Source organism: Momordica charantia (genome assembly GCF_013281855.1).
Source record: "Momordica charantia cultivar OHB3-1 chromosome 9 unlocalized genomic scaffold, Mcharantia_2.0 BLBB01000009.1, whole genome shotgun sequence".
Classification (NCBI taxonomy): Eukaryota; Viridiplantae; Streptophyta; class Magnoliopsida; order Cucurbitales; family Cucurbitaceae; genus Momordica; species Momordica charantia.
In genome coordinates, this window is record NW_028275167.1 from 31,448,143 (window position 1) to 31,677,918 (window position 229,776).

General features: G+C 35.0%; 34 protein-coding genes, 6 non-coding genes and 1 pseudogene across 65 annotated transcripts; 21 read left to right on the forward strand and 20 right to left on the reverse strand.

The window, feature by feature from the left end:
* The first annotated feature begins 8,881 nt into the window (after positions 1 to 8,881).
* On the forward strand, positions 8,882 to 15,158 carry LOC111019797 (putative ABC transporter C family member 15). The gene is made up of 10 exons (XM_022296256.2): positions 8,882 to 10,109; positions 10,194 to 11,623; positions 11,770 to 11,856; positions 11,950 to 12,552; positions 12,657 to 12,821; positions 13,096 to 13,390; positions 13,521 to 14,041; positions 14,116 to 14,179; positions 14,276 to 14,515; positions 14,679 to 15,158. Exons 1-10 carry the CDS (start codon positions 9,230 to 9,232, stop codon positions 14,813 to 14,815), a joined length of 4,422 nt encoding a protein of 1,473 aa, XP_022151948.1. The 5' UTR covers positions 8,882 to 9,229; the 3' UTR covers positions 14,816 to 15,158.
* Positions 15,159 to 17,182: 2,024 nt separating this feature from the next.
* On the forward strand, positions 17,183 to 19,427 carry LOC111019649 (pentatricopeptide repeat-containing protein At3g04130, mitochondrial). The gene has a single exon (XM_022296046.2). It carries the CDS (start codon positions 17,760 to 17,762, stop codon positions 19,236 to 19,238), a length of 1,479 nt encoding a protein of 492 aa, XP_022151738.1. The 5' UTR covers positions 17,183 to 17,759; the 3' UTR covers positions 19,239 to 19,427.
* Positions 19,428 to 21,800: 2,373 nt separating this feature from the next.
* Positions 21,801 to 24,120, forward strand: LOC111019787 (lysine histidine transporter-like 2). Its single transcript, XM_022296241.2, has 5 exons — positions 21,801 to 21,935; positions 22,054 to 22,937; positions 23,102 to 23,193; positions 23,631 to 23,699; positions 23,804 to 24,120. The coding sequence occupies exons 2-5, from the start codon at positions 22,115 to 22,117 to the stop codon at positions 23,900 to 23,902; spliced, it is 1,083 nt and encodes a 360-aa protein (XP_022151933.2). The 5' UTR covers positions 21,801 to 21,935; positions 22,054 to 22,114; the 3' UTR covers positions 23,903 to 24,120.
* Positions 24,121 to 25,063: 943 nt separating this feature from the next.
* On the forward strand, positions 25,064 to 30,520 carry POLA2 (DNA polymerase alpha 2). 2 transcript variants are annotated; one of them, XM_022296275.2, is made up of 16 exons: positions 25,064 to 25,221; positions 25,313 to 25,388; positions 25,654 to 25,785; positions 26,325 to 26,691; positions 26,786 to 26,881; positions 27,132 to 27,211; positions 27,372 to 27,447; positions 27,531 to 27,707; positions 27,880 to 27,984; positions 28,074 to 28,169; positions 28,255 to 28,347; positions 28,418 to 28,453; positions 28,550 to 28,591; positions 29,582 to 29,712; positions 29,818 to 29,944; positions 30,192 to 30,520. In XM_022296275.2, the coding sequence occupies exons 1-16, from the start codon at positions 25,146 to 25,148 to the stop codon at positions 30,348 to 30,350; spliced, it is 1,869 nt and encodes a 622-aa protein (XP_022151967.1). In that variant the 5' UTR covers positions 25,064 to 25,145; the 3' UTR covers positions 30,351 to 30,520. The 2 variants fall into 2 exon arrangements, with proteins under 2 accessions (XP_022151967.1, XP_022151968.1); XM_022296276.2 differs by having other exon boundaries at positions 26,325 to 26,679.
* Positions 30,521 to 30,620: 100 nt separating this feature from the next.
* On the reverse strand, positions 30,621 to 31,772 carry LOC111019804 (TLC domain-containing protein At5g14285 pseudogene; annotated as a pseudogene).
* Positions 31,773 to 32,039: 267 nt separating this feature from the next.
* LOC111019761 (DEAD/DEAH box RNA helicase family protein) lies at positions 32,040 to 40,149 on the forward strand. 2 transcript variants are annotated; one of them, XM_022296215.2, is made up of 20 exons: positions 32,040 to 33,320; positions 33,424 to 33,477; positions 33,705 to 33,817; positions 33,974 to 34,186; positions 34,306 to 34,384; positions 34,830 to 34,883; positions 34,985 to 35,059; positions 35,181 to 35,234; positions 35,645 to 35,689; positions 35,768 to 35,874; positions 35,962 to 36,088; positions 36,668 to 36,766; positions 37,241 to 37,296; positions 37,397 to 37,499; positions 37,995 to 38,123; positions 38,672 to 38,844; positions 39,050 to 39,074; positions 39,162 to 39,277; positions 39,524 to 39,803; positions 39,878 to 40,149. In XM_022296215.2, exons 1-19 carry the CDS (start codon positions 32,052 to 32,054, stop codon positions 39,612 to 39,614), a joined length of 2,982 nt encoding a protein of 993 aa, XP_022151907.2. In that variant the 5' UTR covers positions 32,040 to 32,051; the 3' UTR covers positions 39,615 to 39,803; positions 39,878 to 40,149. The 2 variants fall into 2 exon arrangements, with proteins under 2 accessions (XP_022151907.2, XP_022151908.2); XM_022296216.2 differs by having other exon boundaries at positions 35,780 to 35,874.
* Positions 40,150 to 40,888: 739 nt separating this feature from the next.
* LOC111019810 (Acid phosphatase/vanadium-dependent haloperoxidase-related protein) lies at positions 40,889 to 43,491 on the forward strand. Of its 2 annotated transcripts, XM_088117279.1 has the most exons (7): positions 40,889 to 40,978; positions 41,096 to 41,295; positions 41,813 to 41,969; positions 42,073 to 42,123; positions 42,261 to 42,353; positions 42,774 to 42,877; positions 43,016 to 43,491. In XM_088117279.1, the coding sequence occupies exons 1-6, from the start codon at positions 40,904 to 40,906 to the stop codon at positions 42,831 to 42,833; spliced, it is 636 nt and encodes a 211-aa protein (XP_087973405.1). In that variant the 5' UTR covers positions 40,889 to 40,903; the 3' UTR covers positions 42,834 to 42,877; positions 43,016 to 43,491. The 2 variants fall into 2 exon arrangements, with proteins under 2 accessions (XP_087973405.1, XP_022151980.2); XM_022296288.2 differs by lacking the exon at positions 42,774 to 42,877 and having other exon boundaries at positions 40,893 to 40,978.
* A 147-nt stretch (positions 43,492 to 43,638) lies between these two features.
* On the reverse strand, positions 43,639 to 51,449 carry EMB2421 (FAD/NAD(P)-binding oxidoreductase family protein). Of its 3 annotated transcripts, XM_088117278.1 has the most exons (12): positions 50,390 to 50,447; positions 50,004 to 50,086; positions 49,782 to 49,930; positions 48,299 to 49,298; positions 47,068 to 47,558; positions 46,945 to 46,992; positions 46,561 to 46,735; positions 45,704 to 45,816; positions 45,229 to 45,325; positions 44,871 to 45,090; positions 44,536 to 44,677; positions 43,639 to 44,190 (listed from the first exon to the last, which is right to left on the reverse strand). In XM_088117278.1, the coding sequence occupies exons 4-12, from the start codon at positions 48,525 to 48,527 to the stop codon at positions 43,792 to 43,794; spliced, it is 1,914 nt and encodes a 637-aa protein (XP_087973404.1). In that variant the 5' UTR covers positions 48,528 to 49,298; positions 49,782 to 49,930; positions 50,004 to 50,086; positions 50,390 to 50,447; the 3' UTR covers positions 43,639 to 43,791. The 3 variants fall into 3 exon arrangements, with proteins under 3 accessions (XP_087973404.1, XP_022151935.1, XP_087973403.1); XM_022296243.2 differs by lacking the exon at positions 48,299 to 49,298 and having other exon boundaries at positions 49,782 to 49,917; positions 50,390 to 51,449; XM_088117277.1 differs by having other exon boundaries at positions 49,782 to 50,086; positions 50,390 to 50,456.
* A 13-nt stretch (positions 51,450 to 51,462) lies between these two features.
* On the forward strand, positions 51,463 to 53,981 carry LOC111019668 (uncharacterized). The gene is made up of 3 exons (XM_022296071.2): positions 51,463 to 52,601; positions 53,411 to 53,492; positions 53,665 to 53,981. Exons 1-3 carry the CDS (start codon positions 51,799 to 51,801, stop codon positions 53,878 to 53,880), a joined length of 1,101 nt encoding a protein of 366 aa, XP_022151763.1. The 5' UTR covers positions 51,463 to 51,798; the 3' UTR covers positions 53,881 to 53,981.
* Positions 53,982 to 55,974: 1,993 nt separating this feature from the next.
* LOC111019798 (cyclin-dependent kinase G-2) lies at positions 55,975 to 62,087 on the forward strand. Of its 12 annotated transcripts, none has more exons than XM_088117982.1 (11): positions 55,977 to 58,178; positions 58,443 to 58,578; positions 58,694 to 58,782; positions 58,964 to 59,075; positions 59,154 to 59,260; positions 59,363 to 59,542; positions 59,659 to 59,741; positions 59,921 to 59,997; positions 60,435 to 60,675; positions 61,022 to 61,100; positions 61,851 to 62,087. In XM_088117982.1, exons 1-6 carry the CDS (start codon positions 56,461 to 56,463, stop codon positions 59,460 to 59,462), a joined length of 2,262 nt encoding a protein of 753 aa, XP_087974108.1. In that variant the 5' UTR covers positions 55,977 to 56,460; the 3' UTR covers positions 59,463 to 59,542; positions 59,659 to 59,741; positions 59,921 to 59,997; positions 60,435 to 60,675; positions 61,022 to 61,100; positions 61,851 to 62,087. The 12 variants fall into 12 exon arrangements, with proteins under 12 accessions (XP_022151959.1, XP_087974108.1, XP_087974107.1 ...); XM_088117981.1 differs by having other exon boundaries at positions 59,662 to 59,741; XM_088117979.1 differs by adding an exon at positions 60,101 to 60,150 and having other exon boundaries at positions 59,363 to 59,997.
* Positions 62,088 to 62,804: 717 nt separating this feature from the next.
* On the reverse strand, positions 62,805 to 68,386 carry LOX6 (PLAT/LH2 domain-containing lipoxygenase family protein). Its single transcript, XM_022296185.2, has 9 exons — positions 67,677 to 68,386; positions 66,429 to 66,706; positions 66,101 to 66,338; positions 65,657 to 65,989; positions 65,421 to 65,506; positions 65,216 to 65,326; positions 64,836 to 65,137; positions 64,440 to 64,706; positions 62,805 to 64,257 (listed from the first exon to the last, which is right to left on the reverse strand). The coding sequence occupies exons 1-9, from the start codon at positions 68,080 to 68,082 to the stop codon at positions 63,498 to 63,500; spliced, it is 2,781 nt and encodes a 926-aa protein (XP_022151877.1). The 5' UTR covers positions 68,083 to 68,386; the 3' UTR covers positions 62,805 to 63,497.
* A 1,758-nt stretch (positions 68,387 to 70,144) lies between these two features.
* URE (urease) lies at positions 70,145 to 78,332 on the reverse strand. 4 transcript variants are annotated; one of them, XM_022296120.2, is made up of 19 exons: positions 78,115 to 78,327; positions 77,721 to 77,872; positions 77,493 to 77,566; positions 77,331 to 77,376; positions 77,110 to 77,215; positions 76,408 to 76,550; positions 75,784 to 75,894; positions 75,284 to 75,447; positions 74,794 to 75,178; positions 74,609 to 74,717; positions 74,139 to 74,278; positions 73,791 to 73,928; positions 73,602 to 73,693; positions 73,284 to 73,413; positions 72,967 to 73,125; positions 72,306 to 72,461; positions 71,538 to 71,672; positions 71,007 to 71,078; positions 70,145 to 70,914 (listed from the first exon to the last, which is right to left on the reverse strand). In XM_022296120.2, the coding sequence occupies exons 2-19, from the start codon at positions 77,844 to 77,846 to the stop codon at positions 70,693 to 70,695; spliced, it is 2,508 nt and encodes an 835-aa protein (XP_022151812.1). In that variant the 5' UTR covers positions 77,847 to 77,872; positions 78,115 to 78,327; the 3' UTR covers positions 70,145 to 70,692. The 4 variants fall into 4 exon arrangements, 3 of the variants coding, with proteins under 3 accessions (XP_022151812.1, XP_022151811.1, XP_022151813.1); XM_022296119.2 differs by having other exon boundaries at positions 77,721 to 77,889; XR_015787438.1 differs by having other exon boundaries at positions 70,870 to 70,914; positions 71,475 to 71,672; positions 77,721 to 77,889; positions 78,115 to 78,330.
* A 1,392-nt stretch (positions 78,333 to 79,724) lies between these two features.
* On the reverse strand, positions 79,725 to 84,165 carry LOC111019692 (urease). The gene is made up of 18 exons (XM_022296104.2): positions 83,982 to 84,165; positions 83,803 to 83,876; positions 83,681 to 83,726; positions 83,486 to 83,591; positions 83,247 to 83,389; positions 83,061 to 83,171; positions 82,596 to 82,759; positions 82,133 to 82,520; positions 81,928 to 82,036; positions 81,718 to 81,857; positions 81,490 to 81,627; positions 81,281 to 81,372; positions 81,059 to 81,188; positions 80,779 to 80,937; positions 80,507 to 80,686; positions 80,285 to 80,419; positions 80,126 to 80,197; positions 79,725 to 80,037 (listed from the first exon to the last, which is right to left on the reverse strand). Exons 1-18 carry the CDS (start codon positions 84,105 to 84,107, stop codon positions 79,816 to 79,818), a joined length of 2,535 nt encoding a protein of 844 aa, XP_022151796.1. The 5' UTR covers positions 84,108 to 84,165; the 3' UTR covers positions 79,725 to 79,815.
* A 517-nt stretch (positions 84,166 to 84,682) lies between these two features.
* On the reverse strand, positions 84,683 to 88,257 carry LOC111019693 (OVARIAN TUMOR DOMAIN-containing deubiquitinating enzyme 4). The gene is made up of 6 exons (XM_022296105.2): positions 88,101 to 88,257; positions 87,275 to 87,396; positions 87,062 to 87,102; positions 86,249 to 86,347; positions 85,442 to 85,596; positions 84,683 to 84,941 (listed from the first exon to the last, which is right to left on the reverse strand). The coding sequence occupies exons 1-5, from the start codon at positions 88,153 to 88,155 to the stop codon at positions 85,446 to 85,448; spliced, it is 468 nt and encodes a 155-aa protein (XP_022151797.1). The 5' UTR covers positions 88,156 to 88,257; the 3' UTR covers positions 84,683 to 84,941; positions 85,442 to 85,445.
* A 1,923-nt stretch (positions 88,258 to 90,180) lies between these two features.
* LOC111019781 (AAA-ATPase At3g50940-like) lies at positions 90,181 to 92,194 on the forward strand. The gene is made up of 2 exons (XM_022296235.2): positions 90,181 to 91,204; positions 91,509 to 92,194. The coding sequence occupies exons 1-2, from the start codon at positions 90,224 to 90,226 to the stop codon at positions 91,992 to 91,994; spliced, it is 1,467 nt and encodes a 488-aa protein (XP_022151927.1). The 5' UTR covers positions 90,181 to 90,223; the 3' UTR covers positions 91,995 to 92,194.
* Positions 92,195 to 96,114: 3,920 nt separating this feature from the next.
* Positions 96,115 to 97,952, forward strand: LOC111019763 (AAA-ATPase At3g50940). The gene is made up of 2 exons (XM_022296218.2): positions 96,115 to 97,226; positions 97,321 to 97,952. The coding sequence occupies exons 1-2, from the start codon at positions 96,264 to 96,266 to the stop codon at positions 97,804 to 97,806; spliced, it is 1,449 nt and encodes a 482-aa protein (XP_022151910.1). The 5' UTR covers positions 96,115 to 96,263; the 3' UTR covers positions 97,807 to 97,952.
* A 645-nt stretch (positions 97,953 to 98,597) lies between these two features.
* On the reverse strand, positions 98,598 to 103,934 carry LOC111019770 (U-box domain-containing protein 45). Its single transcript, XM_022296223.2, has 6 exons — positions 103,661 to 103,934; positions 102,974 to 103,057; positions 102,175 to 102,360; positions 101,898 to 102,005; positions 100,281 to 101,455; positions 98,598 to 99,643 (listed from the first exon to the last, which is right to left on the reverse strand). The coding sequence occupies exons 2-6, from the start codon at positions 103,022 to 103,024 to the stop codon at positions 98,863 to 98,865; spliced, it is 2,301 nt and encodes a 766-aa protein (XP_022151915.1). The 5' UTR covers positions 103,025 to 103,057; positions 103,661 to 103,934; the 3' UTR covers positions 98,598 to 98,862.
* A 7,563-nt stretch (positions 103,935 to 111,497) lies between these two features.
* Positions 111,498 to 115,134, forward strand: LOC111019662 (proteasome subunit beta type-5). 2 transcript variants are annotated; one of them, XM_088128371.1, is made up of 9 exons: positions 111,498 to 111,664; positions 111,840 to 111,932; positions 112,048 to 112,173; positions 112,283 to 112,412; positions 112,774 to 112,880; positions 113,919 to 114,053; positions 114,150 to 114,253; positions 114,481 to 114,581; positions 114,683 to 115,134. In XM_088128371.1, the coding sequence occupies exons 2-9, from the start codon at positions 111,888 to 111,890 to the stop codon at positions 114,805 to 114,807; spliced, it is 873 nt and encodes a 290-aa protein (XP_087984497.1). In that variant the 5' UTR covers positions 111,498 to 111,664; positions 111,840 to 111,887; the 3' UTR covers positions 114,808 to 115,134. The 2 variants fall into 2 exon arrangements, with proteins under 2 accessions (XP_087984497.1, XP_022151757.1); XM_022296065.2 differs by lacking the exon at positions 111,840 to 111,932 and having other exon boundaries at positions 111,499 to 111,664.
* A 3,832-nt stretch (positions 115,135 to 118,966) lies between these two features.
* LOC148209335 (Leucine-rich repeat protein kinase family protein) lies at positions 118,967 to 122,882 on the forward strand. Its single transcript, XM_088118114.1, has 2 exons — positions 118,967 to 120,758; positions 121,866 to 122,882. Exons 1-2 carry the CDS (start codon positions 119,255 to 119,257, stop codon positions 122,501 to 122,503), a joined length of 2,142 nt encoding a protein of 713 aa, XP_087974240.1. The 5' UTR covers positions 118,967 to 119,254; the 3' UTR covers positions 122,504 to 122,882.
* Positions 122,883 to 129,316: 6,434 nt separating this feature from the next.
* Positions 129,317 to 130,896, forward strand: LOC111019754 (uncharacterized). The gene is made up of 3 exons (XM_022296206.2): positions 129,317 to 129,703; positions 129,840 to 129,917; positions 130,423 to 130,896. The coding sequence occupies exons 1-3, from the start codon at positions 129,511 to 129,513 to the stop codon at positions 130,776 to 130,778; spliced, it is 627 nt and encodes a 208-aa protein (XP_022151898.1). The 5' UTR covers positions 129,317 to 129,510; the 3' UTR covers positions 130,779 to 130,896.
* A 1,830-nt stretch (positions 130,897 to 132,726) lies between these two features.
* Positions 132,727 to 143,877, forward strand: GCS1 (glucosidase 1). The gene is made up of 22 exons (XM_022296111.2): positions 132,727 to 133,218; positions 133,296 to 133,369; positions 133,985 to 134,236; positions 135,066 to 135,240; positions 135,993 to 136,079; positions 136,228 to 136,296; positions 136,399 to 136,495; positions 136,960 to 137,042; positions 138,177 to 138,284; positions 139,179 to 139,300; positions 139,423 to 139,530; positions 139,618 to 139,691; positions 140,632 to 140,757; positions 140,903 to 140,970; positions 141,792 to 141,941; positions 142,020 to 142,070; positions 142,258 to 142,314; positions 142,844 to 142,993; positions 143,079 to 143,170; positions 143,256 to 143,365; positions 143,455 to 143,518; positions 143,599 to 143,877. Exons 1-22 carry the CDS (start codon positions 132,919 to 132,921, stop codon positions 143,741 to 143,743), a joined length of 2,562 nt encoding a protein of 853 aa, XP_022151803.1. The 5' UTR covers positions 132,727 to 132,918; the 3' UTR covers positions 143,744 to 143,877.
* A 1,187-nt stretch (positions 143,878 to 145,064) lies between these two features.
* On the reverse strand, positions 145,065 to 149,075 carry LOC111019650 (nuclear pore complex protein). The gene is made up of 9 exons (XM_022296047.2): positions 148,499 to 149,075; positions 148,352 to 148,405; positions 148,126 to 148,185; positions 147,905 to 148,015; positions 146,397 to 146,462; positions 146,246 to 146,332; positions 145,974 to 146,075; positions 145,520 to 145,669; positions 145,065 to 145,396 (listed from the first exon to the last, which is right to left on the reverse strand). Exons 1-9 carry the CDS (start codon positions 148,892 to 148,894, stop codon positions 145,280 to 145,282), a joined length of 1,143 nt encoding a protein of 380 aa, XP_022151739.1. The 5' UTR covers positions 148,895 to 149,075; the 3' UTR covers positions 145,065 to 145,279.
* A 2,666-nt stretch (positions 149,076 to 151,741) lies between these two features.
* LOC111019652 (signal peptidase complex subunit 1) lies at positions 151,742 to 152,563 on the reverse strand. The gene is made up of 2 exons (XM_022296050.2): positions 152,384 to 152,563; positions 151,742 to 152,154 (listed from the first exon to the last, which is right to left on the reverse strand). Exon 2 carries the CDS (start codon positions 152,152 to 152,154, stop codon positions 151,879 to 151,881), a length of 276 nt encoding a protein of 91 aa, XP_022151742.1. The 5' UTR covers positions 152,384 to 152,563; the 3' UTR covers positions 151,742 to 151,878.
* Positions 152,564 to 153,763: 1,200 nt separating this feature from the next.
* LOC111019795 (large ribosomal subunit protein uL22y) lies at positions 153,764 to 157,377 on the reverse strand. The gene is made up of 7 exons (XM_022296254.2): positions 157,264 to 157,377; positions 157,106 to 157,142; positions 156,921 to 156,961; positions 154,481 to 154,711; positions 154,295 to 154,397; positions 154,141 to 154,208; positions 153,764 to 154,041 (listed from the first exon to the last, which is right to left on the reverse strand). The coding sequence occupies exons 1-7, from the start codon at positions 157,264 to 157,266 to the stop codon at positions 153,973 to 153,975; spliced, it is 552 nt and encodes a 183-aa protein (XP_022151946.1). The 5' UTR covers positions 157,267 to 157,377; the 3' UTR covers positions 153,764 to 153,972.
* Positions 155,051 to 155,178, reverse strand: LOC148209336 (small nucleolar RNA snoR74). Its single transcript, XR_015787462.1, has one exon. It is a non-coding gene; the product is annotated as a small nucleolar RNA snoR74 (small nucleolar RNA).
* Positions 155,453 to 155,580, reverse strand: LOC148209337 (small nucleolar RNA snoR74). Its single transcript, XR_015787513.1, has one exon. It is a non-coding gene; the product is annotated as a small nucleolar RNA snoR74 (small nucleolar RNA).
* LOC148209338 (small nucleolar RNA snoR74) lies at positions 155,839 to 155,968 on the reverse strand. The gene has a single exon (XR_015787522.1). It is a non-coding gene; the product is annotated as a small nucleolar RNA snoR74 (small nucleolar RNA).
* Positions 156,224 to 156,353, reverse strand: LOC148209339 (small nucleolar RNA snoR74). Its single transcript, XR_015787532.1, has one exon. It is a non-coding gene; the product is annotated as a small nucleolar RNA snoR74 (small nucleolar RNA).
* LOC148209340 (small nucleolar RNA snoR74) lies at positions 156,505 to 156,620 on the reverse strand. The gene has a single exon (XR_015787543.1). It is a non-coding gene; the product is annotated as a small nucleolar RNA snoR74 (small nucleolar RNA).
* A 2,913-nt stretch (positions 157,378 to 160,290) lies between the features above and the next one.
* LOC111019721 (flavonoid 3',5'-methyltransferase) lies at positions 160,291 to 163,774 on the forward strand. Its single transcript, XM_022296143.2, has 5 exons — positions 160,291 to 160,447; positions 160,651 to 160,739; positions 160,942 to 161,086; positions 161,492 to 161,623; positions 163,233 to 163,774. Exons 1-5 carry the CDS (start codon positions 160,343 to 160,345, stop codon positions 163,518 to 163,520), a joined length of 759 nt encoding a protein of 252 aa, XP_022151835.1. The 5' UTR covers positions 160,291 to 160,342; the 3' UTR covers positions 163,521 to 163,774.
* A 5,218-nt stretch (positions 163,775 to 168,992) lies between these two features.
* Positions 168,993 to 173,551, forward strand: LOC111019720 (ELMO/CED-12 family protein). 4 transcript variants are annotated; one of them, XM_088117975.1, is made up of 9 exons: positions 168,993 to 169,242; positions 171,111 to 171,224; positions 171,939 to 172,003; positions 172,198 to 172,313; positions 172,417 to 172,471; positions 172,636 to 172,756; positions 172,923 to 172,970; positions 173,122 to 173,171; positions 173,329 to 173,551. In XM_088117975.1, the coding sequence occupies exons 1-9, from the start codon at positions 169,146 to 169,148 to the stop codon at positions 173,440 to 173,442; spliced, it is 780 nt and encodes a 259-aa protein (XP_087974101.1). In that variant the 5' UTR covers positions 168,993 to 169,145; the 3' UTR covers positions 173,443 to 173,551. The 4 variants fall into 4 exon arrangements, with proteins under 4 accessions (XP_087974101.1, XP_087974103.1, XP_087974102.1 ...); XM_088117977.1 differs by having other exon boundaries at positions 173,249 to 173,381; XM_088117976.1 differs by having other exon boundaries at positions 168,994 to 169,242; positions 173,077 to 173,171; positions 173,249 to 173,376.
* Positions 173,552 to 180,285: 6,734 nt separating this feature from the next.
* On the forward strand, positions 180,286 to 183,626 carry LOC111019718 (cytochrome P450 78A4). The gene is made up of 2 exons (XM_022296140.2): positions 180,286 to 181,557; positions 182,783 to 183,626. The coding sequence occupies exons 1-2, from the start codon at positions 180,628 to 180,630 to the stop codon at positions 183,380 to 183,382; spliced, it is 1,530 nt and encodes a 509-aa protein (XP_022151832.1). The 5' UTR covers positions 180,286 to 180,627; the 3' UTR covers positions 183,383 to 183,626.
* Positions 183,627 to 186,003: 2,377 nt separating this feature from the next.
* LOC111019717 (Rubber elongation factor protein (REF)) lies at positions 186,004 to 187,684 on the forward strand. Its single transcript, XM_022296139.2, has 3 exons — positions 186,004 to 186,162; positions 186,261 to 186,491; positions 186,952 to 187,684. Exons 2-3 carry the CDS (start codon positions 186,261 to 186,263, stop codon positions 187,450 to 187,452), a joined length of 732 nt encoding a protein of 243 aa, XP_022151831.1. The 5' UTR covers positions 186,004 to 186,162; the 3' UTR covers positions 187,453 to 187,684.
* Positions 187,685 to 188,637: 953 nt separating this feature from the next.
* LOC111019716 (NADH-ubiquinone oxidoreductase) lies at positions 188,638 to 189,861 on the reverse strand. The gene is made up of 3 exons (XM_022296136.2): positions 189,707 to 189,861; positions 189,055 to 189,352; positions 188,638 to 188,804 (listed from the first exon to the last, which is right to left on the reverse strand). Exon 2 carries the CDS (start codon positions 189,337 to 189,339, stop codon positions 189,064 to 189,066), a length of 276 nt encoding a protein of 91 aa, XP_022151828.1. The 5' UTR covers positions 189,340 to 189,352; positions 189,707 to 189,861; the 3' UTR covers positions 188,638 to 188,804; positions 189,055 to 189,063.
* Positions 189,862 to 192,765: 2,904 nt separating this feature from the next.
* Positions 192,766 to 194,703, reverse strand: LOC111019715 (HCP-like superfamily protein with MYND-type zinc finger). The gene is made up of 3 exons (XM_088117978.1): positions 194,314 to 194,703; positions 193,970 to 194,132; positions 192,766 to 193,832 (listed from the first exon to the last, which is right to left on the reverse strand). The coding sequence occupies exons 1-3, from the start codon at positions 194,556 to 194,558 to the stop codon at positions 193,104 to 193,106; spliced, it is 1,137 nt and encodes a 378-aa protein (XP_087974104.1). The 5' UTR covers positions 194,559 to 194,703; the 3' UTR covers positions 192,766 to 193,103.
* A 14,158-nt stretch (positions 194,704 to 208,861) lies between these two features.
* Positions 208,862 to 210,458, forward strand: LHCA2 (photosystem I light harvesting complex protein). The gene is made up of 4 exons (XM_022296086.2): positions 208,862 to 209,023; positions 209,101 to 209,315; positions 209,664 to 210,178; positions 210,261 to 210,458. Exons 1-4 carry the CDS (start codon positions 208,968 to 208,970, stop codon positions 210,276 to 210,278), a joined length of 804 nt encoding a protein of 267 aa, XP_022151778.1. The 5' UTR covers positions 208,862 to 208,967; the 3' UTR covers positions 210,279 to 210,458.
* Positions 210,459 to 212,293: 1,835 nt separating this feature from the next.
* On the reverse strand, positions 212,294 to 212,876 carry LOC111019780 (uncharacterized). Its single transcript, XM_022296234.2, has one exon. The coding sequence runs from the start codon at positions 212,767 to 212,769 to the stop codon at positions 212,470 to 212,472; it is 300 nt and encodes a 99-aa protein (XP_022151926.1). The 5' UTR covers positions 212,770 to 212,876; the 3' UTR covers positions 212,294 to 212,469.
* Positions 212,877 to 213,857: 981 nt separating this feature from the next.
* Positions 213,858 to 213,938, forward strand: TRNAL-AAG (transfer RNA leucine (anticodon AAG)). Its single transcript has one exon. It is a non-coding gene; the product is annotated as a tRNA-Leu (tRNA).
* Positions 213,939 to 214,436: 498 nt separating this feature from the next.
* Positions 214,437 to 216,809, reverse strand: LOC111019811 (oxidoreductase, 2OG-Fe(II) oxygenase family protein). Its single transcript, XM_022296289.2, has 7 exons — positions 216,555 to 216,809; positions 216,302 to 216,453; positions 215,851 to 216,212; positions 215,497 to 215,635; positions 215,326 to 215,392; positions 215,090 to 215,211; positions 214,437 to 214,930 (listed from the first exon to the last, which is right to left on the reverse strand). The coding sequence occupies exons 1-7, from the start codon at positions 216,659 to 216,661 to the stop codon at positions 214,791 to 214,793; spliced, it is 1,089 nt and encodes a 362-aa protein (XP_022151981.1). The 5' UTR covers positions 216,662 to 216,809; the 3' UTR covers positions 214,437 to 214,790.
* Positions 216,810 to 218,074: 1,265 nt separating this feature from the next.
* Positions 218,075 to 223,731, forward strand: LOC111019651 (phosphoribosylformylglycinamidine synthase). 3 transcript variants are annotated; one of them, XR_015787265.1, is made up of 6 exons: positions 218,075 to 218,513; positions 218,714 to 218,817; positions 219,062 to 219,175; positions 222,236 to 222,348; positions 223,151 to 223,234; positions 223,534 to 223,673. XR_015787265.1 is itself a non-coding variant. In XM_022296048.2 (5 exons), the coding sequence occupies exons 1-5, from the start codon at positions 218,234 to 218,236 to the stop codon at positions 223,588 to 223,590; spliced, it is 639 nt and encodes a 212-aa protein (XP_022151740.1). In that variant the 5' UTR covers positions 218,080 to 218,233; the 3' UTR covers positions 223,591 to 223,731. The 3 variants fall into 3 exon arrangements, 2 of the variants coding, with proteins under 2 accessions (XP_022151741.1, XP_022151740.1); XM_022296048.2 differs by lacking the exon at positions 222,236 to 222,348 and having other exon boundaries at positions 218,080 to 218,513; positions 223,534 to 223,731; XM_022296049.2 differs by lacking the exons at positions 219,062 to 219,175; positions 222,236 to 222,348 and having other exon boundaries at positions 218,076 to 218,513; positions 223,534 to 223,731.
* Positions 223,732 to 224,230: 499 nt separating this feature from the next.
* Positions 224,231 to 225,787, reverse strand: LOC111019766 (glucuronoxylan 4-O-methyltransferase-like protein (DUF579)). The gene has a single exon (XM_022296220.2). It carries the CDS (start codon positions 225,498 to 225,500, stop codon positions 224,646 to 224,648), a length of 855 nt encoding a protein of 284 aa, XP_022151912.1. The 5' UTR covers positions 225,501 to 225,787; the 3' UTR covers positions 224,231 to 224,645.
* Between the last annotated feature and the right edge of the window lie 3,989 nt (positions 225,788 to 229,776).

Here is a 229,776-nt window from a genome sequence, read left to right on the forward strand (position 1 = left end):
GGTTTTACTTTGTAGGAGAGGGGATGAACTTAAGTGGGGAGCAAAAACAAAGGATGAACTTTTGTCTGGTAAGGCAAAAGAAGAGGTTACTTACAAGGTTGTAGTATGAGAGTAGCATACACGAGTGTCTTATTATACAAAAGTTCATCCTCTATTTTTGCCTTCCAATTAAGTTCATCCCCTCTCCCAACAAAGTAATATCATCATCCAATCATAGCTTGATGTCCTGATTCAAAGCACAAGATTCTAAAACATCTTCATAAAGATGTGTGTCCATTTCATTCCCAAACAACACATTCTATTTGACAGTGTCTGATTGGATCCAAACACTTTGAGGAACATAAACTTTAGTTCCATGTACCTTCATCTATGTTCTCGAAATCTGTGGGATCTCGCCCAATATACTACAAAGTAGGCTTGATTTTCCTAAGCCAACTGACCCACAAATTGCAACCTTGTAACCTTTTGGTGTCTGCATATTTTCTCTCCAACTTTTATCGTTGGTTTCTTAACATTGTAGATCATTTACTTCCCAGAATAATCACCCGCCTCAATTTCAATCATGATGTCAGATCCATTAGAAGGAGGATAATAGCTTATCTTCCTTTGATCTTCTTCTCGAATGAACTTTTGTCTAGTAAGATTTTCATATATGCTACCCATCACTTGAATTCATAGAAGTTGCAAACCTCGTTCTAGTATGTAATTGAACTTTTTGTTACTTTCTTTAGAGTATCATAAAGCACTAACCCTTTCTGACTTGTACTGCATTCGACTACTTTTGCTTGTGTGTGATGAGAAATGATTATATTGTTCAACTAGGAAAGCATTCAAAATTAATATCAACTCCAAACGGTGAACTTGCAGGGCATATTGCAGCACGCAAAAGATCATTAAATGGAGTTAAGTCGTTCAAAGAAGATAAACTCCATCATGAAAGATCATGTCAAATAATCAGATAGAAGCTTTAGATGAAAAAACTTTCAAAGAAAACTCAATAAAAGGAAACTCAATTTGGCCGTGGTAGAATGAAGTGTCTACTCAACCTTTATCACGTTTGCTTATAAAAGGGCGCTCTTATTCCTTTAATCCTTCTTTGCCAAATTTTGTTTCAGACCCTCAAATGGGCAGCAATTATCGGGCAACATAAGAACTTGGCAAGACTAGCAAAGAGCAGTTGATAGGGATCTTTATCTTGATGTCAGACGGGGGGCTCCTGACAGCAGTTTTTGCCACACCTAATTCACTTTTTGATGGCAGACCTCCCAGCCAAATCCTTAACAGGGTCGATATCTTACTTCATTAGAGGGTCAATTTTAAATAATTCTAACCCAGATCACCCTTTATGGCAACCAAATATTATGAATATAGTCGGAGAAGTCTCCATTGATTGAATTAGTGATTTTAGCACTATTTGGACCAGCAACATTAATAGAAATAGCTCCTCTTCCTTGTATACCGACATGGTGAGTGCCGAAAGACCACCGTCTTTGAGTAAGCGAGACTCACTGTCTTTGTAAAGAAGAAGATGAATGCAAGATGAAAACGTTGTGCTCGAGATTCAAGGCATCATTCCTTGGCCTGTAAAGCAGTAATTAGTTCTATTGGGTTATTTTGGTGTGGCGTTTTGTTGCAACGATGTTTGTATTTATGGTGTTCATCTGTCAAAATGTATTACCAATAGGAAAATAATTGTTAATTATGATTTTATTAGTTATATTTTTAAATTAAATTGAAGAATAAATAAGTTATTTGGAAGGGTATGTCATATGATCTCATACATACAAATTTTTAACATGCTTTTACGTTTTTTTTTCTACACTATGCTATAAATTTACTTTTTATAATTTTAAATCCAATATAGTTGAGGTGGATAAGATACTTATTTCTATTATTAAAGCTGACAGTTCGAAGATCACTATAATAAAAGAAACTAAGTAATTTTATATTAAGCATTTAGATCAAAAGTACTTCACGGGTATTTTTTTTATAAAATAATTTAAGTGCTTATAACTTTTTTTTCTTCCAAAAACATTTTTAAATTACTCCCCACATAATAATTTTGAATAAATTTTTTGTCCTTTGATTTAAATACTATTTTGATCTCTACTTCATATTTGGTTCATTTGGGTACTTTTACCTCTGAAAGATTCATTTTAGTTCCGTGTTTTAATCTTTTTAAAAAATAACTATTTTAGTCCTTATTTTATATACTTTAAAAATTCTTTAATAAAAATTTGTAAATATATTTAAAGAAATTTAGTGAGTAAAGAGTTAAATTTTGATAGATATAGATAAAGATAAAAATGAAAATAAATAAATCAAAATAGTTCCGGCCCGAAAAGTATAAAAACTATAACAACTATTTAAAAAATAAGAAAGACTAAAATGAATAAACAAACATAAAAATAAACGTCTGAGAAGATAGAATCAAATTGGATTTAAACATTTATTTTTTTAATAATTAAAAAAGTGGTTTTAGGCTCCCGACATGGTGTGAGGGTCGTTGCCATGAAGCTTACCAAAAAGGTGTTGTAGGGATGGGATTGATTTCTATGTCCACGTCACAGTCAAATTTGCAGTACCAAATTCTATCTTCTCTATGAATTCTAATTAACGGTAAGCTGCCAAACTGGCCCATGCCCATGATTTTCCAAGAAAATTCATGATAATATATTAAAAATAATAATAATGTAGGACGAGAGATCGAATTCGTGATGTTTGTTTGGGAAATATCACAAATTACTGTTAAAAACCATAATAATGAGGATAATATATTAAAACAATAATATTAGAGAAACAATTAAAGAATTTTAAAAGATCATTCCCTTTCGAATTTTACATATTGTTACCATAAAATAAATTAAGAAATTAATTACTGTATATGGACTTTAATCTCAGGGCCGGTAAAAGAGGCCTGCTGACGGCCCACCCAATGGCCAATGCCGTGTTCATTGAATCCCTTCAAAACTTTCGTATTTCAATTCAACGTGGCTTCTTTTTTCAAAAAGATATTTTTTCAGGCCGTTCATGAAGATTCCTCGTGACATTTAAATATTGTTAAAATTATAAGTTTGATGTATTTCATTTTATAGCATATTTACTTATTTCTAAGAGATTGCATTAGGTCAATTTTATGGGACTCTCTCCCTTTTTAATTTCTTACCAATGTTTAAACTTTGAGGACTCACAATTTTGAACGTTTAAAACTTCTAATTCTTTAGTTCATTTTCCAAACACTTCTAAAAATAAATATTAATGGTTACTTTTTTTCAGTTTAAAATTAAAAAAAGGAAAAGAGAAAAAAACGACTTTTAAAAGCAAAGACAGCTGGGTAACCGTGGGTGGGTGGCTGACAAGTGATTGCTGAGGTGGGATGGCCACGTCAAGGGTGTGGACTTGAAAGGAGGAAAAAAACAAGAAACTAAAAGGGAAAGGTTCCACTATCAATGTCCTTTTAAGGATAGTGGAAAATGAAGAATCTGGAAAATAGCATATAAATTGTCATTTTCATAGCCAAAACAGAACAAAGAATGTTACAGAAAAAAAGAAAAAAGAAAACACACAAATCATTTTTCCAAAGTCACAGCACAGGCGTGGCCTGTGGTGGGGCTGGCCCTGCCACAGTGCTGCCTCGGCTTTTGATCGTGGTCCTTACGCTCGTGCTCAAAATCTTTGCAGGATGTGTGTAACGTCGACATAATGTCTTCATTTATGTTTCGTTTATTTAACTTAAGTTTCAAAACTGCTTTCAAGTTTTCCTGTACCATATATGTCTTTTGTTTTCAATGTCTCTATCTACTTCAGTTCTTTATAAGTTTCAAATTATTTAGAAAGTTTTGGTAGACATTTTTATAATATAAATTCAACTTGTACTTGAATTAGTTAGTGTTTATTTTCTAAAATCAATTTTTATTCTCTATTCTCATGATTTTTTTTTTAATGTTAGGGAGATTTCTATTAATAAGTCCAATAAATCTTATCCAATTTTTATATTAGATGGTTGAGTTCATTAGTTAAATTAAAATGATTTTAACTCAACCAATTTGATTAGACATAAAATATATATCGACTCTTAACTCTAATTCAAAATGGACGTGAATTTATCTTTTTTTTTTAAACCAACTTGAATTAATATCTGAAATAGATTATTCTACTCTTTGAGAAGTTATTTATATGAAATAAATATGAACTTCGTTGTCTTATGGTCGATTATCCTACTATTTGAAAAGTTATTCAAATAAAATAAGTATAAAAACTTGGTTATCTTATGGTAGATTATTCTACTATTTGAAAAGTTATTTGTATAAAATAAGTGTAAACTTTTTTATTTTGACCTCATCCTACATTTTTGTTGAGTGCACAGAGTCGTTGGATAATTGAGAATCTTTCCATATTGACGTGTGTTGTCAATTAATCAATATAATATTAAATGAAAAAATTATAACATTATTTGTTCCAAGACAAACCATATCGACTAAATTCAATACATATGATCAATCTATCATTTTTCATTAGATTTTTCAAACTTTAAACCACTTATAAAATTAAAAAAAATAATCTTAGGATTTAGCCATGATATGTCAGATTGTCATCCAGGGTTAGAAAAATTTTCAAGATAATAATTTTTTATCAGAATATAGGTCTGTGCAAGGTAGGGGCGAGCGGATGTAGTCAAGTGGATCAAATCCACCCCACGCGGGTTCAATCCCCATTTTTCGCCCCTCAATAAATAAATAAATGGACCATTTGTTATAGAGACACAGAAAAACCTAGAAAGTATTTTTTCTGCTGATCATTCATTTCATTCTATGAAGTTTTTAAAAGACCTCACCAATTTTCTCATGAACTAATAAAAGTTAAAATAGACTTAAGAGTTGTTTACATTACATGAGTATAACTGAAAATTTTAAAACGTTTTCGATAGATTTTGATATTATACAAATTACTAATATTTTGACCAGTTGTACAATGTTTCTGTCGGTTTCTTTAATTATGTTATTGATCTAGATTCACCTATATATATATATATTATTTTGAGATACTTTATTGATCTAAAAGAAAAAGAAAAAAAAAAAAAGAAACTCATCCATGAAGGATGTCTGGATTTATTTACATTGGTGCACGTGTGTACCCTTATTTAAAAGTTGTCTTATCTTTATGTATCACAATATTTAAAGAAGCCAAACCAAAGTAAATTAAAGAAAAAGGAAAAGTCCAAGATAAGCTCAAATAGGCTGGCAATTTTGCACCCAATAAAACTTGCCTCCTTTCTCAAATAAAATAAAAACAAGACTTGCCTCCCTACAAATAATAATAATAATAATAAAATAAATAAAATATCTTTTTGATTTTTTAATATTTAGTGAACTTGAAAACTTTCACTTGCTTTGTGATGTATTTTAATTTTATTTTTTTAACATATGTTCTAAAGACTTTATTTGATAGCAATTTCACGTTTTGTTTTAAAGGCTATTTTTTAAATCTTAGTCAATTTTTAAAATATAACATAAATTTTAAAGAAAAGCTTTCCTATTTTTAAAATTTTATTAAAATGTCAAGAACCTTTTTAATTTAATGGGATTGATTTTACTTTTAATAAAAATAAATAAAGTATATACTATTATTGTTAAGGATAAGTTTTAAAATTTAAAATTATATGAAGGATAAATATATCCAAAAAAATAATCATCTAACTAACTAGTTATCTCATTTTTAATATATGAAGAAGTGAATTCATTTTTTATAAGGAAGTACTTAAAAAGAAGTCATAAATAAAAATAAGAATTAAAAAAAAAGACTACTATAGTTGACTTAAAGAGAAAAAATGATTGCTATTGTTTTAGAATGAGGTAAATGTGTCTAAAAATATTGTCAAATATGAAACTTTTTAGCTACGAGATAAAGTTGATAATCTAGTCTTGAATTTAAAAGATATAGTTTCACGATGAGATGAATGTGTCAAATGTTAAATTTTATGATATAAGTAAATAATACTTTTGGGGACTTTTTATTATTTTATTATTCTAATGTAATCACCGAACAAAGTTGAAAAGGAAGAAGTCTCTTCTTTAATAAAGGATAATTATCCTCAAAGAAGTCAAATCCATGAAATCAACGCTATTATTTATTTCAGTTTGAATTTTCAAAAGCAACACACAATTTGATTGAAAATTCTCACCACCTTAAAAATATTTTTTTGGAAAAAGTTCATACTAAGATACCAATTTATTTCATAGTCAAAATGTTTATTTTAATCTTTTGAACTTTTAGAAAATAAATCATTTTGGTCATGTAATTTTTCTTTCAATAAAATGATAGCATAACTTGAATATATTTATTAATGTGTCAAGGTAGGTATGCATTTGAGCCATATAATTAGGTTGACCTAAGCGAGTATTAAGAGGATTGAAAATGATTGCTTTTTGAAACTTAGTGGCCAATATGGTTTTTTGTAAGAGTATATTTAGAGATTTTTTTTTTTTTTTTACTTCGAGTATATTTAGAGAGTTAAAATCATATATTGACCCATCTAAAACCATGTTCGTGGGAGTGACGAGAATATATCGATGGCTATATTTATGATAGCGTTTGGGAGTGATTTTAATTCGACCGCTAAAATTACTCTTCCACGGTCAAAATCACTTCTTTTTTGTAGTCATGTTTTGCAAATTAAAAAAATTGATTTTAGAAAAATTTAAAACCACATTAAATTGATTTTTAATGTATCATTTGCACGGTGATATTGAAAAATCAATTATAAAATCAATCATTCTACCGTCACTCCGAAACACACTCTTAACGAAGAGAAACACAAGAATTAGTGGCGGGCAGGGGTAAAAGAGGTAAAATGTGCTGAGAGGATAAGCTTTTGGTCTTTAGTGCAAAATAAAGTGGAGTAATTTACAAAAGAGAAGGGGTATCAGATCAGATCAGAATTGTGGTAGTGAGAGTGTTCATATAATATAAAGTTTTGTAAATTTGGCACTGTCTTTGACTCTTTGTTTTATATAAGAAAAGTATATACAATACAAACCCACCAAAAATTGCTCAAAAAACAAATGGAAGTGGCAGTGGATAAACCGTCATATTTGACAGCCTGTTCATTTTTTCTTCCTCTCCTTTTTCAATTCTTTTTATGTAATGTTTTTCCAATTATTTGTAACAACCCACCTGTTTGTTACTGAATTAAAAAAAAAAAAACCCCTTCTTAATAAACACGTTTTAAATCACATATATAATTAAATAAATGTAAAGTCTCACATTATTTTAGGAATGAGTTTTGGAGGGGTGAAGAGCGATTTAAAAATTTTATGGTGTTTGATAATATAGTCAAGTAAAAAGTTTGTTTAAATGAAAAACCAGATACTTGAACTATCACTTCACCTTATTTGAACTAAAAAATTTATCAGCACACGACTTAGCAATTACAAAGATGATAAGATACATCAATGTATATTTCATCTTGATTAAACTTTATTAGTTCAATTCGAATCTTATTATTTGAAAAATTTTAATTTCATTTATATAGTTAGGCTAAACTTACTTATCGTCTTTAAATCATTTCTTACTGTCTTATTTTGTTCCCTTTTCCACTTAACATAAACTCTGAACTTTTCGTTAAATTTTAAAATCAGGTGACCGAATCAACAAATTTTAAATGAGCCACAAGAACCGAGTTTATAATTTTCATTGGGAAAAATGCCCCCAAAAAAGAAGAGCAAAGGATGTTGGCAATTGGAAGAATTGAAGAAAGCTGAAAGTGGCGCTTGTGGCGTGGGTTGGTTGGTGCGCAGGATCCACGCGGCCGCCACGCACTGGATCCGGTTCGTGACGGTTGGCCACACGACTCCGTCCAATCGTGACCCACCAACTCGGCGGTTTTACGTCCTCGATTACACCGCCGTTCCCTATTCTATTTCTATCGACCCGCATTTATTCTCGCGTACTTTTTTTGTCAATCCACGTGGCATCACCGAATTGGAGTACCTTACAGATAAAGTTTCTGAAAAAAAAAATTTCATTTATTCACTTTTACTTTTACTTGTGTATTTAGTTCCGTATATGAACTTTAATTTAAATTTTAAATTTTAACCTTTAATTTGAATAAATGATGAATTCATGCCTCCAATTAATTACAACATTTTAGGCTATTTTGTGAATGTTAAGCCTAGCCACAAAGAGTATTATTATGTATGTTATTTGTGGCTAAATTTTAGCATTCTTGATTTTGGATATTTTATAGTTTGATTTAATTGATTCATAAACCATTTAACAATTAATTTGGATAAAATTAAACAGTTGAAATTAACCCAATAAATTTAATATGTGAATAAAATTTAGTCACACCATTTATTGTATGATTTTATGTCTTTAAAAGAAAAAAACAATAAATAGATTTTGAGAGGATTAATAGCCAATAGTATATAGGAATATATTGAAATTTTTTCCTAATCATTTTCGTCCAACTATGATTTCCATTTACATTACAGAAAAATTTGTTAAAAGGAAAAAAAAAACTACGTATTTATTCCATGTGAATAATAATTTGATGATGGCATAACGTACATCAAATGGTCCAATTACATTCCTTATACGTAGAACATCTTAATATGAAAATAAATAAATATATTACCGTTTTGAGTACGTATGAAAATAAATATTTGCACAACGAGTATGAAATTGATTTTGGATATTGAATAATTTTGATATGGAGTCATAATGAGGACATCATTGGAATTACAATTTACAAATTCATCTCGAATGTTTCTCTCTCTGCAGTCTAGAAGGAGAAATTTTTTAATAAAAAAAATATATATATATTTTTTTTTATTTAGCGACTTGTTACAGTGAAAATGGAAAATCTGAAAGGGATAGAGAGCAGGGGGAGGGGACGACAAAGATCAGTCTGAAAAGGGACAGAAATCAGCCATTTCTTTATACGATTCCATATATAAAGAACATGCCCACTGCTCACTGCCATAAATCTACCGGGTTTTCATCCAATTTTTATTCAGTTTATCGCCATTCTTGAAAGACCCACGTGCTTCCATTTTCACGGGAGTGTTCTATTTCTCTCTTCTTCTGAAACTCCATAGATTTATCCCCATCTATTGTTTCTATTTCAATCCACATTTCGCTTTCTCAAATCGTTATTCTGCTTATTTACTGGGGTCTGTCTCTGCGTACTGAGATTGCGATCTCTAGTTATTCGTTTTCTTCTCAATGCATGGATAAGTTGGAAACCATGTATTTTCGAGCTCTAGAAGCAGCTTCCATGGATATTACTTCTGCAATCGTTAATGCGACGTTTATTCTTGCATTGTCGATGGGTTGGGTTTTTCTTCACAAGTGGACAGAGGAGGTAGGAGAGAGCGGATCCCATGACTTGAGAAACAGAGCATTTCGAGAGTTTAAATGGCTAATCAGTATTACAATCTTCTGTAATGCCATTGTTCCATTTTTGTACTGGGGTTTTGCTGCTTACGAGTACTGGAATCGCAGAATCTTTTGCTGGGAATCAGCCATCTCTGCCATGACGTGGATTTTAGCCGCTGGGATTGCATTCTACTGGAGAAATAGAATGTATCGAGGCAAAAGATGGCCGTTGATTCTAATGGTGTGGTGGGTTTTCTCCTGTTTTTATGGTTTTGGTTGTTCGATTATTTACCTGCTAGCCCACTTGAAAGCTATGGAGTTCCCTCATTTTATTCCAAAAGCCACTATTGTAGATTTTGCTTCCTTCACTTTGTCTTTCATAATCTGTTGCACTGGACTAACTGTTAACTATTCCAAGAAACACAATGATTTTGAGGAATCATTGCTCCAAAAAGAGAATGCTTCTTCTTTTGAAGATGATGGTGGTTTCATCAGTCCTGGATTCTGGAGTCAACTTACATTCCGGTGGCTGAACCCGCTCTTTAAAAGAGGAAGGAGTCAGAAACTTGAATTAGCTCATGTTCCTTGTGTACCTCAATCTGAAACGGCAGAATATGCTTCCTCATTGTTGGAAGAATCGCTTCTGAGAAAGAAAATTGAGTCTTCTTCCTTGCCTAAAGCTATAGTTCTAGCCACATGGAAATCCTTGGTCTTAACTGCAATTTTTGCTGGTACCTCTCCTTCCTTACACTACTTGAATTCTTCTATGTTAAATCCTTTTCTTCTCTAATCTCTTTGTTAAAAACTTTTATTAGGATTCAACACGTTAGCATCCTTTATGGGGCCTTCTCTAATCACCAACTTTGTGAATTATCTGTTGGGAAAGGGTGATAACTCAAGCATCCGTGATGGGTTGATTCTTGCCTTCATCTTCTTCTTTGCAAAGACATTGGAGTCTCTTACTCAAAGACAGTGGTATTTCGGCACTCACCGTGTCGGTATACAGGTAAGGGCAGCTCTTACAGTGATGATTTACAAGAAGTCTATTTCTATTAATGCTGCTGGTCCAAGTAATGGTAAAATCATAAATTTAATCAATGTGGACGTTGAAAGAGTTGGAGACTTCTCCTGGTATATTCATAAGATTTGGTTGCTTCCTGTTCAAATAGTTCTAGCCCTGATCATCCTTTATAGGAACCTTGGTGCTGCTCCTTCCATTACTGCTCTTTTAGCCACAATATTTATAATGGTGAGCAACACACCTTTGGCCAATGTTCAAGAAAGTCTACACTCAAATATAATGGATGCGAAAGACTCTCGAATCAAATTGACATCAGAAACTCTTAAGAACATGAGAGTCTTGAAACTGCATTCTTGGGAACAGACATTTTTTAAGAAGGTCTTACAACTTAGGGAAGAAGAAAGAAGGTGGTTGAAGAGATACCTCTATACATGCTCAGTTATAGCATTTCTCTTTTGGGTTTCACCAACTTTAGTTTCAGTAGTTACCTTTGGTGCCTGCATTATAATGAAAATTCCTCTAACAGCAGGTACAGTTCTATCAGCCATAGCTACTTTTCGGATCCTACAAGAACCTATATATAACCTACCAGAGCTAATTTCCATGATTGCTCAAACAAAAGTTTCCCTTGATCGTATCCAAGAGTTCATTCGAGAAGAAGATCAAAGGAAGCAGATCTATTATCCTCCTTCCAGTGGATCTGAGATCATGATTGGAATTGAGGTGGGGGATTATTCTTGGGAAGCCAATGATCTAAATGTTAAGAAACCAACGATAAAAGTTGTAGAGAAGATGCAGATACCAAAAGGTTACAAGGTTGCAGTTTGTGGGTCAGTTGGCTCAGGAAAATCAAGCCTACTTTGTAGTATATTAGGCGAGATCCCACAGATTTCGGGAACACAAATGAAGGTACATGGAACTAAAGCTTATGTTCCTCAAAGTGCTTGGATCCAATCAGGCACCGTTAGAGAGAATGTGTTGTTTGGGAAGGAAATGGACACACATCTTTATGAAGATGTTTTAGAAGCTTGTGCTTTGAATCAGGATATCAAGCTATGGTTGGATGGTGATTTTACTTTATTGGGAGAGAGAGGGATGAACTTAAGTGGAGGACAAAAGCAGAGGATTCAATTGGCAAGGGCGGTCTATAGTGATGCAGATGTTTACTTCCTTGACGATCCTTTTAGTGCTGTGGACGCATGTACAGGAACACATTTGTTCAAGGCAAGCATCATCTCTCTGTTTTTATTGTTGTCTTATTCTTTTTATGTTCTTTTACAGTTTTACATGTCTTTTCTTTAATGAAACAGTAGAATGGTAATCATGCTCCATATAAAATATTTTCACACATAACTTTAATGATAATGCAGAGATGTCTTTTGCAACTTTTGTCTAGTAAAACTGTCATATATGCTACTCATCACTTGGAATTCATAGAAGCTGCGGACCTCGTTCTGGTAAGTAATTGAACTTTTTGTTGCTTTCCTTGGAGTATCACAAAGTACTAACCCTTTCTGCCTCGTGTCACATTTGACTGCTTTTACTTGCAGGTGATGAAAAATGGTCATATTGTTCAATCAGGAAAGTACGCAGAATTAATATCAAATCCAAACGGTGAACTTTCAAGGCACATTGCAGCACACAAAAGATCACTAAATGGAGTTAAGCCATTCAAAGAAGATAAACTCCATCATGAAAGACCTTGTCAAATACATCAGATAGAAGCTCTAGATGAAAAATTTTCTGAGTCCCTAGGAAATGGAACCCTTTCAGTGAGAACTCAAGAAGAGGAAACCCAAACTGGCCGTGTAAAATGGAGTGTCTACTCAATCTTTATCACGTCTGCTTATAAAGGGGCTCTTGTTCCTATCATCCTTCTTTGCCAAATTTTGTTTCAGATCCTACAGATGGGAAGCAATTATTGGATTGCTTGGGCAACAGAAGAAGAAGGCAAGGTCAGCAAAGAGCAGCTGATAGGGATTTTTATCTTGATGTCAGGGGGGAGCTCCATCTTCATATTAGGTAGGGCCGTTGTGATGGCAACCATTGCTATCGAGACTGCGCAGCGAATGTTTCTTGGAATGGTGACAGCGGTTTTTGCCTCACCTATTTCATTTTTTGATGCCAAACCTTCAAGCCAAATCCTCAACAGGGTTAGTACCTTACTATTGTGTTCATTATCATCTCCTTTATTGAATTTTTTCATTGTGTCAGTCAACAATTTTAATCCTTTTTTTCATCTTCTTCTATGATGCAGTCATCTACTGATCAAAGCACTTTAGATACAGATATACCTTATAGATTAGGAGGACTGGCTTTTGCACTAATTCAACTGTTAAGTATCATCATCCTCATGTCCAAGGTTGCATGGCAAGTTTTTCCCCTCTTTCTCGTCGTCCTTGCTATCTCCATATGGTATCAGGCAAGAACATATATCTCACTTCTGGTTTACAATATGCTTTTCATTATTGCACTAAAATTATAAAGCTATTGTTCTTTGAATTTGCTATTCTGCAGCATCACATCAATATGATGTACTTTGAATTCTATGCTGAATATGTTAGTTCTTTAGTCCTGCAACCTTTATCATATACTTCCAGTTTCTCAAATATGGTTTCCAACAGCAAGTGGTTCTAGGATTTTGTTCATTAATTCATCAGCTTCAATTCCTTAAAATTTTTCAATTTCATTTGCAGGGATATTACATTAGTACTGCTAGAGAACTGGCTAGAATGGTTGGGATTCGAAAAGCTCCAATTCTTCATCACTTTTCTGAAACGGTAGTAGGTGCAACGATTATCCGTTGTTTCAACCAGGAGGAGCGTTTTTTGACGAAAATACTAAATCTAGTTGATGATTATTCTCGTGTGGTTTTTCACAATGCAACTTCAATGGAATGGTTGTGTCTACGGATCAATTTTCTTTTCGACATTGTCTTCTTCCTTGCCCTCGTCATCTTGGTGTCCCTTCCTAGGTCAGCAATAGATCCCAGTAAGCGCTCCTAACATTATTTATCTCCGTTGATGTTGTTGCCATCCAAAACTTTCACTTGATCAGTTATTTCATTCTAACATTCTATTATTTCCATCATCACCTAAGCAACTAGTTTATCTTACAACAGGCTTAGCAGGATTAGCAGCCACATATGGCTTGAACATGAATGTGCTTCAGGCTTGGGTAATATGGAATCTATGCAACGTTGAGAACAAAATGATATCTGTTGAGAGAATTCTTCAGTTTACTAACATTGCTTCTGAGGCACCACCGGTGATCGAGGGTTGTAGGCCAATGCCAAAATGGCCAGAGGAGGGAAGGATAGAACTTGAGAACCTTCATGTCCAATATAGTCCTAAACTTCCAGTGATTCTCAAAGGGATCACTTGTACCTTTCCACAAAAGAAGAAAATTGGGGTTGTGGGCAGGACAGGAAGTGGAAAGTCCACCTTAATTCAAGCACTTTTTAGGATGGTAGAGCCCTCTGCAGGAAGGATTCTCATTGATGGAGTTGACATTTGCAAAATTGGTCTACATGATCTGAGGTCCAGGTTGGGTATAATTCCACAAGACCCGACATTGTTCCAAGGAACCATGAGAACTAACTTAGACCCTTTACAACAACATACTGATCAAGAAATTTGGGAGGTGAGATTACGAGCGCCTTCTTCATCGAGATTGAAAAGTTAACACACTCCTTGAAACTTAACTTGATTTTTCAGGTCCTCAACAAGTGTCGGTTTGCCGAGATCATCAGAACGGAGCAAATGATTCTCGAAGCACCAGGTTGATGGAATATCCTGTTTTTCTGAAGTTCTTATCCAGTTTATTTTATTCTCTACTCAAAAATGTTTTTTTGTACTTGGCCTATAAATGCTGCAGTTGCTGAAGATGGAGAGAATTGGAGTGTTGGACAGAGGCAACTAGTTTGTTTGGCCAGGGTGCTGCTCAAGAAGCGTAGGATTCTTGTGTTGGATGAGGCAACGGCTTCCATTGATACAGCAACAGAGAATATAATTCAGGAAACAATAAGAGAGGAGACAAATGGATGTACAGTTATTACCATAGCTCATCGGATACCGACAGTTATCGACAATGATTTGGTTTTGGTTCTTGACGAAGGCAAGCCAACTCTTGACATTGCTTTAAAACTTTCTTCTGAAAACTGGATTCTAACTGACTTTATGCATGGAGTTGAGGAGTATATTATAAAAACTAAAGTTGGTAACTTGAGTAGTAATAATATCCTTCTAAGTTCTAATTCATATGAGCTTCATTTTTATAGGCAAAGTCATCGAGTACGATTCACCGTCTCGATTGCTCGGGAACAGTTCTTCTACATTTTCGAAGTTAGTGGCAGAGTTCTTGAGGAGATCATCTAATCACTCACAAACGAATGCAAACCCTATGCAAACTTCATGACTTTGATCAAGTGTAAAGATGGGAGGGAAATATTTGGTGGTGATGCCAAGTGATAGCAATTGCCCACTGCTGCTAACTCTAACTGCATAGGGTGAAGGTCCTGTAAAGTAAGACTCATCCTCTGAAGCAATAGCAGATCCAAGCAAATACCATTGACAAGCTTTCTAACTATAGGCTGATAAGATAGAAGAAACAAGGCATTACTAATGATTTTAGTGTTAACCATAGTATTCTCTTTTTTAAATGTAATTCAAATGTGTTACGTAGGACCACTTCAATAAGAGTTTTATGCCATCAATCAAAGTATAACTTAACTGGTCAAAACATATATTATCGATCAAAATATCACAGATTTAAATCTCCACTCCCTTAAGTTCTTTGAACATAAAATAAAATTTTATGCCACAGAGCAGCTCATGCTATATATTACTTGATCTTTCCCATGCTCTGGTACAAACCAAGATGAGAGAGGGAGAAAGTAAAAAGAAAACAATTTTGAAATAGAAAGCCCAATTGAAAATGTCTATATTTTGTGTTCAAAATGTCGATGTCGATGAAAATATCGAGGTCCCGATTTTACGAACATGTCGATGTCGATGGATATTTCGAAAAAAAATAATGGAAATTGTGGAAATTCATGGAAATTTTTTGAATTAGCAAATAAAACTTGAATTGTAGCTTAATTAGCCTAATTAATCACTTTTAATCATTAAATGTAAGAATATGACCATTTTACTTATGAAAATGACATCGAAAAAAGATTTTTTCCTTTAATGAATATTGATGGAAATTATTTGAATATGTAAAGTAAACTTTTGACTATTTTTTAGTGTTTTTCATAATAGGATTCACTTGGAAATGAAATAATTACCGACTTAGTTTCAAACACATTTCTAAATTCTAATTAACTCTGTACCTGTTTACTTTTTACCAACTCCTCTTTTCAAATTTGAATTTACACATTTAAGTTTCGGTCTAAGATGACCGGGGAGAACTATTGTAATTTATATCAAAGTTATCAAGATGGTGTATTAGATCCTCCAAGATCATCTTTTTGGTATTAATTAAGTTACCTATTCTATTTCATATTTCACCACTATTTGTATATAATAATATTTTATTTTTAAAAAATTCTAAGATTATTTCAATCTTTATATATGTCAACATTTCATTAAGTAAGGACTAGATTGGATTAGAAATTATCAATAAAGTAAATTCCAAATCTTATTAGTTATACTTTATACAGTATTAAAATTCAAATGTTTCATTGAACAGACTAAGATTACAATGATCGAGGTTGTGAGAAATTATAGAGTATAGTGGCATAGTAGGAAGAAAATGAAAATAAAATAACCTTAAAGAAGAAGAGGAAAAAAAAAGACATGTCGAAATTTGAGTCAACATTTCGACATGTCCACCACATGGGGGGAAAAGTCGATTTTCCCCCCTTTGTCGATGTCGACGTGTCTCTCGACATTTTGAACCCTGGTTGTAATATTGGACGGTTAATATTTTTATAAAAAATAGTTAAATTATAGATTTTATCGAGTAGCTATTTGTTTTTTTCCCACTACGTATCTATGATATTTAATAAATACCCGTTGATATATATATATCTATTTGTCGATACGTAGACATGTCCATTGATACAGACGTATCCATGGGTTTCGACATTGACATAAGGGATAAATCGATATTCCCATCATATTAAAAAAAATGAAAAAAAATGAAAAATATTAACAAAATATCATTAATATATAGATAACATTAATATTAATCATTTTTATCTTATTTAGAAATAGAAAAATGTTTATTTGTTAATTTTTTTAGTACAATATGTGGGTGGAGGATCAAACTCACAACCTTTTAGTTGGAAATATATGCTAATTGTTGTTGAACTATACTCGCGTTTATTTGTTAGTTTTTAATTTCTCTAACTTTTACAAAAATATCCACTGATAGTTATATTTTATTGATATTTTCATTGATATTTCTACGAGACTTTAACATTTTCATCTACATGGATACCTAAAACATTATATGAATCTCAAATATTTATTTAATAGATAATCGCATGATCATCGTATAGTTAATAATATTAATGTCAACTAAAAGATTTAAAATACAGATGGTTCCAACTCTTAGGAGGACTGAAAATGCTGTTGCTAGGATAAAAAATACTCCTCACTTAAACTTGCCATGGTTTGAACTTTGAAGAGAATTAGAGGTGTTTTTTACGACATGTTTTTCTAATGATATCATATTTTTCCTAATCACAAATATTTCAAGTAAAATGGAAAATGTCACAAAAAAAAAAAAGAAAAAAAAATTGAATGATATTTGTCGTTGGCTATGTTCGTTGTTAGATCGTCTTGTAAAACGACATGTCGATTAAAAATAAGAATTACATTTGATTATTCCGGCGGTTCGCCCTTGTCGGAGTCGGAGCGCGATATTCTCTGAAACCTACTCTTCTCCCTCGCCGACACTCCGCCGCGAAGTCTCGAAGCTTCTTTTTTTTTTCTGAGTGGAAACCCTAGTTTCTGAATTCACTACTTCGAAATTGAGTCTGTAAAAACAGTTGGAACTCTTATTTCAAGAATTCCTTTGCTTTCTTACTTATTGACGAAAAGCTCACACTTTTACTTTCTACCACTATTATTTTCTTCCTCCGTGAATTCCTAATTCGCCTGTCTACCGCTTCCATTTGGCGATCAATTGCTTGAAAGTGGACTACGACCTCCCCAGATGCACGGATTTTAGTGTATCATCATCAATCGTGGCTATTGCGATTTTCAACCCTAGGGTTTTTCTTCTTGCTGAGTTCGTCTCTCCTCAATCAGTCGGGAAGAAGAAAATAAACCCAAGTTTGTTTGTTTTCTTTTCCCCTTTTGGGGGCACTGGGGTGAGTTATATTTTGGCTTTTCTTCAGCTGGTGTGCTTCATGTCATTGCATGTTCAGAAGACTGTTAAGAGCATTTGTGGTGTTTTTGATCGTCATATACCCTTTGCCTATTTTCATCTATCCTTTCGAAGCTGTTCCCATACCCTGTCTTCTGCGAAATTTTCTGATGTTGACTTGGTAATTTCTAAAGTTCGGGTTGGATGCAGTGAGGATGAAGTTTTCCAATCTCTCTTGCAGGATCAAGCATGTAACAGCATACAATTTTCCCATGAACTTGTTTACAAGCTGCTCCAACGATTCAAAGATGATTGGAAGTCTGCCTTGGGTGTTTTCAGATGGGCAGAATCACGCTCTGGATTCAAGCACACGCCAGAGTTATATGACATTGTAATAGATACATTGGGCAAAACAAAGCAAATGGTCAAGATGAGAGGTATGCTAGAAGAAATGAAGGAAGCCCATCTCGTGACGCTTAATACCGTAGCTAAGGCGATGCGGCGGTTTGCTGGTGCTGGGCAATGGGAAGGTGCTGTAAGGACATTTGATGATTTGGGAAGTTTTGGGTTGGAGAAGAACACCGAATCTATGAATGTGTTGCTTGATACTCTGTGCAAAGAGAAGAAGGTCGAGCAAGCTCGACAGATATATTTGGATCTCAAATTGCATATTTCCCCAAATGCCAACACATTCAACATTTTTATCCATGGTTGGTGTAAAGTTGAAAGGGTTGATGAGGCACATTGGACACTACAAGAGATGAAGGGGCACGGTTATCGGCCGTGTGTCATTAGCTATTCAACGATCATCCTATTTTATTGTCGTCGTTTCAACTTTAGTAAGGTTTATGCATTGCTTGATGAAATGGACGCTCAAGGGTGTCCAGCAAATATCATCACTTACACCACCATCATGTGCTCACTGTCAAAGTCAGAAGAGTTTGAGGAAGCTCTGCAAATTGCTGAGAGAATGAAATCTGCTGGGTGTGAACCCGATACGCTTTTTTACAATTGTTTGATCCATACGCTAGGGAGAGCGGGCAAAGTAGGGGAAGCTATTCACGTATTCAAAGTAGAAATGCCAAGCAAGGGCGTTTTACCGAATACATCAACCTACAATTCGATGATTTCGATGTACTGTCATGGTGCACGAGAAGAAAAGGCTATGAAACTGGTTAAGGAGATGGAGAATTCAGGGGTTTGTAAACCTGATGTTCAGACATATTACCCATTACTTAAATCCTGCTTTAGAACTGGAAAAACAGAGTATATTCTGAGTAAGTTATTGGATGAGATGATGAATAAACATCATCTAAGTCTTGATATATCAACATATTCCCTTCTGATTCATGGCCTTTGTAGAGCAAATAAGTGTGAGTGGGCTTACCAGCTGTTTGAGAAGATGATTGGTCAGGATATAAAGCCAAGGTACCTTACATGTCAACTGCTTTTGGATGAAGTTAAGCAGAAGAACATGGATGAAGTTGCTGATAGGATTGAAGGTATCCTGAAGAAATTGTAATTGTGACCTTCTCCCGCGTTTCTTTGGTAACATTTTTGTTTCTCGTTTTCCATCCAGAAAAACATAATTTTTTGGATAATTTTTCTTGTTTTTTTTTTCTTTTTTCTCTTTATTGAAAAAAGAAATGAAAACATATTTGGTAATTATTCCTTATTTCTTGTTATTAATAAATGTTCAAAATCTTATGTATGCATTTTATCTCTATTTAAAAAAAAATTGAAAACAAGAATAAGAAACTTGTTGCTTTTAAAATTTCTACACAAATTTTGAGAACATTTTTTTACAACGAGAAATAGGAATATTAACAAATGAGTTATGAGTAACAAATCTCATGAAGGTAGGAAAAGCATGACTGTACTTGCGCACACGGTAGAACAATCATACGAAGTCCGATCTGACGGGGTGTCGTCTAATTTTGAATTCAGTTGGATGAGATGCCTCTATTTTCTAAAACTTCCTTTGAATCAATAAGTATTAGTTTTCGAGAGGATTGAATCTGGGTTACCGAAGTAAGGAACAATCATACCGATTGTTCGATGCCAACGTTGTTGGTTTTAACGTCTTTTCGCCTATAAGGATGAACTGGTCTATGCATTCTGGTAACTGAATACGTAGAATTACTCATTTCTGTGATCACATTATTAGATGTTAATGTATTTGATCCCTCTCCTTTTTTTTTTTTTTAAGCCAGAAGGTTTTAAGTTCTTAAACAATGGAATTATTAATTTTATAAAACATTTCAAAAAGTGCTTCCCTCTCATTCTCTCGTATAAAAAAAAAAAAAACTGAAAAATAAATAGAGATATTAATTGTCAATAACTCTAAAACAACTGGTCTTGAGAAGCTTTGACCTTGATTTTTTTTAGTATAACATGTTGGGTAGGGAATTCGAACTCACAATCTCATGCTCACGATCTTCTAATCAAACATATGTCTTAACTTATTGAACCATGCTCAAGTTGGCCTCCCAAAAATCATTTAATATCATTTTCTTTTATATATGAATCTGCATAATTTTCCCATTACATAAACTAGAGTTGTATATTTATCATCATAATTAATGTAATCCTTGTACTTTTTTCTTAACCAGAACACGATACATGCATCTCGAATTTGAATTTCTACTTTTATATATTATACTACAAAAAGGGAAAAAATAAATCTTTTTGTGATAGATTTTTTATTGTTGTATTTTAACTTTTGTCATAATCGGTATAAATTTCGATACAAATGAATTAATTATTCAACCTGGTTGTTATTTTTACAAATGCATTAAATTAGATGTATGGCATGGAAGGGGATTCCATCAAAAATATAGTTGGGTCTTAAAACCTATCACGTGACTGTGTAAAATTTTCCATTTTAACTCATGATTCTAAAAGCCAAGCTATACGTCTGTGTAATAAAATTTGTTTTTTTTTTTCTTTAACGCTTCGTGAAGGAGCGATGATCAAAGATAGATGTCTTAACCGGTTAACTATATCTATGTAATATATTTTTTTTCCTTTTTAAATGTTACATAGAATTTTTCTTTATTATTATTCTTTTTTTTGTAATATTTCATTACAAACACGATGAGAATTCAAATCAACAACCTAAGTATGACTGGAGTTGACTCTAAAAACCATAGTTGGAATATCATTTAACCCAATTAAATTCTAGATTCTAAAAATACAAAAATGGAAAATTGATTCAATATTACAACCACAACATAATTGGGAGCATAGTATTAAATATCACATATCGACATTTTCATTGATAATTTCATGTATTTGACGTTGACATGAGAGGTAAATCGATATTTTTATAATATTACAAAATAAAATCGACAAAACATAAAATATCAATAAAATCTCACTAATATTGACATAATATTAGTATTAATAATTATAAATATTTAAAAATGATGAAAGGCTTATTTTGTTAATTTAAATAGTTTTTACAAATGTTTTATTTTTATCTTTTTTTCAGAAATATCTATGGACATTGATATTTTATCCATATTTCTTCTATCGACAAATTAAAACATCTATATTTCCATTGAAATCAACATTTAAAACCTTGGGTTTCTAAACGTTCCCGTGGTTAAATTAGGCAGAAAAACATGACAGTTTAGGCACCCAATTTACTGATTTTTGTAACCAAACAACTACCACACCAAACAAGACAGCCTCAGTAATCGGATTCTCGGTAGATTCAAAAGAGGACAGCCCACGCCCCCCCCCCCCCCCCCCCCCCATGGAAGGTAATCTAATGACAGACCATACACACCTCGTCGACCCTACGTTTAAGAACACACTAATTATAGATTGTGTGTTCAGATCCTTTAAATATGGCAGCTACACTACACGCCACTCACCAACACAAAACTCATCGTTTTGTTGTGGCACCACACGACCGGAGTTAGATCTTAGAGTCCTCTCGAACTCACCCATCTTACTCTCTTTCTTTTGTTGTTCATTACATTATAATCGATCGCATTGGCATTTTGCTGTAAAGTCCATTTGGGAAAAAAATGACTAATCAGGATCCGCCGCAGAACGGTGAACCAGCTGCCGATCAGAAGGCAATCGACGACTGGCTTCCGATCACTTCGTCGAGAAATGCGAAATGGTGGTACGCCGCTTTCCACAACGTCACCGCCATGGTCGGCGCCGGCGTTCTCAGCCTCCCTTACGCCATGGCCGAGCTTGGATGGTGCATTACACATTCCTCTGCTCTCCAAAACCCCCAATTCAAATTCGAAAATTTCAAATCTTTTCAAAACCCCATTTCAATTCAATTCAGTTCAATTCAAATAAATTTGGCTATGCAGGGGACCGGGCACGGTGATTATGGTTCTGTCGTGGATCATAACGCTGTACACCCTGTGGTAGATGGTGGAGATGCACGAGATGGTGCCGGGGAGGAGATTCGACCGGTACCACGAGCTGGGCCAGTACGCGTTCGGCGAGAAATTGGGCCTCTGGATCGTGGTCCCGCAGCAGCTGACCGTGGAAGTGGGCGTCAACATCGTGTACATGGTCACCGGCGGCAAGTCCCTGAAGAAATTCCACGACACCGTCTGCCCAAACTGCAGAGAAATCAGAACCTCTTACTTCATCGTAATCTTCGCGTCCGTCCATTTCGTGCTGTCCCACCTCCCCAATTTCAACTCCATCTCCGGCGTCTCCCTCGCCGCCGCCGTCATGTCCCTGAGCTACTCCACAATCGCGTGGGTCGCGTCGCTGGAGAAAGGGGTGCAGCCCAACGTGGACTACGGCTCCATGGGGGACACCAGATCCGACGCCGTTTTCCACTTCCTGAGCGGGCTCGGGGAAGTGGCGTTCGCGTTCGCGGGGCATAACGTGGTGCTGGAGATCCAAGCCACGATTCCGTCGACGCCGGAGAGGCCGTCGAAAGGGCCGATGTGGAAAGGGGTGGTTTTGGCTTACTTGGTGGTGGCTCTCTGCTATTTCCCTGTGGCGTTTATTGGGTATTGGATGTTCGGGAACTCTGTTGAAGACAATGTCCTGATTTCTTTAGAGAAACCCGCGTGGCTCATCGCTACGGCCAATATGTTCGTGGTGATCCATGTGATTGGGAGCTACCAAGTTTATGCAATGCCTGTGTTTGACATGATTGAGACCGTGCTGGTCAAAAGGTTGAAGTTCACGCCCAGTTTCAGGCTTCTCTTCATCACCAGAACCACATATGTTGGTGAGTGAGTTCATTCCATTCCGATCTATATAAATGAATTAAATTTATTCGACTGGGTTTATTCATTCTTAATACACTCCAACGTTATCTTTTCGTTTTAGGGAAATTTTTTGAGTTTGAGTTTGAGTTTAGGCAATTCCTTAATTGGTCTTCTTTGATTGCAGCATTTACCATGCTCGTGGGCATAGCTGTGCCGTTCTTCGGTGGCCTGCTTGGCTTCTTTGGAGGCCTTGCTTTTGCTCCCACTACATACTATGTAAGCAAATTACCCATAAACTTAAAAGCTCGATAAATTCAAATTGTTACAAACTAAGATGATTAAAATCTTGAAAGGAATGCTTTGCAACAATGTCAGGGTGAATGGTGTTCATCCAAGATCGTTTTTGGTCTAGTGAGAAAATAAAGACTATATATAAAGTATTTAGTATTGGAAGATACATAGGTTCTCTTATCATTAAAAAAAATTGATAATTCGTTATATTTTAAAAAATAATTCTATGCTTTTGCATTTTTATTATTTTTTTTTATGTTTTTTTCTGACCCAAAAGCAATTTTGACACCAACCTTCCATAACATTGATGAAATTAGAATTCCTATCGGATTCCCCACTATTCTAGTAGGATTATATGAATATTTTATACCTATTGAATTTTGACACTAAATTATAATTTTTACTTTTCTCTATGATTGCAGCTCCCCTGCATCATGTGGTTGGCGATTTGCAAGCCCAAGAGATTCAGCTTATCTTGGATCATAAATTGGGTATAAAACCTTCTGATTAACCTTACCATAGCCTATCTCCATTATTTGCTTTTCCCCAATCTCCATCTTTTTTAACGTATTTTTCTTCTAACTTTGTGTCTCAGATATGCATCGTGTTAGGAGTGATGTTGATGGTCCTTTCGCCCATCGGCGGGCTGAGAACACTCTTGCTTTCGGCCAAGAATTACAAGTTTTTCTCATGAACCAATCATTGCAATATTCATAATTCCATAATCCAAATAATGTACTCTTTTTTTAGCACACCCATGCTCTATTTCTAGGACACTAATGTTGTGCACTGCATGTACATTAATTAAGTACCAAAACATGCAAGGGAAGCCAGCTACAATAATTTCAAAACAAAGAATTGTATTTTATACATGCACTCGTTGGAGAAATGGAAGCTGTTATTCAAATGGAAGGCTGGAGCTATGTGTTATCTGTTTATTTGTCATTCAATGTTAGTTTTATTTAATTTCATTATATTATTATTTGACTAAAAAACTCATATTATCATGGATTCTAATTCATTTTCGTAAAAAATTAAATATTGTTTATTCGAGTTTAAATAAGTTAAAAGTGCAATTATTTACTATTAAAATTTCAGTTAGGAATGGATAAAAAATGAATCAATTTATTCTATTATTGTTAATATTCATTGTATAATTAATAAAACATACCCACGTTACCCTACTCTAGTTTATACTACTAAATTTATAAAGAGTAGAGTTATGAATGGTGTCGAATAGTTATAAATAGGGGTGGGCATATGGATTCGAAACATTGAACGGACCGATCGATGGCAGTGAACATCGACCGACCAAATCTGTATTAATAAAAAGAAATTACATTTTTTCTAACTTTATAATTTAGTTAATAAAATAATTAGGGTTTATTTTTTGTTCTACCTTCACGCCGCCCCCACCCCCACCCCCTATTCTCAAATCTCCGCTGCAGCGCAAGCTCACTAATCTTTTAACTTTAAAAATCGTGGTTTGAAATTCTAAAAAGTATATTTAATTTTTTTTACATTAATGTTTTTTCTTTTGGTTTGATTTGTGAATCCTATTTTTTTTTTCAACTGTCGGTTTAATCAACAAATCGATAGAACCGATCGATCAATGCATACGGGTAGAGGAAAGTCGTCGGGTTCGGAAAAAAAAAAGCAGTAATTTGAACCAAAGCATTATCGTCATTATGAAGGGTAAAAATGGGATTACTCGACATATGGATCAGTAGGGTCGAGGGAAGGCGAACCGACTCGGTCGGTCTTACTATATATACAATACAACTGAATTGATCGTTTTTTCTCATGAAAAACCGAACCGACTTACGCTACTACTATAAGTTACTGAAGGCTCTCTTTTCCCTCCAATTTCTGGCAACTCAAAAGAGAAACCGCGGGATCTTTTCAAACCCTAAAATACTGCGATTAGAGGCACTGCCATGGAAGAAGAGATCGGAGCAGAGTTCAAGAGGAGTGGTTTCACGTTCGATGAAGAGGAAGAGATTCTCAAGAAATGTAAGCTCAGCTTGTCTTTTTTGTTTGTTTTATGTCAACGGTTGGATACTAATGAGGCGTGGCGTGGCGATTCTTCCATCTTCTGCATTAGGTCTCACGTTCTGTGTTAATTACAATCTAAAGCCTTCGGATATAGTTTCTAGCTGGGAAGTTTACTATCTCAACAGGTGACTGCTTCTTCTGAACTATTTTCATATCTCCGATGGTCCTACAATTTAACATCTACTTGTCTAATTATCACTTAGAACTTTTCTGAGGCCTTTGTTTTTTTCCCCCAAGGGCAGCAGTAGAAAGCAACTTGATTTTGTGATATTATTTAGCTCCGAAGCTCGAATTCTGGGTTTTGTCTTTATTTTGTGAATGTTTTTCCATTTCTGAAGAGTTCGAGGATAATTGTTTCTCGGTTACAAGCTAATTGAATGTCTTGGACAGGCAATTAGATGGGTCAGTGGTACAGATTTCACAGATGGATGGATTTTTACAACATTTACAAAATGAGCAAAAACAAGCAGTCATTAAAGGGGAACCGGATCTTCATATTTATTCGAGCAAAGATGTGGACATGTATGGATTATTTTCAATATTTTCTTATTTTTCTGCTTTACGTAATAAGCAAGCACAAATTCCACACAACGTAGAATGATATTGATCTTTTGCTTTTCACCATCTATAGCTCACTATCCTATAATTGTGGTGTCAATATACGCACATGGTTTCTTTAGCAATTTTATGAAGTATGACGTACTAGTATGGCGATATGTGGCAATGCTTTAAAAGGTTTAAGGCGACCTCGAGACTCTTTCTCACGAGAGGCAAGACATAAGTCTTGAGGCATTCTGTTAGGTACCTTTAAGTTCGGTAAATTGCCTATTTGTACCAGGTTTGTAAATCTTTTCAGTACTTGATGAAATAACTCTTTCACAATTTAGTGAAAGATTTCAAGTGACACCATCAAACCCAAATAATAACTGTTCATTAATAATACATATAATATAACTAAGTTGGTACTTGTCTCTTGTTGAAATTTTAGTCGTGTTCCCTATTCGGCTGACAAATATCTCTAAGTATTACCGTAAGAAAGTAATAAAATACAATCTGTTCAGGATTTTGAATGACGAGGATGAAGATACAAACGAAGACATTCTTAAAACTCCAAATGGGAAATCTCAGAGCCTCCACAAGGAGCGATTTGACTCAACACCTTACACAAATGAAGGCTTGTTCTCTTCGGGGAAGCCTTCAAAGCATGTGACACCCTTCGGCCAAAGAAGAGAAAAATTTGTTGTGAGGTTCAGCATTAATGGCGTGCCTGATAACGAGACTCCTGAAAAGGAAGATAATTGCGAGAATGATGAGGATGCAATCATCAAGAAGGTTCAACCCCTACAAGGATGCTCCTTGACAGTCCTTGGATCAGGATCTGGACTTGAAGACAATTTCAGGTTCATGCATGACAAGGTTGAAGATAGGGTATTCACTATTTTTCATAGCATTGAATTTGATTCAATGGCACGATCACGACTTTAGTATATGTTCTAAAATAATTTAGTTTCTGATTTTATAGTCTAATGCTCTTGATAACCGAATCATGAAGTATGCCAAAGCTCTTTCTGCATCTGGGCAATATGAGGAAGCAGTGGACCCTACAGCGGCTTCGCAGGTAGTTTAATTTCATTATTTCACTCTTGCCCGATTTCTCTCTGAATTTAAGTGCATGTAAAATTTTTATTGAGAGCTGGGTAGCTTAGGTTTTAGGATTTATTCTACAAATCCAATCGAGGTCATCTAGCTGTTCGTGTTTGAATTTTTATCCTACAATTTTATGACTGCAAATCACAATACACTTTTTCTGAGTAAATGCTTAGCTTGCTTGGTGATACCACAAGTCTAAACGTGTGATCCCGTGTCAGAAAAGCATGTTTGCAGTAGGCATGATCTGTTGTGATGGTGAAGGACACTTAAACGATAAGTCCACCTTGTTACAATGCAGGTATTATTATATATTGTTTATTTTCCTGCTGTTTAGGAGCACTACTTTTCTATTATCGCTACTGTTTCCATTTTGGAAGTAAACAATACAAATACTATATTACTGGTAGTTATGTCATCTATGATCTACTAAACTTCGAGATTTGTTTTTTCTTATTTAGTTTTGAGCATTCAGGGGGGCAGCGAGTTCGTCTAGAATTACAAAACTTAAACCAGTTTTCAATCTTTCCTGGCCAGGTACGGACTGCAATGTAAATACTACTTTTAATAGCATCATCATCCGACATACATACCTACCTACAAAAATTGAATTCATGCAGGTAGTAGGTATTGAAGGGCATAATCCTAGTGGACACTGCTTGATTGCATCCAAACTTGTAGATTATTTTCCTTTGTCTGCCACTGTTGACCCCATTCTACCTCCAGCAAAGAAGAGAGCTTTGAACCATGATATCCAGCCAATGGATCAATCTTCTACACAGTCAAAATTATCAATGGTGTGTATTTTTGTAAATTCCTGATGTTTTTTCAGTCACCTTTTGTACCAGTCATCGTTGGATCATGTATCCTAACTCTTGTATCATATCTCTAGTTAGTAGCACATTAGAACAGGTTAATATTCCTGATCTATTAACATGTTTAATACGCACTTGAAATATTTTTAAACAGATTATTGCATCAGGCCCCTATACAACAACAGACAACTTATTGTTTGAGCCGTTGACAGAGTTATTAGCATATGCAAGAAGGAAGCTTCCTCAGCTACTAATATTGGTAAATGCTCATTCAGATCTTTTGTTTTTATGAAATGACCTGTCATTGTTGTCAGAAGTTCTTGTCATTGACGTTTTATGTTGTTTTAGCTTGGGCCATTTGTTGATTCTGAGCATTCTGATATCAAGAGAGGAATTGTAGAGATGAGCTTGGAGGAACTTTTTAACTTTGAAATTCTCAGAAGGGTAATAACTAACATGGTGTGCTTGACTTTGAAATAATTTATACGTTCCTTTTTTTTTCTTTTAATTTTGGCTTCATCTTGTTCAGGTGCAAGATTATGCAGAACACATGGGTCCTGATGCACGTGTACTGTTGATGCCATCTGTAAGGGATGCTAATCATGCCGAAGTTTTCCCTCAGGTATAAATTGTTGAGGCAGATCTATCAGCTTTTAAATGATTAAATTATTAAAGATCACCTTGTTCTGCAGCCTGCTTTTGACATTCCATCTGAACTTAAACTTCAGGTAATTTATTCGTAGACTTTGAGTTACTTCTAAATTTTATGGAGCTTCATTATCTTGAGTTATGCGTACTGTTGAAACTATGTTGCTTTGGTCCAGATTTCCTGTCTCCCAAACCCAGGCATTCTGGAAGCAAATCAGGTAAAACATGGATACGTCTTTGTGTTTCAAACAAGTTTTCTACGAATTTCTTATTTTGATCAAGATTTTCCTATGTCAGAAACTTAGAAGTTTGAAGTTCCCCATCACTGGTTTTCAATTAGTAGCTGGCTGTTTTTAATACGAAAAGAAAGAAAAATGGGAAAGAACAAGAGCTGGATGCTACATTGTAAATAAACACCAACAGATCCTTTCGAAAAAACCTTTCGAAAAAATAAACACCAACAGATAACAAAGCAAAACAAAAAAAGATTGATCCAACTAAGACCATCATCGCTGTTAGTCTGTCCATGATGTATGCGCCTGTGCTGGAGTAGAAATTTCAATAACAGACCATTAGTATTCTATTTCTTATAAATGAATAATTACATTTAGTTCCGGGTATCGTGCACCTGCACTTGCTGAGTTTATACCATGAGATAGTTTTTAAATTCTCATCAGAAAGGAAAAATGGAAAAAAAGTTAATAGTATTTTATTACCCTTTTGTAGAAAACAAATATAGACGTGGCGCCTCGTTTATCTCTTCTTGCCCTTCTCTTTTGGAATTCTGACAAAGTAAAAACAATCCAATGCATAATGGGAGAATGGAAGATCCTTTTGATTTCCTAACTGGATTCCCTTCTGCAGTTGATTTGGTTATTATCCTTTTGTTATCTTTTAATTGGAGGGAGGAGGGATCGGAAAGAAAGACTGATAGGAATGCCACGTGATATCTGCTTTTATTAGTTTTAAACAGAGTTCTAAAATATAGGCAAATATAATAAACCATGTTTCGGTTTGTGCAAAGTCTGTTGGCTAAGCATCTTTTAGCTGGCTATAGGGATATAATCAAATATTGACGTCTTAATTGTTTGAAACCTAGACTACCGAGCTTTCTTAGTTATTACATGCACGCAGTGGCGCAATAATAGTAAAAGTTCAAGAATACATAACCGACGTCTCATGTATATTTCCATCCATAATGGTTTCAGGTAAAGATAGCCTGCTGCACGACGGATATTCTCAGACACCTTAGTGGAGAAGAACTGTCGAGAAACCTAACCAAGGGATCAACCAATGACCGTCTGAGCACACTTGCAAGTCATATACTTCGCCAGCGAAGGCATGTTTTATGTTGGACACAAGAATGTTGGATATCCAACGTATTAATATAGTGTTCTCTTTATCTTACGGTTCTCTTGTTTCACTTGTTCGCAATGCAAACCAGCTTTTATCCTCTATACCCTCCAGCCGAAGGAGTTCCACTGGACTTTTCACTTGCCGCAGAAGCTCTTGACATCTCTGTAATACCCGATATTCTTATTCTTCCATCCGACATGAAACACTTCGTGAAGGTAAATGACTGTCCACTTTATTTTATTACTGTACATTTTACGTAGTATTGTCAGTTTTGTCTTCTTATCTTGCATTAATTTGTTCATTGTCAATACTAAGTCAATGATTAAAGTAAAAGGGTGGCAATTTTATTACACGTGTTATACATTCTAGATCAATGACTGGAGTTTAACCTTCTTATTTCTGCCCGTAAGCAGATAAAACGGACATGTTATTAAGAGCTTCAATGACTTCATTCTGTATCAGGTTATATCCCTTGGTGAAGGAGGATCAGAGGAAGAGCGAGCGAGCTGCGTATGTGTGAATCCCGGAAGACTGGCCAAGGGCGAAGGAGGGGGCACTTTTGTAGAGCTTAGTTACTTTGGTGCGCCGGACCAGATAAATGCTGCAGTTGTCAGCATATGAAAACGGAAGAGCAGAGCGTTTGTCTTTCGTCATTATTTTCAAATATGAAAACCCATTGTATTGAAATTCACTCACTGTACCATATCTTAGAAACGAGAGCTGATCAAAATATCAGTAACTTTTTTCAAACAATGAACTAATTTGTTTATAAGTATATCAATTGCATATAAGCATCATGTAGAAATTTTTAAGATTATCATAAACAAAAGCATCCACCTACTCTACTGCTTTCTCTACTCTAAACTAAATGGATTTTAGTCCAAAGCTAAAATGTATTCACACTACTTTGCCATGTCTTCTCTGGCGAAACCAGAGAGCCCAGTGGTTTCCAATCCACAATATACTAACCAATATAGCAGTTGCAATTACACCCATCCACGAAATCCATGCCCACTTGGGAATCACATTCTCAGCCGCACCACTAACATAAAATATTCCCATCTTGTGCAGAAAAACAGGCGCCAGGCCCCCTCTGAGAGTGCTGTAATAGGTATAGAAATATGGGGACAGAGCGTCCTGAAACTTAGCGGCGGCGGGTGCATCAGCTCTCCTGTAACCCGCGAGGCCCCAAGCGTTGTGACACCCACTGGTGAGCTCAGCCAGCACCAGAAGCACCAGAATTGGCACGGCCCCATGATGCACCAAGTAATGGCAGGTCACGAACACATAAATAACGGCCAAATGATGGCAGATGAAAACCAAGTCACGTGGATAAAACAGTACATAGTGAAGAAGATCCACCAGGAAATAAGCTATACTGTATTCGAGAACAAGGCCCTGGAAGTTGGTATTCAGAGCGGCAAAATCCCCGGCGTTGGGGGCGTGGAGAACTGCGAGAATGGCCATGGCAGCAGCGGGAGTGCCATGGGCGAGTGACATGAAGCTGCTCGCGGCTTCTAGCCTGTGCTTGGGCCCCCAGCTCCGGAACACGACCAAGTAACCAAACAGATACATAAATAGAAACATTAAGAAGAATACTGCCAATAATGGGAATGGGATCTCTAGAATTTGAGCCTCCATCGATATGGAAATTGCGAATGACAGAGGAGCAAAAACTGGGTACAAGTTATGCTATATGGGTGATGGGATATTCGAACAATTTTCAGGACGAAAAGAACAGGCTTTCTTCAAAGCAAAAGCAACGCTACTGTATGATCTCCCTTGGGCCGGTGTCGGGGCAGTCTTATATATCTGCGTCATGAAGAATTATCCAAAGATTTCAAGAATCCGAGTCCAATGTGGATTAGACTTTTTAGTATCGTGCAAGATTTTTTATATTGACTGACATGTCTTTGATTTCCTATTGTGAAATAGCAAGAAAATTTCTAGTATTACGCACTCTTTTACTGTGATATCATCGTATTGAGAGTATACATAGGGTAAATAAAGAGAGTCTAGGTAGGACTGACATTTATTGAATTATGAATTAGAATGATGGTGAGATTAATAGATCATGTTAATTTTGATATACACGAATTCAAGTGATTTATGAAACATAATATTAGAAGAAGGAGCCCTCCTAAAGTCCTATGAAAAAGAAATTGTAAACCATAAATCATAGGAAAATAAAAACTCAAAATACTAAATAAATGGTTAATTTAAAATTATTTAAACTAACAGACAAGGGAAGAATTAAAATAGAAAATTTTAAAATCAAATCCTATGAATAAGATCAGAGGCCATAGTTGGAAAAAACAAAATATGATGGGTGGATTCGGCCCAGTTGAGGGGATTTGGCGGGAAAACGAAAACCATCGCCACTTCATCAGCCGTTGCTCTCCCTCCAATTTTCCGTCGCCATTAGCCAATATGGATTCCGATTCCGATTCAGGCTCAGACGTCTCTCACGTCTCCGCCACTCCTCCGAGAACTCCAAATCCGCCGCCGCCGCCGTCTCTTTCGCTCACTTCAGCCTCCAATGCCAATCGTAGGTTCAGTAAAGCCTCTTCTTCACTCGCGCATGTCAGATCGAAACCCCCAAAATCCTCCTCCAGGCCCAGGGTTGCTAAACGGTCCCCATCACCCGATGCGAAACCGTCCAAGGATGAATCGCCTCCACCAGATTGGACTCCCCTTCCAACACTGCCGTTTCAAATCCGTCGGGCGTCTGATCAGATTCGTGCAATTTCGTCCTCCGAATCAATGGAGATGCTTCCAGCCGGCTTCTTCTCAAAATCTTCTTCGTTCTCGAAATTCCGTAGATCCTGTCTTAATCTTGAGACTTCCGAGGATGATCGGTCTTTATCGGAGCCGAGCCAGCAGAACAATGTTGAAACTGAGATCGCCAGTTGTTCAACGGCTGATTGGGGAACTAAAGATGAATTATTTAGTCCCGCGAATCCAGTGAAGTTCGTTAGGAAACATCCTAACTTGATAGGAGCTCGTGTACCTGTTCCGCCAGTCAAAGTGCGCAAATGTGGAGGTGAAGGAAACTTCGTGAAACTTAACATGAATGGCAGGAAACGGAAATTTGTTAAGAAAACCAGCGGGAGAAATTACGGCCAACGGGGTAGTTTCCGGCCCTATAGAAGGACTAAGACAAAATTAAAAACTGAAGATTGCCTCGAGACGGCTGGTTTATGCGATGAAGATGGTTTGGTTACAGAAACAACGCAACAGAAGCAGAAGCAGGGCAATGGACGAGCGAAATTTGATCCCATTACCATTGAAGAGACTATATCCAACGTGCGGAATGACCCATCTAATGATAACTTGGTGCAGCTGTTGAAGTTAGTTTATGGATATGATTCTTTCCAAGATGGTCAGTTGGAAGCAATCAAGATGGTGCTGGCCAAGAAATCCACGATGGTTGTTTTGCCCACTGGTGCTGGTAAATCGATTTGTTATCAAATACCGGCAATGATTCTACCTGGGATAACCGTGGTTGTCAGTCCTTTGGTGGCATTAATGATCGATCAGATAAAACAATTGCCACCTGTAATTCAGGGTGGTTTCTTATGCAGCAGTCAGGTGGTCGTTGCTCTATTTCTCTATCAAGCTTTTTAAACATTTTTTTGCACTCGTATGTTGACAAAATGTTAAAGAGTGCAACTTAACACTTATGTATTTTTAGAGACCTGAAGAAGTATCTGAAATAGTGAGGCTGCTTATTCAAGGGACGATGAAGGTATCTCCACATGAATGAAAAAACTCTTATCCTTTTCTCTCTCTCATGCAAATCATTATCACGACTTTTTCTTGTAATTTTCATTAGATGAATCCATTAAATCATTATCTTGTATTACATGTTGCAAGTACTCCTCGTCTTTTGTCCTTGGATTAGAACAACTGGGACTTGATGATGTATAGTTTGTCATCACTTATCACGTGGTTAAGCTCTTATATATTTTTCAGGTGCTTTTTGTTTCACCTGAAAGGTTTCAGAACACAGATTTTCTGTCAATATTTTCTGGCGGCTTAGTGGTATCACTTCTTGTGGTGGATGAGGCACACTGCATATCTGAATGGCAAGTTGACTCCCCATTTCAAGAATGTTTGAGCCTCGTTTAGACCAGCACCATTTTCTTATTTAGACATTTCATTTCCGAAGCCTCTGGCTTTCAGTATATGCAATGGCATGAATGAACTAGTCTAATCTAACTTATTCAATTTGATTTTACCAGGTCACACAATTTTCGACCATCATATATGAGGCTTAGAGCATCTCTACTTCGTGCTCAACTCAACGTTAACTGCATTCTTGCAATGACTGCAACGGCAAATACTGCAACTATTCAAGCAATCATGACCGCATTAGAAATTCATTCAGACAATCTCATTCTCAAGTCTACTGTGAGGACAAATCTACAGTTGTCAGTTTCAATGAGTAAAAACAGGCAAGTATTAAATCTTAAGAGTTGATTTGTCTCCTTCACAACCCTTTTATCTTTCTCATATGGATCCTTTTAACCCTTTCAATGTTTAAATTTAATTTGGTGAATGTGTTGAAAATAAGGGTGAAAGATCTACTGATGCTAATCAAGTCTTCTCCCATAACTGAAGTTCAGAGCATTATTATATACTGCAAGTTTCAGGTTTGTTTGTGTACTTGAGTGTTTCAAATGCTTTGTTTATTCTGAAATTTATCTGCCAATGATATATTTTTATAACTACATAGAATTTGGGATGCAACATAAGCACAGCCTCTAGGTATCTAGACACAGCATGTCTTTTGAGTGAGTTTGAAGTGAAACGCTCAAACTAATATTCTTGTGGCTTTTCCCATTTATTTGAGTTCCTGAATGGGCAAATTTTTTTCAATATCTTTGAACTGTTCATTGTATCGTGCAGTAGCCATAACAGTCCTCTTGCTACTTAATTAAGTATCTTTTGGAGGGGAAATGGTCGTTGAATCCCCTGGCTGAATTTGTCTGTTCATCGTGCAGAGTGACCTGATAGTATTTCTCAGTTTCATTAATTGGCTAGATTAGTTTTGAACTTTTAGTTACCCATGATTGCTTCTCTACTTTGGTGTTGCAGTCCGAAACTGATTTGATAAGCAGATACTTGTGTGATAATGGCATCTCTGCAAAGGTTACTTCTGCAACTCAGCTAATTATGAATAAATATCCACTATCTGTTTTTTTGGGCCTTTGAAAAGTAAATCTGATTTGTTGTTTCATATTGCTAATTAGAGTTATCACAGCGGTCTTCCAGCTAAAGATCGTAAACACATACAAGAGAACTTTTGTTCAAACAAGATTAAAGTGGTGAGATATCGTATTCTTATATTATATATGTGTGTGCGTAAATATGCTTGTATGCATGCATACAAATGCAAAAGAATTATTTCCTTTTGCAATACATTGACTGTCACTTTTTTTTTAAAAGGTTATTGCAACTGTGGCTTTTGGCATGGGACTTGACAAGAGGGATGTTGGCGCTGTAAGAATTTAGCCAGCATTTTCAAATTGTTTTCTCCCTCAATATTCCGGATATATTAAAGTGGTTAACTAACAATGAAATAGCAGTATGAACATCTTTCTATATCCTATCCACTAATCTCTCTAAAGATGCTCCATGTCAGTAATGCCATAAATAAAAAAACATATGATCTTGGTTTTTCATGGTTGTATTTGTACATAAAATAAGGAGTGATCCGATTTTGGAGTAATTTGAATACATCAATTCCACATCTTTGTGGGTTATAATAATTTATAGCCACTTATATGGACCCCATTGTACTCATGAGATAAATGTACTCGGCATCAAATTTAGCTTTTATTGGTTTTGGAATGTGTACTACATGAACAATCAGATTTAAATAGTAAAATGTGTAAGTTAAATCTTTCCAGGTAATCCATTATAGCATGCCGGAAAGCTTGGAGGAATATGTTCAAGTCAGTAATTTCTTCTAAATATTGTTCATTTTTCAAGTTGACATGTATGTGATGAATATTTTATATGGATAAATGAAGCATTTCTTGCAGGAGATAGGGCGTGCTGGTCGGGATGGTAGATTATCATACTGTCATCTATTTCTTGATAATGACACATACTTCAAGCTTCGAAGTCTTATGCACAGGTCATGTGAATATAAATTGTCTCCTGTTTTGCTAGTTATACTCGGATTAGATTATTCTGGAACTGACTTGAAATTTTTTATGAACAGTGATGGAGTTGATGAATACAATATAAACAAATTTCTCAGTGAAGTATTCACTGATAAGAACTTGTGTGGAAAAGTGTGTTCAATAGTCAAAGAACCTGCGTCTCGTAAATTTGATATAAAAGAAGAGGTCACTTTCTTCTACTATTTTGCAACTATTTGAATTCCTAGTATTGCTTTAATTCATTTAGCCGACAAACTCAACTGTTATTATCGCAATGGGATCTAGTCCAAAATTTCATATGAATGTATGTTGGCTGTGCGTGTCTATAAATGAAGGATTAGGCAAGTCTAGCATCACTGAAATCTTTTCTGAACAGAAAATTCCAATAACAAACCTGTAAGGAAGAATAGATGCAACAGCATGAACGACAATTTGGAGAAATACTATACAATTGAGAACAAAACATCAAGATACGGAGTAGAACCATGGCAAATTTGTTACCGACTGTATTTACTCCTTGAAGCTAATAAATGGAAATAGTTTGTTTAAGTTGAGTAATTTTTTCTGACTTTTTCATCCCTACACATCCTTCCCACATGTTCATGGCTTCAAAAATTGATTGAGCAATATGATATTGATGTATAGAAGCCAAGAAGATCCTTTTTCTGCTGGAATTTTTAAGTGAAAATGGAACCTCTGGACAAAATTTCTCTGGAAGTTATTTATAGGTGAAGTTTCTTTCTCACTTGGTTTTATCTCCGACAGGTGATGATTACAATTCTAACGTACTTGGAGCTGGGAGAAATACAATACTTGCGTCTACTTCCTCAGTTAAACGTGACTTGCATTTTGAATTTCCATAAGGTTGGCCTTCAACGATTTCTTTTATCTCTCTTACTAAAAACGCTTAATTGATATTTTGATTGCTTCATTACTTTCAGCTTTTAACTAAATTAATGGTGTCATTCCTAACATACGTTCAATATCATGTAATCAGCATATATTGAATCATCTTCTTTTACCACGAAAAATATAATGTATGTTAGAGGTCTCAAGTTCGAACTTTTGAGTGAGCTTAATACCAAAAATCCTTGATGTCTCCCAGGTCTGGGCCTTTGGACGGGTGCAGGTGCCCCGAGTATAGGGGAGCAAAGTTCCAACTCCTAGTTATCAGAAAATAAATAATAAATAATAAATAATGACAGGCAAGATTGCCCCTGCAATTGCTCTGGTTAAGTAATAATTTGTAATGGTGGCAGTCAATATTCTGGAAAAAGGGTCAGGAATAGGTTTATTTCTCAGTGCTTAATGTTTTTGCATGTTCTTTGTTTTTCGCAGACTTCACCAGCGATGCTTGCTGAGAAAGATACCGTTGTTGCAGAAATTTTAAAGAAGTGAGTACCTAGTTTTGTTCTCGAGCAATCTAATACTACTATGCACCATTTGAAGAAACATGCTTTTTTGAATCAAGCTATTGAATCTGGGAACTTTCAGATCTGAAACTAAGCAAGGGCAGCATGTTTTTGACATGATCACGGTGGTCAATAGCATTGGGATTTCAGCTACCAGTCTCTCAAATCATTTGCAAAATCTTAAGGTTCGGATGGTTTTTAATGGAAAGCACCTCTCATCAACTCTTTTTTATTTGTCCATTTTAACAAAACGTGGCCAGTGCACTTGGGTTGTTTGTATTTTCAAACCGTTATTGCTTGAGCTTTATTCCAATATAACCTTACATTTCAAAATAAAATTGCTCTCAGCTACTCAATGTATTAGTATTTATCAGTTTTGAGGATGGTGAATGCATGTTAAACAGGTCTCGTTTATTCTCATCTTTTTTTTGAATTATTTTTAATGTAGCCGCATGCATGAATATAATTTGGAAAGGTTGGATTAATTGTTCATTGACATTCTATGGATGCGATATGCAGCTCTGGTTTCACTTATCCTTTAACTTGGAGATGTGTCATGGTATTTAAAACGTTATTTAGAAGTCAAATAATGTGTTATAGTTGTTTTGCTTTTGTAACTTCATCTCTATTCTCCTCCACTTCTTTCATGTAATAATAAGTTTCTTTCTTGTACTCTTTAGTTGAAGGGGGAAGTAACATACGAAATGAAGGATCTGGCCTACTGTTATACAATTTTGAAAATTCCTGAAGATTTTTGTTCTCTGTCAGCACATCTTAGAAAATGGTTATCTGAGATCCAGACTAGCAAGGTGGTTGATTCTGACACTACTATGCATTTGTTAATTTACTAATGTGATTATTTCGGAGGTTAGAACTCGAGTATCCAAAATCACGTTTGTCATGTTTCTGTAGTCGGTATAGAAATCACACTGCCATTCCAGTATATAATAGATGGTCATGATACCATAAAAAACTTGTTATTGAAGAGCCTTTTCGTTCATATACCCTTCTTTTACACACAATTTGGTTCACTTGCACCTCTTTTTCAATCAATATACTCAACTGTATAAAGCTTACACAGCAAAGTTATATTAAAGCCCAAAATATTTGGCTCATTTCATTACGTCAGTTAATTTGTATTTATTCGCCAAAAGTTTTATTGAGATATATTGTTGTAACTTTCCAATGTTTAACACCTTAAGGCTAAAATACTGCTGTTCAGACCGCATAATTTACATGCAAGCAAGGATATCTACTCTTTGTGAGTGTCCACTAATAGGTTGACATAGTGGGGGGATATATTACGCTTTTCTTTAAATCAAGCCGGCATGTGTCAGGAGGTTGATTTTATTTTCAGGTTAGGAAACTGGACGCCATGTTTGATGCAGTGACTTCGGCTGTGAATTCATGTGAAAAGAAGACTCATGGATGCTTCAACTACCAGCAGACACCATGCTTGGAAGGGAAGATTTGTTCTTATTTCCAGCAAGGTGATAGTTATGATATTCCAAATAAGATGAATCAGAGCAGGTACGTACAACCACGAGCTGATATATAATTATTACATGAACGGTTAATTCATGCAATATTGAATATTGGTAGTACCACCATGCTTATCTAATTAAGTAATATCATTTTTCTTTCTTAATAATGTAACTGTTAATTCTCATTCATGTCCATTTCCTGTTTGCACATGAGGTATAATCATGCTAACATTAGTATTATTCATGTGCAGCCCATTCCTGCGAGCAGATATAAAAGTGAGGGCTTTACTATCGATTTTATTTTCGACGGGTTAATGCTCACCAGCTGTGCTGAAAAAACTTTTTTACGTTATTCTATAACAGGTCTTTTTGCAGAGCAACTCACAGGCTAAGTTCACTCCCAGAGCCGTTGCAAGGATTATGCATGGCATTGGAAGCCCGGCCTATCCTTCAGCAATCTGGTCTAGAACTCATTTCTGGTACCATAATTTCACTTAGTTTCTATCAAATTATTTTGCATTACTTAATTTTCTGGAGAGTGAAGGACAAAATTAGCCATTGGTATATGCTTTAGCTGATGAGCCACTACTAAATCACATGTCAAATTTGATTTTGTCTAAACTTGTAAGAAGAAAGCCTGTCACCGTATTTCAACATTGAAAAGTAAAAAATTTGCCAAAAAGATAAGCAAACCATTATTGATTTTAAGCATTTGGGATTGGCAGGGGTAGGTATACACATGTCGATTTCCAGACAGTAACAGAAGCAGCAGCGGTAGAGCTCGTAAACTTTGTCAGGAAGGACGCTGCATCCTAGCTTGTTATGAACAGACAGGAACTTTCTCAAAACTATTATTGAGCATCTAGAACCAAAGGCTATGCAGTTGACACAAAATGTGATCATGAGTCTGCTATTGCCATTAACAATCTAGAAGCAGATGGTCCATTTTGTTCTTAACAGAGCCTAATGGTCCCGAGTAGAAGAAACAATATCGATTTGAAGAAGGTAGAACGACTGACAGAGACTTTCATACATCTTTCTTAATCACTTCTAGTAATCTCTGTTTTTTTCTTGTGCAGAGAGTTTCCATTACCATCCATCAAGTTGCCGAGTAATTTATACAAACTTATTGACTGCTCAGGCCCATTTGCCTTATTCATTGACTTCGTACGAATAATGCAACTTGTACTGTAAAACTACAGAACTTGTATATTATGGTACAAATTTTGGTGATCCTAAATAGGTGTCCTACCACTTTTTTCCCTTTTCCCTGTAGTTCTTTTTTTTTTTCACCTGTCTTCAACACTTTGGATCATGTTTAATGGCGCTCTTCTTTCTTTTGGGGTTACAATGGTGTTTGCTTTACAAGAGTGCTTGAAGGGATCTTGACTACCTTTCATGGCCTTGTTAGTACTGGGTGTTTTTTTTGGGCTGTTTGAGGTGTCTTGGGTTCGTAGCGGGACTGTTGTGCTTTGATGGAGGAAGTTTTGTTGTTCCACCTTTTTTGGGATAAGGAAATATTTACGTGGTAGGCTTGTTTCTTTATTATTTTATGGAGAATTTGAATGGATAAATAATAGAATCTTTATAGGTTTGAGAGATTTAATAGTATGTTTGGGAACTTATTAGATTTAATACTTTCTTGCGAGACAGGATTAGAATTTTATTCCTTCAAATTTTCAATTTTATCCCATTTTTAATTTTATATTGAGGGCATGAAACATTCAGAGTGCCTATTATAAAAGCTATTTCGTAAGCTCCTAAGATTTGTTTTTAAACAATAAGAAGTGTTTTCTTTTGGTAGTTTTTGATACCATTTTTATTTCTTTTGCTGTTTCTGTTTGCGAAAAATATTTGAAAATGTCCAATAATTATAATTTGAGATCAAAACACTTGACCAAAAAATAAGTCACTAGTGATTTTATATTATGAATTATTAATCATCCCTTTTAAAGGTTTTGGATTGTTTTTTCTTCTTCTATATTCTGAAAAGATTGATATTAAATGAAAATATTAATGTCACTAAAAAAAAAAAGGTTAATTGGATAAAAAGAGAATATTCGAGTAAGCGGCATATAAATATTGAGCATTTCAGTTGGAGAGAGATGGAATGGGTAAGAGAAAGAAAGAGGAAAAACCGTTGGTATAATAAGAACATGGAAGAATTCACCAAATTGGAGGTGCCCCATTTCCCCCTTTTTGCCTCCTCCATCTACTAACTACTTCTCTGCATAACAACAAATCAGCTCATTCTTCCTTCTGTTTCTTCTTCTTCCGATTCGGTCTCCTTTCTCCAGCTCAAGAAATTTCTCTCAAAATTGGGAAGTTTTTGGACTACGACGCCGATCGATCGAGGGATGGATGATGGCTCCTTGATCAATGGTCCTCCTTCCAGGACGCCCTCTTCCTTTTCATCTACCATGTTTACGAATTACCCACTCATTTCTGCTCTCCTCGCCTTCGCAATTGCTCAGTTCATCAAGTTCTTCACCTCCTGGTATTTCTCTACCTCTTCTTTTTCAAGTTCGACTTTAATCATGGAACTCGGATCCGATCCGATTTTTAAACAATTCTCCGTTAGCTTCCGTTAATCTTAATTTCTCTTTTGCTCAATCCTGCTTTGCGCTGCCGATCTTGAAAATATAGATAATTTCTTTATTTAGCAAAATAATGCTTCGAGACTAGTCTCAATTCTTTCGTGGTATTTTGCAATTCTTGTACAATATTAGGTATTCTTATTATGAGTCATCCGTTACTTTCTTGCATCTGCCATCAAATTCTAAGAAGTGGAACCTGATCAGAAAATTGTTTCGCTGTAGCTTTCCTTCGACTGCACTTTAGAGAAGCCTTTATGTTTCTTTTTCTTTCTTTCCTTTTTTTTTTTTTTTTTTGGTGGGGTGGGGGTAGTATTACCGATGCTTCCATGAAAGCTGATTTCTTTCTCTCTTCTGCAAGACTTCAATCACGGTAATGCAGGCTAAATCACGGTAATTCAACATCTCGTAACATTGCAGGTATAAGGAAAGACGATGGGATTTTAAGAAACTAGTTGGATCTGGTGGAATGCCTTCATCTCATTCTGCAACTGTTTCTGCTCTTGCTGTAGCCATTGGGCTCCAAGAAGGCTTTGGAGGATCAATCTTTTCCGTTGCATTGATCTTAGCATGTGTTGTATGGTCTCCCTTAATCATTTTCTGCCTACCATTATGAGTATAATTCTAAAGATCCTGGAACCATTCTGAGAAGACGTGTGACATTAAGAATTTGTTGGCAGGTAATGTACGATGCTACTGGTGTAAGATTACAAGCTGGACGCCAAGCAGAGGTTATATGCTTCTTCTGCTGCTTTGTTCCAGACCCCCACAAAGCCTCTTCCTCCTCTACTGCCTAATTGCTTACTACATGCATATTATTTTTATGCCTTAAAGCTTATCTTTTTCCTTGACTGTTTTAATTTTGTAGGTTTTGAATCAAATTGTTTACGAGCTTCCTGCTGAACATCCTTTGGCTGAGAGCAGACCATTGCGAGAACTTCTTGGTCACACCCCTCCCCAGGTTCCCATTAAGATGAGATTGCGCTGTTTATTAATAGATTGAGTCTATGAAATTTACATCTTAATTAATTTGTTCATACAATATTAAATAGGTTGTCTAGGTTATGATTATAATTTATACCTGACCATTTTACGGTTCATTAAATTAACTTGTATCTGTTTCCTTGGTTCCTACTTAATTTGAGATAAAATGGGAAATTGTTATTTTACTGCAAATTTAGGCTTCCATGGCCCTCATAGTTCATATGCATGATGAAAATTAGGAAAACTTGATGAAACTGTGATTATGGTTAGACAGATATTGAAAGACTGCTTAGCTAATCATTACCTTTTCCTATTATCTTTGGGATAATGTGGAACTTGAGATCATGTAGACATGTGGATTGCCCTTTGAATAAATGGTTTCATGAATGCTTGGCAGTGTCTTGGGACTTATCGGATTTTGGCTGGGAAGGTTTCAAAGAGCACCTATGGCTCTTAAGGGGGATATCCATTTGTAGCTTTTTTGTGTTCTCCACAAGAAATGTTAGGATTCCAAAAAATTGTCTGACTTGAAGTGGTTTGGAAGTTTAGTTAAGAATCCCATGTCCAGGATTCACTTCCATTGGACAAAGATTTGAAGCCCTTCTTTCTAACATTCAGCTGCATTCTATTTAATTGCAGGTTATAGCTGGAGGTTTGCTTGGTATTGTCACCTCTTCTGTTGGCCAATTGGTGATCGTAATAACCAGGTCTTGAATCTTGTGCTGAAGTTGATCAAGCAGATTACATTGTTGTAGCTCTGATCTCATCAATAATGAAAGGTGTTTGATGGAAATTTCAGTATCAGATTATTCTTGTGAATATGGTCTGCACATACCTCTGATCATTGAGATATTTCAGAATTATTGCTCGATTGATTGCTGTATTTAGTGCCAACAAGCTGCAGCGAGACTTGCAGTAAATCAGAAAACAAACATATAGCTCCTTAGCACCTTTGTTTTTAGATAGCCCTATTAGCATCCGATTCATGTAATTTTCTTAGTTCTTGCTGGTTACCTTTTATTAATTCTGGATAAAAGGGGAGAAGGCTATTTTCTACTGGAATGGTTAAGAAAAAAAAAATTCATTTCTGTGGCTGCCATTGCTGCCCTTCTCAATCTCACTTCGCACAGTATCATATGCGACTAAATTATTACTCTTTTATTGATAAAAATTCATCTTTATTATGCGAAGCTAATGATCTCAGATAATGATCATAACTCAATATATCAAGACATCAAGCTTATATGTGCCAATAATTCCTATAACCGATAATCTTTTATCTTTATTTTTAAGTTAAAATGGTACAATGTTGAATAAAGTACATTTCGTTCTGCAATGTGCCCCAAGTTTCCAATAGAATAGGAAAAAAACAATAAAGTAAAGCCCCAAAAGAATAGGAAAAAAACAATAACACATCACTTTAACAGAGCTGTAAAAACTCTTTTCATTTGTGTGTTTAGATCCCCAGAAACACCAGACTTCACCCTCCAAGCAATATGCTCGTCGGGCCGAACTAAGATCGCTCCATTGTCTGTCATCCGACAGACATCCCACCATGATGGTGAAGTTGATGATTGCCGAATTTCTTGAACATCCATGTAGTTCTCCCATGGTGTTAGTTCTTGCTGGCTTCTTGACTCAACCCGGGGGATATCAGCAGACCATAAAACACATACTTTAACAGAAGTTTTGAATTCTTCAGCAGCTATCTTGAGAGCAGAGCGAGCAAGATGGTAAGACTCTGGTAGCGGTGCAATTATGAGAAGGAATTCAACTTTATCCCCAGATACAAGATCAAGAGTAGAAATCATATCCTGTACACGCCCATTTCCAGTATTCAGTTGATTGATTTAAATTATCACTCATTTATCTAATAATAGCCCAATTCGCTAGCAACACAGCAAAAATGATAGTTAAAAAAATCGATTATTTAGTTCACTAAATATGTTTGAAACCAATAATAAGATTTTGATGTTTCAAATGGCCATTTAATAGACACGAAAGCTCCATTTAAGAAAATGACCCAAATGGTCGATTCTGATATGATAGATTCACTATTTATCAAGAAGTATCACTGGTATGCCAAGTGCATGTGCTGGAAGAACAGCAAGACCATTTAAAAACTTTAGATAAGTATGAAGGGAATGGCGACTTCGTACCTCACTCGCCAATGTCCTCACATTCATATGAGGCAGCCTTGATCCTGGATCTGCAGAAGGGACATACTGTCTCCGACGACCTGTAGGTTCCTCTGGACCACTGAGCAGAGTATTGTCAGGAATAAGTGCCCCTTCAGAGTACCTAATGCCCATGGATAAGATTGAAATGAATATAATTAGGCTATCATTGAACCACATGCCCCACTAAATGAGCTTCACTTTCGTTTATAGTTTGGTACACTAGTAGCTAGTAGCTAAATAGGGAAATACTGGTGGATGGAATCAAACACCTAAAGTCAAATTAGTTCATGCATTGAGTTCGATAAAAGTTATACCTAAATCCAAGATCCTCTGCGGGGAACTGAAGTTGAAGGCTCTTCCCTTCATCAAATATCTGTCTTAGCTTCGCAAGCCTTGAAGATCCAATGGGGTTTTTATCATTCAGAAGAGATTCTGAGAGCTGCATACGACCTATCTTAAAAATTCCATCCAGAACTGAGCTCTGTAGTGAAGATGGTAAAACAGAACCAAGCCCATGGTTAACTGCTTGGTGCACTGCCAAGTTAAGGAAAGAGGAATAATTTGCTATGTTGCAAAAGGCCTATAGATGTTTACAACTACAAGCAATATGATAAATATTAGCTGAGCGTGTTTTCTAGCATGACAGTAAAATTAGATGAAGCTTCTACTAACCTGAGTTTGCAATTCTTGGATCCAGACCAAGAGCTGCAGGCACTTCCATGGCTGCTTTGAAGTTCTTAACGCTAAGGGCTGTATTGAATTGTGCTATCTGCCATGGAAATGACAGAAGTCAAGAATCGATTGGAGAATTTGTTGCTGAATTTTAAGTAGGTTTAATAGCAACATGTAATTATTCACTCCCCTCCAACTAATGGTTGGATGAAAATGATTGAGGTATGAATACTTCTCTTCTACTACTTAGCTATGACAACAAGCTTTGGTCTAACTTGGATATTGAAAGGGTGTTTGGCAGGAACCATTGTGGTGCTTAATTTTCTCTTGTATAGGTATTTATGGTCTTTCTCATCTTTCCTTGAGCATTCTTATTTGTAATAGCAAGGTAGTGTCAACATGGATTACATTTGCTCAAGCAACTTTGACAACATAATCAAAATAAGAAAATGAGTAAAAATGATAAGAAGATTACCGGCCTCCTTTCCATTTCATAAGTATTTAATATTGAAGGTGAAGCAATATCTTGTAGCACTGCAGCTAATTTCCATGCAAGATTATGAACGTCTTGAATACCAGTATTCATTCCTGCATCCATCATACATCGACAAATGATAGCTCAATTCTACATTTATGGAAGTCTTTACCTATAATAGCGTCTATGAAAAGATCATTGAGTTTTTGTCTCCATTGAATTGATAAAATCACTCGAAAATACATTAAAATATATATGCATTTGTCTTTCTCTTCTCTTTCATTTAACCGATCCTGATTCGATCTAGGAAGCTTGGACACACTCTAGTTTGAGCATAATGTTGGTGAGAGAAAATATGAGAATGATGTCTAGACGCATTGAAAAGTACAGAGGATGCCTAGACGCATTCTGTAGAGACGAAGAAAATATATTGAAAAAGATAACAAAAATTGTGCATCAAGAACTAATAAATAAATAAAAACTAATAAATGGAAGAGAATAAATAGATTTCACCTAACAAAATTCAAAAAAGTGGTGAGAGAAAATATGAGAATGATGTCTGACTGACTAAGATACCAGACTTCATCCTCTTTCATTGTTAGAAAATGTTATGTCCTTAGAAAAATCTATAGTTTACTTTGTAATAATTAATTTTTTAAAAAATGAATAGATCAAGTACACAATTCCAAATGTTTATATAACAAAATTTTCAAAAATAACTTTTGAACATTTCCCAACATCATCGTATATGTATATTTATAAGAAAATGATTTGTCATTGGAAATGATAAGCCACACAGCGTATTATATTACAAATCCCAACCAAAAAAAATTACAGCATAAAACATAAGTACTAACCAAAACCACCGGCTGGAGGGAATCGATGGGCAGCATCGCCAGCAAGCAATACACGATTATGACAACATATGAACTTCTCGGCAACTTCAGCATGCATAATCCAAGGTTTTACATCTTGCACATCTATGTCGCAGAGGTTTAGACCAACCAATTTGAAGATTAACTCCTCACACATCTACAAGAAATTGAATCCATTATTCTAGAAAGAACATATGATCAGCATCAATACATACTACTTATGCAGGTTAATCATGTGAAAACACAATTATATAAAGGGATATCAATGTAACTTCAATAGTATATCTCACTCTAAAGCTAGCGCTCAATTCAACATTTTTTCTATAAATTTAACATACTCAACGAAAAGATGATGGACAAAATTACCTTAGGACTGAAATCTTCGATGCTTTGTTGAGGAGGATAGAATGGTACCTACAAAATAACAAATAACAGCTTAAGTGTAAGATGCACATGAAACAAGCATTGTATCAAGATGGTGGGCGATACCTGAAGTATAAATTCCCCTTGCTTGAGATCATGAGCAACAAGAACCCCAATAGCTTCAGTGTTAAAGATGAAATATAGCATACCAGGTCTCTCATTTAGCAGATACTCACCAAGCTCTCTACTAAAAAAATGGACGCTTACAAGCTTTTGTAAGTCATTTTCACCCTTTATTTCTATGCCTACTAGCCTCCGGACAGTACTTCCAGCACCATCTGTACCAACAAGGATATTACTGCAGATATTCCTCCTCTCGGTGTGCTTCCCTTCCTTGAGGTAAGATGCAGTCGTGGTTACAGAGTCATCAGTAGCATCAATAGAAACACACTCGTGACCCAGAAGTATTTGCTTTTCTCTTACTATACAGGTGTCTTCCAAGCTATCTGGTGAACAGACTTGAAACCCAAGATTTTGAAGTTTCTTAAGTAGTAACCTATTTAGTTTGTACTGGGAGAAATGTGCAACAGAAACCGGGCTGATAATGTTCCCAAAATCTGTAGAAGGTAGGAGCACAATATTTAAAACTAAACATTTTTATATTCCTAGGAAAATAAAAATACACAATTTCACTAAATCCAGATATTCTTGAAATCTGTATTCGAAAAAGAAATAAATTTCATTGAACAGATGAGTTACAGAACAGAGGGAAGCCAAACGCCAAACTAGCAAAAAAAAATATTTTAGGCAATAGTTAAACACAGGAATATAGAGCTTGCATCAAGAGAAGGTGACAAAGGTAGGATTTTCCCAAAACAAACAAAATATCTCTTTTTTGTCGAGAAAATTCGTATTTTTCTTTTTTTTTTTTTTGGAAAGGAAACTATTACATTGATATATGAAATATGAATACAAAGGGCCCATGATTAGACTACAAAAAGGCTCTCCAATTAGAAAGGAGAGAGGTGAAACTATAGTGACGAAAGAGTGGGGAGCATTTACACCAAGATATAACCAAAAAGACTATAGAATCAAATAAGAGATGTAGTGAGCACTCCCTATCTTGGAAAATTCTTTGATTTCTTTCCATCCAAACCGTCCAAAGCAAGGCTTGAACAAAATGAAGCCATAGTTCTCCTTTTTGAAGGGGTGACCAGTGGGGGTATAGTCTAGGAGGATCGATAAATCAATAGGTAAAGCCGTTGACCATCCAAACATAGAAAGAAGCTTTTGCCATAAGCTAGAGGCTAAGTCACAGGAGCTAAAATGTGTCCAATGGACTCACCATGATGCTTACCATGTTGCTTGCATAAAATGCCCCAGTGTGGGGAGATATTCGTGAAGGACATACGTCTTTGAAGCTTGTCCTGTGTATTGATAGCATTGAGGCTAGATTCCCAGAGGAAGAACTTAATCTTCTTGGGGGTAATGATCCTTCCAAATAGCACTGTATAGGGAGGATGAGGCCTGTGTTGTTGCTGTTTGTTGGATGTCTTTGATGAGGGAGGAGGTACTGAAATGTCCATGTGGTTCCAATCTCCATATGATAATATCCCTGTTGGATGAGAGGCTGATGGAGGAGAGATGTTAACTCCATAATCTCAACATCCTTTAGATGCCTACAAAATTGGATATCCCAAGAACATTCAGCTGAAGACCAGAATTCTTGAACAGCAACCGATTTCCTGTTATGTAAGGCGAAGAGCAGGGGGGATGATTGGCAAAGGGGGTAAGTGGTGAGCCAATTATTCTCTTTCTTTTTAGCCAAAGGAACCTCAAAACAGCTCTAATGAACTAAATCTAAAGTATCTCCTTCTCCTTTTGAAAGAATGTCTGCCATTGGTAGTAGATAAGAGACTCTTAACAGCACGGGTTGGAATCAAAGTACATTCTTCTCCTTTTTGAACCACATGACTCTTCCTCTCACAAAAAGTCCCTCATTACTTTTCAATAGCATGAGCCACAATCAATGGCATGCTAAGAACTCATGTAAAATGAGAGGGCAAATTAGACAAAGTATCCTGAATTAGGATGAATCTACCACTTTAACAAGGATGGATTTTCCACTTTTGGACTATATAAACTCCACTGTGTATTCCAACAGTCATGGTTTTGCAAAGATTGGAATTTAAACCAAAGTCCAATTTGAAAGTTCTAATAATTCAAAACAGATTGCTCAACTTCTCTTCATCATCTGGAAAAAAAACATGGTGCCGTCAACAACTTGCAAATAGTTTACTTTATGGAGAGATCATTCCTTCCCCACTTGAAGCCTTCCACGAAGCCAATTTGAGCACCTTTAGTTAAAAACATTCCAAGGCAATCAGAAAGCTAGAACAAATAAGGAGGAGGAAAGGGTACCCCTTGCCTGATACTTCTAGTAGCTTAGAATTTTACCAATAAGCTTGAGATTTATGATGAGAAATTAGCGCACAAAACAGCATCTAAGAAAACAAAGTCCGTCTTACCAAAGGTTTTCTTCAAATCCAACCTGATTATAGAACCATTCTTTTCTCTTCTGCCAATCATCAAAGAATTCATTTGCAAGGATGCAGCAATACTCATCTTTTGCTACATCCATAAGGACCATTACAAAGCCAAACTAGCAAACTAACTATAAACCATTGAATAGAATATCTTATCTGAATCTTCTGTATTAAGTATCAAAATTATTGAATAAAATATCTTATTCGTATCACAATGTTCTGGTCATGCAAGTCGAAAAACTGTGAACCTGTCTTGTATTGTAGTATACGAAATTAAAAAGGGATACAATGTACCTTGAGGTTGCATATGGTCTACAGACCCAAGAATTGCACCATTGAGTGAAGTACAATATATGAACTTTCTCCATGAGTCTACTGGCGGTTGACATAATTGTATCTCCTCTGCCAGTCCATGCAATTTGCGAAATACCTATCAATCAGTTCTGTATAAACACGTTATTTTGAAGCTTTAACTCGAAGATTGATAGCAGCTTCATTGTAAGAAAGTCAATCAACCTCCATAGATCTGTTATTTATGAAGTGAGCTTGCGGATGGTTAGAGAAACTTCTATTCTTCTCCACAACTGCACATTTGACCCCTACAGGAAGGAGAAAGCGCATATGCCGCAAAATGAAAGGAACTAGCATTAAATTAATGCAAACTTATATATAGCATTTCTAGTACCAACTTGAAAGTTCCTTATTTTATCAAATTATAATGTAACTGGTTTCCACTTTGCACGGGATAACAATGAACTTATCCTTCATGTTCTTATTATTATTTTTTTCACAGAAGCACAAAGCAAAGGAGAAGAGCAGACACTAATTAGTAAAGCGAGAACATTGTAAAAATTCCAATTTTTCATCGTCGAGAAAAATAGGGACAACAGAACAAAATATACCTAATTTAGTGAGGAGAATAGCAAGGACGAGACCTACAGGTCCTGCACCAACAATCAGAACCGGAACCATTGTATCTTCGCCGCCATGGAAAATCTTGGAATTTGATAAGCCTCTGCTCTGAACGAGCCCAAGCGGTAGAGCTCGGAGTTTTGCATCAAATTTCCGAAGGCCATTAAATCTATTGACAAAACCTAAAAGACCCATCACTCTGATTGAGAATAAGCTCAGAAGATCGCCATCGACGTTCTGAAATGAAACAGTCATGCAAGGTAGTTGCACTTTCCTACTGTTGTAATTAAACGACAAGTCGTTTCGGACTTGGATCAATGGATAAATACGGTCAAAGAAATGTTGCCCGATCCAACGAAATTTTTTGGGCTTCAGTTTCTAAAAAGCCCATTGCCAATATGGTCCACTTTTTCATCTCCGGCCCAATTCCCTTGGATCCATATCGAATAAGCTCAAAAAGCGTGAGAGTACGCCGTGGCCGCGTTTCATTGGTTGAAGCTTTTTAAACAAAAGATCTGGTCAAATCATAATTTAATAATTTCGTAATCCACAAAAGTTACAGCGACACCACGTAACTGACAAAAAAAATGTACGGCTCAGATCTCAGTAGTTTGGCCCATCAAGGCCACGTGATAAGGGTCAGAAACTCCCCCACCACCTCATTAAACCAATTATCAAATCTCAGCTCTTCTGGGCAACTGACACGACTCCTAATCTCTACCGTCCACGTGTCAATCGTAGTTTCAATCCTCTGCTAGTAACCGTTAGGACAACCGTGTGCTGCCGCAGGAGGCTCTGTTTCCCTCTCGCTCTTTCGAGCATTACTAAATAATGTTTTCCCCTAAAGATTCCACAGCGAGGAGATGGGTTGAAATTCCATCAATTCCCATGAAATTTTTTTATTTCTTTAATTCAATTTTTTACCATATTTTCCATCAAATTGGGTCGCCATAAGGCGTCAATCCATGCATTTTTTTTATTCCTCCAATGGGATCTTGAACTTTATCTTCAAACTTCATCTCAGCTACTTCCCAAACTTCCATGGCTTTTTGACGAATCGTTTTCTCTCTATTTGCTTTCTTTGGCTATACAAACCCATCTGACATTCTTGCCATTTGAAGCTTTACACTATTTGTGAAGCTTCAAATTTCCGTGCGCTTTTTCCTCTGTTACATTCGTTCTCGAAACTTTTTTTCACCCCAAGAAGAAAGAAAGAAGTGGAGCTCAAGTCAGAGATCCATGGCGGATGGAAACTTAGATCTATACAATAGATCCGAATTTGCGCAGATTTTTCAGAGTTTTGGCGTTGAATCTTCACTTGATTTGATTTAGAAGTTCACTTGAAGCTCAGTTACCGGAGTGAAGTTGAAATCGAAAGTGGAGCTGAAAACTGAAGGATATGATGAGGCCTGTGGAGGATAAAAGCTGCTATAATCACGAACCGATTCGAGATTTATCGAGCAGTGCGATAAGTTTCGAGTTTCAGAAAGGGAATGGAGGCAAACGAGCTTCGCATCACCGTACGGCGTTAGGAAAACCAACGCCATCGAAATGGGACGACGCGCAAAAATGGCTGGTTGGATTTTCAAAGGGAGGGGAAAATAATCAATCGAAAACCACACCGAGAAACTCGAATGCGGATGATTTGAGGCTTATAGCTCCTGTGCCACAGAAGGAGCATGATTATTCGAGCAACGATGAAGAAGAACTACAACAACAGCAGCAAAATGGATGCTCTGTTTCTGCAATGGCGAATCAGTACGAAGCAGAGACGAAGAGAGTCGATTGTCGCGATTCAATTTGGCGAATCAATAAACAGAAGGAGAATCCCGCAACGGCGGTGAGGTCCATATGCGTGAGAGACATGGGGACGGAGATGACTCCGATTGCGAGTCAAGAGCCATCGAGGACGGCGACGCCGATTCGAGCCACGACGCCGGCGGCGCGTAGCCCTATATCGTCTGGATCGTCAACTCCGGCGAGGTACGATCAGGCGAAGCAAGCTACTGAAAGCTCTCAATCGAGGATTCAGTTCAATGATGGCAGAGTAGAATCGAACTCGAATCGATGTGGTGAAGAATCAAACGCCGTCAAAATAGGTGAGAACGATCGAGATTCTTCTGATCAAGCGAAAAAGATGAACTCGCTAGAAACTAGGGCAATGGCTTGGGACGAAGCGGAACGAGCCAAATACATGGCCAGGTAATCTATCTCCTTCTTCTACTTTTAAAAAGAATTTGGTAGTTTATAGACTTATTTATATATTTTAAAAAATATAGAGATTAAATAAACAAACTTATTAAATTTAGAAGTCTGAATTATTTAGGCTATGTAGACTGTTTTGTTAACATTCTTGTTTCCAATAGTTAAGATCATGCTTATTCCATTATACAATTCATGTGGAATGTTTTTTTACTCTTTTTTTAAAACACATTTAAGTTTTTAGCTATATTAAAAAAAAATAAAACTGTTTTCTATCATTTATTTTGAGTTAGATTTTGAAGATGTTCTTAAAAAATAGATAACTAAATATTAAACTTAAGTTTAATTTTAAAAGAAATATAAATAAATAAATGTTAAAATAATTATAATATATTTATAGTTGTTTTGAATTTTGAGTCATTTTAAATCATAATAGATTTCAAACAATTTTGGTTTTGTGGTGGGTCTCATAACATATTTAGAATCTTACCTTATTCCAAATCATATTTTCAAATTTGATAGCATTATTTAATATAATTTAAAGATAAATTAATTACGTTATAGTCATATATTAACTTATTGAGATTACCTTTTAAATTATTACTATGTTAGAAGACCAACACGAAAATAACTCTAACTATGTACTTCCTCCTTCAAGGCGAGGTGGAAGCTTGATAGTTTCATGTCTCTAAATTGTTGTACTATAAAAACATCTCAGTTAAGAAAAATAATTTAAAATAAAAATTTACAGATTTAAAATAATTCGTGGAACATGGGAAAAAATTGAGGGCGCAGTAGTTGCATTGCAGATTTAAGCGAGAAGAAATGAAGATAGAAGCGTGGGAAAATCAGGAGAAGAGAAAAGCGGAGATGGAAACGAAGAAAGTAGAGGTAATTAATGAATTACATTACCTCTAATCATACTCATTATACTAAAGTGAACATGATTTGATGGTAATTAACATATATCTCTAATCAATAAAATATGAGTTCGATCTTCACTTCCACATGTTGTACTAAAATAAATAAATAAATAAATTTGGTATGACGGTGATATGATCAGGCTCGAGCGGAGAGGATGAAGGCTCGAGCGCAGGAGAAGATGAGGAACAAGGTCGCGGCAACCAGAAGAATGGCGGAAGAGAAGCGAGCAAATGCAGAGGCCAAACTCAACGAGAAAGCCGTAATCACTTCGGAGAAAGCCGATTATGTAAGGAGGACTGGTCATTTGCCTTCTTCGTTCTCCTTCTCCTTCAAGTTCCCTTCCCCCTGCTGGTAGTACTCGCCTTTTTTTTTTTTTAAATGGAATGTTGCAATGTAATGTATTTTTTGGTGAAGGGATTTTCGATATAATAATAATATGATGTGGACTTTTCTTTATTTATAGCCTAAGATTAAAATCTGATTTTCTTTTGTAAATGGATCTATTATGCCCGTGCTGCTTAGGTCAAAATGATTATAAGGATAAAAGAGTGATCTTTGAACGCTATCACACATCATTCAAAATAGTCTCGTATAAAGTGGGTTTGGATATAGAGTGAAAAATCAAAGCATCGAGTCTTGATGTGGTGATATATGTATTTATTCATGCTCGAATCTATAACTACGATAAATTTGTTGTAATGTTAATGTGATATCGAAAACATGAAAAAATAAATAGAGAAATTAAGCTATCTAGACATGCATGATTGAAATAAGTTTTTTAGAAGGTTTAAATTAATGTAAGTTAACTTTTATTTATGAGCCAACAAATAACAATAGTATGTAAACTTTGAGTCGTTAAAAGACATTTTAGTCTTATGCGTAAGTTTTATTCCATACAAATGGAGGAATGATAATCTAAGTTTATGCGAATTTGAAACCTCACTATCAGCTGGAAAAATGTCACTGTTCATGTATGATTTCCATTCTCGAGGAGCTTAACCAAAAGTCTTGACATTGAAATAGGGTAGTTTGAGACGACCTTTGCTTTGGGCGTTCCGCAAATGAGCTCGGTTTCCAAATAATAATGTTATATTATTATTATTTTAACTTATCTTCAAAATTAGTTCTTTAATTTTTGAAATACTTAGCTCTATTGTCCATCTTACTAGTTGGAATTGCTTTATTTTAATTTTTTTTAACGAAGTTGGAATTGTTTTATTGAGGATGGTGTAACCATCTATTAATAGTGGCTTTTCAAGTTTATAAATTCATTCATTTTATTTGAAAAAAAATGTTAATCACGATGCGTCACTGGACTATTGGCTAAACTTTGAAATAAAAAAGAATTAGTATACTATGTAATAAATAATATTGTCTCTATGTCTACTTGAGTTTTCGTGAATAAATTTACCTCAGTCAACTAAAGCATGATTCAACTAACTAAGCATATATAATATCGACCAAAAAATTGGAAATTATAATCTCCCGATCTCACATCATGTTGTGAAGGGAACCTATGAGAGAAGGTTCTCGAATCGGGTTCCAACCAAATAGAGTGCGGAGCCAACAAGTTCAGTTGAACGACGTAATGAGTCTAAGGGCGAAATCAAGATTGAAAGGAATGAGCGTAGGCTTAATAGTGAATGCAGACCGCTTCTCGATATGAAATCAATGACTTAAAAGACAAGTGCTGAGAGAAAGAGTTAGTCTTCTATATTGCGTTACGAAGAGAGATCGAAGATGAAGATTTTCTGATGAATTAAAAAAAAAGTTATATATATATATATATGTATATATGATATTACCACTCTTAAAATTGAATGTTCTATTTTGTACCTCCCTATTTATCAGACTGTAAACAAATATTTTAAAGATGTGTAATCACACACGATATCGATGATAACATTAGTTGAATGTTTTGTACATGTATATTGATAGAAACCCTAATGTGCAGGTTTTTTTTTTCTTTTTAACTTTTATAAATAGTATACTATTTCCATATCGTTACTTTTTATATAAATAATCAATCAATATTTTTGTATAGAAGATATGTATTTGTAATATTAAAGCTCATGATAATTGAGATGTATTATTTCCCTCGAGTTCAAATTAAATTGTTTTTTTAATTAGTATTGTTTGTCAAAATGAATAATTTACACGATTTAATCACATCTATTTTACATATTTATCATTACAAATAAGGAAAAGGACTTGAAATCGGTTTGAAAAATATAAAATTACGGGATACGGAAGTATCCTTTAAACTTGATTGATTCCAAATAAAGTGAAAACTACCATTAAAATAGGAAATTGTTCTGTCAAGGAAAGAAAAAAAGGAAATTGTTTAACAAAAACACGTCCAAAAAATATATTGTTTTCCACTTTATTTGAAAATAAAAGAAATAAAATTAGTCGAACCGACGCATCGGATCGGACCGCCCATGTGCTACGTGTATTGTATACTCCAAATCGAAACTTTCCCAATTCTTCATCTGACTCCGTGGTCGCTTCGTCTTCGATTGACTAGGGTTCTCTCTACGCGTCTATCTAGGAGTTCGCTCGCTGGGGTTCTCTCCGATTGATTCCGCTGTTCATCCATTACTAATTTCCGGATTAGAGGTCGATGGTCGGATTCAATAGCCCCTAGGTTACCTTTAGAACGCGCAATCGATTTGAAGGGTATATTTCTCAACCTCGAATCGCTCTTCGAGTTTTGGTTTATACTGCAAGATTCGTTGAAAATTTGACCATCTTTTGTGGGGTTTACTTATTTCTTTGTTCACATCGCGATTCTTTTCGCGATCTGAAAATTATTTGATTTAGGGTTCCGACTTGTATTTTTTGGCCGACTTTGGGCTGTTCTTATTTTCAAAATTGGGGTTTAGGGTTTTCTTTTGGAATTATTGGGCGTCGCTGGGTAGGGTTTGGTATTTTAATGGCAGCGGGGAGGATGGGGGGTTATCGCGACTACGATTTGAAGGACCGGGATTCCAGTTTTGATGTTTCAGGAGTCAATTCGAAAGAAGAATATGAACGTGGGCGGCGTGGTAACCGTGAAACCAGCAAGAGTCGAGTTGGGGATGCTAGAGACAGAATTAGGGTCAGGCAAAAGGATATCAAGGAGAGGGAAGTGAGCAATGGTAGTTTACGATCTTCAAGTAGGAGTGACTCTGGCAGCAGTGGTGGGATTGCCTCTCACGGAATCAAGCAAAGTGTTTTCATTGTTAGGACAATGGATAGGGAGCCAGGTGAGTTATCGAGTGAGAGTGGTTCTGAGGATGCCACTGAGTCCGGATTAAGATTCAAAGGTAGCGAATTATCAATTGTTGTGGAGAATGGGATTCATTCTCCACTAGAGAAGAAGAGGAAGTTCTCGCCAATTGTTTGGGACAGAGACGATAAGGAAGAGATTGTTTCCACAAGAAATAAGGTTGCCAAGGTTGTGACAACTTCATCTTTACCCTCTCCTAAGGAGCAGCAGCAATCTTCTAATGTAATGTCAGATAATCTTGATGCCATACCCACAGTTAGAGATAATGATTCCCAAGATTTGCAACCATCCTCTCTTGTTGAACCTTCTGTGGCCCTTGGATCAGATGAATTCTCCGTGACTGACTCACCAATGATGCCGTCTTCTGCTTCACTTAGGAAACCATGGCAGAATGATCTTGAAGTAGAAAATCTCGGGGATGATGATTATGTTCCCACTAGAAACATTTCATCCTCTAGATGGGCTGCTGGAAATAATTCTCCTGGTGATGAAGGTGAAATTTTCGACAACGAGCAAATGCCCAAAAGGCGTAAGACAATACCAATGTCCGAATCCTTGGAGGGCATGGGAATACAAAGAAAATCATTAACTCCTGAGATCGGAGAGATAATGAGACAAGGCTCCGAAGCAGGGACAAGATCATCTGAATCTACTGAACGTGGTGACCGGTCTCGATCATCAAGTGGGAACCATTACCTTGGTAATGATTTTGAGAAGGATGAAGGTATGGATCTTGGTGATGAAATTCATAGAATGGATACAAGCAGTAGTCGGTTAGATACTGATTCTGAAGATGAGACAGAATCTCCCGAGAAAGCAGAGCCTAGTCCCCCTCCCCAACGAAGTGTAAATATGCTTCAAGGCTGCAGAAGTGTTGATGAATTTGAAAGACTGAACAAGATTGATGAAGGAACTTATGGTGTTGTATATAGAGCCAGAGACAAAAAGTCGGGGGAAATTGTTGCATTGAAGAAGGTAAAAATGGAAAAGGAACGAGAAGGTTTTCCCATGACTTCTTTAAGGGAAATAAACATTCTCCTTTCTTTTCATCACCCTTCAATTGTTGACGTAAAAGAAGTGGTAGTGGGCAGTAGTCTTGATAGCATTTTTATGGTAATGGAGTACATGGAGCATGATCTAAAAGCACTCATGGAGACAATGAAGCAGCCATTTAGTCAAAGTGAAGTCAAATGTTTGATGCTTCAGTTACTGGAGGGTGTTAAATATCTTCATGATAATTGGGTGCTTCATAGGGACTTGAAAACATCAAATTTACTATTGAATAATCAGGGAGAGTTGAAGATCTGTGATTTTGGATTAGCTCGACAATATGGGAGCCCCTTGAAAACATATACGCATATGGTTGTTACTCTTTGGTATAGGTTAGTTGCATCTTTCTTGCACTCATGTCTATTTCTATTCATTTTTTTCTTATAATTTCTCTTTTATACTATTGGATGCATTAATTGCCCTGATTATGTTGGAGATGACGAGTTAAAATTCGTAATTGACTAATTATGGGGTCATTATAGTCTATAACTCGTCTGATCTTTTGTTTCAGAGTAGGATCATATGCCATGGGCCTAGATGAAAATCTTCTGTCGGGCAAACAATAAAAATGTTTTTCTTTTTTATGCTATTGGCAGGGCACCTGAACTTCTATTGGGAGCAAGACAGTATTCAACAGCTATTGATATGTGGTCATTGGGTTGTATTATGGCTGAATTATTATCAAAGCAACCACTTTTTAATGGAAAAACCGAAGTTGACCAACTTGACAAGGTAAAATAATTCACAAGATTACATCAACTGCTCATTCTACTTGGTTGGGCGTTATGTAAATTTTGTTGTTAATATAATTGCTTGGATGCTTATGACCTTACCTTGGACTTTGCAGATATTCCGAACTCTAGGCACACCGAATGAAACAATTTGGCCTGGGTTTTCCAAGCTTCCAGGAGTAAGGGTCAACTTTGTCAAGCACCAGTAAGTATTGTTGATGTCACTGAATCCAAGTTTTACTATGACATTTCTCTTATCTTTTTCCCACTGTTTTCCCAGGCTTCCAGCTTTGGGTGATTCTGGTCTGGCTATCTGGCCTCATTTGGTGACCTTCCAGTTACTTTACTTTCATAGCACGTTTTAACCACTGACATGTTCCTTTCAGGTACAACTTGCTGCGTAAGAAATTCCCAGCCACATCGTTTACCGGTTCACCAGTTCTTTCCGATTCAGGATTTGATTTGTTGAACAAACTTTTAACTTATGATCCTGAGAAGGTAAGTATACGATCAACTCATATTGTTTCCCTCATCCACTTTCATGATCACTCATTGAGATTTGTTGTCCTAATGCAGAGAATTACAGCTGAGGCTGCTCTTAATCATGAATGGTTCTCTGAAGTTCCTCTTCCGAAGTCTAAAGAGTTCATGCCTACTTTTCCTGCTCAGCATGCTCAGGACAGGTACGTCAACAATTAGACTTATGAGTTTGTGGTTCAAATTCTATTGAAACTTATGGCACTTAATATAAACAATAAACACATTATTTTGCAAACCTTGCCTAGGCGTTTGCGGAGAGTAATGAAGAGTCCCGACCCCTTAGAAGAGCAACGCAGAAAGGAGTTGCAGCAAGGGGAACTGGGAACATCTGGCTTGTTTGGCTAAGAGAAGCTGTCTCTGGTAATTTGGGTGAGGTTGCCCTGAAGTTATTTCTTCAATAACACTCACTATTGGACCTGATTGAGGTGAGGGAAGAAGGCTGTGAATCTTGTTTGACAGATGATTACTAGTGCTCTTTTAGCAGGGCATTAATGGTTATTTGGTTGAAGACATGTATTTTTCTTTTTTGGCTTCTGTCAAGAAGGTCTATTGCAGCTCGACATCTTTTCTTCTCCTCTGGTCATCATATAGAAAATGCTTCAGTGACACGGCTTGCACGGCAAGGTGTGGAATATTGTTTACTTGAAAATCAGATTCTTCAGAAATTAATTGTGTAACATATTCCTATTGAGAATTAGGCTATTGGCCTTCAATTTTATTTTAAGAATTAGATTACCATGGATTTACTACTGCCTACATAATTCAAATATATCTCCTTTTAATATTTGAATTGTGTTTGCAAGAGGTGGTTGTTGGAAGGGGAGGGCGGTCTTTGCTTCTCGTTGACGAAGAATATGACCGTAACGATAGTTTTTCAAAGGTAATTAATTAATTGCAAAAGCATTTCAGGATCAGGATTATGTTTCGAAGCTTTTTATATCATTATCCTGTTGTGTGCATGTGCTATGGAAATTCATCTCAAGTGATGGTCATATTCACTACCGTGCTTAGCCTAAATAGTTGGGTTTGCCGGGTAGGATTCTATTTTTAAGCCTGTTTTTGTTTATTTTTTTTCCCATAATTTTCAAATTGTTCTAAGTTCTATCAGATGGTGCATTTAGATATTTTCATTTAAAATATTAGCTGGACGATTGATTTTCTTGCAACAAGTTTTTTTCTGGGTTCTATAGTTTGGACGGTTGATGGTTTTACATGAAAGTGAGAAATGGAGCCCATTTTTAATATGGGGAGCTAACTTCTTATATTTAGTGCTTGTTGTTGGTGATTTAAGTGACTATTTCTTTTGGATATGTTAAGTTCCGATCACTGCTGGCACTGATGGACGCAAATTTCATCATCAAAAGAACTCATTGGGATCATGTACATATCTTTGGCACCAATCTTCCCAATCACGTTCCTGCCTCCAAATTGTTGACCCAGGCTTCCAGTAATTATCACCGAAATTTCTAACAGTTAGATTTAAAGAAAAGATCATAAAAATGACTCATGTGGATAAACAGCTCGATTTATGCAGCTAAAGGTCTATATCCATAATGAGGTAATTTATCTGTGGTTGCAGGGACGAGAATATACATTTCATAGTATTTTATATAATCTCATTTTGTACTTTTGATCTAGAATTGGTTTTTTGTTTTATCTGTTGCATTCTGCCTCCTGATGTAATTTCGTACACATGGGTACAAGGAGTTTCAAAATTTCTGTTTTTGCCGTTGAAAGAAGTAGTATGCCTTAGTTTATTGTTCAAAAGTAACAGCACTCTCCGGAGGAATGTGTAAAATGGATTGGCTTTCATCCATTAATGTTCTCTTTTAGTTAGTGTGAAAAGATTCAATCTTTGTCAGTACCATGATTTTCATGACCTTTATCTGCAAATGTCACTGCAGTATCAAAGCTAGCAGGTTGAGGAGCTCACCTGCATTACTCTGGAAGTTATTAACTTAGTTGTTGATTCGCACACTTGAGGTACTATATGCAAACCTTGTTTTTGTTTGCATTTTATTTAAAGTTACTAAATATTTGCTCGATAGCTTTCTTCTTGGAAGTGCTGTTTGGAAGTGGCTATTTCGCTCTGTTGTTATACTGAAAAGTATGGTTACCAAGACTTAGCTGACTATTCTGTTTAATCTTACTATCAAGATCGACTGAGATTGAGCAAGAATCTTCTAACAACTAGCTGTTAGCGTCAATCATATTATGTGACTGGTCTCCTGATAGAATGTATTTTGCGTACTTTGAATCTAAGATTGTCTCTGGGTGGTTTTCTTTCCTGTGTTAAATGTCAATTGTGCGCTGATTCAGTGTTGAGTTATTGAGTGTGCAGTCTTCATTCATTGTTTAACTTCAGCATATTTTTGAAAAAGAAATGAAACTCTGCTATAATATATTGAGTTTGGCTTTACAGACCTGTCACTGGTGTAAGAAAGAAATAAATTTACTTTCTGTTGATGTCATGTAGCTGGGTAAAGCGAATTGTTTGTTATGGTGAAATGATTGTTTAATCAGATGCTCTATATAATAAGGGATTGATACCGATTTATTGCCAAATTGTTTGCTGTCATGCCATTTTGTGTCTTAATCCAATCATGATTGTTGATGTTATGCTATTGAATATAGTAGTAAAGAGTCTTCTCACGTGTTATTGCTGTAAAATCTCTCTATTCATTGTTTTTACTTCGTTGTTTCCAAATTCTAACACTTTCTTTCGCCTGAAAGGCGAACACGAAGGTGCTGTTTGGTCTTGGTGAATAATATCTGTAGACCGATCTCAAATGCATATGTTCGTGTTAAAAAAATGGTTCCCATTTTGTAATGGAAAGAGGTTTCTGAACACAGGATTATGGGATCTTTTATCTTCGTCATGTTACATCTCTCTCAGTTGAGTAAAATTGATGTATTCGATTGGGTTCATGAATGATATTAATTCAATATACTCTTAACTGTTCTTATGAATGATTCTTCTGTTTATTTCTTTTTACCTCAAGGATCTAAAATTCTGCAAGTTAAAAGCTAATAAAGTCAAATCCTTTTTGGGATTATGATGATTAGTTAGTTGAAATACAATTGCTTGTTCTTAGAATACTTTTGGTGCTTTTATATTCTTTTTCTCAATCACTGAGAATGTATGGGTTCTTAAATGTGCATTTTTTAGAACACCTATGATAAATAATTACGGTTTTTAAAAAATTTGCCATTAATATAGATTGCACCCTTTTAAAAATTGATAATAGTTGGAGCATAGACCTCGTTTTTTGAACGGATGAATTTTTTAAATATATGTAAATAAAAAAGTTTTCTATCAAATTTTTGTTTGAAAACAGACTATGAAAACTGAGCTATGATGACACTGTTTAAAGCTTTAAAAAATAGAAGATGCTTTTTTTCCCCTCTTTTTTCTTTGAAGGACCAGATGGTGTTTTAGCTTGACTTATTTGGTGCCTGTTTAAACAATGGGAACGAATAACCTTTTTCTGAAAACAAAATTGATAATAAATGATGCTAAAAGTCTGGATTGATGTCATGTTTTTAAACAAGTGATGTTTTTTTAATTGGAATAAGTCAAAAAATCAAATGGAGCAAAAGAATAAATAACATTTCAAAATTAAAAATTTCAATGAAAATCAAATCAAAGTTATAATTGAAACATTAAAGTCACAAATTAGATAGATATAACTAAAATTTAGAGTATTATACATAGATAATCAAGTTTACATATTTATTTTCTTAAAAAGAGTGCAACTGTAGTGCATACTTCTACCCAAGAACCTGTCTTTAGTCGCTAGTAGATAATTAAATTATCATCACGGTTACAAATGTACTCAAAATTAGTACGGGATCATCGTAATAAATTGAAATAACTAAGATCAGAGATGTAGAACTGGGAAGTTGATCTTGATATCAATGATTTTTGGTGCATTTTGTGTGCTTAAAAGACCATTGTAGTATGTTTACCTTGGCTTTTGATCTCCATTTGTCTTCATGGCTTTGCAGCAAGGGAAATCAGAGAATCCTTAGCTTACCATATTACCTCCCACCTGAAAAATTCAAAACCAAGAAACATTTATCTTCTAACCAAGGAGGCACAGGGAAGCAGAGTTGTGAGAGCCGGGGATCCTCTTTTCCCTTTTCCTTTTCTTTTTCTTCAATCTACAAATATAATAATAAACTAAGAATCTCTGAAGTGGTAAAAGAGCTACAGTTCTGAAATTCTGGAGGGGGGAAATTTATAATCAATTAAAATTCTCTCTCGAGTGGTGAAAAGACTATATTCTGAATTCTGGACGAAGCAACTAGCAAGCACCAAAAATAGACACAACTGTGCGGCTGAACAGAAGAACCCAGAGCATAAATCTTCATATCTTGTCAGATAGAAATGCTGTTGGGGATTCCGCGACCAGTAACCCCTGGACCAGATGTGGGGAGCAGTAGCTCATAAGGAGGAACACCTGCACCACTTCTGTTTTTAAGACGGCCATCCCTGTTCCTACTGTTTATAATCTCTTCTATCTCCTCTAATCTTGATGAGAACTTGTTAAACAATTCCAACACCCTTGTATCGTCGATCCAGTGGCTATGTAATTGGTTCACTTGACCCAAGTACTCCTCGTCCGGCGAGTGAGTGGACAACGTGTCCTGAACTGCCATCACTTTAGTTGCTTGAAGTTGCGTTGGCAAAGAAGATAGAAATGTTCGTTCAGGGTTTGCAATAAAGTTGTCATAATCGCGATCACCCTCCTTTGGTATGAGCTTCCGCATTAGCGTCGGACGATTTGGTACATAACTTCCAAAAGGGTACTGCCCAAAGTTTATTGCAGCATGCTGTCCAGATGCGACCCAAATCATTATTGTGAGTATGCCAGATAGGTCCTCTTTAGTATTGAGTTTAGGCCACCAAGGTTCATTTCGTTTCTCGTGATGCCCTTTGTTCTTTATCTCACTCCACCAAGCTTGGAGCTCATCGTCGTTTGTGATGGAGTTTGGCTCTGTATAAAAGTGTTCAACATAGGATTCTACCCATTCTTTTGTCGCCGACCATATTAGGAGCCCATCTGCTGCATATGGGTAATCTTCAATTACAAGTCTCACACCATTTGGCGCGGAGGGGTCCTCAACTGCCATACCCCTAAAAGTTTCAAGGCCAGCTTAAATTATTCAATGCCTTAAAAGAAACCATATAGAAATAAAGAAGAGACAGATGATAGAATCAATCTGGCCAATCGAGTTTTGTTGGGATTGTGGGTGCAGAGGGGACAGATGTCATGCTCATGGTTGTGAAGATCACTGTATGTATTACCATTAGATTACCTTCGAATAAGATCTGCTGGTAATGCTTCCATGTCAAATCGCCACATGCTCTTGTATGCTGCAGAGCTTAGCTCCATGGAATACTTTCCCCCAAGGAAACTGGCTTCGATTATTCCCCCTCCATTTATAAGATTTTGACGGGCAAGTGCATTGATTTCCAATGTGTAGCGCATATGAGGATGAAGCAGCTTGTAAATAGGGTGCATCGAACTCAGTTGCCTATGAGTTGCAATTATATAGGGCTCCATACTGGCGTGAGTCCTTAACCTGGATGAAGTAGACAGAAACTCGTTAAAATAATATACACTTCTCCCGCAATGTCACTGTAGATGAAGTTCGTAATCACAACTTGCAGTATATGGTTCGGATGTAGATATGAACAACAAATGCCTATACCAGTGATTTACAAGTTGATGGATTCCAGCATCTACGGAGCACACATGAGCTTTTGCTAGCTTCCAAATCCAATGTGTTGTAGCATCATGGCCATGAGTGTACACTTGTTTGTTGGTTTCTGAAGAAGGTGTTGGAGGCAGTGAGAGCTCAATAGCTATAGGCCTCAAGATACCAGTCTGGGAATAGAAGAACACTGTTCTAGAAGCATAGACTTTTCTCCCTGGTAATGAGTTGATCTTCTTGATAAATGGTAAAAGCATGTCATGGTAATCAATAATAAATAATCGTTTTTCTTCTATGGCCTGCATTGAAGGATATAGGAAGGTTACAATTATGATGGAGAAAACTGTTTTTTGGTTTTAGAATGCAGATATCAATACCTGTTCTATACTCATACCGCTGTAAAGCTCTTTCTCTATCAATTCTTTTGTAATGGCTGATTCTGGAGGCCCATATACAGTAGGGTCAAGTTTGCTGCGGATCGGAAATTCCTAAGATATACACCTCATAATCAATAACTTACAAAATGCATTTCTCAATATAAAATCAATATGTAGACAGACAGCATGAGAATATTGCTCATACCCTCAAACACTCAATATTTACTGGGTTGACACCAGCCAAAGTCTGACGTGCAAACTCGTTGTCCCTCAGCCAAGCAAATCTATCGCCTGCAAGTTGAAAGGGAACCCAAAATAAAATTTCAGAGGAGCTTTTCCATCTCTAGATATTAAACTGAAAGAAGTTGAAAATCTAATTGGAAAGTATCAATAATTTCAAGAGTGCCGTCGACAAAACAAATATGAGAAAATAGAATGTACTTTTTATCCCAGCAGGGATCTCATACTTCAACAATGTCTGACCAGCGTTAACGACCTGCTTCATAATGTTGCCAAGAAACCAGTTTTGAGAGTGCTCTTGGTGGTTTTCATCGTTCAAGACAACACCATCAATGTACAGCTTGTCAATTTCTGAAAAACACTTGAAGGAGATATCTGATTTTGACAGTGTAGCAGCAATAGATGGTACAAGATTGTGGAGAAGAGCCTTCAACCTTCCGGCAGAGAATGTACTTTTCTTCATCTCCTCAAAAGTTTCGTCCCGAGGAACATAAACTGGATGTGGCTTTTCAATTCTACTCTCAGTAAGCGGATCTATTAGAATTCCAATTAAAGAAAAATACACATTTCACATTCTGCAGTTAGAAAAAGAAGATCCAGAACCTGATATTTGCATACTCATAAACTCAAAAAAATCAACCATACCTGATACACTAGGAGGTCGACCAGTCCTACAGCGTCGAGGATAAGGCGTATTTTCAACACCTAGAACAGGCCTAGCAAGATCTTTACTCTTGTCAGGATTACCCAAATCGTTGTAAACATCATAGTCATAGATTCTATCGTACGGCTTCCTTTCACCCTTTCCATTGCCCCGAATGTTTAACAAATCTTCACGGCGAAGACCTTGAAGGCCCAGCGGCGTTTGTGATGGCAAGTATACCTGTTGAACAGCATTATACTTCAATTAGCAACTTCAACAAGATGAAAAACTAGAAAATATTGATAATCGAAAGAAAACATTGAGTCGTACATGATTTTTGAAGATAATTCTACTGTCCGGATTATCATTTCGTGAATGAATCCAGGTATTCGCCGGAAAGAAAATGGGGCCGACATCAAAACCATGAACGATAACTTCCAAGAGATAGAACTCTTTTCCATGAAGATTGGTGATAAGAACAGCCCCAGGACAGCCGAAATCACGCGGCACAGTAAAATTAGCAGCGTATTCCACAGTGTGCAAACCGTTGAGAGGTTTTGGCAACCATCCTCTCACACAAGACTCCATACTTCTTCCCGAATTGGTTTCTTCCAGAGAAAAACAATCAGAAAAATAAAATAAAAAATTGAGGACACTGTCGATAAAGTTCGCATATGAAACCCACTCGTGGCGCCAAAATGCGGGAAGAGTAACTAACAGCATAACCTTCCATCCTCTCTCTCCTCCTGCTCCGACTTTTGCTTTAAATATTATTTTCGCCCCTCAAATTTTGTATATCTATATTTTAGACTGTTTTATTTTACTTTTCCAACTTTTCACAAAAAGTTGATTACGGCCTTTTTCATGATATTTTTGGTATAGTATATTAGTATTTAACATACATTGTAGATCATCACTTTTTTTAATTTAATATATATGATTTTAAAATATAAAATATTATTTTAGTTAGTTTTTGTTTATTTTCGTTACTATATTTTCAAAAGGTTAATTTGGCTTCCCATATTTTTAAAGAGGTGAATATTTTTGTCCTCCCATTTTTATCTTTATTACATTTCTCTCTATAAAATTTTAACTCGTAATTTTATTAATTAATTTTTAAAATATAATATTAACTTGAATTAAAGGGTTTCCTAATATGAAATTTTGTAAAAAGAACTAAATTAGTAACTTTTAAAAGTATCCAAGCCAAATTAATACTTAAACCCATAAAATATATATCCAGTAAAAATCAAAATAGATTTGTGTGCCAGGTAAAGAAACCAAAATGTAAAAGTAAAAATTTCGAGCAAAATTTCAGAAACAATAATAAGATATAAATTTAATTTTCTTTGGGCAAGTTTCTTTTTTCAATTTTTTTTATACGTATTGTGAATCAAAATATTAGCAAAGTTATAAGTTTATTATATATATTATATACAAATTGTGATGTTGAAATAATCCGAACATTTTATGAGTAATATTACTATATTAGCCACTAGAGAAAAAAATTATTAAAAAAAACTACAAAACCTAGAGAAGAATCAAGAAGTGAAAAGACTCAATAGGATGAGCACAAACCAGGATCGATTTCTTCACTGATAAGGCGAATCCATATCCCTCGCCCAATCCCGTTGATAAAATACTCCCACTCATCTTCGATCTTCTCCGTCAACTTCTCCTTCATCTTCTTTCTGATCTTTATTGTCGCCCGAACTTCGATTCCTCCGGAAGAAGACGAAGAGAGCCCGGACTCATTGCCAGCTCTTCTTTCCGGCGGAGAAGCTTCCTCCACGGCCTTGTTCTCACTGCTGATCGCCGCCCGAGCCAGTCCATTTCCGCCGACCAAAGATCCAGATCGCGAAACCCTAGCCTTCCGGACTCTGAAATTACTCCCGGCGCGGGAGATCGTGAAGAATCGCCAGCTGGATGACTCGAAGTAGTGCCTCTGTAAGTTCAGAGAACTGCTCGGCGTGACTGCGAACATTTTTCTTCTCTCAGAGGAAGTGTGCGGAGAGTTGGCAACGGAGTCTTGGGGGGGAAGACGGCGGCGTGACGGCGACCGGCGAGGAAAATGGAGAAGAAAGTGGGAGTGGTGAGATCAGTGCAAAACAGAATAGAAATGCATTATGGTTGACGCCTGGTTTGTAAAGCGTGCCTGTTGCCAGTACCTGTGGCTGTCTGTCACCCAAGGAGAGCGTGACAGCGTGTCTTCACGTCTAATAATTTCGCAAACCTCACCAATGGATCCCTGTTTTTCCAGCGCGTGCAGCTCACGTTTGGAAAGCTCGAAGTGAATAAACTTTTTTCCTTCATATTTAAAAATGGAGGCAATTAGAAAAATATCTTAAAATAAATATGTAGTTTTTTTTTTCCTATAGAAAAATAAATATGTAGTTATACTTATCACAATTGATTTAAAATTTTACAAAAAATGTCGTATTCTGTACTTCGGCCCAAAGAAGCTCGATCTCATATTTAATTAAAGCCCCCAACTTCTAAACTAATTACATATATGCCACCCAATCAAATTACTTTTAACTATGCACAGAGCGAACAGCCCAACAGTAATTGACATTTCATTCTCCACCTCCAGCTAAAAAAGAACTTTCGGGTATTTTCATTTTCTATTTGCATTGAGTATTTTCGTTATCTCTCATTTTAATCAAGAATTTTTCATAGCCCTCCAATGATCGGTAAAGAAGAAATACGAACGAAAACCAAAAGAAAATTGATCAAAGAAGAAGACGAAGAAGTCGTCGATCGTGAGCTGCAAGAAATAACGCTGGAATTTATCTTAATATTATGAAGGGTAAATTGACCTTTGGAAACACGTAAGATTGACTAAAATTTACTTTTATGGCATTTTTGAAAACTAACGATATTTTAATAAATACACATTTATTTTGACATTTAATACATTTTCAATTAAAATTTAAGAAAATTGTAGTGGGAAGAAAAAATGTATTTTGAATTTACTTTTATGGCATTTTTGAAAACTAAGGATATTTTAATAAATACACATTTATTTTGACATTTAATACATTTTCGATTAAAATTTAAGAAAATTGTAGTGGGAAGAAAAAATGTATTTCAAAATGTGACATATTTTTTAAAATTTTCAAATATAACACAAATTTTCACTTATATCAATAATAAATCAAATACTCATATTACAAATATATCATATACTCATATTAGTAGTATATCACATACATATTACAAATATATCATACACTCATATTAGTAATATATCAAATATATATCATATACATGTATCAATAGTCAAATATATTACAAATGTATATCATTTGGGTGAAATTATCATTTTAAAATTGGACCTCCGTTTGAAAAAAAAAATTATTTGAAAATTTTAAATGTAGTTGCTATTTGGCTAATTTTACTAAATATTTTTACCATATTTACAGTTGTTCTAAAATTTATATATAATAATAAAAATAATAACTCGTACATAATATAGATAAAAATAGTAAAACATCAAACTTTTGTTAAATCCATTAATGCACATTCTGTGGTAAATTTTTAATCTAAAGTTTAATAACATGATTGGAATGAGTAGGATTGAAAATAAAAAAAAAAAAAAAATTAAACATCAATAAGCTGTAAGTTGTTCTCTTCTTATCTATGATATAATATTTTAATAAACCTACGTTACAACTTCTTTTATTTAATAAAAAGTTAGATCAAATCCCTAAAATAATTCAACAAAAGGATAGCAACAATCAACAACGTGAATTTGTCGTTTCTATGTAAATTAATGAACGAAGGATTCCATCAGAAGGCAGAGGATGCATTTCAAAGTTTCATCTGAGTCTACATCACCACATAATAAACAACTTCGCTGCTCTATATTTGTGTTTTTAATAACTTCTGCCACCAACTCCTCCATCATTCCACCAATAATAACAAAGTGTGACCAAATGCATATTTTAATGCCGAACGTTGAGAGACATCAGCATTCAGACCAACTGAAAGCAAGTAATTTCTACAGTACAATGGATCTTCCCAACCATCTCAGAAAGCAAATATTTGGCTCCAAGAAATGTCTGAATTTATATCATCTATTTGAATAGAATACAGCCTAAATTTTAAGTCGTTATAGTTTGAATTTTTCACATAGCCTACAACAAACTTGTATCCTAATTCACGAATCGGACAACTCTTAAACTTTAATGCCAAATTCAAATACAAGTTATTGAAAAGATGGAGACTATTTTGTAGGTCGGAAGACAAACCTGCATCATGCATTGTAGACAATACTCGCCGACATTCTCCGGCCTACAAAAGTAAAAACCATGAAGAAAGCAGCAAATAGTAAAACAAAACGCCGCTCAGGAAATATTGGCATTTCCGACCGTCGACCTGCTGCAATGATTCTAACCCACATGCTTTCAAATGTAATGTTATCCAAAGATAGATAATTCGGAGGGTATAATAGGAGTAAAGAACCGAGACCATTGCCATTTTTCCATGTGGCTAAAGTGGCATTTTGATTTTGCCTTATTCTGAAAGTATCACCTACTTGAGAATTTGAAATAAAGTAGGAAATTCAAGACGATGAAGAGTTCAGGCAAGACTAGAAAAGGAAGTAATTTTGTGAAAGTGGAACCGAAGTGGCGGGCGGGCAGGTAAGAACTTCGCCATCAGCTTTCACGGTGTATGTTTCGGGATCCACTTCGATGTGTGGAAGGGCATCATTCCACATCATGTCAAGTTTAGTAAGTTTCCTAACATTTCCTACTGCTTCAACTCTCTTTTTGAGTCCGTACATGGCTTTAACTCCAGCGTTAACTGCTGCCTGTGTGAGACAAAGTAACAGTTCAGGTTCAACAAATTCACTACTTACAGAGTAATAGAGAGCGTTTCAGAAAGAGAGTATGTGAGAACTGCCTTGCTGACGAAGGCAATTGAGTTGCCACTTCCAGCCTTCCCAAAGGATCCAAACATTGGCCTCATCAGTACCTGCAAAAAGCAATAGAGCCAGCAATTGTAGAAACGCCACAAAGGCTAAAGTGCTCCAATCATATGGAAAAACTCTAATAAACGATCAAAAGATTGTATCATTACTCTCACTTCTTCCTATAGGGGACATTTAGGTGGATTTGGGAAAAAAGATTGAAAAGGACAAACCTAAATTTTTTCTGGTTGTCCACTATAATTTTCTTCAGCTAATCGAATATCATAGTTTGGGACTTACGGAAATACTAGAAATTGAATGGAACTCACAAGGATTTGGTCACAGAACTAATGTTGGGGAATAAATTAATTTCCAGTTCAAAAATGATAAATTGCCTTCAACTGCAGTCGAGTAGTCAGAATCATAATATAAAAATCTAACTCAACGCTGAACTTCCTTACTATCACGTTTCCATTCTGTCACACAATTCATTCGTTGTGTCGGAGTGGCATAATTGAATTTACCGGTTCAGGAGTAGGAATGCTTGCATTTGGATCACCCATGTTCGCCCATGCAATTATACCACCTTTAATCACCATTTCAGGTTTTGCCCCAAAAAAGGCAGGCTTCCAAAGAACAAGATCAGCCAACTTTCCGACCTGTGGAACTGACTGGATAAATAAGATCATTCCACAAATTTAATGACCAAGAACAATGTCAAAACTTGACGAAAACTTGACAATCAAAAGATTTATGGTGTGTATATCTTTTAGTTTAAGTACTCTTTTTGCACTTATTTTTTTAATTAATCATCTCTGAAGCAATTTTAATCTCTTTCAAAACACTTTTTAGACAATCATCTCTAGAGTATTTTGTCAGAAATGATTTTTGAAGTAATACAATTTTTAAAAAATATTTTTTGTTTATTAACAAATACTTCAAAATTTTTTGAAAAGGACTTTAGTTATCCAAAAAAAAAAAAAAACTTAAAAGAAATCATACTAAATACACTCTAAATGAGTAATTATTATAAAAGTGCGGGTAGAAAAAATATTTTTATTTAAAAAACACTTTTCTCAAACATCATCCCAAACACACTATTATTGCACCTGCCTAAGGTTATCTCACTTTGTTTAATACGAGACACCGCAATTGTACCTTAGCGCTTGTTGAAATAGTGGACGAAACAATATAAATGGAGAACAAAATTGTTCAGGTTTCGTTGATATTAATGGTAATATCTAGCTCATCATGTAAAATCTAGTCAACTAAAAGAATCAAAACTACAATACCTCTACTGAACCAACATACTGAGAAAACCCGTTTGCTATGGCTGGATTTATGGTGTATTTGGATACATATCGCTTGATCCGAAAGTTGTCATTGTCTATCTCAGGCGATCTTTCCAACTTCATTTTGTGTGCAGTTTGCCAAGTTCTGCTAATCACCTAAACAAACGATACAATGAACTAAATTGCGGATCAGAATACTTCATCCTTCAGTTAGGAACTACGATACAAATCATGAATTAAAAAACCAAACAACAAATTTCTCATAATTAGTGAATCAGTTGCCATCCCTCAGATGAATGCTCTCCTGTACCAACTTCCCAGTTCCCAGAGCCTCCAGTGGCACAGCCGAGATAGCAATAGTAAAGCTGACATCGTGATTACCATGAACCAACATTATGAGTTACATATCTGTGAGGGCTTCTCCGCGCTAACATGATAATTTCTCTACTTAGATACAAAATTTACTGTTCTTTATTTAGGATTATAAACACTATACTGCCTCACAGTAAAATTTCAATAACCAACTCCCCTGTCCCAACGAAAATAAATTAGGATTGATGGAAACAGACGACAATAATATTTAAATGGAGACTGAACTACCTTCTATTGCCCTTATGGTATAATATGGAGAAAAAGAAAAGGATGCAGATGAATTAAGAACCTCTCCTATGCGACCCATAGCCTGTGAATCAGAAGATATGATACTGATTGCCCCCAAATCATGCAAGATATCTTCTGCAGCAATTGTTTCCTTCCTAATTCTTGATTCAGCAAAAGCTACGTCTTCTTTAATATTGCGATCAAGATGATGGCACACCATCTGTAAGAAATAAAACCGAAATTCAATCTTCTTCCTTCCATTTTTTCTTTTGAGTTATGCAGTGCAAAAAGAACTCAGCAAGTAGAAACTGCGGTGGGAAACTCAGATTAGAAAGATAGTGTTCACCACAGAAACTAATCTCATTTCTTTTTTTATACCAGCATGTCAAGATGTTCATCTACAGTGTTTGACGTAAATGGTCGTGTAGGATTAGTTGATGAAGGCAGCACATTTTTCACACCACACACTCGAATGATATCAGGAGCATGACCACCTCCAGCTCCTTCACTGCCCAAACAATACAAGGCAAAGCGTGAAAAAGGAGTAGTAGTTTCTAATAAAACAAAATTACGGCTAATATATAATTGTATATTCATCATTAAAGTCAAAGAAACTTCCTGACCAAAAAAAAAAACAAAGAAAGAAGCTTCTTTTTTACACTACAGAATATGTCAAGAGCAGGATGGACCTTTTACCTGTGGTATGTGTGTATAGTTCTTTCCTTAAAAGCCGCAATCGTTTGTTCCACAAATCCAGATTCATTCAAGGTGTCAGTGTGAATATTCACCTAATAAAATAAGAAAGGCGACAAGGCAGCTTCAATAACCATGATCCAAAACTTCTTCAAACTAATGGAAAGAAATTTTGGAAGACTGAGAAAGTACCTGAATATCATATTTTTCTGCCACAGTTAAACAACTGTCAATTGCAGCAGGAGTAGTTCCCCAGTCTTCATGTAGCTTCAATCCCATTGCTCCAGCCCTTACTATTTCATGTAGCTCATCTGGCTTTGAACTGTTCCCCTGGAACAATAAAGGTGTTGTACTCGAACTAGGTAAAATTCAGAAAAGGGTGAAATCAGCAAGCACCTAGCTGCTCCAAGTCCTCGTGATAGAGTGATTTAAATTACTTTCAAATTTTATTTTGACAATGCCAACGACCGTCTTTTCGACGGGTATGTACATACCAATATAGGAAAAAGAATTCACAAAACAAGCAATAAGTTTACTTACTTTTCCTGTAAACCCAAAATTCAAGGGGAGGTCATCAGTTGATTGCAGCATCATCCTCATCTGCACTGGGGATGGCGTGCAAGTAGTAGCACAAGTTCCTGCGGCAGGCCCAGTTCCACCTCCCACCAGTGTTGTGATGCCTAGTTAAATGCAGAGTCATGTACAAAAAGAAAAAAAACAGCGTTGGACATCAGAATGCTTTCGTTTTTTAAGTGTTGTATCAACTCCCATGTTTACTGTATATAGCTTAAAGTGAAAGATGATCTATGGGATTTTGAGATCAAATACAAATTTCTGAACCAAGATTTTTAAGAATGAATTATTATACTTTTCATTTCAAATACTACAGAATTCTAATTTCCAACCATCATGAAAACACAGAAAGCCAATGAAATCACACCATCAATTGATGACGCTGTCACCAATTGACATTAATCTAATCCTCTTTTGTCCATAATTGTTTAGCTTACCGCTTGATATTGCTTCATATGCCAGTTGAGGGCATATGAAGTGCACATGACAATCTATAGCCCCTGCAGTAACCAATAATCCTTCTCCAGCAATAACCTCAGTATTAGCCTGATCACATTGAAATGCAAGGAGTCAGCAGTATAAATATACCTCCAAAATCATGCTGAACCGAGACATATTTTACCCCAATAATCAGATCAGGACAAACACCATCCATGACATCAGGATTGCCAGCTTTTCCTAGGGTCATAATGAAGCCATCTTTGATACCAATATCTGCCTTGAAAATTCCGGTATAATCGATGATGACTGCATTGGTTATTACTGTATCAAGAGATAAAGCTGGTGGACACCCACAGGACTGGCCCATTCCCTCTCTAATAACCTTTCCACCTCCAAATACACACTCATCTCCATAAACAGAGAAATCATGTTCGATTTTAGCATATAAATCTGTATCACCAAGTCGAACTTTGTCACCAGTAGTAGGACCATACCGGTTCGCGTAGTCCTCACGAAAAATTTTGGTGGTGAATTCATCATCCCCTTCTCCTCCAGTGACACCTTCTCTGCAAAGTTACTTCTGTTATGAGGCTTCAATTTTCCGGGAAATACCTAATCACAGATTAAAAACAAGACAATAAGTACAAAATTGCAAATTAGATAGTTTAGACCTAGCATCATCTTCTTCTAAATGTCCAAAGCCTCTTGCATGCACAGCTTCCATCACTTCTTTCAATTTAGAATTGTCAACTGGGCCGTCAGCAATGCCATTTCCCCCTCTGATAACTTTGTTACCACCAACAGCTACAAGTGTGACACTTTTTCTATCCCCTGCCTACTAGGTAAAAGGAACAAATCAGCAAAGTGCCCAAAATGGCATATGTGGTAAGATTAGAGAGTTGGACATGCATCATCACACGTGCTTAAGCAACGGTCTTCTATCGTGTAATAATATCTCAGATAAAGGAAGGAGACAGATTAATTACACCTAACCATAGGTCATAGATTATAATGAATGAATGTAGAGATATATAAGTTCAAAGAAACATAAGTTAGACTGCTTTGGAAGCAAGAAATTGCAACATCTATGGATACAAGAGGACCAGCTAAAAAACAGTAATTCAACAATAATCTATAACTAAAAGCCCCCAATAAGGTTAAAAATTTCAACCTCAAATCGTATAGCTGATCCTGCTGGTATGTTGAGGCGCATGCCATAAGCTTTTGATCGATCAAAAACCAAGGAAGGATTCAACTCAATAAAGTGATAGTGGCTGCCAACCTAAGACAATATCAGTTGATTAAGAAATATCATTTATCTACTATTTTACTAAAAACTCCCCAGAAAAAAAAATATATATATTATTGCTTTAAAAAGTCAGTAACCTGCCATGCTCTGTATATGGATACAGAGGAAGCATATCCGAAACAAGCAAAACAAATGGAAAGCTATTTAAAATCAATTGATCACTTAAACTCAAAACTAGACAAACAGGCCAATAGAGACATTTGTCTGAGGCACTGTTTGCTCCAAGATATCAAGAGATACGCATGGCGTTTAGCATTTTAACTTGGAATCACACATATGTTCATCATCAAACCTAATACCCGGATATAGGGCATGATGCCAATATATAAGTTAGCCTCGATTGGACTACAATACATTGGAAAAAGGACATGAAGACACCTGAATTAGTCTGTCTCACAACTAAATTAGCAGCTGATTATTTCCATGAAATATGGTATAAGTTAGCCTTGACTAGTTTACGTTGAAAAAGTAAGAACACAGGAACACCTGAATGGGTCTGTCTCCCTTATTGACTACACTGAGTATTACAGCTTTCCGTCCAACATTAATCGCAATCTTATCAACTGGACAGATAATCTCACCAGGCACCGGATTATTTTCCATCAAAGGGAACTTTTCTAACGAAGGAACTGCAAAACAATTCTTTTGCATTAAAACCAACTGAGAGAAAATTCACTTTTCCATAAAGAAAACAACCTAAAACGTTAAGTATAAATAAAGTGCATGGACTGCTAACCCAAAGTTATACCCGCAAGCAGTTCTAGATAATACTTACAAGAAACAACACTCAAATTAGTAAAAACATTATATAACACTAAAAGGTTTACAAAGAGCATTTGAACCTTTCGATGACCTGTGCGAAGCAAAATCAAGGGTGTTGATAAAATGTCATGACATGATTCAAACTTAGTACCAATTTCTACTCATATTGTTTGTGATAAAAGCTGATAAATTAAATATACAGGAAGATAGAAAGGAAAAGAATTTCAAGATGGTCATAAAATTAAATTATTCTTTAGTTAGGAAGCAAGAGCAGAGATGTGTAGCAAGAAATCAGAAATCACGGGGATCTCTATTGAAGTCTTACGGAACCCCGAAAGTAGCATAACAAACCGTTGCCAAAAAAAAAAAGCGTAACAAATAAATCCTATAGAATGTAACACAAAACTTTGTGAAGGTGAGATCCACCTGGAAGAAAAGAACCGTCCAACGCTAGCTCCAGATTCCCATTTTCGTCATCAAAGGGCCTATGAACTGTGACTAACTTAGTCCCATCGGGAAAAGTTCCTTCAACCTATAATATCAATCTCTGGCATCATGCATGATTTTAAAGATTCTCGGGTATTTTTGCAGGTAACTGGGAACTTGAATTTATGGGGACTTCAAAATAATACTCGGCAGCACAATACCTGCACAAAATCCACAAGATGTGGAACAGCTGGAAGAACTTGTCTCCTGTCATGAAGAAAGTTAATGACAGGTTTGCAGTAGTCATTAATGCGTGGGTTGATATTAAAGCAATACAATATTATACATTCCCATAGGAACAAAATAAAAGAGTTTCATCAAACCTTCCTAAAAGTTTTCGCCCCAAGTCCATCAATTGTGCCACGCTCTGATCACCATTGCGAGCAAACTCCAAAATCTATGGGGAAAAACGTTAATCCCATTGGTCTCAACCTGAAACATGTATACACTAAAAAGAAAAGGAACAAAAACAGAGTCTAGGAATACTTCTAAGAATCCCTTTTGAATGTATCCTATCCAGTTCGGCAGAACCATAAAAGTATCTAACTAACCTGTGTGGCAATAAGTGCTACAGCTTCAGTGTAGTTCAGCCTCAAGCCACGAGCAAGACGCTTCTGCGCTAGATATCCCGCATTATGCAAACCTAGCTTGTCCACCTCCTTTGGAGTCAGCTTCATTCTTCCCGTCACTCGCGCAGCTCAAACTCCAAACCAGAACAGGCTAAAAAATCGTTAGCAGATAGCTCAACGATCAAAATTAATCCATATGAAGACCAATACATCGCGAATTAAGATTTTAAGAACCTACACTACAATAATATCGCAGAGAGTGAAATTTGGACACTTTTAGGGAAGAATACCTCCATAAATCGATGTTCAGTCCACATGAAACTCCATACACAGATTAGTTTCATTTCATATAAGCTTATTGGAATTGTGAACTTACCTTACGATGACAAATAACGTGGATCGGATCCCCGTCTTTCAAAAGCAGAGCTCCGGGATGGCGCTATCTTGCGAAGCACAAAAAGAATATGAAATTTGTGATTGCGAAGAGTGAGTACGTTGACTCGTCATGAAAGTGGAGCAAGACAAGTACAGAAACTGCATATTAAAAACCATTCGAATCCTTGGCGCTCCAATCCACCGCTATAATTGCTTTTCATTTGATGACCATTATAATTTCCATATCAATTGTAAAAGACATTAATAATTATCATATTGAAAAGCTCGAAATTCTCAATAATTTTTCATTAAAATTATCACTCCGTTGATTCGAATTTCACTCCCTCCAAAAAAAAAATCTTTTTACAATAGGTAAAATATAATTTTGTTGTTCCTCTGCTGACAAAATATCTAACTTGGTTGTTATACTTTCATTTTAGTTACTTTACCTTCATTATATTTTAGTCCAATATACTCTTAAGAAAAAGTGATCATTAAGATATATGTTTATAAAATTTTAACATAAATTTTATACATAATAACAATTCTTTAATATAAAATTATGACTACATTTTAATAAATATATTAAGTGTAATGTTGAGTTGAAATTGTAATAAAATAAATGAGTAAAGACAATCTCTTTCTAAAAACATATGAACCAAAATAAATGTCTCGAAAACATAAGAATACAATAACTAAAATGACACAAATTGAAATTATAATAACCAAAATAAAAAAATGGAATATAAGAACCAAAGTAGTATAGTAGATTAAAACATATAGAAAGAGATTTGTCTATATAAATTAAGTCCATTAGAGAGTTTGAATTAAAAAAAATATATATATTTAATGAGAGAGTTTGAATTAAAAAAAAAAATATTTAAAGTGTGCGAGATTTGTAAAGTTGAAACTGACAAGTTGAATGGTGACAAAAAAATGTTAATTTTCTAAATTGGAATTGGGAAGCCCGTGACCTAGGAATGGCGTGCCTGAGGGCTGAGTAACGACAACTTGAACCGAATGTGCATATTTAAATTAAGAATCATACCGGGACAATTGAAAATTTAATCATTTTGTTAACATCTTTGTACGGAGAGAGATGTTTAATTGGGATTTTGCTATATGTGTGTATAATACCGAGACAATTAAAAATTCAATCATTAAATACATCCATTTTTTGTTTATCAAAAGATTTGAACTTTTTATAACAGAAATAAACTTTGTTCCCATGTACCTAAGAGATAATAATTTTTAGTATTAAACTCACCATATTTAAATTTAAAATCCAAAAAACCTCGAATCCTTGTCAACATCGGTGTTAAATGCATCTAGATGAATCTGATATAAGTTGTGCACGACCACCGACCAACAAGAATGAAATAGAATAAATTATCATTATTGGCAAGTAGGAAGTAAGCACATGAATACTTCAGCTTAAAAGTTTTACTCTATACTTTTTTAAGAAACAATACTTATGGGATAATTTTTGATGAGCAGGATGCAAGGTTGTGGGAATCATAATGGTCAGCAGATAGAATTCGATTTGTCGTCCTCCTCCCGAGTCCTGCCATGCTTTTTTTTTTTCTAACGACTTTTTTGGTTACGTGTATGAACATTATTTTTTCATGTTATCAAAAAATAAATACGGACTGAAGAGGCGATGATTATTATTATTATTGAGAAACGGACAGGGAATTGAAGTCTAGAAAAGGAAGTAATTCCGAGAGAGTGGGAGAGTACGGGCGGGCGGGCAGGCAAGAATTCGGCCATCTATATTCACCTGGTATGTATCGGGATCCACGTGGATGTTTGGAAGGGCATCATTCCATTTCATATCAAGTTTAGTTAGTTTTCTAGTGTTCCCCACTGCTTCAACTCTCTTCTTCAGCCCGTACATCTCCTTCACTCCAGCGTTAAATGCAGCCTAAATTATTAAAAACAAACAATTTTTTTTTTATTTAAGCTATGAGGTGGAAGAATATTGAAAGATATATATAATCAATAATGCATGCCTTGCTGACGAACGCAATTGAGTTCCCACTTCCAGCCTTTCCCATGGAACCATACATTGGCCTCATCAGTACCTACCCAAAAAACAATTAATTAATTAAAACCAAAATGCCCAGTTTCTATAAGCTGGGCTGGGCTGGGCTGGGCTGGGCTGAATTTACCGGTTGAGGAGTAGGAATGGAAGCATTTGGATCGCCCATGTTGGCCCATGCAATTGTACCACCTTTAATCACTTTCTCTGGTTTTGCCCCAAAAAAAGCTGGCTTCCACACAACAAGATCCGCCAACTTCCCTATCTGTGGGAGTGGGACCCTCGTACACGTGTACACCATTTAAATAAAATCAAAATCATCAATTAAAAAAAGAAGAAGAGAATTTTGTACCTCTACCGAACCAACGTAGTGAGAAAACCCGTTTGCTATGGCGGGATTTATGGTATATTTGGATATGTATCGCTTGATCCGATGGTTGTCGTTGTCTGCCTTCCTCGGATCGAGCGGTTCTCTTTCCATTTCCATTTCCAACTTCATTTTGTGTGCAGTTTGCCACGTTCTGCTAATCACCTACCCAAACCCAAACACCTCATCCTTAAATCCTAATTCACTCAAATAAATTTAAAAAGGTAATTAATGCACTAAGATTAGGAAAATAAAACCTCTGCTACACGGCCCATGGCCTGTGAATCAGAAGATATGATACTAATTGCGCCCAAATCGTGTAAAACGTCTTCAGCAGCAATTGTTCCCTCCCTTATCCTCGATTCAGCAAAAGCTACATCTTCTTTAATATTGCGATCAAGATGATGGCAAACCATCTGTATACATCAAAATAAAACCAATTTCAATCTTCTTTTTTTTTCTCCTTTTTTTACTGTTCTTCAGCAACTACAAACTGCAGTGGGAAACTCAGATCACAAAGAATTTCATTTATTATACCAGCATGTCGAGATGTTCATCTATGGTATTAGACGTCAATGGTCGTGTAGGATTTGTTGATGAAGGCAGCACATTTTTTACACCGCACACTCGGATGATATCTGGAGCATGACCGCCTCCAGCTCCTTCACTGCCATGGAAATTCAAATTCAAACATTCGACCTTTTAAAAACGGTACCTTATGGTTAGGAGTAGGAGAGTAAGATGAACTGAAGCTGTTACCTGTGGTATGTGTGTATAGTTCTTCCTTTAAAAGCAGCAATGGTTTGTTCCACAAATCCAGATTCATTCAAGGTGTCGGTGTGAATATTCACCTAATCAAATCCAAAATGAAAACGGTCAGTTCAAATTTCAATAACCAAACTAAGAATTTAAAGCTTCTCCAAACTTCAAAATTCAAAGTTCAAACTGAAAGAGACAGTAGACAGTGCCTGAATGTCATATTTTTCTGCCACAGCTAAGCAATTGTCAATTGCAGCAGGAGTGGCTCCCCAATCTTCATGAAGCTTCAGCCCCATTGCTCCAGCCCTTATGATTTCATGTATCTCATCTGGCTCCGAACTGTTCCCCTGCAACACAAATTATTTTCATTTTTAAAAGGTAGTTGCATCATTATTATAATTTACAACTTCACAAATCAAGTAATAAATTTTACCTACCTTTCCTGTAAACCCAAAATTCACGGGAAGCTCATCAGTTGATTGCAGCATCATCTTCATCTGTACTGGGGATGGGGTGCAAGTAGTAGCACAACTTCCTTCTGCTGGCCCCGTTCCACCTCCCACCAATGTCGTAATGCCTAGTTAAATTCGAATTCGATTATTAAACTTTCCTGACCACCACTAAAAATTTCATTTCATCTAGCTTACCACTGGATATTGCTTCATATACCATTTGAGGGCATATGTAGTGCACATGACAATCTATAGCCCCTGCAGTAACAATCAATCCTTCTCCAGCAATAACCTCAGTATTAGCCTGATATCCCCATTGAAATAAAAAGGAGTCAGTAGAGTATAATCAAAAAGCACATTGCTGAATAAAATTTAAAATTGAGATGGATGTTAGTTTTACCCCAATAATCAGATTTGGGCAAACGCCATCCATAACATCCGGGTTCCCAGCTTTTCCCAGGGAAACAATGAACCCATCTTTGATACCAATGTCTGCCTTGAAAATTCCGCTATAATCGATGATCACTGCATTCGTTATTACAGTGTCGAGCGACAAAGCTGGTGGATGCCCGCAGGACTGCCCCATTCCATCTCTAATCACCTTCCCACCTCCAAATACACACTCATCACCATAAACACAGAAATCGTGTTCGATTTCAGCATATAAATCTGTATCGCCGAGTCGAACTTTGTCACCTGTAGTAGGACCATACCGGTTCCCATAATCCTCACGAGAAACTCTGGTGGTGAATTCTACCCAATCCTTATCCTCTCCAGTGAAGCCTTCCCTGCAGAAATCACTTCTAGTACAAGTCTTCTAATGCAGTAATCAAATATAACAAATTAGATAAAATTTAGAGGACCTAGCATTTTTCTCTTCCAAATGCTCAAATCCTCTTGCATGCACAGCTTCCATCACCTCCTTCAGCTTAGAATGATGAACTGGACCATCTGCGATGCCATTTCCCCCTCTGATAACTTGGTTACCACCAATAGCTACAAGTGTGACAGATCTCGTATCCCCTGGCTACTAGTCAAAAATAACAAATCACCAAACTCAAACGGAAACTAAGTTTAGTTTCATAACAATTTCGTTTGTAGTTTTCTATTTTTAAAAATTATGCTTGTTTAGGAAAAATTTCATTTGTAAGTTTTTCATCTCTTGAAAATTTTGAATTCTTAGTCAAATTTCAAAAACAAAACTACTTTTTGAAAACTACTAGATTAGAGGGGTGAGAGTAATGTTTTTAAACTTAATTTTGAAAAACAGAGAACCCAAAACGAAATGGTCATATAACCGGCTGGAAAGAAAAGTAAGAAATTTGAACCTCAAATCGTGTGGCTGATCCTGCTAATATGTTTAGGCGCATGCCATAAGCTTTCGATCGATCAAAAACCAAGGAAGGATTCGTTTCAATGAAGTGGTAGTGGCTGCCAACCTAACCTAACCCAAGACAAGATCAGTTGATTATTAAAGAAAGTTTTACTATTTTCCTAAAAGATCTCATTCTCGCCTGAATTGGTCTGTCTCCCTTATTGTTCACACGCAGTATTACAGCTTTCCGTCCAACATTAATTGCAATCTCTTCATCAACACACACAAACTCACCAGGCACTCGACTATTTTCCACCAAAGGGAACTTTTCTACCGAAGGTACTGCAAAACAAAACAATTCTTTTATTTTTTCCATTCAAACAAAACCAGATTTATAGAAAGAGCATTATATATATATATATATATATATATATCCACCTGGAAGAAAAGAGCCCCGCAAAGCTAGCTCCAGATCCCCATTTTCTGAATCAATGGGCTTATGAACGGTGATTAACTTAGTCCCATCGGGAAAAGTTGCTTCAACCTGGAAGTGGAATGTAACATCAATAATAATTAACTTCTTAGCTCTCACAGTATTTCATTTCAACCTCAAAAATCAAAATAATATAATACCTGCACGTAATCCAAAAGTTGTGGAACAACTGGAAGAACTTGTCTCCTGTCAAGTCATCAACAAATTAGTTAATCACAAGTTTCCCAAAAGAAGACTAAACAAAACATTCTCATCAAAGTACCTTCCTAACATTTTTCGCCCCAGATCCATCAATTGTGCCACGCTCTCATCGCCGTCGCGAACAAACTCCAAAATCTATGGAAAAACTAAAAGACAATAAACATATATGCCCCAAAAGTTTGCTTGAGCTGATCAACACTAATGCTATGTTAAATAAGCTAATGGGTTACAGAACCGAACCTGAGCGGCAATAAGTGCTACAGCTTCAGTGTAATTGAGGATCAAGCCTCGAGCAAGGCGCTTCTGTGCTAAAAATCCGGCATCATGCAGAACTAGTTTCTCCACCTCCCTTGGACTCAGCTTCATTCTTTTCGATCGTCACACAATGATCGAGATTATAGTTTCATATTTGTATTTATGTATATATGGATATGTACATATATAATGGAACTTTGTGATGGTGGACGTACAGGGCACGTGGCACCTGCTGCCCCATTGCATGCTGCATGCATAAGGGATGGTGGACGTGGAGGTGGAACAAAGATGTGCATTTCCCATTCTCACATCCCAAAATATCATTGAGCTCATCGCCCGTCGGAATTGGAAACGACAGAGCTCCAACTCTCAGACTCACCCCAATATCGGCTTAAAAGCCCAAGTATACACAATCAAATTAAATTTTCAATTTTACCCGCTGTATCAGTATATATCAATCACATGTTTGCATTAAAAAAAGAAAAAGAAAACTGTGAAATTTGTCAACAGATGGCTTCTGGATGACTGCCATTGAATCAGTTTGACATGTTTTGACACATAGGCACGTTAACAGACATCACATTTGGAAAAAATATAATAACTTTTAAGTACCATTCGAGTGGTAAAGGCATTTGTTGGGACGGAGTACACTCAAAATCTCATATCAATTAGACGAAGAGAAGATATGATATTTAAAAAATATGATGATTAAATCTTTGAAAAGTAATTCAATTATTTGTCCCTCAGCAACGAAAATTCTAAAGTAAAAAACTCAATTATTACATTTTCTTTAACATACAGACTGAATGGTATACAAGACTCAAAGTACAAGTTCCAACCTAATAGATATTTTTGGCTCTGATCGCCCGAAGTAACCGAGTGTATCACCAACCGTTCATGATCTCTCTTTCAGCCAGTTTCCATGGAGAGTTCTCAACTATGCACCTGGAAGTACGAAAGAATCCCTTAATCTTGTAATTAGTCTTTAAAAAAAATAAAAAATAAAAGATCACATACTTATTTGAAAGTCTATACTTGAAATATTTTTTTACAAATGTTTGTTCCCATTTCTAAACTCTGCAATATATATATATATGTGTATATATATATTTCATTAATAAGAAAACATCTAGTCTATCTACTACTGCTGCACGTAGCTTGAAATACTTGAAAACGTGTAAAACGTGTCAAGGTAAGATTTCTAAGAAATAATCTTTTATAACTATTAACCAAAATAAACAAGTTTGTATCAAAATAAGAATTCGAAGCTTAAAAATGAAGTTAATTTTCAATTTAACACTTGTCAAACTCATAATTCTTATTAAAAGAAATCGGTTTTTCTTAAAGGGAAAGGAAAAACTATATTTTAAAAATAGTTACCATTCATAGTATATTTGACAAATTTTCTCAGAGTCGGAAACAGATTGGGAAGCAAGGGAACTTACATCGTCAACTGCATGGAGCCTTCAATGAATCATAATGTCCGTAGCTGTGAAAAAGGACGCGGATAGCATTTTCTTTACCATACTCCTGCCCATACTCAGCTATGAGTTTAAGATTTGCCGTGTTCTTGTCCCACATGTAGACTGAGATTGGCATCCTTGAAAAAGAAAAACACAAAAACAGTGAACAATATCTCATGTTCTGTCTGCTCAACCTATCAGAAAACAGCATGGTTCGCCACACCAAAATATACCATATATTCAAAAAGTACAAAAACAAAGCATAACAGTCTCGATCTGGATTTATAAAGTCTAGGATAAAAAAATTTAAGTTGGAGTGTAATCTGTAGAGAATAGAGTTTGTGTAACCTATCTATGATCTGTGAGTTTATGATTCGTAAAAGTGCATAGTATAAAACATAAGATTAACATGCTCATGGTATGAGCAAACCTACATATTAAATATAAGTTCGATTTCTTAATTCCAAGTTAAACAAATCTAACTCGTGAGCTAATACTCTCATAATTGCTATTGATCATAGCAAGATTCCATGTATCTATAGCAACCTTTGGATAATTCAAGCAGTATGTTCTTTACAATTTCCATTTCACAGTATCCTTAGATTTTTAGTTTCAAATAATTGAAATCAACGGCATCTCGATAATCTAGCCACAGAATTAAGTAACCAGGGAAAGAAATACACACGGGAAAGATATGTTTTCAGGTTGAGTATTACTCGATGATCAAGTATGAAGTATTATATCACTGAGCAAACTGAATCAAGGATAATGGTTGAAGAGAGAGGTTACTGTAGGACATGTGAAGACATAAGTAACTCAGGTTCTCCTCCCCACACGTGTGGTTGGCGCATCCGTCTAACATACTGGCTGAAGTCACCTTCAATAAACCTGCCAATCAGCGAACACATGGTTGTTCTCTGATTTGGATATTATAGTTTAATTTAATTCAAGAATACAAAGAAGTTCAGCAGAGAAAAAGAGGTATGTAGCATATAGCCTCCACGGTAATCAGCGAATGGAAAATGAAATTAAAAGACAAAGCAGCTTTTTCTAGATCGTTACTTGCTCATTGATAAAACGCAAATGCACTAAAATATACAGAAACAGAACTGATAACAAAATACATAATTTGATACCACGATTGCATAAATAGCAACCATCTTGACTTTCAAAAAGTACACCACTGGATACTTATTGAATGGAATCTAATTCAATAAACTAGTGAATAATGGTTCAGTAATTAGTGAATCATACTTCATAAACTATCAAATCTCAACAAATAAAATATAACACAAATGATCCTGTTTTTTTTTTATGAAGTGTAGAAACTATAAAGATATCTCTTTCATCGAGAATCACAGAAATAATCAAAATGGTCAAATTGTTACTAATGCTATGCATTAATAGTTTCATATGTATTATTAATAAAATAGTCCTATGTTTACTGAGTTCGAGTATAATTCAAAATTTATTGAAAATTATTAAGTGATTGTTGTTGTCTTTGTAATTCTAGAAAATAGTTGTGACATATAAAAAGATTTGCATAAACCTTGCCATTGTTGAAACTAGCTCTGTAAGCTAAGAGTCCTCAATAAACTTTACCTTTCGGTGTCCAAACGCCTTTTCATCAACTCATTTGCAACCTGCTCAAACCATTCAAAAAAATATTGGTCAGATTGATGAGGGTGCACCGAAATGGGAAGGCAGTAATAGGAGAGACAAGCAAAACAAAATCAATCGGAAACTCGGGTAATTCTATTATTAATAGTGTAATATTCTAAAATAAAAACCCTTGTAAATGAATTAAGATCACACATTCTCTCTGAGATTGTCTGCGAGCTGTTTTTGGAGAACCTCGCTTGGAGCTGGCTTGCCCGATCTGAGACAAGCCCCATGAACCACTGATCGAAATAAACATCTTCCATCACCAGCTATGCCTATAGAGATAGACAACAAAAGGCACCATCTTACAATTAAATGTCATTTTTTAGTCATTCAGATGTGCAAAACTTCTTTTTTTTTTTTTTCTTTTTTTTTGGGATAAGCGATGTGCAGCTTTTGACAAAGTAAAATAAATTCAGACATCCACAAAGACAACCTCCTACTATTCAACTCCAAACTATGAAAAATAAATTATAGAAGAGTCGAACGAGTAACAGGATTACCCCGTCAACTGCAAAGCGAAAACAAAGAGTAGAAAAGAGAAAAAAGAACAAAAGAAAAACGTAGAAGAAGATAAATATATTTAACAAGTTACGAACATTTGGCATCCATTTTGAAAACTAACAATCTCCTATCACAGAAATTGAAAAGTACGTACACAGATTAGTAAGAAAAATCAACATGGTAATAATTCACAAACAGAAAACACAAGAAATAAAATCACAGAACGCCTCTTTAATTCATTAACAACGTGGAGCAGTAGAAATAGAGATCAAGTCTAGGAAACAAAACGGGGGAAGAGCAACCTGTAAAAGCTGGAAAATATGATAGTTACAAACGTTGCTTAAGTTGCAGGATCAGAAAGCTACTAAAACCTGTAAGCTTGAATCGATCATTTTCTATATCTCATGAGAAAATAAAATTCTAAAACCTGCACTCAACTCAATAAAGGAGAGGAAGATTGAAGAAACCAACATACGAATCTTTTGAAACTGATCCAGACTGTTACTAAGCGAACTTTCTGATGTTCGCATTACCGAACGTTAGGTTGGCAAGTACACGAAACCATACAAAATCACGCTTAAATGCCGTTGCTCCGATATACAGAGTATGAAATTGAAAAAGGAAGAATGGAAGATTGCCTGCAGAATGTGGAAACGATAAGAGAAGCCGCTCTCATGTTGCTATCGCAGAGAATCGAATTCGGTGCCTTCTCGTGGGCAGGTAGCTGTAAGGATGATTCTGATGGCTCTGTTTCGAACGAACTTTTTACCTTTACATTTCCCTCCATTCCGATTGAAAGATTCCCACGGTTGTGTGGATTCCAATTTCCACATTTCCGGAACACACGTGGATCGCTATGGAGTCGCTATAGTGGATCAGGATGGACGAACCACGCTCTGTTCCAATATGGGCTCACTTGAAGAGCCGATATAAGGCCCACTTGTTTCGCCCAAGCCCAATATGGAAGCGACACTTGCAGATTACCAATAAATACTGAATTTTCCTTTATTCTTTTTTACGTTGATTGACCCTTTAACAAAAAAAACAGAAAAGAAAAAAACAAGACACATTTTTATGGGACCTTTTTTTTTCTTATTTTTAAAATATGTTTATTTTGGAACTTATATTTTAACATTTCAATTTTTATTTATTAAAATTAAAATCGTGTATTGAAATACGATTTCGCTGTGTGGCATAAAACACGATTTCAACCACATAGTGAAATAATGTCTTGAAGTCACCATTTATGTGCTACATGGCAAAATCGTATTTTAAGTTTAACAAATAAATGTTTAAAAAAAAACACAAAAAGTTTAACAAATAAAAACTGAAATATTAAAAAATAAATTTATAAAAATAATAGTTTACCTTTTATGTTCAATTCAAATTAATTGATTTTGACTATAAACTTCCAATTCGACCATACATCTTTTTTTTTTTTTAATTTAAGTTTTGAACCGTAAATTTGAGTAAGGAATAAAATTAAAATTTCTTTAATATAAAATTATAAAATTACATATTAATAAACTAATAGATTACATAAAATTCAATTAACAACAACATTGAAGATTAAGCCACGAAAATGTAAAAACCCAACCATCAAATATTTTAACATGACCACAAAAATGTGTAGATAAATAAGAAAAGAAAATCCTAAAGAATATCTAAAATGTCTAACCTAACCAACAGAATTGATACCCACATAGTTTTATCTGCAAATACACAAAAAGTTATATTAATCTATAGTATTAAATTTGTATTTTTTTTTAAATTAAATTTGTAATCTATTCCTACCATAAACTTAATTAAAAAATGATTTCAACATGAATATATCTCGGCGATTAAACCACGAAGTTGAATGAACGAAATTTGAACAAAATTAACTAGGTAAGTATTAAAAAATTAATGATTTTTTAAAGATAGATGTAAAATGTTATATTACAAGTTTGCTCCATATCTAATTTTCATACATTAAAAATTTTATAATATATTTCTAAACTTTAAATGTGTATAATAAAAATGAGCCTAACTAAGTGTTTAGTAATGCAAGTGTCAAATACACGTTAGACACAAAATTAAAAATATAAATCCTATTAAACTTTTTTCACAATCATAAAAAAAGTAAATAAACACAGTTACAATAGCTTATTTCTCTAAATAATTACAGAAGCATAATTTTGACGGTTTATAAAGTTAACACACATCTTGCAAATTCGGTTAATAGAATAATTTAAATCTCTTTTGGTTTTGGAATAATTGATATGATTTACTAAAACATAATAATTTATATAATGCACTAGTTCAGGCAGACACTTGTGTAAGAAGATTGATCAATTTACAACCTTGCCATTTGACTTTGTCAGTCAAACCAAGCTATTTCGTCATTCGTCAAGCCCCGCCAATGCTTGTTAGAGAAGATTCGCCTTCTCGCCAAACGTCGCCGTTTGATTGTGTCAAACATCAAAGCTGCAGCTTCCACTGCAAGTAAAAAAAATCCCATCTTCCTTGGCTTATAAAAACGCCGACAAAAAACCAAATTCGCACCAAAATATCAAAACCACCATTACCAACCAAAGTAGAAAAAAGAAATTCACGAGAATGCCTTCGACAACCTCTGTTTTCTCAGCTTACACTAGCATCGCCGCTTCAGCCATGGTGGCTCGGGCAATGATCAGTGAAACCAACACAATTCTCTGCCAAATTATCCCCCAAAAACTCCGTCAGGAAATTTCCTTCAAATTCAACGCCATGTTCGGACCTCTCTCTTCTCACATGACTCTCATCATCGACGAGAACAACGGAGTCGCCATTAACGAGCTTTACAGAGCTTCCGAAACCTATCTCACTACAAAAATTCCCACATCGCTGAAGCACCTCAAAGCCTCCAAATCCCCGGGCGAGAACAATTTATCTTTCAAAATCAACAAAGGCGATAATTTAACCGACGAATTCGAAGGAATTGAAGTCACATGGGAGTTAATTTCCACAGAAAAACAGAGCACGTATTTCGATTTCGACAGCTATTCTCAAACATCCGAAACAATCGAAAAACGGCACTACCGAATGAGCTTCCATAAGAAACACAGGGATTTGGTGATGAACATTTACCTTCCGTACATTCTGAAGAGAGCAAAAGCCATAGAGGAGGAAAACAGAGCGGTGAAAATTCACGCCTTAATGGGAGGCTATGGGAATGGGGATTCGATTGTTTTGCAGAGTACGTGCTGTTTTGAGAAATTGGCTATGGATCCGAAGAAGAAGAAGGATGTGATGGATGATTTGGAGAGATTTGTGAGGAGGAGGGATTTTTATCGGAGGATTGGGAAGGCGTGGAAAAGAGGGTATCTTCTGTACGGCCCACCGGGGACTGGGAAATCGAGCTTGGTGGCGGCCATGGCGGATTATCTGAAGTTCAATATATATGACTTGGAGCTTACGAGCGTGCAGAGCAACTCGGCGTTGAGGACGATGCTGTTGTCTACTACTGATCGGTCGATTATTGTGATTGAAGATATTGATTGTAGTGCTGAGCTTGAGGATCGCAACAATGGCGGATATGGGGGTGCCGGTGACACCAAGGTTTGACTTCTTTCCTCTTAAACAATATAAATAAAAATGTTAGTCAAATTACAAATTTAGTTTCAATTAATGCCAAAATTACTTGTCGTTAAATTTGTTTTCCAATTTTCTTTTTGCCAGATTTACTTGTTTCAAGATCATTCTATTAATATTTCTCCAAGTTTGTTCCTTTGTTTCTAATAGAATAAATATTCAATTTTCCCCTAAAACGTAAAAAGTGGCTGCCAAGTGTTTTAACCTATTAAATATTTTTTTAAGCAATAAACTTATAATTAAGCCATCTGTTCTGTTTCTGTATTTGCAGTTGACTTTGTCTGGAGTTCTAAACGCCATTGATGGGTTATGGTCAAGCTGCGGGGACGCGAGGATTATAGTTTTCACGACGAATCATAGGGAGAAGCTGGACCCAGCGTTGTTAAGGCCGGGGCGAATGGATATGCACATCCACATGACTTATTTGACCCCGTCTGGATTTCAGATTCTTGCCTCAAACTATTTGCAGATCAAAAACCATGATCGATTTAGAGAAATCGAAGAGCTGATAATGGAGGTGGAGGTCACGCCGGCAGAAATTGCAGAGGAGCTCATGAAAAGCGACGATGCTGACGTGGCCCTTGGAGCAGTCGTGGAATTCATCAACGGCAAGAAGAGGAAGAAGATGGAGAAGGAATTATGTAATTCTGAATTGATAAAAAACGACGAACAGAGCCTTCGAAATATTGAGGAAGAAGATCAGAATGTAAAAAAGAGAAACAAAAGAAGACGCACCAGATGGGGGCGGAAAAAATGAAGCAGCCTCCTCTTTTTACACCTACCATTAATTAGGGAGTTTCGTGGGTTGGGATGGTAAATTTATTTAATTTAAATAATTTTTATTAAATAATAAACTCAATCCAACAAATATTCGAGTTATTTAGATTATTATTCCAAATATTGTATAATAAAAAAATAAATGATACTATCTTAAACATTTTTTTATATATTGTACGGCAAGTAATCAAAATCAGTTATTTATATAGTGAAAAAAAAAAGCAAGACATTGAATTTTTTTTTCTTAAACATTGTTTTTTAAAATAAAATTAAAATAAATATATTTATATATAACTTTTAGACAACTACTTTTTAAAATTACAAATATGGTAAAATAATGAGAATTATTATTTTAGAATTTCAATTTTACCCTTCCTGATGTTACTCCAATTTTACCCTATCTCTTTGCGAGTGCTATTAGTCTCACCCTCACCCTCACCCTCACATCACTATCTCTTCTACCGTTCTTTATAAATCAATCCAATCATTTCTTCTCTCCTTAATTCACCATTCAATTTCAAATATTCGTTTCAATTTCCACTGATCTCCCAAATTTCTGTGTATGAAGATTTCGCCCACCTTGGAGATGTGTATGATTGAGCTTGTCAACTTCCGAGATCGACCCGGAGCACCTTCTTCCACTTCCAGACGGTTCTTCCCCAACCTCAAAGACAAACAAACAACCTTAGATTCCTCCTCGTAATCTAGGGTTTGATTTTTCAGAATTTCAGAGTTTTCATACTGATTTTAATTTATTTTAGTTATTTGTATTCTTTGGCTTTTCTATTCATCGATTTGATCTTATTTTAGTATTTCTATTACATTCGTTCTTAGGTTTTGGTTAGTTTGGAGAAGAAGAAAGGGAAGGAATATGAAATGTAGAGGAGATAAACGAAAAAAAAGTTATAGCCGACTGTCGTGGTTTCTTCTTTGAGCTGAAAGGAAAGAAAGAGACAAATAGAAAGAGGGGAGAAGGTGAGGAGTGTACCAAAGATGGAGGAAAAACAAAATGGGAACAAGAAAAAGAAAGATTAGAGGTGCACAGAGGAGAGGGGAGAAGAGAAATAGCAAGAAGGAGAAAGGAAATGGGAAGATGAAGATATGAGAAAATTAGTGAGAATTAAAAGAAAAATAATAATCAAGGAAAAGAAAGATATATCAGGTACATAGTAATATATCAATAGTATAAAGAAATATATCAAATATACATAAGATATATATCAAAATTATATCAATAGTGAAAAATTATATCAATAGTAAATCACTATGATATTAGCAAATTATCAACAAATTGGCTAACATATGATTAAACTAAAAATCATATCAAAACACATATAAGAGATGATATATTTTAAATCATTGATATATTAGTGATATAGCAGTGGTAAATGAACATTACATATCATATAATCATATTAGAAATATATATCAACACATCGATATATAATTATATCAGTAGATATCAAAGGTATATCAGTAGACACGTAGTTATATCGGAAGTAAATCAATGGTATATAAAAGGTCTATTAAGTATATATCAGATATATATTAGTGTTATATTAGTAGTAAATCAATAAATGGTAAATCACTCAGGTTCTGCCAACTCAATGACCTGCACTGCTCGAACTGGAATCCTGCCAATTCTAAGTTCTCATCGTGCTGAATTTCTCGCACTGGGATAGGGTCCAGCACCGGCTCTTCTGGATCTCCAAAGATCGAAAAATTGAATGATTCCCCTGTATGAACGTCGACTTGATGATGCAAAGTAGAGGGGACCGCTTCTATGGCATGAATCCACGGCCTTCCAAGTAGCAGGTTGAAGGAAGTCAGGATGGAATATTTAGCCCTGCCCGATTTTAGTGACAATGTCTTTGTCAAGGAAATGTTCCGATCAATGCGCCACCTCCCCGGATCAGGACTCGGCCGGCGTCACGAAGGAATCGTGGAGCCAATTCATGTCCAGGCAATTGAGCCACCTTTTGGGTTGGGGTATATACTTACGGAAGAAGATCTCTAAAAATTGGAAGACAAGAAGAAGAATAAGAAGAATAAGAGTCTCGTAAGAAAGCTTTTAAATATCTTCAGACTCTGAATGGGCGATTAGTCAAAGAAAGACATAACTTTCCCTTTTTCGGTTTTCCGGAGCCATGGATCGATGCTAGCGGGAAAGTACATATGAGACACATATATGAATGGAAATCTTAAGGAAATTGAATTCAATATCCTATAAGATTGGGCTATTAGGCCTCCGTGTTTTTGGTTAGTTAAGGATAAAATTGTGATTTTTTAAGTTGGGCCTCCATATTTTTGAAGAAAAATTGCTATATTTGAAAATTTATAATGTAGATGCTAATTTTGTTATTTTACACTTTTTTTTATTGCAAGAGACCCTCATTTTTATTGTAAAAAAAATTATAAAATTAATAATGATTTGGTGTTCAAAATCCAACACATAAAAAAAATAAATTATAGCATCTTAAACATCTATTTATTAAACATCTATTTATATAGAATGACGATATTGAATCAAAATCAATTAATTAATGTTTATTGATTATTCGAAGTATTATATAATAAAAAGAAAAATGATAAGATCTTAACCATTTATTCATACGACCAAGCAAAAAATTTTTTTTGCAAAATAAGTAAAATAGCAACCATATTTTGGTTATTATTCAAATATAGGCATTTTTTCTCAAAAAAAAGAAAAAAACGGAAGTGCACGTATTAAATGACAACATTGTCCTGCAGGTCCAAACCCAAGCCCATAAAATCCTACGTTTCGATTTCCCTCTAATTTTCATATGATATACCATTGATATCTGTGTTTGATATACTACTAATATAAGTGTTTGATATATTACTGATGTCATAGTCTGATATACGCCTTATATGAGTATGTGATATACTACTAATATGTATATCTTATATACTATTTATATGAGTGTTTGATATACTATTGATATGAGTGTTTGATATATTAATGATATGACTGTTTGATATACTACTGATATGACTGGCTGATATACTATTCATGTGATGTCTAATTTACATTTGATATAATGTTGATTTTACTTTAACGGAAAAATGAAATATGGTATTTTGATTAAAAAATGCAACAATATTCAAAATTATAATCAATAGATAAAATTCTCAATATGATAACACCAACCCAAATAGAAATTTTTAGAAATTGACCATTTGGACACTTTCTGACATTTAATATCAGGAGATGCCCACTACAGTCATTGGTGCATCTAATTTGTCGAATATCTAAAAAGAGCCCACAAGATGCACTAATATTCAATCTAAATGTTGGATTGATGGAGTTTAGTTTGATTATAGGTTTAAACTATTTTAATAAATACTCTAGTATTGACCAGATTCAGAGGTACATTAGATGTATATTGGAAGTACGTCAAAGGTACATCAGATATAGATTTGATGCATCAGATATAAACATACATTAGATGTATATCATATATAAATTGGATGTATATCAGACATAGATTGGATGTATATCAGATACTGATATACGTCGGATGTATATCATATATAGATTTGATACATAACATATATCATAAGGGTACAATTGAAATAATAAAATTTACGAAAACAAAAATTCAAATATTTTACTATATTTGAAAATTTAAAAAACTGATGATTTTTTTTGAAATAAATAAAATATTTTTGTTACCCACCACAATTACCCCTATTCATATGGTATGATATTGAATCAAAATGAGTTAATTAATGTTTATTTATATGATAAAAAAATTTAAAATAAATGTTGCATAAATAAATATGGAACGAAATAAAATTAAAATAAATAAAATTTTCATAGTAAACAAAATAATTATTAATAACTTTGAGTAGATTTTGTTAAAATTTAAATATTTGAACTAATCCCACCCATAGAATTTTTATTTATTTGGAGGCTTAAACTAGGTTAGACTGATCGATTTTTCAAACACCCTAATAATTAGTCGATAAGCAGCAGATTTTTACGGAATTGACTCCTTGGAAGTCAAGTATTTTCCATCCTAAAAACATTTTGCTCGTTGAAAAAGGAAATGCCCTCCCCTCACTCCTCAGCGTATAAAATCCACAATCCTCACGGAAATGGAAACCGACAAAATTCGGCATTAGAGATCTCCTCTCAAGTCTCACCCTCAGCTTATAAAAACAGAAACCATTTGGAGAGAAATTCGCACCCCCTGCCCTGGCCTCGCTTCAAAACCAAAGCAAAATGGCGTTTTTGTCGAAAATGCCCTCGACGACATCGATTTTCTCCGCTTACACCGCCTTCGCAGCTTCAGCCATGGTGGTTCGAACAGTGATGGGGGAGATCAGAACAATTATCCACCAAATTCTTCCCCAACAACTCCGCCATGTAACCTCCTCCAAATTCAACGCCATTTTTGACTTCGGGATTCTCTCTTCTCAAAAGTTGGTTTACATAATCGGCGAGAGCAACGGAGTCACCACCAACGAGCTCTACAGAGCCACCGAAACGTACCTCCACACAAAAATTCCGCTATCTGTGAAGCAGCTCGAAGCTTCCAAAGCCAAAGAGCAGAAGAATTTCTCCTTCAAAATCAGCAAAGGCGAGAGTTTAACCGACGAATTCCAAGGGATTCAAATCACCTGGGAATTGCATTCCATCCAAAAGGATCAGAAACCCAATTCTGAAAAACGGTACTACCAAATGAGCTTCCTCAAAAAACATAAAGATTTTGTCGACGATGTATACCTTCCGTACATCATGAACAGAGCAAACGCCATAGACGAAGGAAACAGAGTGGTGAAACTTTACTCTTTGGGGTATGATGAATCCTCCATTGTTTTGCGGAATACGTGCTCGTTTGAGACATTGGCTATGGATCCGGAGAAGAAGAAGGAGGTGATGGATGATCTGGACAGATTTGTGAGGAGGAAGGATTTTTACAGGAGGCTTGGGAGGGCCTGGAAAAGAGGGTATATTTTGTATGGCCCACCGGGAACTGGGAAATCCAGCTTGGTGCTGGCCATGGCTAATTATCTCAAGTTTAGTATCTACGATTTGGAGCTCACGAGCGTTGACAGTAACTCAGAGTTCAGGGAGATGATGCTGTGCACTGCTGACCGATCAATTATTGTCATTGAAGATATTGATTGCAGCACTGAGCTTGAGGATCGTGAATGTGACGATTATGGCGACCGCAAAGGAAAGGCGAGTTAACTTATCGATTTAAGCTCTTGGGTTGAGGGCTAGTTTACTTATTGTCGGCTACGTGAATTAATTTTTTATCTTTCTGTATTTGCAGCTGACTTTGTCTGGAGTTCTAAACGCCATTGATGGGCTATGGTCGAGCTGTGGGGATGCGAGGATTATAGTTTTCACGACGAATCATAAGGAGAAGTTGGACCCAGCACTGTTAAGGCCAGGGCGAATGGATATGCACATCCACATGACTTATTTGACCCCATCTGGATTTCAGATTCTGGCCTCAAACTATCTGCAGATTAAAAGCCATGATCGATTCAAAGAAATCGAAGAGCTGATAATGGAGGTGGAGGTCACGCCGGCGGAAATTGCAGAGGAGCTCATGAAAAGCGACGATGCTGACGTGGCCCTTGGAGCAGTGGTGGAATTCATCAATGGCAAGAAGAGGAAGAGGGTGGAAAAGGACGAACGGGACCCCCAAGAAGACATTGAGGAAGAAGACCCGAAGGAGTTCAAACAAAAAAAGGGAAACACAAGAAGAAGAAGGCACATGAGATGGAGACGGGATCACTCTGATGAGTGGTGATCAGTCAATAAACTAGTTTTTATGGAAAATATTTAGGTCCTTAGATCAAATTTCTAATACTTTTTGCTTAATTTTTTCATCGTAATTTCTTTGAATTAAGTGTCATGTTATACATTGGTGAGCATAATATCTCCATGAAATTCTTATTTTGGTCCCAATTTTTCAAACCTAATTTCAATTTTACATGCCAATTTTAAGAATATAATTAAAATTTATATTGAGTCATCCTCATTTTAGCATGTTATTACCATACAAAATATATATACCTATAAACACGTTGAAATAAATAATAATAAATATGCAAATAACACTAATATGCCGTAAAAAAAAAACAATGCATTAATATAAAATATAAAAAAAATCACATATGATTTTTATATATATTTAAAAAATCATATGTGAATTTTTTTTTTGGTCGCCAACTTTAATAATAATTCTTAAATTTGATTTAAATGTAGAAGAAGGAGATGGCAAGATTTGAGATTTAGTTTTGGGCAAAATCTAATAAAGATTTATAGTTTGACTAATGAATGCAAACACTGTTTTAATCACAAGCAAGCAAGAGTAAAAAAGGAAAGAGAAATATATATATATATATATATTTTGCAAAGGTATAGAATATATAATTTAAGTATTATAAAAAAAACGCGTTTATTTGATATTACCTTCCCTACATTCTCAACAAAACAAAGAGAGATGCTCCTCTCCACTGCCCAGCGATCAATTTTTGGCATCGGTGGAGCATAAGATCTTGGCAGTAACTTTCAAAATAAACTAAATTCACATCTATATAGGGACTAAAATGGTAATTTATCTCAAAAGTCAAAACCGATTGTGTGCTACATCAAATGCATCTTCTAGTGAAACAATAGAGGAAAGAAGAAATCATTAATTACAGAAAGCTGTACATTTCTTCTCCTCTTTGGAAAGAAAAACCAAACTAAGTGTAAGTGGAGAGTGTAGTGTACACTTACAGGATACGAGGGAGGGACCAAAAAGAAATATACATATATACGATACAACAGAATTTACAAGGATGGTGGGCATCGCCTTAACTTAACATTGGTATAGTGAAAATCTTTTGCTCTTCGCAAAAAAGCTTAATGCTTTCCCCATCTTCTTCTTCGACACTGATTTGCATAGTGGCTTTGATTCTGGCGCAGCCATGAACGACTCGCTGTTTCCATCTCGCTGCTGGACGATATCGCTGTCTTTTTGCCTCTGCTCCCTGAACAGCATCAGAAGTTTCTGAGCTTTTACTTTCCCTCTTGAAGTCCCATTTACGGTAATTGCCACCAATCCAGGAATCACCCCTTCCTGTAACACCATTTGACTGCATTTTTCACTCCCTCTACATAAAATCAACAAACATGACACGGCTTGCTCTTGCTCAGAGCGTTCGCCTGCATCCACAATTGCTGCCAACCCGCTGATAAGCTCTGGGGCCGATATTATTTCGTCTATCCCCAACTGGATTGATGCTAAGTTTATCAAGACAGCTAAGGAAGTCTCTGTCCACATGTTGTCACCAGGGGCTGCAAGAAAGGATTGAAGTCCACCGATGATGCCAGCGGAAAGAAGAACAGGAACTATGGAGGGCACGGTTGAAAGGTTATAAAGGGCATGAAGCGCATCGAGCTTCGTTTGGGATTCGGCATTACTAGTAAGTAGCTGGATCAGGCAAGGAACGGCTCTACTCGAGCTAATGATAGGTTTGGCATCTTCTAGGCAGGAAAGATTCAAATATAGGGCTGTTGCAGGTCCATGTAAATTGGACTTCAAAATCATGTTCTCCAACAATGAGATAACACCTGCTGCTATCATTGTCTCCCTGTTTCTGAAGAAATTCACAACTATGTCATTGGGCTGTTCGCACGTATCAGAATGTATAGTAGTAGCATGCATATAGTTTACATACAACTAAAAGATCTAAAATATGTTCTTATTAAACTACCTGGATAACACAGTCTCCAATAGTTGGAAAGATAAAGGGGAGAAAACACATTCTAGGAGAATGCCATTAGAATGCAACTCACAGGAACAGCAATGATTCTCAAATTATAATTAATTTTGACAACAGTAATATCCTAGGCCCCAATTTAAGCATACAACTCACATACATCACGAGAGTGAGAGAGAGAGTAAAAAGTTATTCTGACAGTACTAATGTACTATTACAATTAACAGTTAAGGTTTCTGAATATAAGAGAATTTGAATAAAAACCATGCAGCCCCATTTTCAGAGTTTTTTCTTAAACAAAATAAAAAGTACAAAATCTCATTAGGGATGCAGCAACCTGCTCAATCAAGTCACAACTAATTCAATGACATCCTAGTTGCTACGTCTTTCATTTCACCATGGAATTTTGGCACAAATATGTAAATGTAAGATGTCAAATCAGCCATTATTCAGTCTATACCATGGCCGCAATGTACTTTCATTTAAAATGTAGGCTAAGATAAACAGTACGAACCTGTTATTGTTGACAGAAAGGTTGAAGAGAGCCATGGCTCCACTTTCCTGAGCATCAGCGTTTTCTTCAATAAGAGCTAAAGTTAGGAATTCCATAAGTGCCTCAGCAAAGCCATTGGATCCCATCAAAATTCGAGCCTCATCATCATCCTTCAGTAGAAGTCTTATCTGCTCCACAACCTTACATTTTTTTCTCAAGTCTCCCTCTTCCGTCAATAATGTCATTAAGTTTACACAACTCTCCAGTGTAATAAGATCACATGACTCCTCCAAGTACGAATTATTATCTACTTCATTTTCTTCAGCAATAGTAATGGTTCCACTTACCTCAAAAGGAACAACCTTAACTTCCTTCAACATACAAGAGCCAACATTGTCCATGGATCTTGACTTTCCAGACTCGGAATCAGACAATGCAAGCCTCCAATAGTTTAGATCAAGTGACTTTGGTGGACCATCAGGGATAGGAACTCCATTATGTTCACACCAATTAGCAATGAGACCCTTGACAGAGTAATTAGGTGTCAAAGACAGATGGGAGAGCTTTAGTTGAGTCTTTGGGCAAATTTTATGACCATCACTGAACCACCTCTCAATGCAGATCCTTTCATATGTTTGCCCAGAATCGATTATGACAGGGTCATACATAAGCTGCAATGATATTGGACACCTCAACTCCTCAGGTGGAAGAGGCATCTGCCCTGATATCCTATAATTTGGCTTGAAATTAAAAGAACTAAGCTTTGAAAGCTGCTGTTCAAAGACTTGACCGTTGGCTGGAAGTCCATTGTCCTCGAGAAAACACCGAACAGTAGGAGAACAAGGAGTTGACCCCTGCGAGTCGGTGTCATCAGACAACTCAGTTCTAAATAATTTAGAATACTTCCTCATAAGATGCAAAAGGTAAGCCACAATTGATTCTTTTCGCTTGTCTTCTTCTAAGCGAGCTCGTTCTATGAGTCTCTTAAGAGCTCTCCTCTCTGTGAGGGCTGCTTTGGAGGAGGTAATTCCAAGTTTTGTGGCAGCCTGATGAAAATGCTCCAGCTCATTATGGCCATTAGAATCATCAAATTTTCTTTCTTGCAAGAGTAATGCAATGATATCATCACCAACTTGCTTCTCGAGTGGATCAAGTAAGAAAACAGTGTCCTTGAGTTCATTCACTATCTGCTGAATCTGGAAGAAGTAACATTCACATAAGAATTTAATAAAACACGAGCTAGGACAAGTTTACAAAACTCAGATTCTCTATTTATTATCTCATTTGCGCTCCATCAAAGCAAGATCATGGTGAAACTACTAGATAGTGGGTTACAGACATTCTGATGTCCATATTTAAGCCTATGAGGCCTTTTTTAGCGCATTCCAAATGCAAGTGATAGGAGGGTCCAAGATTCAAGACACGATTGAGTTTATTATGTGATCTAATAAGTGAAGAATGAATAACTACACGAGATCAAGTTGCTAGCAAAATGATGAACTTTCTCTATGCTGTTTCCAGAACTTTGGCCAATGAAGGGGGTATGGACAGCATTCCAATCATCATGACAAGAGACAGGTCCAATTAAAAGTTTAAAAAGAAAGGAAAAAGAAAAAAATAAAACAGAGTTATTACCACCTGATCTCCAATTGATTGTGAAACAATATCTTCAACGCATACAAGACTAACTTCAAGAGAACATCTTGCCCTTTCAAATTTGGCGAGAACAGCATCTCCAGTTATGGACTGTCACATGAATGCAAACTCATCGGCATGACATTAATAATGACTTTTAGAAGAAGAAAAAGAAAGTAGAGCATAATGGTTTCATCCATTGGTTGACTATTCCTCACGATTAAATCTAAAATTGCATCAGAGAATTGATGGAATAATGATGATTGTCATGCCATCATACCAAGTAGAGTTTACTGGATTCTGAGCAATGCTGAAGAATATTCTTGGCCTTCTCAAGAGCTACATGCAATGAACATAAAGCCTGAATCCCAGTTTTGCTTCTGGGTCGTGCTGCTTCTAACAAAGGGAAAATTGACATAACTTGGCAATAAATTCCAGCGAGTTTCTTGTACATTTCTCCATGCAACTGCATAACGTGAAAAATATAGTTTATTAATTCATATCAAGAAAAGATAAAAATACATCCGTGGAAAAATTGAAGTCTTTAGAGTGGTTTAAACTTGCTGTAGATAATTGAAATGGATATTCATTATAAACATATTACAACTTAAAGTTTCAGTTCAATGACTACTAACTGTTACAAGGAAACTTGACTCCACATATCCCAACACCCCATAGTCACAGGCAAGCATACAAACAAAGGAATATAACTTCAGCCTTCCACCAAAATTATACTTTATAAATTGATATTGCTGCTTCTCTTTACATCACTATTAGAAAGTAATGTCATGCACTTAAGTGTCGCCGTTAAAATTTACATATGCAGTTGGATTTCTTAATAAGTTTTTATGAAAGTTAACAGAAGGTACTTCATAGGTAATTTGAAAATTCTTCTGTATCAAATGAAAATAGTTACTTATTGCAACAGGTAGATGCAGCTACAGCTCATAACTTTTGTGAGTTGAACTTAAGAAAAATACGTGATAGGAGGTCCTTTTAGAACTGATATGCAGAACAAACGCATCAATATTTATTCACAGCCATCTGAGAAGAACCAGGAAATAACTTTCCGCTCATACCTTGGCATCACCGGCAGCAAAAAATATTTCTTCGACCTCGGGAGCATCCATGATTTTACGTTCATCGATGACTATTTATATCATCTGGGTTTGCCAAAAGATAAAACGTCTGAATAAAATGACAAAATAATAGGGCAGTTGAAACTTAAATGAACAAGTAATAGAGACTTCCTATTCGTCACAGACTCGAGCAGGGCAAAATAAATTGCTAAATTTACATTACAAATATGCAAAAATGAAAATCTATCCTTAAATGTCCACTCAAACAAATTAAATCTATGAATTTCCAATTACAACCTTCAGTCGTTGAATAATAATTATTCCTCCACTAAGACCAAGAAATTATACTACGCCCACTTAAATGTTGACCGTCGATTCGTATTTCCCATTTAAATCCCAATCATTTGAATTGCTTCCAAATTCATCCCATCTCCCTTCATTGCAAATAATTTCATAAAAATCTGAAAACGACATCCTAAGCTGAGAATCGAAGCGGAAAGAGAAAGACCGAAAATAGCCGCCGCAGCCAACTGGCCTTCCATTTTCAGAAAGATTCGAGAAACGAACAATCAGATATACGGAAAACCGAATATTTCAATCAACAAAAACGAAACGCGAACAAAATCGACTGAATAAGTAGCAATGATGATAATTTCAAACGAGGGCGGATTTAGGATTGAAGATTACCAGAAGAGAAGAAGGGCAGCCAGAATCGACCAAGGAGGCTTCATAAAATAGCAATAGAGGAGCTCGGAGGAATCATAGAGAAGCTTAAACGCTGCATCTTCTGTAGACTTTCATCTCATTGCAGTTGATGCATCAAATCGAAGAGTGGAACTCTTGACAAAGAGAGCGCAATATCAACTCAACATTTTCTTTCTTTGTCAGATTTGAGAGGAGAGTGGGCGTGAGTGGCAAGTGACTATAATTGTCGTCGAAAATGGCTTTAATTTTAAATTCCAGTTTGTTTATGAGCAGGATACATAAATAAAGGTTTTTATTTTCTTTCCCCTTTTACCCTTCCGAGTGTGATCGCCTATTGGGGACAATTCCGTAATTATTTAAACGAATTACGTCGATCGGGTCTCGGATACGTGGGATTTAAAATTAATCTAAATATTAAATATTAAATGCTAAAAGAAAAAAAAAAAAAGTGGTATCAGCACCCAGCCTCTAGCCATTGTGCCAATGAGTTAGATTAGAGCAAAAATAACGTTGAAGGTTGAACGTGGTTGATAATATATTGAAAAAAATTAAATAAATAATAATTTTGTTGTTAACTTTTTCACTGGATATCCCAAATAGTTCCTCATTCTTTATTTTTTGTGATAGAAAAGTTGATCTATCGATAAATTATTATTCTAACTCTATATTTGAAAATATAAGTATATCAATTTGGATGTTGATTGACACAAATACCCATCTTCGATATTTACCGATTTCAATAAGGTGATATAAATTTATTTCCAAACAAACTCTCCTAATATAGATGCAAATGGACATATGGAGCTAAACCGAGCATAGCTCAAGTGATTAAGACACCTATACGAGTTGAAATCTCCATCCCCACATGTTGTATCCGAAAAAGAAAAAATGGACGTATGGAAGTCTCAATTTGAAATATTGAGTAACATATTGACAAAGTATTTATATCAATAAATGTTCAAAAAATACAAACAAAAAAATCCAAAGATAATTTGAATTAATTTGAACTCATCATATAAGCCATATATCATAATTGTCTTAATTATCAAACTACAAGTATATATTAATCAAAAACATTATCATACAGGTTTACAACCAATAAGCATGCTCACACTTAGTCATATCAACTAAAAATAATAATAATAAATAAATAAATAAATAAATACTAACCATACGTCTATTGTACCACTTATTCAAATGAATGTAATTAGATGAAATTAATTGATTCACTAACTCAACACCACAAATTTTGAAATTTTACAAAAACAAAAAAGTAATAAATAATAATAATAATAATAATAATAATAATAATAATAATAATAATAATAATACAATACAAATCTAACCAAAATTAAAATGTAAGATAAATACATTGAAAAAAAGTCACAGCTATACTCTATTTGATAAAAAAAAATAAAAAAAAAAGACGTTGCGATTTTGTGCATAACAAGTGACATCGCCGAAATTTGGAAAAAATATATAAAATATATATAGATATGTTCGTTTAGTATGCACGAGTGTATACATAAATAAAAGTCCAAAATTAGTTTGCACCGGGAACAGTTAAAGTTAAATAATTAAAATACCATTATCATAAACCCTGGAGTTATTTTGTTTGATCCATTTGATGATTTTTTTCAAATCAATTGTTTGACAATGACTTCATCTTTAATTTTACATTTTAAAAAATTATATTTAACTTTCTCACCATTTATTTATTATAATTTTATTTTCTTAAAAATATAGACAAGTAAAACAATAGTTTTAAATTTAAACTACTTTTTTCTAGAGTCGTCAAAATGTAGCTTAGAGGAGATTAAAAATAAAAACAAATTAAATAAACACATTGTTTTAATAAATTTAATTTGAAAAAAATAGAAAATAAAAAATAATATCGTCCATAAATTTTAAGAAATTAGAGACATATCAAATTCATTATTAAAATTTAGAGATCTATTAAATATTTTTAAAAATTAAATAATTTATTAGACGTAATATTATAGTATTTTTTTATTTTTTATTTTTTGGTATTATAGTTAAAAAGACTAAGTTTGTAAGTTAAAATTTGATTTTAAACTTTCTGTCAAAAAAAAAAACCTTTAATTTTAAGTTGAAGATGGTAAAATCGGGGAAATATGTATTTAATAATCAATTCCTCGGCCGACAGTCGCCGACTTTGGCATGTCGGCTACCAGATCCGTTAATAGCGTGGTCAAGTTGACAAAAACTTGGCTTTCTACGAACGTTACTCGGTTCGAAATCGAAACCCGATTACAAATTAAATCTTTAAACCAAAAAGAAAAAATATATATTATATTAAATTAGTAATTACCAAGCTGGACTCGTATCCCCATCTGTGTACACGTTGTCAACGAGAAATTTTCGGAGAGATCTACTTTACCACGTGGCTTTACACGTTTGATTCTTTCTTTTTTTTTTTCTCCTCGGTATAATGAGTGATGAGTTGAATTTCTGGACTTCAAGTGCCTGTTGAATTATTGCATTGTCTCATAAAGTATCGCCTGATTTCCTGAAGAAAGTATCTATTGTTTTGTTACATCATCATCCGGCCACGTGTCATTTGCACAACAAATGGAAAATGAAAACCACACACATGATTTGGAAATGACGTGGCACGAGGTGTGCTTCCTAGTCATGGTGAATTTCGAAGGAAACGTAGTGCTAAATTAATATGGTATCGAATAATAGTGAAAAATAAATAGAAAAATAGATAAACTAAGTTATAAGTTATAACATAGTCACTTTAAATCTATAATTACAAAAGTTAGTGAATTTTTAAACTATTAATTTTAGTTTCATAACCTTTACGAAGTATATATATATATATATATATTTATGTTATTTTACTTTCTAATATATACTTATTGAATATTCAATTTAATCTATTTACACGACTTATTGTGTCACCTATATCAACAATGTTAAATATACAAAGAGAGGTAAAATAAAGACAATAACCAAAATAAATATGTTCAAAAGAGTTAATAGACGAATATATAAAGACCAAAATATAATAATCTTAAATATACCAATATCAAAATCAATATTTTAAAAATTTTAGAGATTGAAATTATATGATGTAGAAATAAGCTTTAAATTATTAGTTTATTAAATTTTTTTATTGAAAAAATGTTGAGTAAGGTCTGAGTGGGAATTATTTTATTATTTTGTTTTATGTTTTTTTTAAACCAGTTTAGAAAATTATATATACACACGCATGATACATATATGCATTCCTGCATTTTAAAGGGTATCGTTTAACTTTAAAATAAATACTTAAAAAATACTAGCCAGCTTTATAAAAAGAGATTTTTTTTTTTTCAAATGACAATAATTTTAGAAGATAATTTAAAGGTGTGTTATTACTAAATAAATACCCTTTTTAAAACAAAAGATTACCAAACAAACTCTACATAATTAGAGCATAGTGGTCGGAGACATGAATGAAATATTTCATGTTGAGACCTAAATTTTAGGAGAGGGGATATATTTATAAACAAAATAATTGGATGCAATAATGCATGACATGTTGAAAGATACCTTGTAACATATAATGAAATAAAATTTAAAATCTATCCATGCCCACTCTCTTTAATTTAGTCAAATCAATAATAATTTCATATTTTTTAGACTTCGACCAAACATCATGTATTGGTTATGTATGAACTGATGTTTTTATCAATACAGGAGTTTGATTTCGATCTCCAACGTTGATGATTCTAACGAACACTTGCATACAAGAAAAAATAACATACTGTTATGGTCTTAAGATCAACAAACTCTGATAACTATCTAAATTAACAAATATTTTATTGTTCATTTGACACGTTTTATAATACTTTTTTCAACAAATTTTAAATGAAAAATCTATTAATGGGAAAAAAAATTGTAACGCTTATTAAAGTTGCTGCAATTTGAGGAAATTTAAAGTTTAATTAAAATTGATATACCTTTGAAAGTTCAAACTGATATTTTCTATAATATATATATATGTACATGTTGCGTCGTGATCTTTGAGTTGCTCAAATAACTAAACTTGTAACTTTGAAACTAATATACTAAATTTTAAGAAGACGTTAACCATATTTTAGCTCTACCTCGAGTAAAATTTAGATGTTGGATCTTCGGTTAAACTAAAAGAATATTTCTATATATGTGTATATATTCCAATTTCAAAATCCTTTTTTTTTCTTGTTTAAAAAAGTCCATTTTTTTAGTGACAATTTCAAAATCCAATTAATATCATATATGAGTCTTCGGAAGACGGAAATGGAAAATGATTAGATATTCCTATAACTTCGTAGCCAATGAAGTATGATATATTTGCACGCATTTTTAGTTTTTTTTTTTTTTTTTTTAATTTTGAACTTATGCAGCGTTCGCTTTACTCCAGGTCTCCAACAAACAACCTCAAGACCATTTCTGGAGATTAAAAAAATAATAATAAAAAAAAATTTGTTTTGAATTTAAACAGATTTAAAACAATAACACCAGATTTGTGATTTCCATTATTTACCATAACGACATTAAATAAATAATAGTTTCATTCTAATTAATGGTAAATAAAGTTCGTGTCGTTTCAAGATACTGGAGGGTATAGCAGTATCAAGATAATTAAAAATATTATTATTATTATTTTTTTTTATGTAGTGGTCAAATTATGAAGTGACGCTAAATTTTAAATGTTATTTTAGTGGGAGCTGTATTATACTACTACTTTTATAAAATTCATGCCCATTATAGTTAATTACATATGCATCTTCTGACCAAATATTCCAATAAAATTAATACTAAATATGTAAAAGTCGTGTTTGGTTCATTATGAATCAAGTGTTTTCAACTAATTTGGAAATTTCAAATCTATATATTGAAAAAATACACAAAATCTTAAACAAACATAAATATAAAGGACAAACTAAGACATAATGAGCTAAAACTCTAAATATTCTTTAAATGAAAATTATATAGGAAAGTTCCACTCATATGTAAATAACTCACCTCATATGTGTTTAAAAAAAAAAAAAAAAAAAACTTCACCTCATATGTTGTTATCATATATTTGTTTGAGCTAGTTGGACTCTAATGTCATATCAAAATTTATGGAGTTTCATTTCAAAATTAATTGTCAATTAACCAAGTAGCTTATATTATAAACCTTTATTAGACTTCGTATCTTTTAAATATGAGATTTTTAACAAGATAAGCACAAAAAACGGACGAAAATAAGAAAAATCAATATTGATCAACATAAATATAGTTCAATTGATCGATGCATTACTTGTCTCCAAAGGTAAGAGGTTTGAATATTCTCACTATTTGTCGTGTTATGGTTGCAAGGCAACAAAGTACAATTGGCTAGAGTAGATAGCGTTCTACAGTATAAACGATAAAACAATTTATCTTCGTAAATATGGAGTCTTTTGGGTTAAACCAAAAGTAAAGCCAGAAAGGGTTATGCTTAAAGTTGATATTAATATTTATGGAGTTTCGTCTCGAAAACCAATTTTCAATGTGCCTCAAGATGATGCATCTTTTGAGTTCAACAATCTTGGTCAGATCCAATTGTTTAGAATGGATGCTCGTTTGAGTTATTTGGACTCTAATACCGTATTAATATTGGTTCAATATCAGAATCAATTAGCAATAAAAGGAGTAACTCATGTCAATATGAAATTATACAATATTGTTTTACAGGATATTTAAAGGTATGTTGTCTATCTTTTAAATAAACACAAAATTGAGGATTGCGATGACAGCTCCTACTTAATGGGAATGAGTTGAATGTTGAGTGGAGTTGACCCGATCCACGTGTGAATATTGACTCTCAATGGGTTCAAAGGGTTGGTTAGATGGGAGCAATCGAACGACCTTTCAAGAGATTGTAAATTAAAGATGTTTATGTTAGTTAGGTGAAGTGAATTTATCATTGATTCATTGGGAGTGGTCCATTACAATTTACAACCCACGCCTTTTTTTTTCCTTTTTTTTTTGGAAAATGAATACACCACCTGCTTCCACAGTGAAACTGAACAATAATTTACAATTTTCAAAACGTAACAAAACAAAAAAAAAATCTAAAAATATGTTAGATTGTAAAAGGTATTTGAAAATATTCCGATAGATCGTTAAACTTTTAATTTTACTTTTAATAATGTTTTCTCTTTTTGACATTTTAAAAAAAATCCATAACTTATTAAGCATTTATGCATACTAATTAAACTGATTGATTTTAAAATTTTTTGAATAGCAGGATTAATACATGTATAAAGTTTAGGGATCTATTAGATACATAATTAAAAATTAAAGAATAATGAGATAGTTTCTAAATTTAATTTAACCTTAGAAAAGTTGATAAAATAGTATTAATATTTATGTAAGCACTGATGATGAATAATGACGGCGATCATACGCAAGTTATGTTAATCGTTATTGTCCTTTATGAAATATTTATCGAGATTGGTATCTATAAATTTCATGCATATGAAATGATTAAAAGAAAACCTGAGTTTAGGTATAGCTTTACTTCTCAAATTGATTATTATTTTAATTATTTATTTGAATCAAGTTGAAGAGTGGGAATTTTTTTAAATTATAAATATTGACTCGGACTGGTATGGAGATGTTAAGTTGCACCAATGAATATGATGCAATGGAATTGGAGTACTGAATTTCTTCTGTTTTAAATTTCAGTAGTGCGGCTCCAATCTTTATTTGTATCAATCCACGTTTCCATTTATGCTAAATTATGGATGTTGACGAAGCAACGAAAATTACAAGAGAAAAAAAAAAGTTGGCTGTGATCTTATAGAATTTTTTTAGTATATAATTGAAATATAAATTAAAAAAAAAAACAGAGAGAGAGGAGAACTTCCAAATTTCCAATTACGAAATAGCAAAAATGTTAAAAGTTAAATTTATTTATATTTTATTGATATTGGATTTATTAAAAAAGTACAACTCAATTTTTTTTCCCTGAAAGGAACTTGGTGTAATTTAAAATATGATTAAAAATATTTATAATTTCAAAACATCCAATATATAATCATGATTTTGAAATGGAGCTCTATGAGCTTGGGCCGAACACTTGGACTGGAGCTTGGGCCCAGATGGCCTTTGGGGCATTGACAAGGAAATTTTCAATATTTTCAACATTTCTAGAATTTTTAAAATCAAATAAATAGTTAATAACCGAGTATATAAATATTAGCAATGGTCAATACTTGATAAACTAATTTTAATGTTGAATACATTCGATCTTCAATCATATTTTGAATTGAATAAATAATTGTTTATTTATTTATTTACTGAGTAAGTCTTAAGATTGACTTATTTTGATTTTTATATTTTCAAAATGTTTGTTGTGGTCTCTGTACTCTCAATTTTAGTTCATCATAATCTCATTTTTTCCAATCACAATGTCAACAAATACTATAATCAATATATTTTTTAAAATATAAACATTACTTTTATAATGAATAGTTTTTGTTAGGTGTAAAATTGTGTTAGAATTTTGCAAATGATAACTAAAATGATCACTTTATAAAAATACGGAGACCCAAATAAATATTTTGAAATTATAGAGATTAAGATGAACAAAAGCTGGAAGTATTGGCACCAAACTAGTATTAAAAAAAAAAAAGCTTTAAATAGTTAATAAATTTTACAAAATACGTTATTTATAAAAATATTAAAGAAATTGAAATTCTTTAAATAAATTTGATATAAAAAATAAATTTTATAAAACTGATGTGGTCTTTTTATTTTTTATTTTTTTTATACAATTATGTGTAATATTGGGATTCTCTTTTTCTTTTCCTGGAGCACAAGAAACCGACCGACTTAAAGTTCTACTGAAGTGAAGACGCATTCGTGAAACAATTGGCATTTCCCGAATCGTTTCGTCCGCTGTAGTGTTCATCCTGCTTGATATACGCCTGCTATCGTCTCCTCCTCCTCTTTTGAACGGTATCGTTAAAAGCTTATTTCCTATTCGACCTCTATTTTCAGTTTTCTTCTTTAAATAACGGCGATTACCGAAATTTTCGTTCAGTTTCACCATGGTAATTTACTTTATTGAATCTCGTAAAATATGATTTCTAGTATAGGTTATAGTTTCAGTTTGGTTCTTGAGAAAATGCAGAGACAGAACGAGATTTTCTGCTGGGACTTTGATTTTTGGGTTGATTCTATGTTTCCCGCTTTTTGCTGCTCATTGTTTGCGGCTGTTTGGGTGGTATTACTCGAAGTTAGATTGTTTTTGGGGTTCTTTTTGTGTGTGTTATATTTCATATTGTGCTTTATTAGTAGCAAATTTTTTTATTGGATTTTTGTTGTTTATTTGTCACTAGACCTCGAGCATGAAGCTGGATACTAGCGGCCTTGAATCAGCCAGTTTCCTATCTGGCGCGAGTAATACTGAGCTACTCGATGAGTTATCCACTGCCCCATCTTTTGATATTCCAAATGCTACTAATGTGAGTGATAATGAGCTTCTCGGTTCTTACTCATTCTTGTTCTCCCATAACTTGGGATTACTTAAGAACGTAATTTTGCAAAAGATTAACTCCCAACCTCCCATTTCAGTTTGATGGATTTCAGAAAGAGGCTATCCAGATGGTAAAGCCAGCAAAGGGGACGACAACTCTGGCCTTCATTTTCAAGGAAGGAGTCATGGTTGCTGCAGATTCCCGAGCGAGCATGGGAGGATATATATGTTGGTTCTGCTCTCTCTCGTTAAAATCCTGCATTTTTTTTAATATAATACCCTAATATGTATCTCTTGTAAACCTTATCAAGGTGCATTATTATTAGGAAAAGTATTTTGCCACTTTTTGGTTTCTTTGCTCTTCACAGTCCTCTATTTTCTAATGTTATAAGTTAATTTGATTCACGTGTAAAACTTATCAAGGATAAAATTTGGCTTGGTTATATACTGGATTGTCTCAGTCCAAATAGCTATCTGGGGTCTAGTTGGTTGCACAAATTTAGGACATTAATGATTAATGTGCCACAATGTCCCTCTCAGAATGCTATCTATTACCAACCAATTTAATTCTGTTTCCTGAAATTTGCAGCATCTCAATCTGTGAAGAAGGTCATTGAAATAAATCCGTACATGCTTGGCACAATGGCTGGAGGAGCTGCTGATTGCCAGTTTTGGCACGGAAATCTTGGAATTAAGGTTATCTATGCATTTCTTTCGCAGCATTGGATATTTTCATAACCTTTGTTCGGCACAAGTGTTATTGTGTTGGATACTTCTTCCTATAACAAAGGTATACAACTTCAACAACGTTTACTGTTTGCTCGGTCAGGATCCCTTAGGAATGGAATGAAAATTCTCATAAGAAATGTATTAAATTATTTGGTGACCGTAATAGCACAGATATGGACATGCCCGTGTCTCAATTTTGGGGCAGTGTCATTTCATTGGTTGGGGGAAGGTATGGAATTGGATTCCTATCTATTCCAGCCTTCCCCTTTTTGTTAGTGAAAGTTTTTTTAAAATTTTTTTTTTCCAGTTTATTGAAACGAGGGGAACTGAAAGTTTTGGACCTTTGGCTCTCTGATTGTTAACCAAACAAACATGAGATATCCTTTTGGACTAAATAAGTAATTGGACCATTTTGATTTTATTATTCCAAGAAACCCCTTCTTGGTCTTTCTCATTGTCACTTGAGAGTTTGAAGGTTTGTTAATTTGGCTGATTGGCGTTGAGAACTTTGAGAAGATTGATGACACTGAGTATGCAGGAGAATTCATGCGTTTTGCATGGTGAATCAGTGGCCAATAATCATTGAATTAAACAAAATTTCCTAGCGGATGTGAATTCCACAGCCACTGGACTTGAATGTCCCCCTTAAATTAGTCATATGAACATTGTTGCTATAGAAGTTATATATAACCGTATTTAACGATTAAAACAGTTACTCTACTATCCTGGAAATGCCCTTTTAGTACATCAAAATCCTTAATATAATAAGATTCGGACCATGTCTATTAAACGCATTGTGATTACCATGTCATGACTAGTTTTTAGTGATAGCGAGACATACGTCTTCTTGTTCAAGGAGAAAAAGAAACAGATGAATTGATACTCAGCCGTTTGTAACATTGATGTAGTGCAACTATTTTGTTAGTTTGTAACTCTGTTAAACTTGATGTCAATAATTTACATTTCACATGAATTTGCTAATGAAAATTATTTGACATGATATAGTGTCGCCTACACGAGTTGGCAAACAAGCGCAGAATTTCAGTTACGGGTGCATCCAAGTTGCTGGCTAACATTCTCTACTCTTACCGGGGAATGGGTCTTTCAGTAGGTACCATGATTGCTGGATGGGATGAAACTGTAAGTCTGTAACCTCTTCCCTTACATACTCTTATTCACGATTTCTTGTAATATAATGCTAAATTCTTCGAACGTATATATCTTATGGGTCTGCAGGGTCCTGGACTGTATTATGTTGACAGCGAAGGAGGAAGGCTGAAAGGAACTCGATTTTCAGTTGGATCTGGTTCGCCTTATGCTTATGGCGTCCTTGACAATGGGTATGCTGTATGCATGCTTGCTCATTATTGGTCCTTCATTTTCATTAACATAGAACCTTGAAACCATCATTATTGATACAAAAAGCTTAGGATACCACAGACCAAGCAAGGAGAAATTCACTACTTAATGATTACTATGCTTTACTCCTTCGTGTTCAATTTTTAGTTATTGACCATATCAAACTTTAAATTGGGTCTGAGGTGTTCTAATTCCTGCACACCTGCAGTTACCGTTATGATATGTTGGTTGAAGAAGCTGCTGAGCTAGCTAGAAGAGCAATTTATCATGCAACATTCCGGGATGGAGCCAGTGGCGGAGTTGCTAGTGGTATATCCCGATCATCGTCTCTTCCTCATATCGATATGCATGTTATGTGTTGATTTCTGGTTTGCAATCATATATTTATTTGAAAATGGTGTTTTTTTCAGTTTATCTTGTTGGACCAAATGGATGGAAGAAACTATCTGGTGACGACGTTGGAGAACTTCACTACAAATATTATCCTGTTGTGCATGACACGGTTGAACAGGAAATGGTTGAAGTCGCTGAGTAGATCTTTTAACAAGTGGATCCCAGGTTTCACGTTCTCTCTCTCATATATTTGTACAGTTTTTTAAAAAATAAACATATTAAATATTATAAAAATTCCCTGAGTCAATGTTACTCCACGTTAGCTGATATTATGTTGATTCCATCCCCCTAATCATTCTAGCATATGATAACTTGGGAAAGTATGAGCAGAGAGAGAAATTCCTAATCATTTTCTTATTCTCTGGATCTATATATAGATAATAAATGCAATAATCTAGATGAATATTGTAAATGTATTTAATAATTAAATTTATACTAATTTGAAAACGCATAAATGGAAATTCTGGTATGATATTTTTGTTTGGTGACTGTGACCCCACTGTGGAATGCACAATGCAGAATGGGAATATTAGCTTTATTTGGTTAAATGTAGGATATGGACTTTGTATGGTAATTAGTATAGCCGCTATAGGCACATCATTGATTAAGATTTAATTCGATCCCTTGGTCCGAAGCTATTTATTCTTATTTGACAGCTGTCTCCAGTTGAGGATCTAGAAAATAAGCCAAGGGATTCTTTGGAAATTTTATCTCGAAAATAGTTGTTTATTTTATTTTATTTTTTATATTGTCTTTGAACCGTGACATGATAATTTGTAAAGATTAATATTTTTATGTGTTTAATAGTTAAATTGCAGAAAAAATCAATTTGTATCACTGAACTTGGTAAGTTGGTCAATTTTGATGGAGTTTGATTAACATTGTCAAGTCTAGGGGTAAAAATTAGTTCTTGGAAAAAGCTACGAAGTTATAATTAACTATGATTGAATGGTTTTACTCTTTTTTTTTTTCCCTAAAAAGCAAAAATTCATTTTTGAAGAATAGCATATAATTTTTGAAATGTGAATAGTTATTTGAAATAATCTTTTGGAGAGGCATTCTTGAAAAATAGTATTATTTTAAAATTATCTGCTGGATAAAAGGAATTATGACACTTTATATGAATTGGGGAATGTCCCATATAGGAGCATATGGATGATGATTGATGTTAAGAAAAAACATGTAGATGTTTCAATATCAAATCACACGCATGTTGGCTATAGCATCTTACATAGAAAGGCATTGACAATAAACTATATGGATCGTAGATCCAAACTTCCAAGTAATTAAACAATAATCATTAAGGATTAAGCCACACACAACACACAAAGAAAACTTCTTACATTTTTTATTTTTATTTACTACAATATATTATATGAATTATTTGTATTGGTCTCATGTGTTACATTAATTTTTTAGTGATGCCACTAAATTTTAATTGTATTTTTGGTGAAGAGTCAAACAGAGATGATCTTGAATTGATGTTATGCTTTTCCATACCATCTGCAATAAAATTTTAATGGTGTATAAGAGTTTGCCACGATAATTTGATATATTTATTATAAAAATCATCATTGGTTAAAATGTGTAAAATTAATTAATTGGTGGACTCGAGAAGCAATCAAATTAAAAAAAAAAAAACATTTCAATGTTTTGCTTTATATATAAAGTTTGTGGTAAACTTCTAATAATATTGAAGAGTTTGCAACAATAATTTGGTATTTTCATTATAGAAATCATCATTAATTAAAATGCATATGATTTACTAATTTACCATTTCACGTAAGGTTAAAATATCATTTTGGCTCTAATGCTATTAGACTTGTTATATTTAGTCTATATATTTTTAAATGTTCAAATTTACTCTATGTACTTCCCATAAATCTTTATTTTTTTTTTATGACATAAATCTTCAAAATGGTCCATACTATTGGCTTGAGGTTAATTTTCATTCTTTTTAGAATAAAATAACTTCATTAAAAAAATTGGTATCTAAGACAGTGCTAATCCAGGGAGAGATTTCAGGAAAATCCAAACCCCACATGAGACTTCCTCGTCTGTCGATAACCGATGAGGAAAACAATATCTTCTATATAATGAAAGGCGTCCTGTGATTGTAAGTCCCAAAATTTAAAGGGAATGACTACATTGACTAATTTTTATTTTTCAAAAATTAACCTCAACTTGACCATAGAGATTATCTTAAAATTGATTGAAAGTTCCAGTTGACTAAATTTAAATATTTAAAATCACACAATGGACTAAAATAAAATAAGTTCTAAAATAGGATTACAAAATATTATTTTAACCTTTCAAGTAATTATAGTAAAATGATATCTTTTCTAATTTTTCGATATTTTCAACGAGATGGACGTATTTCAGTTTGTTAGAATTATATATAAGAATAGCCTACAAATATTTTAGGGTGTAGTAGCTGTAAAAGTTGGACAAATTTCTGTGTTATTTAGCTTCTAAGCATGATTTCATGATTGTGAGGAAGATATAATCATCCTCTACATCTTCCCACTCAACCATCTCATAATGCTCTTAACATTAGTGCTTCTCTTCTTTTGCGTACTGACTCTCGAATAATTATAAATAAAATAATGCCAAAAATTAAAATAAAAATAATTCACAAATAGCCGTAGCCCACACGAGAACGAGAAGCTGCAATTCTTTTATTATTATTAGAATTAATTAAAAAAAAAGGCTGCAATTAAAGATGTGAATGTGGAGCGTCAGATATTTATTGGTGTTAGTTGTAGAATAATGATTGCTTTTAATAGATGGTTGATTCCCATGTTGTCTTTTTTCTTAATAGATGAGAATTTAAATTCATAACTTTTTTTATTGAAAATAGTATGTTATAATTAGTTGAGCTATATTTGAATTAACAATAAAAATTAATTATCAATAATAATGTAAATTTAATACTTTTACTAATACACCATGGAAATAACACAAATGTGGAACACGTGTAAATAAAATGTATTTAATCATCCTATCATGTTAAATGAATATAGACAATTGATGCATTTATAGGAATTCATTTATATTTAGCTGCATAAGTATCTGTTTCATATATTCCACGTTATTTTAGATGTTTGTTTAGTGCAACACATTATTTTAAAGGTCAATAATTCATACATATATTTTCAAATAAAACCAACCTTAATAGAAGATGATTAATTTCTTAACGCTATTATTTTAATGGGCATCTTAACCAATTATGACGTGGAAGTAAAAGTTATTTTAAAATCTCAGCATGCTTTAGTTGATTTTATATTAGTGAAAATGAGATCCAATGTTTATGAATTTTTTTACCCCATAAATAATCAAAATTAAATAATAATGATCCAATGGTTATTGAAAATTCTCTTTAGCATATCAAATTAAAATATTCTCTTTGCTGGAAAAAAAATAACAATCCATAGTAAAAAGGATAAGATATTTTTCAGAACTTTTCAACTAAAAATGGAAATCCAAACTCCATCTATCAATGGTTGTTAGAGTTTTTTCGGACACGAAACATCCACATTAGATAATGATAAAAAGACCGGCATAAAAAAGTACCACTTTACCCTTTGCTTTTCTTCTACTTCCGTTATTCATTTTATGATTATTATTTTTGATCTTTCGTTTTTTATAATAATTATTTTATGTCAGATTTCTAATTTAAATTTGATAATTTTATATTTTAAAACCTTATTTAGTCATATAATTTGAATTTTAACTCATTTTAAAAAGTTTTAATTTAGTTTCATAATTTGCAAAGGATGACAACCACTTTCAACCATATGAAAATTCGCCTTTTTGTTTTAATTTTTTATTCAATCGTGAATCTAAATACATCAACTAACTAAAGTCAATAATATAAAAAATGCAGACTTATTATTATATAAAAAAATACTAATTCATTATCACGTAGATAAATAAAACATGTCATATTAAAATATGATAGTAAATTAAGCGGAATGTAAGTAAAAGAAAATTAGGCAAAATCTTACTTATTAACTTTATATGCATATAACATTTCAATTAAAAAAAATAGAAAATGTTAAAATGTTAAAATTTTAGTGTAATTTTGTTAGTGTAATATAACTAAGAGAGGCTGCTTTCGTATTTGGAAAAGAAGGAAAAAAAAGGCTGCATCCCTCTTTCCTTATTCGCTGTACCCAGAACTAAACCCGAGACTGGAACAAACTATAAGAAATGCTAAATTGAAATTAAACGTTAATTACTAAAAAAAAACCTTAATTATTATCATTATTATAATTAAGTAGAAATCACAGGGATAGAAATGAGTAATTTGAGGGTTATTTTATTTTATCCGCTTATTATTTTTAGATGGCGGGAGGCAGATCCGTCTTGTTCCTAACCCATAAAAATGTGCTTTGATCCCAAGTCTCTTTCTGCGTCATAAATAGGGTTCCATAGCCAACCACCGTTCCTCTTCCTTAACAACATTTCATCTTCCTCACTCCACTCAAGCATTCCCCTTCTTCTTTTCCAATTTCTGCTTCTTGCTTGCGTTTCGCCGGTCGCCGTCGCCGCCGCTCCCGAAAACGACGGTGGTGGTGGTGGTGGTGATGGAGACGAATCTCTTCTCCCTCCTCCTCAAATTCGCCTTGATTTTTCACTTTCAGGTCTCGTTTACGGTTCTGGCCCTCTCGCCGGACGGTCTATCGCTTCTATCTCTCAAGTCGGCGGTCGATCAGTCACCCGATTCCTCTGTTTTCTCCGACTGGAATGAAGACGACTCCACGCCTTGCCGATGGTCGGGCATTTCTTGCATGAATGTTTCCGGCGACCCACGCGTCGTTGGAATTGCGCTCTCTAGTAAGAATCTCCATGGCTACATTCCTTCAGAGCTCGGCTCGCTTGTTTATCTCCGTCGATTGAACCTCCATAACAATAACTTCTACGGCTCGATACCTGAGCAGTTGTTTAATGCTACCTCATTGCACAGCCTCTTTCTCTATAGTAATAACCTATCCGGTCCTTTCCCCCCCTCGATCTGCAACATTCCGAGGCTCCAAAACCTCGATCTCTCCAACAATTCTCTCGCCGGACCAATCCCCGATGATTTGAAGAACTGTAAGCAATTACAGCGTTTAATACTCGCCAGAAATCAATTCGAGGGAGAAATTCCGTCTGGTGTGTGGTCCGAGATGGATAACTTACTTCAACTCGATCTATCGTCCAACGATTTCAGCGGATCGATTCCGGAGGATTTGGGGGAACTGAAGACACTTTCCGGTACACTCAATCTATCCTTCAATCATTTATCCGGAAAAATTCCGAAATCGCTCGGAGATTTGCCGGTGACGGTGAGTTTTGACCTTCGGCACAACAATTTGAGCGGAAGCATACCTCAGACGGGTTCTTTCGCGAATCAAGGACCAACCGCATTTCTCAATAATCCCATGCTGTGCGGATTTCCTCTCCAGAAATCTTGTCAGAATTCAGAACGTGGCTCCCCGGAAAATCCGGATTCAAGGCCATCGTACATTGCCCCTAGAAAAGGCTTGAGCGCCGGATTAATCATTCTCATCTCGGCCGCCGACGCCGCCGGAGTGGCGTTTATCGGCCTAGTAATAGTGTATATATATTGGCGAAGGAAAGACAATTCGAACGGCTGTAGCTGTACGGCCAAAGGGAAATTCGGAGGGAACCAGAAAAGCCATCTCTGCAGTTTTCCTTGCATCAATGGACATGATAAGAACGACGAGTCCGAAATGGAGGAACCGGAGAACAGTGACAGAAGCAGAGGGGAAGGAGGGCTTGTGGCCGTAGACAAAGGGTTTACGTTCGAGCTCGACGAGCTGCTGAGGGCATCGGCCTATGTTCTGGGAAAGAGTGGACTGGGAATTGTGTACAAAGTGGTGCTCGGAAATGGGATCCCGGTGGCCGTGAGGCGGCTGGGCGAAGGCGGAGAACAGAGGTACAGGGAGTTCGCGGCGGAGGTGCAGGCCATAGGGAGGGTAAAGCATCCAAATATTGTCAAACTGAGAGCTTATTATTGGGCGCCGGACGAGAAGCTTCTGATCAGTGATTTCATCTCCAATGGGAACTTGGCCTCTGCACTTCGCGGTGAGTTCAGTAATTCCTCTGCACTTGATTATCTGATTTTTCTGTTTCTATCTGAAGCTGCTGGTCGGACGGCGACTTGATTCCTCCCTTTTGTTTTTTTACCGTCAATCTTGTTTTTCTGTTTGGGATTGGTTTTGTTTTCACTGTCTTCATGATCGCGTCGCTAGAATTTAGCCCTCTACACTAAATTCTAGTCAATTAGTTATTTACATTAGTCAGCTAACTTTCTACCCGTGATAGCCTTTTGACACGTGGGTTCCACGCGGCCTATTGTTTGGTGATTTTGGACCCTTCATTGATGATCTCTTCGATGGGCGGGGACACAATTAATGCAAAGTTCTTTTTGAACTTTTTTTTATCCGGTGGGGAGAAAAAATTCCCTTATTGGATTTTTGTTTTTAGTTTTGGAGTGGTTTTGTTGGGCATGATGGTTGCTTGCCTAATGCCATTAGCCAAGCGTGAGATCCCACAATGCATGTCCCCACGTCCTGTTTCCACTGCACTTACCAGTTACCACGCATTCCGAGGTTTTGGGTGTGGTAATTAAATACTCTACCTTTTACCTTAGCTTTTTAGGTGGGGTTTTACTGTGATCCTAGTGAAAATTGTAAAAAAAAAAAAAAAAAACAACCAGGCCATGGTTCAATTGGTTTAATGAAATTAGGGAAATTGTCCCTACCTATTTAGTTCAGGCGTGCCTAAATTGATTAGGACACCCATTGATGGGACAATGGATTCAATTTTTAACAAAATCATATCAGGCTGGTTCTTTTTTTTTTTTTTTTATCTTAAAACGATATATGATGTTGCTTTTCTACTACAAATCAACTGGAACCAACCAGTTCATATTTGTAGCTCTTTCTGAAAAAAAAAAAACCACACACACACTGTAAGTATAACTACGGGAAAAAGAAAGGCTTTTGTCCTTTCGGTCTTACTTAACCTATGCTCTTAGCTTTTACGCAATGGACATATGGTGGCTTGGATTGGGCCACAACCCAGTGCCCATTTGTCCTCTTTAATTTGATTGTATTGCGCCGCCGTTTGATTGAGGATAGATTTTGAAATTTGAACTGATTTTTCGGCGCATTGATGATGTTAAAATAGGGAGAAATGGGCAGCCATCTACAAGCCTTTCGTGGTCAACAAGACTGCGAATTGCCAAGGGAACCGCAAGGGGGTTGGCGTATCTACACGAGTGCAGTCCAAGAAAGTTCGTCCACGGCGACATCAAACCCTCCAACATTCTCCTCGACAACGAATTCCAGCCCCACATCTCTGACTTCGGCCTCAACCGCCTCATCAGCATCACCGGCAACAACCCCTCCTCCTCCGGCGGCCTCATCGGCGGCGCCTTCTCCTACCTCAAGTCAGTCCAAACCGACCGCACCAACAACTACTGCGCACCGGAGGCCAGAGCCCCCGGCAGCCGCCCCACCCAGAAATGGGACGTTTACTCCTTCGGAGTCATGGTTCTCGAATTACTCACCGGCAAGTCGCCGGAGCTTTCTCCGAACACGTCGACTTCATTGGAGATTCCAGATTTGGTGAGATGGGTCAGAAAAGGATTTGAAGAAGCAAAGCCATTGTCGGATTTGGTCGACCCGGCCCTGTTACAAGAAGTACATGCCAAGAAGGAGGTGCTCGCCGTATTCCACGTGGCGCTCGCCTGTACAGAGAGCGACCCGGAAGTTCGGCCGAGAATGAAAACGGTGTCGGAGAGTTTCGACAGGATTGGATCGTGAGAAATGGTTCACGAAGGTGGCCGCCATTGTCGTACCAGTTCAAGCTGTAGCTATACTTGCGATATATACTAGCAGGAGCCAATCATTTGAGGTTCCAATTTCTAGTCGGGGACAGTTGCGAGCAGGGCAAACCAGATTTAGGCTGGGTCAAAATCGTCCATGGGACTTGGCTTTTTCTCTTTGATTTTGTACTTCTTCTTCTTCTTCTCCTCCTCTCATTATGGTGTAATTTGTTTTACATTTTGCAGTGACGAATGAGGAGAGTAGGAATTTTTTTTTTCTGCTTCTGCAGGTTGAAAATTTTCTAGTCGCATTCCTTTATAAGATATATATGGAAACAATAACGACGACACAGCATCTTCTTTGTGTCTTACTTGTAGATTCATTCTATCTTTTACTTTTTTTTTTTTTTGGAAATTTGGATCCACTTAATTTTTTTCTTTAAGTATGACAAACGGGAGAACGAGGATTGGATCTCACCTCTAGAAAATTACTTAAAACAATCAAGCTCGTGTTGGCAGATCCACTTGATTTTGATTGTCAAATTAAACTCGGTTCTTAAATATGGTTTTAATATTAATTGTGAAGTAGTGCTGTAGTGGTATGTGATTTTCTTTTTTCATTGAAATCTAATTTGCAAGTTCCAACGTGAAAACAGAGTAACAAATGGCGTTTGAAAATAATGGAGGGAAGGAAATCTAGATTATGCGTGGCATTCATAACTTGAAAAAATGAAAAAGAAAAAAGAAAAAAGAAAAAAAGAACGTTGGTTTCAGTTTTTTTCTTCAAAACTTAGCATGCATTCTTTTTTTTTTCAAAATAAATATGTTGATGCTTATTTCTCCAAGGAATGACGAGAGCTTCACTCTAGTAAGCTGTGGGAGAGTGAGCTAGGAAGACTTGCAAAAGTAGGAAAGCACTCCAAATTGGACATAGTTAAACTTTAAACATGATTGCATATTTGATTAAGTGGAGTAGGTAGTTTTCCGTCTCATTGACCGTAGAACTGTTTTTCAAATTGATGAACTTCTCTTCAAGAACCATGTGACGTTGGAGCTTGTACCTGATGAATTCGGACATGATTTTGCTTAGTGGGGATGAAGTCCATCGAATGGACTTGGGGGCGTCGCAAGCCTAGACCACTGAGTTCAGGCCACGTGGCTTGTGACCTCACCTCCCAACATTATATATAAATTGAAATAATGCGATCCTTTTGAATTTTTAGTGTCACATATCCATCGTACTAATTATATAATAATATATGATTGTACTGAAGTGAACAAAAAATTGCATAATTTAAAAGAAAAGAAAAAAGAAGCAAGGTACGTATACTAGATCAAAGCAATATACCAATTTTATGTTATATTTTTATTTCAACAAATTACTAAAAAAAATTTAGTACAACTAGGGATGAGAGACCTGTATTAATACCTTTTGAAAATTTTATTTAGAAATGTTACTACATTACTTTTTAAAATATACTAGTATACGTGTAATTGTTTTAAGTGTATTTTATTTTAATTTGATTTGGATTATGTTTTTTTCCGGTAGTTTTTGAATTATGTTACTCTATTTATAAAAATTCCTCCAAATTCTAAAATACAAAATAGCAAAATAGTTAAGGTCTATATGGACGAAGTTCAAAATCGTAGCACTGGTGAACAATTGGATAATTTGGCCCAGCATAAATCGTATGCTGCTCGAGATTAAACATTCGAAACCGATCGAAGGTTGGGGAAAAAGGAGAAAGAAAACCTCTCTCTCCCTCTAAGTACAACTGGTTCATCTCGTTCCTCTGCTTTCTTTCCCGCCATTTTTTTTTCTGGTATCGGCATTGCAATCCTCGCACCCTATGCTCGAAACAGTATCATATCTGTATGATTTTCCTTGTTGTCACTATTCTCCACTATGAATTTCCCGTTGGAGATTACTTGATACACGACTCGAGGTTTCAAAACCTAGGGTTTTGATTTTACTTTCGGACTGTACTACGCATCTTGCGTGGATGTAAGTAATGTAAGGAAATGCTGACGAGAAACTGGTTCGGAACTTTAGGCTTTTGCATTTGGTTTCTGTACTAAAACCAAATTTTCCGAATAGGGAAAATAAAATTTCTTCCTACATGGGGAAACCTAACTTGCAAATTGGACAATCTGTTCATTGCCCTTGATGCTTGAGGCTTGTTTCAACCCCACCTGTCCAATGTGGTTTGATTATCGCTTTCTCTTATGCAAGTTTCAGCTAAGACTTAAAAAGACAATAGTTCTCTCCACATTTTGGTATGATTTGGTTCACTTTATGTCTATGTAGATATGATTTTTACTTGAATTCTACCCAAAATGATTTGTACCAATAGAGATATCGTCTTTATTTATTTATTCAAGTTCTTCCTCATTTTTAGCTGATGGGTGCTGACTATGTTCGTATCCCGACAAATATAGTCATTTAGTTCAGTTGGATATGATAAAGTTCCCACCTGTTTAGTTGAATTTCTTTCTACATTCCAGTTCTTCACAATTGAAATGGATTTCTTGTTTGATATTGGTTTTGTCTGGCTTTCAATTGGGTCTCTTCAATTTCCACTCATTTCTTACAGTTGTAATGTTTTGGAATATGTGCCTGTACACTAGTGAGGATGCCATTTCCAGCCATTATTGAATAAAGAACTGGGTATGTCATATCGTACCTGTTCCTAATCTTCAATCAGGTTTATTAATCATGGTGTGTATTACTGGTTAAGGTCTTAGCTTTTATGGATGGTCCAATTACACCATTCTGTACTTGAGTGCATTCAATTGCATTTGCATCAGCGTAATTCAGTCGTCATCATGAGAAAATGTTTTTTTTTTGTTCAACATAAATTTTGAACCGAACCAATTTAACATCAATCCTTCCTCTGTTCTTGATTCATTGTGTACTGTGAATTTTACTTGAAACTGTATCTGTACCTCCGGATGATAGCTATAAGCCTCCTGAAAACGCTAGAGTAACAGACTGGACTCAGGCTAATTAGCCAAAAATTTCCATACTTCATCTATTCATTGCTTGCCGCATGAGTACCATTTAAGAACGGGGTCTGCATCAGTACCCTTTTATCTATCTACTTAAAGTTTTTGACTGTGATAATAGTAATCATGCTAATAAGTATGATCTAAGCCTGGCCCACGCCCGTTGTTCTTGGCTCTTAGGGAGAGCTTCTGATTTTTCCCCCTTTTCAAAGACAAATTTTTACCTGGAGAGGTGCTGTAGTCGTGGCACTTACCTATCAAGCTCTTTTTTTCTATGCTCTTACTGGATCTAAAGTTTTTTGTTCAAGATGGAGAACTATAGAGTGATGATCATATTCGATAAATATCTAAGCACAAGTTGTTTCCTTCTCTTTCGAGGATCTGTTCACATTTAGAATTAACTATGTTCTTCAATGATTTATCATCTTTTAATGTTGATTTGTATTGTTATACACAAGGTGATCTTTTCATTATATATTCAACAGAAGCATTACTCTTGAATTGCCCTCATGTCTGCATGTTACCCTGCTTTTCTGGAAGGATTCTAATCCAGTTTCCATTTCAGTTGACACAATCCTGAAACCGTCCGGAGTCATACGCTGCATTGCTCGTTTACCATATTTCTTTTTCCTTGCTTTCTCTGTTTGTGTTTCCTTATGTGCAGGTTATCATTGGAAACTCATATGATATATTCAAGTGTTTGCCTTAGGGAGTACACATTTTATGGGAAGCCATTGCTAATTCATTTGATAGTCAAAGTTCATTTAACCTCAAGAATTATTGCACATGTTTCCGGAATCGTTGATCACTGGCTATTGTGCTTTCCTCCTTATCTCTTCCAGCATTCATTACAATCTGACTAGTCGTACCATTGCCGTTGGAACAGGTGAGTTATTGAGCCATTGGTAGTTCTCGGATGCTTTACAATGGGAATATCGATAATCTTCTTTTTGTGTTGTGAGTTGCTCTGCATTTATTATGGAGGTTCATTTTTAATGTGGTGGTTCCTCTGAGGCCCTTGAAGGGATGTGTATGAAATAATTGTCTAATACTTGAAGGGAGGTTAAATATTCAATTGTTGATCTTTTGCTGTTGACATATAAATTAAGACATGAAAGAGAGTGGGGGAGGAAGATAGATAGAGGAATTTTCTAGTACTACCATCGTATATATTCCTCCCATTAATATGTGACCATGTAATTATTTATTTATTTTTAATTCAACAAAGTGTGATCTAATTAACACTATTAAGAAGATATTATTTATTATTTTTTTTTTTTGGAGGAAGAAGAATGTTCAATTTTTTTTTTCTTTTTACTATTGGTTTATCTACGTATTTTCCATCTTTCTTTTGTAGGACCACGATCTAATTGACACTCATGTTAAACCATGAGTAGATTCGATAGTTAAAACTGTTGACTTTAGATGACTTTAAACGTATAATATCTTAGATGACTTTAAACGTATAATATCTTCTTAATACTGTTCTTGACTTGATAGTTGATGCCTTTTGTTTTTCACCTCCTTTTAAATTACTGTTACCTTTGAAATTTTGGCGTTTACCTGAGGTGTTAATTTTTTTTTTTTTTAAAAATAAATGTAACATTTTGGAAAGAGTTGGTTGAAGAGATAGAGTTCGGAGATCTATTTAGTGAAATTTCTTTTTAAAGAGATGGTTTCCTACCATATTCAACGAACTGGTCTTTTTAAAGTCAATATCGTTAAGTATAGGCATGCACAATACGATAGTTTGTATAGTAGAATGAAAATACTTGAGATTTGATATTAAGAGTTGCTAAAATAGTATGAATTATGTAATGATTGAAAGGTATTAAGATTCATTAATGTTTTAAGCTTAAAAGAGTGGAAAACATTGAAACTTTATCAATGAAGCCTTTCTGCTCTCATTTCCCTGTGGATGAGTATGTTCCTTTTTTATGGGAGCGATCGAAATGATGAATTGCATTAGTATCTAACATGCTTTGGTAGTATTGTGTGCATGTCAAAATTCAAATGTTTTAATTTTATTTTTTCTTTTCCAATTGCCTAAAGAATAATATTTAGTTCTTGATCGGTGATCATTAGATATTTCTTACTTATCATTATAAAAAGGAAAAAAAAAATAAAAACTCATTTCTCTCTCTTTGTTTTTGCATTTATTTCTTTTTGTTGATAACTTTTCAATTGTGGTAAGTAAGAAATATATACGGATTGATAAACACCTAAGTACTATTCTTTTCAAAATATTCTTTTTAACTTATAGTGGTTGCATGTTACGTTTTGTGAGAAACTTCCAACTAGATGCGAATTCAAATGAAATTTGTTTTGTTGGAGAAATTTAGAATAGTGAGGTCACTATCATATAGCTGCCAATTTCATGATTGTTGAATACATGGTTAAAAAACCTTTTTACAATTTTCTCTTCTATGCATCTAATAAGAGAGAAAATAATTTGTATTAGGTACAAATGATTCTCCACTTGTCCCAACTTGCCCAGCTTTCATAAGTGATATTAGTATCCACTCTCCATGGGTGATCCACTTTTTTCCTTTTTAATTTTCTCCCACTAATTGATCCATGGCACAGTTGAAGGGAGAGAAATTTATCTGAGATTCAAGTGAATTTTACCAATTTAACTATCATTAATAGGTGGAAATTTCGCCGTATTTTTCATGTATACACAAAGTAGTGCCATTGGATAATTGATCTAATTTGAAGGAAGTCATATTATTATATACTAAAATTAACCATAAACGAAAGTTGAATCTATTGGGTGGAGTGTAGAAAAAGCAACAGTAAAATATAATATATGGTGAAAACTGAAAAGCAGGAGTGGGTAAGAAAATTTGATTAGATGAAGCAATGATTCCATGTCTTGGATTCGGAGCAAAGTCGTCGACCAAATAGTTTTAATCCAAAGCTCCACAAAAGAAGCAGCCTCTCCCATTCCTCAAAGTGTGTGTTTCTTTAACAACCAAAAGCTGAATATATAATCAAGATATTAAAAGCTTGTTTGATTATGGATATTAAAGGCATATGTTCATTGTTTTTAGAATATTTGTTTGTCAATTTTGTTTTTTAAAACTGTTTTTGCAATCCAGGTCTAAATTGTGAAAAATTCTAAAGATAATAGTTTCTATGTTTTCATTATTTTTGGATTTTGAACTTAAAAGACATAGAATTACATTAAAAATGATAAAAACTTTAATATCTGTAAATCAATTTCATCATTTTGTTAAAATTAAAATAAGTAAAAGATAATATTGTAAAATAATGATGTTGCAAAATTTATAACAAAAATGGTAATAAAATAATTCATATTATTTTAAATTAATAGTGGGTAACTAACACTAGTTTACAAGATATTACTAAACACAGTTCAATAATTTTTCAAATTGAGATTCAAGGAATACTACTCATTAAATTCATTTGTTTTTAGATTTCTATTTTCAATCCCCAACCAAAAGCACACTAAATTTTCACCTGAAAATTTCTATATATTTTTGGTTTGACATCCACGTAAAAGATGATAGATAAACGTATAATATTGAAAAACTAAAAAAAATATATATATATATATCAATAAAATATTATTAATATAGAGATGATATTAATAATTATAATTCTTTTATTTATTTAAAAATAATAAAATATTTATTTGTTATTATTATTTTTTAAATATGAACCACGGACTTAAAATTGAGACCACGGTATTTTTACTGGAGAATACATTTTAAAAACTTGCATATACTAGTAGGGCCCCACTCCCTGCAAATGCTTTTACTTCACTTTCAAGACCAAACAACCCCTTTCCCGCAGGACCCAGATCGCCAGACTTTTTGTTGCCCCGAAAAGTCCCTTCTTTTCCTTGTCTTCATTGAAATGCAGAGCCAAACCGACCCTTAACCAAAATCTCAATCTTCTTCTCGCCACCGCAGATTCCCTTCCGCCATGTTAGAGATCTTACCGATAGCCGAAATTTAGGCGCCTGTTTCGGACATGGGGAATTGTGTTCTTGTTCGTAGACACCGAAAATCTGTTTCCGAATTCAAGTGGTCGGTCGGTTCCGAGACGGTCGTTAATGTGCCCTCCCAATCCATTAAAGCTATCGTTTTGGAGAAGGAGATCCGCAGGCTCTGTTCCAGTCCTCTGTCTTCACCAATGAACCACGTTCCCTGTTCTCCAGATTTCAGTTCGATTCCGCCCTTCTTTTTTTCCACTCTTTGATCGATTTTCTGATATTTTATATTGTTTTCGGCTATTTTGATGTGTTTTGTTTAAGTTTCGGAGTTATTTGTTTTAGTGTTTCGGCGGCCGTGTTAATGCAGGTAAAGGCGACGAGATATTCTTCGATTCTCAGGCCTGGTTGGACTCTGACAACGAAGATTTCTTCAGCGTTAATGGAGGTCGGAATTAATCTAATTCTCAGCTTATTTTATCTCGCGAAAATTGTAGGATCGTTTGGTAACTTTTTCCTTATTTTCCATTTCTAAATTTAATTAAAAAATATGTAAGCATTTTGCCCTTCTTTGAATCTATCGATGTGGGGTTACGTAATTCTATTTTAAAGGAAATAAAAACAAAAAACAAAAAAAACAAAAATCTTATCAAAGCGGCCCTTAATTTTTTGTTTCGGGAGGAAATCTTTTCTCTACAACTTTTCTTACCTTCTTTTATAAGATTGAAATGCATATTCTTCGATGAATTATAGAATATAGGCGTGGTGTGAATCTAATAGGGCTTAGCAGAATATGAGTCGAGTTTTTATTTTTATTTTTTTGGTTACAATTTCTGAGTGAATGTGGCAGAAATTGAGTAAAAATAGCGACCAAATAGGATGAATATTTGTGAACTTTTCCAACCTTGCGGCAAAAATGGATTTTGAGTTTCGAGTGCCTTGTTTTCACGCAGATAATACGCCGTCGCGCGGCAGCACTCCGATAAGGCGTCCGAACGGCGTGGAGACGCCGCCGGCTGAGCCATCTCCGAAAGACGGGAAGAAGCAGCTGTTTGAGCTGTTTCGCGACAGTTTCAACAGCGAACAAGGAAGATCGTCAATAGCAAATACAAGTAATCGCCACGTGGAGGTCGTAAATGCGGAGGGTAATAATAAGAAGCCGAGTTTGAACAAGAGGCGTTCGAGATCGGTGAAAGGAAAATCGGCGCAGTCGACGCCGTGCTGCCTTCCGGTTCCGAACTTGGCGCGGAGCCTGAGCCTTGGCGATAAGAAGAAGCGGCTGTTGAGCCCTTGCCACGGCGGCGGATGACTACACCTTCGACCCCATATTTCCACGTGTCTCTCTGTAAGTGTAAACTGTAAACTACTGGGAATTAATGTTTTCAAACTTCAAAATCTGTTTCAATAATATTTTTGTTTTTGTAATATCTTCGTTATTCCTTTTCTTCGTCGTCTCTGTTACCATGTTCACGAATGTGTTAATAATAATAAGGAACATGTCGAAGTTTATAATTAAATAATATACACACACACATAGGCCATAGCATTTAGATATTTGTAAAATTCTAAGAATCAACAAACTTTGAAAATGGGAGCAATTTTTCTTATTTCTTATGCACTTTGTTAAATAGGATGCCAGAATAATTTAATATAGTTGTGTTATAAAATTGACGTTTTGTACTTAGAATAATTATTGAATAATTAAGAGCCATATATATAGGTTACATAAATACAACCTTGAAACAAAATATCTCAATTAATTGACTAACTATCAAAGCGAGCATAGTTATAAATGACATATATCTCCAACTAAGATGTTGTAAGTTTGATAATCCACCTCTACATGTTAATACTAAAAAAAAGTTGACTAACTAAGGAACTAGGTATAATATTAGTACTCCCCTCAAGATCGGGTGAATATCAATAACTCATAGCTTAAACAGTAACGAAGAAAAATAACTAAAATGAAGCGTTTCGGTGAAAATGTTAGCAAATTAAAAGTGTGATCAAATAGGTAAAAGTCTGATAAAACCAATAGAAAAATCTTATCTCGAACAAAATGACAATCGAGCTCAATATATTTTGTGTATTAATGCAAAAATAGAATTATAAGCAATATGGATGACAGCCTAATAGTCACGCAAATTTGAAAAGAAGCTATAGATCACTCAAAAAGTAAGATAACCACACAATTTATCCATTAGAAACAGCAAGAGTCTGATATTCGACCTCAACCGACATATGAGAAACAATGCTTTATTACGTAGCCTTCCAAGAAACAAGAGAATTACCGAGAAAAATACAAAAATCAGCAGTTAATTTTTGTGAATCCAAGCAAGAAACCCAATCAACATGTTTGAAAGCCGGCTAGAAGCAGGAATGAAGAGGAAGGGCGCAACTAGATCCCTTTGCACTGTCGATTTCAAATATCATAAAAGATAATAAAATAGTTGTAATATGGGATTGTCATGACGTGGCTTAACAACATATTGGCTTGGTTTGTGGACAATAAGAGTAATATCGAGGCGAGAAATATTGAGATATAGAATACGTCCAATAAGTCGACAATAAACACAAGGATCTTAACCGTCAAAACATTAAGCTTGATATGGTTTCATCAAATTGAACGATAACTATTTCTATTTATACCATCAGTAACTTTCGCTTTCCTTGAAGAGAAAAAAAAATCCCACTGATTCTTTCACTCATTTTAATAAAAAATTAGCAATTTAATGAAAATCTAAGTCTGTGCAAATTTGTGGTTGATTAGTGCACAAAATCAACAATTAAATAAATATACTAAACCTACCAATTTCAGCTAAAAAAACTGGTTCTAATGTAGTTTTTGTTTGATTTCTAACAATTTCATACCAAATATATTTCTATTCATTCTACACATGTGAGAATATTATTTTCAAACAAAAAAAATATATTTCTATTCATTCCACACACGTGAGAATATTATTTTCAAACAAAAAAAAAAAGAATGAATAATACTGTTCACCCGTTAAATTTTGACAAATTTAAGGGAGAAACTATTGAAAATATATAATTTTATATTTTTAAAAATAAAAAACTGTCAAAGGTGGACAATAGAAAGACAAGTGCTACTGCTAACATCGAACCCGGTTGCACGCTGTTGTTGCTGATAAACTGGGCCCTAGATGCCGGGCCCATGTTAATACGGCCCAACAACTCAGGCCTCAAAGACACGCTAATTTAGCGCGCCAACAAACTCCATTTATATAGCTTCCACCCACGCGCGCTTCGAGTCAAGGCGTCACCGGACAAGTTATAGAAGTCAGAACCAGGAATCTCAAACACGAGGCTCCTCTCTGCACTCTCTCCACTTCACTCTTCCTCCTGCTCCTTGCGGCTTGAAGAGATTCAACGAAGGTGTAGTTGCTCTTGATTCTTCTATTTGGAGAGTCTAAATCGTTGATTTGAATATGCCCGGACATAGTCGACGGAATCCTCGAAGCCGAATTAAATCATCCTCCGCCGTCGACAGCGGCGACGACGACGCCGTCCGTCAATCTCCGGATATCTCTACACGCCACAGAGATAGAACTAAATCGCGTCACTCAATTCGCATTTTCAATGTTAATCTCAAGGTCATGGTAGGTTTTAGCTTCATCGCGTTCTTCGTCATACTGTATTTGATCAGAAGCCTGATGGCAGTCGGAGATCATCAGACTCCTAGGGTTATTACGCCATTTCCTGCTCCAAGAGTTATCGACCTTCCTCAGGTGGACACACTTCTTCCATTATTTCTGTTTTGCTATTTATATTTTTAGTTCCAACTCTTATGCGGTTTTCGAGACAGTTTCAAGGGGAACATAAAGAGAGCTTGTACTGGGGAACTTATCGACCTCATCTTTATCTTGGAATGCGAGCCAGGTACTTTGTTGAGTTGAAAATAAAGTCTCGTCGTGTTTTCAACAATTGAACTGAGTTATGTGTTCGTAATTCCAGGATGCTCAACTATTCAATTTGAGTTTGTAGGAAGCACTGTGTTGTACCACATAACCTTAAGCGTGTTTGGTGGTTGGAATGGCTCGATTCTATTTGTTGTGTTATGGAAATCAATTTATGCACTCCAAATCATTTTAAAAAGTCGGTACATATTGTTGGATTATTATAAATGACTTTATAACATGTCTAATAAATATAACAAAAAATGTCTAATATAAACGAATTTCTAAGATTAAAAGCTATTGAGGTAGTTGCATTTTTTCTAAGGCGAGTGGTCAACTGTAGCTGTGTTGTTAGATTTTAATTTTGAATTAACTATTTTAGAGTTTCTATCTCCATGATTCCGTTACATAATGATGGTTCACTGTAATGATAATCTAGACTTCAGCCAATTCTTCTACATCTATTTTCAATTAAAGGTACAAAGGAACACATGCACTTGGCGTAAGTGCGATCACATATTTTACTCTTCTCCACTCTATTAAATGGTTGGACGAATACATAGTTTTTTAGCTAATAAATTGTTCTCTTATCTCTCAGGACTCCACGTTCATTGCTTGCTGGCTTGATGTGGTTAGGTGTTAAGAATGGAAGATATTTCATGAGGCATGTGTGCCAAGATTCCGACGAACTAAGCTCATATGGTTGGACTCATCATAATGCACGTGATTTTGGACATCAAGTTCTTGTTGACCAGGACATGACTTTGGCAACAAGTTTTCTGAAAACAAAGGAGAGTGGTAGTGGCTATGGTGGAGATTGGACTGTTCGCATTGAAGTTAATAGCAAGAAGTAAATGGCTATTAATAAAAAAGTATTTTAAGCACTGTTTGCATTGATGTGGCTTGAAATACTAACTTGTTAGTGAGTAGATGTATGGTAACTGGATTGGAACTTATTTTGTGGACAGTTGTCGTTGGTAGTAGGTTAGTTCACTAAAGATCTAGCCTTGCATGTAAAGTCCTTGATGAACATTTGTCGACTTCTTGTTCCTTCCTTTGATTGGGGATTAATAATTCACTTTATTCATATGCTTCACATATTGGTAAATGATTGGACTACTAGGTGCACATATTCTCACACGCTAAAAATATCTTTCACCTGTAATGGGTAATGTCTAGCTTGGGATTTTTCTTGTGCATCCATCTTCAGAAGACAATTAGGCATCGGAAGGTGTTAGAAGAAAAATGAAGTGTATTTTGCATTTGAAAAAAATTCTCGTAATATAAATATAAATGATCTGAGGTATTATTGAAAGTTAGTTTTTTCTTGCCCTGTAAGTAATGTACTCACGTTGAAGCATATATATCAATAGAATCTTGCATTGCTGACCATATGGTTATGTCATCTAACACACTTTCCACTTTTTGATGTACGAGTCGTCTTCTTATTGAGCCACTTGTACTGGAACCTGTCCTGCAGGATTCAGAATCAGACTATTAGTTTAATTGAGTCGTGGACTTTGTGAATATTTGTTAAATCTGTTTTAACTTGCAACTTACATGATGTGTAGGCTTGAGGCTTGGAATAGTTTTTTTCCCCTTTTGAGAATATGGTTGATTGTATCATGCTTCTTTAGTAAAGATGAACAAGTTCTTATTATTTATTGCTGAATTTGCAGATCTGAGGAGGCTGATGAAATGTTAAGAACTGGACATCTTTTTTTCTATTTGGCAGATGAAGATGGAAATTCTTTAAGTTTGAGTAGTGATGCCATGGACATGCATGAGACTTCACTCCTAGCATCAGGTTCACGAAGCGATATTGGAAATTGGCAGTTACATTTAAAATCTAGGGTAAATTCCTGAAAGTAAAAGCATGAGGTCTCTCTAGATCTTTTTTTTGAAAATTTTTCTTTTTAAAAATAATTTTCTTAGTTTCTTCTCTGGATTCTTTTCAAATGAGGAAGTATTATTTCTAGTGTGAGAAATTTCCTACGTTAGATTTATATGAATTCTTATGGACTAGTGTTGGCATTTACTACTTCCAATCCACTTGCAATTCCTGAAGAAAGAGAATGTGCTTTTTGCAATCCAAAAAAAAGCATTAAATTTGGTCAACTTCCAATCTATTGACTCTCTTGAGCTATATATTGTTTTGATCATCTTCCATTCTATTTTCTGCATTTTTTACTCTTTTAACGGGACCACATCAGTAAAGATCTCCATAATCATCTGTTCTGCTGTAGCTTTCAACCCTCAATCCCTCACATCTCAGTCAAATAGCTTAATGAACATCTGATAAGATTTCTCTTTCTCATAATCGATTGTTGAAATTAAACTCTTTAATTTCCTAAGTAATTTTAGTCTGCCCCTTTAATGGGGTACCATTTGGATTCCTTTAACTGTCAAGTTAGAAAGCCTTCCATCTCATCCCCCAGTTGACTTCTCCCCCTCAAAATCTCAGAATTGGTGTGGTTATTGTAATTGGGATTGCTTGTGACATAATCTTCTTTGTTTTCTCATACTATTTGCATTTTTTTACTTGATCATTGTGGTGAATCTGGTGATATCATTTTTTTTTTCCTTTCATATGGTTGCCCCTGCAGGAGGATGTGAAAATCCATTATAGTGGGTTTAAGACTGCACATTTTCACAATTTATCTGAACTTGTCCAGGAAAATCTTGGTACACAAGTAGGTTACCCTTTTTTCTCCTCCTTTTGTTTTAAATACATGTGGATGCCCCATGATGTCTGATTTTTTTCCCTGAATAATCTTATGGGGTTTACGTATCTGTGATGGACATTGCACTAATATTTCTTTCAATTATCTGTTTTACCAGGCAAGAAAATTTGGTCGACTGCAGCTATCTGATACATCTGATGATTCTTCAAATATTTTAGTTTTCCAGGTTGCTTTTGTCATATCATGGAGAAAGTGGAATATTTGAACCATATGAGTGACATCATTTTCTTGTTTTCTTATGTGCGATTCATTTATTTGTATTTTGCAGATCTCCGGAAGAATTCCATTTAAAATAGATATGACTTTCATTTCGGGAACTGGGTTTCCAGGTTCTAGAGAAGAGGAACGTGTCAACCGTCTTACAGGTGTTTACTGTGAATCTTATTTTGGATCCACAAGATCCAGTTAGTAGTTGCCCATTGGCATGGCCCAAATTTAGAATTGAGAAAGGAATTAAATCTTTGTGTGCTTGTGTGTTGATAAGAAACAACTGAACTGTAAAAAGTTGTGAAATTAGAAACGAGGATAAGGAATCATTAGCCTCAACAGTGCATCAAAGAAGAACATAGAAGGGCTATCTAATTGATTTGAATTTTTTTTGTGTGTATGCGCTCAGTCATTCATGTTATAGGGAAACCATGTAGAAGTCAAGGGAAAAAGAAAATCCTTACAAAAATTATTTCATTCATTTCCACATGTTCTGGAGAGTCTAATTGTTTTTATGGTTATGTATGTTTACACAGGTATGTCAATTATTCATGAAAAGGTTTCTTATTTTTTTGTGGCTTCCATTCTTCATGTATTGTTTTTGTTTCCCCACTTCAATTAGGTTCATCATTAACTGATCGATTAAAGGAGAAACAATTAGAGTTTGATACCAAATTTGAGAAGTGCTTTGGTTTGGCAAACAAGGTACTTATAGTTTGGAGATATTCTCGATCTATTTGTCATCTTATATTTTCTATATTTTGAATTTTTGTTGCATCTTCAATCATTTATATGTAATATTTATCTCTTCACGATGGAGCTGGATAAGGATAAACCAGTGCATGATTTATTTCAATTAGAAATTTAGTAGTATGTTGATATAATACTTCATTGAAATCTACAATGGCCAGCCATAAAGTTATTAAAAATAAGATTTAATTGGGTTTAATTGAGTAACTACTGGTGGACATAGCGCATAGCTGGATGTTATTTGGATAGCTAGAGCACCGACTCAAGATACCATTTCAAAACATCCAAAAAAGAAAGAAAAGGAAGATTATGGTGACCAGGAATGCTTTGAATAGGAACTGAAAAATATTACTATACCTCCAAACATTTCAATGCTTTTGATTTTCCTTTCAAGCAAGACACGGTATGAATGCTTTTAAAGATTATTTGAGATATGTGATATGATGGTTGTACACTCGCGATCACATTCAGCTGTAAATAAATTTTTATATCATGAAGCAAATTCTATTTTCAAAATGCAACATTTCCCAATAACAAATTAACGTTAAGTAACCAACAAAATATATAACAAGTTCATCAAATAATAATCTCTCATCTTAAACATAAGTTCTCATGTCACCCTTTTTTTAGCATTTAGTTTTTGTAGCGATCACTTGTGGGTTTTTCTGTAAAAAGGAAAATTAATTTCCTATCTTAGTTTATTTTTAATATTTCTTGGTGGTAAAAATGTATGATCCATCCTTCAAGAAAAATGTGTCCCTTATGTTTGAAAAAGGTAGTAAGAATATCTGACACTTTAAACATGTATCTGAATTGTGTGTCAGAGATGTCTGACACTGATACACACGTACAGCAAAGCATCAAAAGTTGGATGTGTTATCCTATTAGGCAAAATGCATGTTTGGCAATCTTTTCCATAGTTTATGTTCAATACAATATATACGGAGTTCATCTAAAAAGTGGCAGAAGAAAAGCACGGGTTTCCAACTTCTAATTGATATTTGCTTCTTTGATGCTAGATTATATTCTGTTCAAGTTATTAATCTTGTAATTTTTCATTGATGGATCTAATCTTGCTATTATGCTCAGTTTGATTTAGAATCCACAACTGTTGGTAAGGCTGCTGTTGCAAACTTATTAGGTGGCATTGGCTATTTCTATGGCCAGTCCAAAATTGCACTCCCAGGTGCCTCTCATGTAAGTGATTGGAGCTTTTCCTCATTCATTGTTGGCATGTCTGGAAGATTTTGTAAACATCATGTCATTGTTACAAAAGCCTCTCCATTATGGATGTTTTTTTTCTCTCTTTTCCAGCTCACAAATTCTTCATTTATTTTATCGTTAAATAATCTCTTTTTAATGACATCCCTCTCATAGTATGAGCAAGTATACCTGTTTTAAATGCTCCATCAGCCTCGATATTTATTCGAGCATTTTTATGAAATCTCCTTCTAAAATAATGAATCTTAAGGACTGGATTTTAGTGCTCTGGAAGTGAGTAGACATAGACACTGGATGATACAAATAAACTGATGATGTTTGTTTGGATGTTTGATAATTTTACAAGATGTGAGTGCCCATATTAGGCAAAGATAAAGAAGCAAAAGAATAGGGGAATGAGATTTCCTCAGCAAAGAAAAACAATCACAAATACGAACTCCATATACTCTGCAAACCAAGGGAACTGGATAAAATTTTACAAATATTGCATTAAATATTAATAATTATTGAATCATATTCAATAGATCGTTGAATAATGTTCAAATAATTATAGAATCCAATTCAATAATTACTGAAAATATGAGATTGAGTAGAATTAAGTAATTATTGAAGACTATTAAGTGATTATTACTACTTTTGTAACTACTTGTGATTGGCCTGAGAAATAAACATAATCTACAGATTTAACGTTCTCGCATCAATATTATTGAACTTGTATTTTGTAATTTTCCATAACATTGTTCATTTTTCTTTCTATTTTTCAGTCTCCATGTTTCTATTTGTATTCTATTCCTTTTGCATTGAAACCTGTGAACATTTGTATCTTATTAATTTGACCTCTGAGGAAATTCTGCGCTAAATTTATTGCAGCCCAGAAGTCGTGATAGTTTCCTTTTTTATTGGCCTGCTGAGCTTTACACTGCTGTTCCATGCCGTCCTGTCTTCCCTAGGGGATTTTTGTGGGATGAAGGCTTTCATCAGCTGCTGATCTGGCAAGTGCTTATTGTTTCTAGATGTGCAGTTTTTTATATCATCAACTGCTGATAGATTATTTGTTTCTTGGATATGAAAAATTATTGACACCTTTACCTACATTTTTTCCAATGCTGAACAGGCGATGGGATATTTATATTTGCTTAGATATTCTTGGTCACTGGTTGGATCTAATGAATATCGATGGATGGATTCCACGCGAACAAATATTAGGGGCTGAAGCTCTCAGGTGATAGCATGTTCAAATTTGTGATGTTAAATTATGCTCAACCTGTCCTGAAGTATCTTCCACTTTGTTTTTATAATTTTATTGCAGTAAGGTTCCGGAGGAATTTATTCCTCAGCATCCAAGCAATGCGAACCCACCAGCATTATTTCTAGTCATGCGTGGTAATTTTTTTATAATTTTATTGCAGTAAGGTCCTGGAGGAATTTATTCCGCAGCGACCAAGCAATGATAACCCACCAGCATTATTTCTAGTCCTGTGTGACAATATATGTCTATTCCTGTTATGGTATTCTGGTTATTCCCTCCCCCCCCCCCAAATATTTAAAGATATTAAAGATATTGAGAAAAGAGAGTTTGGGCGAGACCACCCCTGGATTAGTAGGGTGGACCATGATCATAATGCTTCGAGTGGAGTCCCAATACCCTAGTTATTTAAAAAAATGAAAAAGAAAGGAAAGAGAGCATAATTGTAGGGAAATGAGAACAAAGAAAACAGAAATCACGATGGCATGCCAGTGGTGTTGGGAGACATTCATAGTAAGATGTAATTAGAGTTTCACCCCTGTAATTTTCACTTGTATTTCTGATGGAGGAAAAGAAAGTTGTTTACAATGCAGAATGCTCCTTATATATCTGCTACATGAAAGATATATTGTATTGTAGATTATGCACGAAGCTCTGAATTACTTCTTTCTTCTTTGTTTATATAAATAAGAAACAACAAATGTTGATGAACATTAATCGAAGGTCCAATATGAGGAACTTTTAAGAATCCTTAGAGACGATGAGTTTGCTACCAATCCTTGCCACTACATTTGATGAGAGTTTATTTCTTGAAATCATATATCTTCTGCATTTCGCCAAACACTCCCATATACACTTGATTGTATACAGAAATCTGAGCATGCGTAAGTGATGTGGTGGTTTTAAACTTTTACAAGCTCTACATTTTCTGCTTTTGTATATAATCTTGTTCACCAGTAAAGATGAACTTACTTTATTATGGTAGTAGCATATAATTGTGATCTGTAACATAAGTTATAAAAAACTTTGGTTAAATCTTAGTCGCTATGTGGTGATTTGATTTGTTTCTTCTTGTAGAGTTAGTCCATGGCCTAAAGAGAAATGCATTTACGGCCAAAGAGAGCTCAAAGATATCTTCATTCTTAGAAAGAGCTTTTGTCCGCTTGGAAGCTTGGTTCCAGTGGTTCAATACTACACAGCCAGGTGTCTGCATACATGTGCCTTTTGTTTTTGCAAGTTCTATTTATTTTTAGGAAGGTAGTCGGCCACTCAATGGTTCTTTCACTATGCATGAGAACATATCTTTTTTTAATCAAGATATATGTATGTGCGTGTGTGAGGAACACAGGAAAAGAGGAAAGCAGCTATTACTGGCATGGAAGAGACAGCTCACCAATTCGTGAACTTAACCCTCAGGTTTCATTCTAAACTCTTCTCTCTTTTTCTGTCGTACACTATTGGTGAAGTAAACAGAGCCCTCCATCACTTGTACATCTTTACCTTATCAATACGACTATCCAATTATTAGTTTTTCCATCGTCAATTATTGAAAAAAATATATATATTGATCTTTATAAATTACTTGGGGTAATTTAGATTCTCATGCTGGTATGTGGCGTGGTGATAGTGAAAGGAAATCCTTGTTTGAAAACAACTCTTATTTGTACATGGTGCTGGGAAGGCCAATAGTCCATTTTTTTTTTTTTTTCGAAAGAAACAAAGAACCAAGAAACCCAAAAAGGGGGAGACAACCTAAACGCGGAGAGTGGAGAGAACGCTCCCCTAAAGACTATACAATTACAACTTTCCAATCTTGCATAATAAAAAACAAACAAACTGTAATTACAAAGTAGATTAGTGCTTTGTAATTAAAAAGTGGATTGAAGCCAATCATGAAGCCATATGCTTGATATTCACCATTTTCAGTTTAATTATACAATAGTAAAGAGAATAGAGAGAACTAAAGTAGATTAGTTATGCGCCTAAGTTAATTTTGTTGGACATCTGTATATGTTCAAAACTATTAACAAAATTGGAGTTCATCACAGGGCAAATCATCAAATATTTTAAAAGAATAAGGGAATTTCTGTGAACTTCTTTGTCTGTAGGACGTTACAGAAACATATTTCTCTTAGACTTCAAAATAGTGTCTTTGACATTTCTCTTATCTATGCATTATCAATATGCTAGACTTACCAACAAAGTATTACATGATATCAAATTGTTCGCACTTATAGACACTGATGTCTGGATTGGACGATTATCCTCGTGCTTCACACCCAAGTGAGGATGAGCGCCATGTGGACCTCCGATGCTGGATGCTTCTTGCTGCGGATTGCATGCATTCAATTTCTGAGCTTTCTATGAAGGGAAAGGAAGTTGGAATGGTAATTCGTCAAGAGAGATTAACTTAGTATCTCATAGGTTTTCTTTTCTTCAACTTATCATGAACTTATGTGATGCAGGTATATAGTTTAGCTGCAAACACACTGTCGAATTTTGAGCTTCTGAATCAGGTTGGTTGTCACTTTCATCTCTTCTGGAAATGTATTTTATAACGTCTGTATGGATTCCTCAGGTTTCCTTCAACTCAAAATGTATTTATGTAGGCGATCTTTTTTTTTTTTTTCAAATTTCATTTTAATATAGGAATACATATTAAGCTCTAGACCTCTAATATGACTATAATTGATGCCTTATCAGATGCACTTTGATGATGCTTATGGAACTTATTTAGATTTCGGAAATCACACCGAAAAGGTATGATCTCTGTATTTTCATTGTCTCTGCAATATGACTGTAATTTAGTAGTATCCTAGAAATCAACTCTACATATGTGGGTGGGTGGGGCATGAATTTTATTCTTTGAATTGCTGTATTTTTTCTTCTAATCTATGTAGGCCAATTGGAAACACTCTTGTAATTCCCGGTTGTTTTGATGATTTCTCATTTGGTCTTTGGTACTTTTTTTTTAATAAGAAACTTGTATGTATTAATCACAAAAGGCGAAGACCATCTAGGGGCAGGGGATGAGGGAGCCCCCTCCCAAGAGCCTAAAATAAAACCCCATATGCATATGAGGGATAAAATTCTTAGTTTCCCACATATGAATTTGGCTTGTGAGGAGTTTACGAGGCTGTTCCTTTATTATGGATTAGGTATTGTTTGAGAAATTACAGAATGAACATTATCACAAAGGCTTCAAATTTCCATCTCCATTAAGGATATAGCTACTGAGTGTTAAGAGTCTATTCTTGTGTTTTGTAATGCAATGATTGATGTCATGTAGGTTCGTTTAATTTGGAAAGAGGTGATGGTAGAGCAGGGATATACAACTCGACAACTTATCCGGGAAGTGTTAGAAACACCGACACTGAGAATGGTTCCTCATATCGGTTATGTCAGTCTTTTTCCATTGATGGGGAGGATCATTCCACCAGTAAGTTTCAGTAACATGAAATTATTCACATGTTTATTTTCCGGTGCTGAAGAGGCTTGAATTTTTCTCTTCCTCTCTCCAACAGGAATCTTGGATTCTTGGGAAACAGCTTGATCTTATTTCAAATCGAAGTGTATTCTGGACAAATTACGGGCTCCGTTCCCTGTCTAAAACAAGGTAACTATATCAGAACTTGTAATTCCTGATGAATTCTGCTGTGTATTATATGGACTAATTTGGCTCCCAAAACTCCATGCTGTAGCTCGTTATACATGAAACACAATACAGAGCATGATGCGCCTTATTGGAGAGGTACCATTTGGATGAACATGAATTACTTGATTCTTTCAGCACTCAACCATTATGCCACAGGTATCCGTAATGCCATCATTTCCTATCTAGACTCTAATGGGAACCTCGTTTTCTTTGCTTTAATTACCTTACCGTGACCCGAATTTCAGAGGATGGACCCTATAGAGAAAGAGCCCTAACTATTCGGGATGAGTTGAGAAGCAATTTGATTAGGTATTTTCCTCCTACAAACCACTTCTTTCTAATTGTTTCATTGCGTACAGGAAGCTTAGATTGTTTGGTTATTGGTGCAGAAATGTGGTTCGAAATTATCACCAGAGTGGATTCATATGGGAACAGTACAATCAGAAGACGGGGAAGGGAAAAGGTGCGCATCCATTTACTGGTTGGACGTCTCTGGTGCTGTTGATCATGGCAGAAGCTTATACAGAAAGTTAGGATGACTGTATCCCTATCCCCTTTCTCTTGCACTCTAAAAACTTATAAACAACAGTTGGAGCACATGAATTGAATTGGATGCAGGAGACATTTTGGTAAATAACGTGGAAGAGATAGATCGACGTTTAAATTAACCCATGGATTCATCTCGGTAAGCCATTCATAATTTCATTTTATTATCCATATTTATTAAAACGTTTCAAACTTTTTTCCCATTTGCGACGAGAAGGGTTTGAGGGCATTGTCGTGTGTGACACAACCGTTTGTTTAATAACTCAATTTTTCAAGTTTCAAATTTTTAATTGTATTCGACACTCTTGTGATCCATGCAATCTCTAGAATGACTTTTCAAAAGTTCCTTTTATCTCTATAACATAATAAGAATTGAAGGTTATACTTATAATTTTTATTTTTTTTGGAAAAAAATTAAAAATATCATTTACAGTTTCAAAAATAGAAAATTAATCTTCCACCTGATAAGATCTTTAAAAACAAAAATCCATACCATATTAAATAACGTTTAGTGGGAAATGGTAGAAGAGGTTTATTATTATCATTGATGTAAGAAAAAAATCATTAAGAGAGAATTTTAAGAAAGAAGAGAAACCGAGAAACGGTTAGAAGTGTCAAATAAATTAAGCTTCTAAAATTTTTTACAGATTTTTCAATCCTACTTCTAACTAACTAGAAGTCTACTAAACTTTTGTTCCTTTCAAAAACTTTACAATTTTACAAAAGAATTGAAAACTAGAATGAAACACCAAAAGCCTAAAATAAAATAGTTATAAAACAGCCTTTTTTTTGTTCTGAAAGGAGAAAATTGAAATGGTTATCAAATAATCCGGTATAGAGAACACACGACTGAAAAAGCAATAATTTTAAATTCTCTTTAAGGTATTGATTTCTCTAAATTTCATAATCTAACCTACTTGATTCTTTTGTTGTAAATCTTCGGCAGAAATTCCAGATCCTTCTCCTAGCTCTATATTTTCCCCCAAACCCATTGAAATATTTAACATCATCCAAGTCTGCGTGCCCTTCCTTCTTAAAGTCACTCAAAAACATGCCTGACTAGCTCAAGAGGTTACTCAATATAAGCATACCTAACCTTAAGAAGTTACTACATTTTTACCCTCCCTAGCATAAGCTTTCGTAACAAGAAGCCTACCACCTAAACGCACAGATTTCAGAGATTCTTCACGAGTAGGATAGTCACCTCACCTGACAAGAAAAAGATGAATCCGACGCCTTGCAGATGCCAACATAGCAACTGTTCTTGCTGCCTCTGAACCCCATTATAGTTTCCTTTTAACACTGCATCGAATTCAAACCGAATAAGTATTAATCAGTTCAAGTTGACCCAATGTTAACCAAGTACTAACTCTGGTTTTTCAAGAAATGCTGGCCACCACTTGGCAAAATTACTTGTGCAGTACATAATTTGTGAACACGGATTTTTTTTACTTCAGAAAAATGAAGCAAGAAATATCTATCACAAAACAAAACGATCAACTAGAAATCTGAACTTGATTTCTTTTAACTAGCATCATCTGTCATCTCTTTGTCTTCAGCCATTATGATTTCCATATCTCTAACATCTCGCTTTAAAACAATACCAAGTCTAGCAATGGCCTCGGTCTGCTGCTGCAAAACCTGACACACGACATGCAAATAAAGTTGAATAATAAATTGGACAATAACATGACGTATTTATCAAAAATTGCACCCTGTTAACTTTTTTTCCAGCAAAACTCCAAACACTTAAATTATACGCACCTCCTGCATATCGGCAAGACTCTGCTCGTGTATTTTTGCTGATCCTTGAAGATAGATGGAATTACCAGAATTGGAGCCATTTGCTTGACCACGAGTAAATGTGAGCAAATTTTGCACCCTCCTAGAAAGCTCTGCGCCGGATCCTTTCAACTGAAACGTGTCCAAGTACATTATTTCTATGCAACCTTTTGGGATAAGTAACATATTTTACCCCACTGACTTGATAAAGAGGAATATGGCCTTTAAACATTTGAAATATTTTTGAAATTAGAATTACTCATTACAAGTAAAATAACTATAGAACATATTATATTTTGGAATTGTTTACATATTATATTGATAACAAGGATAAATTTGAATTTGATCAAACTATACGGAAATGACCTACTAACTTCCCAAGAGAACTTTAGTGTCTTATTTGGCAATAAAAGTAAAATGGGTGAGGGATACCCACCTGCCTCGTTATTAAAGCTAACTTCTCAGCCAATTCAGCCTCCCCTTTCATTACAGGCACTCGGCAACCCTTACTTTCTAGTGCCTCCACAATTCTCATGACCTAAATTTGGAAACAAAAGAAGGTAAACTTTAATTTAGATGCAGTTTGGCATAAGAAGCATAATTAACCTTTTTTTTCTTGGGGGGTGGGGAGGTGGGGGGTGATGAGAAGATCAAACTCATAGCACTTTTTTGCATATTTGCTCATTTATTAGCTGAAATAATACATACTCTCAAGAGACGCCTTTGTAGACCTTGCTCCTTCTGCCGCAATCTTTGGACCCAAGGTAGAGTGTCAGCTAGAAAATGCCTCTGAAGCTGCATCAAACATCAATCAGGAAAAGAAAACTTAAATTTTATCAATAATGGAGCAGAAACCTACCATTTTGACATTGCTTTGGGTCATCCGCAGTCTCTCAGCATCAGAAAGAATGACTTCATCTTGAATCTACATTAACCCCACTAGAGCGTCAGTCCAAGAAACCAGGGTATTTAAGTCAGCAAACACAAGTTCATTACAAAGAAAAATATATGCTTCAAATGGGCAAAAAAGTATGCACAAAAAATAGTTTCAAGAAATGAGCTAATGTCAGGATTTTTTAGATGTTAAAAAATAATTTTACTAACAGTAACTGAAACGAAACAGATTCTTAATTTCACAACTTTCAAGAGCATTTACTTGAAAAAAGAATACCGGAAGTACATGCAGAGGCAGGCTCAGCACATTACAACTACGAACACGTACTATCGGTACATACTCAAACAGAAAGATAATCATATTTACGCAAGACCAAATTTTGTAATCATAAATGGAAACAGAAAACTTATCAGGAAGCTATCACATTTGTTTCACCAATCATTGATGCATCGAATAAAACATAATTGGCATCCTATCAAATATGACTCCAAGACATTTTATGTGAGTTGAATAATTAAAAATCCGTTTACCTTTCTTACATAGTTTTGAAAGTCAATAGCAAATGGACCATTATTATTATATGGAAGGGAAAAGAAATAACTACTTGCCATGCATTAGCATTTGTCAGCATAATGACATCCGGCAAGGGCGAATATACTGCAGGCACAAAGGCGGCACATATGCCGCGAGAAAATTTGAAATTGTCCAATATATACAACATCTAAAACAATTTTGCTGGTTTTTTTTTTAAATGATAACAATCTTGGTCAATATAAGAATTTTATTCTCTAATAATGTTAATCCTTGATTTGTAGATTTAAATTTAGTTTTTCTTCACCGTAATAATTGAAACCATAATTTCACCAAAAATTGAAATCTTTCCTAATTTTAAGAATTCAGTTAGTCCTCAAACAATTGTTTTTATTTAATTAAATAAAACTATTATTTATGTCAAAAATCATTAAACTAAATATTTATTTCAAACAAAATTGTGGAAATAGACGAATATTAAAGCAGTTAAAATTAAGTACAATATTGAAAAGAAAATATAATTAATATAAAACATAACTAATATAATCATTGAGTTAAAAATAAAAATTAATTTAATATTGTGAAACAGGTGAACTAAACATATAATTATACAGTCACTGGTGCCATCTCTCAAATGAAACTTTAGATCACCCACTGATATCCAGAACCCAAGTATCAAATTGGATCCATGATGCAGGAAAAAAAATTGATTAATATTAGTTAATGCAGCAGAACAACACACCTGTGAATTCACCACCAGTGAAGGAAATGATGAAAAAGAAAATTGAATCTATAACAAAAGGCTATGCTAAAAACTCATAGAACATGATGAACTAAGCATATACATGGAAGACACACACAACCTTCAAGCACTGAGACAAGAATCTTAAAAAGTAATCAAAGAATTTCACACCTCATTTTGCAGTAAATTGAAAAATTACCTTCAAGCGCTGAGATAAATCCTTAAAACCTTGAACAAGCTGTGGCCACAATCGCTCTCTATCAGCACTTTCCATGCCTTCCAGCTTTGTCATAGCCTCAGCCCACATTATCTGGCAATGCAAACTATTCTCTGAACTTAGTGCAGAATCCAACGAAAAATAATACATAGAAATAGATTTAAAATTTTCAGACTTAAAAAAACACGAAATATTGAACTCACGTCTGATACACCAGCAGGCTTAGCCCTAAATTGAGGATCGGTTACACTGAACAATAAATGCTGCAAAATCATCACAAGCGTCAATTTAGAATCTACTGTAAAATGATGAGCATATTACTTCCATGAACTTATAAGAAAATTAATCATATCCTTCGTTACGATAATCGACACTCAAGTATAAGTACAAATAAAAACATAAATGCCAGTTTATAACAGGGAAGCAAACCTTGAAAGCATACTTAGGGTTTCCTGCCTCGTCCTTGTAAGCCTCAACAATTGCCTGATGCAAACAATGAAAGAAAAATAAATAGGCGCTGATACAGAAGAAGAAAGGAGATATTGCTAGGTCTTGCCGATTACATTCAGAACGTACTTGAATATCTCGATCTGCCATGGAGAAAGGAAGCGGCGCCACCGGAGCCATCTGAGTGGTCAATTGAGCATTTGGAAAGGGAGTGGACTGAGGCGCGGCAAACGGAGTCTGGAAACCGAATCCTGTGGCGGGCGGTTGCTGAAACAGCGGTGATTGCTGCTGCTGCTGTGGCTGTTGTGAAGGCTGAGAAGAGAATGGAGTGGAGAAGAGAGACGATCCGAAGCCGGTGCCAAAAGTCGACGTAGACGGAGTCCCGAAGGCAGGAGTTGAGGAAAGGTTTCCAAATGCGGGAGACGCCGACGGAGTTCCGAAGGCAGGAGTGGACGACGGAGTGCCGAAGGCAGGAGTCGATTGTGGAGTGCCGAAGGCGGAGGAGGACGGTTGAGCTCCGAACATTGTACTTGCAAGGGAGAGTCGGAGAGAAAACCTAAATTCTTAAACTGAAAACGCCATTTGAGAGTCGAAACTAGTGTTCCAGTTCGACGAAAAGCCTCTCTCTGTTCTTTTCTTGACAGGAAAGGGGTTTAAGTTTTAAGCGAGGACCAGAAGTGAAGTCTAGGGCAGCAGCGACTGCGAATACTTTTGCCGCGACTTTTGGCAGAACAGAACTCGGTCGGGTCGACCCGTTCAATTTTCAATTTTTAACAAAATTGGGACTTATTTGTAAATTGTTTTAAAAAATAAATAAAGGATGGTCTAATCACGTCCTCAATGTATTTTTCTAATTTTCTATTATAGTATAATTTTTAAATGTTTTATAAAGATCCCTTGAAATTATTATTATATCCTTCAATATATATATATATATATACACTATAACCGTATACAAAATTCAACAATAAAATAAAGACAAATAACCTTTAAGAAAATAGTCATCCAAACATTTATTTCTAAATCTTTTTGAAGAAAAACATAAATTTGTTTTTTTAAACGATCCCAAACAATCTTTAAAATCGTGACCAGATAATTGGTAAAAAAAAAAATCAATATTATACATCATAACAAAATTATTAATCTTCAACGCATAATTCAAAAAATATATATATAATAATAATAACTTCAAAATAAATCGTTAGTAAAAAGACACTAAAAAACGTATATTTATGAATTTAGAATGCAGAGTTTTCCAAACCGATTAATATTTTAAAACTATTTTGAAATTTCTATTAACATGAGAACCAAATGATTAACGAACCATGCACTACAACGTAAATCTAAATCCTACGACATAAAAATTTTCGGGCATGAAAATGAAGATTCCGAGCTTCAAGATTTATAAAAGAGAGACTGAGAAAGCCGAACAAAACGGTTAGAACATTGCTTTTTCAACTTCGTTGCAGAGTAATCAGCCCTTTTGCTGCTGTTTGGAGTTCTTAGCATAAAACAATCTACTCTTACTCCGTCACAATCACATATAAATCAAATTCAACGGAAGCCTGAAGAAGAAGCATATGAGTTGCTATCCAAAGTCCGAGTTTCTACTTCTCTCGTGAGGCTCGTGGAGTAAACATTCACAGACAAAAAATTCAAACAGAATAGAGCATCTTCATTAATTCATCATAATATAACAAACTTCACAGAAGAGAGCAAGAGAGAGCGAGGGAGGTCCTCCTTAATAGTCAAAAGGCAAGGGTCTTTTCTTCATTCTTGTCAATGAAATAGTGTCAAATGACTCATTTTTACAGGTCTAAAGTAATACTTGTTATAGTCATTGCATCACCAACGCCCTTCTGCTGATCGGCATGGTTACATAGGGAATATATTTCCACTTCATGGTTTTTTCTCCATAGTATTGGTTTATGCTCCAAAGACGTACCGTAACATGTACGTATAGAAACACTAGAGCCAGTGTAACTGGTTTCTTATATCAAAAACAAAGAAAAGAGATGTTCAAAACCTCATCTCAGCTTAACAAGCATGCTCTAAACCAATATGAACATGACATGGAACACCAAAAGATTTAAAATCGGAAAAGCATTTTTAATGAAGATTCAATACTCAACCCAATGATAGCATTAGAAGGTAGGTCATCATAACATGATGAAGTCATGCCTACTCGGTCTTCACTCTGCTAATGTCAAACTTAACTATCATAGCCAAGACCCTGTCCTAACCATTGTGCTATACAAGAACTCCGCCGGTACATAAACCAATTCCTAAGAGATGCATAAAGCTAATTTCCATTTAAACCAAATAAGGAAAATAAAAGTTTTTGACAATGCTACGAAAATTACATGAGAAAAGGGGTTTCTCATAGCAAAAATACCTATAACTTTTCTATTTGCACCAGGTGTAAGAGAGGGTAACTTGTACAATCTTGTAATATTTGAAACCAAGGAAACACATTATGATGTAGTGTAAACTCTAGAATAATTGGTTGCCTGCTAGTATATTAGCTGTTAGTTGGTAAATTGGTTAGTTAGGCATCTATTAGTTGCAGCACTATTCGAACCCCCTCTCCTGCTGGCGGGCGGATGGAGAATGTCCGAGATACTTCGATCCAGCCACTTTTTAGGAGTTGGTTTTGGAATACCAGTGTTTAGAAGGTAAAAGAAAAATCATTATCATCAATAAAGTTTCTCTTCATTGGTTCAATTTAAACCAAAACAAAACTGTTCAAACTCAAAATCAAACGGGTTCCACTTAAACCGTTTTACATTAAAAACGGTTTACTTGCACAATAAAAAAAAAAACTTGAAAAGTTAAATGATTTAACCTAAATTTAACATGTATTTAAAATAAAGTTTCTCTTCTTTGGTTTACACCACATTAACCATTTCATTGTTTAGCTATGCAGATTCTATGAGATAAACACATGAGAATCCAAAGTCCTCATACCCCAATTCCAAACCTTGGACAGGATCACAAAAGAAACCTAAAGAAGAACTCGCAATTCAAACATTGTTAGAATAACATTTCCATGAAACATATTGCATACAGCCTTCAAAAACTAGAGCATAAAAGAGGGCAAAAATATCAAAGTTTACAAAAGAATGTTGCCTAACTTCAGAGCCAAGCTATATTCCACTATTCACCATTGAGGAATAATTTATGCTACATACAGAAGACCCAAAGACATAGCAATAGCATAGGAATGTTGAATTATGTAAAATTGAAAAGTCTTCCTGGATATTCTGGTGTGTGGATGACAAGCAATGTCCATCCTCTAGACAAATCAGATCAGTTTAATTTTTTAGGATGTCTTCACGATAATTTAGGAATCAAAAGCAATAGCCAAAGGCATAAAAGATAATTGTCTTTCTCTAAAACTTCAAAATTGTAATCCATAACAACGGTGCATGTATCATCATTCTGTGGACACTAGACATCCAATGGTTCAAACTGTATGCTAATACAAGAACAAGATCGGTCAAACTGACCTACTTCTTAATAGGTTTCTTCTTCAAAACCACAGGCGGCTCAGGCTTGGGGTATTTTTCAGCCTCGCTAGGATCCAGCCACTTGAGCTGGTGGCGATTGAAGAAAGCCCAATTCGGAACAGTGATTAATGTGGTGAGAACCACACCGCCAGCGTAAACCAACATCATCACCCGAAACGATCCCACGTTATAGCCTGTGCAAAAGGCCGCCACGGCAGATGCAACCAACACGATCTGCATCATCTGCTCCGCTAACTTTTGCCCTTGCCAGTCCATCTAAAATGTGGAAAACAGAAGATAATCGTCAGATCCAAACCGGTGCGGAGGGCGTAGAACATCAATAGTCGAGCCAAAACAGCTAAGAAAGAAAAATTACAAAGAACTCCATAGGGAAATTGAACTATAATGAAGAGCCCTAGACAACTGGGAAAAAGGAAATCGTAGGCGCGCTATGAACGAAGTTAAAAAAAGACGCGATTGAAACTGAATTCAAGAATACAGTTACCTGAATGCGAATGTGCAGACAACGATGTGAAAGAGGAATGATCCGCCGGAGGAAGTGAGTTGCAGCCGCAGGAATGTGTTGATTGCTTTGAGGAATCAGACGAAGACCGGTATGACCTTACCAGTCCTCAAGACTACAGTCGTAAAATCTCTGCCGTGCGATGAATTCGCTCATCTACTCGACCGAATAAACAGTAAATCGAAATAATAAATTTTCTTCGTAAAATACAATTTTGTTCGGGATAGATTTTTATCTGATCCTCAAATTTCAAAAATAACCATAAAATAGTTCTAAAAGATCTGTCGACCTTTCATTAAATTGAACATAAATTAGTATTGAAATTTTTACCTTCTGTACAAATTTCGCTAATATATCCACCAATTGAAATTAAAATGAACGTAAATAAATCACCAAAATTCATTAATTTCAATCAAAATCAAAATTTTCTATAAAATCAAGTCAGACTTGTACACAAGATTGACCAATAAATAGATCTCTCAAAATAAATATTTTATGATTTATTAAATGCACATTAGAATATTATATTTAACTATTATTCAAATAAAATCAATGCTTATTCAAGTTTAAGAGAATGATTAGAACCATTGTGGTCTAAGTTAAATTTAGAAATAAAAATGGACATTTCCCTAGTAAAAATGGTGGTCCATCATGTACGAGCTTTTCAATCAAAAGTTTGTAGGTCAAAAAAGAAAAAGAAAGTGATACATATATACATCATCGGTTAAAAGTAGACTAAATAACATCTTCATTCATATAAATCTTTTAAAACAAAACTTAAGTTTGAAGTGGAGATTATTATAAAATTATTATTAATTCCGTTTTCTTTATTTAAATAGAAAGTTGATTTTCTTAGCATAGATCGAATAGACTATTAATAGAGTTTATCAGATTTATACCACAAGTCCTTCACTTCTATATTGAAAAATACATTTGCCTCCGCAGATTTAAATGATAACAAGAAAATTCCAATTTGTATTATAATTTGTCCCGCCTCCAACCATTGTTCAATTATATGGCCCCACAAAATGTTTGGGTATGGAATTAGAAAATTTCATCTAAAAAAAAAGTCACTACATGCAATAGTAATTTGTAGATCACATCATTAGATCTCCTGGTCATTCATTCAATTTCTGTTTCCATTCTTTTTATCATTTAATTTTACTTCACAAAATTACGTAAAACGAGCACTGATGGAGGGATCTACTTAAACAAAACTGAACCATAAAATTCAGTTCGACGCTGTCACATGCAATGTGATTCAATTTGGTTTTAAGAACGAACAAAACAAAATCAGACTATACAGCTGAACTGATAAATGATAAAAATATCATCAGAAGCAAAACCTGGTGTGGACCCTGGTTAAAAAATAAAAGTAAAATAAGTCTTGATTTCTATAACTCCTCGATTAAAAGGAATAGAATCCAAAATTTAGAAAAGAATTCCTAAAAAACAAGATCGACGTTTTTGTAAACTTACAAAGTTAGGGGCCACTAGATACGGAACAACTCATTCTATATTGATGAAAGCAACCAACTCTATCGGAAAGAAAAATGACAATAAAAAATAGATCAAGATGAAGCACCACTGCGGAGAACTTGACCTCTTTTGGCTTTACTTGCTGCCAACTGGGTCTCAGGCTGCAACGATCACCAACGGAAAAACAAAGATTCAAAAAGCAGCCCTAAAATTAATAAAATGGCGTGTTAACCCAATGAACTATATGGACTAGAATTTACCTCTTTCTTGACAGGTTCTTCCTTTTCTGACAAAATAAGCTCGATGTGGCAGGGGGATGACATATAGGCTGCAAAACATCAGACATCTCATAGTTTATGAAGCGATTTAACCAGAGATAACAAAGAGGTTTATTTGAGCTCTAAAATAACATACGGTTAATTCGTCCATGAGCTCGGTAGGTACGACGTCTTTGCTTCTGTGCTTGATTCACCTGAATGTGGGAGATGATGAGAGAATCAACATCCAGACCCTTCACCTGAATGGGAGATTACCATAGTCAGTACCAAAGCGATATTCAAAGAAATAAAATGAGTGCCAGGCGAGGATGATTATACATACTTCAGCATTACTCTCTGCATTCTTGAGCAGATCTAGTATAAATTTAGCAGATTTAACAGGCCAGCGTCCTTGTCCATTTGAGTGCCTATTTTTTGCCTGAGCAGTTCGTCCAACACCCCCACAGAAACGTCTAAATGGAATAGCCTGTTTGTGGGCAAGGACATCCTCCAAGTACCTTTTTGCCTTGGCCAAGGGCAACTTCCTGAGGGCATGAGCAGTCTCTCTCGTATTCTACAAACATAAAATCCAAAGGTGAATACAAAAGTCAAGAAATTATACAGGGGAAAACATCAATTCATGATCTTCATAAAAGCTAAGAAAAAAATTCAATTAATTAGCCAAGTAAATAGGAATTAGTGGAAGGGAACCATGAATATGGTGTCATTGTCAAATGCTGGAGACCGTATACTTTACTATAAGAGCATCCGCAACTCTAAAGTGGAGACAAAAACATTTATATTTTCATGCTAAATAAAGCCTTGCACAAAACAAATGCGCTCAAGGATAAACAATTTTTATGAACTTATATTTACATGATCCACCTTCGAAGACATAAACCATAATGTATCCATGTATAGAAGCATTAACTGAACCTATAGCAACTAGTTCTACAGAGGTTCACCCAATAACAATGCATTCAGTATCCATGAATTATGTGTGAGCCGCGTTCCCAAAAGATAACAGAGCTCTGCCTTTTTAATCAGGATATATATATGTATGCATGCATGTATACATGTGTCTGTGCGTGTTGTGTGATTAATTGAGGCCAAACATAGAATTGCAGTGTATTTGGTATATTGTGAAAGCAATATTATTAGCTACCAAAGACTTGGAAAACATAAAATGTTAACATTAACATTCGTACCAACATCATCAGCAATAAAACCACAATGCTCTAAATACAATAGTTTTTCTTCATTCACTTATTCTATGTATATATATCATCTTTTAGAACAATATGCTATATATTAATAATGTAGCACCATTTACTGAACCTTCAGCAACTAGGTCTACAGAGGTTCACCCAATAACAATGCACTTAGTTTCCCTGAAGTTTACGAGAGCCCTATTCACAAGAGGCAACAGAGCCCTGCTTTTTTCATCAGGTTACAAACAAGGACATTTTCAGAAAATCATACATGCAGGCCAAAAAAAAGTACAACAGTTTCTTCATAGTATGTAGAATTCAAAATTATTTACAAAATAATATTTATAGAGCGTAAATCATTAACATTTACACTTTGTTCTTATAACCAAACAAAAAAAAGGCTCATAAACAAAACTTCTTAAGGCACCAAGGACCATCGATCTCTCTTAATATAAACTTACATATAAATCATGAAAGAAGTTATAAAGATTTATGTCGCATCATTTACTGAACCTTCAGCAATTAGCTCTACAGAGGTTCACCCAATAATGATACATTAAGTTTTCCTGAAGTTTACAAGAGCACTATTCACAAATTAGGCAACAGAACCCTGCTTTTTTCCATCAGGTTACAAACAAGGCCAGTTTAATAAAATCATACATGCAGGCCGTTAAATTATAACAGTTTCTTCATAGTATGTAGAATTGAGTATGATTAACAAACTAATAGTTATAGAGCATTAATCATTAACATTTAGGCTCCGTCTTACAGCCAAACAAAAAAAGGCTCATAACCAAAACTTTGTAAGGCTCCAAGGACCATCAACTTCTCTTAATATAAATATACATATAAATAGTGACAAGAAGCTACAAATATTATGTTTCATCATTTACTGAACCTTCAGCAATTGGCTCTACAGAGGTTCACCCAATAATGATACAGTCAGTTTTCCTGAAGTCTACGAGAGCACTATTCACAAAATAGGCAACAGAGCCCTGCTTTTTTCATCAGGTTACAGGAAGTCTCAGATAGTAATCAAATACACGTCATCAAGTTACATTAGTTCATAATTAAAAATATTGTATATGCCATACGGCACTACGATCAATCCAAAAATTAACTAAAAAATATATATTATGACAATAAGCTACAAATATTATGTCGCATCATTTACTGAACCTTCAGCAATTAGTTCTACAGAGGTTCACCCAATAACGATACGACGTTTACAAGAGCACTATTACAAAATAGGTAACAGAGCCCTGCTTTTTTCATCGGGTTACAGGCAATCTCAGCTAATAATCACATTCATGACATCAGATTAGATTACTGCATAATTAAATGTATTGTATATGGAATTACTCGCAATCCAAAGATTAACTACAAAATATTTACTAATGATACAGCTCAGTAAACAGACTTACAACACACAAAAAGGTCTCAACAGTAACAGAATTAACTTCAAAAGCAGATTTAGTAATGCACCCAAGTGAACACTTTGAAGCAGACTGATAACTAACCGAATTCACGGGGAACAATGAAAAGAGAAGGTAGATGAGGCTGCTGTGTTACCTTAAAATGAACTCTGAGGTCAGAGCCCCGCGCTTTGCAGGCTGCACAAAATAATAATAATAATAAGTATTAGATTAAGTACTCCTAACATAACTCGGGAACTTCAAAAATATTGAAACGCACAAGAACAGCATGACGAAAATCGATTTGATACAAACAAGAAGATAGTATGAAAATGAACTTACACTTGGTAGAATTGTCCGGCTCCCTTGAGTACTTGACCTGAAAAAATAACATAAACAAAAATCCGAAATCAGAAGACCTGCTAAGATTATAGAATCCGAAGCATTTCACAGACGAGCAGAGGATCAAAATAAACCGAAATAGTAAAGTGGAACAGTACCATGGCGGCTGATGCTTCTTCACCCCTCTGCTACCAACTTGAGTCCCCCAGCGAGCGAGAGAGTCGGAAAGAAGAGTTTCGAGTATCTTATAGTAAAAAGGGAAACCCTAATCCTGAACCACATGGACTTCATATTGGGCCGGGCTTTAAAGGCCCACCATCGTCTTTCCTTTGTGCACTGTTTCGTGGCATTTCGAAATTTATGGAAAACAAAAAAAAAATGTACCATATATTTTTAAAAGCCAAAAAAAAAACATGGCTATATATTTGTGTGTATTGGTCCCAATGTTTGTTTTCAATTTAGCCTCGAACTTTTTTTTCAGTTTTAATTTAGTTTCATATCTTGAGGTAAAATCACTGGGGACGATTCAGACTCATAATCTTCCTGTTAAAACTAAATTTATGTTGATGATAATGTCAAGATACTTAGTAAATTTGAATAACTTTATCAACTAAATTGAGTCATCTAATAACAAACCATGTAAAAAAAATCAACAAATTTCTTATAAATTTGAATAATAGATGATAAACATTTTCTCAACCTAATTCATCCTCTAAATTGTAAAGGGGTAATTTGAACTAATTTTAAAAAACTAAATAATATGACTTAAACGTATGGTTGTCCTAAAATCAACTATTGATTTTACCATTATTCAAAGATTATTCAGCAGTGTATGAGTCTCTGAGTACATGTCTGTATTGTATAAAAAAAAAAAAAAGTATTATGTTTGTCATGCTAGATTTTTTATTCCTTTCTTATAATACTAGAAGGTTTTTTATTCTCGTTGTTAAATTACTAATTTTGTGTTTTTTTTTATAAGTTTTACTGGGATCCTTATGATTTAAATTCCGTTTCAATTTAGACCCAATATTTTTTTTACTTACAATTCATTTCATATCATCTGATCAAATTTCATGAACCATTTATATCATTACAAGTTATTATTCTATTAAGTATGTGTAATTTTTTTCAAACAAAAAAAAAAGAAAGTCGTGTATTGTATTCACACGTTGGTGCATTTTTTATATATAATTAATTTACTACTTTGCCGTTCATACATTGATGAGATTCATGACTTTTTTTAATTAATTAATTATTTTTTATTTATACTATGAATAATTTATCCTTTAACAAAATTTTATATCATTTTATTTCTATTAGTTGATGTGATTTTATTATAAAGTATTATACATTCATCTTTAATTTTTTAATTTTACTTTATTGCTATTGATTAATATCAATCAAATTTTAAAATATAATTCATTTTTATTAAACATTATAATAATAAGATTTAATAATATTTTATATTAAATGATGGCTATTCTAAAAAACGTATTTAGTTAATGTAATTTTATTTTAATTATTCTTATTAAATCAACTTTCATAATACAAATATTTACTATTAATAGTATATTAGTAAAATAAATTAAATTTTATTATTATTTTAATAAAAAAATATTAGCATAATAAATATGTATGTTAATAATTGAATGACTGGTCCTTGTCATTGATATCCTATTTGTCACATATATATAAGTGGAAGTTTGTATAATCTTGAATTATAAGATGTTCAAGTGCCAATGTCTCAGCATTGATAATGTATGCAACATTCATATACTATAATATATTAAAAACACATTCTACACCTAAAAATGTTGATAATGTATACAAAATTAAAATATTGGTCGAGTCGTTCAAATAATCTTTTAATATTTTTTTTACCGCAGAACATGAAGTAGAAATTAAATGATAAATATGAAATTAACTCAAGAGTATTTGTCTATTTGATACGTATCCGGATTAGCCAAGTAAGGAGGAGGAACCCATTCACGAATCACGCATATGCCTCCCCTCCCTCTCCATTGGCTCTCTATTTTTTCCTTTAATTTTGTATTTTCCACTTTCCCACCTAATTGTAAGAAAATTTATATGAAATTGACCATTATTTATTATAGTTTATCTATTTTCCTAGTTGCATTTAGCATTTTTAGCCGTGATAATTATTTTATTTTTATATACATGTTCCTTTTTGGAATTGAACCCATGCCCCTGGAGATGTCAATTCGCATATGAAGCCAACTAGCCAAACAACATTGTTTTGGAACAAATTGCGCATATTGTATCATGATTTTAACTTCGTTCGAAATTCATCCCAAGTTATTGAAACTCTCTCGTAAATCCACAAATTTTATAACTTGGACAAGATTTCTTCGAACTCGTACAAGTTTTGCATGATTCTCAGGCAAGTTTTTTCAAACTTGTCCGAGTTTTACAAGAATCTCAAACGTATTTTCTTCAAACTCGTATGAGTTTTGCCCGAATCCGAGACAATTTTTCACGAGTCTCAAGCGAGATTTATGAATTTTTGGCGAGATTTATGCAATCTCGGGTGAGATTCAAGCTTGATATTAATAGTCATTGACCATAAATCAAATTAAAAAGAAAAATCAAGAGGAAGAGATTTATGCAATATGAATTCAAGTTCAAGATTTATGCCCATTCTAATTTCATCGAACGCAAATAAAAAAAAATCATTATAGATTAAAGTTGTATTTCAATCTCTGTTTGAATGAAAAGAAAGTGACGAAAATCAAAATCAAAAAATAAGAGAAGAGAAAGAAAATAGAAAAACGAGAGTAAAAATAAATAAAGAAATAAACGGGAGTGAGATATGATATTATATGGAAAAAAAATGGAATCGGAGAAGTTTGAAAATAGAAGAGAAATAAATGGAGGAGGGGGAGATAAAGGGAAGAGAGAAGGGATATCATTGTAATTTTATTGTTCTTTTAATTGAATAAAATATTGATTTAGGTTAGAGAAGAAAATTCGGAAAGATTAGGTGATTAGAAAGTAAAAGCTTTTTTTAGGTTATTGGTTCTAATTTCCCATCTTACTGATCTGTCGGCAGCATGTAGTTTTCCATTGGTAAAGTGATGTATGGGTAAAGCCGAGCTTTTCTGAAATCCAAAGGGCTAAAAATGTAATTTTACATAATTTTTTTGGAAGGGAAAATGTAAAAATTTTACATAATTTATATGCTGCTATATAATAAACAACGCCACTTCGCCGGAAGAAATGCTCACGCTCATTGCACGCACCCAAGTTTCGTTCGTTACAGTGCAGATCATGGCGAACGATTTTCCCGATAAGAACATCCTCCAAAGCCCCGCCCTTCTCCAGGTTCTTTCCTATCTGAATCTTGATTTCACTCTAATTCCGAGTACTAATCAATATCCCTGCGCTGTGCCGTAATTACGTTAATTTCCCGCGCTTCTGCTACAGATCAATTAACTCGATGCTTGAAATTTAATTAAAATCTGTTCGAGAAAATGGATGAAGTTAATGACCTAGTTGAAATTGAAAGAACGTGTATTTGATTGCAGTATATACTGGAATCCAACGCCTATCCGAGAGAGCATGAACAGTTGAAGGAACTCAGAGAAACCACCGTCGGAAAGTTCGACAAGTCTCGGTTCGTTTCTGCTTTTCTCCAGGCATTTAGATTTTTCCGATTTCAGTTGATTCCATTCGATTCTGATGTGATCGATTTGGTTGGATTCAGTCGATTTGAGTCAATTCAATTGATTCTGAAGGATTAATTACAAAAGAAAACAATCGTCCAAGAGACTTCTTAATAATTTAGAATGTAATTTGGGGACTGTGTTGCATTGCAGGAGCGTGATGGGCGTACCGGCGGATCAAGGATTGTTTCTAGCAATGCTTGTTAAACTGATGAACGCTAAGAAAACGATAGAGATCGGTGTATTCACTGGCTACTCACTCCTCACCACTGCGCTTGCCCTGCCCGCCGATGGCCAGGTAGGGCTTAATTTCCCCTCAAATCTCCATCGCCGTCGCCAGCTAATTAATATTCGTTAAAAAATTACATGCTATCATTATTTTTATTTCTGTTTTTAGATTAAATTATACGCTTGGTCTCTCAAGTTTTATTGTTACTTTAACTTTCAATTGCGGATTTATCTTATTTATTGTAAATTTTTAATTTCATGTTCAATAGATTCTTATATTAATTCCATCAGTTTAACTTTTTATATATCATACTACCTATATATATATTATTCAAGAACACGTTAATTTTGAGTAGACTTTACAGAGACTAATTATATATAACTTTAAAGCATTATGAACTTGTTAAACACCTTTAAAAGTTCAGATAAATTTATAATATAATCTTACTGTTTTGTTTTTGTCTATTTACTATAGATAACAGCAATTGATGTGGATAGAAAGTCGTTTGAAATTGGTTTACCATTTATCAAGAAGGCAGGAGTCGATCATAAGATCAATTTTGTGGAATCCGAGGCATTGATTGTCCTGAATGACCTCCTCAAAGATGTAAGTTGCATTTTGAACTTTTGATCACGGTTTTCTATTTTTACTTTTTATAATTTAAATTTAGTAAAAATATAGTCCTCTAGTTTCAAAATAACATGTTACAAGTTTTCCTTTCTGGCCCCTAAAGTAGATCTACATTAATATTTTATATAATCTACAACCTACTCCATTATAGTTTTAGAAAAAAACAAAAAACAAGCCAATGCCATTGCATCCACTGTCGTGCATGTATTATTAATGGAAGATAATATTACATATTTTATTTGAGAGGCTGGATATACAATAATTCTTCTTCTTCTTCTTCTTCTTCTTTTTTTTTTATATACAATCATTCTTCTTAATCTTTACTCTTTAGGCCATCTTTTATTTTGTCTTTAATATTATATTTTAAAATTTTAAATTTCATCTCTAGCCTATTTAAAAATTTCAATTAGATTATTCCATAAAAAAATTGTTGACAAAAAAAAAATTGTATATCCAATTAAATAATTGTTTTGTTAACATATTTATACGCGTAATGTAATACATGAACTACTTGAACTTAATTAACACATGATGTTCAATTTGTCACAAATATACTTTATTTCTTTAAAATAACATCTCTAAATAATATGTCAACGTGTTTAAATGTATTTGATAAAATAATAATTTATGGCAGATCAATTTTTTTATTGACAACTTTTTATTTTTCTATGAGATTATTTAATTGACTACCTTTAATAGGATTTTAAAAGATTAATAGCAAAATAGGATTTTAAACTACTAAAAAGAATCAATATAGCAAATTGCATAAACCACCGATGAAATAGGATAGTTTAGCAAATTGCATAAACCACCAATGAAATAGGATAGTTGTTATCAAAGCGAGTCTAGTTCAACGCATATATTTCCAATCAAGAGGTTGCGAGTTCGATCCTCCATCTCGATATGTTGTACTGAAAAAAAGGATGGTTGTTATAATTGTCTTTTAGAACTTTCAATGGTAGAAATTAAATACTCAAACTTTAGCTAATTTTTCAATAGTAAAAATTAAACCTTTAAACTTTCTTAAACTTTCATAAGTGAGAAAATTGTACCCTTAAACTTTCCATCGATAAAAATTAAACTCTCACTTTGAGAGATAAATAGAGTAAATATAGATCAATTTCTTTTTTAAGATTTAAGATTTAATGAAAGTTTATGGGTCTAATTTTTTAAGGTTTAAGTCCTTCCAATTTTCGTCCAGGATAATTCATTTGTAGAAATGCATGCATGTCAAATTATTAATAAATTTCATTTTATATATGTGTGTATGTATTAAATTTTTGTGGAAATTGGTTGGTAAACCATGCCTGTAATAGTCCCTTAGGTCTAGAGGCTTCTTCATCCATGCCCCATTTTGTTACTCTTTAATTCTGGGTTTTTTTTTTTTTGGGCTTTTGCCCCTTTATATGTTCCCCCGAGAGTAAAAAAAAAAAAAACGTAAAAGGCAGGAGGATAAAAGGGAAATCTCACCCTTTCATTTTATGTATATTTCGGTTATATTTGCCACTTTAGTTCTACTTCTAAAGTGATATTCTTTTAAGAAAATAATTGAAATTAAAATATTTGTGAACACAACACTCAACAGGGAAAAGAAGGAGAGTTTGATTTTGCATTTGTGGATGCGAAGAAATCGGAATACATAAAATATCATGAGTTGCTTTTAAGATTGGTGAAGGTTGGGGGAGTAATCGGGTACGATAACACCCTGTGGTACGGATCGGTGGCCCAGAGCGAGGAGCTGGTTGAAGCAGATTTGAAGGATAATAGAATTTACATGCGAGAGTTAAATGCGTTTCTGGTTAACGACTCGCGTGTGGAGATAGCTCTCCTGTCCATTGGAGATGGTCTTACTCTTTGCAGGCGTATCAACTAGTTATCTCTATCTTCAAGTTTCTCTAAACAAATCTCATATTGTATTGTATGAGTGTGATCTTCCTCCATAGTCCGTACTCGGTCATTAATAATTAGCCTCAAGGCTTGTCAGTTTCTATGTTTTTCCCCCCTTTTTTCTAATGAGTATTTATGGTTTGTATTTGTATTGACATCCCGTTAGAATTTTAACTATTTTCGTTGTGCGTGTATTTTAGTTGTGGTTCATTTTAATCTATGTAATTTTTATTTTGGTAATTGTATTTTCAACTACATTTCATTTTAGTTATTATATTGTGTTAAAATGTTACAAATATGGATCAAAATGGTCTTTTTTTTTTAAATACGAGGACCAAAACGAACCCTTTAAAAAAATAAGGACCAAAATAAATCAGAGATAGAAATAAATGGACAAAGATAATATTTTAACATTATTTTATTTGAACCCACGTACTTTTTAGTTAGGTATTATGTACGTATGTGTAAGTTTTTAACCATGTTTTAAAGGTATTAATAGGTCTAAGTTTTTTAGATCGTGTCTACTAGGTCCATAACGTATTCGACATTTTGAAAACTAATGGACCGGTTAAGCACAATTAAAATTTGAAATTAAAAAATTTATTAGATGTTGATTTTAAAGTTAAAAGTTCATATACATACGATTAAAACTGTATAAACTTATTAGACATAATTAGAAAAGTTCATGGTCTTTGATGAAATAATGTAAATTTGAATAGTGTACTAGCCTATTAATGTGAGCATAGTTTCAAGACACATGACAAATGAATATTAGCAGATAAAATAATATAACAATGAAAAAATTAATATTTTTAATAATTTGAGAAATTGGCATTTACATTTTAGAAAGTTAGTGATGTAAATTCCAATCTTCAACCTTTTAATTTTAGTCCATTAACTTAATTAAGTTCGTGATATTTAGGTCGGCGAACATTAAAAATGTGTACATTCATTAACTTTTAGAAAAAAATTCATCGGAATAGTACAAATATGTCTTTCAAATTTAAACTTAGCATTTGCATCTAGAAACTATGATAAAAAGGACGAAAAATATTTAAAATAACTATTTAAAATAAGACAGAACATTTAGATACTATTATTAACCTAAATAGTGAGATACAAATAACTACTAACATGGTCAAATTAGTTTAGTTGTTAAGGTATGATACAAATAATTATTCTTGTTTCTAATTATAAAAAAGAACAGGTAAAATATTGTCATTTAAAAAAAAATTATTTGGCAAAAATTTGCGGGTCCTAAAATAGTAATTTTCAAATTGGTTATGTATCTTTTAAAATTACCAATTTTATATGCCCCTATTATATAAAAGTATTTCAATTAGGCAATTCTATATTAAAAAAATGGTTAAAATTTGTAAGAACATTTATTTATGCTCAGCAAATTTGATTCGCTCATCAACAAAATTTATTTTCTCCAAATTTATACATATGTGTCTAAATATAGTTTAACAAAATTATTATTTAATGACACGTCAATTTTCGAGTGGAGCATATTTTTCCATAAAGTGACTTATTGAAAACTTAATTATGAATTTTTTAATAATTTAACTTAATAAAAAGTTAAATTATTTATTTTTAAGATGAAGCCTCTTTTCTTAAAAAAAAAGTTGTTTAGAATTATTTATTTTTAATAATTTAACTTAATAAAAATAAATTAACTACTAATTATTTATTTAAAAATATCTAAGGTAAATTAATGGTCGAGAGTTGATTTTGATTAATTTTAAAACAAATCTAACACCATTCCTTTTAATAATAAGCATATTAATCATTTATTCCCATAAAATTCTGTTAACATTTTCCTACACCACCAAACACAGTTATCTTTGATTCCCAGATAACTTAATCCAAGAGATCTTAATCTCAGGCTACATATTTTAAACTTTCAACCAAACGACTCTTCAAGTCGTATTCTTATTCTTATTTCTTACTGAAACTTAATTATGAATAAAAGCAACATTAAAATAAATTTTTGTTTCTTTTCAAATTTTCGACCAACATTTTTCTCAACAAAATAGTAACAATAATAAAAATGATAAATAATAAATAATTTAATTAAACGATCGTAAAATGACTAGTAGGTAGCCTGTCTCATTAATTGAATGATTTTGCAGACAAAATCCAACACGGATACCGTTTTCCCCTTGAATGTCACTATTGCAGGGAGAATTAAAATAATATGATTAGACTAAATTACCAATTTTGTAGTTCTTAAATTTAAAAAACATGTCTAAATTTTCAACATTAAAGACAAACATAGTTTAGTCCTAATTGATATATATCTCGAACAAAGATGTCGTGAGTTCGATCTTACGTCTCTACCTGTTGTACTAAAAAATCAGTAATATATTTATGAATTTTTAAAAGTATATTGTTAAGTTTGTAATAGGACATTGTATTTGTAATACTAGGTTGAATAGATTATTAAACTTTAAAAATGATCAAATATATCTCTAAATTGTTTATTTTATATCTAGTAAATTTGTTAATTTTACTATCCCTATTGATCCGTTTTTCAAAATTTAAAGACCATAAGTGAACCACAACTCAAAAAGTTTGAAGAGCAAAATTGTGGTCAAATTTTAATTAACCGGATGGGAATGAGATGATACATATCAACTAACGAACAATGAAGAAGAAGCATATGATATGAATGCACGTGAAGGAGGAGCGAAGCTACGTGGCGTCGCGACATTCACAACCACCGTCGCTATTTGTTTCTCCCTCCGTTTTCTAATGTCAGTCACTTTAGATGCTCCCGATTGGGATGTTTTTTGGACAAATTCCTAGTGGATAGGGTTCCTCCCGACCCGCCCCATTGGGGAATTTTACCCCATCCCCATCATGGACCTACTAAGGCTTATTAATATTTTAATTCTTTAAAACAATATAAACTTTTTGTTCTATAGAAGATTGTAAATTTTAATTAAATACCATTATGATATTTTAAATGTGGTTTTTTCCTTAGACGAACCTTTAATTAAGAAAGAAGCTTTAATCCAAACCTCAAATATTTAAGACCTGTTTAATAATCATTCTTCATTTTCCGTTTTTGGTTTTTAGTTTTTCAGAAACAAGATTGTTTGATAACCAATTCAATTTTCAAAAAAGTAGTTTTCAAAAACAGGTTTTTGTTTTTCAAAATCTCATTTATTCTTCTAACACTCAACTTTTTTTTTCTTTCTTATATTCATCCCTACAAAATTTATTTTTTACTCAAATTTTTTTTATTTCTAAATTTCTCTCTACAAAATGTATTTTTTATTTTTAAAATTTTCATATTTTGAATATTTATTGTTATTTATATCTCTCCAACATTTTTCTGTATTTTTGTTTTCTTTTTTCTAATAGATCAGTTTCATTTTTCTTACTAAAAAATTAATATTTTTCCTAACTTTTTTCTCTCCAAAATTTCAAATTTTATAACTTTTATGTCTCTCAGTAATTTTTTTTCCTAAAAATTATATTTTATTTTCTCGTTCAATTTTCTTTTACTGTAACTTTCATTTATCTTTGTTTTTATTTATTTTATATAAAAAATTATATTTTGAATATTGTTTTTATCTCTAAATTTATTTCCACTATAATTTTTCTCTTTCTTTATAATTTCTTTTTTTTTTCTTTAACATATCTTTTCTTCCTGACTTTATTTTTTTCTCGAAAATTTTTCTCTTTTTTGTCTTTAATTTTTCTCAACCTATTTTTTTATAAAATTTTCTCTCTCTAATATGTATTTTAAATTTTCTAACTTTTTAAAAACTAAAAACTAAAAATGGTTACCAAACATGTTTTGATTTTTTGTTTTTTAAAAACGATGAACAAAAAATGGTTATCAAACATATATGGTGTTTGTTTTTTAAAAACAGAAAACCAAAAATCAAAAACTAAAATGTTATCAAACGGGCCTTGCGATTTAAATTTTGAAAGATATAACTTTCATATTGGACTTTAAACATTGGGCTTGAGGAGTTATAAAAGTAATATAAAAATCAATAAATATTATTATCATTAATTTATATACATATAAATAACAAATTAAATGGATAGAGTCGGGGATGGGGACGGGGTGAGGGGATCTCCCCATCCCCACCGAGGAATCCCCAACCCGATCAGGTTAGTTATCCGTAGGGATCGAGTCCCACAGTATTTTGCCATCTCCACTCATGAATCGTAAATATAACCCAATAATTCAACACATTTTCAAATGAATAGATATCAATTAAAAGAAATAGATATAAAAAATGTTTGTTTGTTTTTTTGTCGAAAGGTACATATCAAATTGTTAACTAAAAAAATGGTTTCTTTCTGCATATCCAAATTGTTGAACTAAAATAAATAAATAATTTGTTTGTTTGTTTTTTTTTGTTTATTTATTTATTTTTATATCAGGGTAGAAATCAAATTGTTGTACCAATAGTGATCATGTTACTATGTCGGAAGGCCACTGCTATGTATTGCATATATGAATATGATTTATAAGGAAGTAGCATAGCACTTGTGCTTTTGAGAGAATTTAAGGTTGTGTGAAAGAGGAGTTTGAAGGTATCCACGATGTCCAATTTCTAGCGTTACGCTTTTCATTTCGTGATCTTCAGAGTACGTCATAAATTTGGTAGAATATATCACTGATGGTTAATACCCGTGTGATCTCCAAAGTACATAATGATCTCAAGATATATTATTGCAGACAGTTGATATTTGGCCATGAGTTGTCTATAAATACTGAAGATAAACTCGCTTACAGATACACGAGAATCCCGATTTGAATTTGAGAGAAAACTCGTTCAAATCTCTATTGACTTGAGCGACAAGGTGCCCACTATTCTTTTGCAAATATTTCTTTATCGGAATTCACGAGATATTCGAGTGAAATTTCATACTAAAAGATTTAAATTCACTCTATAAATTAAATTAGGAATAACATTAACATACAGTATCTTTTATTTTTTCATTTTATTTTTTTCTTTCTAAATGATGAATCTCAAATGCATCTTTATAGGTGCAGAAATCAAACGAGTTCAATTTAAACCAAAACAAAACTGTTCAAACTCAAAATCAAATGGGTTCCACTTAAACCGTTTTACATTAAAAACGGTTTACCTGCACAATCAAAAAAACTTGAAAAGTTAAATGATTTAACCTAAATTTAACATGTATTTAAAAAAAAAATCACAACTTTTCGGTTTTTTTTTTCAATATAACATAAATTTGACTTATTTTAATACATTTTATCTTTGTCCATGGGTTCAACTAGTTAAATTATGTTAATAGTTTAAGCTTAATTTGGACTATGTTGTTGTAAAATTAAAAAAAATATATTATAATTTAAAAAATACATATTTATTTTATATTCGTAAGGTAAATATTTACAAAATCCACCTTGTACTAAAAAAAATAATAATAAAATTTCGACAATTTGGCTGTTACAAATATCTCTGGCTCACCTGACCTGAGGGACCAAAGTGAGGCTCAGGAGAACCCCTATTATCGTTTCGTTTGCATTCTATCAGATGTTGAGCGCTGGGGAAGGGAGAACTGAGAGTTTGGAGGAATTAGGGAATTACAGAGACCATTCGGCGCTGAGACTGAGATGAGCTTCGTCAAAACGCAAAGAAGCTGCTCGGCAATTCGTACCCTCTCTCCTTCTTCATCCTCCATTTCTCGCTGCGCTCATAGCTCCTCCTCTGGTAATTGTTTTCTATCCTTCTCAAACGACTCTGCCAATTTTTGTTGCTAGTTCTTCGCCCCTTTCCCCAGTTCTTATCGTCTCACTGTTATCCGTAACCGTAAGAAGTTGTGATACAATTTAATTCTTAAGATCGTTTAGATATGAAATCTGACTGATGAATTTAGCCTAATCACTCTGCTGAACGAATGTGTAAAATTGATTTTATATTGTCTTTCGTCCTTCCTTTTACTTTTTTAGTCTTTCAGGAAGGTCATAGTCTAGTGGCTAATTCAGAACTTGATTAGGAAATTCACGACACGACCACACTGCATCAATCTGAAGAAAAAAATAATGCAGGACTCAATTTTGATAATAGATAGATGTGATGAAATGAGATATCTGAGCTATTCAATGAGCATTCATAATCCTTTGGCTACGCACTGGAATCAGCCGTCAGTTGGACCTCCTTTGATAACAACGATCGTCATAATGCACAGAACAGAAGCAGAACAAGTAGAGCGAACCAGAGTATTTTGCGGTTTCTATTTGTATTTAAAGAAACCGAAGTTACCATGGGCATAGTAAGTCGATAAGGAAACGTATAGACAAGGAGCCACGAAACAGAGCCATGTGGGCGATGGTTCATTGCCTAAATTAGAATGGAATCAATATTAAGTTCTCTGGGTTTACCTCTCTTTGGAAGATTAAAATTCCAAATTAGATTAAGTTCTTTGGGTGGCAAGTCTTACCTGGAAAAGTCAATACCTGGTATTTAGAGGATATCTTCCTTTTGTCTGTGCCCACAACGGTATGTTCTCTGTAGCAGTGCCTCGGAGGACCTCGAGTATTTGTTATGGACTTGTCAGTTTGTGCATGATTTATGGCTTCGGTTCTTCAGATGTTTTGGGATAGTTTGGGTCCGTTCTAGAGATTGTAGGACGATGATGGAGGAAGTGCTGTTATTCCTCCCTTTTCGTGATATGAGTTGTTTTTTGTGGTAGACATGTTTTCTGGCTACTTTATGGGTATTTGGCTGGAGAGGAACAATAATTGTTTAGGGGTGGAAAAAACTGTGGATTATGTTTGTGATCTCATTAGGTTTAATACTTCTTTATGGGGATCAGTCACTAAGGCCTTTGTAATTATCAGTTAGACATCATTCTTTTAGATTGAAGCCCTTTTCTTGAAGGGGTTCCCTCTTGTAGGGCTGTTTTTTTTGTATGCGCTTCTTGTTTTTGTATCTATTTTCATTCTTCTCAATTAAAGCGTAGTTTCTTATAAAAAATAAAAAAGAAAAATATTAGAATGGAATCAATCACTATGCCTATTTAGTGATTACGATTTTGGATCCTTTGCAACCACTTTTCCTGTTAAACACTCCGACCTAAATGTATGTTAAGACCATTGGAACTAAGCCTTCTTTGGGTAACGCTGCAAGTTTCAGTCAGATGCACGCAAAACAACCTCACTTGATTCAGTGATTTTCTTCTCGATGAAGTAAGACGGGGCATTAGTATCATTCTTTCCAGTCCCCACTTGGAGGGGTTTTCTTTTAGAAGAGGGAATGAAGAAAAGAAAAAAATGAGGTGAAATAAGGAAAGGTTGGGTACTAGTTTTCATATTACTCATTGAAGATAGCGTATAACTTTGATAAATAAGGAAAGTCATCCTCCACGAGTATAGTAAAATTAGCAGGAGTGGTTTCTACTCAAGCTGTTATGATTTATCTTGTGGTTCACAAGTCAAGTTATATTATGTTTTATTTCGTCCAGGATTAAATGACAGAAATGGATGTGTGCAAACTGCATAAAGGAAGTGGCTGATTTAGTGACTGACAGTAGTTTCAAGTCTGAGCTTAAATTTGAACCTTAATTGTCTTATATGCAGATCATGCAACGTGTGGAACGCCAACTTGGATTGGCAAGGGAATCACTTGCATTTGCTTCAGGCGGAAGGGAACTTTTGAACAAATTTGTATCAACCTGACTCCTCAACAGGCAAGTAAATAAAAATAAAGAAAAACTGTCCAACTGACTATAATTAGAAGGGGAAACAGTTGAGATACAAATCATAAACTTTGTGGTCGTAATTGTTGATGAGTATATTGGTCCTTGACATTCTGACTCCTTTTCTGTTATTTGTTGGCTTTGACTTGCAATGCAAGGTACTCCATGTTTACTAGCTCAATTATGTTCCTCGCAAGTACAATTTTCTCGTGCTGTTAATGTGAATTGGCTTATTTAAAAATGAAATACATTGTAGTCTTTGTATTTTCTGTTTTAAGATTAAAAAAAAAACATAAACAGCCTTAAAGAATCAATTGCAAGAAAGTACCAAGAACTGATTATTTTGACTCCTTAATTATGACAAGGATAGAGGTTATTGTTAAAATAAAATATCTGATTTCACTGTGTTCATTGGAAATAAGCAGATAGATTATGATACAGAGCTAACTGCATTCACATCAGACACGCATCTATTAAGAATAAGACATTTACTTCATATAAATAGTTTTCAAATAAGTAAAGTTTTGATAAAGAAGTTCATTTTTTCTTCATAATTTTCTTCCCAGATTTTCAAACCAATTGAAGATGTAAGTTAATGATTCTAGTCAACTTAGTATGTACTGTGAGTACTTTTAACTGGATGAAATCATGCTATATCCTTGTACTTCTGATTGCCTTTGAATAAATTTATATTCATGGTCTCAGGAAGATAGGTTAAGAAGATTGAAGCACCGCACGAAGGTCCACTTTGATGGTTCAAGAATAGACCACCAGGTTTGCTTATTCTGAAATTGGACGCCTAGGTTTAGTATTTAGAAGATTCCTCGAAGCACAGCAACTCGAGTTCGTATTTTGAATAACTTGTAAACTATTAATAACATTTGCTTCTAATGTCCTTCTACAACATTTTTTATACTTTTACATCTTGTTTTCAAGGATACTTATTATGAAATTTTCACCTAGGACAGGAGGCTCTAAGAGCTTTGTGGTCTGCAGCTTATCCTGGCCAAGAGCTTCACGGGTTGGTATCAGATCAATGGAAAGAAATGGGATGGCAGGGAAGAGATCCATCCACTGATTTTAGGTTGTTATTTTGATATGAGTTGAGGGCTGCTTGTTTATCACTTGTATTACCTTTTGGCACGTTATCCATTTTCATTGCTCTAAAAAGTTTTTACCTAATCTAGAGGAGCTGGGTTTATCTCTTTGGAGAATTTGTTGTTCTTTGCAAAGACATTCTCAGTAAGATCCTATACTTTATTTGATTTCTCATATAAATTTTTAGTTTCTCTCACCTGAATGGGCCAAATAGTTTATGAAATCGGGTTAAAAACTCCAGATAGATCACTAAGTTGTAACATGTTATTACACTTTCACTAATCCTAGTTGCCTTTTTATTGTTTCAGACATCTTTCCAACGTCTGTTGAACAAACAAGGAGGAAAGCCAGCTGCTTGGGAATACCCCTTTGCTGTCGCTGGTGTAAATATCACATTTATGATCATGAAGATGCTTGATCTAGATGCTTGTGAGTAGCAAATCCATTTCTGTGTAATGAATTAGCATACAAATATACCATATAAGCTGCAATACACCAGTAGACTATGAGAGCTTCATTTGTTAAAAGTTCCAAAGCACTGCCGTTTTTAAATTCTTGGAAAGATAACTAAGGCAGCTGACCTTTTCAAATGCAGCAAAACCTAGGACTTTTATCAGATCAGTTTTCCTACAGATGTTGTCAGGTAAATTTCTAAACTCAATCCTTCAACATATCAAGTTTAAATTGTGTATCAATACCTGAGGTATAACTGCCCTTTGTATGATCATGATGGTGTTTTCTGATAACAGAGAATGAGTGGGCATTTGATTTGCTTTACTGTGTCGCGTTCGTAGCTATGGACAAACAATGGCTGGAGAGAAATGCTACGTACATGGAGTTCAATGTAAGAACAACTTAATTGCATCCTCTCTTTTCCCTTCAAGATTTTATGCTTATAAACATAGGAAAAAATTCATCCAGTGGTAAATGCGACATGAATGAAACGCATTAAAAGAGCGAAGAAGATTATATTGATGAATCAAATTATGCACTTGTGGTAGGATGTGTTGAAGTCTACGAGAGCTCAGTTGGAGAAAGAACTTGTAATGGAGGATGTAATACGCATAGAAGACATGCCTTCCTACAACCTTCTCTTAACATTAGATTACAGGTAGCTGACACTGCTCAAAAACTAGTCAATAAATTTTAACTTGTACGTTCTCTCTCTCTCAAGGACAGGGTTAAAGTTGGAAATAAAAAATCAATTATTATTATTTTTGTTTATTTTTAGAATATTGCAAATTCTCCTTACCAGCCCTAATTCGAGGGGCATGGATAAATAAAAACAAAAAACCGTCTGGACAAGCTATAAAGGCAGACTTACACAGTGCATTAAGAATGCCTGTGTCCACCCTCATGCCATCCAATTAAGAAATGAAAAAACTATTTAAAGTTAAACGAAAGGGAAAAGGAAAAACCTAACTTAAAAACGTAAGTTGCATTATTGTCCCTAAACTTCCATCCTTATCCTATTTTTTCATTTTTTATATTTTTTGTAATAATTTATTTTAGTCCATTAATTAAGTATAAATTGATTTTGATTTTTTATAGGTAAACTTTTATGTTACATTTAAAATATAAATATTATGCTCACATCATAGAATTATAATTTAAGTTTTTTTAGTAGAGCAATTTAAATTCAGTATGATGTATTAAATTTACGAATAAATAATTTAAGTTTTATGTTTTACATATTTCGAAAATCTAGTGTATTCAAAAAAAAAAAAAATCGAAAATCTGGTGAATATAAAATAAACAGATAAATGCAAAGTTAAGCAGCCAGAAAATGTTTTAACATGGAAGAATCTCAATTTCTTCTAATAAATCGCAGGCTGGATGTCCTGATTTGAGTTAAAAAACAAAAAAAAGTAAAAAAAAGCCGTCCTGAATTTCTAAATTGTAAATTTGTAATATGATATTCTTAATAATAATAATAAAAAAGATCGAAACTGTCGTGAAACATTTTTTTCCCTCGCTTCGCAAGTGTGACCAAATCACCCGCTTCACGGTAGCATTGCACAGTCTTCTATCAATATCGTTCCATCACTCTCTCTACTGATTCTTGCAATGCCTGTGGAAGAGTTGCAGACAAATGCAACAGTTCCAACTACTGGCTATGGAGTTTATTTATTTATTTTACTGGGCATTGATCAGCGCCCGCTGTTCGGAGCTCGCTTCAGAAGTGCTGCTAATTGGTCTTGTACGCTCTCAACGCCGATGTTCTTATTCCTTCTTTGTTCACATATATTTCAAATTGACTATAATTCTTTAGCCTACTGCTGAGAACAAAACATGAATTTAGATTCACTTTCCTTGAAGTCTTCTACCTGTCTCAAAATCTTCTCGCGCTTTCCAATTGTTATGATCAAATTTCCTATTAGAAAAATGATTGAATCTAACACGAATCTGGACTTCTTTTTGGCACAGCCAGTTGTTAGCTTCTACATTACAATCCTTATTGGCTTCCTGTTGTTTTCCCCCTTGCTCAAGTCTTTAATCGTACTCTTTTTCGTCATATTATTTTCTCCGTAAATGGTGAGGAACATTTTTCTAGTTACCACTTCTGTGAATCAGCACCATGTAGCTTCTGCTGGGGAAGGATTGTTAGCTTAATTATGCGATGCCAAGTGTGAAGAAAATGGTAGCACTATCTTGCATTTCTGGCTGTGGCTGATAAAGGAGCAATTGCCGATTGGTGCAGTGCAGGTGCGTTGGGATCCTTCGATGAGGCATTAAGTTTTCTACCCTTATTTAATCCATAGATTCTGGTCTCTATAATTATTTTATTCGGAGTGCATTGTCGTTGCTCTGCATCTACCTGGACTCGTTTGTGTGCTTTGTTCGTTTGTAATCTGTAACCAACAATCATTTTTATGCTCATGCTGTCATTAGAAATACCAATGGCCTATCGTGGAATGCAATTGGAGATCGGCACAGCATATTCTGTAGTTTATTAGTATATTTCCGTTTTTCGTCTTAGCTTCTGCTTTATGATTTGCATATTCTCGATTGAAATAGAAATATCCTGAATCCCTTCCCCTCCAAAAAAGAAAAGGCAAAAGGAAGGAAGGAAAAGAAAAGAAAAGAAAGAAATGGACAGGGGGAAGTATCTCTCTCTTTCTAGTTGTGGCATTAGCATTACATCCTCACGTCCTAAAGTTCCCATTCCAGATGTCGAAGTTAAAGACAAAGAACTGATGATGACCTAACTTGTGAATATCAAGTTTAGAATAGTTTCCTTCAACATGCTAGAATTAATTTTGAAAAATTACAAAAAAATTATGAATGTTCATCTAAAAACACTACTTTGAGCATAGACCACAAACAATAGAAAACCTACAGCCTACTTGCTAGTTGCTACCACTTGTATCTATCCCGTCAAATAACGGATGCATAAAAAAGTGAACTGATTGGCTCCTCCTTCAAATTAACAATCCTATTTCTAATTATTGTTTGGTGATAAACATTAATATCTATGATTATAGTCTGGTTGACGTGCGTTCTTGGTAGTAGTGCAAGTTGCCGAAGCCTGAAATGTGTTATTTATGTATTCTAAAGGAAACTTCTATACGTAGCTAAAATTGTAAAATTAGTGCATCCAGGTAACATTTGATTGCCAATAGTTGCAGTTAGTAATTAATCTGTACAAAGATGTTGTGGGATAAAGTTGCTTATTTATTTATCTTAAACAATATACACAAATTTGAATATGTAATTGTATTAATTACGCATAGAATACCAAATGAAAATAGGGATCAGGAAAAACATCTCAAAAATGAAAAAAGAAAAAAGTATTTAAATAAGTAAAGCTTTTTCTTTCTTCGCCCCGTCACCACATTTTTCTTCTTGAATATCCTGATGGTAGTCTGTTTACTAGAGCTGTACTTGGCTGAATGCACAAATTTCTGTTACATTTTTCTGGCGGAACTGGAAGTGATGAAACTGCGATGGTTGGTTCTAGTTTATTGTATTCCCCCCTTCCCTTGATTATCCTAATCAAGAGGATTTTTCCTTGTGTCCTTGCAAAGATTATTTTATTATTAGGCTATGCAATGTGCGGTTACTGCTACTGATCCAGTAAGATTAGATTTGATTTCCATGTCTGTCGAATTGATTCTGTGTGATCTTAATTTTATAAACTCAACAAAACTTTGGTAATGGATTTTTGCGCAGATGTACATGCCGAGCTTTTGTTTTCTCCAATGCCCGAATTTAGCGAGTAAGAATATTCTGAAAAATAAATGTTCAAGCGTTTATGATATGCAGACAGGATGTTTTACATATTCCTTAATGCCATTAATTATATATAAAAGCCTTCATGTATATTTAACTGAACAATTATTCTTATTCCATAGATTGCTTCTGGTTACTTTATTTATATGATATGAGAATAGAACACTTCCATATGCTTTAGAATTCAGGCATTTTGGACGTATCTGGATACTGGGAAAGATATCTAACAAAGAAAAAGTGGTGAAGAGAGGCTTTTTGGCTATTAAGCAGTGGCCATTAAGCTTTATTTTATTATGATTCTCTTGCACCACATATTTTTCCTTCACAATGAAATATTAGTTCGGGATTAAGCAATCTTTTTAATTATCTTTGTGTCCCATAGTTATGGTTGGCATTTTGATGTTCTTGTCTTCAGAAAGCAACATTTTCATCTTGTTAGGACTATACTTGACTGTATTTTACATTAGACGAAGGTATAGGATGTTATCACTGGTCCAACTATGAACATTCTTAGCTAGCCTTTCCCTTCTGTATGGATCATTCACGGCCTAATGGTCGTGGCTACTAGGCTGGTGAAGAACTGAATTGGCTTGTCTGCCTCGTTTAAATTCGGTAACTTTGGTTGAAGACATGTGGCTTGGTGGAGTACACCTTAGGTATTAGTGGTGCCAATCAAACAAATCTTGAGAACACCATGCTATTAGTGGAAATAGGGGAAGAAAGTAACAGGTAACAGCCATGGGGGTGGTCCAGCGACTGGATTAGTGGATTTAAGAAAGATTGGGATAGGGATATTATTCTAATTCTAATTGTAAAGTTAGCCAGCATTTCCAATTATGCCGGCTTTACTATACTTTTTATGTTGCAGGGGGGATTCTTCAAGAAGCGTCTACTGGAGAATTTGTTTTGTAGAACAAAGACAATCTGCTTTAGCACTTGTGTTCTAAACAAATCATTTCTTTTGATTCCTGCTAACCGAGTTCTAATTGGTGGCCTGTGTCCCAAATTTTTAATCACCAGCCTGGGAAAGCCACAGGTCATTTAGCACGCCAGCGAATATGGGGGAGTAAGTGGGAGGTTTTATATTCCCTGCTTTGAGCAAAGTTGAATCGTCATCCTCCCAAATTGAAAGATAGATCCTTTATTATTATTGAACCCAAGTAGAGGAAGCCACGCGTCTTGTTTGGCACATCCAAGTTTTTACACTTTTGTTCCAATATGATATGCAGTGTGGATTATAGGCCCCAATAATGGGGGATGCTTTGTGGATGGACTACTGACGATTATAATATATTTGGGTGCTCCTGTCGGCGAGACTCTTCCTTTTGCTTAATTATCTATGACTCATTAGTGGGTGGGAAATACAAAGCCCCACTGCCACACAGCTTTCGTACGGGATGATGTATTAACTCTGTGGCCGGGTGTCATCAAGCGGTGACATAATCATTTTTAGATTTGACAGTTATTTGTGAATTATAATGTTCCTGGGCTGGGCTGGGCTGGGCTGGTAACTTCTCCATTCACCAAATGGGCCACTCTTATATGTCCTTTTTTCCCCTTACTTATCAATTAATTATTATTATTATTGGTTTGTGGTATGCAGCTACCTGAATCTAACCTGGTAGTGTGGGATTTGAGGTGAACTGAAAAGCTGAATTTGGTATGTCGGACAGTTCAATCGATTATTGGTCAAATTTCTTCATTTTCATGTCATTATCTTTGTACTAATCTTGAATTCTCTCGTTTTCAATTAGTGAAATATCACTGGAGCAGCCGCCGGCCTTTTGATGCCATGTGCGCACAGGTATGAAACCTAGGCATTTGAATATATATATATATTGCAGTCTTAATTTTTTAGGAGATTTGGAGTACTCACCATGATTCATTTATGAGAGGAGATGTACTAGATAAAAGGTTCTCCACTATTGATTATTATAATTGTTTGACACCTGGATTTTATTAACTTATGAAAACTTAATCACAACAACATAAAAATAATAATAACAAAAATTTAGGTTGTGGATAATTGTTTGGGCGAGGGACCCTGATTTTTCCCCTGTGGAACAACTTTTTCTTTCCAGCTAGTACTGTAAATGACTGTTAGGTTTCCAAAATAAACCGACTCACACGTCCAGTTGGACAAATATAAATGGAGGGAGGCAAGGCAATAATTAATTTTCGCAGATGTTTTGTTCCACAGGTAAAAAAAAAAAAAAAAAGAGCACGTTCAAATGTGTAGCTTTACAACCTGTCCTTTCACTTTGTTTTTTACTTGTGGAAAATCTTTCATGTCTATCCCAAACAAGCGTAATAATGACTTGTTTTCCTATTCCATATCATGTCATTTATATATCTTGTTATAAATTTATCATTTTGATCAAATAAATATCTTCAAAATATCTATTTGGTGGAAATATATACATATTGGGTTGAGAAAGGACTATATAAAGAATCCTTGCACCATGGGGGGGACTTGGAGAGCAGGAACCAAATACCCAAAGGATCCTTGTCCAAAACTTGACTAGCAAGTTTATGAGTAGCAAGATTACATGGTTTCTTTTTTCTTTTTTTTTTTTTAAATTTTTATATTATATAAAATATAATTTATCATATTTCATTGCATATATTGTCTTATATGATATATTATTCTTTTCACCAAGATGAATTAAAAAGTTAAATAGAAAAGATGTCTTTCAATGACCCAAAAAAGAGTTCCATAGAAACAAGTAGGACCATAGAAGGTGCCACATATTTGATTGTTGTTCCCAACTAAATATGAGATATCATGATGTGTATGTCCATTATAGAGATTTCACAAGAAAGTTTTATCTGTGGGCCGATCAAGATTCTTCCGCATATAATTCATCAACATGTCACATTGACAAGTTTTATTTTCATAATGTCAAAAAATAAATAAAAGAAAAAGAGAAGAAAAATGGAGAAAACAGAAACCATAAGTATTAAAGAAAAAGCAAAGTGTCCGAAGATGCTTGAGCTGAAAAAGAAGAAATGGTGATATCATATTCAGCTTTGAATTATTATTATTATTTATTTTGTTTTAGTGCATCTTTGAATTATTTTATAACAATAAGATCCAATGCAACATTGGGAAAATTCTGGGTTTTCCCAAAACCGGCATCCTTCTAACACCATTATCCCTTGGCCATGGCTGTATTAAATGGTGGTATGTCTCCCTCCACTAACATCGTTGCTTTTCCACAATATGAGCTCTGCTTTTTTCCTTTTCTCTTTGTTCCATATCCGTAGGATTCCTCTTTTCTATTTCAATTTAGTATGGTGTGATTATATACCTTTGCTCAATAATGTATGTGAACTTTAACACCAACCAATTGAATTGTTGATGATAATTCCAACCATCTCTAATATATCTAATAATGATTTGACATGTTTGTAAATTTATTCTAGAAAAAATTGCAAATACCACTTTTAAACTATTAGTTGTTAAATTGTATTCTCAAGCCTTTAATTTGAATAGTTATCCCCTTAAAAGTAGTGAAAGTAGTGAAGTTGTTGTAATAAAATCCTCCTACTATAACTCAATTGGTGGTGGGTTAATTGCAATGATTTTAAAATTTTATTTCTTACCATCGATGAATCTTCAAATCTCAAATGAGAGTACTATATATCATTTATTGCTAAACTATGCTTACAATAGTTTCTCGAGACGGTAATTTTCGAGTTAAAAATTTGAGGATTTGATTATAACTCAGCAGTGATATTTGCATTATTTGTTCCCCTCTACTGTAGTTATCTCTCACTGAAACAAAATATTTAAGCAATCTTGGAAACATGTGCAAATAGTTTAAATATAGTAAACAAAATAAGAGCAATATGAAAGGCAGGGAGAGGCAAATGTATTTGGAAAAGCATGGAAAGAGAGAGTAGGGTTGGTTAACTAGAGTTAGTGAAATAGTAACCGCAGGGTTAAGCAGAATGAGTTTTCCATTCCACACACTATATAAACTAATCTCCGCCTAAATCCTCATGCACTGCACTGCAACTGCAACTACAACTGCAATCTTCTTCAGAAAAGACAGAAGAAGAAAATGAAGAACCTCCTCATTCTGGCCTCCCTCACTCTCACTCTTTCAGTAATCTCCCCTTTCCCTTTCGCCCTCCCTAATTTCCTCCTCCTCTCTCTCCTCGCCCTCTCTCTCAACTTCTGGCTCATCCCGGGCGGCTTTGCATGGCGGAGCCACCACCGGCTCCTCCCGGGCCCCGCCGGCTGGCCCATTCTCGGAACCCTGCCCCAAATGGGCCCACTAGCCCACCGTAATCTCGCCGCCATTGCCCACTCCTTGAAAGCCACCCGCCTCATGTCCTTCAGTCTGGGCGCCAACAGGGCCGTCATAAGCAGCCATCCCGAGACCGCCAAGGAAATCCTATGTGGGCCGGCCTTCTCCGACCGGCCCATTAAGCAGTCGGCTCGGCTCCTCATGTTCGAGCGCGCCATCGGGTTCGCCCCCAATGGCACGTACTGGCGCCACCTCCGCCGGATCGCCGCCCAGCACATGTTCTCCCCGAGGAGAATCTCGGACCTTGAGGGGCTCCGGCGGAATGTGGCGGATGAAATGGCGGCGGAGGTGGGAATGGCGGCGGAGGGGGTGGTGCGGCTGAGGGAGGTGCTGCAGAAGCATTCTCTGAGGAACATAATAGAGAGCGTGTTTGGGAGTGGTCTGGAAATGGGGACGAAGGAGGAGCTGAGTGATATCGTGAGGGAAGGGTATGAGTTGATAGCGGAGTTCAATTGGGAAGATTATTTTCCGTTGAGGTTTTTGGATTTTGGTGGAGTGAAGAGGAAGTGCCATGAATTGGGGAGGAGGGTTAATGTGGTAGTTGGTCGAATCGTTGAGCAAAGAAAAACACAACCAAATGCTCAGTCTCACTCTCACTTCAATAATGACTTCCTTGCTTCTTTGCTGACTTTGCCAAAGGAGGATCGGTTGAGTGATTCAGATATGGTCGCTGTTTTATGGGTAACTTCTCTCTCTCTCTCTGCATTCACCAAACAAAAATTTTGGCCTCAATTTTCTTTTTTATTTTTCTTTAGGCTTCAATTTTCCTTTTTTTTCTTCTTAAAAATTAAACTTACATTCAATTTTCTCTTTGTTTTTGTAGTCAGGCGTCTTCACAGTCCAACCCAAAATTTTAAAATTAGAAAAATTGCATTTTGTTTTAAAACAAAAAATTAGAAACGAAATTGTTATAGTGCTTTGTAACTTAAGGTTTATTTTTTTTAAAATAAAAATTGGTGAAAATATATTTAGTTAACGATTTTCCAAAGTTATTTTTCTTCTAGTTTCTTTGTGTAAATTGATCTAATTATGAAAAACACTAATTGCCTCATAGGTTTTAAGAATAGTTCCTCGTCCTTTTATTTAGTGACAAGGCGATGTATTTTAGAAGGGTCTTTTAGACAAAATATATATTTCATATCACAATGCGCATATAGTAGTTTTCAATAAAATTCTACTTTTTTTTCCATTTATGTTATTTTTAACATACAAAGGGTTTAAACCTGTAAGTACTTAGAAGTACTTTCTCAACAAAAAATAAAAGACATGCTACTAGTAAAGTAATGATTTATTGAATAAAAAGCTAAGATTTAATGATTTTTTTTTTCGGGTATAATTAAGCGCATCGTGCACATAAATAATTATATTGAGAAGGAAAAAAAGAAACAGATAATCCATATTAGATTACACAAAACGAGGAATGCTTTTGTGGCATAAAAATATATATCTTGGCATGCATATATAACTACTAACAATATTCCAAATTTATATATAGATTATGAAATATATATATATATATATATTTTTTATATGTGCGGAGGACCGAGTCAGCAATGTTTATTTCTTGCCATCTAAAATGACCCACCCGGCCCCTACTTTTTTATGTTTGACAAGTACGGCCAATTTTTTAATTTTCCCATAAAAGTTTTGTAAGCTTTTCAAGATTCGGATATAATCATCAATAATGTGTTTGTGTATCCATCTCTCTAAAAATGATTGTTAATTGACCACATAATAACGCACATTGGCCACTGTCTAAAAATGGGCATAAATTATGTAATATAATTGATATGGTGTGATTTACTGTCTTAAAAATATCATAAAATAAAGATAAAAAAAATATGTATATAAAATCGTTACTCCTTTTTATTATGATGTTATTTATTAAAGTGGAAATGATGTGTAGGAAATGATATTTCGTGGGACCGACACAGTTGCAATACTTATAGAATGGATCATGGCCAGAATGATATTACACCCCGAAATCCAAGCCAAAGCTCAAAAGGAGCTGGACACGTGCGTGGGGTGCAACAAGCACGTGCGTGATTCAGACATTCCCAACCTCCGTTACCTCCAAGCCATCGTGAAGGAAGTTCTGCGCATGCACCCTCCAGGCCCATTACTGTCGTGGGCCCGCTTGGCCATCGACGACGTCCACGTGGACAAGGTCTTAATCCCAGCTGGCACGACAGCAATGGTGAACATGTGGGCCATAGCCCACGACCCGTCCATCTGGGAAGACCCATGGGCATTTCGACCCGAACGGTTCATGGAAGAGGAGGTGTCAGTAATGGGGTCAGATCTAAGGCTGGCGCCGTTCGGGGCGGGGCGAAGGGTGTGTCCAGGAAAGGCCTTGGGTTTGGCGACGGTGCAGCTGTGGGTGGCCAGCCTTCTTCAGGAGTTCATATGGCTTCCATCTTCTTCAAACTCTGTTAATTTGTCGGAATGTCTGAAGCTATCCCTCGAAATGAAGGAACCCTTGAATTGTCGAGTGGTAAGCCGGTAAATTCCAGTCAAAGAAGTTTCGGGTGACGTGGCAATTCAAGATGAGGAGACAAAAAAAAAAAAAAGGTAGAGTCTATATATTTGTATTTGTAGCTATGGATCAATGGAAGCCTCATGGAAGGTAGATTATCAATGTAAATTAGTTAATAACCGTGTGTTAAAAATAAGGAAGAAGGCCCACCGAGTTGTGAAGTTGTGATCATAAATGTTATTACCCAAATTACGAAATAGCCCCCTTTCCTACACATACATGTATGGTTGTTGATTTTATTATGTAATTTACCAGTAATTACTAAAGCCCATATTCAACTTCGTCCAAAAGCTAGCATAAGTTAGTGGGAATTGACATGTATCTTCCTTTGATAAATAACTTACTCCTACCAATCTTTATGAATACTAATTAATCACGTTTTTATGGAGTTGAAGATCACAACCACAACCACGATCATTTATCCATGATATGTTTTTGTTGAAGACAAGAACATAGTCCATAAAAAGAGAGAAAAATTCAAAATCTATAAACTAAAATGTACAACATCTTCAATATATAGTATAAGGTTTGGAATTTGAAAGCTCTCTTCCCAATCATACCTACATCATTATATTAAAAGTGGATAATTTTGCCGTAACCTATCAACTTAAGTTTTTGAGTTCAAAATTGGATAAAAATGACAAACGTTACCGTGAGATATCATTTATGCATTAAATATGTATCATATACATATAACTCTAAACTCTTGCACTTAAACCTAACCAATCTCTACACATTACTTGGAGCTCATCGCCTAATCATAAGTGCTTCTATTTGAGAGCGATAGCTTTCATTAAGATTTTTCTTTATTAAACCCTTATTCTTTAAACCACTTTACATTAGACACTTATTTGAGTACGTGTTGATCAAGAACACCATAGTATTAATATTTGATTAAAGTAACTTTAGCTGCCAAAAAACAAAAATAAAATCAGTGATAATTGAGTGACTTTTTAAAAAAAAAAAAATTGGAATGAAAATGTGAGGATTTGAGTGGATAAACATGAGGGGGGAAGAAGTATGGGGTTTTGCACGTCGAAAACAAAACCCCATGCTCCTTTTATGCTTTATATTAAAAGGGAAAATAAATGATAATAATAAAAATAAAGAAATTGAAACGGTAAGGCCAAAAGTTTAGGGTTTTAATAGAATGTGATGGGAAAATCCAATGGATTTCTTTGGTTACAGCGTAAAAGGCAGATCCCTTTTATTTGTTGCTTTTTGAGGAACGCGCGCACACACTCAATTCTTCAAAATCAATGTTATCTGCCCTTCCATTGAACTGGGCCCCACCCTCCCATTTTCTCCCTTTCTAACTTTTGCCGCTGTTCATTTCCTATTGGCTCTCACTCCCACGCTTTTTTCTTTTTCCTTTTTCCTTTTTCCTTTTTCCTTCCATACCATGCAATTCCAATTGCAAATACAATCCCTCTGAGTCTCCACCTTTGGGAAATTTTGTCCCCTCCTCTTGTTTTAAATCCTTTTCGTTTTCTTTAATATTCGGATTTATTTTCCTGAATTCTTAGACTTTTATTTTTTTTTATTTGTGTTTTTAGATCATACAAGCTTTTGTTCTTTTTAAATTTTTATTATTATTTTGTACAAATCTTTTTTTTTTTGTTAATTTAATTCATAAATAGATGTTTTTGTGACTAATTATTTATAATTACACATGACAGGTCCTACATGAGGTTTCAAAATAAGTCAGGTAAGAAAAAGTAATTGCAAGAATTAAAATAATTTTCTTTTTTATGGAAAGTTTAAGGATGGAATCATAATATTTGAAAGTTTAGATAATGAAGCATGATGAAAGATAAAATTAATATTATAGCTTAAGGACAAAAAGTAGGATTTCGAATTTCAAACAATTCCTTTTCACCGAATTGAGTTTTGTTTGGGCCGTTAAATGGGCTTCCGAAAACGAACTTCAGCGTGATGGGCTTTTCCCACTATGTTCCTGTCCTAGTCCAAGACTTAGTTTTCTTTCTTATATGTAAGAGGCAGTCCAAAGGGTAAATGGGCCAGGCCTGTTCTAATTCAGTTTGAGAGTGAATATGGTTTGGAATAAAGAGGCCTAACAATTGGGCCTTAGGTTACAGGCAGAAATTCATTGTTTTCTTATATGAGTGAATCATTTGCATGCTAGGTTTTAGGAAAAGGTAATTCACATCTTCTTTATTCAAGTCATTCACTAGGTTAAAGCAATCGGATTCAATCTAAAAAGTTCTTTAAATTTAAGCTTCTGGAAAAATATAGCTCATCCCGCATCACTAACATTTCAGTAGCCAAAAGGTCGAGATTTCGAAAATCGTCATCGAGAATGACACAACCCAACCCAGTTCTACCTTCTTCCGTGTGATGCTAAATTTATGGCATAAACTTGGACTGCTAATGTCATGTAGTGCCACGTGTCCTTCTAGAAACATCTAACGCAACGCACACCGGAATATGGAACGGAGTTGACAGCATTCCCATGCCTCTTCTCACATCACAATCACGTGCGTGGCCCACTCTATCAAAATGGCTTCCCCCAAGAACCAACCAGATTCTTCATTCTGGAACTTTGCATTCATTGGCGGGCCCCACCTTTGGCGGATTCGCACGTAAACCGTTGGATGACCAAAATCCAACGCACCAGCAGAACCTCTGCAAATTAGCTGAACCGCTTTTATATAGCGCCCAAACCATTTTTGCTCTTCGATATCTTCTAAGTTCTACGGCGGAACAGAATACACCCTCAACGTAACTGTGTAAGTGAGATTGTTGAATCTGTACCAAGAAACTTTTGCTTTCAATTTGTTTTGTATCTGAAGTAAATTGTGGTGTTAATCGATCGGAATATTAACAGATGGAGAACGAGAGCCAGAACCGGGAGCTGAAGCATCTAGGTTTTGTAAGGATCGCTGCGATTCAGACGATTGTGTGTGTTTCGAATCTCTATGCTTACGCGAAGCAGAACTCCGGAACTCTGAGATCTGCGGTTGAATCTGTGGAGAGCGCTGTAAACACAGTTGTAGGGCCTGCCTATGAGAAGCTCAGAATCGTGCCTGATGATGTCCTTGTTTTCCTTGACGACAAGGTACTCCTTACCTTTCTAGTCCATAAACTTGTTTATACATCTGCTGATGACTTTCCTGGATCAATTTGGTACATTAGTTTTTTATAATTCAATCAATTGTCGATCCGGCTCGTTACTGAGTTGATGATGATGTTTTGCATTCCAGATGTTTGATTGCATTTAACTCCGAATTCTAGATTACTAAGATGAATTTAGTTTTCCAGCCTTCTATATGAGATTTCGACAATTGATTTTCTCTTCAACATTACCTGGTAGATAAAACGAAATTAGCGATCCATTCAGAGTAGTGTAGAATGAATACGAAGGTGCCTTTATTGGCTACCTATTGGAGTTATGAGAGTGGGTTCATAATTGATCAAAGGAGCTGTTCGATTCCAGGGTACTAATTGTTGTGTATTTTGGGATAACGATTTCAGCAAGAAATGAATGTTTCTAATTCTGGTGGGGGAGTTTGTTGCAGGTTGACAAAGCGACGCATGAGTTTGACAAGCGTGCTCCTCCTCTGGCAAAACAAGCCGTTCAAATAACGCAGCATATCATCCAAAAGGCTGCTCGAACTGCCCAAGAACTCGTGAATGAGTTTCAATCTGGTGGACCACGGGCAGCATTCCATTATGCAGCCAAGGAGTACAAGCAGTTGGTTGTAAACCAAGGAGTGAAGACTTGGGAAGGGCTCAACCGGCTTCCATCGTTCCACAAGTTTGCAGACATGGCGGTGCCGTCGGCGGCGCAGTGGTTGGAGAGGTACAACTACAAGGTGAAAGATATGAGGCAGAAGGGCTACTATGTGTTCGACTATTTTCCTGAAGTTCCTGTTAGCGAAATAGCCAAGGCATTTGAGCAGGGTGAGGCCAAGAAGGAAGAAAATCCTCCTCCACCTGCCTCAGAACAAGCTCCAACCGAGTGCAAAGCGGATTCGGATTCGGATTCTGATTCGGGTTCGGATTCGGTTTCCAATTAGAAAATGGTCGTTCCTGTCATTGCCTAATCGTCTGGTTTGCAATTGTATATGTTTCATGATGTATGAGCAAAACGCTGATGAGTAGCAGCTGTGAAAAATTCCACAAGTTTGAAAGCCTTAGAAGGGCGTATATAAGTGTGAGTGGCTGTTTGAAGTTGATATAGCGATTACGGCAATGTCTGTACATTATGAACAAGTAAATGAAGTTTTAGAATGTGATGCTTCCTCTATAGATTCTCTGTGTCTTGAAGTAAAGCTGGGAGAGGCACTGACCAAACTTATTTGTTCATTTCACGAGTGATAGCCATTACTGGCATTAAAAAAAAAAAAAAAATTTTTTTGAAATTTCAATCAATTTGCGCTCTGTGTGTGGTCAAATTAAAAAAATATATATTTTTTTAAGGATACATCAATGTTCTCGAGTATGTGTGGACTTTTCTTAGGATAAAACGATGCTCTTGAATATTCTTTATTAACTTATTAATGTGTTTGAAGCCCCACATACATAATCTCTTTAATTTCATAATCTCTTTAATTCATGGCTCTTTTTTGGGGTTTTACACACTATCAAAAATCATTATTAACTTTTTTTACCTATTTTCAACATAAGAATAAAAAATTTAAAACTATGTTCTTATTCTTAGTTTATAAAATTTAACTTTCGCATTAAAAAATTTGTAAACGGTAGAATTTCTTATGACAATTTCCACAAGGTTTAACAGTAGAACAGTTATTAAATAACCCATTAATTGTAAATTTGTAATAAACAAATTTATCCCAAAAGAATAGAAGAGAAGAAATCAGTCCTAACGGAATACAACAGTACACTGTACACTGAACACATCTTCGGAGGGCTCATTGTCCAACAAATCGTAGAGAGTACATGCCAACCTGAGCATAACTGGTTAAGCCATGTATTCCTCATCATTGTGATAAATCTTAGAGAATGAAAATGCAAAACATGTTACCCGCCTAAACATATCACAATTGGTTAAGATATATATTCTCGACCACAATATTAGAGGTTCGAATTCCCACTCTTATAGGTTTATCTTAGACCACATGTTGAACTCAAAAACTAGCTTATACTACATTCATGGCTTTCCCGAGAGATATCGACCCATAATAATAAAGTGTAGCTTAGGATATGAGGGATTGCAGAGTCACCAACTTAGTTAGTATATCTTATGAGATGAAAAGCACGTTTATTCCAGCACCAAAATCTGTGTTTGACAATACAAACCCACAAGGTGCTCCAACAGCACATGAAATTAAACAGAAACAAATGAACGTTCAAACAGTTGCAAACCTTCCCAGTTTCTTCCACCAATTTCAGAGCTCTGCCAAGAATTCTGCATAATATATGAAGAACATCAGGGGGATCCATCTAGTGGCAACTGGGATATCACTCCAAAATCAAAATCGTCCTTTTCTTACACAATACGAGACATCACATCCACCACATTATGAGAATTAAGACTAATAACTTAACACCACAATAAAAGTTTAAAGTTCCAATTATCAGTTTCTAGGTCTTACTCAGCCCAGGGCAAGGAGGCAAAAATTATTATGAGGACATGAAAATTGACAGAGAAACAGAACCTTCAAAAATCACTTGGAGTTATTGTTGATATCCTGAAGCATATCATCATAAGGGTCTCTTCTACCAGGAGCCTGGCTAATTTGTGCATCCCACTGCAGCTGAGAATTGTGGCGCTCAAACGTCCAAAATCCGTAAGGACGAAGTGGATAGCTCCACATCTCCTTCGTCTTTTGGCACCGATCCTTGACCGCATACAGGTGCTCTCGGAATTTGCGATCCCTCTCTTTTGGATCCTCCATTAGTCTTACTACCAAATTCTCAGCAAACTCCATGACGAATTTCATTTCTAATTTCTTCCTGAGAAGTTCACGAATTAAAAGATATAACGCCGTCGAAATTCAAAATGGAACATAAAATTCACTTGAAACTCTGCTGTCCGCCAAAGAAAATTTAAGAGCAAATCATGAAACTAAATTTGGATGAATCAGAAACACAGTTTATCTCAAACATCCTATTTCTCCTTGCAATTTTTCTTGGTATCAGATATTACCTAAGCAACAAACCGGATCTAAAAATTCTCAAGTGAAAGACCTAGGGTATCCAAATTCGAAAATTGCAAAAAATACTCGAGCAATTGAATAAGTAGCGAAATTCAACAAAATCAATTGAAGCCGCGATGAATAAGAAGCGAAATTGAAACCAAACGCTTACCTCGAAAGTTGATTTGTAGGAATTAGGATTTCTTCCAGTGTAAACCTGCAGTTCACCTCTCGCAGAACTGGACTCCAACGAGGAAAAGAATCCGTATAATTCCCAATACTTCCATATACAATGAGCTGAAATTCGCCCAATTTCCATATCTCTGGGGCCCGAAAGCCCAATTACGTATGATCTACAGAGCCCACTTACATGTGGACCCAGCTCTAGTGCAGGTTTCAGATGTATTGTTTCATCTGAAACCTCCGCTGCCAGGCCCATTTAATTAACTGCTTCTCCAATAATGTCTGATAGTGGACTTTATACATCACATTTCATAATATTCAGGTAGAAATTATTTAACAATTTTTGGTCATTTATGGCTTATTTACGTGCATACTGATGTTTTTATAGGATCAAGCCATTAGAAAGAATTAGAGCTTAAGCGATCAATTGAGAGGAAAGCTAGAGCGGAAAACAGGAGCTTAATTCAGCCATATCAGCGCCGTAGTGCCATCATGTAGCACCGTGGCGCCTGCAAGTCAAAATTGGGAGCAAATTCCCGAAGAAGCAGCACCACAACGCCAATATACAGCGTCATGGTGCCTGCAAACAAAGTTTGGGCCTCTTTCCCCTGTCATGTAGTGCCATGGCGCTACGAACTTGTTCGTCCGTCACAATTTTGGGACAGCGCCATGGCGCTATGGCGCTGTAGCGATGCCCTCACATAAGTAAAGTATGAATGTGCCGGTTTTGGGAAATTTGGGGATTCTTACATTGGAGAATTGGAATTTTGAGAGAATTGGCTCGAGATTTGAAGCAAGAAGGGCGAGGAGACGATTTTCGAAAGCTCGTGATCGTGGAGATTGAGTCGGGAACGGTCAATCGACACTACGACTTTAGTTTCTCTCTTTTCTCTTATCTTTTCTTGATTTATTATGAAATTCGTTGTGGCATTTTATTGTATTTTCGTGAACATGAGTAGCTAATCTTATTGTTCTAGGGATTGACGTAGCCGCTGGATTTATGAGTTGGATTTATTAACAATTGTCTTGATTGATTTGTTATTAATCTATTTGTGCATTTATTCGCTTAATGCTTTTAATCTCTTGATCACGGATTAATTGTTGCTAAATCTGAATCTTACGCTCGGGAGAGGTGGTTTAGATTGGAACATGAATGCATGACTAGGGTAGTTTTAAGATCGGGAGATTTAGAATTATCTTAGAGGTTGTTAAAAGACTAATACTTAAAGCCGTGCTTGTTAATGATATTAGATAGGGATATTGGTTTCTTAATAAGTGGGAGAATTAATTGTGTTCGGGAGAGACAGTTATGATTCTTCATTTCTGGACTTATATTCATATTCAATCTTGGCATGTTTAATTTGTCCGCTTGTAGGTTTAGTTGGTGAAATCACTTCCCTAGGACCTGTTCTCCATAGGAGATTTCTTTAGAGTTTTTTTTTTAATTCGCTTTGTTATTTGATTTTTGTATGTCAAAAGAAATTCTTGGTTGTTTCTCTGGATAAAATTGGACAATAATATCTGTAGTACTTGAGTGACTAGAAACCCAATGGACGATATTGGTAATTACTTACCACTTTTAGTAAAACTTGACCCGTACAGTTGCAGTAAACAATTTTTGCTACAATGTTCTTAGCTCTTAATACACGTTTTTATTTCAAATGTCCCAACACGAAAGAACAGATAACGAACATTAAATATGAGTTTAAAAAAAACAACGAACATTGACTGTGCACAAGTAATAATATGAATAATAAATAACGAAATACCAAAATTGAACTGTTGACTTTAGGATAGATAACTAACATTACAACTAATCGAGTATAATTCTTTTGTGTTTTTTTTTTCCAACATCTAACACTTTTTCTCCTATATTTTGTAGACACGATTGACAAAATCTTGTCAATTTTAAAATTTCATGTAAATTTATATTTCATTTTGTTAGAAATAATAATAAAACATAAATAATATTGAATAAGATTAAATTAAAATTATTGAAAATGGAATGGAATGGGAACACAAGGAATTAAATAAAGGTGAGGTCTACGAAGAATGGGCCAAGAGATAAAAGCAGAACAATTAGGCAATTAGTGGATATGAATTGAAGGATTTGGTTTGTAATTTCTTTGGTTCATCAATGTTTAGGTCAGGGATTCCACCAGCTTTTTCAAACTGCACCTACTCTACTCTATTGCCAATGCCATTATCTTTTAATTTCCCTATAAAACCCATAATTTCTTCCCATTAAGTATTTTAATTATTTATTTAATTATGTGGACCGTTGCCCTGTGAGTGTATGGTGCCTTTTGGAAGACCAAGAACGAATTCCCAAACAACCTTTGTCTACCACTTGAAAATGTTTCTCTCCACTTATTTTATTTTTTTCTCTTATGTACTTCATTCCATCGTCTTATTGCTCTCAACCTTTTTGACTACTCAAAAGCAAGAACCAAGAATTAGAACAACAATTAAATAACTCATAAGGTGAGTATATGTTTTTGCGATTTGTCATTTGTCGTCACCTAATATTCATATTTCACTCGGTGGATTCTATGCTTTTTAAGACAAACCTTGATTCTTGCGTAGCAGTTGTTATTTTGGGGGTTTCGAAATTTGAGAAGCCGTTCCCGCTTTCGATGCATTATTGATCCATAAAACACTCCAAATTGTTTATTTAATTAATAACCCTTTTGTTTTGGGCAATTTCTTTCAAATTTAATGCCATATTTACTTAAAATCATTATCAGGGGATGGGATGCGGTCTTTTCTCTTCTGTTGGCCTTTTCCTTTAACGTCGAGACATTGCAAATTTCCGTGCCCAATTACAGTGCCTGCTTTTAGCATGGCTGTTTTGAATCTTGTCATGGTCGAAACGGTGGCGTTTCAGTGTTCATTAATGATGCCTCCGCCATTCGGTTTGCTTGGATAAACGGGATACAGCGAGTCAAATGGGAATAATTTTGATGCTTAAGATTTAAAATTGTTCGCATCGTACGTTTTATTGATTTTAACTCATCGGTGATCTGCCAATCTTGGAAAGGGTCAAAATAAAACGGAAAAGGGGAAAAAAAGCTTTGTTGATTTTGAATTTTAATTACCGAAAATAAGAGGACTGGTGAAATTACTAGCTCTATAGTACAAAAATTAGGCCTCCGCCGCTTTGTACACAAAAATGACATAAAAAGCCCCGCCGCGCCGCGCCCATTCGACGGCCATGATTAAGATAATTTATATCTCCAATAAAAATGGCCTTCTCTTTTTTCTTTTTCTATTTGTTTTCCTATTCCCCTTATTCTCTCGCTTTAATTTTACGTCTGTTGGACTAAAATTACGATAAGCCGCCAACGTTGGAAGAAACGGCTATCGTCAGTGTCACTCGCGTATTTCTAACTTTCAGCCATGATATCATCGGCCCCATCGGCCCCACCGTCACCGTTATCATCAAGCCAACGCTCCACCGGAGCGCAATCCATCTTGTGGCGGAGTTTCCAATCCAGAGCCTGACACGCACGTGAGCAGTAGTTAACGGCCCCGCAAACGGAGCATCGACGGAACTCGTGTCTTCTCGTCTCCGGCCGCCCACACCCCACGTGCGAGCACATCCTCAGACCGTTCCCCGGCGAACTTCCTCGAGCCGCGAACCACTCCGCCAAAAACTGACTGGCCGGATGAGCCTCCGGCGCCGGTATGTTGCATCCGAAATCGCTTAGAAGCGGACAACTTGTCCCCGACACGTGCCGGTGGTGAGGGTGCGTGTTCCACGTCAGGCACGTGCGGGAGTCGATACCTGAGGCCGCCTCCGCCGAAAGCACGGCGGCGAGTTCACGCGCGTTAGCCTGCACGAGGAAACGCCGTCCCTCCGTTATGTTCTGGCGAACGCCGTAACCGTCTTGAAGGCAATGACCGAGCTCTCTTAGCGCGTCGATGTGGCCGAGAAAAGCCGCGCGTGCACAAAGGGCAACTCCGGCACGGAGGTCCTTGTCGTTCTTGGAACCTCCGCTGCCATTGAACTGTATAACAGCGAGCGAGTAAAGCGCCGGCGCGTGGGAACAAATCGCCGCCTTGGCCATGAGCGACGCTCCGCTGCCTCGGTTTTGCAAACAGTAGAATCGAATCTGCCGGACACGAATAAAGAATGCCCTCGTCGTTGTTAGTTATAAAAATCAGAAAATAAAAGGGAATGTTCATGGCTTTACAAATGGGATTAGAATAAAAAAGAAACTAATTGCAACTTGGCAAGAATATAACTAACCATGCCGAGCGTGTAACAGGCCTCCACGTTACCGGCATCGGAACACTGTTTCAGAAACCGGTGGGCCGACTCCGTCCAGTTCCGTGCTCTAATTGCGAACGTCTTCTGTGACGCTCTCGATAAAACTATGGGATTAAGTCCTAAACTGTTTAATCTTTTGCATCTGTGACGCACAAAAAAAAACATTAAAATTAAAATTGCGTTAGATCCAGAAACATTATTCAATCCGCTTTATCGCCATTGTTGTGGCTAGGATTTAATCTAGAGCGATAAGCGAGAATCTGGAAGAAAGCAAATGGATTGACAAAAAGATTTAAAAAAAAAAAAAGGAAATTGCAACGTACGTTAGCAAGACGTTGGTGAAATCGGAGGGGCGAGCAGCGGCGGAGCTGAGTTTACAGAGAATAGAGATGACGAGGTCGTCCGGCAAGGAATCGAACAAATCGGAGGTCGGAGGAGAAGAAGATTTGTTTCTTTTCCGGGAAAGGAGGTGGTGGTCGGCGGCGACATGGCGTGTCCTCTTGCGAAGTGGTTGGTCGGAAGAGAAGGTGTCTAGCGGAGGATAGCATAGGCCTGTTCGAGTTCTCATGGATGCCCTCGCCTTCAAGCCTTTGTGTGTTTCCGTTTGATGTCGACGACTCTGTTTCTCTCTCGATGGTAAAAGAGAAAAAGTAAAGGGCAGGCTTTATATAGTCGGAGGAAAGTATAACACTACCACCCCTTCAAATACAAAACGACACAATCAAACACAATGCTTAAGGATCCTAAAATATGATTCCCAGCTGTCAGTAACATGGAAATTTTATACTCTTTTTATTTCCTTTTTTATTATTATTCCTCTTTAAAAACCGAAATATATTGATATTTTGCAGCACCTGCACCTGCACCTGCACCCGCACCCGCACCCGCACCCTTATTTAACTCGCTTTAAAATCCATTTTAAAGATTAAAAAGTAAGTCATCGTGGAATTGGAATGAGTCAAACGTACTAGTAATTGTCCATTTAATTTTAAGGTGTTCATTTACAATTTAACACTCCGTTTCTTTTACGTGTTCCCGTGTCAACAAAAATATGTTAAATTGAGTCACCTTTTTCTTTTTTTTTTTGGAACTAATTATGTATATTCGCATAACTAATTTAACGCAAAAAAGAAAACTTCTCTCAATCCGAAAAAGTGGACTGAATTAAATTAATTAATTTTTATTTTTAAAGCCGTGGTGCCATTTTCATCGGTTTGTTTTAAATTTATCGAACAGTTTTAGTAAACTTCCTGAAAATTGTTGAGATTTTTTTTCCTTTTTCCATTTTCCATTGACTAAAAATAATTGCTGACCGTCAGTTGTTAACTACTTCGAAAATTGTTGAGAGAGAAAAAGTTCATGAGAAGAACATCGACCACGTTTCACAGTAGTATTACTGCCTCACTGGCATGTATACGTAACTTCCCACGGTGAGGTCACCGTAACTTTAGAGAAAAATAATAGTAATAAAAATTGTTGGGCGAAGGGAAGGGAACGTGGTAATAAGATTAAGTGAAGGATGAGATAAGTAATAAAATCCGGGGAAATGACGTGGATCTGTTGAAGTGATATTGACCACTCATGTAACACCGGGTGGAGCCCACCTGTCCCCCTCGTGGCTGCTTCTCGAAGTAGAGAAGGCATTTTTTTTCCAGTGCTGTTCTGAAGACTGCTGGAAATGGGTATTAATCGGTGGGGTCCCACATCCGAGGGTCCGTGTTCGAGTTGCCTACCACTTAACGCCGCAGATGGCTCCCCAAAATCAACGTACCTGATTTCCAGATCCTCTCTTTTGATCCATGTCCCATTTCTAATTAATGAAAATTACTCCCTAACCTGCTCTTCAAACAACCCATCAGCAACGCTAACTCGCAACTTTGATTGGACGTAAAACGCTGCGCTTTGTGCTGCAAAAAGCTTATCTGGATCGTCATCTTTTGTATCCATTGTACTCTATCAAAGAAAAATAATGAAATTACAAATAAAGGCCAAGGGGATATATATTGTGGAATCGAACGGGTCAAAGACGTACCAAAACGACGTTGCATTTTTTTTTCTTTTGTTAAAATTGGGTCGCTTTCCTTTCCGTCTAAAGGAGATTTTGCAGAGATTGTGTTTTTAGTGTTTGGGGTTTTCGAGGGGATGGCTTCTGCTGTTTGTTCAATGATTTCAATCTGTGTTATCTTCTTTAACACATGATTGGACTGGATTTGTCCATTAGCCGATGTTCAAACTTTATTAGCTAATACCCATATTCCTATTCCAGTTTCAGGTTCAGCTCATGCCTTGTGTTTTAGTGATGGTGTATATTAATAACTAATAAAACTCTATATGATTAAATTAATAAGACTAATTATGTTTGATTAGTGGTAACAAAAAAACAAGTTTATGGCTTGGATATAGTTGAGTTTGTTTGAGTTGCAAGTTGATTGAGGCGGACGCTTGGAGGAGATATTTTGGGGATGGGATAAGGGCCTCAACTAACTGACACGTGGAGCGATAGCAGCGTCAGACGGTGCATCCGAAGCTAATCCCATGAACCAAGATAACGCCACGCCATTCTCCATCTCAAAGCAAACGCCCACACAGCTTCCTCACCTCAACTCATGATCATGATACCTTCTCCTCCTCCGTGATAAAGAGAACAAACCATAAATTTTTTTATTTTCTTTTTCTATGTATAAAACAAAATAATCATGATAATAATAATTATTATAAAATGCATTTTTCTTTTTCCTTTTTCTTTTCTGTCGGACAAAGTTTTGCCAGTTCTCCCTTTTTCCTTCGTCTACTTTCGTTCCGTGTACGTATTTGTCCCTCCTTGAAATATTGACCTTTGTACTGTCGCATGTAGCACAAACACACCTTTAGATACCAAATGTAATTATCTCTCTATCTTATTCTATTTTCCTTTTTTACCGTGGGAAAATCGAAACATATTTGATATAAGGTTTAAAAAAACGTACGGCTGGAGATTTGAATGGTGGGGGAGGGTAGTACGATATTCAATTTATATCATTGCTATGAAACAGTTATGTGTACGTACGTATGAACAATATTGGACATATATATATTTTAATTATTTTTAGAAATGGGTGGGGGAGAAAAAAGATTGAATTTTACTCCATATTAAATAGCAAGGGTAAGCAAAGGCAAGTACTTGGACACGTAAAAGGCAAAAGCAACGCCCCCACCAGCCCGTCACGTGATAGCTTTGTCCAGCAATCTGTATGGTAAAGTAAGCAACAAGACTCACTCACACGCTAACCACTGTACGTGCGAGTGGGGGATGGGATGCCCTAATTCAACCCTTACCCTAAACCCACTCGGACGTTGCCCTTTTGGGTTTGGCTTCCCCAAGTTTTGAGTGCATTTTAAGTGTTTTAATTCTACTACACATGCCAAATTGCCAGTACGACATGTCGTAATTGCAAATATAATTCTTTCTTCTTTACGTTAACACCGGTGACTGACCGTTTGTTTTGTTAAGAAAGGTAAAGCCAAAGCCAAAGCCAAAGCCAAAGCCAACTGGGTTTTGTTTGGTAATGATGATAGAGAAGAAGATGATGGGCTATCATGCAATCCACATGCATGGGGAGCCTCGGCCTGAGATCGCCGTTGATACGTTTGACTATTTTTTTGAGGTGGGACCTCCTCCGAATCTGACTTCTACTCCACATCAGCCTTCCTGTATTTTTAAATTTTGTTGTGGGGGACAGGATTTTTTTGTTGAAACGGGGCAGTTACGTGGGGTCCAGTTTTGTTAGGCGGGTTACGGACACCTCAGCTCAGTTGTTCCCCGCTTCTCTCATCTGTGATATTGACACGTGGCAACATCATAGCGACGCCCGTTTGATTGGTGGCACAATATCTTGTGGCCACGCTAGCCGAACCAACGGCGGAGGATGCATGAAGTGTCCTGATCTTGATCAATGGCGTAACGGACATGATTTCCATACGATGCACCTCCACTTTTTTGTTCTTCCCTCGGCTGCCGGGACTTTTGGGAAATTATCGTTGAATATGAAGGATTTTAGAAAAATTTAATTGTTTGAAAACTTTTGGAAAGAAAAATAAAAAAGGAAAAAGGAATATATGGTAGATTTCTACTTGATAAGAATCGTCTCGTGACGGGTAGGTTTGGGGTTCAACTTTGAACCTGTTTCTTTCTTCTAGACAAGAATTGAATAAAAGTTGGAAAGAGACTGCCGAGTTGATTTTTCCCCTCTTCCTTTGTAGGAGCAAATTTATATTTTTTAAAAAACTTTGCTGAATCTTATGTCCATTATTTTTAAAAGTAAAGATTATGATAATTGTGTATTTGATTTTATGTAAAATTGCCTCCTTCGGTTACTTCCCTCTGTAAATAAAATTCACAATATACTTTATTTGTAACGTATTTTTATATGACAAGTTTTTTTTTTCTTTTTTGTCTTTTATACCAATTTTATTAATATTGTTCTTTTTAGTTACAACAGAGGTAGGATGTGAAGAACTGAGTAAGATATTTTTATCGTTAAATTATGTTTATATTTGATGTTAATATTAATATTATAATCATATTATAAAAAATGTATATGTATTCGTGTCGAACATTTAATAAATTTGGCAATAATTATGATCTGAATAAATGAATAATGGAGGACACTTAATTTTTAAACTACATGTGGAAGACTCATTCTGGGTTCCTTTTGAAGGGTGTCAAATTAAGTGCAAAGCAAGAGAAGTGGTGAGTGGTTGTGGAAATTTAATTTGTGCATCGAAATCAAAACCAAGAAGAAAAGAGGAAGCAAACGAATGGAGTACCTTAAAAGGTTGTCCAGTGTCTGCAGGTGATAATAATTCTCACAGATGAACCAAAAACTTAGAAATTTTTTTATTATTTATTATTTTTCGAAGACAAGGTTGTTTAAACTAAAATAATATCAAATCTCACATTCTTCATTCCTTATTATTATTACTATTGGATTCAGGACATAAAAAAATATCCAACTTAAAAAAAAAACGAAATGATGGATTTGGGTTGAATTATTTAATTAAAAGTTAAAACCCCAACTTAAGAAGAGAATTTGATGGAGCAACGGCGTGGGAAGATGTTGCTTAACGTATTAGCCAAAAACTTCTTAACCTTTGCTTTAGGGTGCCCCGTGCCCGTGCCCGATGTCCGAAACCCACCCACGAGCCTGCGCACGTGACCCCCATCCCACCCTCGACTCTGCTCCAAGCACTATATGTATGTATATTCATTATTATTTCCTTGTTTAACTTGTGTCTAAATTAATTCTTTCCCTTTCTTAATTAAAACGCCTCAGATTAATATATCTTTAAAAAAAAATTCAGAGAAATTCTTAAATTGATGTAACTAACATGACTTTAACGTAACAAGTAAGAGTTTTTCTTGCCAAAACGAACATAGTTCAACAGTAATGACATATATCTGCAATCAAAAAATTGTGAGTTTGATCTCACCGTTACATGTTATACTAAGAAAAATAATAATAATGATTCTTCTTTGCTTTATTATAAATTTATAGCTCGTTGGTGAGTTTCTATCAATTTTAGACTAGAGTGAAGTAATCAATAATGTTTCGATGGTTATCCGTTTAGTCCCAATTTTAAAGAGTTTAAATTTATTCTCTTGTATTTTAATATTTTTCAATTATATCATTTTCGTTGGTGAAGGTTAAAATAGAGTTGATAAACAAAATAATGTGACATAATGATATTAGCGAGTTTAAAAAATCTAGAGAATGATTTAAGTTACTTGGAATAAGAAAAGTAAAATTTAATTTTATTACGAATTTGAATAAGGAAGTTGCAAATATTCTTTGTTAGATAGCCTCATTGCTTATTTTGATTTATATAAACTCATACAGAATTATGTAAGTAAGTTTATCATAAATTCATTTTAAAATAAATAGAAATAGTACTATTGATAAATATTAGTAAGTAACAATTTAAATTGAAAATTTCTAAAGAATTAAAGTGAAAGCCATCCGAACATTTGAATTGAAACATATATTTAACCTTAATTTTATAGGACAACCATCCGATTTATCTCGGTACATGAATAACAACCATGAGATGATTGCACGTGACACGGGAACTGGTGTATATTGACTGAAATGTTTGAGTTTGACCGGAGGTTTTGGTCACGTGATCTCCGAGGAGTGGGAATGGACACGCCACCTCACTCCCTGAAGCTCAGATCGACGTGGGAGGGCGATGAGCGAGAAAAGGCAAAAAATGACAGAAACATCCCCGGAAGGAAGTAGTTGGGTGGACGTGAAGGAAGAGGCCATTTATGGAAATTGAAAAGTCAAAATGAAGGGTTTGCAATTCATCAGCGTTTGGCCGTGCAAGCAAGGGGGAGAAGTGAGAGTGAGAAGGTTGCTTGATGCCTCCCACTCCATAGACAAAGAACAAATTCAGCCTTTACGTGCATGGTAAGTGAACCCAATTCCAACTCCAAAATAACCTTACTACTCCCCCTCCCAGCCAATCATCTTCTCCCACCTGGCTGCTCTGTCACCTCAAAATATACATCTACGACCAATCTCCTTTCGACACGTAGATGGATCATGCCTATCCGATAAGCTTGTGGAGGCTGTGGAGTTGGTGGAACAGAAATACATTGATTTCTCACCACAGCCACAACACAACACTTTCCTCAACTGGATTGTGTATATCCAAAAGTTGCATGATGATTAAAAAAGGATTAAAATTTAAAGTAATGAAATGAAAAGAGGAAGAGGGCAATTAAAGATGGTTAATGAAAGGGAATTGGGATTGGTGAGAATTTAGCGTAAGAAGGCATAAACATAAATGGGGAATGGGGAATGGGGAATGGGGATGATGGGAAGTATAAGTTTTGTTGCTTAACGCATTTGGCAGCGTGGGAATTGGGGCCAACGCCAAAGCCAAAGGCAATGCCAGTGGCGGCCTCGTAAGCCGTGCACAATCTCACTGCGCAGTGCGCACTGCCCCATCCATCACTATTCACTATTCACTATTCCTCTCCATGCCCAGTGGCCCCCCTTTCCCTTGCACGTTTGAGTCTTTTTTAAGTCATTTAACATTCTCTGCTCCACTCCATATCCCATTCCTTACCACACTTCCCCTTTCTATTATTAATTTAATAATTAATTCCCCAAATATAAAATCTCTTCTCAATCGGGTGAACAAGTATCTTCGCGATTGTATGATGTTTGTCGTTTTTAGTATAATTTTCACGATTTTACTTTTGTTTTCATCTAAAGAACCTCTCGATATCATTGCAGATTTTGATTTTATGAGCCAAATAAATCTCTACTCTTATTATTTTATTTTATTATTGCTTTGCTTGTTTACTTAGTACAGGGGTCAGGTTTGGGTCAAAGTCAAGCAGACAGGCTAAAAAGAAAATGAATAGAAGAAACTCAGATTTCGAAGGGGTTTTGTTTTTGGTTTATAATGCTAAATTTACGGGGGGTTTATCGATTTGTAATTGTCATATCATGCTAAAGTAGAAAGGGTTTTGGGGCAAATTTTGCATCACTTCAGCCTAAAGGATATGCAGTTGCACCTCATTGGAGCAAACCAAACCATACGTAAATAACAAGAAAACTTCCATGTTTTTAAAAACCCCATTTCAGCTCGCCCCTTCCACCATTATCAAAACTAATCCAATTCAAATTTGTCTTCTTCTGTGTTTAGTTGAGAGTTACCCACTTCATTTGTTGTGCCCCTCGAATGATATATGCCCAAATTATTCCCACTCTAATACCTCCAAATTTCTATTCAAAGAAAAAAAAAAAGGAAACAATAGGTCCATATTTGAACCTCTCACTTACTTTCTGAATTTTTAAAAAATAGATGCTTTGAGAGAGACAATTCTAGCTTATTTCATTCTTTCATAAAAGGCCATGTAAATAGATCAATTATATACACAGGATTTACAAACTGTTACGACCTAAAAATAGAAACTCACTCACTCTAATAATTTGTAAATTTTAAATACAAAATGATGTTAGACTACCTAGAGGAATAATGATTGGTAAAACATGGAGACTTTTCAAAATAAAAATATTTATTCCTTTAAAAGCCATTTTTTTTAGAAATAATATAAGGAATTAAATTATCATTAATTGAATAGATGAGTGCTATGGGTGTCAATAGTTCCATCATATACAAAATAGTCCATAATCCAATTTTTTGTTTTTTTTTGCATATCAACTTATATATGAATTTGGGTGACCTGTAAAACCATATAAATCGAAATCGGTGGAGACTTCATTCTTCTCTTCTAGAGAAGAAAGTTGGTTGTTGCGCGTCGCAAATCCATAAAGACAGTTTACACAATGGAAACTTTTTTTTCCGCTAAAATTACAATCTAAAAAATGAGATGAAAACGAAAATCAAAATGACAAAAAAAAAAAGAAAAAGAAAAGAGATGATCACTCTTCAAAGGGACAGGATAGGGAGGTTCATTTTCACCATGAGGACCGTCCCCGCTGAGACCCGTCTAAATGGGCGGAAAATCCCGGTTTAAATTTCCTGAGAGTGGGGATGGGGAAAAATTTTTCCCCACCACCTAAATGAGGATGGAGATGAAGAATACGTTCCCCGCTCCACGTCAAAATTTTTAATATTTATATATACCACACTAAAATAATTATATTATTGTATTTATATATACAAGTACTAAAAAAATCATATATTCTTTTCTACCCACCTATCTAATATATATATTTGAGATTATTAGAGCTCTAATTTGCAGTTGCTAGTTATTTGTTACCATATAAGCGTATTTACATACTCGTCAAATAGATCTTTGTTGAATATATCATTTATAAAAGTAAAAAATTAATATCAAGAAATAAATAGATTTTATTTTTAATGTAATTTTGGACTAAAATATAATTTTTATAAAAAAATTTAGATATCAAACAAAATAAATATGAAAGTTGATATACCAAATTTAAACAGAAGAAGTACTATTGTGCGCTTATTATATGTTTGTATTTTTTAACTATACACGTATAAAACAGCAATTTCCATTTGAGCCCTTTGGTTTTCAACCATACATAGGACATGAAGTGTTACAAAAAGACACAAAAAGATAAAGTCATTGTGTGATGCCATGTCACATACCAACATATCTTCATAGTTCCCGTGGTCTCAAATGTATGATTTGGTTGTAGCTTATTTGATACCCTAATTCAACTTCCGATCCATAAATGTCATTTCAATGCTAATCAATACAATATCAAAGTGTGTTAAGAATAATAAATCGTTTATCTCTGTCAAAACGATCATAACTCAACGATAATTGACATATATGTTCAATTAATAGGTTGTGAGTTCGATCCCCGACCCCATATATATGTTGTACTAAAAAAACCGTTTATCTCCATGTTTATATAATTTAGTATACTTCTCATATAAATATTTCATATGAAAAATGTATTAGAAATAATATATACCAATGGAAATATATATGTTTCAAGCTTTAGTATTTTATTAATTGATATATAATATTTTTATTTGCAATTTACTATACTATGGACAAAGTTAACAACTACGACAATGCAAGATAAATTAATCATCAAAACCAAAGAGTAAAGGTGAGATATACATTTGAAAAAAGAGGGTTAGTAGAACCAATTAATATGATATTTCGAAAGGGTTTGTTTCTTGTTGCTGAAAACTTATGTCAAGTACTCCGTGATTGTTTCTAAACAAAGGGTTTTAATTTCAATATCAATTAACGAGACCAAACTAATTAATTTTGGTTAGAATTATCTATAGTATATATAAAAGAGACTATAGGGAGAAACTTTTTATCCCTATTTTACCCTTTTAATTTCAACATTCCCATAAATATTTTGAGGGTAATTTTGTACTTCAAATATAAATTTTTCTCTCTCACTCTCTCCTCCTCCCCCTTCCACGCCACTTTCTTTTTTTTTCATTTCTTATAAAATATTTAATCTCCATAATTACAAATCTTACATTTCTCAAATTAATTTTCTTTTTCTAATAAACTCTCTATCTCAAAATTTAGAATATAAAGTGTTAGAATATGGAGTGTTTTGTCTCTTTATTTCTATGTTAAAAAGTTATAACTTATTTTGAATTATGATTAATAAAGAATTTCAAAAATTTCGTAACTTTTTATTTTCTACAACTATATATAGAGTTTTTTCTTACTCTTTCTCCCAATTTTTTCTTCATCAAAACTTGAGTTTCTTTTCTCTTTCGGTATGTAAATTTTCTTCTTTAGTCAATGTCTTGTGTTTTTTTATATTTAGTTAGATTGTTTGATTGAATATTCAACTTTTTTAGTTATTTTTTTTCCAAACGACTCAATCAACTGAAAAAAGGAAAGTGAAAATGAGTGATAAGATCGAATCACATTGGACGGATCCACTTTGAGATGGTACTTGATAACTGCGAGAACTCTCTCAATGACCTCCTCCTTGGAAAGGTGATCATCGTGTGATGAAAATGAAAATAGCCGGAGCAATCCATCGGAACATGGCTACGGTTGGCATTCCCCGCGAGCTATGACAAAGAATTGGACCGGAACTCGAACATGGTAAAGAACGGCTGCCCTCAACGCATCTCTATCTCTCGCTATTTTTTTTTTGTCATTTTATTTTTCAATGACTCAAATAAGAAATTGAAACAAAGTTGTATTTACTTTTATGTATTCTTATGTTCAGGGAAAAAAAGATGAAAAATCCATGAATGTGTTTTTTTTAGAAAAAAAATTTACGTAATTGAAGAATAATATTTTTAGTTACACTAACCTCATTAGTGTGTGATGAGAATTATTGAGACGTTTTATGAGATAAACATTGAAAATACGAAAAAACTTGGTGAGGTAAACATTTAGAGATAAAAAAAAACCAAATTATATTATAAAGTTTAACTATTTAATTAAATTTTATATTTTTAAACATTGAAATAAAAACTACGAAATTTCACGTGCACCGCACGTGTTTCTTACTAGTTGTTTTAAAAAGCTTGATTCCATCACGAAATGCAAATAAGTTTGCCAACTAATTTAATTTTTGAAAACATTGATTAAGAAAAATTAAACCCGGAAAATGAGCAATGGGGTGGACAGGATCATGGTCCAAATTTCATCATAAACGTTACATTGTGTTTCACTCGGGGTGTATGGGCATTAATTATTTGTATTCCAAATAATGCAAAGTTTTGATAAAATTCTTACAAGTTACTCATAAAACTTTCGAAATTGGTTCCATTAATAATTGGCAATAGATTTGTCAATTTGTCCCACATTATTTGGAAGTTGGAACCGCAGAGGAAAAGGAAAATGTAGGCATGTGGGAACATTATGATTTATGAGTGAGTGGTGTATCAAAATCTTCAGAAACGCACCGTTTTTTGACATTATTTGTGAGCCCAACCTGAGAGGAAATCCGACAATATAATATCAACTTTTTACCCAAAGTCGGAGCAGGTAATCATTATCTTTCATTTATTTCCCCAAATTTCTGAAAGCAAAACGCAGAATTTCGTTGCCGTATCGTTGGATAATTGATGGGAGTTCAGTCAATGATGCCTGCCTCGCGATTAGACTGTCTTCTCTTTCGCTTGTTGACTCCGCAAGCCAACTTCTGAAAATATGAATCAAAATTACATAGACTGCGCCATCTATATTAATTTCCATTATTGCCCCCACCCCTAATTCGACGACATGTCATGTAAATAAATAGTTTTATATTTTAATTTCATTTACACAGAATTACCAAACTTACCTGGACAAGCATAGTTAAACGATAATTAGCGTATAACGCCAATCAAGAGAGTGTGAATTCGAATCTCCATAAATTAAACGTGTTGTACAAGTTTTTTTCTCTCTCCTTTTGAAAACTGTTTGGAAAACGTATTAGTAATGCATTTATTTCTTTTTTTAAAAAAAATCGTTTTTCTTGTTTCTTTTTTGGTGCGTGTTCACATAAATGAGATTTTTTAAAGAAATAATGGAGTTATTATCTAGAAAATTTGATTGATGATTACAAATTACAGTGTGCCAAACGATCAGAGTGTACGTAGGTTGGATTGAGATACCTTTTAGACTCAATCAAAATGTTTAGATTGTAAATTTGTTACCCATACAGTTATTATTAAATAATAAACTCAACCCAACCCGACTATTATTTTATTCGAGTCAATTATTCAAAGGATTGTACAATAAAAGAAAAACTAATAAAAAAATTAAATGATAATATCTTAAGACATTTATTTAGCTATTGTCTAACATTGAATCAAGATATTTATTTATATAGTGAAAAATACAAACAAGAACTAAAACCAGTTGTTTTTAAAAGTCTTAGAATTATTGAATGAAAAAAGATTAAAATAAATATGACTACATATAATTTTGATGGTGAGTAAACTAAATTGCTTCAAAATTAATAATAAGTTCGTGGCACCCAAACTTAATTTAAGTGAGTCCTTAACCAACTCAATCCATAGAATTTTCATTTATTTTGATTTAACTCGTCCAAAACTGTATGGGTTGGTTTTGATTGATCAAATTTTTTGGATAGTTTTTTTGAACAATCCTGATGAGTATAGCAGTTCGATTAAAACATCTTGCTCATTCCTTAAAGGTTTGCACTTCAATCTACTCTAAAAGTCATTCCATAGCAATTAAAAAAATTGTATATTTTAATCAAACAATCTAAAATATATAGGAAATTGTTTCATATTTTTAAGATTTGGATGATTTATTTTTATGATAATAAGAGGTAGTCTCTGTTGGGTGATTAATTATTATTTTGAAAGCAATAATATTATGGGAGTCGAATTCGAATTCATAATTTTTTTGGTAGGAAAGTGATCAATTTATGGAACTAAATGGATAGAAATGCAAAGTTAATTTTTTTTTTTTAAGGAAAATGCAAGTTAATTGTAAATGAACAAAAATCATGGTTTTCATTGGTGTCACAAAGAATCTTTTTCTCAGCCTTAAAATATAATTTGGAAATTTGAATCTTCCTTCACATTTACAAACCAAACATATATCCCACTTCTTGCCTAACAAACTTGAAATAACCGAAATTAATTGTTGTGTGAATGGTAAGAAGTGTTTACATTACACCTAGGAAAAAAAGTGTAAAAGGGCATTGAAAATCGAATGATTTTCCCGACATGTCACAAACATACAAGAAAGCATCATTGGGAATTCGTACATTACGGTAGATAAAACGGTACGAGAATTTCCTTTTTCAAAAGAAATTAAAGAAAAATGTGTCAATTTCTTAAAAAAAAAAAAAATAGAGAGAGAAAAAATGCTAAAAAAAGAGACATGATTATGGTGGGAACAAGTATCACATGCATGCCTTTGCCTGCATTGCATGAAAAGAAGAGGAAGAAAGCCTTTCCTCCAAGTCTGAACGCATATTTTTGAATTTTGAAGCAAAAGAAAAGTAAAAAAAAAAAGGACATAAAATAAAATAAAATAATTCTGTCCTTTTAAGGCTGGCCGAGTTCCTAACAAATGAAACAACCTTGCTTTGCAGTTTGCATTTGCATTTTTGGTTCCTTAAAAAGCCCTTGTTGATTTCTTTCACTCATCCACCAAACTTTATTTGATGGGTGCTTTCTTGTAATTTTGCCTTCAATTACCCCTCAAATCTAAATCTAAATCCAAATCCAATCATTCAATAGAATTTAAGTAAAAGATTGTGTGTTGATTAACCTTAATTGGATGTGTTCATGTGGGTGTTATCATTTTGGCTTCGAGTGTGAGATTTCCACAGAATTTGTGGCATCCCACTCCGTTTTTCTTTTTCTTTTTCTTTTCTCTTCTCTTTGCTTCATCTCTCTTACCCAATATACCATGATTATTTATTTGTTCCTTTTTAATCTCTTCTTTTGAGATCTTCAGCTGTTGCTGGGCTGGGCTAATTACAAGCCTGTATAACCAAATAGGGCTTCTTCTTTACCAAAGCCCATTACCTTTTGGGCTCACCTTTAAATGGGCCTCTATTATTTATAATGCTATTTGGTCTTTTTTTTCTCTTCGGAGGGCTATTTTTTAAACTTAATTTCAAAAATGTCTAAAGTTTTCTAATTTTATTTCTATTTTTTTATAATACTGATTTTACCTTTATTTATTACATTTACTTTTATTATAGTTTTTTTCAGAATAAGTTGACAAATAAAAACATGCACAAGATTTTTAAATAATTTTAAGAATTCTATATCAAAAGTGGTAATTTTCCTATCTATAATCTTCTTTAAAAACTGCTCTATTTTATAAATTTATTCATTAATGTTCTCCTTTTAGTTTTAGGTATGTGAAACGGAAATATGGTACAAGATCCAAAAAAAAAAGTACTTTAGCAATTGAAAGAGGCCATATTAAAATCAACATTAATCATAAAATAATCAAACTCATCAAAACATTAATAACTTATTCTAAAAATGGTAGGTTAAAAAGTTACACTAAATGGTATGCTCTTTAAAAAGAATTACATCGCCATCTTTAAAAATTAAGGTGCGATTCGTTAAGATAAAATAATAAATTATTCTAATTAGATATTAACGATGTGAACTCACTAGTTTAGAATCTAGAATTATAGTGGGTTTTATAATACCGTACTCCCCAAAATTTGACAGATTATTGAAGAAACCATAGAGAGAGAGCCACGTGGCGGAAAATCTGAATCTGGATACTGGTTGGAGACGATATTTAGGGATATGACTGGCACGGACTTTAAACGAGAGCCACAGCTTGAGATTATTCCAGGTAAGCAGAGACGAGTCAAGGTGGACGTGGCGGATATCAGATTCTCTAGGCCACGTGGCAGTGAAGCAGCCAATTGCATATTCCCTCTCCTATCCATTCAGATAAGCCCCTGCGTACATTAACAAACACAGATTCATTCTTCAATCCAAATCCACACCAATTTTACCATTTGGCAGAGGCAAGTGATCAGAGATCTCACCCAAAATGGCTTCGGCTTGTGCTTCCTCCGCCATTGCCGCCGTCGCAATCTCTTCATCCAGGCAAGTTTTATTTATCTTAATTTCCCATATTACTAATTAACGGTTCAACCTTAATTACGAGCATAATTTTGTTGCAGTTCCCAGAAGAATGGGTGCCCCAAGGCTTGTAATTTCGTAACGGGGAAGAAGCTGAGGCTGAGAAAGTACACGGCAGCTGCCGTTGCTCCTCGGTCGGCTACGGTGTGCGCCGCTGCCGACCCCAACAGACCTCTCTGGTTCCCCGGCAGCACCCCTCCTCCATGGCTCGATGGCAGCCTCCCCGGTGACTTTGGCTTCGATCCTCTTGGTCTTTGTAAGTATTCTTTAGATATCTAATATATATATATATATGAATTAAATTTATCAAGTTATCTATTTAAGTTTATAGGTTGAGGGTGGTTTATACATTTACTGGAATTTAGTTATAATGGATTACAATTGAATATAAATATGAGATAAAAGGATAAAATTAAATTACAATTTGAACCCATTTCGTATTCGATATTTTGCTACATCACTGACTTAGCATCGAATAATGGGTCAAGAAATACTTAAATCTAAGTTTAGAAATTAGCACAAAATATACAAAAGGGTAAGTTTAGGATTTTGTTTAGAAAAGTGATAAGTTCTCACGGAGGTAAAAATGAAAATGTACTGCCAGCTTCTGATCCGGAGAGCCTGAGATGGAACCAGCAGGCGGAGCTGGTGCACTGCCGGTGGGCAATGTTGGGGGCGGCCGGAATTTTCATCCCGGAATTCTTGACGAAGATCGGAATTTTGAACACTCCGTCGTGGTACTCGGCCGGAGAATTGGAATACTTCACCGACACCACCACGCTCTTCGTGGTGGAACTCATTTTCATCGGTTGGGCCGAGGGCAGACGGTGGGCCGACATCCTCAAACCCGGCTGCGTCAACACCGACCCGATCTTCCCCAACAACAAGCTGACCGGAACCGACGTCGGGTACCCGGGCGGACTCTGGTTCGACCCGCTCGGATGGGGCAGCGGTTCCCCCGAAAAGATCAAGGAATTGAGAACGAAAGAGATCAAGAACGGGCGGTTGGCGATGTTGGCGGTCATGGGCGCGTGGTTCCAACACATTTACACCGGCACCGGTCCCATTGACAACCTTTTTGCCCACCTCGCCGACCCCGGCCACGCCACCGTCTTCGCCGTGAGTTCAAAATTCACATCTTATAAATATTTTTAAATTAAAAACAGGTGGTCCATTATTAATTTGTTCTTTTTTGTTACAGGCTTTCACACCCAAGTGAAGATGGTGAAGGAGGAGAAATTGAGGAGCATAGGAGACGTAGCGGTGTGTTTGTGACTGAGGGAAAAAAAAAGTCTGTATTAATCAGAACTTGAAATCTTAGTGTTTATGTCTTCTGTGTATGATGCAAATTATCAATTTAATGTACAAAATGAGAACATAAATCAAGGAAGTTTAGATATGCCTTTGCATTCTACAAGGGAAACTTCAAAATGCCCATTTACTCTCGAAAATTGAAATGGTTAAAAATAATGTTTCGCCCACTAAAAATTATTAGGAACAGCGCCATAATACGACTACGTTTTATAAATATATCCAGAGATTTTGACGAGATGGACGAGGACGTACCTAAAATTACTGCAAAGCATGAAAATAATTAACCAATGATGAATAGAATATGGAATAAAAATCCTCTCGTCTTCATATTTTATAGATTCACCTATATCTATAATAAAAATTTAAAAATATTGACCACAAAGTTTCAAAAAACCCCAGCAGGGTCAACGAGTGGAGTCAACCCCCAAGAGTTTTCTACCATGGGAAACCTTCTACATACCTATTTATTATATTACACATTCTATACACACATATGTTTCAACTTTCCTTAATTAATATTTTGAGATAAGCTGTACAGCTGTTCTTAACGTTAATAAAAGAAGAACCTAATAATGGTTTATAATAGACATGAGTTACTTCTCTCCTTGCCAATTGATTTTGAGATGAAACCCACAAATATTAATAATTGTAAGTTTTAACTTTTATTTAATATTTTGTCAAATTAGATAAATCTAACTGGTCATAAAGCAACTTTCTAGGAGACGAGATGAGATGTGAGAAAGAATTCTTACTTTATTTATTACTGGTGTACTAAAAACAAAACACGTATACAATTATTACATTTCCTCCAATTAAGACAAAATTTTGTGTACGATGATATTTTTATGCTAACTCTTTTTTAGTATAATATGATGGAGAAGGGATCGACCTCACGACCTTTTGGTCGCAAATATGTGCCTTAATAGTTGTATGCAACATTAAGTTCATGAAAAAGGTCTATTATATCCCTTAATTTAACAAATAAATTTAGTGTTGGAATTCTCTGCTTCCTAATTATATCTCTTAAAATAAGGGAAAGGAAAAGAAAAATAATTGAACTATGGATAAAGATGATACGGGCTCGGTTTTTAATAATTTATTCTATATTTCTCAGTTCGATTTTCGATTATACATCAAATCGACCTAACCGAGTCGCTTACACCCCTATTACAGTGATTGAGCCGTTCCACAAGCTCTGTAAAAACAATTGAGCAATGACAGTTAAGTTTCTTCAAAATTGTTAGACTAGCATTAAATAACAATGTGGAAAAGAAAATCTAAATAATTCAAAAATGAAAAATGAAATGAAATAGTCAATGATACCACGAACCGATGGCATATAAAAATACTAAAAGACATAATGGGCAATTTCCATATATTAAAAATCAAGACCTTGACTCCAAAATTTTCCTTTTTTTAATCTGCAAGTTGTTCAACAGTCTCTTCCTTTTCCTTCCTCGCCAATGCCTTAGCGAATGAGGAAAGCAACATATTTTTCTATTAATTTTTATTTACAAGAAAAATCTCAGCATAATCCTGCTCCATCAAACCCAGAACCAGAAAAAACAAAACAAACACTAGAGCGATACATTGGATTGGATTCAATGATTAAAATTTTAATTCGATTTATTACATTAAAGATTATGATCTTGCTTATCTGTCTTGTCTGAATGCCAGCTGCAATTAAACCATAATAATCGAATTAATGAAATTGGATTCAAATTCAATGCACTGTTCTTCCAATCATCTGCAAACTTTTTTCTGTAATCAACATCAATATAAACCATGGGAAGATTTTTAAATTGATGAACGAAAATCTCAGCACCATTCTCAAACAGATTATGCAGATTTAGAGGTTGCGAAACAAGAGGGAAATTGAGAATAGAGAAGAATAAGAAGAAGATTATACAGAAAGAATAATTGCTATAATTAAAGAAAAGTATCCATTTCTATATGAATCGTTGTAACTCAACAACTCCAATTTCCAGAGCTACTAATTTTGTGAAGAGAGGAAAATTACAGTCCTTTTTTTTTCTAAATTAAGAATTAATGGAGGGAATAGATGATATTACAGTAGTGAGTGAGCAGAGAAGGAATCAGGAGGAAGAGGGGTGGTTGGTACGGCGAACGGAGAGTTGGGCCGGGATGGGGCGACCCGTACCCGTTCCGCCGCAGCTGCTACAGAACATGCGACCGGAGCCGGAGCAGGTCCGGCAGCCGACGTCGCCGTCGGACCAGCGGGAACAGAGGCAGGCGACACGGCCGGTGCCGTTGCAGGAGGGGCAGCGGGGGAAGGGCCCGGCCATGGGCTTCTGGTCCATCACCGATTTGACCAAAACGGCGCCGGCGAGGACGCTGAGGCCGGTGGCGAGCTGAGTCAGCACCATCGGAACCATCTCTGAGGGATTAGGGATGAGAGAAAAATGAGAGATGGGGAACTGGAAGCGGAAGGGAGATCTTTTTTGGGGGCGATATTAATTTCTAGAAAAAAAATTGAAAAATAAAAAAAGGGGGAATAAAAGTGGTGAGAAGGAGGAACACGTAGACGAAGGTGCAGTTAGTGGTTTTGAGAGAACAAGTAATTGGAGAAAAACTTTGGAGTTTAGTGAAGCTGCCTTTGGAGTTTTGATGGAGAAATTATTAAATCAGAATTCAGGACGCCACGTTAATGTTAATTAAAAAATTTTCATGCTCCCTAATAAAAGATTATGAACTACTTTATTATATAAAAGTGTTCGACCACTTTCAATAATTATCGTTTTAAGTGGGCGTAATCTGTACTTACATCTTTATGCTATTTCTTTTATGACCTAGATTTTGTTCCTAATCTCTCTTCATATTTTATTTCTATTTTTTGTTTCTAACTTTTCATACCAGCACGAATCACTCTGTAACTTCTCATGTTGCACCATTTTGAAAGAATTTTTTCAAAGAAAAAAAAAGGAAAATTGGTACTAGGATGTCAACTATTATAGGTGGTTTATTGGTCCAAAGCGACTAAGATTAATTAAAGAGAAATTGGTTAAAACTCTATGATAGCCATCTACCTTAAAATATGAATTAGTAATATCTATTTGTATATTTTCTATCATCACATGCTAATGTTATATTTTTAAAAATTAATTTTTATCTGTGGCTCTTAAATTATAAAATGGCAACTACTGAAAGAAAGTAAAATGTTAAAAATTGATGGCTGAGTTAGTCCAAGGTGCTAGGTAAGAAGGGAACTTCTTACCCGTATGCTTCACACATTCGGTCTTTCTTCTCCATGGCTCTAAAGCCAAGTACTTGCTTCAGTTACAGCCCTGAATTGAATGGGATGGGAAAGAAAGGTTCGGAAATCGAGTTTTTTGTCCGAGTCCAGTGGTAATGAGGAAAGGAAGGACTGCTAGGGGGAAATTCACCGGTCCTACCTACTAATGCTAATAAGGTTGAAAGAGAGCATGCGTTGCAATTATTTTAACTTGTGACTATATTATCAAAAGTTGAGATGGCTGAGTTGGTCTAAGGCGCCAGATTAAGGTTCTGGTTCAAAAGGGCGTGGGCTCAAATCCCACTCTCAACAATTTTATCACAATCGGTTCTCCCATTTTTCCTTCATCGATTTCTGAATTATTATTTCCTATTTATCATCTTTCCTACATCCTGATAAAATATTCACATAATTGAATAATCTCAAATATTTTTCTAAAAATACTTTTTCATTATCAAAAATTAGCCTGAGGTCTTTTCATAAGGAAAAAAATATACAAAAGTTTTAGTTTAAAAAATAAAAATTCTTATAAAAAAGGGATCCAAAAAGTCCAACATCCTTTGTTACGCATTAGTAAAATTATATCGATATCCTACATGTAAGATGTCTCTGTTTAAAAATATATAGGCCGAATTTACCGTCCCACATCATATTTCCAATCATTTTTTAAAAATAATATAAAGGCTGAGCACTTCAGCTTAGAAGAATCCACGAGCTTAAATTATTAATTGAAGCTTGTAAAATATGCCTTACTGAGATTATGTTAGTAAAAATGGTATTTTTCAGTAGGAAAAAAAAAAGACATTGTGGTTTGCCCAAACCCCAAAGCTTCCACATATATATTTTTTCCTCTCAGTTGCCTTCAACAGTTCTACTTCTGTGTAAAATAATGTGGCAGCAAATCAACGAGGCTACAAGCCTTAAACTAACTCGGAAGTTACAAATTTCATCCTTCCTCATAAGAGATAGCTCAACTGGAAAATGCTAATTAGTTTAGAAAACTCTCTTCTTGGTTCGAATTGGCTCATCTCATCTCCAATCGTCTTTATGAATAAACTAAATCACCTGTCTATGTCCTTGCAACTCCAGTCTTCATGATGTTGGCAAAATTTTCTAGCAGTGCAAAATCCATCTCGAAGCTCAAAAGATAACAGGTCCAAACAATCAGAAAACCTGTCTAATGTTGATGTTTATTCTTGAAGTTCTAATGTATTCCAGAAAATGCAAATCATCTTGATTTGAAAACTGCTTTTCAAGAAGAGAAGTTTCGTCAGTTTCTACATCGATGAAGATCCGAGGTACACCTACAAGACATCCACAGAGCATGTTTTGGGAATTTAATGATCTTTCTACAAATGAATGAATTACTCAGCATTGTTGGAATCGGATATCTAAGTGCATGTATCGCCTACAGAGATAACATTTCAACACAATGTAAGAGTAGATATGGAAGAACACGTTACCATGAAAACATTCCCTCGCTTCTCCAGCCATAAGCACGACATCTCCACTTCGAAGAAACATGGCTACCGGTGGATCCTGTCTCGACTTGCCTCCCAAGAGGAAAATAGCTTTGCATCCCAAACTGGGTGAAGAAAATCGTGAAGGCAGGCAGATATGAATATAATAAGTATCTCTCATGTCCTCTTAACATATCAGGAAAAAAATGCAATTCAAAGAGGATAAGTTAGAATAATACCTCATGCTAACAATTGGCTTGCTCCAGTCTGCTTCCATGTCATCTAGGTGACCCCCGAGACTGTCGCCTGGAATATCGATAACGTGTCAGAGTCATGACAAGATGCTGTTAACTTTCAATGCAATATTTAGCATTTTATTGATGTTAATGAACAAAGTTGTGTTTGGTTACCCGAAGCAAAATAATTCACTATTGCAGCTTCAGGCTTGAATTCTTCCCCAGCCGGCATTGCAGCTGCCGCCATTCTTTTGGCAAGTTGACACAGTGCAGAGGGCATCTTATTATGTAGCAGAGATATGTCATAGCTTCGCTACGCCATTACAAGGACATTAATTCAAAAGATAACACATCAAACATATCGACAGAGACAATGCTGAAGGTTTTGACATTTCGTTAAAAAAATCCCCACAATGAATGACCTTCTAAAGTTTCAACTTCCATATCGAAACCATTTAAAATGTTGAAAACGCAGTGTTCAAATTATTAAAATACCAGCAAAATATGAAGTTTTCTTGTTAGGCTCACCTTGGACCAATCAAATTGTAGGCCGAGGGTGCTCCAACGCAACTTTCTAAGTAACACAGAAGCTGGAACTGATTTGCAGGTCGTCCTTCTGGATGAAACAGTATTTTCCTCCACAAACTTCCATCCATGAGTATTTCCAGTGCTAACCGAAGGTTCAATGTCGGAATCAACGTTGAAAGCAGAGATTTCATTTGCTTCCACTAAAACTCTCTTTTCCTTTGCTGCAATGAACAGGTCTTGAATTGGTCCATAAATAGCGTTGTGATTGGTTCTGTTAGGAGGCTGCGGGAAACTCGTTAGACTCTCCCTAATCCATTGGCATTGCTCTTCTAAGCTTAACGCTCCAGGAATGAAATAAAATCCTACATTACAGACACATAAAGAACAACTGAATTTGGGATATTTTTTTTTTGGGTTCTTTGAAACGGCATAAAACTGGAATTGACAATACCAGGACGATTCTCCAAGCAGAAAACTGGCCCATCGAGATCGCACTGAGTCGCGTTCATGCCCAGCGGAAGTGCGCCATCGTGATTGTAACATTCTAGAATGCGCTTGAAATCGATAACCTCCGACAAATCCACTTGTTTCGGTAGTTTTTTCCTGAGAGAAACCATAAACCGGATTTGAAACATCGCCTCTTACAACGAGTCCGGTGCCAATTGATGAAACAAAACCTGAAGCGAAATTGTGAAGAAATATACTTTTTGGAAGATTTAAAGGTGTCGTCGTAGTAGAACTTGTATTTCTTTTCTGCTATTCTGAAAGCGGTGCGCTCCAAATCGTCGGTGCCTTTGTCGGATCCGTACATTTTATCCACCGGTATCCGCTACCGCCGGTGAGTTACTCGATGGGCGTTAGGTTGAGCTTCTGAATTCTGGCGATGGACGGGGGAGGAGTAATCACGCTTAGGGTTTTGACTAGTCAGACACATGAAGTTTCATAACTTTTTTTTTTTTTTCTGGTGAATGCAAATATATCCAAGTTTAAGAATTTATCAAATAAGTCTTTAATTGATATCTACTTCTTCTATAATTCTTCTATAACGTTGGTCGTTCAAATCTCCATACTCACAGTTGGTTGTAATCGAAAAGAAAATTACATGTCTTAATTTTAATTTATAACGAGTATGCACATCAATATTATTAACTAATTAGTCCCACATGTTGAGTTGAGAGCTAATATGTTTATTAACCTTCATAATTGTTGAAATAGAAAAACATCGATTAATTTTGACACAATTTGTGTAGGATGAAAATACATACATTGTAATGTCTTTAGGATTTCGACCATAATTTGAAATCTGAATTTGGTCTTAATTGTCCGAGCATTTTCTTGCATTTCTTGCAACCTGACTGCGCTAACCAACATGAGTGAAATTGTTATAAGCCAAGCACGCTTAACTTTACAGTTTTTATGATTAAACATCGAAAAGAAATGTACATCTTGTAGTAAGTATCAACTCTTTAAGCTTTTCTCAACCATGTTTTAATGATCTCAGAATCCTTCTAACCATACCAACAAGTCGATCAGCCTTTCGATTCAAAATCAAACCTCAAAACTATAGATAAAGGTTAGACATTCGAAGAATTGTGAAACTTGAAGTGTATATTTGAGAAGCAGTATTTGTGTGAGACGATAGATAGAGTTTGGTCCTTTTTCTAACTGGCTGAAAGGGAAAAAAACTTGAGATATTGGGAAGCTGTCTCTAACTGACTCATAGTGTGATAGCGGTTCATCTATGTATTCCTCTTCTCCACTTGGGTGTCACATAAATTAAAAATATTTTAATTATTTTATTATATTACGTTACACAATTGACTATTTAGATAACCAATATTATTTTTTGACTTTATGATTTAGCTCAATTAAATTGAAGTTTTAAATTAATTTATTTGTTTAATTCAACGACACTACCGAAAAAAGAAATTTATTAACCAGTTAGTTAGTTAAAGTTGACATTTTAAGATTAAATTCAATTTAAGTATAGGTGTGACCTCTTCTATCAAAAAAATAATCTATTAAAAAAAATCTAAAAAATTAATTATACACGATAATTTTTGTAGAAATAACTGAAAGATAAATTAAATTTACTCATGTTTATTAGAGCAAAACTTAACAATTAAGACATTTTGATCACTTATCTGAGAAATTATCTCTCACTCTCATATATGCTGTATTGAAAGAAAATAAAAACAAAGAGGAAAAAAAAAACAAAATTTACCGCCATATTTTTTCCCACTGGACAACCACAAGTATAATTCCAGGTGTGACCAGATTCCTGCTCCGTTTCATCCATTAGGGCCGAGAGAAAAAAATATCCGTTCCGATTTCGCATACTGCAACCAATTCCGAGAAGTCAATTAAAGTTAGAGAACCAGAAATGGCAGCAAGCAGGACTGTGTTGCGTTCTGCATCAATATTCTTAATGGAGCCATATAGACCCGTTCATTTCAGCCGTGCTTCCTCCTCCATCGCACTCGGAACTAGCCGATCCTTCACTCACAGATTGAATTGCAATGTAACAACTGCTAGGGCTCGAGGATTTCACTTCCGCAAACGAACTGTTCTGAATTGCTCCCACGACGAGACCCAATCAACGTCGTCGTCTAATCAGGATGGCCAGGGCCCTCCGCAGGAAGCTGTTTTGAAGGCAATCTCAGGTTTCTACCTGACCCTTATGTTATCAAGGCTTCGGAATTGTAAGCCATTAATCAATTAATTTCATTCATTACCTCTTCATACGGACAAGCTTGTATAATTCTTTCTGTGAGTTGTGCTTGTCTGGCGTTTCTATTTTACGATGGCTTGTTAATCTCTTCGACATAATTGATTGTGAGTTTCATTTGGTTGCTCCACACAGAGGTATCAAAGACAGAAGGGAGGGTTGGGCATACAACAAATATGGTAATTGGGGGAACAGTGACAGATGATTCTACCAATGAGTGGATTGCTTTGGATCAAAAGGTACGGAATAGCTGCTCCATTAGCTCCAATTTATGTATGGAATGGCTGGTTCATATATTTTCATGGTTGGGTTTGTATTTAAGTTAGTTATTAGTATCAATTGGTTTCCTCTCTCTAGCTTTGATGCTCTTAGAAATAAGTTCAAGAGTCAAGGAGGATTTACCAGCAATAATCACATCATCGACACTAGCCACTAGCTAAATAGTATCACCAGCACCTTTAATTTTGCATAATTATTGGACAGGTTAACTCGTACCCGGGTGTTAGAGGCTTTACAGCAATTGGAACTGGGGGAGATGATTTTGTGCAATCTATGGTTGTGGCTGTGGAGTCTGTCCTCCAACAGCCAATTCCTGAGGTGACTCTTTTCTGTTCTAAGGACAACTAAAATCACAGTCTATAAGTCACTTTATTCCACAGATGTCTCGTCAGTGCTGATTAGAACTTTAAATATGATGCCGTATATGTGTGGGGCTCTAAGAAATTGAAATTCATTCCTGCAGTTAGCATGAAATTAGGCCAGATAATATTATTTCCTTTGTGGTTTTATTAAGCGGGAAACATAGTCGTTCTGACCAAGTTCTGTTATAAAAAATTATATAGAATGAGTTGACAATGTAAATTGGAAGATGTAACGTAAATCTAACAACAACTTTAATGTGTGTTATTGTTGTCGTTTTCGTTATTTTTTTAATAGTTTTATTTTTTCAATTTAAAACTATATATTAGTGGGTATAACTGCATATTTGGTCTGTATGCATTTTCAGAATGTAGTATTTTATAATTGATTGTGCACACTTGTGTCTAGGTATTAAAATAGATCGAGATTATCTTACAAAAATTTCTGTCAAAGTTATACTCTAGCAATTGTACACACATAAAAATGCTAGAAGTATCATTTGGAACCCTTTTTAAGTTTCATGGATTTGCAAAATCTGTCACTATTGTGAAATTTTCTTTTATGTGGACCGTGATGATCACTGCATTAAACTCATAAAAGATAAGGTGGATGCTCATTATTTGCAATGCTTAAAAAAATTGCCAAAATTTTTAATTCTCTGAGCTTTGTGTGTTGCATGGTATGGAGGAGGCAGTTGGTATTTATAATGAATAACATGGGCATAGAAAAGCAAATGTATCTTTGAAGTCTGGACGAGAAGATATCTTTTGGAGACAGATGAAAAAGTGACTTAAAAGAGGGATGAAAATTCTGTCTTTACCATTTTTAGGTTTATGGATGGAAGAAGAAGATTCTAGTTTCATAGGTGCTCTCTTTTGAAGGTGCGAGTTTGATTAATGTCTTAGAGGTTGAAAGAGAGTTCATAAGGCTTTTGTCGTAAGCCTTTCATGTGTTGATTTCTCCGAAGAGTCATTTAGGATTTCATTTAGGTAGATGTCAAAATGGAGTTGGAAGTTCCTTTCCAGATAGGAAGAGCATTCAATCAAAATTTTGGAACGTCATTAAGGTTGATGTAATAAGGTGGTCTAGTAAATAGTAGTGTAAACACAACCCACATCTGTGGACTCTAGTAGAAATCTAACACTGTTAACAATCGTAGATTTTTACCTATTACCCTCTGTACCTCTCTTTATAAAATATTAGCTAAAGTTCAACTGTTCAACCAGATAGACTCAAATCAGTCCTTCTTGCTGTTGTCTTTCCGTTTCAATCAGTCCTTATAGGGAGAAGACAAATTGTTGTTTCCATTTCGATGGTTAATGATCTAGTAGATATCTTCTTATTCACAATCTTATGGATCAAATGAAATTACATAAAATAGATGAAATCCAAGCCCCATGCCAAGGGAGATCAGAAAATTTCTGTAAAAAGAGTATTACTATTTTGTTGAAAGGATTAACAAATTTACACCAAGAAAGCACTTGTGACTTTAATTTACGAGAGCTTTTTTTTGGCTCCTATGGCTGGAAAGGAACAATAGAATTTTCACCCAAGGAAGGAAAATCAGCTCTATGGACCATTATATTTTTATAGCTCTTTGGTAAAATTTTATGCTCCCTTGAACATACACCATCTTACTTCTCTTTTTGCCCATTGGAAGAGTTTTTTTTTTTCTTGTTCCTTGGCTTGGAGCTTGGCTTTCCTCATCATATTATCTATGGAATCATTTCTTACACACACACACAAGAAGTTTACACCAAGAAAGGGCCTCAAAAGAGAGGAAGTCTGAGAAGATTGAAGGTTTTTTCTTGTCGTTGAAATCCTATTGTTCTTCTGAAGCCAAAGATTCCAAAAGAATGCTTTAGCATATTGTAGCTAAAGTATCTCTTTTTCTTTCTTGAAGGGATGGCTTGCTCGCCAATATTATAGCTAGGAAATGGAAATTGTTGGTATCCATGGTAAGAGCCACATCCCAATTGAAGGAGGGGAGTATATAAGTCCGAACATTTCCTGCATATGAGGTAGTAGGTAATTTAAGTTGGTGTTCTTAATAGTTTTTCGTTAGGAGATCTAATTAGATCAATAATTTACAATATGATGGTGGTGCATATTTTCTCTACTAAAGATCATGGTTAAATCTTCGGTTCATTCAAGGTATCAAATTCTTTGAACATCTGTTAGGTCTTACAATCAATTTAGCCAGATTGGTTGTTGTGGGTGGGTGTGAATTGCTCTTCTATGTAGCTAAGTTCCCTGGTCACTGGGTCTAAAGTGCAAGCACATACCAATTGCATTCCAGATGCAAAGATCAAACCATTTCTGAGTGCGGGAATGACATTCTGGAGATTGGATTTTGAGTTTGAAAGGAAGAGCCTAACCAATTTAGAGGTGTGGGAATGGATTTCTTTGTGTTGGAAGGTGTTTCTTTGGATTCTGACTAGGAAAAGGGAGAATTCCAGGATATTTTCCTCTCAATCTCTGTTTCGTGATATTGTTCCAATGGAGGAGGCCGTTCATCACAATACTTAAACTACTATTGGGAAAACCGACTTATCCAAGAAAGTAAAAATATAAACTCTATTCTTTCATGGGATAAATACACATGATAAATCCATGTGTGAAACCCATAATTTTACTAGCATCATGATGGTGTGCTTCTTGTAGGAAAGATGATGAAATTTTTTGACGACCCTTTCATTCGGTGCCCTTTCTTGGAGATAATTTGGCAAAAAAAAAAAAAAACAAGAAAACAAAATTGTGGAGGCTGTTTAATGTGTGTGTGGCTGACTTCTTTTCTCTATGACTGTGTGCCTATCCTTTTAAAGATAAGGTTGAAGTAGTACTGCGTAATCCTTTTAGAGCTTTCTTTTGTAAAATTTGGCAAGAAAGAGAATCGGAGAATCTTTCAAGTGAATGATAGAAGTAATTGAAGAGTTTTAGGATACTTTGCTTCTTGTTTCTTCTTCATCAAGCTCTTTACACTCCTTTTTGTAACTATTCTTTTTGTACGACTTTCAGGATATTTTTTTTGTTGCTTTATTTACCTTTATGAGGGTTCCCCCCCCACCCAAAACACACAACAACAGAGAGAGAAACCCATTACTACCATTTGGTTGCAAACATCAGTAAAGGTTTTCACCGATTCCTTTCTATTTAAAATATATTAAATGGTTTAGACTTTTCTAAGTCTAGCAGATTGTGCTTTTGGACGATTTAACAAAACCTTGATGAATGCACCATTATGGTTTTTCATTGAAGAATTCTGCTGTTAGGATGGAAGCATTGTGTCTGTATATTCTAAACAGTTCATTAAGAAAAAGAGAGTGAGAAGAAGAAAGATAAGAAAGAAAGAGCATACATAATTCTAAAGCGAGTGGACTTTCAAGGTGTTAATGTTAAATCAGGCTATAAAAATACGTGTTCGATTCAAATCCTGGAAAAGTGAAAATCTCCTTTAAGGGAATGAGGTAGATCCCGATGAATAATGATGGTTAGTGTTAGATGATTGCTAAAAGTTAACCGTGTTGCCACTTAAGAAAGTGGACCTCCCCTGTTTCGTTTGTCCTTAATAACATTGAAGTTCTGTTGAGTCCCCACCACCTTTAGCCCGCTGGTTAATTAATAACCATTGAGGTTTAGCTTAACCAATTTGGTTGCACCATTAGTCTATTTTGTTATTTTTAATTATTCTGTTTTCAGTAGTTTCTGTATATTGCTTATGTATAGGTATCAGAAATTGGTTCTTTCACGAATGAAGTAATATACAGAGCAAATTTCTATTTCTGATGTATTATTAGTTGTGGTTATGGACACAAATTTTGAATCATAGATAAATGGAGGGCTCTTGCTCTGTACACATTAGGATGATAGTTTACAAATTTGTTCCTGCTTTTGATTGGGTGGTAAAGAAATTTGTTTGTATACTCTGTACAGGGCAAGGTGAGGCATAAATTATCATCAAAAGGGAAGTACGTGTCAGTAAACATCGGACCAGTTCAAGTAATTTCCAGTGAGCAGGTCCCTCTCTTTCTCTCCCATTAATTTGTTCATTTATGATGCCTTGCAATTTGTTAGCATACCATGTCCTCCACCCGCCAACAAACATATTCAGTTACGACGCTTCTTGATTCGATCGTCCCCATCCCATTAATAAATAATAGGTTCATATCGACCCCTCGGTTTTCTATTTAGTTCATGAGGTCTAAAGCCTTGCTGATCCAATCCCTTCGTTAAAATTTAAGCCATGAATTAACTAACCCCTCAAAAAGGAAAATTGTAGTAATGTGTAACGTGTTGTTCTTTTTTTCACGTTTCAGGTTCAAGCCGTATACAACGCAATGAAGAGAGATGATCGTATGAAATACTTTTTATAGGGAATTCTCTTTTCGAACTTTTTATATGTAATGTAATTACTCCTATCCTTCTAGATAATCTCTATTATTCTTTCTACTTATAATTCTGTTATCACCTCATCTTTAACTTCCATATTATGCTTTTAAAAGTAATTTTAATAATTCATCCGAAGTAGGAGTAGCTCCCCACTTTCCCTTGTCTGCTAGCCTGTTGTTGATAAGCCTTTGTTTTAAATTTTGGAAAATAAAAAAGCATTTGGTTACCACAACACCGGACAAATGCACCATTAACCTGTATCTTTCCTTTTCTCCCTTTTCTTTTCAGTTTGAACGTTGGATGGGAATTTTAAACCAACTTGATGCAAATTTCAAATTCATTGAATTTTATCAATTATGTTGCGACAATTATATGTATCTTTATTCTGCTTTCACTTTATTGTGATGTTGGTTATATGGGCTTCAATTTTCTATTGCCATAAAAAGCATTTTGATAACGGCCAAATTTATTGAACTATTTTCAACACAATTCAATTCTTCTTCTTCATATAATGGAGAAAACTCGAGTTTAGATCCATTTTTCAAAGCAACTGAACTTTTCCCTAATTTGAATTAATTAGGTTTAGAAAATACAAAGATGGAAATATAACTTGAGATAACATCATTACCAGAAAACTCCTCAATAAATAATTGCAAAGGCGTTTACATTATGCTATTTTAATGAAGTTGAAAATGGGAAATTAACTTACAATATCATCATTATATGAACGTGGTAGGAAAGTGGGCACGACAGGAAGAAAAGAGAATACAGAAAGAGGGGAAAAAAAGGTCAATTAAGAGACATCGAAATCTTTAACTTTCCTTCATCCGGAAACACAGCCGGAGTAGACGGGTAAAATGTCCACGGCGATCTATCCGCCCGCTGAGATCCGACTCCGGCGGGTTTTATTGCTGTCCAAGAAAATGTCCCCTTCAACTCACTCACCGCCGGTCAGTTGACCGATGACTATCTTTAGACAAAAATAACTTGAGAAAAAACAAATCTCCGGCGTCGCAAGTCTCCGACGGACCCCTTTGATCTAACAAAATTTATCGGAAGTCCGGTCGGCCTCGCTCATATTCGCGGCGGGTGGAATCTTGAAGTGCCATAGCCTTCCGACTCCATTGACGTAATACTTGTCCCTGCACAAAAACTCCTGCGCGAAGGTCCTCTCCACTTTCCGGTCAACGTCGTGCAGAAATATGTCGGTTACGCCGGATCCTTTCCTGTTCCTCGCCATCACGGCGGCGGAGAATATGGCGGCCATCCTTCCGGGAGCTTCCGCGAAATACCCCCGCGGCGCGTCGATCATTATCAGGTCCCACTCCTTATCGTAAATCTCTTGTGGAAGATTGTGGAGCGCTAATTTGCACTTTTCATTGCCGCGAAGAAACGCCTTCGTCGGCGAGCAGTAGGGCTCCGATCGATACGTCGAGAGCAGCCGATCTGCTTCCTGAAGCTGCGTCCGGTATTGGACGTGGTGAGCTCGAAGCATCGGAGCGTCCTTCAGCACGGTCTGCACCCATTTTGGATCCTCCTCCAGAAACACGGTGGTGCCGAGGGCGTTGAGCGACGCCCACATCAGCGAATCGTGGCCCAGCCCGAACACCAGAAAGTTGCAGGGGCATCGGGCCTTCAATACATCGAACGAGATTCGGATCTCGTCCAGCGATTGCTGCGGGACAATCTTCGACGTCGCGTAGTGGATGATTGACTGCAGCTGGATTTCCGCCGGCGTATATCCGGCCACGGCCGGTGCTCCGATGCCGGAGACGGAGCAGAATAAGTTACTGTCGACGAATCCAATGTATCCGGAAATCAACAGTGAGCCGGCGACTAAACCGGCGATGGCCAATCCGAGAATCCATGGCTTGGCAGATAATCGATTCTTCATTAGCAGTGGATGAAATTTTTTGTCAACTCTTCAAAAACCAACAAATCGAGGGCTCGTTCTCTAAGGGGGGCGTTTGGTTCGTTTAAATGTTTAGGGGGACGGTTTGCGAAACGGAGTGGAGAGGACGGTAGTCAAAATGACCTCGATGCCCTCGCTTTTCGGACTGTCTTGCCCTCCAGTAAATCAAGCTTGACCGGTTCTTTGGTAAAATGCCTCTGGCTTCAACGTTTCGCTGACTCACGTGATGATTGGATGCTCGACCCATTGTGGGGTCCGTTCCAAAATTTCTGTCCACTTACCGATCGCCACGTGTGTCAACTTGGTCCTTGTTATACGAGTCAAATTTTACATTTACAAGAAACTAATCTTAATTATTACCAACCAGATGAAATCACTGTTTTGTAAACAAATTAAATGCAAATGGTCGGTGTTTTTTGAATAAATACAACGACTCTTATCGCAAAATAATTATATAGGAATTAAAAGGAAAATTCATTAAATAAAATCCAACCACGAAAGTCCTAAGTTATCCTGTAGCCTCCTACATATGAGAGGAAACCAAAACCATCCGGCACCAAATTCCTTTAGTATTATTTGAAGCAAAAGGAAAAAACATCTAAATACTCGATCACTACCCCTACACCTAAGATATTAGGAGATGCCAAAATCGTCCAACCGACTTTTAACCATACAATCAAACTTAATCGGAATCTTTGTTTGTCATGTTTTACTAAAAATTGAGCCCTTCTCACATGGAATGCAACAACCAGACTTTTGAATATCAATTGATGACATTTTTCTCACCTCTACTGATCTACTTCCTTTGTCAATTTTGATCAAGGTTTTTTATTGAAGTTATTTTCATGCCAGGTTGGTGATCTTGACTATTTACCTTTCACCCCATACTCTTCCATTAACATCTTCAAAAGGAAACCAATCTATACTAATCTCTGCAACAATACCAAGCAACCACAACGGATGGTTGGGATGTCGGAATGAGCTAGCGTTGAGTCGAGACGAGCTGGAACGCGTCGGGATGAAGTGGGATGAAAACAGATGAAGAGGCAGGCTTCAGGCCAAAGGGGTTGAGGAGGCAACGATGCACAGTGCCGAGGCGCTAGGGATGGCGTTCTGATGGGGTGCATGGACGACTTTCCATCCGTAGCGCCATCGCACTCTAACGACATTTTATAAATACAACAACTTCAGTTTTAAGTTTTCTAAGCCGTTTTTTATAAGCGTTTTGTGGCAGTTTCGAGGTAGAGGCTCGGGGTATTGACAGAAGCATTTGGGCAGATCATCAACATATTCGGGGTAATTAGATCTTGATTCTATTGTGAGCTTTCATGCTCGTACCTAAGTATAGTGTATTATGATACTTAGAAACTATGGAGCTTTTGTTGGGACCTCTAGATAGAGTGAATATCTGGGAAGATATTTGAGTGCTTTTTATCAAATCTCGATTATTAGTAGAATTTTCATCTGAGCAGAAGATTGGACATAGCTCATAAACTGTTGAGCTGAATTAATATAAGTTTTTTTGTGTCGTTATTGTTTCTTTCCTTAATCTCTTATTGTGTTGTATAATTGTGATTTTGTTGGAACTGTGAGGGGAAATTGGTATCAGGACGAATGATGCAGTATCATGAGATCTAGTTTCAAAAGGGTGCAGTATCATGAGATTTGACCATAGAGAAAGCTTTGAATTTTAGAAGATGTAAGTGACAGGTCTTTTTACATACAATATAGGAAACCCTAAAAGAACATATGACAACCCCTAAAAGAACGTATGACAACCGGGAGAAGTCATCCACATCAAGAATCTTTGAAGTATCTTGAAGCACATTGTTTCCATACGAGAAGCTTACAAGGGAAACCACTACCGATGGAAGGAAATAACTAATTTCAAAAACATCTATAATGCTTTTACAACTTGATAACAATGGTTAGCGATTATCTCAACATTTGTACTATTCTACTTACAATACATTACACTGGTGAACCATCCTGGGTGGTTCATTGGTTAAAAGGAATTAGGGTTAATTAAGAGGAAATGAGTTCAAAAATCTCATGATAGACACCTATCTTTGGAATTACTAATTCTCATGTATTTTTCAGCACCAAATGTTTGGTGGAGATGTCTCTTTTTCACGATCTTAATCCGACCCGCAGGAATCTTAAGTTTGCATAAATGTTATACTTAACCAATGTCAAAAGATGAATGGAAATTGGTCAAAGGTTTAACAAAATTTTCTACCCTTATTATATATATTGGCCATATATTTATTATAAATGTTACGTTAGGAATTATAAGTTGTAGTATCATACAAGAAATGTCAATACAAGTGACTTATTTTATGCACATTGCATCTTTTAATAAAAACAAATAAACAAAACAAAACATTTTTTTAACAAAAGTCAACTAAATTTTTTTGATAGGTGCCAAGTATTCAAGGGTTTCTTAACCATGTTCTTACATACTATGTCTAACAAATAAAGTTATCCTTATTATTTATTTCAAAACCACACGTCTCAGTGAGAATTCATTTTAAAATATATAACAATATTTTATTTATACAAATCATCTAAAAGACAATTTTAGAATCATACATAAACTATATATGTTGGGTTTGTAAGGTGATTGCAAACAAAGTCTCATATTGTCTACGGAGGGGAATGATGATGGGTATATAGGATAGGACAATTATCTTCATTAGTATGAGACATTTTGGATGGACTCGATTTTATTTCATGGTATCCGAGCCAACAAGAGAATTAGGATGCTTTATACCCAGTTTAGGGATTTGTCTATGATCCATGATTACAAGGTGGATCAGGATCAGACCTCTGAAAAAGTCAAAGATAGTCATATTATCCACCTTTAGAGACATTTTTTAAGAAGGTTGTCCTTTAACAAAATACATCTTTCTTTTGTGATATTTTTGTAATTACCCTATAAATGGAAGAGTTTGTGATTTATAATAAGGATTTTGAGATTAAAATTTTTAAAACAGAATAATTTCCAAAAATCCGGGGGGAAAGAAACTGAATTTTAACATATAATATTTAAAAAATGATGTCTTTGATATTTCCGATATGTAGGGGGAGTTCAACTTCAAGCGCATAATTATTCACGATTTAAGAATTGCCCAGTAGGTCTTGGCCATTGGCCAATTAGGGCCGGGGATCTCTCATTTGATCTATAATGTTGTCGGGACATACCACGTATTTCCCCACGTCTTTTAGCTCGTTCAGCCACGTGGCATCGTGGACCATTTACTTCTCCGGAAAATTTAGAATCTCGTCCCAGTATTGGGCTTATCCATCAGGCCCACTTAATCTTGGGTTTCACTCAACAGGCCCACTTAATCTTGAGAAAAAGCTCACCATAATAAATCATATATATATTTGGTTGAGATAATGTCTTCGGATGACTGTTTTTTAAACTTAATTTTACAAATGTCTAAAGTTTTTAAATTTTACACTTTTAGATTTCTGCATGTAGTATTTTTTTATAATACTGATTTTATCCTTATTTATTACATTTACTTTTATTATAGTTTTTTTTTTGGAAATTTAAAAGATTTGAATCCCTAAATTGTAATCATATTCCTTTAATTATTGTGGGCCCCATGCAAAATTTCGAACACTAATTGCTTGACTCACCCCTTCAAAAAATATTTATTCCCATGATTTACCATTATTATTAATGGAAAAAATATCCACTTTCATATCCTTCATGTGTAAATTCCCACAAGTTGTTGGAAGCCACCGCCCGACGCATTTCAAATTTGATTCAACAAGTTCATCTCCATTCGAGTACTTTTTCCCCCATATATCCCAATATATTCCTATACTCAAAAAGGTAAGGAGTGCAAGACAACCATTATAAGATTATCCCCATATATCCCTACACACAAAAAGGGAAATGCACAAATTTGTTATGGTGTTTTGTATGCTAAGATCAAGCTCACTATAAGATATATTCTCATATAACCCTATATATACAACCATTGGATACTACTTAGGTATGAAATGAACATTAGGATATATTGGAATATATACAACAAAAAAAAGTACAAGAAAAGGGTTTAACAATACAAAAAAAACAAGGTTTTCAACATTAGGATATATTAGGATATATTGGAATGCAACTTTTTGATCGAGATAAACGGAATGAACTGCTCCAGCGACAAAGAAAAACGGAGGTGGGGACCGGAGACGTAGGAGCAGACAGAAATGGAACGATGGTAGAACGAAAACGGATTGCTCGACG

Bases quoted from the DNA above. Each gene is read 5' to 3' on its own strand.
- LOC111019797 (XM_022296256.2), top strand. From the start codon at position 9,230: ATGGATAAGTTGGAAACCATGTATTTTCGAGCTCTAGAAGCAGCTTCC. The intron at 12,553-12,656 runs GTTAGTACCTTA...TCTATGATGCAG, and splicing joins CAAGCCAAATCCTCAACAGG to TCATCTACTGATCAAAGCAC. The intron at 14,042-14,115 runs GTGAGATTACGA...TTGATTTTTCAG, and splicing joins CTGATCAAGAAATTTGGGAG to GTCCTCAACAAGTGTCGGTT.
- LOC111019649 (XM_022296046.2), top strand. From the start codon at position 17,760: ATGTCATTGCATGTTCAGAAGACTGTTAAGAGCATTTGTGGTGTTTTT.
- LOC111019787 (XM_022296241.2), top strand. From the start codon at position 22,115: ATGGTGGAGATGCACGAGATGGTGCCGGGGAGGAGATTCGACCGGTAC. The intron at 22,938-23,101 runs GTGAGTGAGTTC...CTTTGATTGCAG, and splicing joins CACCAGAACCACATATGTTG to CATTTACCATGCTCGTGGGC. The intron at 23,700-23,803 runs GTATAAAACCTT...TTTGTGTCTCAG, and splicing joins TATCTTGGATCATAAATTGG to ATATGCATCGTGTTAGGAGT.
- POLA2 (XM_022296275.2), top strand. From the start codon at position 25,146: ATGGAAGAAGAGATCGGAGCAGAGTTCAAGAGGAGTGGTTTCACGTTC. The intron at 27,985-28,073 runs GTAAATGCTCAT...ATGTTGTTTTAG, and splicing joins TTCCTCAGCTACTAATATTG to CTTGGGCCATTTGTTGATTC. The intron at 28,592-29,581 runs GTAAAACATGGA...TAATGGTTTCAG, and splicing joins GCATTCTGGAAGCAAATCAG to GTAAAGATAGCCTGCTGCAC.
- LOC111019761 (XM_022296215.2), top strand. From the start codon at position 32,052: ATGATGGGTGGATTCGGCCCAGTTGAGGGGATTTGGCGGGAAAACGAA. The intron at 36,767-37,240 runs GTTGGCCTTCAA...TGTTTTTCGCAG, and splicing joins GCATTTTGAATTTCCATAAG to ACTTCACCAGCGATGCTTGC. The intron at 39,278-39,523 runs GTACCATAATTT...TGGGATTGGCAG, and splicing joins TGGTCTAGAACTCATTTCTG to GGGTAGGTATACACATGTCG.
- LOC111019810 (XM_022296288.2), top strand. From the start codon at position 40,904: ATGGAATGGGTAAGAGAAAGAAAGAGGAAAAACCGTTGGTATAATAAG. The intron at 40,979-41,095 runs GTGCCCCATTTC...TCCTTTCTCCAG, and splicing joins AAGAATTCACCAAATTGGAG to CTCAAGAAATTTCTCTCAAA. The intron at 41,296-41,812 runs GTATTTCTCTAC...GTAACATTGCAG, and splicing joins ATCAAGTTCTTCACCTCCTG to GTATAAGGAAAGACGATGGG.
- EMB2421 (XM_022296243.2), bottom strand. From the start codon at position 50,654: ATGACTGTTTCATTTCAGAACGTCGATGGCGATCTTCTGAGCTTATTC. The intron at 46,736-46,944 runs GTAATTTTGTCC...AATTTCTTGTAG, and splicing joins TCGAAGATTTCAGTCCTAAG to ATGTGTGAGGAGTTAATCTT. The intron at 44,678-44,870 runs GTATAACTTTTA...CATGGGCATTAG, and splicing joins GCAGAGGATCTTGGATTTAG to GTACTCTGAAGGGGCACTTA.
- LOC111019668 (XM_022296071.2), top strand. From the start codon at position 51,799: ATGATGAGGCCTGTGGAGGATAAAAGCTGCTATAATCACGAACCGATT. The intron at 52,602-53,410 runs GTAATCTATCTC...GTTGCATTGCAG, and splicing joins CGAGCCAAATACATGGCCAG to ATTTAAGCGAGAAGAAATGA. The intron at 53,493-53,664 runs GTAATTAATGAA...TGATATGATCAG, and splicing joins TGGAAACGAAGAAAGTAGAG to GCTCGAGCGGAGAGGATGAA.
- LOC111019798 (XM_022296259.2), top strand. From the start codon at position 56,461: ATGGCAGCGGGGAGGATGGGGGGTTATCGCGACTACGATTTGAAGGAC. The intron at 58,579-58,693 runs GTAAAATAATTC...TGGACTTTGCAG, and splicing joins AAGTTGACCAACTTGACAAG to ATATTCCGAACTCTAGGCAC. The intron at 59,261-59,362 runs GTACGTCAACAA...AACCTTGCCTAG, and splicing joins GCTCAGCATGCTCAGGACAG to GCGTTTGCGGAGAGTAATGA.
- LOX6 (XM_022296185.2), bottom strand. From the start codon at position 68,082: ATGTTCGCAGTCACGCCGAGCAGTTCTCTGAACTTACAGAGGCACTAC. The intron at 65,507-65,656 runs GTACATTCTATT...TTCAACTTGCAG, and splicing joins GATCCCTGCTGGGATAAAAA to GCGATAGATTTGCTTGGCTG. The intron at 64,258-64,439 runs GTAATCTAATGG...TGAAACTTTTAG, and splicing joins CCAGCAGATCTTATTCGAAG to GGGTATGGCAGTTGAGGACC.
- URE (XM_022296120.2), bottom strand. From the start codon at position 77,846: ATGAAGCTGACTCCAAAGGAGGTGGACAAGCTAGGTTTGCATAATGCG. The intron at 74,718-74,793 runs GTAAAATATGTC...CAATGTGATCAG, and splicing joins GTCCTGATCTGATTATTGGG to GCTAATACTGAGGTTATTGC. The intron at 74,279-74,608 runs GTAAGCTAAACA...GCATTTAACTAG, and splicing joins ATATGAAGCAATATCAAGCG to GCATCACAACACTGGTGGGA.
- LOC111019692 (XM_022296104.2), bottom strand. From the start codon at position 84,107: ATGAAGCTGAGTCCAAGGGAGGTGGAGAAACTAGTTCTGCATGATGCC. The intron at 83,727-83,802 runs GTACTTTGATGA...ATGACTTGACAG, and splicing joins GGGCGAAAAATGTTAGGAAG to GAGACAAGTTCTTCCAGTTG. The intron at 82,760-83,060 runs GTTCAAATTTCT...TTTGACTAGTAG, and splicing joins GATCAGCCACACGATTTGAG to CCAGGGGATACGAGATCTGT.
- LOC111019693 (XM_022296105.2), bottom strand. From the start codon at position 88,155: ATGCGAACATCAGAAAGTTCGCTTAGTAACAGTCTGGATCAGTTTCAA. The intron at 87,397-88,100 runs GTATGTTGGTTT...CTATCTCTATAG, and splicing joins GGATCAGTTTCAAAAGATTC to GCATAGCTGGTGATGGAAGA. The intron at 86,348-87,061 runs GTAAAGTTTATT...GCTGATTGGCAG, and splicing joins AGGCGTTTGGACACCGAAAG to GTTTATTGAAGGTGACTTCA.
- LOC111019781 (XM_022296235.2), top strand. From the start codon at position 90,224: ATGCCTTCGACAACCTCTGTTTTCTCAGCTTACACTAGCATCGCCGCT. The intron at 91,205-91,508 runs GTTTGACTTCTT...CTGTATTTGCAG, and splicing joins GGGGTGCCGGTGACACCAAG to TTGACTTTGTCTGGAGTTCT.
- LOC111019763 (XM_022296218.2), top strand. From the start codon at position 96,264: ATGGCGTTTTTGTCGAAAATGCCCTCGACGACATCGATTTTCTCCGCT. The intron at 97,227-97,320 runs GCGAGTTAACTT...CTGTATTTGCAG, and splicing joins ATGGCGACCGCAAAGGAAAG to CTGACTTTGTCTGGAGTTCT.
- LOC111019770 (XM_022296223.2), bottom strand. From the start codon at position 103,024: ATGGATGCTCCCGAGGTCGAAGAAATATTTTTTGCTGCCGGTGATGCC. The intron at 102,006-102,174 runs GTATGATGGCAT...TTCATGTGACAG, and splicing joins AATCCAGTAAACTCTACTTG to TCCATAACTGGAGATGCTGT. The intron at 99,644-100,280 runs GTTCGTACTGTT...GAATTTCTTCAG, and splicing joins CTTTCTGTCAACAATAACAG to AAACAGGGAGACAATGATAG.
- LOC111019662 (XM_088128371.1), top strand. From the start codon at position 111,888: ATGTTTCCCGCTTTTTGCTGCTCATTGTTTGCGGCTGTTTGGGTG. The intron at 114,054-114,149 runs GTAAGTCTGTAA...ATGGGTCTGCAG, and splicing joins TTGCTGGATGGGATGAAACT to GGTCCTGGACTGTATTATGT. The intron at 114,582-114,682 runs GTATATCCCGAT...TGTTTTTTTCAG, and splicing joins CAGTGGCGGAGTTGCTAGTG to TTTATCTTGTTGGACCAAAT.
- LOC148209335 (XM_088118114.1), top strand. From the start codon at position 119,255: ATGGAGACGAATCTCTTCTCCCTCCTCCTCAAATTCGCCTTGATTTTT. The intron at 120,759-121,865 runs GTGAGTTCAGTA...ATGTTAAAATAG, and splicing joins CTTGGCCTCTGCACTTCGCG to GGAGAAATGGGCAGCCATCT.
- LOC111019754 (XM_022296206.2), top strand. From the start codon at position 129,511: ATGGGGAATTGTGTTCTTGTTCGTAGACACCGAAAATCTGTTTCCGAA. The intron at 129,704-129,839 runs GTTCGATTCCGC...GTGTTAATGCAG, and splicing joins TCCCTGTTCTCCAGATTTCA to GTAAAGGCGACGAGATATTC. The intron at 129,918-130,422 runs GTCGGAATTAAT...GTTTTCACGCAG, and splicing joins TTTCTTCAGCGTTAATGGAG to ATAATACGCCGTCGCGCGGC.
- GCS1 (XM_022296111.2), top strand. From the start codon at position 132,919: ATGCCCGGACATAGTCGACGGAATCCTCGAAGCCGAATTAAATCATCC. The intron at 136,297-136,398 runs GTTGCTTTTGTC...TGTATTTTGCAG, and splicing joins CAAATATTTTAGTTTTCCAG to ATCTCCGGAAGAATTCCATT. The intron at 139,692-140,631 runs GTAATTTTTTTA...TTCTTCTTGTAG, and splicing joins ATTATTTCTAGTCATGCGTG to AGTTAGTCCATGGCCTAAAG.
- LOC111019650 (XM_022296047.2), bottom strand. From the start codon at position 148,894: ATGTTCGGAGCTCAACCGTCCTCCTCCGCCTTCGGCACTCCACAATCG. The intron at 146,463-147,904 runs GTAATTTTTCAA...GGGTTAATGTAG, and splicing joins ATTTATCTCAGCGCTTGAAG to ATTCAAGATGAAGTCATTCT. The intron at 145,397-145,519 runs GTGCGTATAATT...GTCGTGTGTCAG, and splicing joins GTCTTGCCGATATGCAGGAG to GTTTTGCAGCAGCAGACCGA.
- LOC111019652 (XM_022296050.2), bottom strand. From the start codon at position 152,154: ATGGACTGGCAAGGGCAAAAGTTAGCGGAGCAGATGATGCAGATCGTG.
- LOC111019795 (XM_022296254.2), bottom strand. The intron at 154,209-154,294 runs GTATGTTATTTT...GATGTTTTGCAG, and splicing joins AGCTCATGGACGAATTAACC to CCTATATGTCATCCCCCTGC. The intron at 154,042-154,140 runs GTAAATTCTAGT...TGATCGTTGCAG, and splicing joins AAGAACCTGTCAAGAAAGAG to CCTGAGACCCAGTTGGCAGC.
- LOC111019721 (XM_022296143.2), top strand. From the start codon at position 160,343: ATGCTCACGCTCATTGCACGCACCCAAGTTTCGTTCGTTACAGTGCAG. The intron at 161,087-161,491 runs GTAGGGCTTAAT...TATTTACTATAG, and splicing joins CCCTGCCCGCCGATGGCCAG to ATAACAGCAATTGATGTGGA. The intron at 161,624-163,232 runs GTAAGTTGCATT...AACACTCAACAG, and splicing joins TGAATGACCTCCTCAAAGAT to GGAAAAGAAGGAGAGTTTGA.
- LOC111019720 (XM_088117974.1), top strand. From the start codon at position 169,146: ATGAGCTTCGTCAAAACGCAAAGAAGCTGCTCGGCAATTCGTACCCTC. The intron at 171,225-171,938 runs GTAAATAAAAAT...GGTCTCAGGAAG, and splicing joins CCTGACTCCTCAACAGGCAA to ATAGGTTAAGAAGATTGAAG. The intron at 172,472-172,635 runs GTAAGATCCTAT...TTATTGTTTCAG, and splicing joins TCTTTGCAAAGACATTCTCA to ACATCTTTCCAACGTCTGTT.
- LOC111019718 (XM_022296140.2), top strand. From the start codon at position 180,628: ATGAAGAACCTCCTCATTCTGGCCTCCCTCACTCTCACTCTTTCAGTA. The intron at 181,558-182,782 runs GTAACTTCTCTC...AATGATGTGTAG, and splicing joins ATATGGTCGCTGTTTTATGG to GAAATGATATTTCGTGGGAC.
- LOC111019717 (XM_022296139.2), top strand. From the start codon at position 186,261: ATGGAGAACGAGAGCCAGAACCGGGAGCTGAAGCATCTAGGTTTTGTA. The intron at 186,492-186,951 runs GTACTCCTTACC...AGTTTGTTGCAG, and splicing joins TTGTTTTCCTTGACGACAAG to GTTGACAAAGCGACGCATGA.
- LOC111019716 (XM_022296136.2), bottom strand. From the start codon at position 189,339: ATGAAATTCGTCATGGAGTTTGCTGAGAATTTGGTAGTAAGACTAATG.
- LOC111019715 (XM_088117978.1), bottom strand. From the start codon at position 194,558: ATGAGAACTCGAACAGGCCTATGCTATCCTCCGCTAGACACCTTCTCT. The intron at 194,133-194,313 runs GTACGTTGCAAT...TGTGCGTCACAG, and splicing joins TTCACCAACGTCTTGCTAAC to ATGCAAAAGATTAAACAGTT. The intron at 193,833-193,969 runs GTTAGTTATATT...CGTGTCCGGCAG, and splicing joins CCTGTTACACGCTCGGCATG to ATTCGATTCTACTGTTTGCA.
- LHCA2 (XM_022296086.2), top strand. From the start codon at position 208,968: ATGGCTTCGGCTTGTGCTTCCTCCGCCATTGCCGCCGTCGCAATCTCT. The intron at 209,024-209,100 runs GCAAGTTTTATT...ATTTTGTTGCAG, and splicing joins GTCGCAATCTCTTCATCCAG to TTCCCAGAAGAATGGGTGCC. The intron at 209,316-209,663 runs GTAAGTATTCTT...ATGTACTGCCAG, and splicing joins CTTCGATCCTCTTGGTCTTT to CTTCTGATCCGGAGAGCCTG.
- LOC111019780 (XM_022296234.2), bottom strand. From the start codon at position 212,769: ATGGTTCCGATGGTGCTGACTCAGCTCGCCACCGGCCTCAGCGTCCTC.
- LOC111019811 (XM_022296289.2), bottom strand. From the start codon at position 216,661: ATGTACGGATCCGACAAAGGCACCGACGATTTGGAGCGCACCGCTTTC. The intron at 216,213-216,301 runs GTATTGTCAATT...TCTGTAATGTAG, and splicing joins CTGCTTGGAGAATCGTCCTG to GATTTTATTTCATTCCTGGA. The intron at 215,393-215,496 runs GTAACCAAACAC...TCGATATTCCAG, and splicing joins AGTGAATTATTTTGCTTCGG to GCGACAGTCTCGGGGGTCAC.
- LOC111019651 (XM_022296048.2), top strand. From the start codon at position 218,234: ATGGCAGCAAGCAGGACTGTGTTGCGTTCTGCATCAATATTCTTAATG. The intron at 218,514-218,713 runs GTTTCTACCTGA...TGCTCCACACAG, and splicing joins TGTTTTGAAGGCAATCTCAG to AGGTATCAAAGACAGAAGGG. The intron at 219,176-223,150 runs GTGACTCTTTTC...TACTCTGTACAG, and splicing joins TCCAACAGCCAATTCCTGAG to GGCAAGGTGAGGCATAAATT.
- LOC111019766 (XM_022296220.2), bottom strand. From the start codon at position 225,500: ATGAAGAATCGATTATCTGCCAAGCCATGGATTCTCGGATTGGCCATC.